The sequence below is a fragment of the Tachyglossus aculeatus genome, chromosome 7 (genome assembly GCF_015852505.1).
Source record: "Tachyglossus aculeatus isolate mTacAcu1 chromosome 7, mTacAcu1.pri, whole genome shotgun sequence".
Lineage (NCBI taxonomy): Eukaryota > Metazoa > Chordata > Mammalia > Monotremata > Tachyglossidae > Tachyglossus > Tachyglossus aculeatus.
This window is the reverse complement of record NC_052072.1, coordinates 52941428-53229785: the sequence shown is the minus strand read 5'-3', so window position 1 is coordinate 53229785 and position 288358 is coordinate 52941428. Positions and strand designations below refer to the sequence as shown.

Below are 288358 nucleotides of genomic sequence, written 5' to 3'. Positions count from 1 at the left end.
CAGCCAATCTGGAGCTTGTTTTTCGAAGGGGCCTATGTGCTACCAAGAAAATAAATCTTTTTATCCACTGAAGAAAATAAAAAAAATCATTAATTCATTAATATTAATGACATAATTTAGAGGAGCTGAGGTGAAATTGTATTTCCAATCAATCAATCAATCATATCTGAGCACTTACTGTGTGCAGAACACTGTACTAAGCGCTTGGGAAGTACAAGCTGGCAACATACAGAGACAGTCCCTACCCAACAGTGGGCTCACAGTCTAAAAGGGGGAGACAGAGAACAAAACCAAACATACTAACAAAATAAAATAAATAGAATAGAGATGTACAAGTAAAATAAATAACTAGAGTAATAAATATGTACAAACATATATTCCTATAAATAGGTGCCGTGGGGAAGGGAAGGAGGTAAGATGAGGGGGATGGAGAGTGGGATGAGGGGGAGAGGAAGGAAGGGGCTCAGTCTGGGAAGGCCTCCTGGAGGAGGGGAGCTCTCAGTAGGGCCTTGAAGGGAGGAAGAGAGCTAGCTTGGCGGATGGGCAAAGGGAGGGCATTCCAGGTCCGGGGGATGACATGGGCCGAGGTTTGATGGCGGGACAGGCGAGAACGAGGTACGGTGAGGAGATTAGCAGCAGAGGAGCGGAGGGTGTGGGGTGGGCTGTAGAAGGAGAGAAGGGAGGTGAGGTAGGAGGGGGCAAGGTAATGGAGAGCCTTGAAGCCGAGGGTGAGGTGTTTCTGTCTGATGCGCAGATTGATTGGTAGCCACTGGAGATTTTTGAGGAGGGGAGAAAATTTTTTCCAGAGAAAAAATATTAGAGTTTAGTGAAGATTCATTCAATCGTACTTATTGAACACTTACTGTGTGCAGAGCACTGTACTAAGATATTAGTAGAACCTAAATTTAAGTCCTTCATTTAATTAGTAATAAATCAGTGGTACTTACTGAGCACTTACTATGTGCAGAGCAATGTACTAAGCACTTGGGAGACTACAATACAACAGAATGGTGTGATTTGAACACTTACTCTTGCAGAAGGCACATCCCCTCCAGGAAGCCTTCCCTGACTTAGCCCTCCTCTCCTCTTCTTCTCCCACTCTCTACTGCACCGCTCTTACTCGCTCCTTCATTCATCCTCCTGCCCATCTCCACAGCATATCTGTAATTTATTTATTTATTCATATAAATGTCTGTCTCCCCCTCTAAACTGTGAACTTGTTGTGGACAGGAATGTGTCTGTTGTTGCATTGTACTCTTCCAAGCGCTTAGTACAGTGCTTTGAACACATTAAGCACTCAATAAATATGACTGAATGAATACAGAGCACTGTACCGAATGCTTGGAAGAGTACAGTGGACTTGTAGACACAATTCCTGACTTCATGGAGCTTACGGCCTAGTAGGGTAGGCAGACATGAAAATAAATGACTGATAGGAAAGCAACATATGGTTGTGTGCATGAGCGCCTGTGTAGTATCTTAAGAATGGAAAGTTTCTCTGGACTGTAAATTACTTGTGGATGAGTCATTCATTCAATTGTGTTTATTAAGAGCTTAGTATATGCAGAACACTCTACTACCTGCTTGGGAGAATACAATATAACAATAAATAGACACATTCCCTGTGCACAATGAGCTCACAGCCTAGAGGGACGAGCTTAGAGTCTGAAGGGGCAGGACATGTGACCATTATTTCTATTGTACTGTAATAATAAAAATTATGGTATTTATTAAGTGCTTACTATGTGCCAAGCACTGTTCTTAGCACTGGGGTAGATGCTCTCCTAAGCTTTTAGCACAGTGTCTAGTACGCAGTAAGGGCTCAGTAAATATCATTGATTGGTACCTGCCTTGGGGGTGAGGGGAAGATGGGTTGAATAGTAAAGTACTATACAGCGTATTGGCCCAGGACACACCACCTGGAGTCTCATTGGGTCTGGGGATTTCACAGGGCCCTTCCTGTGGAGAAATGAACTTTGGGGTCAAAGTGTAGTTGAAGAAGAGAAAGCAGCTGGGTAAGCATTGCATGTCACACAAATGTTCTTTGCATTTTTCCAGAAGACCACATAAAACCCCTTGCAGTTGAGTGCTCCTGAAAGAAACAATTCAAAGCAAAGGCACCTGAATAACTGCCCATCTCGCTGAAACAAACTGACAGGGTGATTTGAATCAAATCCATTTCCCTAATAGCCTTAGATTTTTCCGGCCCTCTCTGCTGTTGGCTTCGCCTGAGCAGATCCTAAGCAAAGAAACACTCCCCTGGAGGAATTTTCATTTTCTTTTAGTTTGATAGCATTTATAGTCTCGTGAGTTTCATCAGAGACCTAGATGAAGGCTGATCCTAAAGCCATAAGCAGAAACATGGAGAAATATAATTCTTCCTTTGCCTCTCACTTATCTTTGAAACATTCAGAAAGGAAGAAATTGTGCTTAGTTTAAATGCAGAGATAATATGGTACATTTCCCTTATTTCCATCTACACTCAAATTAAGATATTGATTTCTCCTCACTACTATTATACAAGCTAGAGTCCTAATTCTAATTGCCTAGTTTAACAAAATGCCCCATTAAAATAAATACCAACCTTTTTCTTAATCCTCCCTCCTTATTTTTTGTTAATCAAACTATGGTTCCAAGCCCACCACTTGGGCATTTTTAATATTTTTAGGTGTCTACTTATGTACCACTTTCCTCTGTTTTCAAAGAGGACACTACTGACAGAATCTAATAGCAATGACAATAAAAAAATAAAAAATTATTTTAAGTTCATTCAAGTCTCCAACTCACTAATAATGGAAAATCAATGTCAGTAGGGACTTAATACAACCCCCTCCTGTCCTTTCAATAGTTTAGGATAATTGCTCCTTTCAGGAAAAAAAAAGAGTAATGTTCTAAACACACAAACAAACATAAGTGCTTGACTGACTGCTGAAGGATAATCAGTCCCTGCTGCTTTGTTGGCATTTAAGCATTTAAGCAATGCAAATAGCTGTTATTGCACTACAAGATAAAAATTTCATAAGCACTGTCTCTTGATGAACCAGTTTTGAGTCAGGCAAAACAGACAGTGTTCAAGGGGCCATTTCTGGTTCCGTTCCCACTTAGGTTAAGCAGTGCATCCCTAAATAAGGCTGCTCAGACCTCCAGGGTGTCATCCAGTGCTTAGTACAGTGCCTGGCATATAGTAAGTGCTTGACAGATACCATAATTATTATCAGAGATCGTATGAGAAGCAGTGTGGCTTAGCGGAAAAAACACGGGCTTGGGAATCAGAGATCATGGGTTCTAATCCCGACTCTGCCACTTGTCTGCTGTGTGATCTTGGGCAAGCCACTTCACTTCTCTGTGCCTGTTACCTCATCTGGAAAATGGGGACTAAGACTGCAAGCCCCACATGGGGCAACCTGATTACCTTGTATCTACCCCAGCGCTTAGAACAGCTACTTCAAAGGAAAGGAGAACAAACAGACCACTCATGCCAGGGAGTGCCATTGGTGGGAATCGAGGCCCCATGACCCCCTCAACCACCTCAGAGCCGGTGAGAATGAATTGAACTTTGCACGCTCTTCTGCTCAGCAACAATGACTCCCTTCCCTCGTTGACTCCCATGCCTATTGGCTTCACCATATGTTCTAGACTTAAATCCTGCCTTAAACCCTCAGTGTCCCCAACTCCCTTCTTGTCATGAAGGCAACTGGCAGTGCTTAATACTGTACTCTGCACTTCAGATGTATTTAATCAATACTATCACTCCTATCATAGATCTAGTGACATGGAAGCCACTGGTTTGGCCCTGTCCCCATATCTTCCTCAACCAATACCCATTCACCCTCTTCCTTGTGTATATATCTATAATTCTATTGATCTATTTTGATGCTATTGTCTATTGTGTTGCTATTGTCTACCTTCTATTGTCTACTGCTATTGTGATGCCTGTCTACTTGTTTTGTTTTGTTGTCTGTCTCCCCTTTCTATACTGTGAGCCCATTGTTGGGTAGGGATTGTCTCTATCTGTTGCCAAATTGCACTTTCCAAGTGTTTAGTACAGTGCTCTGTACACAGTAAGAACTCATTAAATACTTTTGAATGAATGAACAGTGATTGGTACATAGTAAGTGCTTAACAACTACAATTATTATTATTATTATTATTACCAATATCCTGCATAGGAAACCCTGTCCTCTCCCTGACTTTCTCGTCACTTTGGACGGCACTACCATCCTTCCTATCTTACAAGCCCACAATCTTGGTGTCATCCTTGACTCCGCTCTCTCATTCACCCCACATATCCAATCCATCACCAAAACCTGCTGATCTAACCTTCACAACATTGCCAAAATCCACCCTTCCCTCTCCATCCAAACCACTACCTTGTTAGTACAATCACTCATCCTATCCTGACTGGATTACTGCATCAGCCTCCTTTCTGACCTCCCAACCTCCTGTCTCTCCTCACTTCAGTCTATACTTCACTCTGCTGCCCAGATTATCTTTCCTTCCTTCTACAGCCCAGCCCACACCCTCCACTCCTCTGCCGCTAATCTCCTCACTGTGCCTCGTTCTCGCCTGTCCCGCCTTCGACCCCCGGCCCACGTCATCCCCCTGGCCTGGAATGCCCTGCCTCTGCCCATCCATCAAGCTAGCTCTCTTCCTCCCTTCAAGGCCCTAGTGAGAGCTCACCTCCTCCAGGAGGCCTTCCCAGACTGAGCCCCCTCCTTCCTTTCCCCGTCGTCCCCCTCTCCATCCCCCGTCTTACCACCTTCCCTTCCCCACAGCACCTGTATATATGTATATATGTTTGTACATATTTATTACTCTATTTATTGATTGATTGATTTTACTTGTACATATCTATTCTATTTATTTTATTTTGTTAATATGTTTGGTTTTGTTCTCTGTCTCCCCCTTCTAGACTGTGAGCCCACTGTTGGGTAGGGACTGTCTCTATATGTTGCCAACTTGTACTTCCCAAGCACTTAGTACACAGTAAGCGCTCAATAAACACGATTGATTGATTGATCTTTCTACAGAAATGGTCTGGGCATGTCACCCCCCTCTTCAGAGATCTCCAGTGGTTGCTTATCAACCTCTATATCAAGCAAAAACTCCTCACTTTTGGCTTTGGAGTTCTCCATCACCTCATCCCCTCCTACCTCACCTCTCTTCTCACCTTCTACATCCAAGTCTGCACACTCCACTCCTCTGGTGCTAAACTCCTCACTGTGCTTTGTTCTCCTTGTCCCACCATCGACCACTGGCCCATGCCCTACCTCTGGCCTGGAATACCCTCCCTCCACACATCCACCAAACTAGCACACTTTCCCTCTTCAAAGGCCTACTGAAAGCTTACCTCCTTCAGGAGGACTTCCCAGACTAAGCCCTCTTTCCCTCTGGTCCTCCTCTCCTCCCCATCGCCCTGACTCTCTCCCTCTGGTCCCCTCTCTGCCGCACAGCACTTGTGTGTATATGTACATATTTATTATTCTATTTATTTTATTAATGATATGTATATATCTACAATTCTATTAATTTATTTTAATGCTACTGATGCCTGTTTACTTGTTTGATGTCTGTCTCGCCCCTTCTAGACTGTGAGGCTGTTATTGGGTAGGGCTTGTTTCTGTTGCTGAATTGTACTTTCCAAGCACTTAGTACAGTGCTTTGCACACAGTAAGCATTCAATAAATACGATTGAATGATTGAATGAATGAATAAATACAATTGAATGACTGGGTCCAACCTGATGATCTTGTATCTATCCCAGCACTTAGAACAGTGCTTGGCACATAATAAGCACTGAACAAGTATCATAATCATTATTATTAGTAGTAGTAGTAGCATTACCTTTTATCCTCCCGCTCTGCAATCAGTCACCATCTTATTATCTACCAAATCATATTGCTGGCAAATGAAATGCTTTATGTTTTACATACAAAATTAGTGATTTTGATATAGTGGATGTGAACTTGTATTTATCTTTTCCCTTTTCTCCTTCCCTCACTAGTAATGCTTCAAACCAGTGAGAGATAATCAAGGACTTGTTGATTTTATGGTCACAATAGACTGTGAGGTCTTTGAACAGGGAACTTGTCTACTAACTCTTGTATTGTACTCTCCCAAGTGCTTAGTACAGTGATCTGCACACAGGAAGCACTCAATAAATACAGTTGCTTGACTTAGTGGTGAAAAACAGATGCCTAAGCCATGCCATGTGTGGCACAATGAAAAGCCAGGCTGGGAACTTGGCTACCTTGACTCCAGTGATGAAACTGAAATGATTATTCCCTGCTGTTAGCTTCTTCTCTCTTGTGTACTTAATGGCTATTGCAGACCCCTGTCTCCTATTCTAGGCATAATGGCCTAGTGGAAAGAGCATGGGTCCGGAAGACAGGAGACCTGGGTTTGAGTGCCAGCTTTGGCTTTTACCTGTTGTGTGATCTTGGGCAAGTCAGTTACACTCTCTGGGCCTCAGTTTCCTAATCTGTAAAATGGGGATAAAATACTCTTGCCCCCCATCCTTCTTAGCTTGTGAGCCCTGCATGAGACATCTCATAATCTTCTGTCTGTCCCAGTGCTTAGCATAGTACCTGGCAGATAGCACTGAATGCAATTATTAATCAATCAGTCATATGTATTGAGCACTTAACTGTGTGCAAAGTACTGTACTAAGCACTTGGGAGAGTCCCAGGAAGCAGATGGCCTAGTGGAGAGAGCTTGGGGCTGCGAGTCAGAGGACCTGGGTTCTAGTCCTGACTCTGCTCCTTACCTGCTGTGTGACCATGGGCAAGTCACTTAACGTTTCTGTGCTTCAGTTACCTCATCTGCAAATTGGGGGTTCAATGCCTGTTATCCTTCCTACTTAGAATGTCAGCCCCATGCGGGATCTGATTATCTTGTATCTACCCCAGTACCTAGTACAGTACTTGGCATATAGTAAGCACTTAACAAATACCACAAGTATTATTAAAATAAGTCAGAGCTGGTAGACACATTCCCTGCCCACATTCAGCTTACATAAAAATAATAGTAATAATAACAATCCAAATAATAATATTTTCCAGTTTCCCAGAAGATTATTCCTTGATTAATCCTTGCATCATCATTAGCAGCAGCAATAGCCAGATTCGCTGAGCCTAACAGTGTGCAGAGCACTGTACTTGGTGTTTGGGAGAGACAATAGAAATGAAAAACACAGTCCATTCTCTTGAGGGGCTTATAGTCTATGCTGACAAGGATACTCACTCTCCTTGCCAGTGCTTTATTGAATTATTATAGGAAGCAACATATTTGTTCCTCATCTTATCGAGTCTCTTCTTTCCTCTTTTATAAGACATACTGAGGGATTTCACTACTGAAGCACCATCCAAGGTAGATTTGCTTGTTATGGGCTTTACTCCCTATACAGGGGCTCATATTAGATTTATTGATTTAGTTCAGATTTTGTGTCTTTATGTAAATGGAGAGAGGAAAGTAAGGAAGTGGACTGAAAAATTTCTGCAGAAAATGGAATGAAGAGTTTGAAATGAAGAGACAATCCCAAAAAGCCACCGAGAGATGGATAAACCATCCCTGGAGCTGGGAGAAGAGAGCAAGTCCTGCGGGATTGTGTGCATGGGAGAATGGTGGCTTTGGGAATCCAAGATTCCTCACAGCAGAGGGAGACCATGAGACCCACATCCAGGGGTGAGTAAGACTGGGCATTTCATCAACATCATCACCATCTCTATTGTACTATCCCAAGCACCAGTCTAGTTCTCAGCACACAGTAAGCATTCAATGAATGCCATCAATTGATTGATTCATCATCATCATTATCATCATCTGGCATGTCTGTAAGTAGAATGCAAAGAGGCAATAGAGAATTCAGTTGGATGAATGTATGTGTGGTTGTAATGATGATGATGGCATTTGTTAAGTGCTTATTATGTGCAAAGCACTGTTCTAAGCGCTGTGCATGTGTGAAGATCAGGGGAGAAAGATGTGAAACAGACTGTAAATTCCTGGCAGGCAGGGATGATTTCTGTGAGCCCTCTGTGCCTCAGTTCCCTCATCTGTTAAATGGATTTGCTTATATCCACCCCAGTGCTTAGAACAGGGCTTGGTACATAGTATGGGCTTAACAAATACTGTAATTATTATTATTAGCGGTAGTAGTAATACTCTTAGTAGAGGACTCTGCTCACGGTGAGCATTCAAGAAATATTATTGCTTGACTAAGAGATTGGGCTGGAAATGTCAGAAATACTCTACTAGGCTCCGTGAAGCACATGACTTTCTTCTGTTGTACTCCCTTCAGAACTGTGTTTCTACATGGTCATTTCACAGTCCCACATGGTCGTTTCACAGTCTCACATGCTTCCTGTGAGCCTCACCCATTCTGGGGTGATTTTTGGATGAAAGGACTTTGGCTAAGGGAAGCCTGGGGGATGGGGCGATCTGGATAATGTGCTGGAGGGGCTGGACTTACTCTGGCCTAATAGTAACAGTAATTTTGGTGTTGTTTAATCGCTTACTATGTGCCAGACACTGTACTAAGCACTAGGGTGGATATAAGCAAATCAGGTTGGACACAGTCCCTGTCCCAGACAATATTCACAATCCCAATCCCCATTTTCTGCAAAATGAGGTAACTGAGGCCCAGAGAAGTGAAGTAAATTTCCCAAGGTCACACAGTAGGCTAGTGGTGGAACTGGGATTAGAACCCTTGACCTTCTGAGTCCCAGGCTGCTAGGCCAAGCTGATTTATCTTGGGTGGGAATGGGGCTGAAGAGGGAGGGAAGGGGAGTGGTAGCTCATCCCTCCATCCATCCTGGGCCTGCGAGTCCTGCAGTCACCTGTGGTGCTCGCCCCGGTCCATGCCTCTTCTTGCCCCCATACCTTCCCTTTACACCATTATCCCTGCAACAGTCAATCAATCAATTGTATTTATTGAGTGTTTACTGGGTGCAGGGCACTGTACTAAGCACTTGGGAGAGTACAAACAGTCTTATTTGTTGAGTTCTTACTGCGTACAGAGCACTGAATTAAGTGCTTGGGAGGGTGCAGTATAACAAATAACGGACATATTTCCTGCCTGCAGTGAGCTTGCAGCCTAGAGGGTGACACAGACATTAATATAAATAAATTACAGTTATGTACATAAGTGCTATGGGGTTGGGAGGGGGTGATGAATAAAGGGAGCAGGTCAGAAAGTTGGGAAAAAAGGAAAAGAGGACTTAGGCAAGACCTCTTGAAGGGGATGCACCTTCAGTAAGACTTTGAAGGAACGGAGAGTAATTGAGGTGCAGTGAGGATGTTAGCATTAGAGGAGCAAAGTGTGCAGGCTGGGTTGTACTGAGAGAGTAACGAAGTGAGGTAATAATAATAATAATGATGGCATTTGTTAAGCACTTACTATGTGCAAAGCACTGTTCTAAGTTCTGGCCAGGGGGATACAAGGTGATCAGGTTGTCCCATGTGGGGCTCACAGTTTTAATCCCTATTTTACAGATGAGGTAACTGAGGCCCAGAGAAGTTGTGACTTGCCCAAAGTCACACAGCTGACAAGTGGCAGAGCTGTGATTAGAACCCATGAACTCTGGCGCCCAAGCTGGTGCTCTTTCCACTGAGCCACGAGGGGGCAAGGTGATTGAGTGCTTTAAATCCGATGATGAGGACTCAAACCCACAGGGCTGGGAAGGTCTATCCTGATTTAGAAGCAACATGGACTCGAGGTTAGAGCAAAAGCCTGGAGGAGTGAAGAACTTGGGTTCTTAGTTATAGCTTCACCACTGTCTGCTGCGTTACCTTGGGTAAATCACTTAACTTTTCTGGGCCTCATCTGTAAAATGGAAATTAAGACTGTGAGCCCCATGAGGGACATGGACAGTGTCCACCCTGATTACCTGGGCCCACAGTAAGCACTTAACAAATATCATAAAAAAGACCCCTGACAAGGGTGAAGCAAGGCCCTCTTTGTCTCTCCTCTGTAGTCCCTTCCCTGACTCAAGGATTGCCACCCTACCTCAGGGCAGAGCATGTCAGAGAGGGGTAGCAGGGACAATAATGGGGAGCTCTGCCATCATGGTGACTGCAGAGCAGGGACCCACCCATTAGCTTTAGGGACCGACAGCTTTGCCAAGGGAGAATCTACTAGAAGGGTCCAGTGTGGCTATGGCTTCTTCTTCTAGGAGTCCTGTTCTGCTCCCTCGCCTGCTCAACAAAGCCTTCTCTGGCTCCTTCTGCTACCCTCATGACATTATCATCCAGTTGGAAGAACTCAAGCCTTTGAAGGGGAGGGTAGGATGAATATTGTCAGCATGTTCCCAGGAAGTGAGACTATACATAGTAAAAGGTAGCAGGAGGAGTGTCCATTTTTTTTGGCTCACAGTACTCAATTTCTCAGCTGGGATGGAGCCCTTTTGGTGCGTGGTCTGCTGCTCACCACCCTTTCTGCCTCCTTCAGCCCTTCCCCTGGCTGGCTCTAGATCCCCTGGCCAGTCAACACTCTGCAACTTGGCCTAGTGGAAAGAGCATGTTCTTGGGAGTCAGAGGACCTGGATTCTAATCCTAGCTCTACCACTTGCCTGCTGTTTGACCATAGGTAAGTCACTTAACTTTTCTGTGCCTCAGTTCCTTCATCTGCAAAATGGGAATTCAATATATGATCTCCCTTCTTCTTAGACTGTGAGCCCCACTTGGGAGCTGATTATCTCATACTTGCCCACGTGCTTTGTACAGTGATTGAAATAAGGTAATACTTAACAAATACCATTATTATTATTATTACTGTAAAAAATTGAATTGTCCACTCTGGCAAAGAGGGAATTTGAAACACAGCACAGTAATCTGCAAGTGTGAAGGGCAAAGGGAAGAAGGCCCCCAAACATTGGCATATTGGCTTTCTGGGTAAATATTGAAATATGATCCCCTGAGTCTTTACCCTTGTAGCCTCTCTCTCTGAGTCAAACTACCAGACTCATCAGCGATGCCTATTTACTGAATGCACCCTGGTGTCTGGCTTTATATATTTTGCAAGGGGTTGAGTGGGAACAGATACTCAGAGAGGAGGCAAGGGGAGGTTAAAGAGATGGACTTGTCTCCCTGGAACTCTGTCAGTTTGAGAGAAGCTAAAACAAATATAATACAACTAAATTCCCCTTATGTAAAACCAAAGGAAACATACATTCCATTTGGGGACAGGTGATCCTTGGATGTAAGTGCACATTTCCTGGTGTAGTTAGTGGGAATTGTCTGGAGGAGAGAACTGTTCGCAGTGTAAAACTAATTTCCCCAAAGGCCCCTGATTAAAAGAATTGGCAACGAGACCTGGGGAAATTCTATCTACTAGACCACATAACTTAACCCCAAGTCTATGTTTTTCAGAAGCCACAGAATGACTGATAAGAGGAATGTTAAAGGAGAGTGTTAAGTCCTAAAGTGACCTTTTTCTTGAAAAGAACAGCAGTTGTTTTGAAAATAATAATAATAATAATAATGGCATTTATTAAGCGCTTACTATGTGCAAAGCACTGTTCTAAGCGCTGGGAAGGTTACAAGGTGAACAGGTTATCCCATGGGGGGCTCACAGTCTTAATCCCCATTTTACAGATGAGGGAACTGAGGCACAGAGAAGTTAAGTGACTTGCCCAAAGTCACACAGCTGACAAGTGGCAGAGCTGGGATTTGAACCCATGACCTCTGACTCCAAAGCCTGGGCTCTTTCCACTGAGCCACGCTGCTTCTCTAAAATAATGATGTGAAACTCCAACTGTCTCAAAAGAATCCAGGAAGCAATGTTTTACTTACATTATTTAATTCATAAGTATGGTCAGGTAAGTCAAGGTGCACTTGATCCTCAGTTAGACAAATACATACTGTGGATATTTGGATTCGAGTCTGTCTACTACATTCAGTACAGTACTTGGGGATGTAGCACCTTTCATTAGAGATACTGTACCATAAATGACAGGATATTTCACTAGCTACAGTTACAAATGTACATTCTCCACAAAGCGAGCAAATAATCAGTCAAAACATACATAAAATTTGCTTTTCCACACAGGCAAATATGGAAGGATTGTCTAATTTTTCTGTCCTAAATATCAAGTAGATAGAGATACTTACCTTTGTTCTTAGCAAGTTAAATGGAATGATTGCCATGGAGTGATCATGCTTGGAAGCAGAAGAAACAGCAGAAATAGGAAGATAAAGAACTTTTAAGATGATGAGGTTTAAGGAAAAGTAGTTTCTTGGGAAATTCTTAAAGGGATCTGATGGTGCCCTCCATGCCAATGTGTTATATTTATAAACTACTAGATCGCCATGTCAGCTATTTCTTCTGTTCCCAGGAAACAGCCCCAAGATTCTGAGGGTATTTGATAGATGCATTGTATCACAATGATCCAAATGCTATTTTGCTTTGGATAAGGAAGGTGATTTGACTCTTCAAAACCAATATGAACAAAGTTGACATCCAGATGATTGGGCCAGAAGGTAACAAGCCAATTCTGAGTGCCTAAAAGCCAAGCTGATTTTGCCAAACTTCTTAGCTCTGCAGATTCCAATTCAATTTGCAGGTCATATTAGCGTTTAAGTGCAATGCTGTCATTTTCCATGGTTGATCTCTGACAATTTTACAAATACACATTTGAACTGCTCCCGTGTGAAATTAAAAATCAAGCTTTCTAGTAGGTACTTTAGCAATTTTCCTAAATAGATGATCTTTTAATAGCTTTCTCCTAGGTTTTTCCTATTCACCTAATGGGTTTATAGCCTATTCAGAAGTTGCAAAGCTGATTTAAGATCCATTTTAAATTCCCTTAGGTACCAATCACCCATCTTCCACCAGCCTAGTTTCCATTAATTCCAGGCACCGTTTTACACACAGCAGAGGCTTAGATTGGGAAGAGGAATGGGAAACTGGTGTTTGGATTTTCCATCTTTCTAATATGCTTCCATATCATTCTGTCTCTGTTTTAATGAGTTTATCACCCTAGGTCTCTTAACAATGTAATTCATTTTCATACATTCACATCCAAGTTTGTTCCTTAACATGTGGTCAATTGTCTTGAGCTGTTTCCAGGTATGTATGGTGCATTTATGAGGATATTCTAGACTGTAAGCTTGTTGTGGTCAGGGAATGTCTCATTGTTACATTGTACTGTCCCAGGCTCTTAGTACAGTGCTCTGCACACAGTAAACACTCAATATATACCACTGATTGAGCAATTCATGTTGGGCTGGAAAAAAGGCTGACCTTGCACTCATGGTTTGATTTTAAACTCTTTGTAGGCTGGGAATATATTCTTCCTTCCATTTTTCTTGCCAAGGGCTTAGAACAGTGCATTGTATTCAGTGAACATGTATTAAATATCATTAATACTATAAAATATGCATCTTGGGTGGCCCCAGATGAGAGAAACCTGGTGATCTGGTAAATAATACCTGCCAACCACTTGCCTACTGTGACCTTAGGCAAGATATTTAGCTGCTCTGTGCCTCAGTTTCCCCATCTTTAAAATGACTATTCAATACCAGTTCTCCTTGTACCTTGGAGTGGGAGCTCTGTGTGGGTCAGGAACTCTGACAATCTGATCTGATTATCCTATATCTTCCCCTCTACCTAGCACAGTACTTGGTCAATGGCAAGCACTTAAATAGCACAGTTATTGTCATTTTTATAGTCTGTGAAAAAGGCGATGTTTCTTTAAGATAAATAGCTGGAGCTTTCCAGATTATCTTCAGGTCAGCATAACAAAGCTCACAGATGCAGCTTTACCTCAAAGTTGTTGAAGCTTACTGTTCCTGGTGTCCTAGATGTAGGTGATCAGTTAAAATGAAATCAGGCTTTATTATTGTCCAGACAAAGTATTGATGATCATCAGTGCTAGGCAAATGAATGCAATTGCTCAAAAATTCATTCCAATGACATGTGACCATCCACAGGACAGAAGTAGTGGGAGAGGCTATTACAATTTTTGGTTTGTGCTACAGAGAGAGAGAGAGAGAGGCTGTCAATGATGTTCACGGGTTGAAAAGTGATTCAGTGGCTGGAAAAGTATTAGAGAATGCATTACCTACTAGTGGCAAAGCACTATAAAAGGAGAGGAAATTATCCAGATAACTTTTACGGACAGATATAGAATGGAAAATACCTTCCCCATCCCTTTTTCTCATGCTTTTCTTGCACTGCATATGGAGAGAGAGAGAGAGATGGAAAGACACAGACAGACATACAAAGGTGACTTGGGATTTGAAGGTGTTTCCGCTGATGGTAAGACAAGTGTGTGCCCATGTGGTGGATAAAACTGATGCATGATTGACAATCCCATCTATGATGTGTGTGCTCAAAGATTGTTCCTAAAGATGGTGCTATCTGCCATGCCAGATATTTCATGTATAAAAATAAAGGAACAGGCTGAACATTTTGAGATGTCAAAACATGAGTGATTTAAAACCCTTACCCATAACACAGAACATACAACATTCTCACTAATGATAATACACCAAGATTTTAACTCTCTTCTTGAAAAAAGGGAGGTGAATGTTCCCAGGATCTTTCACAGGTGACGGTCATCAGAGGATTTCCTTTTGGTAATTAGAACCTGTATTAAGATAGAAAAGGACATTTTTAGAATGAACTTTTCACCCTTCTCACATTAGACTTCACTTTTTCATTACTGGCCGTTGAGCTGGAACCCATCCAATAATTTAATCTATTCGTTGCTGATAAACCTTTGTTGAAGGCAAGGATTGTGTCTCTCTATTGTACTCTCCCAAACAGTACAATGCTCTGCAGAGTAGATGCTCAATAAATACCAATTTAACAGTTTATATCAATAAATAAATGTTAAGTAGTGAGAGGATGCATACGATATCATTTGACAACTAACTCCTCACTCAGGAAATGAAGCTTCATGTTTAATTGCTTCTACAGTATCCATCTAATTTACCCTATATATTCAGAGGATGGGTCACATGCAAAATACAACCATCATCATCAATATAAAGGAAATGGAACCAATTTCAACAAAATAAGCAAAAATCAAGCTCTCCCGAGGCTGAAAAATTAGCCAATTCAAGAGTTAACATTTGAAATGTATTATTCTGTCAAAAATTGGCAAAACAAAAACTTGTATGGTAGACTAATAACTATGTAGATTCTCAACACATCAATAGATACTATTTAAAAGATTTTAAGATTCTTTTGCCCTAAGGATTTTATCAATATGGTTGCTAGTGCTATGTAAAAATGCTAAGCTTACTTCACATTTAGGAACTATATCCAAGTAAAGTTCTTTCTTTTGAGGAAGCTATCCTGCTAGCATACACATGTCCCACCGTCGACCCCCCGGCCCATGTCATCCCCCTGGCCTGGAATGCCCTCCCTCCCCACATCCGCCAAGCTAGCTCTCTTCCTCCCTTCAAGGCCCTACTGAGAGCTCAACTCCTCCATGAGGCCTTCCCAGACTGCGCCCCTTCCTTCCTCTCCCCCACCTCCTCCTCTCCATCCCCCCCGCCTTACCTCCTTCCCTTCCCCACAGCACCTGTATATATGTTTGTATGTATTTATTACCCTATTTATTTATTTTACTTGTACGTATTTATTCTACTTATTTTATTTTGTTAATATGTTTTGTTTTGTTCTCTGTCTCCCCCTTCTAGACTGTGAGCCCACTGTTGGGTAGGGACTGTCTCTATATGTTGCCGACCAGTACTTCCCAAGCGCCTAGTACAGTGCTCTGCACACAGTAAGAGCTCAATAAATACAATTGAATGAATGAATGTAAAGTCCTTATGGGCAGGGACTATGTTTGCTAATTCTATTGTATTGTTCTTTCCCAAGTGCTTAGTATAGTGCTCTGCAAATAGTAAGAGGTCACTAAATAAGATTGATTTTCCAAACACATAATGTTGCACAGCCCATTAGAACTCCCAATTGAACTTTTAAAAAGAGATACCAGGAGCACGCCAGTCTTTCTAAAGAAATCATTGCTTAAGAATCTACAATGTACCTCATTTTCCAATAGAGGTTTCCTTTCATCTACCTGAGTCGAACAAGCAAGTGATACTTATTCTGGCTATTTGTGTGCAATTGACCCTCTAATTAGCACCCAGAATGTTAATGAGAGTTTCCTAATTGGGAGGCAAACTGAAGAGAAATCAGATGGTGTCTAATAAAAGACAACTAATTTTGTCCTGCCTCCTGGTCTCCAGGGCCTATTGAAAATTAATGTTTTATATTAATTGTATGCTCTTAAAGCACAATCTGTGCATTTTAAAAACAGAAGAAAAGAATTTGAGAATTTTTTGTCAAGCCATGGGGTTTTCTTTCATTCTCTCATTCATGAAGGCATCCAATCAGGCCTCCTCCCATTTTGCTTTTTCAGGATATGTAATCCCCCAAATTTAGTAAGTGTAGCTTTCTTCTGTCCCTTTGCCAGGAGTTCCTATTTGGACTCTTTCATCATCCCAGAAAAAGGAAAAGTATCAGTGCTTTAATTCTACTAAGTACTCTCCATTGAAAATTATCTCTCTGGGAGACTATCAGATTCTTTTCCCATCCTGAAACCCAAACCCTTGAGTGGTTTCAACAGAAGCAAAAGGAAAGAAAGAAAAAAAGCAAATGAGTATGAGCCTCTTTTTTATCTAATAGATTTCCCAACTAGAGGGATGAAACACCTTGGTGAAGTAGGGTTGTTATAACAATACTTTATAGGTGTCTAACTTATTTCCTAAAGTACTCTCATGCGTTATCTCATACTTATAATAATAATCATGGTGTTTAAGTGCTTAATGCATGCCAAGCACTGGGGTAGATACAAGGTAATAAGGTTGGACATGATCCCTGTCCCACATGGGGCTCACAGTTCTTATTCCCATTTTACAGATGAGGTAACTGAGGCCCAGAGAAGTTAAGTGACTTGCCCAAGGTCACTAAGCAGAAAACTGGTGGAATCAGGATTAGAACCCATTTCCTCTGACTCCCAAGCCCATACTCCTGCCCCTAGGCCATACTGCTTTCCCTTGGAATAGAAAACCAATAATTTATGAATGAGAAATTAAGTGATTTATCCCAGGTCACCCAGTAAATCAATCAACCATGGTATTTATTAAGCACTTATTGTATGCAGAGGACCATATTAAGTACTTGGGAGAGTACAACTGAATTGCCCACAGGGAGCTAACAGTGCAGAGGGCATGGCAAAAGCAGACTAGATCCCAGCCTCTTGACATCCAGAACTAAATTTTCATCCAGTTGCTCCCTCCTCCACTTTTTATTTCCTATTCCACTTTATAAACACCGTCCTTACTTTCAACAAAGAAAAACAGTTTAACCTGTTGGAGATTATTTTTCTAGTTTCTAGCTCCTCACATTACTGGGCGATCCATGGCAAGAGCTTCAAAAAACCAGGTGGTAATTAAATATAAGATTATAGATTCTAGTACATTACCATATGAAAAGCTGAAATAAGGCAGAGTTATTCCTCAGTCAGTAGGTTTGACACAGATGCTGAATTTCCATTTTAGTGCCTTCAGACAATGCCCTTACCCTTTGCAAAATGCAAAGTGGCACCACGAATGTATAGCATTGGTGGTTCTACCTTTCTATCCCTGTTTGCTTGCCTTGCTGACACATTCCAAACAGACTGAATTACTCAACAATTTCTGTGGATTTTTAGTGGCTGGGTGTGGTGGCTGAAACTTTTTTGCACAAACTGAGAAAAAAAATGGATAAATAATGTGTTTTCTCTATCTTTTGTCTGAGGAACTCAGAACATACCTGGACTGGATAATTTCTACCATAAATACAAACTGTATTCCACAGGCCTGAAAAAGTGAATGCAGTCTCCACAAGCAGCTAACCTTCGATCATGGAATAGAACAGACTCTGGAAGAATAATCCTTTGGACTAAAAACTATCATTAGGAAAGGCACTTTCACCCATATTACATACTTTACTTTTTTTCGGGCATGGTTTACAAAGTTGAAAGAACATCTACTTTTTCCAAATAAATTTAGCAAGGTATAGCATCATGTGACATAGACTATAGAATATTAAAGTAACTCACCAAATTAGAAGTAGCTTTCTCTAGATTTCCATATGATTTTATTTGATTTTATTAGCAATTTCTTTCAGGAGGCCTTTGAGATCATTCAACTTGGAAAAGAAAAAAGGAAATTCATATTAATTTGTAGAAACCAAACTTTCGTCTCCTAGAATCATACGATATCCACAGACTCGATTCATGCACTGTGGCTTACTTTGTGAATGCAGGTTGTTAACAATTATTAGCCAGGTATATAGTAGGATAAACTGCTGATTTGGAGTGCAGTAGTAATATTCAATTTCATATGCAAGTAATAAAAGGTAATGCAATGAAAAAACCCTTAAAATGGACATGCCAAAGATGAGTGTCAGTGATTCTTTTTAAATGATGTAATAAAAGACCTCTATACAGAATTCAGTTAAGCAGGATGGATAAGTCAAAGTTATTATATATTATGCACTTAATACAGCATATCACTAATATGATTTCTACATAATTTCTAACAGTGGCTTTTTGGCCCAATTTAACAGTAATATGTGGGCTTCTTTCCATCCATGCTTTCTTTCCTCAACATTACCTAGAGAGAACAAGGTCACACAGGAATTTAATGTTATGATCTGGATATGTCAAACTAAGTTACAATACAAAACTATGATTCAGCTTGCCCTGGGCAATAACTTTTCTCATTGTCTCTGTCAAATTTAAAGTAAACTCTCAAATGTCCTTGATAAGAAGGAACATGTATAGCAGAGATAATTGAAATCTATCAGTAGCCCAAATATCATCATCACTGTGGAAGAACAGTCTAACTGTTAAGAAAAACTGAGGAAAATTGGAAGGATTAAAGTATAAAGGTTTTTTATGGGAGGAGGTCACTCCTGATTTCTAAATATTGCATGATAAATGATTCATTGATCCAAATCTGATTAAATCAGGTAAATTTAATTATAACATCTTGATTTTGGAAAGCACCTATTTTCCCAAAGCAGTTTCAAAGCAAGTATTCCAGTTTGTTCTCACAAATTTTTGTGGGGTAGAGAAACCTTCATAAATCCATATCCTAGTTCTTCTGCAGAGAAGGCTTTCATTAAATAGTTTGGTGAATGATAATGGTAATGAAGTCCACACTTGTACTTGCAATTTAGTGCTATATTTACATAAAGCAACAATCTGCAGAGGTGGATTACTGGGAATGACAAAAAAAAAAAAGTTGAGAACCCTGATCAGCCCCGACTAATGATATTTTCAGGAAAATGTGCTAAATAGAACTGCCTGGCCAGAGCTGCATTTGTGAAAGTGAGGTACAGGACTATTCTGAGTTTGGAATTGGGAGCAGAGAAATCTAGATTTTCTAAGCAGTAGTATTATTTTTTAGCGTGATAGCATTTCTCAGACTCTCAGATGGCAATTAAAGCAAGGATAACCAGCTACACATGTTTCTAGTAATAAATGAAACACTACCTTCATATCCAGTTGTCTAAACCGATGCCTCACTCTGAAAAGAGATGAAAAATATCAGAAATGGAATTTAACTCAATTTTATGGGCATGCTGCTGAGCGGCTAGGTAAAGTCAACAGGGCATTTGTCATCTAAAAGCTCTTTCTTTCTCATTTGCTTCTTTGGCTTAAACTAAGAGTGTTGTTTTATTTGGCAAAATGAAGTCTGTTACCTCCTCCATCTTAACCTCATAAGAACTGGAAAACCTAAATATCATTACCACCTATGGACGGGTGATGGGAAAGGAATAGGGATGCTGACTCAACTGCACTGTGGGCAGGGAATGTGTCCGTTAAACTCTCCCAAGTGCTTAGTACAGTGCTCTGCACACAGTAAGCATCAATAAAAACAATTGACTGCCTGACTAGATCAAAGAGGAAGGAGGACAGGGAATGATTCCCAACTGCTGAATGAGACAAGAGATTCAAACTTTGAAATTATTATCCTTGGAACTCAGTTCAACTTGACTGCTTGGACGGCTGGCTATGTATGAGAAGTGTGAATTGTCCTTATGAGTCCTCAGTGTCAATTTTACCTGGCAGGAGGATGTCATAACACTATAATCCCCTGTGGAACAACCAGGGTGAACCACAAGTCAGAGCACTGTATGGAAACATCAAGACACGAACTCTATTCAGCAACAGAAAGTCTCGACAAAATGTCAGGAAGTGAAAGCCTAACTCTGAGTCTTAACACTGGTCATTTTTAATAAATGGACTAATAACAGCTCCCATGATTGGCAAGTCATGGTTGGTAAAACAAAAGCTTAAGGGTCCTTTAGACTACAAGCTTCCTGTGAACAGAGAACATGTCTGCCAAATCTGTCATATTGTACTCTCCCAAACACTTAGTAGAGTGCTCTGCACACACTAAGTCCTCAACAAATATCATTGATTGATTTATTAAGGGCAGATGCATCTAGGCACAGTTGGGCTCCTTAAAATGATGAAATTCAAGAAGGTTTTGGGGAAAGAACATTCTGATCCTGTTATTTATATGTTGCTCAAGTCAAATTAAAATCAGTTAGACACCATTTAAATTTATTGTTATAGCAGTGCTACACTCCACCCTGCACTCAGAATGCATTGTGCTTCTACGTTACAGAATCCGCAGCTCACTGTCTCTGCACAGGAAATATAATTGTGATGGTTGACTCTGCACAGGAAATATAACTGTGATGGTTCGAAGTTCTCTGTCACCATAAGCTTAGTAGAATATTTAGGTCCTTATGTAAAACTACCGAACTGGTCCTGCTTTCAGGAAAACTAAGTCTCTCCCTGTGCTAGGGATAGCAAGCCAGCCTGCCATTCCAAGTGGGTGTGTCTGGTTTAAAACATGTCAGCATCAACCACAGACACCAAAAAAACAAACAATAAAAAAAAACCTGCAGTTACTCAAAAACAATATTCTGTGGGAGCCAAAATGGAGTATGAAGAACCAAGTGTGGATTTTTAAAATACATTAGAATGTAAGCTCACTGTAGGCAGGGAATGTGTCTAACAATTCTACCATACTCTCTCAAGTACTTAGTTCAGCACTCTGCCCATAGTAAATGTTCAATAAATACCATTGGTGATGATGATGATGATGACCAGAAAGGGAATGTATTAAACAGAAAGAGCTGAAGGGCAGATTATTTTGTTCATGACTTGTGTAGCAAATCCTATAAGTATCCTTTCAAATTATGAAGGGCCTTTCCAAGGATCTGTCAGTTCAAGTTGCACACAAATTCTGATGTTATCTTCAAGCCTAGACATGATGTCTAGGTCTAAAGGAGAGGAGAAGGAGATTTTTGCATGAAGTGGCTCAGCCTGTGGCATAACATAGTTACACTGGCATGCTCTTATCATATCAGGGACAACTTAAAACCAATAGTTAAGGTATCTACTGCATTGTTCTCTCTCCAGTGCCTAGTACAGTGCTTGACACAGTGAAGCAACGTAGCTCAGTGGAAAGAGCACGGGCGTGGGAGTGAGAGGTCACAGGTTCTAATCCCAGCTCCATCACATCTGCTGTGTGATCTTGGGCAAGTCACTTCTCTGAGTCTCAGTTACCTCATCTGTAAAATGGGGACTAAGACTGTGAGCCCCAAGTGGGACGAACTGCTCACCTTGAATCCTCCCCAACGCTTAGAACAATGCTTTGCACATAGTAAATAACAAAGGCCATTATTATTATTAAGTGCTCAATAAATACCACTGACTGATTGGTCAACTCCCACAGTTATAAGCCGCTACCTCTAACAAACTCCCTAATCTTTGGACTAGAAATGTCCATTTTTCGAGGACTCTAAGGACCCCAACAACTTTATACAACCACTTCAGAGCCCTCTGTAAACTATAGCTTCAAGCCAGATTCAGATTTAAGAAAGATGGTGTTTGAGTCAGAGGGAATTTGAGGGAGAGGAGTGGATTAAATGAGATTATGAGGAAGTGAAGGAAGAATATCATGCGGCTCTTTGGGAGGAAGGGAAGAAATGGGTGATGCTGTAAAAAAAATAAAAACTCCGGTCACTTTACTGGGACACACCAGGGCCTAAAGCAGAGCAGGGCCTGAAGGCAACAAAGAGGAAAGAGGACAGAGATGTTGGAAGGGTAAAGGGGAGAAAGGGCAGAAGGGAAAGGGAGTGAAGAGTTGCCGCAGTGCTTCTTTCTGTCACCACCCAGATTACTCAAGTGACAGCAACAGTAGCACCTGATCCAAGATTGCCCATTACAGCTAGAGTTATTACTACTCATTCAAAAAATCTGGGGGTTCAAAACTTGTTCACCATCTGATTTAGACCGTGAGCCCCATGTGAGATGGGGAGTGTATTTAACCTTATTATCTTGAACTTATCCTATTGCTTAGTAAAGTACTTGGCACATAGTAGGAGCTTGACCAATACCACAGTGGTTATTATTACTGCTTTTTGACACTGGTGAAGGGCAGTAGCCCCAGCCCTGCACCTGAGCAGTCCAGCCCCAATCTGTTGCTATCTCAGACTTAGATTTACCAGCAAGCATATAACTTGAAGTCTTGGATCCATGGACCTAGAGCTTACAGGAAGCTGCAGTCAGCCTCCCCTCACTTCTGCTCTCTTCTGTCCCCTCCCCATATGAACCCTCCCCATTGGCTGAGATATGTGAGATGACCCTATTTTTCCCTTCAGACTTTTTGGGCCACAAATTTGCCTCTAAGAACCAAACGTGAGATGTGGCAGAGACAGTGAAATTTCAGGATTGCCTCACCTAAATCAAAACATCTGGTCATGTTCTATTGGAAATGGAGTGTGTTTAACAGAAAAGGAGGGCAAGCTTTGGGGAAAGGGAGATAGTATTTGTTTAGAGGTGGGGAAGGTGGTTTATTAAATCCAAGGTTGGCTCAATTTGGGAAAGATCTGACATTTATATCCACCAGGCAAGTAACCATTTATGCATTTACCTTTGAGGAATATCAATATTTGCTGTGAGAATAAAATCAAGCACTGAACCCATTCATTTTACAATCAAAGGAATTTCTGCAAGGAGGTAGAGCAATCTTTAAAAAGTTGGTGCACGGATCTGGTCTTGTGCTGATTTTGAGGGTGATGTAGATGTGTGTTTGGGGATAAATATCTGAAGTATTAAAACTATCAAGGAAGAATATTTAGGACATGCCTGCAGACAGGGCTAAGTGTGTGTTCTATAACAGAGTTGGTCATCTGTGGCAAACCCATGACAGAATCAACCAGCCTCTCTCAAATAGTTATGGGGTCTGGATAACGCCCCAGTGTTACTTCCCTATTCTGTGGCTTCTGGCCACATTTGGAATTATCGTTCTGCTTTAGGTCTTCCACTCCACATAGATCATCATCATTCATTCCTGCTTATCTAAAAGGCCTACTGCCTGGGCCACCCCATGCTAGTCTTTTGCCAAGAAGATAGTGGAGGAGCAGAGCAATGGTTGCTTTCAAACTCCTTCACCACTGATTTCTGTCAAACCTTCAAAGGAACAGCTTAGTAATAACCTCTTGATCGCCTTCTGAAGGTTCCCATTATGGAGTTTGTGCAAATAAGTTCAACCTGCTGAAAGTATAAAGGGCAAGCCTATCAAAGCAGAGAGGAAAAACCGACATACTCTTCCGTTGAGTCGGTCACTTTGGTATTGATTTTGACAAGGTAATTTTCCTTCATGACAGCCTCCCAGGACAGAGTCTCATTGTCTTCATTCTTTAAACCTTGGAATATTAAGAAAGAGCCATTAGGTTGATGTCATTACTTCTTTACTAATAACAATTGTAGTATTTGTTAAGTGCTTGCTATATGCCAGGCACTGTACTAAGCGTTAGGGTAGATACAAGCAAATTGGGTTGGACACAGTCCCTACCGCACATGTGCCTCACAGTCTTAATCCCCATTTTACAGTCGAGATAACTGAGGAACAGAGAAGTGAAGTGACTTGCCTAAGGTCACACAGCAGACAAATGGCAGAACTGGATTAGAACCCAGGTCTTTCCAACTCCCATGCCCGTGCTCCATCCACTAGATCATGCTGCTTCCTTGTCTCTTAATATGCAAAAATAAACCCAGCCACTAGTAATTTTAAGCTACTTTTTTCATAGTGGACTTTGGGTCTCCTACAGTATTGTGAGTGCTATTGAATAGTGACAGGTCAAATACAAATCATGAAATACTGATAAGCTTTCTTATGGTAACAATCAGGATAAGGAGGGAAACAGATTTGTATTTAAAACATAAATTTAATACAGCCCTCGCTTTTGTGACTTGGAAAAGTAACCTACTTGATTTCTTGATTTTTAAGAGGTTTTTTATTAAAAAAATTTATTTTTGCCCTAATGCTTGCACATGGAACTAAATGACCAGACCAACACATACAGTTCCTATTAAAGAAAATGGCACATCTTTCCTATGAGTTTGGTCTTTCAAGATTTCTAATTCAATTTCCAAATTAACTTGGAAAGTTCATAGAAGCAACTACAGTACTGGACAGGAGGATGTAATGACAATGAATCTATGAGCATGAATAGTCAATATCTTAATTGTAGGTTGATTTAAACCTGTAGACATCAATTTTCTCCACAAAACATATACATACATTGCTTTTAGCAACTCCTCTCTTTTCACATGTCTTAGCTGGGTTATTCTCTCATCACCAATCATAATTAAATAAGTGCATGGAAGTTAAATTAAACTAAAGTAATTATACAAAGTAAGTATACCAGCATCTCTTGCCAGATACACACACACACACACACACACACACACACACACTCTCTCTCTCTCTCTCCCTCTCTCTCTAATGGAACAAGCTTAAATTATATAAAACTTCAACCAGAATGACAACAGTATTACAATAAAGAAAAACTAGTCAACAAGATTCTTCCACATTAGTGTGAAGAAATTCTTACTCAAATAGCAAAAGCTTTGTGTCAATAGCAAATATAGTAATAATTGCAGTAATAAATATAATTTGAGGATTAAATATCTTTGCAAATCCTATTCGAGAGGATCTTGATCCACTCTACCCTGCCATAAAATGGTTCAAGAAAAATATCTATGAAATCAGAAAAATTGAGCCATCACAAGCAAAACAGATTTAAAAATCAGGACTCCTTGCTTTTGTGCTTTGTCAGAATTCCAGATGGATTTCTTATCTGGCCCAGTTCAATTTCACCCCTCCTAATGTCTTTTCTGAGGAAGAACTCCTTCCCTTTTATATGATAAAACATAGACAAAAGATAATATATATGTCTGAAAACTCTGCTGGTGTATGTGGCAAATGTATTTCCATCCTAAAGTGATAAGCCTTACTTCTCTGAAAGACAACATAGTCCAGCTGGACAAATTTCCTTATGTTGTAAATTAATTTGTAGGCCACAAAAATAAGCAATTTGAGCCTGTGAGAGGCAGATTGACAAGCAGCTTCACTACATCAGATGGAGCACTCTAGCTCGAGAAGCAGTGTGGCCTAATGGATAGAGCAGGGCTGGGAATCAGAAGAACCTGTGTTCCAATTCTGATACCACCGCACCAGCTGGATGACTTTGGGCAAGTCACAACTTCTTTGGGCCTCAATTCCCACATCTATAAATTGGGGATTAAAACCATGAGCCCCGTGTGGGACATGGACTGGGTCCAACCTAATCAGCTTGTATCTAATGCAATTCTCAGTACAGTGATTGGCACATAGTAAGACTGTAACAAATACCATTAAAAACCACTTATTTTAAAATTCTTCTAAAATGCAAACGTGTCAGGGTGTGAGAGTAAATAAGTAAGTGTTTAAGTTAGAGGGTTGAGGGGAAGAATCTTATGAAAATTCCTTCCAGATACACAAATCCACAGGGTGAGCACCATGTCAGGAATTATTTCTGGGAGTTGGTGGGATTTTTTTTTTTTTTTTTTTACAGTGGACAGATTGACCTGTGGATCGTGTTCTCCATCAATTCTAAAATACCAATACACACATGTATATACTTACAACATGCAGATGACTCTTTGTGGTCTGCCTTGCAGCAACACTTGAAAAGTCTTTTCACCACCATGTAGAAGTAAGCAAAAACCACAAAGGGAAATGGAATATTCAACCGACTGCAGTATTCCTGGATCAGAAAATACCTTTGGAATTTCCACACTTGGTCATTATTTTCTTGCACAGTTCCCACGGTATAACTACAAATGAAAGTCATGAAACAGAAGCTTTAGGTGTCAGAGAGATAATCCATCAATACTTATTTTTGGAAAAAACAATAACAATGATAGATTATATATAACAGTGCAAAGTGAAGCAGGAGTGGTTGTCAGTAAATGTAACAATCTGTTGTGCCACTGTGCTTTTCAGAGGTGCCGAGTCACAACATAACCAACCAGATAACAAGTTTTCTGACTGTATGAAATATCCTTTATTTCAACACACTTACTTTGAAAGTCTTTTGATTTCTGAAAATGGATATAAAACATTGCCCTTTAATGTATAAACCATGGTAAATAGTTAAATAATTTAGTCAGAAACTGGCAATACACTCTAGCCTTAACTATTTTTCAGAGAAGCAGCATAGCTCAGTGGAAAGAGCACGGGCTTGGGAGTCAGAGGTCATGGGTTCTAATCCCAGCTCCACCACTTACCGGCTGTGTGACTTTGGGCAAGTCACAATTTCTCTGTGCCTCAGTTACCTCATCTGTAAAATGGGGATTAAGATTGTGAGCCCCACGTGGGAAAACCTGATCACCTTGTATCCCCCCAGCACTTAGACCAGTGCTTTGCAAATAGTAAGCGCTTAATAAATACCATCAATATTATATAGTAATATTGATTATATTATAATATAATTATATATAATACGATCAATTTCAATTTTATTATTAAAATTAAATTTTATTATTAAAATTATTATTACTGTATCCTCTTCTCTGTTTAGCTGACCTTTGAGGACAGAATTTGTCTTTAGAGGGTGATGAAAAGGTGATGGAAGCAGAATCTGTTCTTGTTATTGGTTTGTAAAATGAAGAGGACTATGTGACAATGAGTTAGCAAGTAGCAGCCAGCCAAACACACAACTGGATGGAGGACAATCAGACAAGGAGGTGTAATCACACCTATTGTCCAATCAAACACACCTTAGCCCTCTGGTTGTCTACCTGTCTGATTTAGTTGTGCACCCAGCTTTTCATTTAAACATCAGTCCTTAATCCCCATTTTACAGATGGGGTTACTGAGGCTCAAAGAAATTAAGTGACATGCCCAAGGTCACCCAGTAGATAAATGGCAGAGCCAGGATTAGAATCCAGGTCCTTCTGACTCCCGGGCCTCGGCTCTACCCACTAGCTCCTGCTGCTTCTTCCTACTCCCTGTTCCTTGCCCGTCCTTGACTGCATTCCTTCTCCTACCTCTCCACTCCTCACTCCAGGATTGGGAGTTGCTGGGATCAAGGGGGGGAAAAGGGTTAAGGATGATCAGAAGTTGAGACAGTTGGCCGTCGGGGTGGGGGAAGGAATCCCAGCACGGGCCTGGGAGTCAGAAGGTCTTGGCTTCTAATCCCTGCTCTGTTACTTGTCTGCTGTGTGATCTTGGGCAAGTCACTTCACTTCTCTGTGCCTCAGTTACTTTATCTATAAAGTGGGGATTGAGAGTGTGAGCCCCACGTGGGACAGGGACTATGTCCAACCAAATTTGCTTGTACCCACCCCAGAACTAAGTACAGTGCCTGGCACATAGTAAGCACTTAACAAATACAACAACAACAACAACAACAATAATAATATAAATTAATAATAATAATAATAAGTGTTCCTTCACCCCATCATCCAAAGGAGAGACCAATCAAGTAAAGGCCAGTGTTTAAATGCACATGGTAATCATTTTCTTTGATGATAAAAACGAATCCTGTGTTCTAGCCTACAATTTTTAATGCGATTTCGGCCATTCTGTGTTGATTGGTTTGAATGAGCCTGTGGAAAAACATGAATTCCTTCTAAAATAGGGAATACCTATACTGTAAGCTCATCGTGGGCTGGGAATGTGTCTGTTATATTGCTGTGTTGTCCTCTCCCAAGTGCTTATTACAGTGCTCTGTGCACAGTATGTGCTCAATAAATACAATCGATGGATTGATTGAATGCACTGAAGTCATGGAGCTTCATGTGAGGCCTTCTGTCCTAGTGCCCATGCCATGTAACTGTCTGATTAGAGCTTGCTGTAGCTACTGCTGATGCAGTCTTCTATTAAAGCTGTGCTCTAAGAGTCCACTTCTGCTCATGAATTGAACTCTGCCTTCACTGCATGCTTTTGCTCTACCACACAAAGCACAGGATCAATAATATTAATGTGGAGTCATTTCAGGCCTTCACATTCATTTGCTTTTATTATTAAATGCCATCTAGAAAGAACCACAATTAATGCTTTAAAATTCCCCAGTAAACACTGAGTTCGGAATTAATAAGATTGTTGTTTTGTCTGGCTAAACAATTAAATGACTAAAAATCAAGGGAAGATTTCCAACCCATTGCAGAGTAGCAGGACCAGAGAACTGATGACCAGAGGGTTAAGTAGTGCCTAGGGGCATTTAAGGGACCACCTTATTTTGACAACTATCTGTTCCCGGACCTTTAAAGATCTAATGTTGGAAACACCATAGAAAAGTTCTTGTTGATATGTAGCTCCAGAATAGTATATCAGTAAAGAAGAAGCCAATCACATTAATTGTATATAATACTGTTTGTGTAGATCTTACAGGTACATTTAACACCGTTGATAAACTTAGTTCCTGGCAATTAGGTTGATTGGGAAGTTCAAACAAGAGCCTTACCATATTTTACAACAATATGACTTGCCATGTCAGAGTTAGAAAATGCCCTGCCTAGACCTTTCCTATCATCATCAGGAAGCAGCATTGTCAAGGGGAAGGAACAGAGACCTGGGAATCAAAACACAGGGTTCTAATCCCTGCTTTTCCAATTGTCTCTTGGGTGGCTTTGGGAAAATCTCTTAACTTCCCTGTTCCTCAATGTCCTCATCAGTGGGGATTAAATACTATGCTCTCCTACTTAGGCTGTGAGCCCCATATGGGACAAGCACTGCGTGCAATCTGATTATCATGCATTTACCTCAGTGCTAAGAACAGTGCTTGGCACATAGTAAGTGCTTAACAAATTTTATTATTATTACTACTACTATCATCATCATCATCATCATCATCATCATGGGAGCATCAAGGTTGTATGTGGTAGATAAAGACTTATTCAAACTTTTCTATGCCACCACACTTCAGGATGCTTTGAGACACATGGAAACTGATATCAGTTTGAATATTCTTCCAATCCACCAGGAAACTGATACATATTTGAAAACAGAGAGAGCAGAAAAAAATACCTCAAAGATATAATGAAGCAGAGTCTAAAACAATGTGATGTAGCAAAAGATCGGCTGAGAGACAACTGCAGCAGACAGATCAGTATGATGATAAGAATTGCTGCCCTTGTATTGAAACTTTGGTAAGATTGGGAAGCCAAGAGTCAGATATGAAAATAGAGGCTGAGGCTGCAAGGGGTAAATACATCAGCAGTGTTCATAACTATCTTTACATGCAAAAAGAGGGGGGTGGAAAGCTAGTCATGAAAATTTGTCTGCTTTGTGACCTTGGGCAAGTCACTTAACTTTTCTGGCCTCAGTTACCTCATCCGTAAAATGGGGATTAAGACTGTGAACCCATGTGGAATATGGACTGTCTCCCCCCTGATTAGCTTGTATCTATCTACCCAAGTGCCTGGCACATAGTAAGTGCTGAACAAACACCATAAAAATGACTTTTCAGTTATAGAGACATTATTAGGATTGCTATTCACAGTTATGAATTGCACTTGCTTGGAGATTAATTTGTGCAGAGTTCTGAATTTAGCACTTAGATTATGTACAAGGATAATCATTCAAAATATAGTCACCAATGCAACCTATCAATTAGTGGTTGAGCACTTATTGAGCACTTTTATGTGCAGAGCACTGTACTAAGCACTTGAGAGAGTGTAACCGAGTAAGTAAACAGGATCTCTATCCTCAAGGAGCTTGCACTATTAGCAGGGTTTATAGACTAAAATATTTTAAGGCCTGAGAGGAAGGAAATAATATGGCAACTCAAATAACAATGATAGGAGTAATCACAAAAGTGGCAGTAAATTATAGTTGTGGAAACAATTTTCAGGTTCCACACCATCCTGGCTGACCCAGCCCTAGTGCTACAGTCACAACCTTCCTGAAGTTCTAAATGTTGGGATGATTTGCTGCTGCCGAGCTTCGATTTACATCTAACTGTTAATAGTTTTACCTTTGATTGTAAAGAGCAAGTATGACTTTATATTTTAATATATATGAGCGACATTATGATCTAGTGGAAAGAGTAGAGAATCAGCTTGGTCTAGTGGATACAGCACAGGCCTGGGAGTCAGAAGGACTTGGGTTTTAATCCGGACTCTGCCAGTTGTCTGCTGTGTGACCCTTAACTTGAGAAGTCACTTAACTCCTCTGTGCCTCAGTTACCTTATCTGTCCATGTGGGACAGGGACTCTGTCCAACCCGATTTGCTTGTATCCACCCCAGTGTTTAGTACAGTGCCTGGCACATAGTAATCACTGAGCAAATACCACAATTATTACTATTATTCTTTTGATGGAGTTGGGAGTCAGGCCTCTTCCCCATCCCCTGCCCGGAGAGGACTCTGGGGGAGAAGATAGAGGCCCTGCCCTCAACGAATGCTGAAGCATCATCACCATGACTTTGTAATTACTCCTCCTCCTTTCTTCTTCTCCCTCTCCCTCTGGGTCCAGAGGCTGTCCCATTCTCTTGCCTAGGAACACAGGGGCTGTCTAGGACCAGACTCCGAATGGGAAAGAGCCTGGCCTAGTGGCAACATCATGGGCTTGGGAGGAAGAGGTCATGGGTTCTAAACCTGGTTCCACCATTTGTCTGCTGTATGACCTTGGGCAAGTCACCTAACTTCTCTGTGCCTCAGTTACCTCATCTGTAAAATAGGGATTGAGACTGTGAGCCCCACTTGGGTAAATACAAGGTAATCAGATTGTCCCCAGTACTTAGTGCTTGGCACATAGTAAGCACTTGAATACCGAAATCATTATTATTATCTAGTCCCAGGTCTGCCACTGGCCAACTGTGAGGCCTTGGGCGACTAATGAATCTTTCTCAATTTGTCATTTTTCAATTAGATGTGATAATACTTCTGCCAACCTCAAAGGTATGGTTCGAAGACAAATAAATGTGAAAATGCTTTGGATGGATAAAAGTACTATACAAATGCACAACATTATTACGTAGTAAAACATTGTGAACCCTTTAAAAGACAGACACTATTTTAATAGACAGAAACTTTTCTGTGGTAAATATTTAGGAAATATTCATTCATCCATTCTTTACCTTCATAAGTACAAACATTAACAAGAGAAAAAATTTTTCTACTGCTTCTGTCCTTTGAACTTAGTTTAAATTCAGTATTTGGAAAAGTGATGTGGTCAAACTGTTTTAAAGCCCCAGAATTTACTGTTAGTATTGTCCAGAAAAAAGGATTCTGAGGAGGTGGAAAGAACTGAACCAATGTATTCGCTAAAATTGTGGGACTATCAGAAACTGCAAACAGCGTTGTTAGAACTCATGAGCCCGCAGCTACCATGAAACAGGGCTAAAATTTCAGACAATGGGCACATCAAATCTAGGGAAGACCGATGGGTGTTTATTTTCAGCCAGCCACCACAGCCAAACAATTATTGGGTTTCCACTGTGGTCAGGCCTTTTTGGGGTGGGGAGGGGAGTTATACGGAAGCAGAATGAAAGTTGAAAATTTGATCCCTTAAGAAACTTACAATTTAATAGCTCAAATGTATTGTCTATAGAAGAACATTACATTGTCCTCTTAAAGACTCCAAAGTTGCACTGAGAGAACTGGAACCTTGTTTAGAGACTCTCAGATGAGTGGGTGAAATCAGTACATACCCAAACATGGCAATCAACAGGTTCACTAGCAGGATGTTTGTAGAGAGCATGTAGATACAGACCAGGGGAATGGTGAGCCACTGGGGGAAGCGGGGTAGATTGTCTTCATCTATCTCTACACACAGAGGCTTGGATTCATTCCCAGTGAAGGTGCAGTGGTCAAACGTATAAGTTGTGCCTGAGATCACAGCAAGACAAAAATAAGGCAATCATCTATGTGGAAATCCAGAGGGTTGCTGTTCCTAATAGGATGTGTCTCACCAATTTGAACATAACGAGGAATGTGCTAAAATCATCTAGAAAGAAACTGAGCAAAGCCTTAGAGAAATTGCACCTGGGAGATGAGGACATTATCCAGAAGGCTGAGGTATATTTGTTTTGTTTGAACCCCTAGGCCTTTAAGTAGCCAAGTATTTATGATACCCTGTTAAAAAAAAAAGTGGATTTTTTTTAGTAAATTAACAATAATTTGTCTTTTTCAATGATGTTTGCACTTGGTTTGGAAAAGGCATCTGGAACATTTTTATATGCTGCAGATCCAGAATAGAATAATAAATATCAATTCTGTTCCAGGTTTCCTTTAAAAGCACCCAAGCTGTTGACACAAAGGCAAATTATAATTTGGGCAAAACTTGCATGTTGTTGTTTAATGTCAAAAAGGGACCTAGAAGAAAGATAGAACAGGGGTATTTTTGATCCTGATGATTTGAGAAAGAGTCTTCTGCCTATTTAGGTATCAAAGAGAAAACATAAACTGTTGTTAATTTGTACTCTCACAACACCTTAGTACAAGGCTTTGCACATAGTAAGTTCTTAGTAAATACGATGAATGAATGAATGAAAACAGCAAACAGATTGAACATGCCTTCTGGCCAAACTGACACCTAAATATTCCCCCCTCCAAGGAGATTTGCTGAGATGCAAATTTTTCTTACAAAATAAAACGCTTACCAGCCTATAACATCCAGACGTGTCCCTCCCTACTTCTGAGCAATGCCAAAAATAAAGTAAACAATACCACAACATAAAGGAAATCAAGTCAGAATTAGACACTGATGAATATCTGTACAAAGTGCACCACAGTGAAACCTTGCAAGGCTGAATGTGAGGAGACCCGAAATTTTCTATAACTGGAGTTTCATTGGGAGAGAACAGCATGAAACCACAAGCAAGGACATCAAAATCTTTTCCATTTTGTATACAATTTTGAACAGTCTCTAGACTGTAAACTCCCTCTGGACTGTAGTCTCCTCTCTAGCCTGTAAACTCTTTATAGTCAAGGAACGTGTTTACCAACTCTGTTGTATTGTTTTCTCCAAGTGCTTAGTGCCATGTTGATTTACTCCCCTCCTCAAAAATCTCCAGTGGCTACCAGTCAACCTACGCATCAGGCAAAAACTCCTCACTCTCGGCTTCAAGGCTCTCCATCACCTCACTCCCTCCTACCTCACCTCCCTTCTATAGCCCAGCCAGCCCCCTCCGCTCCTCTGCCTCTAACCTCCTCACTATGCCTCGTTCTTGCCTGTCCCGCCATCGACCCCCGGCCCATGTCCTCCCCCTGGCCTGGAATGCCCTCTCTCTGCACATCTGCCAAGCTAGCTCTCTTCCTCCCTTCAAAGCCCTACTGAGAGCTCACCTCCTCCAGGAGGCCTTCCCAGACTGAGCCCCCCATTCCTCTCCCCCTCCCCATCCCCCTGCCCTACCTCCTTCCCCTCCCCACAGCACCTGTATATATGTCTGTACAGATTTATTACTCTATTTATTTTATACTTGTACATATTTACGTATTCTATTTATTTTATTCTGTTAATATGTTTTGTTTTGTTGTCTGTCTCCCCCTTCTAGACTGTGAGCCTGCTGTTGGGTAGGGACCGTCCTTATATGTTGCCAACTTGTACTTCCCAAGCACTTAGTACAGTGCTCTGCACACAGTAAATGCTCAATAAATATGATTGAATGAATGAAAGAGTAAGCGCTCAGTGAAGACGATTGATTGATTGGTTGATTGATTATGGTGCATTGGATATTCCATGGGATTTTAAACTTCATGCAAATTAGTTCAAGTCCTAAAAAGCAAAAATTAAAGTCTAGGTCAAAACTGAAAGAACTCAGGCAGTGGGATAGAATTAAAATGTAAAAGTGTAATCCCAATCCACATTTGCTGATGTCTCTTGCTTCAGATACATCTTTGTCACCGGCAGAGGTAAGAATAGGATAGTTGGTCTTTTACAACTATCTGCTTTATTGTCTAGAGAAACAGCCTGGCTCAGTGGAAAGAGCATGGGCTTTGGAGTCAGAGGTCATGGGTTCAAATCCCAGCTCTGCCAATTGTCAGCTGTGTGGGTTTGGGCAAGTCACAACTTCTCTGTGCCTCCGTTCCCTCATCTGTAAAATGGGGATTAAGACTGTGAGCCCCCCGTGGGACAACCTGATCACCTTGTAAACTTCCCAGCGCTTAGAACATGGTTTGCACATAATAAGTGCTTAATAAATGCATTATTATTATTATTAATAATAATAATAAGGGACACATGTCACATATTTTCAGGCCACTAGGAAGGGAATTGAGTTCCCTTTAAACACTAGATGAGAGAAGGATGATCCTGAAAGCCCTGCAAAAACTAGGGGAGACACTGCCCACTCTTTCTATAGACTTACCATCGACATCACTAGGATATTGGCCGAACATAGCCAGGTAGGGTTCATAGATCACAGATCGGAATATCCACTCCCAGCGCTGTTCATTATGCCGCAGGATGCCCTGCCTGGCCACCCCAAATGCCACCATCCACACCGCGAAGAGGAACAGGAAGAAGAAGACATCAATTAGCTGGGAAACAAAGAAATGAAAATAGTCAGCACCATATTCATAACCTACTCACACGTTCATCTATGGAGATGGGACTTGGTTGCCTCTTGCCAAAGAGATCTGATCACAACCGAAAAATTTCAGTGGGTTCAAGAAGTTGAATAAATTCATGGAGGTGAGGTTAATAAAAAAACTTACTAGGGAGAATGTTAGGCACGGGAAAGAAAGAACTGAATGCTAGGTAGCATACCCATAACCATAAAAATAAGTGGCCACTGTTTGATGGCTGTTGTTGGTAACTAATATTTTTTACTCGATTCTCACATCTTCTTGTGGCTTTTTGACTTATGTGGAAATATTTACCTCCTGTAGGGGTGCTATTCATTTGTTAGAATTGTTATTGTGATGTCTAAATACAGTGAGTACAATAAATGACTCACCTTAGTTTACTTGTGCTAAACTTTCATCTGTAAAAAAATTCTGATACAGAAATGTATCTGTATCTCAGAATATATATACACACACACACACACACGAAACCAACCCCCATCTGTTCTATTAATCGAAAGGTCTCTAAGAAGAAAATTGTGGACTATCCCCAGAGCAAATACAATCGACCCTTACCATCCTCTGCAACATAATGATCTTGGGTCCTAGATTTCTGCTCACTGTGAAAATATGGATCAGCCTTAGAGTGAAAATAATGTAGTCCAGGCAAAAAATGACTCGTCCAGAATACAAAGAGCTTTTATCAGAAGAGTGGAGTCTGGGGATATGAAGGAAAAATGAATGAGGAAAATGAGAAGACTTGAAGAAGAACCAAATTATTTCAGCAGTTCAGCCAAAAATGAAAGAAGTGAAATTTTCAGTAGAATCCACTCTCATTCAACTTAAATTAATAAGCACCTGCATATAGATGTCAAGGAGTTCTTTCAAGCATCCTATTGAGACTCTTGGAGTCTGCACCCTAGGTTGGATGGGCCATTGATCTGCCCCTGTAATAGCAGTGTTTGTGGCCTTAAGCTCTTGTGTAGCTTCCAAGTTCAAAAATACAACTGGAAAATCTTGGAGGATTCGATAAATTCAGGTAATAGGCACTGCCTTCTTTCCCATTTCAAAGGCCTGGCCTAGGGCTTGCTTTTATATACATACATACCTTCATATTCATTCTCATTCTCTCTTTCTTTCTCATTCTCTCCCCACCCGCCCCACACCCGCCTCCAATATACTGGTATGGAAACATGGATGTATTCATGTGTCAGTGCACACACCGGACAAGGGAAATGGTATAATGTTTCAGCATTAGGAGGATTTAGCTTGCCACAGGCTGACTCTTTACCCATCAAGGTTTCTTCTTTTCCTTCACCATTTCTTAAGGATCCTTCAGAGAAGGGAACAGGGTATCTGTGGTGTCCAGAGCAGGAAGTTTAAGTCAGCCATTTTGAAATGGGCACTTCTCTGGTGACTCCTAGATTTTATGGCAACTCTGTCATGGCCCAAACCACTCTCCAGAACCACTAATCTGAGGTCTGCCTACCAGAGACCCGGGTGGATCAGGAAAGTGTTATAGGAAGAGCTGAATGAACAAAGGAACTGGTGGGCTGAAGCCCAGGAGCTCTGGGCTACAGGGAGGCTTCAAATACTGGACAATGTCATCCCCAGTGATACAAGCTGCTGCCACCATTCCAAAAGCCACCCTCAAGCATGACTGGATGGAGCACACTTTCTCCATGCCTTCTCCAGGGGTCAACATGCTAATAACTCTATTAGCAATAGTTTATAGCCTTATCAACTATCAGGTACTAATTAAAGGGAGATTAGTGATTGCTAATGGGTGCCATGATCAGGGCAGGGGGCCAGGGTGGAGATAAGGCAGGCTGCCAGGGGGCTCTAATAAGTCAAAGTAGGGAGACAGCTCCTGTCATCAAACACAGTGGGATGTAATGACATCATGGATTACTTGGTGGGGTCTCCACAAAATCCATTAGCACTGGAAAAATAAGGGTATTAATGCAGCCTGTCACAAGAAAATTGGAAACTCCAGGAAAGTGGTGGCCCTTAGAACTGTTCTAGAAAATGGAGGGTCAAGGTGAGTGATTTGGATTGCCTGGCATTTGACATCTTATGACATAAGACCACTAGGTCTTCAAAGAAAACTCAGCCTATTCTAAGCCTATTACTAGTTCAGACCACTCCACAAATATTCAATGGAGACTTAGTAACATGAAATTCAGTAAAGAATCAGAAATCACTCACCTGAATGCAATCCCAGCTATGAAGTAAAAAATTCCAAGAGTGTCCATAACATTCCAGAGATCGGCAAAATATTTAGCTCCATTCACATACCACTGCAAGGACAAGCAACAGACAGTAGGGAGTTGGAAAACATCAACTGGTAATATCCATTGATTTTATTTCTGCTCTTTTTGCATTTCTTAATTCAGTTAGTAACAAATCATCATGATAACTGAATGTATCACCAGACAGAAGATAAAGAAAAAGCTCAGCAAATGATAAGCAATAATAACACTGCCAAGGATAAGGTCATCAATATTTAACATTTGATTTTTGGCCCTTCCAAGTGGTTGTATGCTTTGCAAGGTAAAATATTTCCAGACTGTTTTGACATTAGGAAAAGAGACATGAACCATGATTTTAGATACTTTAATAACAGAATCACCTTTTCATTTTCTTTACTCATTATATTAATCATTCAACATATCTGGGCAAAAAAGACAAACCATACTCCAAGATCAAGAAGGAATCAAATTCCCAGCCAGGTTAGAATCTTTGGGTAGTTTTACTAGGCCTGAAATTTAGTCTCCCTGAAAACAGTGTTCATTTTTAAAGGAGATTTCATTAGCAATCCCTTCTACCATGATTGGAACCATTGCTTTTCCATCAGTCAATAGTATTTGTTGAGTGCTTTAATCTGTTCAGAATAAATAAGTGTACTAGGCACTCGGGAGAATACAACAGTTAGTAGCCACAACCCCTGACCTGCTCTCAAGAAGCTTAGATTTTACCTTGATAGAATGCTTTGGGTACCTTTCTAGCTCATTCATGCTTACACTGGTAAAAGAATTGCTTTATTAGGCCATTTCATGGTCAGACATTGCCCTTTTTACCAGGCCTTTCCATGGATGAGTTTCCCAATTTGTAGTCTTCATCCTTATCTGAAAACTACCAGCAGATCAGTAATTGGGCATTTCAACCCAGTTGCAGGATTTAACTGCTTTCCTTGCAAAATGCACATCACTTTCTAAAAGAAATCCATGCCTATGCTAAGGATTTTATAAATTACATTGAGTTCTGAAAGTTTTCATATTTTACAGGTGGTTCCAAAGGTCTTTATTTTAAGATGATTTCTTTCTGTTAAAGACTGGAGCCATTCAATCAAAAAAAGATCTTTTTAACATTTCTTAAACTTCTTAATACCTGAAGGGCGAGTTCATCAAGGTATACAAGAACTTTTTCTTTCCAGATTTACCCATTTTACATGATGTCCTGGTCATGAATGGTGTTATCCACATAAAGGTGAATGTTTAGAGGTACTTGAGTTCAGTAGGAAAACAATTGAAGAAAAACATCAGAATAGAGTGTGATCTAAAAATATTAATTTCTATCTCCTTTCTATTCAGCTCTGTCATCTAGGTTAATTAAAAGTGCAGTGGACCTGTAAAACTGTCTGATTCGGGGAATCGTTAAGATTGCAAATTTTTTGCTGTGCGGAAATGTGTAAGGCTACACTTGGGAGGCAGGACAGTGCCCCCTAGTGTCAGATGGCCTGAATCACAAGAGTGTTTTCTGGGGAAATATCCCTTTCTTGCTCAGTAGTTTGGCTGTGTATTATCCCTGGCTCAAGACTTGCTTGGCACATAGTAAGCACTTAACAAGCACTGTTATTACTATTATCACAACATAATGCATTATGGAGCCTCTCTTTTCCCTATAGATATTTTTGGCCTTTTACAACTGCTCATGAATGTGAATTTCAAATATTAAGCCCCTGCAGCTTGAAAGAGTATTTCCTTTAATTTGTTTCTTACCTACCACCTAAGAGTTTCAGTGGGTGCCCCCTCATTCCAGGTGCTGTGGGATTCGGTGAACAGTGTTGTGATTGTTCAGCCCACAAGCTTCAAGGTTTTTGTCAACTTAAATCATATCCCTGTTCAACCTTCATCTATCGAGAATGGTGTCCTAATTTTTCAGTCTATCCTAGGAAGGAAACCCTTTACACCCTTAATCCTCTTGATTTCCCATCTTTTATCTTCTCCAGCTACATTATGTCTTTTCTAAGATGAGGAAACCAGTTATGTATGCAATATTCCTCATGTGGCTGAACCTTCAATTTATATAGTGCCAAAATTCTGCCTTTGGGATTATTTTCTAATCACTTCTTAAAATTCCATGTCAACCTGCAGGCAGAAATACACGTAATCTATACACAGAGTATTAACCAAACTCTATAAAGCACTTTCTTATCAATGGAAGATATCAGGACAAAGCACTATCAGTCAATCAAAGGTATTTATTGAGTGCTTCCAATGTGCAGAACATTAAACTAAGCACTTGGGACAGTATGATACTCTATTTATTATCTCATTAATTTCCATTCTCAGCTATCAATTGTTCCACCTCTCTGGAGCTGATCCAGGTTTACATTTCAGAGAGCCCAGAATTTACCCTGATTCAAGGAAGAATACACACAGTATTCTGCACACAGCAAGTACTCAATAAATGCTACTGATTGATCAATTGCCCTACAATATTTATTATCAAATAGCTCCCTTTCACTAGCCATTCTGCATTCATTGTGGGAAGGGAATGTATCTATTGTACTCTCCCAAGCACTTTGTACAGTGCTCTGAATACAGTAAGTGCCCAATAAATATGATTAACTGATTGGCTGACTCAGTGGGGATCATGAGAGGGAAATGAGATTCACTGGCCTAAGAGGATTCTCTCGTGTCAGTGATATGAATTTGGAATTTTGGCTTTCCATTTGCTCTAAACAGCACTGGAGAGGGAGGTCCAAGAAAACAGAGAGTTACCAATTTGGATAAAGACCTAAAAAGAACTCTGCAGTTAAATGTGATGAATGTTCTCTAAGAAATCAGTGCATCCCTAGGGGTCACTACGGCATAAAAGCATAATTCCACCAGGGTACCTAAATTCTCTCAACTTCACTTTAAAATTATCTTGCCCCTTTCCACCCATATAATGGCACTTTCCCTGGTGATGGTAATGATATGATGTACTCCTGATTATGAGTGGATTTATATGCCAACAGATATTTTCTCATCTGAACACATTACCACCATTAGATCATTTATCATCATTCATTATCGATTAATATTTATGGAGAGCCCAAGGGTGAATGGGGAGCATTAGTAGCTTTTATCAGAATGATAACCCTAGATAGGGGATCCCCTCCATTTTGGTGTTTTTGGAATGCCAGATAACAGAAATGTTTGGGATTCTTTTTCCAAATGAAAACTCCTTCTGAGTGTGGGATGCAGCCTCTGGCTCTCTTTGCATAGAGAAAAAACCTCTTAGGAGAAAAAAAAAGAAGTTAGCTGCTCTTGGCTGCCTACTTGTCTAACTTCATCACAAAGCAGGACGAAGACCAGCACGTAGAGTATGATTTCTGGCGTATGAGGCACGGAGTGAAAATCCATGAGGAGCACATAGGCAAAAAGCAGAAGGAAAGCGATGTAGAAGACCACATTCCAAGAGAAGACCACGAAAGGAGAGGTGAAGAAGGCTACATAATACCAGAAGACCTTTTTAGTCCTGTCAATGGGTTTTTTCCTGGGAAAACAAGAAAACTAAATTAAGTAAGACTTCAGTTCACAAGAATGTTTCAAAGAGTCTTTCAAAGTGAATCTCTCAGTCGAGCATTTACCACTCAGTCCAATATTCACCAGAAGGAACAACCTGGAGTCTGAAGCTCTGTTTTCACCACAGATGTGTGACTTTTGATTTCCATGCTTTTTCCTTTTTATTTTAATGGTATTTGTTCAGCACTTACTCTGTGCCAGACATTGTACTAAGCACTAAGGTAGATAACAACCAATCAGGTGAACAGAGTCCACGTCCCACATGGAGCTCATAGTCTTACTCCCCATTTTACAGATGAGGCAACTGAGGCACAGAGAAATAACATGACTTGCCCACGGTCACATAGCAGAGAAGTGGTGGAGCTGGCATAAGTACCCAGCTCCTTCTGATTCCAAGGCTTATGTTCTATCCATTCTCTATTATCATCCAATCATTTTCTGAGGTAGATTGCAGCTGTGTCCCTCACCTGACTCCTGCACTCTAGCAACCCAGTTCCACCTGCTGGAAATGTGAGATCAAGATCCCTAGTCCCATGTTCTGGGACCTCAGGGCTGTCAGCCAGTTCCAAAAATCGCTGTTCCCCCACCATGTATTCTCTGTCAGTTGACAGCCAGAGTCCATGAGGGCAGAGAGTACATTCTACTTCTGGAACCCGCAGTGACTGTCAGTCCTCAGGACTGTGCCCTCCTACCAGGCCCTCGCTGTTAGAGTCAGAGGGAGAGAGTTGTCCGAGCGTGCTCAGAAAGGGCTTCTGAGACAGAGCCACCCAATTCATGGAAGCTAGCTAAGAACCTGATCAACCCTCAGGAGCCTGGTGACTACAAGGTTTAAGACCGCTTTTCAGGCATCTACATGCAGAAAACACATACACGCACATACATGGAGAGGGAGTGCGACAGTGGCTATTGACAGTGAGATCCTATCTATGTATGTAAGTGTGGCTGAAAAGACTGAGGCATGATTAGCACTCAGTCCTGCTGCTCTCGCACATAAAGATAAATCCATATAAAGGGTTTGGCCTATGCAGGGCCCCTGTCTGTTTTCAAGTCTGCCTCCTGATATCCAGATCTTGACAAGTCTTTGCTCATGGAGAACAAACCATTTCCCAACTTCCGCCCATCAGTCTTGTAATAATAATAATAATAACTGGCATTTGTTAAGTGCTTACTATATGCCAGGCACTCTGCAAACACTGGGGTAGATTCAAGTTTATCAGGTTGGACAGAATCCCTGTCCCACATGGGGTTCACAGTCTCAATCCTCATTTTACAGATGAGGTAACTTAGGCACAATGAAGTGACGTGACTTGCCCAAGATCAAACGGCAGACAAGTGGCAGAACCAAGATTAGAAGCCAAGACCTTCTGACTCCCAGGCCTGTTCTCTTTTCACTATGCCATGCCAGCTGCCCTGACAAACCATCATTCCACTGCATGCCACCTCCCATCCAGGCCTCTGAGGTTCAATCTGTCTTTAAATTGGTGTTCTGCTGCCAGTTTGCAACTGCTGTCTTTCAGTAAACCCTAGAATACCTACTTGGGAATCCTGTTGCCATCCATTCTCCCCAAACAACCCACTTAGCTATGATTCAGTGAGTACTGTTTCAGTGCTGATGTCATCATTCTTTTTGTGTAATTGTTCATTTATCAGACACACACACACACACACACACACACACACACACCTTTTTCTTTCACATAAAATATAGGTCATTACCTGAATGAGATGAAGCCACATCCAATTAATGGCACTAGGAACAGGCACATTATAATCTTCCAGTTTTTTGTGTCTCGTGAAATTTCTCCATACCATTGCTTAGAAAGAAAATTCTATACAAAAAGGAAATTCAAACTGGAGAGCCTTCCAGTCACACTGAAGAACAAGACACATGACAAGTAGTAACCCTCTCCCCCACCTCCCCAAAATTCACTCACACATTTCTATTATAACATAAAAAACACAATAATGAACTCAATTTATGAGAAGCCATAACCCTAATTATAGAATATGATTCCTAGTCTCCAGAAGTTTTCTTACTGCCACAGAAACTGGATTATACCAGGTTGAATTGTATTTGATTGGCTACATTTTTCCCAACCCACAGCCCCAAAGTATTTATGTATTCCTCTATTAATTATTTATTTATATGAACATCTGTCTCCCCCTCTAGACTTGTTGGTGAGTAGGGACATGTCCACCAACTTTGTTGTACTGTACTCTTCCAAGTGCTTAGTATAGGACTCTGCACATAGTAGGGGCTTAATAAATACCATTGATTGGTTGCTTGATATGAACTCAGGTCAGTTGAAAGTAAAAACTGCTAAATTTAATGTCTCTTGCTCTCTCCCCCAAATCCTGTAAAAAACAAAACAAACAAAAAAACCCAGATATTTTCACTCGTCCAACCCTTCCATCCACTGCCTGTAGTTCACTCAAACTTCCAATTTAGGTGACATTTATTTGGAAAAGAATAAAAAGAAATCCCAGCTACTAAGCAAATACTGGGTTTTGCCATGTGGAATCATACTGCACTAAACATGACCTCCTAGCATGTAAAATAAATGCCAAGGTTTTTGTTTCTTCTGCAGCATTTAAAATGTACCAAACTGTAAAAATGTGCTTTTGCTTAGTGCATATTGAGCAATTACATAATATATCCATTAGCTAGATTTAACTCTATGAGACCAGGTCTTCTGCTATCGTGTGCTACTAATATAGGTGTCTAATATAGGTGTTTGCATCTGGTATTTATTTTATTTATTATTATTTATTATTTATAAATTATTTATTTTATTTGTACAAATTTATTCTATTTATTTTATTTTGTTAATGTTTTGTTTTGTTCTCTGTCTCCCCCTTCTAGACTTTGAGCCCACTGTTGGGTAGGGACCGTCTCTATATGTTGCCAACTTGTACTTCCCAAGCTCTTAGTACAGTGCTCTGCACACAGTAAGCGCTCAATAAATACGATTGAATGAATGAATGGGTAGTTGATTCAGGCTCTTGCAATGCCTTCTTAAAAGGGGTTTCTGTTGCTCATTCAATCAAATTTATTTAGTGATTACTTTGTGCAGAGAACAGTACTAAGTGCTTGTTGATGTATTTGTTTGGAGTTCTCCATAACTCCTCAGCACCTCACCGCTCATATTTTCCCCAGGTCCTGTTACCCCCTCCCCCCTCCTCATTTATCTCTGGCCCTTAAATGTTTCTTTGTTTTACCTGGACCCCGGGCTGGGCAATGAATTGTTGGTCCCTGGCTTCCACGGCTAGTTCCAAGCAATTGCTTCCACCCCAGGCTTCACAGGAATAGATCAACAGTTGTTCTGCCAACTCCTCATCGCTGCTATAGCACTCAGTGAACAACTCTACAACATAACCACAGGGGACAAAGGGGCAGAGAAAAACCCCCAATCAGAGGTGACCTTCCCTGGAGGCAAGTTGAAATCTACAACTGGGTCCCTCCCATAGCAGGAAATTGGTTGTGCTCCAATAGTGGTTCTGAGCCAGCAGGAACCAGTAGGATGAGTGTCCCCTTGATGAAATCTGCCAGAAAGTAATCTAAGACCTTTTGAGCACCCTCTTAGTATGGTCTAGTTGGAAGAGCACTGATCTCCAGGGTTCTAATCCCAGCTCTGACATTTATCTGCTGTGTGACTTTGGGTAAATCAATAATAATAATTTGTTAAGTGCTTACTATGTGCCAGGCACTGTACTAAGTGCTGAAGTGGACACAAGCAAATCAAGTTTGACACATCCCCTGTCCCACGTAGGGTTCACAGTCTCGGTCACCATTTTACAGATAAGGTAATTGAGGCACAGAGAAAAGTGACAGCCCCAAGGTAACACAATAGACAAGTGTCAGAGCTGGGATTAGAATCCATGACCTTCTGACTCCCAAGCCCTTGCCCTAAACACTACGCTCATATAACTTCTCTGTGCTTCATGTTTTTATCTGTAAAATGAGGATTAAATACCTGCTCTCCCTTTCCTCTATACTGTGAGCCTCATATGGGACAGGAACTGAGCCCTACCTGATTACCTTGTATCTACCTTAGTGCTTAATGATACAATCCTTGGAAAATTGTAAGTGCTTAACAGTAATTATGATAGTGATATTTGTTATTATTATTTCCTGATGTCTGATGCTAGTCCTACCTAGCTTATCTTTATCCTCCCTAACTCAGAGGCAAGAACAATGGAAGAGAACATTGTTGATACTACTCCCCTACTGAGTTGAGACGCAAGATACATAAAGGGGGTGATATAAAGTCCCCACTGAAATAATAAATTACCAAAGCAGAAATCAGATTCACAAGTCTCAAATCTTCCAAGAAAACAAACAAAACAACTAGAGTTGGGACAGTCTTTCCAGAGGTTAAAAAGGGGAAGACCCTGCCATGAACAAATGTTTAGTAAAGTTCTGCAAGGGGGGACTTCACCTGAGTTTGGGATGTGTAGTCCATTTTGTTGGGATTTCTTCCCTGCCTGAATTAAATCCAATTTTTTTTTTAAATAGACAATCTCATTTTGTCAGCCAAATTTAAACCTTTACTCTTGTCCTTTCTTATCTACCTGGATGTATTCGCTTTATGGATTCCTTGAAAATAGGGTCTGAGTTTAGTCTGGTAGACTCTACTGAATATTGAAATTGTTAGGGGAAAAACAATGATCTCTTGCACATGGAATTTCCCAGGAGCTGGAGATGCTACTCTATTGTAAATCCCACAAAGATGCATACTGTTTTCTTCCCAATAAAGGATGTGGGTGGGGAGGTGGAGGTAAAAGAAAATCCAATACTAAATCACATTTTACAATATTTTTCGGTAGCCCATGGGGTTACAAATTAGAAATCCAAATATTTATGCTACAATTCTCCTAAGCAACAAAACCCAAGTTCTGGAAGTTGGGCTTTTCCTTTCAACTTTGATGGCCAGTAACAATAATGACAAGAGCCCAGGAAGCCAAGACCCTCCTTGGAATAGCACTGTCCCCAAACTCAATAGTTAACAGCATACAGTATGCTCCCCTTAGCACACCTTCTTTAAAGACCTCATCCCTTTACCTACTCACTGTACCTTGATCTTTTCTATCTTGCCTCTGACCTCTCACCCATGACCTGCCACTGGCCTGGAATGCCCTCCCTCTTCATATCCAACAGACAATTATTCTCCCCTGCTTCAAAGCCTTATTGAAGGCACATCTCCTCAAAGAGGCCTTCCTTCATGAAGCCCTCATTTCATCTTTTCCCACTCCCTTCTACTTCACCCTTGCACTTGCTCCCTTTTTTCACCCCTCCCTCAGCTTCACAGTGCATATGTACATATCCATAATTTATTTATTTATATTAATGTCTGTCTCCCCCTCTAGACTGAGAGAAGCAGCATGGCACAGAGGATAGATCACAGACCTGGGAGTCAGAAGGCCATGGGTTCTAATCCTGTCTGTGCTACTTGTCTGCTGTGTTACCTTGCACAAGTTACTTTACTTCTCTGGGCCTCAGTTCCCTCATCTGTAAAATGGGGACTGAGACTGTGAACCCCACATGGGACAGGGACTGTGTCCAACCCAATTTACTTGTATCCACCCTGGAATTTTGTACAGTACATGGCACATAGTAAGCACTTAAATACCATCATCATTATTAAGCGTGTTGTGGCAAGGAACATATCTACCAACACTGGTCTACTGTACCCTCCCAAGTGCTTCATACGGTGCACAGTACACTGTAAAAAATAAAATTAATTGATTGATAGATTTGCTCTGAAAAATCAGTGAGAGTTAGGGCCTGCTACAGACTGGTGCTTTAACATGGGAAGCAGCATGGCATGGTGGATAGAGAAGAGGCCTAGGTAAATCACTTCACTTTGGCTCAGTTACCTCTTTTGTAAAATGCAGATTAAAACTGTGATCATTATGTGGGACTGGCACTGTTACCAACCTGACTGGTTTATATCTACTCCAGTGCCTAGCCCATAGTAAGCTGTGTAGGTGGTGGGGAGAGAGAGAGAGGGGAGAGAGAGAACAAAAAACTGCGAACTTACCTACTGCTTTGGTTTCATATTCATTGGCCAGTTCCTCAGATTCCCCTGCAGCATTAATGTCATTCTTCACTTTGGCCAGGGTTCTCAGCAGCTTACTGGCTCCCAGGGCAGCCAGGGTGCAGCCCCGGGTCTGAGAGGGAAGACAGAGAATTCCAGGTTTGATTAATCACTTTCTACAGGTGAGGGATGGGGGAATGCTAGCTCTGCACCTGGAAGCTATTTTGTATTCTCTAGCAGGACTTTCCCCTGGCTCTTAATAACCTCTTCAAAGAACTCTGTTTTCTCTTTATCTTCCCTGGCAGCTGCAGAGTAGAGGTCTGACTGGCCCAGATCCATCCAGCTGGTTTTGCAGGACCAGAATCCTTGGAAATGATTTAAGCCAGAAGAAAACCAAACCAAATCAAATCAGTTCAGATGGTTCACCTCCCTCCTTCTTCTCTCCATTCTGCTACTTTATGTTCCAGGTCCAGAATATACAGTAAGGGCAAGGGGGTGGGAGAATGATCAAAGATTTGAATATTGCTAAATTTTACATTGACACTGTAGTCCTATCCTCTAGATTAGCTAAGCCAGCCATAACATTGCCATGAATGTCACTAGTGGCTATGATATCAAACACTCATTTAGCCATCTGCATCTAAAGAAGGAAATAATATTACAAAAGAAACATTTGTCATGTAAGCAGAGTTGTCTGTGAGCCTGAAAAATGAAAGTTAAAATAAAACTGGAAACTTTTTAAATTTAGACCTAATTTTACTCCACCTAAAATGAACAAAAAAAAAAATAACCCTATGAATTCTATTTTTTTTAAAGCCTGAAAACTCCATTCCCAACTAAACTGTATCAAGGGAAATAGGCTAACCACCAACCTGCCTCTGGGAAGAGAATGCCATATATCTTTAGCTTCTCCCCTGATCTCTCCAAAAGGAGTGTCAGATATCCTGCTGTGATTTAAGACACTTGACCAAGAAAAGCAGATTTTAAGCCGATTAATTCTTCTAGAGCCTAGGTTATTATTCTGTAATGACACCTTCAATTCTGAAATCAAATAACCAAACTAGTTTAGTAGCAATATAACTAGTCCAGGTTTAACATTATTCTCTCTTTCCAGCCTCAGATTAGATGAATTATCCAGAGAAAAGCCTCGTCCAGTCATTATTGGTTCACAGTTAAAAATCTTTTAGACTTTGGAGTTTTGGTCAGCAAGGCTGAAGGAGAGAGCACAGTGGCATAGTTGGAGTAGCAGTGAATTGATCAGGGCTGAGTTACTTACCTGTTCCCAAATGACATTTGACAACTCCCTCTTGTTCTGAAGAATTGCCCAGATGAAAAGAGCTTGCAGAGGGTGCCTTGTGATAGGAGACACATCCTGAGGGGAAATGGAGATGGACAGTTATTTTACAAAGTGCTTTTTAATTATCTGGATTTCATCAAATTGAAATTTCTCTAAAGAGTTACCCTTCCTTGAATCACTTTTGTCACAAGAATGGAAATGGGAGGAAGGACTATTGAGCAAATTATTCCTCAGCTTTTGCACCATTTTCCATATCACAAATTCTTTCTCTTACCATACTATAGCTATGTTCTTGATCAATCGATCATATTTATTGAGCACTTACTATGGGCAGAATACTGTACTATATACATGGGAGAGTCCAATATAGCAGAGTTGGAGGACATGTTCCTTGCCCACAATGAGTTTGCAGTTTAGTAGAGGACAGAAATAAATATAAAGAAATAATTTATAATAATAACAATAATCATGATAATTGTTAAGTGATTACTATGTGTCAAGCACTGTTCTAAGTGCTGGGGGGGATGCAAGGTAATCAGGTTGTCCCATGTAGGGCTCACAGTCTTAATCCCCATTTTACAGATGAGGGAACTGAGGCACAGAGAAGGTAAGTGACTTGCCCAAAGTAACACAGCTGACAAGTGGTGGAGCCAGGATTAGAACCCATGACCTCTGACTCCTAAGCCCATGCTCTTTCCATTGAGCCATGAATTTATGGGTATGTACATAAATGTTTTGGGACTGAGGATAGGGTGAATACCCAATGCTCAAAGGGTACAGATACAAGTGCAAGGATGAGACAGAAGGTAGAGGGAGTAGGAGAAATGAGGGATTTATCAGGGAAGGCCTCTTGGAAGAGTTGTGACCTTAATAAGTCTTTGAAGGCAGGGAGAGTAGTAGTCTGCAGTATAAGGAGAGGGAGGGAGATGCAGGCAAGAGGGAGGGCATGGGAAAGGTGTTCAAGGTGAGATAGACAATATTGGAGCATTGCGAGCCAGATGGACCTTTAATGATGAGCAATAGTGGTGACTGCTTAGGCCTTTAACAAACCCTTAATCTTCTGCTAAACTTTTCATATTTCAGATATTTGCTCTTCTGGGACACTTCCTTCCTTGTTTTATAGAGAAACTCAGGATTACTGCATCAGCCTCCTCTCTGATCTCCCATCCTCCTGTCTCTCCCCACTTCAGTCTATACTTCATGCTGCTGCCCGGATCATCTTTGTGGAGAAACGCTCTGGGCATGTTACTCCCCTCCTCAAAAATCTCCAGTGGCTGCCTGTCAACCTACGCATCAAAAAAAACTCCTCACTCTCGGTTTCAAGGCTCTCCATCACCTTGCCCCCTCCTACCTCACCTCCCTTCTCTCCTTCTACAGCCCAGCCCACACCCTCCACTCCTCTGCCACTAACTTCCTCATTGTACTCATTCTCGCCTGTCCCACCATCGACCCCCGGCCCACATCCTCCCCCAGCCTGGAATGCTGTCCCTCCACACATCCGCCAAGCTAGCTCTCTTCCTCCCTTCAAAACCCTACTGAGATCTCACCTCCTCCAGGAGGCCTTCCCAGACTGAGCCCCCTTTTTCCTCTTCTCCTCCCCATCCCCCCACCCTACCTCCTTCCCCTCCCCACAGCACTTGTATATATGTTTGTACAGATTTATTACTCTATTTTACTTGTACATATTTACTATTCTATTTATTTTGTTAATGATGTACATTTAGCTTTAATTCTATTTGTTCTGACAACTTGACACCCATCCACATGTTTTGTTTTGTTGTCTGTCTCCCCCTTCTAGACTGTGAGCCCATTGTTGGGTAGGGACCATCTCTATATGTTGTGAACTTGTACTTCCCAAGCACTTAGTACTGTGCTCTGCACACAGTAAGCACTTAATAAATATGATTGAATTGAATGAATGAATGAATGAATGAATGGTGGATATTTTATTCCCTAGTCATGGACCTGATTCCTCCTCCTCAAAAAAAAAAAAAGGCTGAAGCACACCATCTCAAGTTATTTCAGTTGTAAAACAAAATTAAGTGTTTCTTTCCAAACTATAGAACCTTATCTCCATAGGCCGTTAGGTTCAAAGTTTCAATAATGAAGACAAAACATAGGTCCACTTGAAAAATAGCACAGAGCAGGTCAGAAGACAAAGGATCATTGATGCCAAAGCATGAGAACATTAATTCTCTGGAGAATATTTAAATTCTGTATCATTGAATCCCAGGAAGAACATCTTTTCTCAGGGAGTGCTCAAAAAGTCATGAAATCTTACAAAATTTTTAGGAACATACATGAAGCTGTATCTCCACATCATCCTTGCTATTTCTGTCATCCTTTCTGGCACCTCTTCGAAAGTTTGCCACCAACTTCCAGACAAAAGTGAGAAGGGCATCATTGTATGAATTCTTAGCAATATGCAGGTTCTTGTAGACGAGGCAACTGAAATTGTTGGAGAAGAGCTCTGTGAGGACTTCATTGGTGAGAAATTTCCTGAGGTTCAATCCATTTTCTAGAAAAAGTCGAACAAATTTTGGCCTGTCCTTTACTAGGGCTGTAAACATGACATCTTGGAGGTCAGCAGACTAGTGAGAAAGAAGAAGATAATAATCACAAGTGAAGTCCAAATGAAGCAAATCTGTGTAAATGCCTTTCTTTCTAAATCATAATAAAAAAACAGTTTTGCCATGCTAGGTGTCTTCTGAAATTTTCCTTTATTGTAGAGTACCCTCCCCATTCCCCACCACCTAATTTAGTTGGACCTGACAATCTGAAACTGCCCCCAGTGCTTAGTTCAGTGCTCTGCACACAGCAAATTCTCAATAAATACTAGTGATTGGTTGATTGTGTTTTCCTCTCTGGTATCACTACTGTAGTAATAGATTAAACTCTAGCTCTTCGGTGTAGAATTCTTGTAGGGTTCTTATTTGTTAATCGCGTACTATGTGACAGACACTCTACTAAGTGCTGGGTTAAATTCAAGCTAATCAAGTTGGACACAATCATGTTCCACATGGGGCTCACAGTCTTAATCCCCATTTTACAGATGAGGCAACTGAGGCCCAGAGAAGTGACTTACCCAAGGTCACACAGCAGGCAAGTGACAGAGCCAACATTTGAACCCAGGTCCTTCTGACTCCTAGACCCATTCTCTGTCCACTAGACCCTGCTGCTTGTTCCTACCACTTGAATGTTTTCCTCTCTTATCTCTCCTGCATCACATCTCTTCTATGACTGTTTCTTACCAATGTGGATGCCAATATTTAATCCATCTAATAAAGTTGCCACCAATGTAATTTTATTTTTGAGTCATTGGTCTGCTGTAAACTGCCCTTCAGTCTGTCACTTTTAATCACACCATTCAATTTGGTACTGATCTTTTAGTTTAGGAAGGAGGCAGGAATGCTAGTGTGACTTGCGCTGTCTCTTTCATCTTAGATGTGTTCATTGAGCAGGGAGAATGACTCTAAGGTCCTTTTAAACTCATTGTGGGCAGGGAATCTGGCTATTTATGGTTCTACTCTCCCAAGTGCTTAGTAGTGACCTGCACACAGTAAGTGCTCAAAAAATGCAATTGAATGAATGAACATGTTCCTCAACTCAAGAACTGAGGAATTAACTGCTATCCGAAGTACACCTGGGCTGTTTTTACCTTGTTCACAACCACTGACAACCCAGCTTTCTTCCTTTAGACTTCAGATGGTACTTAAAGCTTGAGGCAGGGAAGGATTGTAACTCACTTATTTCCTGATAAATGGCTGAACTGCACCCAGGGGAAGTCTATATTTTATGAATAGGTGCAATTTGGAAGATCTACGGCCTACAGATGGTTGCAGTACCAGGGTTCTGAAGTTAACAACTCATGAAGACACATGAGGCTGGCAGCCCAGTTGTGTTCAAACCCTAAAGAAAAAAACTTGACAGTGTCTGGAAAGCTCTGATTTCCTTGATGAAATGATCAAGGAGGTCATCTTCTCTTCTGAACTCAGCCTGCCATACAGCCTGGGTGTTACAGAATGAGGCGATATATATATTTATCACTTGTCTGTTGTGTGACCTTGAGCAAGTCACTTCACTTCTCTGCACCTCAGTTCCCTCATTAAGACTGCCCCATGTGGGACAGGGGCTATTTCCAACCTGATTATCTTGTATCTATCCCACTTCTTTGGACAGTGCCTGACACATATTAAGTGCTTAAGAAGCACCGGAAAAAATATTTTAATGCACTTTGTTAATATCTTTCTTTTGTGATTATTCTTGGTAGAGGTTGCTGAGACGGTCCCTTAAAAGCTTGAATATAAAGACCTCAAAATGTAACCCATTTAAAAGCCCCGTATATGATTTCTGGAAATGACCTTGGAATGATCCCATGACTTAGGAACTGACTTCCCTATTTACCTCCCACCGGCGGTCATTGGTGAAGATTTCATCATTGGCTAGATCCAACTGGTTCCACTCCAGCAGCAATTTGAGCTGTCCATTCCAGTTATCCTTATCCTGTTCATTGGTACTGAAGGCTGCAAGGGATAAAGGGAAATCATTAGCTTACTAGAAGCTAGCATTAACCAAGGGAATGGTGGTGCCTTCAGGTGAATAAAGCACTCACAGCGATTTTAAATATCACTTTAAATGAATGCCTTTTTCAGAAACAATATATTAAGCCTTATGTCATATTCAATTTGCAAGATGGATGCTTTTTCTTAGATCATTTTTCCCTAGGAGAATAACCTTGTATTTGGTCCCCCTGAAGCTCTTCTGTCACTTTTCTGCCATCGCTCCCAGGTGCATGGAGACTTCCTAGAGTTCCATCCTTGATGTATGGGAATTTCCCACCCAGGAGAGCTTGAAGCCATCTGAGAATTTTAGAGATTTCATAACCACTCTTACTCTTGCATCATTTATGAAGATAAATGAAGATGAAGGAAAAAAGCCCAGTTCTTGGGAGATGCTGCTATTGCACTTGTCCTTGCAGATAAGTGGTTCTTTATCCCTCTAGCCTGTAAGCTCTCTGTGGGAAGGGAGCTGTCTACCAATTTTGTTGTATTGTACTCTCGAAAGTGCTTGGTACAGTGCTTTGCACATGGTAAGTGCTCAATAGATATGATTGATTCATTTTTCCACCCTTCATTTTCTATCTTTCTGCTGGGTTCCTCTCCCAGACTGAACAATCCTTCCCCAGTCAATGATATTTATTGAGATCTTACTATGTGCTTACTCCATTTCATATCCTTTCACAACCTGCGAAACACAACTGGAGAAATGATATCAAGTCCTTCCAGTGCCCCCCACCTAGAAATCCTAAGTTAGATATCAAAAAGTTAAGGGCACCACGAAAAGCTGTATGCGAGAGAACACAATGCTGTTGCTCACCTTTATACAGGGCATAGGAAATTGCGCTGCTTACAATTTCATCACCAGCTTCTTCCATTTTAATAACTGTCAGTAGGTGAGGGTTTTCAAGGATTTCTTTGAGCTAACACAAATAAAAATAAAAATGGTGTTTGTGAGAAACTTACGGACTTGTAAGGTACTTTACCATCCCATTTCATAAATCAGCAGGGGGGCTTGCCTTCGCATATTCTTAGCCTACATATAACCCATGCTTCCAAAGTCCAATATGGTTGGAGAAATGCAATAAGGGCTTTGACTAATAATATCAGTACAAAATTAATGGTTTTGCTTAATTTCCATAAATACCTGGGACTCAATTGTAATGAATTTTCCTTTTGCCAAAATTACACATGGATTGCTAGAACTGGATAAAAATTCCCCAATATTTTCAAAAGACATATGGGCAAGGGTCCCAGAAGAAGCAGATATGCCAACAACCAGGCCTCCTCAACCCCCAAAAGCCTAATTTGATCCCTTACATAGAAAAAGAACAATTTTGCATCATAGAAGATGCTATGTCTGACATGTTGAGAGAGAGAACATTTCTCCAAAATTTTGGTGAGTAGAAATTTTCAAAGCTCTGCCTTCTGACAGCACAGGAACTTAATCTCATTAGTAGAGATTCAGGCCATTTCCAGCTTGCTGCCTACCCTTTCAGTAGGGTTGCTAGGTTCTCAGCACATTCAACTTTATTCAGTTCTCTCCCTGCTGCCATGCTCTTTCCTCCTCCTAAGTTATCCTCAGCTGTCCCACCCTGATTCATTGCTCTTTCCTTTCCTCACCCTGGAAACACCCTACTCCTTCAGTTTGCCAGACTCCTTCAGTTTGCCAAACCCTGTCTCTTGATCAATACATTTTCTAATAGCTACCACCTCCAGGAATAATTCTGCAGGGTCAGAAGCTGGAGGGTTGAGAGTGAGGTGTAGTGTCAAAGTGAGTTTAGGTAGAGCAAAGAGGGTGAACAGAGCAATATGGGTGAAGAGAGCAGATATACAAAAACCAAGTGTAGAAAGCCTTGAAGCTAGTAGTAAGGAGATTAGGGAAGGGGGTAGCCATTGGGAGTTTTTCTCATCTTGACACTCAATCATTTTAACAAAAAACTTCCTCTTTAAGTTTTCTTTCCCGATGTCTCAATTCTCATTTGAAATAATTGTCTATTCAGTCAACAGGTAGCCAGGATCAAACTATTTTTCTCCACTGTGTTCACTTACCCTCTCATTATTCTGTAAAAATAAACCCCAACACACATCAGTTGATAAAGATGGCTGGTGAAATAGAATGTTAGCATCTGTTTAATTTGAATCCTGAGATGGACCATTTATCCCATCTACTTATTTTTCAGTTCAGTAACTCATTCATTCAATCATATTTACCGAGCGCTTACTGTGTGCAGAGCACTGTACTAAGTGCTTGGAAAGTACAATTCAGCAGCAAAGAGAGACAATCTCTGCCCACAACAGGCTCACAGTCTAGAAGGACTCATGAGTTGATTCACTTGGCTCAGTGGAAAGAACACAGGCTTGGGAGTCAGAGGTCATGGGTTCTAATCCCGGCTCCGCAAGTTGTCAGCTATGTGACTTTGGGCAAGTCACTTAACTTCTCTGGGCCTCAGTTACCTCATCTGTAAAATGGGGATTAAGACTGTGAGCTCCACGTGGGACAACCTGATCACCTTGTATCCTCCCCAGTGCTTAGAACAGTGCTTTGCACATAGTAAGCGCTTAACAAATGCCATCATTAATATTATTAACTACTAGGCATTGAGCAGTTACATGGGACAAAGCATGGTGCTATTCACTTCGAATGAAATTGCAATGAAGAAGAAAGCTGGTCCCTCATTGCAATCCCAAACAGAAAGAGGTGGGAACTTTGGAATTAAATTCTAAGCAATTTTCTACAGAGTGCATTTTACTAGACCTGGCTTGGTCAACTTTTCGAGTCAAAATGCAAACTAACTCAGGCTCAAAGGAAAGGAATGGGAGAGTAGAGGAAAAAGAGGATACTGAAATTGGAATGATTGAAGTTTGGGTTACCGTTAGCCCAGGCATTTGCAAAGGAGACAAGAGGATGGAAATCTAAGTAGGGTAACAGCAACAAGTAAAAACAGCAGCAGCAGCAGCATAATGGCAAGAAGCAGTGTTCCCTAGTGGACAGAGAACAGGCCTAGGAGTCAGAAGGACCTGGTTTCTCATCCCAGCTCTGCCAGTTGTCTGCTGTGTGACCTTGGGCAATTCACTCAACTTTTAAATGCCTCAGTTAACTCATCTGTAAAATGGGGGTTAAGACTGTGAGCCTGATTACCTTGTATCTACCCCAGAGCTTTAGAACAGTGTCTGGCACATAGTAAGTGCTTAAGAAATACAATGGGGGAAAAAAAGGAGCTACCATTCCCAAATGGTAAACTGGATAATACATCCTCTGCATCCTTCCTGTTCAGGGAGAGGACTGCCAGTGCCTGCTTTAACACACAGAGGGCTTGTTGACTTCCCTACAAAGTACTTGTTCATGTATTTCTTGATATTGAAGAAAAAAGTGAAAACAAGGAGGGGCACCTTTTTTTGTACAGAAGAGCAAATCTATGTGAAACCTTTGAAGAGGAGGAGTTTGAAGAGCAAATCACACTGTTTCAACACACTTTTACATAGCTCATTTAATTGTATATCCAACTAGTTTAATTGCCTCATACTCCATCCTGAACAAGGCCTGTCCTGTGGTGGTGGGTTCAAATGAACCCTCACCCACCCTCAACCAGAGGCCCAGTGCTGCCCTAGCACTGTATTAAGCCAGCTTGACTCAGTGGAAAGAGCCCGGGCTTGGAAGTCAGAGGTCACGTGTTCTAATTTTCCGACTCCGCCACTTGTCTGCTGTGTGACTTTGGGCAAGTCACTTAACTTCTCTGTGCCTCGCCTCATCTGTAAAATGGGGATTAAGACTGTGAGCCCCATGTGAGACCACCTCATTACCTCGTATCTCCCCCGTTACTTAGAACAGTGCTTGGCACATAGTAAGCACTTAACGAATGCCATCATTAATTAATTAAGCCCTGGGGTAGATAATAGATAATCTGATTAGAAACAGTCCCTGTCCCCCATGGGGCTCCCAGTTAAAGTTGCTTCCACACTGAGGCTGCAGATGTCTCCAGGGACAGATGGACTCAGTTCTGTCCAGCTCAGAGCAGGACACCGTCACTTTTGGTCCCATGGCTGTGACAGGCTTGGGCTGTGCTGCTTTGGGCATAGGGATCAGGAGAGTGCCTCCGGAAGATGAAGAATGAGGGTCCAATTCCTTTGTTAGTTCCTGCCCCCATTTCCCTCCTACCTTTCGTCCTCCCTCCTAGCCCTAAAGAGTTGCCCAACTCCCAGAAGCCTCTGGGGCAGGGATTACCCTCAACAATAGGTCAAGAACTCCCTCCTGGTGGGGCTGAGGTTGCCGGCCCAGATAGTGCAGGGTGGGTGGCCTGAGTGCTGGGGGTCTGTGGTGGTCAGCTGAACTTCAGTGGACACCATGAAATTCATATGATGGGGTTAAGATGATCACTCCTAAATTTCAGATACCTATTTTGAATGTCTTAAGCCCCAGAATTGAACTAAAAATAATGAATTCACTTTGGGCACCTTAAATCCTTTACTTCTGGCCTCAAGAGGTCAGTGACTCTAGAGGGGTCTAGCAATGATTTTGATATTTCAATTTTCAAAAGGCCATCAGTAATGAAAAGAAAACTGTGGTGGGAGGGTGAATGCCTGATTTTATTCCTAAATAATGCTAACCTGTTCCCTAAAATCATTCATTCAATCAATCATATTTATTGAGCACGTACTGTGTGCAGAACACTGCATTAAGTGATTGGGAAAGTACAATACAACAACAGTGACATTCACTGCCCACAAAGAGCTCACAGTCCAAACCTTGACTCCCAGTGCCTCGATTTTCCATATGATTCTGGGTTTATACTTCTTCTGACTGAGGAAAATACCTCATGTGATTTTGGAGACCTGAATCCACCTTTAAATGTCATACTACAAGGAATCACAAAGGCCCATTCTGAGAGCTAGGTACTCACTTTATGTGAAGTTACTTAAAAGCAATCGAGGCAATTTAATGTTAATTTTCTATAAACTGTATTCCCATGAAAGTATATTTTTCTCCTTGCTCGTAGGGTATTTCTCTTACCTATTTCCCCTTAGATAAAGTGCAATATACCTCTAGGACCATTTTACGAAGAATTAGAAATATATGACATCTGCCGGCCACACTGAAATCAGAAATAAGTGACTGCTTCTATTCTAGGAGTACCCACCGTAGTGCATTAGGTATTGCTGATGAGTTCCCGGATGACCCTTTTAAAAAGAGGACACCAAACCCCATTAGAAAAATTCTGTCTGCCTATTTTTACTAGCCCTTGCATGCTTTTCCTGTATGAATCATGGTGGGAATGTCAGTTTGCAAGACATGGCCCTGGCGGAGAGACCATTGATTTTCTGCAAACCACCATCCCCCCTCCCTTCAGTGCTTCCAGATGGCAGCCCAGACTCTAAAAGATGCCCAACTATCAATCCAACTGTTATAGACACATTTGGAGGTGCTGCTACTAATGTGCCAGACCTGTCTAATGAACTGAGTGACCTGGAATACGACCATTAAATATCTACAATGACAGTGAAGTGGTGAGAAATGCAGAGGGGATGGTAACTTAATGGGCTATTTTTAAAAAACTTTGCATTAAGAATTGTAGCAGCTAATGAGCTCTTGCATCGTCCAGAGATGGCCTTGGCAATGAGGTAATTGACCAAGTGAGAAAAAAATGATAAAGGGGAGTTAGAGTCAGAGACAAAGACTGAGGGAGAAAGAGAGACAGAGAGAATGTGTGTGTGTGTGTGTGTGTGTGTGTGTGAGAGAGAGAGAGAGAGAAAGAGAGAGAGAGAGAGAGAGAGAGAGAGAGATCCTGAACTGAATCATTGGGCTGCTAATTGAGCAATTCAGTTGTTCCACAGTAATGTTTTCTTCAACAGGTATGGTTCTCTTGCTAATTGCTCTCAGTCTTTCTAAAAATGACATTATTCCAAGCTCTTTCTCCCGGCCATTAGAATATGGTTCTAAAGAATAGCTGCCCATGGCAGTTTTTTGGGGGTGTTAGTAAGTCAAATATAATAATTGTAGAATTTGTTAAGCACTTATGTGCCAAGTACTATATTAAGCACTAGGGTTAATACAGTATAAGAAGATTGGACAGTGTCCCCATCCCACACAGGGCTTATAGTATAATTTCAATTTTACAGATGAGGTAATTAAGCCACAGATAATTTAAGTGACTTGCCCTAGGTCACAGAGAAGGCAAATGGCAGAATTGGAATTAGAACCCAGGTTCTTTGACTCCCAGGCCCATTCTCTTTCCACTGGGCCCCACCGCTTCTCTCTTCAAGTTCTCAGCTAAGACTCCAATTCCTACAACTGTAGATATAGCACCCTCAGCCTCTTTGTTGATAGCTGGCAGTTGTCCTGACTTGAAGAGTCCCTTGAACCTCTCTGATCCCATCACCTGTTTCTTTTGTCCTAACTCACCCATTTGATCCAGCTTTCAGTCTCTTCCTCTGGTAGTCGGGAAACAGTCCGGGGCAAAAACCTCAATAGCTTCTCCTTGACCGTTGAAGATGCCAGGGGATCTTCTGCTTCAACCAGATTTGCTATCACATCAGCAATCTGGCCCGAGCCTTCCACCACCACACAGGGAATTTTACTTTTTACAGCAATATTGATGGCCTGTGGACAAAACACATGACCCATGAAAATCTGTCAATTGATCAATAGTATTTATTGGGGACTTACTATGTGAACATGTGAGTTCTTGTCAGCCTCAATTCGGAAAGCTTTTATAACTTATAACCAGAAGTGAAATCAAGCTCAGTAATGAAGCTCAGTAATGAACTAATTCTTTCAGTTGAGTTCCAATAAAACAGAAAACCCATTCATTTGGGGGAGAAACTGAGGGGTTAATTGTGCACTAAGAAACTGAAGGTTGGTCAGGGTGAATTTGGATATACGTTCATATTGCATAACATGTCATTTTAATGTCTAATAAAATGTGAAGTCTTTCAGATCTACCCTTTACTACTTGAATATTTCAAAAATGATATTGAATATTTCAAAAAAAGTATAATGAGTTACATATAACTACCATTGGTAGTGGATTAGCCCTAGATTTTCTCACTAATAAGCTCCTTTACCCCAATGTTGTTTTCACAACATTCCACCCTTTCCAGCCCTCACCTTTGAAGCCCACCTCATCCTCTTCTACTACCCACTACAATTAATAATAGAAGTCCATTAATGATGGTATTTTTTAAGTACTATGCTCCAAGCACTATGCTAAGTGCTGCTACTCCTCTAGGCTGTCAGCTCCTTGTGGGGAGGGAGTATGTCTATCAATTCATTTACACTGTACTCTCCCAATAATAAACACTCAATAAATTCCATTGATTGATTGAAATGCTGTTTAAGTACATGACCAGATGCAATCTCTGACTCATATAGTCGATCAGTCAATCATATATATTGAGTGCTTTCCAAATGCAGAACACTGTGCTAACTGTTTTGGAGAGTGCAATATAACAGAGTTCATTCATTCATTCAGTCTATTTACTGAGCACTTACTGTGTGCCAGAGCACTGTGCTAAGCACTTTGGAGAGTACTATAGAACCATAAACAGACACACTCCCAGCCCACAATCAACTACAGGGCTTACAGTCTAAGAGGGAGGATGAACCAGTATTTCATCCCCATTTTAGAGATGAAGAAAGGGAGATACAGAAAAGTTAAGTGACTTGCCCAAGGTCACACAGCAGGCAAGTGGTAAAGCCAGGACAAGAACTCTCATTCCCTGACTCCCAAGCCCATGTCTTTAGGCCATGGTGTCATCTATCGCTTTCATTCTCAGTTTCTTATTTAAGTATTAACTCATGTACATCTCCCCTCTTCCTTCTTCCTCCTACCTATAAATCATTTTCATATCTATCTTCCTCCACTAGATTATAAATTCCTTGAAGGAGGTGATGATGTCTACTATTATACTCAATGCAGTGCTCTGCACACAGTAAGTGTTCAATAAATATCATTGATTGATGAATTCCAGTCTCACTATCCTCCAACTCTGGACTATTTGAATGACCCTATAATACTAAGATTGGCAACACCTCAGTGGTTTTAGTGACAGAAATGGCATCACACTCTGTCAGTGGATGATGACACAACAGTAATTGATGTCACAGGGCTATTCTGCTCCCCAGGCACTGACTTGCAGTTATTCTGTGTGGATGAGCAAGTTGTATACAGAGTTGACATTGCAGAACTGGGAGAAATTAAGCTTTCTGTGGAGGAACAGCTGTAGGAAACAGATGCAGGATACACCTTTTTTCTGAATGAAGATTTGCCAGTGTAGGCTATATGATCAGACACATTGCTTGTCTCGAGCATTACAGATCTGTCCACAGTTATTTGTAAGCATTTAATATCTTACACTTAACTTTAAAATAAAAGCTCTCTCCCACAGTTATTAAAGCATGTGGTCCCATTTTCACTGACATCAATAAGACATAAAGATTTGTATTTGAATCTAGATAGATTCATCACAGTAGTACTAAAATCTGACAAACTGATTTTTCCATGCATTTGCACTCAAAGACACTGAAATGTGGGGGAAATCATTGGGCCACAGGCGATTGGTAAATTACATAAAAATGACCTATTATTATTATTGTTGTTGTTGTTGCATTTGTTAAGCACATACTATGTGTCAAGAACTGTTGTAAGCACTGGGGTAGCTACAAGTTAATCAGGTTGGACACAGTCCCTGTCCCCAGTGGGGCTAACAGTCTAAATAGGAGGGAGGACAGACCTATGTCTGTTTTGAGAATATGTTGATGAGTTCATAATCACAAATAGAGTTTGTCACTTTCTAAGTAAGAGGATATATTGACTGCAACTATGATCTAAACAATGATACCTTATTGATAAGATTATCATCTGACAATAACACTATAAGGATGTTAATATAGATGTCACTATGGTTAGCATTGAGGGCTGGACTGATAAACACACACATACAGTGCCATACACTCATTGATAATAATAATGGCATTTATTAAGTGCTTACTATGTGCAAAGCACTGTTCTAAGCACTGGAGAAGATACAAGGTGATCAGGTTGTCCTACTGGGGGCTCACAGTTTTTAATCCCCATTTTACAGATGAGGTAACTGAGGCCCAGAGAAGTTAAGTGACTTGCCCAAAGTCACACAGCTAACAATTGCAGAGCCGGGATTTGAACCCATGATTTCTGAGTCCAAAGCCCATGCTCTTGCCACTATGCCACACTGCTTCTCTACACTACACTAACAAGCTTGGAAATTCAGATACTGATCTATTGTTTACTAAATGTATAATAATAATAATAAAATGTGGCATCTGTTGTGCATATACTATGTGCCAGGCACTATACTAAGAGCTGAGGTAGATAATCGGGTTGGACATAATCCCTGTCCCACATAGTGCTCACAGTCTTAATCCCCATTTTACAGATCAGGTAACTGAGGCACAGAAAAGTAAAGTGATTGCCCAAGGTCACACAGCAGACAAGTGGCTGAGGCAGGATTAGAACCCAGGTCCTCTGACTCCCAGGCCCATGCTCTGTCCACTAGTTCATGCTGCTTTTCATAAAATCATAATCCCAGACCTCCACACCCACTCTAAAAGCCAACTCACCTTCAGTGTTTCTTTTCCACCTCCTTGGGCGAAGCACACAATTGGAATCTTGCCTCCATAATTGGAATCTGTGAAACACAAAGGAGAAAACAAGAAGTTCAGCTGGGCTCCTGACTCTGACTCTAGGCACTTCTCTGGTTCTCACGTTGCCTCTGCCTCTCCCTCCTGCGATTGTAACTCTTGAAAAGAATGGACAGTTTTGAAGTTGCAAATGGAGTGTGCCCTTCTTTGGTTTTACCCTTTAATCAACACTCCCTATAGGGTCAGTTGAAATACAAGTCTCAATTGGTTTCTCGGTGAGAGTTTTGGGGACATTTAAAAGTGATTTCCTCTTACTTTGCCTTTTCTAAAATACAGCGTTTAATGTTGCCTTTTCCAGATGAAGCAAATCTGCTACAGGTTTTAACTAATGGCAAGGGTCAAATTTTGAGCACGATTCTGGACCTTATAAAAGAGCAATATAGACATTACTGCAACCCCGGACAAGAATTCAGAATCCTGCCTCCAAATCCTAAATTTTCCTTCTTTTCCCATAATGCCTGGAATAGTTACCCTTTTATCTCAACATGTTGGAACACCTGTTCTGATTTGCCTATTAAAGACATTTTAGAGAAAAACCAAAGCCAAAACTTCTCTCCAAAAAGTTTGGAATGAATAGTAGAGAAATGAGGTTTTACATAAAGTCTGAAACCTTAAAAACCATAATGTCAAAGCTCTGATTCATTTTACTGGCATCTCCTCACTTATATGAGCATGCATTTTAATAGCTGAAAAGGGAATTCCAAAGTTCAGATGAGTCCAAGTTGTTGAAAACTTCAATGGCTTTTAGAAAGTGTGTTGGGCTTTGGCCCCAAAACTCATTACTTTCTAAAATTACTTGTACATTCGATACAGACATCTGCCCAGCAGGCAAGAACTTTATTCATAAACAATCACATATATAAAAATTGCAGCCAGCTGGGGAAAGTAGACTTAATAATGTTAACAATAAGAATAATGTTAGTATTTGTTAAGTGCTTACTATGTTTCAAGCATTGTTTTAAGTGCTGGGGCAAATATAAGGAAATTAGGTTGTCCCACGTGGGGCTCACAGTCTTCATCCCCATTTTACCGATGAGGTAACTGAGGGACAGAGAAGTTAAGTGACTTGCCCAAGGTCACACAGCTCACAAGTAGCAGAGACGGGATTAGAACCCACAACCTCTCACTTCTAAACCCATCCTCTTTCCACTAAACCATGCTGTGTCTCAGACTGGAGGAGGTCCTTTTCTTGCTGATTACACATTGTTATTTCCCTCCCTAGAAATCATTCTGGAATTGTTTTCTTCATGAGTTTCTGGTATTGCACCTTTAGTGAGTCCCCTGACCCACAGAAAAAGTGATTAAAGACAGATTTTTAACAATCCCAAGGGGGCTCATGGCTTTTATGATAAATAGTAGAGGGTTTTCTAACAAGGCATAGTAAAAGTCATCTGTGGGTTGGATTTATCCATACTAGGTTAGTGAGGGAGTTCAGCACCTCTATGTGGGATGCCCTCCCTTTTCATCAGCAAAACCTTAATGACAGTTTGTCAATCAGATAGAATGGCCTGCCTGGAGTGGCTTGTATGCAGGATAAATGGATCTGCCTGCAAAATGTCAATCCTGTCTGCAAGCTACAACCTCTATTTGTGTTAGGTTTACACCTAATAGTATTTCAGTCAGTCATTCCATCAATCGGGTCTACTGAGTGCTTACTGTGTGCAGGGCACTGTACTAAGCAGTTGGGAGAATATAATATAGCAATTTAACAGACACATTCCCTGCCCACAATGAGCTTATAGTCTAGAGGGTGAACCCTAGGATCAGAATTTTCCAGAGGGAAATTCATTTCATAATTCATGGTGGCTCCATGCACACCTGACACCTGTGACAGGATCTGCACATAAGATGGTCTCAAATCTTCCTTCTTGCTAGTTGCCTTAAGAAGTATCATATAATAATAATAACAATGGCATTTGTTAAGTGCTTACTATGTGCGAAGCACTGTTGTAAGTGCTGGGCTGGACACAAGGTGATCAGGTTGTCCCATATGGGGCTCCCAGTCTTAATCTCCATTTTACAGATGAGGTAGCTGAGGCACAGAGAAGTTAAGTGACTTGCCCAAAGTCACACAGCTGACAAGCAGCGGAGCCAGGATTAGAACTCATGACCTCTGACTCCCAAGCCTGTGCTCTTTCCACTGAGCCACACTGCTTAATGTGCTTCCATAATTGCCCCACTTTTGGTAATTTTTTTTGCCAACTCCAAAATAGGGGAGGGGCTGCTACATAGGTCATTAAATCTAGTAATTAGGGGAGCCAGAGAAAAAAAGAAGAGGTAAAAGGGAGGAGGAAAGGAGGGAATAGAAAGAGAAAAATGAGGGCACTTAAGACTGCCACTCTTACTTTTATTGCACTCTGGTTAGTGTTTCATACAACAGTCATTCAGAGATTTAACAAGCCATTCTGACTCAGTCATTCAATCGTATTTTTTGAGTACTTACTGATTGTAGAGCACTGTACTAAGCATTGGGTAAGTACAGTATAACGATGACTAAGTGGTTCTTCCTATCGTGGCACAAGTTCTGTCACTTTTTATATTCACTGCTTATTAGGGGACAATTATATGAAGTAAATATGATAGTCCCTGCTTAGATGTGGAACTGATGTAGAAAACTAAGGTAGAAAAACCAAAGACAGTGTGTGGATAGCTCAGACCCAAAATAAAAACTTGCACCTAAAATATTTGCCATCAAGGCTTATTTTTTGACCCGTACAATTTACCCAAAAGGCTTGATTTTATTGTCACCATTTGATTAACAGTTTAGGAATGTCTGGCAAAGTTCTGACTCACCTTGGATAGCTCGCTCTGAAATGTACTTCTCTAACTGATTCCGCAGCTTAGCTTCCACTGTTGGGTGGCCATGGCATCCATTATCAACCAGCAATAAATGAGTGTGGTTATTGTCCAGGCAATACAATGGATCTCTCTTGAAGTCATCCATAATATATTGGGCAGAAAAATATTCCTGAAAATGTTACAAATATATTGTGAAGGTTCCATGAAGGATTAGGGCCATTTTGAGCTGTGACTCATTTATCAGGCGAAGTCATTCAAGATGAGCTGGTAATGGGTCTTCTTATCTCAGTGCCTGTTCCATTGCCTAGGTGGTTTAGACTACATAGTCCCCATGTTAGCAACAAGAGACAGTAGCTGAGGATGAAATATTGTGGGGCATTCCACTATTCCCACCCCAATCCCTACCACAACAATAGATGTTTCCCTCAAACCCCCTTTTTATAGTATTTATGAAGTGCTTACTGTGTGCCAGGTATGGCACTAAATGCTGGGGTAAATACAGGGTAATTAGCTTGGACAATCCATATATCACACGTAGCTCACAGTGTGGTTTAGTACATAGAGCATGGGCCTAGAAGGCAAAAGGACCAGCTCTGCCACATATCTGCTGTGTGACCTTGAGCAAGTGACTTAACTTCTCTGTGCCTCAGCTACCTCACCTTTAAAATGGGGATAAGAATGTGAGCTCCACGTGGGACAGGGATGGTGTCTAACCTGATTAACTTGTATCTATCCCTCCACTTAGAAAAGTGTGTGGCACATAGTATGTGCTTAATGTACCACTATTATTTATTATTATTATTATTATTTAATAGATGAAGTATCTGAAGCCCAGAAAAATGAAGTTAGTTGCCCAAGGTCTAGACTGTGAGGCCACCGTGGGCAGGGATTATCTCTATTTGTTGCTGACTTGTACTTCTCAAGCGCTTAGTACAGTGCTCTGCACACAGTAAACTCCCAATAAATATGACTGAATGAATGAAGGTCACACAGCAGACAAGTGGGAGAGCGCGGTTAGAGCCCAGATCCTTCCAACTCCCGGGTCTGTGATCTATCCACTAGGCTATGCTGCTTCTCCTTGCCTAATCTCTGTCCTCCACAGGACTAGTGGTTGCAGCCCCCTGCCTGTCCTCTCTGTCCTCTGGAGTTGCTGCAGTGGCAGCATTTCACCCCAGGAGCTTTCTTGTGCATCCTCTCTGGCCTCTGGAGGAGCAGCAATGGTAACACAACATCCTGCTTAGAACAGTGCTTCACACATAGTAAGTGCTTAACAGATGCCATCATTGTCATTACTATTATTATCCTTGCTGCCCTCTTGTGCATCCTCTCCATCCTCTGGAGGAGTGGCAGTCCTGGCCTGATACCTCCAGATCTCCCCCCAACCACCCCCAGTATGTCCTCTTGGTCCAGAGGAGTGGGAGACATGGGGCCGGGGATTATGGTGGCAAAATGTGACACCTGTCCCATGGAGCCAGGAGGCAGCATTGCAAGACTCAAGGGAAAATTGCTCAGATTCTCCCTCTCCCTATCTGGGTCAGATTGCATCATGTGATTGGCAAATAATAATAATAATAATAATAATAGCATTTATTAAGCACTTACTATGTGCAAAGGCAGATGTTCCAAACTGATCAGATCCCATCTGCTGCTGATGATGGTATTTGTTAAGTGCTTACTATGTGCCAGGCACTGGACTAAGTGCTGGGGTGGATACAAGCAAATCGGGTTGGACACAGTCCCTGTGACCCATGTGAGGTTCACAATCTCAGTGCCCATTTTATAGATGAGGTAACTGAGGTCCAGAGAAGTGAAGTGACTTGTCCAAGGTCTCACAGCAGACCAGCAGTGGCAGAGCTGAGATTAGAAACCATGACCTTCTGACTCCAAGGCCCCTGCTCTAGCCACTATGCCAGGCTGCTGAAACCAATTAGAGAATGTGGCTTGTTATCGGGTCATAAATCGATCCCTTCACCTGGGAGGGGGGCAATCAGATAGGATCCCCTAGGCTTGCCCTTAATCCAATCAAACAGACCTAAAGCAATTTGCTCCCCTATATTGTACTGGTTGTGTGGTTTCAAGGCTATTGCTTCAAATGAAAGGTAACAGGTGAGGCCTGGTGTGATGTGAAGTTCAGTCAAAGATTCTGGATACTTGGTTGTTTTTTCCATCAGAATTGCGTTTATAATTTAATGTTTGAATAATTCAGATTCCATAATATAGCATTTTCAGTGCCTAAGGGATTTACCCTCTAGGTAGGTCTACCGAGGAGGGTGTCAGGATTTGGTCTAGAGGAGAAGATCCACATAAGGCTGTGGTCCCAGAACTAAATATTACTTCCTGAGTAAACCTTCCAACATTGTGCATGCTTACTGAAATGCAAGCTCTGGTTGGCAGGGAGCTACCACCCATGTGCTAAGTACAAATGAAAACGTTTAATTCTGTAGAATTATTTTCCTAGCTAGGACCCTCCTAGTTGAGAAGGAATGCCAATTTAGTGAAGATATAACTGGTAATGAAGTCGTTTAAAATATGACCATGCAAAAATCACTTTTCTTTCTACAATTCTTTTTTCTCTTGGCACTAATGAAGACATTAAATATGCCTGGGAAATGTTCAGTGTCTGTTTCATTTCAAAACAAAGGCAAGTTGCCAAATTTGAAGGGAAAGAAATAAAGGGAAAAGCAATAAACGCTCACAAGGCAACTGTCCAACCTCCCGGATTTATCATCCACAACTCGCTGAGTATTAGGTACAAAAATTTGCTAGGGCAACTCTGAAACTTCAAAATTTCTAAATGAGTTGTGCTCTTTTCTAAACTGATACTAAGAGGTCTCAGAATGTCACTGGTGAAGAGCAAAATCTTGGCATTCAATCCAATGCTTTCTACTGTAGATAATGTTTTCTATCGTTAAAAAATCTGTCTTTTAGAGTTGTGCTGTGATCATTAGACCACACTACACTGCCTACTGATAAATGAGAAGGATCAAAAGATAATATGAAAATGCAGTATTTATGAAGTGCCGATATTTTGACAGATATTGGAAAAGTGAAATTTTCATTGGAATCCTTTGTTGTAATCCTTCTTGTATTTATTGTGGATGGAAAAAAGATAGGGATCATGAGGCCCACTTATTTGATAAAATTCAAGAGAGAAAACTATACAAATGACACTCTATCCCTTTGAGCTCATCCATCTGTCTATGTCTTATCTGCAAACAGTTTCAAAATCCCATGCATTATGCATAACCCCACGAGTCTGACTTGTCTTTTATACATTAAATATGCACTGATTATTTTACAAACAGAAAATCTGTATCAGGGGAAATGCCTAATACATTCTTAATGTCAAATTCACTTGGGAAAAACATTTCAAATTGGCATCAGAGTGCCTAAGTAGTGCAGGTGAGGCGTTCAAGACTCTACACCTCAGAATAATAATAATAATAATAATAATAATAATAATAATAATGGTATTTGTTAAGCACTTACAATGTACCAGGCACTGTTCTAAGTGCTTGGCTAGATACAAGATAATTGGGTTGGACACAGTCCCTGTCCCATGCAGAGCTCAGTCTTAATCCCAATTTTACAGATGAAGGAACTGAGGCCCAGAGAAGTGAAATGACTTGCCCAAGGTCACACAGCAGACAAGTGGTGGAGCTGGGATTAGAACCCACAGTTAAGCGCTCGGCACTGTTCAAAGCGCTGAGAGCATTGTAATAATAATGATAGTAATTCTGGTATTTGTTAAGCGCTTACTTATCTGTTAAGCGCTCGGCACTGTTCTAAGCACTGAGAGCAGTGCAATAACAATAATAATGATAGTAATTCTGGTATTTGTTAAGCGCTTACTTATCTGTTAAGCGCTCAGCACCATTCTAAGTGCTGAGAGCACTGTAATAATAACAATAGTAATTGAGCCCCCTCCTTCCTCTCCCCCTCCTCAATCAATCAATCGTATTTATTGAGCGCTTACTGTGTGCAGAGCACTGTACTTAGCGCTTGGGAAGTACAAGTTGGCAGCATATAGAGACGGTCCCTACCCAACAGTGGGCTCACAGTCCTCACCCTCCCTATCCCCCCGCCTTACCTCCTTCCCCTCCCCACAGCACCTGCATATATGTATATATGTTCGTATTTCTCTATTTATTTATTTTATTTGTACATATTTATTCTATTCATTTTGTTAGTATGTTTTGTTTTGTTGTCTGTCTCCCCCTTCTAGACTGTTGGGTCTCAGCTGCTGGGTAGGGACCGTCTCTATATGTTGCCAACTTGTACTTCCCAAGCGCTTAGTACAGTGCTCTGCACACAATAAGCGCTCAATAAATACGATTGAATGAATGAATGAATGAATGAATGAATGAATGAATGAACCCATGACCTTCTGACTCCCAGGCTCATGCTCTATCCACTAGACCATGCTGCTTCCTAGGTGCTAACAATAAAAAACAATGGTAGTAATAACTGTGGTATTTGCTAAGTGCTTGCTGTGTGCCAGACATTGTACTAAGCACTGGGTTAAAGACAATATCATCATCATCATCATCATCAATCGTATTTATTGAGTGCTTACTGTGAGCAGAACACTGTACTAAGCGCTTGGGAAGTACAAGTTGGCAACATATAGAGACAGTCCCTACCCAACAGTGGGCTCACAGTCTAAAAGGGGGAGACAGAGAACAAAACCAAACATACTAACAAAATAAAATAAATAGACTAGATATGTACAAGTAAAATAAATAAATAGAGTAATAAATATGTACAAACATATATACATATATACAGGATATATATAGGATATAAACAGGATATACATATATAAAGGATTAGACCCCAAGTCCTTCTGACTTCCAGGCCTGTACTCTATCCATTAGGCCACGTTGCTTCTCTACTGTACTAAGTGCTGGAGTAGCTAGAAGCTAATTAGGTTGGACACATGATTCATGATTATGTTCTATAAACTTAATTTCTAAACTCCCTCCATAGTAACACACATATTGAGCATGGGCCTGGGAGTCAGAAGGACCTGGGTTTTAATCCCAGCTCCACCACATGTCTGCTCTGTGACCTTGGGCAAGTCATTTACTTTCTCTGGGCCTCAATTACTTCATCTGTAAAATGGAGATTAAGTCTGGGGTCACTTTGTGGGACAGGGACTGTGTCCAACCTGATTAACTTGTATAAACTCCAGTGCTTGGCACTTAGTAAGCACTTAACTACCATAATCATTATTATAAAGCAAAATTCAATTTAAATGCTCCACATTCTCCTTATATTTGGCTTCCAAACCTCTCTATAATTTCTTGTTCAAATAACAGTAGATTTCACCTACCTCAGAATCACTGTGTCTGATTAGAGTGTCCCGATTGGAGATCATTCCCCATGCCGCTATGCCAATAGCCACTATGTTCTCTTCTGAGTTCCTGCTAATAGTGTTATCTCTCACCACCTCTCCAATATACTTCATCAGGCCATAGTGAGTCCCACCAGTCAGGATCCACGCCCCTATGAATGAGAGACAGTCACTAGAATTAAGAAGCAGCATGGAGTAATGGATAGAGCACGGGCCTGAGAGTCAGAAGGTCATGGGTTCTAATCCCAGTTCCCCCACTTGTCTGCTGTGTGAATTTGGGCAAATCACTTCACTTCTCTGTGCCTCAGTCACCTCATCTGTAAAATGGGGATTGAGGCTGTGAGCTCCAGGTGGGACAGGGACCATGTCCAACCAAATTTGCTTGTACCCACCCCAGCGCTTAGTACAGTGTCTGGCACATAGTAAGCACTTAACAGATTCCATAATTATAGACTTCCAAACGGCATACTCTTCATACTGGCCGAGACCATCTGCTTAGCTGGGAACAACTTGTAAAGGAAGTGAAAACCCAAAGTATTTAGGGTGTTGGAGGGAACATTTTTTTCTCTTTAATGGTATTTGTTAAGTTCTTACTATTCATTTATTCTTTCAATTGTATTTATTAAGTGCTTACTGTGTGCAGAGCACTGTACTAAATGCTTGGGAAAGTACAATACTACAATAAACAGTGACAATCCCTACTCACAGTGAACTCACAGAATAGCCCTACTTTTATAGGTGCATGACTAGGTGCATAACCATTACCCCTCTAGGAATGAAAGTTCGAAGCTGATTCAAAAACCAAACAGTGTGGCCTAGGCAGAGGGTTACATTTGAAATTAGATTCGATAAAAGTCCCTAAAGGAATCTAATCAATCAATCAATCGTGCTTACTGTGTGCAGAGCACTGCATTAAGTGCTCAGGAGAGTACAATATAATAGAGTTGGTAGAAAAGCTCCTTGAACTCCAACAAGCTGATATTCTAGAGGTGGAGGAAGACACAAATACAAATAAATAAATTGCAGATATGTACATAAATGCTGTGGGATTAGGGGAGAAGTGAATAAAAGGTGCAAATCCAAGTGCAGAGGCAACACAGAAGGGAGTGGGAGAAGAGGAGTGAGAGTTTATTAGGGAAGGCCCCTTGGAAGAGATGTACTTTTAATAAGACTTTGAAGGTGGAGAGAGAGACCATCTGTTGACTATAAAAAGAGAGGGTGTTCCAGGGCAGAGGCAGGATGTGAGTGAGAGGTCAGTGTTGAGATAGCTAATATCAAGGTACAGTGAGTAGGATGGCATTAGAGGAGCAAAGTGTGAGGACTGGGTGATTGAATGCTTTAAAGCCAATGGTAAGGAGTTTCTGTTTGATGGGGAGGTGGATGGGCAACCACTGGAAGCACAGAAACACAGAAACATGGACTGAACGTTTTTGTAGAAAAATGATCTGGGCAAGCAGAGTGACTTGTGGACTGGAGTGGGGAGAGGCAGAAGGCAGGGAGATCAGCAAGGAGGCTAATGAAGTAGTCAAGGTGGAATACAATAAGTGCTTGGATTAATGTGGTAGCAGTTTGGATGGAGAGGAAAAGGTGGACTTTAGCGGTGCTGTGATGGTTGAAATGACAGGATCTCGTGAGAGATTGAATATGTGTGCTGAATGAGAGAAATGAGTTGAGGTTATGAGGTTGTCAAACAGGGAGGATGGTTGTGGCAATCTACGGAGGCAGAGCAGCCCAGTGGAAAAAGCACAAGATGGGGAGTCTGGAGATCTGCTTTAATTTTTCCTGCCTCTGCCCGTTACCTGCTTGGTGCCTTGGGCAAGACACTTAACTCGTCTGAACTTCTGTTGCCTCATCTCTAAGATCTTAAATTGTGAGCCCTATGTGGAATGGGAACTCAATAATAATAATAATAGTAGTATTTATTAAGCTGTTGCTATGTGTCAGAAACTGTACGAAGCGCTGGGGTGGTTACAAGCAAATTGGGTTGGACACAGTTCCTGTTCCACATGGAACTCAACATCTTGATCTCCATTTTACAGGTGAACTGAGGCACAGAGAAGTGAAGTGACTTGCCCAAGATCACACAGCAGACAAGTGACAGAGCCGGAATTAGAACCCAGGTCCTTCTCGACTCCCAGGCCCATGCCGTATCCACTAGACCATGCTGCTTCATGCTGGGGAACTTGAATGGACTCCAGCACTTAGCACATACTAAGGTCTTAATAAATGCCCTAGGGAATGTGTCTGTTGTTATTTTTAATCTCCCAAGCACTTAGTACAGTGCTTTGCACCTAGTAAGCACTCAGTATAAACAATTGAATGAATGAATGAATCTTCTTCTTCATGTTATTATTATTATTATTATTTTATGGTATTTGTTAAGTGCTTACTATGTGTTATCTTCATAGTAATGAAAAGAAAGTGCCCTCATTGCAAACTGATGGCAGCACTGGTTTCTTTGGGTGAGCCACTGTTGTTTATCTTAATGTTGTGATCAGGTTTCCCCTTGTCTACCCTTATTAGGCAGGGAGATGCTCCATCGAATAACTATTGTGTACCTACATGGCCTTGCCTGATCTAAAATAAACCCTCTATCCAAGATTCCACATTTGCAATGTAGAGGGCCTAGGGGCTTATGATGTTGGTATGGGTGTGCAAACAATAATATCAATAATGATGATGACAGTGGTTAAACATTTGCAATGTGTCAAGCACTGTCCTAAGCACTGGGGTGGATACAAGCAAATCAGGTTGTACACAATCCCTAGTCCACAATGGGGCTCAAGTCTTAATCCCCATTTTACAGATGAGGGAACTGAGGCGCGGAGAAGCTAAGTGACTTGCCCATGGGCACACAGCGGACCAGTAGCGGAGCCAGGATTAGAACCTAGGTCATTTTGACTCCCAGGCCATCCTCCATCCACATGACCACACTGCTTCTCTAAGCAAATCTAATTACAGCCATTGACCTACTGGTTATTCGTTCCAAAGAATAATAATAATAATAATGTTGGTATTTGTTAAGTGCGTACTATGTGCAAAGCACTGTTCAAAGCACTGGGGAGGATACAAGGTGATCAGGTTGTCCCACGAGGGGCTCACAGTCTTAATCCCCATTTTACAGATGAGTTTAACTGAGGCACAGAGAACTTAAGTGGCTTACTCAAGGTCACACAGCTGACAAGTGTCTGAGCTGGGATTCGAACCCATGATCTCTGACTCCCAAGCCAGCACTCTTTACACTGAGCCATGAAGGATTTTTTTTACCCCTTTTGCTCATGGAGGTATGTCACTACAAGAGAAGCTACATGTCATGCCAAAAGCTGAGCAGGTAGGAATAACAGTCTTGTTTATAGCTTCACTTCATTTCTATGAAAAATCTCCAGAATCCAGTGCATTCCACTGAAATAGCCTACAACAATGTACTCACTGTGAATCGACTGGAAAAAATTATTCTCTCCCTGGGAGAAAAAGAGTATTTCTAACCTTTAGACTGAGCGATGTAGATGAGTCGGCTGAATATCTTGCGCATACGTGGCTTCAGGGCAAAGTTTTTAGCTCCTCCTGTCACTGAGATAATGAGGTTGGGAGTTTTCAGATGCCAGTGCTGGGTCATCAGTTCATAGAGTGTCTCTGAGTCCGTGTCACACGATAAGCGGATGTACTTCATGGAGAGGCAAAAAGGCAATAGTAATGGTACTTAATAATAATGCATAATTATGATAATTGTTAAGCACTTACTGTGTGCCAAGCACTGCTCTAAGCCCTGGGATAGATACAAGTCAATCAGGTTAGACACAGTCCCTGTCCCACAAGGGGCTCGTACTCTAAATTCCCATTTTACAGGTGAGATAACTGAGGCCCAAAGAAGTTAAGTGACTTGCCCAAGGTCAAACAGCAGACACGTGGTAGAGCCCATAGGCCCGTACTCTATCCACTAAGCCACACTGCTTCTCATTAGCCACACTGCTTTTCATCAATGTCATTGGTTAGAATCATAATTCAGTTTGCCCAGGATAGAATCCGGGCTTTTGTACCCCCTGTCACTCCACTGTTTTTCTTCTTCATTTTCATATCCAGTCTCAGTTTTCTGAAACATATTTTTAATCTCAATGTGAGATGAATAACAGAAGGAAAAACTAATCCAATTAAAGCTTCTGATTTTAAGAATTCCAAGTCAATTAGTGCATCTTGTCTATTTAGCTAATGAAATTCAGTTTATCTCCCTTCCTAATACCTTCCTCTATATTACTTTACTTAAAAGTTCTACTTTGAAAAAGAACCTGTGGGTAGCACACAGATCTTCTCATTTCATATTACAATTGGTGTCTATGGAACATAACCATTCAGTGGTATAGCACCTTCTCTCTTTATTTTCCAGGTGAATTGGTTATTGAATCACTTTACTTCAGGTGGAATCTCTGTAGGTGGCCTTGAGAAGGGACAAAGTTGGAAATCAAAAACAAAGTTCAGAGAGGCGATTTTTCTCTAATGTATCCTCAACATGTCCCTAGGACAATGAAGGAAGGTTTGCATCCTCAGAACCATGTAGCTCACTCCCCAAAGAGTATTTGCCATGAATTGCATCATTCATTCGATCGTATTTATTGAGCACTTACTGTGTGCAGAGCACTGTACTAAGCGAATAATTTACAGTCATGGGTCAACGCATGGCATTGTCATATAAGAGAAAAGGCTGTGCAAATTTTAGAACATCTTGTTCTACCGATTTAGTATTCCCACTTGATTTTAATTATAGTATTATTGCATCATCAAAATTTTCTGAAGATGGGCATAATGCTACTGCAGTTTTTCCAGCCCAGAATGCACCAACTTGAATTCTACTCCAGGTACATTATTACCATTTTGATCGTTTCTTTCCTAATCCCTTTCCTTTACCTAATTCTTAAACAACATTCTTCTTGTATTTTCTCTATTTTCCAGTTTCAGCTTTGATCGACATCTTTAGAAGTGTTTATCAGATTGGGGTCATGTATCATGTGCTATGGGATAGGGTATTGGAAGTCAGGGGTTAGCTCCATTAGATGAGATGAAGCGTTTCTTTTTCTCACAGTAAATGTCAACATGCAATTTTAGGTCGTCAGTGCTGTAAGTGAAATGGATAGAAAGTGTCAAGAATTTGAAAGAATATTCCTAGTGGGAAATTCCTCTTGTGACTCAAATCAGGCCATCCATTGGATTTGTGGAAAGAGCACCATGTCGAAGGTGCTGGAATCTAAAGAAACCACTGTCCATTCTGAAGGCCCTTTGTCAGTGAGTCTCCTGATTGGCAGGTTGCCCTGGGGGCCTTTCAAACCTGCAGTACTACCCTCCTTCTGGAAGCAGAAGGTTGGGTCCTTTCAAAATCTCCACCACTCATAGCCAGTGTGATTATTCAACCAGGCAAAATCTGGGGCCAGGTGGGTGATGGGCTGAAGGACACCGTGACAGAAGTTACTCAGATAACATTCAGTCTTACCCAAAATATTATCCCAAAGTAGGCAGATTGCCAATCACCATCTGGTTCTATTCAACCTGCACCTGGAAATAGTTGTTCAAAGTCACAAGAAGAAACAGACCGACTCTGACAAAGGAATCATGCAGTGGCTAGTGAAGTGCAGCAAAGGGATTTCTATAGAGTTACGTACCTTTCCTTTCTTTCCCAAGGTTTCAAATTGAATATCCCCAAAAGCATCAGTAGGAAATTCCTTGGTGTGCTTCTTATAATTCCACTTCTCATTTTGGTTAATCTGAGTTCCCTCTATATGCTGACTCTGAGCATAACCACATTTACATATGTTGTCCCTAGTTGAAATAAAAATGAAAAAAAGAATCGGAGTAGTCCATCAGTGTTTTGTGTTTCTCTGAAGCCCACATAGGCATTGTAGGGTCATCTCACAATTGCCTAGGAAAGTAAACTTATGCTTTTACAATAAAAATATTTTCATGCTATGCTATCATAACTACTTCTTGGTTTTGAGTTTTTTTGGTTTTGTTTTTCAATGTTCTCTTTAAGGCTGCTGCTCACTTAGATCTGTTTTAAAAATTCAAAAGATAAATTAATAATTGTAAAGCATTCTTACTGCCCAGCCCGCACCCTCCACTCCTCCACCACTAATCTCCTCACTGTACCTCGCTCTCGCCTGTCCCGCCATCGACCCCCGGCCCACGTCATCCCCCGGGCCTGGAATGCCCTCCCTCTGCCCATCCGCCAAGCTAGCTCTCTTCCTCCCTTCAAGGCCCTGCTGAGAGCTCACCTCCTCCAGGAGGCCTTCCCAGATTGAGCCCCTTCTTTCCTCTCCCCCTCGTCCCCCTCTCCATCCCCCCGCCTTACCGCCTTCCCCTCCCCACAGCACCTGTATATATGTATATATGGTTGTACATATTTATTACTCTGTTTATTTATTTATTTATTTATTTTACTTGTACATTTCTATCCTACTTATTTTATTTTGTTGGTATGTTTGGTTCTGTTCTCTGTCTCCCCCTTTTAGACTGTGAGCCCACTATCGGGTAGGGACTGTCTCTATGTGATGCCAATTTGTACTTCCCAAGCGCTTAGTACAGTGCTCTGCACATAGTAAGCGCTCAATAAATACGATTGATTGATTGATTGATTGATCTTATTAGCCGATTAAAAAGTTTTCAATAATCAGAACTGTTGGAAATAAAGCGTGCAAAATTAAAGCGTTCAAAATGTCCCATAATTTAAGGTTGGGTTTTGTGTTTAGTCATTTTTCAACCATCAGAAATGTTTATTGAGTATCCACCATGTGCAGAGCACAGGACTAGGTACTTAAGAACATACAAAAGAAATAGAAGGTATGAAATGTACAGTTGAGCACTGTTCTAAGTGCTGGGGTAGATACAAAGTAATCTGGTTGGACACAGTTCCTCTTCCACATGGGGCTCACAGTCTTAATCCCCATTTTACAGATGAGGTAGCTGAAGCCCAGAGAAGCTAAGTGACTTGGCCAAAGTCACACAACAGACAAGTGGCAGAGCCAGGACTAGAACCCAGATCCTTCTGTCTGGGTAGACCACACTGTTTCCCCACAGGCAGTTGACCCTTTTCCCCCCTACTTGCAGGGTTTGGCCTCCCCATTCCCCACTTAGTTTTCCAAATGTGGCACCTGGAGCTTGGGGAAAAGGGAGAGGAGAGGAAGGGACAGGGAGAGGAAACTCCTTTACACACACCCCTTCCCTTCTTCCCACCTGTCCTCTCCCCCACCTCCCCTCTTCCTCAATCCCATTTCCCCTCCCTCATCTCCTCAGTCCTTTCTCCTTTTGTCTCAGGGTCAGTGGCCAAAGACTCTGTTGAGTGCTCTGGGGCAGTTTGAGGAAGCCAGAAAGGCAGAGAGAAATGGAGACCTGCGGCTTCTAGTCAATTTATAGTTGATGAGTGTGATGCTTTTTGTATATGTTAAGTGCTTACAATATGCCAGGCACTGTACTAAGCCCTGGGGTAAATACAAGATAATCAAATTGGGTACAGTCCCTGTCCCACATTGGGATCACAGTCTTATAGTTGCCCTCCATGCCCCTCCTTTCCTCACATCAGGGTTTGTGGGTCTTACAGGGCTCTCTCCTTGTTTTCTGGAAACTCAGCATAGCCACAATACAAGGTAAAATAGATGCCGTGACAGAAGCCCAATTTTCATCGTACATTTCATAAAATGTCAGCCATAAAAACATTTGAAAACTTGGTAATTTTTTTCATACTGTTGTAAAGATCATTCTCAGAATTTGGGAACCCTGGTAGTGATGATGTGAACTGTCATATTGATCAAGTGGTATTTATTGAGTGCATTCTGTGTGTGGAGCCCTAACCAAAGGGAGTTGGAGACTGCACATTATCAGAGTTGATAGACATGTTACCTGCCCACATGGAGCATTCAGACTAGAGGGAGAGACAAACATTAAAATAAATTATGGATATGAACATAAGTGCTGTGGGGCTGAAGGTGGGGTGAATAAAAGGTAGAAATTCAAGTGTTAGAGTGACATGGATGCATATTGAGTGCATGCCAAGCAGAGGTAAACTGGGATCGTTGGAAAAAGATTAACTCTGAGAGAGTAGGGAAAAAAAATAGGGGAACTCGAGGTTGTCTCATCTCTGTCCTGAATTTAAAAGAGGAAAAGACAAAGAGGGAGAGAGAAAGAGAGATAGAGAGGTATTACATTCTAGCCTGTAATCTCCTTGTGTGCGGAGAACTTGTCTACCAACTCTGTTCTATTACACTCTCCCAAGCACTTAGTGCAGTGCTCTGCACACAGTAAGCACTCAGTAAATAGGGTTGATTAATAGATGCAAAAATGGAAAAAATAGACAGGCAGAAAGACAAAGACAAAAAGAAAGAGAGAAGCATAAAGAGACAAAGACACAGAGAGAAAGACAGAGGTAGAAGCAGAGAGAAACAAGGAGAGGGGAAGAGAAAGTGAGAAAACACCCAGCAGTTGATTGCAATCTTCTCCAGTGTTTCTCACAGTGCTCAGCATGTAATAAAGCCTTAATAAATTTCCTTAATAGTCACCATGTGTCCAGAAAACATTATTAGAAATTAGGTGTAATTTATGGAAATAGAGGGCTAAGGATGCTTGCTTGCATGTTTGTTTGCATTTCATTAATATACAATATCCCATTAATATAAATCATTTATTTATATTATTGTCTGTCTCCCCTTCTAGACTGCAAGCTCACTGTGGGCAGGGAATGCGACTACCAACCTTGTTATATTGTACTCTTCCAAGCCTTTAGTACAGTGCTCTGCGTGCAGTAAGTACTCAGTTAATACCATTGATGAGCATTGCCTAGCGGATAGAGCATAGGCCAGGGAGTCAGAAAGACCTGAGTTCTAATCTCACTCTGCCACTTGTCTGCTGTGGGACCTTTGGCAAGTTACTTCACTTCTCTGTGCCTCAGTTCCCTCCTCTGTAAAATGGGGATTAAGACTGTGAGTCCCATGTGGGACAGGGACTGTGTCCAACCTGACCTTGTATCTACCCCAGAGCTTAGAACAGTGGCTGGCACATACTAAGTGCTTAACAAATACCATTTAAAAAATCATGGTTATAGTTCCATTTTGGAGAGAAGTAATTGTTACATTTGTGACGTGGGGTGGGTTGAAACTCAGTAGGACATTCTTATTCAGCAACATAGCTGTCCATTATGGATCCCTTAAATGCAAATATAGACCAGAAATGCCCGTTATTGGAGACTGGGGAAATATCCTGATCTCAGCTGAGCTGTATACAGCTTCTAGCCCTCAGCAAATAATAGTTTGCATATGACTTGATTCAACAGCCAGGTTGGCAATGAAACAGTTTCCTGGTGTTTGTTAGCTTGGTTAGTAATGACATTTATTAATCACTTCAGTGCTCTGTCTAGAGTAAGTCCATTATAAACACATTTGATTGGTTGATTGATTACATTTCCTTCCATATTATAAAATCATAGCACACTGAGTATCAGATCCAGGATCTCTTCCATTTTTAATGATTCTACTCTGATGGTAGAAGTGGTTTTTTCTAGAATTGGAACTAAGATGATACCCTCACACAGTGACAAATTCTCTCTTCTTCACAATACTCTTTCCCCAATGGTGGGTGGGCTTATTTATCAGAGGGATTCATAATTGATAAATCTACAGGAATGAATTAGTCAGAGAGTGCTCCAAGTCTCAATTAAGAAATGAAACAAAGGAGCAGGCATTAAAATGAAGACTATTGGCTTTCTTGTCTTACTAATCCAGTCCTCAAAACTTTAGTCATCTATTTACCCCCATCATGTTGCAGTCATAATATAGTCTGTATATAAAAAATAAAGCAATCTACACTGGGTCCCAGAGCCCTGATTGTGCAGCATCTTCAACCTAGATGGTAATTGGTCAAGAAGGTGAAATCATGCCAGAGTCAGGAGGCAGGATGGAGGTCAGGAAAGAAGCGAAGATAACATCCAAGGAGAGGAAAAGAGGTCTAGGAATAGGAGCAGAGAACTGGAATCTCAGAAACTCGAGCTTGGACTATTAGGGCGAGAAAGAACAGCAGAATTGGCCATGGAGTGAGTGTCCAGGTGTGGAAGCAGCAGGGATAAGGAAAGAGACAGGAAGCAGATTGAAGCAGAAGCAGGGGCAGGGATGAGAAGAGGAATATCAAGTGCAGGCTAGAAATTTTGATTCATATCTTATAACTGTATAGTAGAAGCATGGATAACAAAGTTAAATCAATCAATTTTATTTGTTGAGTACTTACTCTGTGCAGACCACTGTACTAAGTGTTTGGGAGATTACAATGCAACAGTATTGGTAGACAAGTTTCCTGCCCACAATGAGTTAAAAAAAAAAAGGGACTATCACTTCATTTTAGCAGAGGAATCTGAAACTCAAAGTAGTCTTAAAGTGCAATATATCTGTCGGGTCTGTAATGTAGTGTTGAAATAGTAGTATACTGTTAGAAAGAGAAAGAGAAGGAAGAGGAAGAGTAGGAGGAAAAGGAGGAGCTAAAGTGTTTACGGAAACCTCACTGATATGCTGTCCTAAATGCTTAGAAAAGTCCAACAGAAGCATGAAACACATTCCCTGCCATCAAGGAGCTTACACAATAATGGGAGACACAGGATCAAGTTTATTCTGAGCACTGAATAGGCAAACAACCCATTTTCTTTCATTATTCTTCAGCTTCAAGAAATTCAAATTATTTCACAGAGTATCCTGAGTTTGGTAAAAGACAAGTTCAAGGATGTGTTCCTTTCTCTCCCACCCTTCTCCCTTACCATCAGATGCCCAGAAAGTCTTTGCAGCGCTTCTCTTAACCACATTGACAAAGTTTGGGAAACAGTTCATTTCACAGAAACTGCAAAATGGGATTTTTCTAAACAAATTTGGAATTCAAAATTTATGTCAAAGTTTGCTTCTCTCATCTTTTAACATAGAATCAAGGAATGTCAAATATAAGCCATGTCTTGGTTTTCTGCTTCATGGGGAATTCTCATAGATTGTGTAACTGGGATCTGATCAATTCCTCTACTCTAAAGAGATCGTCCCCTGGATTCTTCACAGTCCCATTAACACTTCAGGGAGCAGAGAAAGGAAGTGTAGAAAGGAAAGACTGAAGAAAGATTGCTAGGCTTTTTTTTCTTTCTAATAGTTATAAAGCACTGGAGAAACTAAGTGGTCTAATGGACAGAGCATGGGCCTGAGAGTCTAAAGGACCTGGGTTGTAATTCTGGCTCTGTGACTTGTCTGTTGTGTATGACCTTGGACAAGTCACTTAACTGTTCTGAGCCTCAGTTCCCTCATCTGTAAAATGGAGATGAAGACTTGAGCTCCATGTGGGTCAGGGATTGTGCTCAATCTGATTGCCTTATATCTACCCCAGCACAGTGCCAGCACATAGTAAGCGCCTAACTAACACCATTAAAAAAAGCCGGAGGTGGGTTCTGGGAAAGAATTATTCAAGTGTGGGTCAAATTACGGCAGCATTAACTTGATTAATGCAGAATAACTCCTTTGGAAATAGTCTATTCCAATACTAATTGATGGAAAAGGGGACCTCTTTCCTAGTCATGATGAATCTGGAATCAAACGAAAGAGTTCTTCGCCCTTTCCACACCCTCACTGATAAGATTCACCCAGAAAGCACAGTTGTCAATGGAATGAATGTCCCAGTCACATTCTACTACACATTTTTTTCAAACCACTTAGCTTTAAGTAAACATGAAAATAATGCTACTTACATGGACTTGGGATCCTTGGTGAAGAAGACACATTCTCTCTTCTTAAAATTTTCTTGAATAAAATTGAACAAATCCTTAGGGAAACATGAAAGAAACTATGACTGATCCAATTTTAACATTTTTCCCATTCATGCAAAGTGTTCATGACCCAAACCAGTGCTTTAACCATTTTCTGGAACACTGCTTCTTCTTTAGACCAATTCATTCATTCATTCAATCTTATTTATTGAGCACTTACTGTGTGCAGAGCACTGTACTAAGCACTTGGGAAGTACAAATTGGCAACATAGAGACGGTTCCTACCCAACAGCGGGCTCACAGTCTAGAAGGGGGAGACAGAGAACAAAACAAAATGTATTAACAAAATAAAATAAATAGAATAGTAAATATGTACAAGTAAAAGAAATAGAGTAATAAATATGTACAAACATATATACAGGTGCTGTGGGGAAGGGAAGGAGGTAAGGCGGGGGGATGGGGAAGGGGAAGAAGGGGAGAGGAAGGAGGGGGCTCAGTCTGGGAAGGCCTCCTGGAGGAGGTGAGCTCTCAGTAGGGCTTTGAAGGGAGGAAGAGAGCTAGCTTGGCCGATGTGGGGAGGGAGGGCATTCCAGGCCAGGGGGAGGACATGGGCCGGGGGTCGATGGTGGGACAGGCAAGAACGAGGCACAGTGAGGAGGTTAGCAGCAGAGGAGTGGAGGGTATAGGCTGAGCTGTAGAAGGAAAGAAGGGAGGTGAGGTAGGAGGGGTCGAGGTGATGGACAGCCTTGAAGCCAAGGGTGAAGAGTTTTTTCCTAGTGCCTAGGTTGATTGGTAGCCATTGGAGATTTTTGAGGAGAGGAGTAACATGCCCAGAGCATTTCTGCACAAAGATAGTATGGGCAGCAGAGTGAAGTTTAGACTGAAGTGGGGAGAGACAGGAGGATGGGAGAGAGAGAGGAGGCTGATGCAGTAATCCAGTTGGGATAGGATGAGAGATTGAACCAACAGGGTAGCGGTTTGGATGGAGAGGAAAGGGCGGATCTTGGCAATGTTGCAGAGCTGAGACCAGCAGGTTTTGGTGATGGCTTGGATGTGAGGGGTGAACGAGAGAGCAGAGTTGAGGATGGCACCGATGTTGCGGGCTTGTGAGACAGGAAGGATGGTAGTGCTGTCAACAGTGATGGGAAAGTCAGAAAGAGGGCAGGGTTTGGGAGGAAAGATAAGGAGTTCAATCTTGGACATATTGAGTTTTAGATGGCAGGCAGACATCCAGATGGAGATGTCTTGAAGGCAGGAGGAGACACAAGCCTGAAGGGAGGGAGAGAGAGCAGGGGCAGAGATGTAGATTTGGGTTTCATTGGCGTAGAGATGATAGTTGAAGCTGTGGGAGCAAATGAGTTCACTAAGGGAGTGAGTGTAGGTAGAGAACAGAAGGGGACCAAGAACTGACCCTTTAGGAACCCGTACAGTAAGGGGATGGGAGGGGGAGGAGGAGCCCTCAAAAGAGACTGAGAATGAATGGTCAGAGAGATAAGAGGAGAACCAGGAAAGGACAGACTCTGTGAAGCCAAGGTTGGATAGCGTGTTGAGGAGAAGGGGATGGTCCACAGTGATCCACCAATTCATTTCATATAATTATTCGGGGTGTAATTATTAGGTTTATGGAAATTTTTATTTGGGGTAAAATTTGGATATAACAATATCTGGATATTTTTTAAATTGATCTTTATGATTTGCATAAAATGATGAGTGCATAGTAAGGATTTCCTTGTTATAATCACTCTTTTGTAACATTTGTAAATTGCTCAAATAACTAAATGAACCTTAGACAATCACAGCAACCTGTCGACTTATATAGTAACCTTAAGAGCTCAATTTACCTTAACAGACTTCAGAATCAACCCCAAATTAAAAATATTCAAATTTTAGTGTTGAGGTGAGACGAAGGAAAGAATGAAACACTCTCACAAAAAATAAACAAAGGCACTAATCACTCAAAGAACCTCCAGATTCTTTACAAAGTGAGAAGGAAAATCCCCCAGGGGAAAAAATAAGTATGCATTTGCAAACCATTTGCAATGTTTCCAGATATCAATTCCAAAGATAGTAACAATATTGGCAGACATGTAGTATTATCAGTCAGTGGTATTTATCGAATGCTTACTGTGTTCAGAACACTGGATTAAGTGCTTGGGGGAGTACAATGCAATAGAGTTGATAAGCATGACTCCTGCCCCCAAGGAATTCACAGACTTGAGGGATTTGCAGACTAAATTCATTTAAACTGACTTGCTCTTGGTTTGCACCCTTTATTCAAGGCACACTCAGGCCCTCAGTATTTATGTACATACCCATAATTGATTTATATTAATGTCTGTCTCCCCGTCTAGATTGTAAGTTCCTAGTGGGCAGGGAATGTGCCTACCAACTCTGTTACATTGTACTCTCCCCAGTGCTCAGTATAGTGCTCTGCATACAATAAGCACTCAAATGATATTAATTGATTAATTAACAGAATTAACATAAGTGCACTAAATCTTTCTTAATATTTCCGTTGCCAAAAGGGTTTAACACTTATTTTCAATGTTTTGGGGGAGGAGTTTTGGTCTACCTTTAATGTTTTAAGGAGATTTGGGGTTAATGCAGTAAAACCACAATGACTACAAAATAAAAAAGAAATAGATCTCATATTTGACAGTAATAACATAAGGTCCAGTATTTGCCTTGTTAGTCAAAATATTATAAAAAATATGTATCTGAAAATCAATATTGTATGCCCCCAACTGTCAGATACTTCTCATTTGTTTCTTAGTGATCAAAATTTCTTTCTTAAAATGGGTGATAATGAATAGAATGGCTTGTCTTGGTTAATACCCATACTTACACTGTCACTGTATGAAACATCTGTACTGCGAGATATACTCGAACATAGAGCCCTGGTGCTCTCAAAAGTGCCATTTCTTCTGTTTCTCATAGTGCTCAAGGAAATCCGAGGATGTGCCCACCGACCTGTGGAGAAATATGTTGGAGAAAGCAAGACTTCATTTCACTTAGTTTATGGAACCACAAAAAAGGGCTTCCCACAGCCTTAAGAATAAATCCAACAACAGATATTTGTTCCATTTTGGCAGAGCCTCAGCCATTTGAATAGCTGGCTCCACCCCAGGCCCAGATGGTCACGTCTACCACTAAGGTTTCCTTGATTGCTCAGGTTCAAGGCCCTACCTAATCAATCAGTCAATCAATGGCATTTATTGAGCATTTACTGTGTGCAGAGCACTGTACTGAGGGCTTGGTAGAGTACAATATAACAGAATTGGTAGAAATGTTCCCTTCCTACAATGAGTTGATGATCTAGGCAGGGGGTGGGGAGGAGGAGGGATACAGACATTAATATAAATTATTTAAAATATATGATTTATGCAGCCTCACCTAGTAATCCAGTGAGGGCTAAGGACTCAGCAATGATCATGAGGTTCATTCACTTCAATCATATTTATTGAGCACTTACTGAAGTTGTCCTTGAAATGAGACTAGACATGGGAAAGGCAATAAGTTCATGAAGGGAGATATGAAAGATAGGGATGCAAAGAAAAGAGCTTAGGTGAGCATTTGTTTGAAGAGATGGGAGAGAGGAAAGAGGATTGGATCCTGGATTCTGAAGTTGAAATCTGTCTGTGGTGCATGAAATTAGAAAATCTTTCTTAATTATGAAAATTGAAGGCCAGCCCCCAATTATTAATATTATCATTCCCTGCCCACAATGCGGTCACAGTCCGGGGGTGGGGGTGGGGGCAGGAACTATGTTACAGGTGTTCAATGGGATACCTAGGATTTTATCAGATTCCATTGGTAAATGCTTGAAATTCCCCCCAGTAATTAACTGTTATTGCAGATAGCAAAAGGATTTTATTCAGCTTGATGTTTATAAAATATATTTGATTGACTCATTCTAATTCCTGCACCTTTCACTCACACACACACACACACACACATATAATAAATGATAAAGAGCTGTCTGTGTTACCCTATCCTTCATCCTTTTTTTCTGCTAATTGAAAGTAAGTGACCAAATAAATTTAGGGCTGGCTTCAGGTGGTAAGAGAGTGAGACAGCTACCTCAGGGTATTTCATCAGACAGTACCTTGTTTCATTCTGTTCGGGAGAGTCCTGGGAGAAGAACACAATGGCTCTGGAGCAATATAGGGGGTGATCAGGCTTCCCCCAGATTTAAGGTTTTAGGTGAGTGGGGATGGGGGTCCATGTTGCTGTCTTATTCTGCTGAATCATGTCCAACCCATAGCAACACCAAGGACGTCTCTCTCCCAGAACGCCCCACCTCCATCTGCAATCGTTCTAGTAGTGTATCCCCAGAGTTTTCTTGGTAAAAATACGGAAGTTCATTCATTCATTCATTCAATTGTATTTATTGAGAGCTTACTGTGTGCAGAGTACTCTACTAAGAGCTTGGAAAGTACAGGTGGCAACCATTGCCTCCTTCCACCTTTATAAACTTGAGTCTTCACCCTCTACTCTCTCCCATGCCACTGCTGCCCAGCACAGGGGAGTTTAAACTTGTAGCAGATTGTCTTCCACTTGCTAGCTGCTGCCCAAGCTAGGAATGGAATGGATATGCCTCTGCTTTGATCTCCCTCCTGTAGTCGAGACTGGAAACTCTCCAGGTGTGACAGAGGGAATGGGAGTCTATAAAACGTCATTTTGTTTCTGAGAGTGCCTGAGATAATACAAACAGTGTTACATGCATTGAAATGTCCATTTTTTTCTTTTCTCTGGACAACCAAATAACAGAATCTGGACCTGAGAACATGACACTTTGAAGCTATGTGCTCACCACATCTAAGCACTGTTCTAAGCACTGGGCACTTCTCAGAAAGAAGAAAATCTCATTTGTTCATAAAAATATCTAAAAATTCTTATAAAAATCCGTTAAATAAACTTATTTTTCTGCCAATATTTTTAGGTGTTAAATACAAGTAGATAGAGCTTTTATAATAATTATTCCCAAGTCTTTATTATAAAGGATGTGGGTGTATCTTCCTTTAGTGATGGATGCTTTCCCAAATGCTTTGTAACATATAACTGTGCCTCCAGTCTTAAATGAGCTTCAAGTTTTTAAAGCCTCTTTAAAAGGCCAAGGAGGTCTGGTTGTTTAGCAACCTATTCAGGGACTAAAAGTAAGTGTCACTGAATGAAGTCAGATTTCATAATAATAAGCATGACATTTGTTAAGAACTTACTAGGTGCCAGGCATTGTACTGAGCACTGGGGTGAATACAAGCAAATTGGGTTAGACACAGTCTCTGTCCCATGTGGGGCTCACAGTCTCAATCCCCATTTTACAGATGAGGTAACTGATACACAAACATGTGAAGTGATTTGACCAAGGTCAGGCAACAAACAAGTGGCGGAGCCAGGATTAGAAGTGATAGTCTTATCTTTTCTTTCAAATCCATCTTTGGGGCAGTCCAAATAAGCTGATAGCCTGCTTTGTCCCAGGTCAGCAGAATATTCAGGAAGACTGCAGTTCTGAATTTTATATAAGTAAATATAAAATTATAAAACTGTTGGCCTCTGAAACAAAAGAATAAATCCTTCAGAAGTGAGAAAGTATTCCCAATCAATGCTAGAAAGCTTTAAGATGGAAGACAAGATGATTGTGGTAATATGACTGTGGTTTGTGCTATCTTACAAAATGCTTCAATTCATGTACATTTTAAAAGGGACTATTAATAAAATGTCCTTTCAATTAAATCATGGAATAGATTGGCAAATGGTAATATCTTCTTGAACAGTTGTACTTTTTTCCTCAAAAATCAAGGAAACTCCACTGAGATTGAAATTGTTCTACAATTATAAAGCTGCTGCATTTCAATACCAGTCATCCATTACTTGAAGACCACTCAATATGACAAAGAGGATAGGACAGTGGGTAGGCTTCAAGACTATGGAAATGGCTGACCAAAATACTGGCTTGGTGAAAATGAGTAGAAAATTTTAAAAAGTGTTGCAGGAAAGCAAGGGATTAAACAATACCATGCAGCTGCTCATGATTTAATAAAAATGAGCTCTAAAAAACTGAAGACAGAACATGCAAATTAACTAATTCAATCATATTTATTGCACACAGTGTGTGCAAAGCACTGTGTACTAAGCACTTGTGAGAGTATAATACAACAATAAATGGATACATTCCCTGCCTGCAACGACTTAATCAATCCTAGACATATAGGTAACCAGTTTTGGAGTGACAAAGGTGGAGAAATCCAATAATATGCTGACAGTCACCAACCCAAGGGGTAATTCTCATCACTAAAGATCTGTGACCTTTGGGCATTTGATATTCCACCCAACCCCATGGCACTTACATACATGTTTTTAAATTATATATAGTAAATTCCTAATATTAATGTATTTATCCCCATCTGGACTGTAAGCTTGCTATGGGAAGGAAACATGTCTGGTAATTAATTTTTACTCTCCCAAGCATTTAGTACAGTACAGTACATTTAGTACATTTAGTACAGTACTCAGTACATAGTAAGCACTCAATAAATACCATTGATTGATTGATTAAAGAAGCTCTGTGTTCTCATATGTATATCACCATAGCATCAATGAAATGTACTGATAGGACCACCTTCATCACAGGTGGCGAGGCCAGTACAATGACCTTCTAACCATATCTTCTTCCACTGAGGAAGCTAAACTTTGAAGCACATAAAGAAGCAGTGTTGACTAGGGCTGGGAGTCAGAAGGACCTGGGTTCTAATCCCAACTCTGCCACTTGTCTGCCATGTGACCTTGGGCAACTCACTTCACTTCTCTGTGCCTCAGTTACTTCATCTGTAAAATGGGGATTAAGATTGTGAGCCCAATGTGGGATAGGGACTGTATCCAACATGATTATCTTGCATCTACCTGAGGCTTAGAACAGTGCCTAGCACATAGTAAGTGCTTAACAAATACCATAAAACAAAAAACACAGAAGAAATGCCATAGGACTTTCAGTACAACACCATGATCATCATTGCCAAAATTAAAATGGAGAGAGTTGTGGAAACCACCAGTGGATCTCATTTCTTTTTGTGGTCTACAACATTTTACCTAGAATTGCTGGGTATAGGTTATTGAAAAATATTATTAGAACTGCCACTATAACCACTCAGCCCTGAATTTTTCAGTTTGCTCACCAGCATATCTCTTTCTCCTTTAGGCTCCAGATTAGAAAATCCAGAATAAGAAATATAGAACCAGATCACCAGATCAATAATGCAAGTTGAGATCGGGGGAGACTCTAGTGGAACAGTGTGTGGGGTATAATGGATGGAATGATGTTGATTACAGATGTAACATTTTGAGCTTTTCCAAACTCTCATCAATATTCCACACAAAGGATTGGAAGCAAAATTAATGGGGTGTGATGGAGATTAATTGTAGGGGAATCTGAGAAAATTTTGAGTTTTCCAGACATCCTCAAACCACCATAGAAATAATTACAGTTTCTAGATTATACAAACTTCAGTAAGTATAAATGAGCTTTCTTAGTTCTGATTATCATTCATATTTATTGAGTGTTAACTTTGTGCAAAGGGTTGTCCTAAGTGCTTGGGAGAGTATAATACAATCATTTGTGCTTGGTTGTATTATGTATGAAATAGCCCGCACATCAGGAGGACCCTGGGAAAAGGAGAGAAAGAGGGAGACCAGGTGACGGTGGGCAAATCTATCAACCTGTCAGACTTTCTGTTCCCTCCTCTGTATAATAGAGATGGTACTGATATCTTCCACCTTCTGCTCCACAAGAATGATGTAAGAAGTGAAAATAAAGATAATTAATATGAATAGTAATGTAAATGCAACATTTCACAGATCTGCTCTACCTCTCCATCCAGCTACTATCTTACCATATTACTATGTTAATACAATCACTTATCCTATCCCGTGTGGATTACTGCTTCAGCCCCCTTACTGATCTCTTAGCCTCTGATCTCTCCCCACTCTAGTCCATACTTCACTCTGCTGCCCAGATCATTTTTCTACAAAAACATTCAGGACATGTCACCCTGCTCCTCAAAAAACTTCAGTGGTTGCCCATCCATCTCTGCTTCAAACAAAAACTCCTCACCGTTGGCTTTAAAGCACTACACCACTTGCTCCCTCCTACCTCACCTCACTACTCTCCTTCTACAACCCAGCCCACACACTTTGCTCCTGTAATGCTAACCTTCTCACTGTGCCTCGATCTCATCTATCGGACTGCCAACCCATAGCCTATCTCCTACCTCTGGCTTGGAACGCCCTCCCTCCTCAAATCTAACTGATAATTACTCTCCCTCGCTTTAAAGCCTTACTGGAGGCACATCTCCTCCAAGAGGCCTTCCCAGACTAAAACCCTTCCTTTTCTTCTTCTCCCACTCCCTTCTGCATCGCCCTGACTTGCTCCCTTTATTCTCCCCCCTCCCAGCCCCACAACACTTATGTACATATCTGTAATTTATTTGTATTGATGTCTAATTTATTTATTTGTATTGATGTCTGTCTCACCCCTCCAGAATTTAAGCTCGTTGTGGGCAGGGAATGTGTCTGTTTACTCTTATATTGTACTCTCCCACGTGCTTAGTACGGTGTTCTGCACACAGTAAGTGCTCAATAAATAATTGAATTACAAATCTTGGTTTCAAGCTTTCAACATATCATTATCCCAATACTATATTATTCTTCTCACTGGTTTTCCAGCTCCCTACCTCTTTTCCCTTCAGCTTACAATAGTCACTGTTGCCCAGATCATCTTCTGAAAACATTCTTTAATATGTGTCTCTCCACTTCTCCAAAGTCTCTAGTGGGTACCCATTTGCTTCTGAATCAACCATGCACTCCTTTTTTCATTTTCAAATGGAGATAGGTATAATTCCAGCTATTGCCTCTCATAAGGCCATGAAGTCTAACAAAATGCAACAGGCTAAAACAGTAGAGGAAAACAAGAGGCTGCCATTTGGGAAATGAATGATCACCACACTTTTTGGCTGAAACTCAGAAAGGACCACACTCATCTTACCTCTGACCTCTCTCCTGTAACACCCTCCCTTTTCATATCTGACAGACCATTACTCTCCCTACCTTCAAAGCCTTATTGAAGGCACATCTTCAAGAGGCCTTCCCTAAGTATGTATATAAGCTAGGCCAATTCTTATCTATATCCACTGAAGATCAATTAAGAGTGAATAGTCTTAAAGATAAATATGTTATAATTATGTTGTAATTAGACATGAATGAGAACATAAAATACCAAAGTATATATTTTTATGGTATTTGTTAAGCACTTACTAGGTGTCAAGTGCTGGGGTAGATACAAGTTTATCAGGGTGGACCCAGTCCCTATCCCACATGGGGCTCACAGCCTAAGAAGGAGAGACTAGGATTTAATCTGCATTTTACAGTTGAGGTAACTGAGGCACAGAGAAGCAAATAATAATAATAATAATAATAATAATAATGGCATTTATTAAGTGCTTACTATGTGCAACACACTATTCTAAGCACTGTGGAGGTTACAAGGTGATCAGGTTGTCCCACTGGGGGCTCACAATCTTAATCCCCATTTTACAGATGAGGTAACTGAGGCCCAGAGAAGTTAAGTGACTTGCCCAAAGTCACACAGCTGCCAATTGGTGGAGCCGGGGTTTGAACTCATGAACTCTGACTCCAAAGCCTGTGGTCTTTACACTGAGCCACGCTGCTTCTCAAAGCAGCAAAATGACTTACTTGCCCAAGTTCACACAACAGGCAATTGGCAGAGCTGGGATTGGAGCTCCCAGGCCTGAGCTTTTTCCATTATGTCCCCATTCTAGACTGTGAACCCGTTGTTGGGTAGAGACCGTCTCTATATGTTGCAAACTTGTACTTCCCAAGCACTTAGTACAGTACTCTGCACACAGTAAGCACTCAATAAATGCAATTGAATGAATGAATGAGTTTCTAGGCTCTCCACCCATCAATTGTATTTATTGAGCACTTACTGTATGCAGAGCACTATACTAAGTGCTTGGGAGAATACAGTTTAACAGAATTGGTAGACATGCTCCCTATCCACAATGACTTTACAGCCTACAGGGGGGTTTGACAAGTTTTGACTCATTATGTAGTAGCTCTAACCGCTACTCTCAGCTCCTCCCAACCTCACCTTCTAAACAGTACCTCACTCTCTGGAGACTAAAAGATCAAACAGCATGGCTCAGTGAAAGGAGCACGGGCTTGGGAGCCAGAGGTGATGGGTTCTAATCCCAGCTCCACCACTTTTTTTATAGCATTTATTAAGCGCTTACTATGTGCAAAGCACTGTTCTAAGTGCTGGGAAGGTTACAAGGTGATCAGGTTGTCTTACGTGGGGCTCATAGTCTTAATCCCCTCTTTACAGATGAGGTAACTGAAGCACAGAGAAGTTAAGTGACTTACACAAAGTCACACAGCTGACAAGTGGGGGAGCCGGAATTTGAACACATGACCTCTGACTCCAAAGCCCGGGCTCTTTCCACTGAGCCAAGCTGCTTCTGTTGTGTGACTTTGGGCAAGTCATTTAACTTCCCTGGGCCTCAGTCACCTCATCTGTAAAATGGGGATTAAAACTGTGAGCCCCACGTGGGACAACCTGATCACCTTGTATCCCCCCAGCACTTAGAACAGTGCTTTGCACATAGTAAGCACTTAACAAATGCCATAAAAAAGTCAACAATCATCTATTGCTACCTACCAAGGTATATTTTTTTCAATCTTCTAAGAAATATCCAGATTCTGAAGCATATTCTAAATTGATAAAAGACTTGGTCTATGTAGGCTCAGTCACGGGGTTGGCTTGTCTCTTCCATCCCTGTGAATTCCTACAGAAGTTCATGGACAGAAGAAGCAGACCTTCAGATAGATATGTAGACTGCAATTAATTTCTCCATCCATCTGCCAACTTCTTCCAAGCCTTGGGCCTCTGGCTGCCTTGGATTTATTGTAAATAAACTGTGTAAGGGCACACCATGGGTTGGAAACACCTTTACACTCCAATCAATACCCTGGGTTCTTTGCTCCAAACCCCGGGATGAGAGGAAACCACATTTCAACTGTGTTTCAGCTGTCAGGAGGAGAATGACTTGCAGAATCATAGTTGAGAACTGAAGAACTCTTTTGCTGGCAGAGAACCCACTGTCCCCAGATAAATTGTATTCTATGTTCCCATATTGTCTACTGCCAGGATTTCCAATACCACCAAATTAGGGCACCACAGAAGACATCCAAGCTGAAGGTTCAGGTGACTCCCTGAGTCAAGCACCACTAAAGGAAACCCACAGCCACAGAACATTCTGGAAGCAGAGCAGGATTTAGCCCTGCTAATCCCAGGTGAAGAAGAATCTTAGTGAGTCGTTGGCTTTCCCACAGGAATCATATTTGGCAAGGGTTTGATTACAGTCCTAACAGCAAAGTCATGTACCAGAGAAAGAGAAATTAGAGATGGAAAAGATGTAATAGGACATTTTATCCTTTGCACTGTTTCTGCTAGACCATTCCCTAATGTATCATTGCCTGTGCTCTGGGCAGGTTTAAGACTCTTTAAGTCAGAACTGAATGAAAGGAGGGGGAAAATAATTGGTGCTAAATTGATTTTATTTTGTAAGAATGGTTACCAAGGACCTTCATGCTTAAAATAGTGACCTCAAGTTGTATCTGGATTATCATAGCCAATGACTGATCAATCATTCATTCCAGTTGCAAACACAGGCATTTTCAAAGAGAGAGCAGTCATTATTGTGGGAGTTCATTTATTACTCCAGATTTTGCTAGAGGTCTCAGGATCAAGCATTCAGTGAGGTGGAGGAAATCAGATTTTTTTTTAAAAGTACCAACTGAAGTATTGATCAATCAATCAATCAATTGTATTTATTTAGCACTCATGTGTACAGCATTATGCTAAATTAATGGAAGAGTAAAATTTAACAGAGTTAACAGAGTTGGTTGGCAGGTTCCCTGCCTATAACAAGCTTAGTTTAGAAGAATGAAAATATGACTAAGCCTTTCGATGAGCTTCCCACATACATTATACTTTATTGCCAGACACAGATGAAACCCACTATCCTATATTTGATGGTCCTAAGGATTTGCGTGCCTCATCTCTCCATGTGCTATTTTGTTATTTTATTTTTAATCCCTCTGTGAAGGAAATGGGGTGGGAAGCAGGGTGAATAGTTGAAAATAATTTCAAGTATTTTGCTCACTTTCCCAACCCCAGAACATGCTGTCCTGATGTGCCTGGCTGGACACTGGCAATGGAAACTGAGGTGGGCAAACTGGAGGCTGTGGGGCAGGGCCGAGAGGAGGGAGATGGGTATCATGCTGAGATCTCTGCAGGGAAGGGGCCAGGAAAAGTGAATACTGGCTACTGGGATTATCACCTCCGTCATAAAGTTTAGTTTTACTCTGAAATAATATGTGAGGGATAGGTCTAGTAATATATAAATTCCCATACGCACACCACTCAGCATCTGTGACCCTTTTTTATGGTATTTATTAAATGCTTACTATGTACCAGGTGCCATACTAAGTTCTGGGGGAGGTACAAGCTATTCAAGTTGGACACAGTCCATGTCATTCATTTATTCAATTGCATTTATTGAGCACTTTCAGTGGGCAAAGCACTGCACTAAATGCTTACTATATAGGGTATGTAGGGTTCACAGTCTTAATCCCCATTTTATAGATGAGGTAACTGAGGCACAGAGAAGTGAAGTCACTTGCCCAAGGTCACACAGCAGACAAGTGGGATTAGAATCCAGGTTTTCATGGACCAGGACCACTATAAGTGAGAAGCAACATGGCTCAGTGGATAGAGCATTGGCCTGGGAAATAGGAGGGCCTGAGTTCTAGTCCTGGCTCTTACACTTGCCTGCTGTGTGACCTTGGGCAAGTCACTTCACTTCTCCATCCCTCCATTTACCGCATCAGTAAAATGGGGATTAAGATTGTGAGCCCCATGAGGGACAGGGACTGTGTCCAACCTGATTAACTTGTAACTACCCCAACACTTAGTATGGTGCCTGGCACATTGTAAGCACTTAAATACCATAAAAACAAAAACAGTATTCCCAAACAGAACAGTGCTCCCCACACATTCACTGTTGGCCCTCAATCAATGCTGTTTGTGCTATTAATGATTATGATGCTCAATATGGTGATGGGGAGGATGGATGACCATGTTTGCTTCCTTCTTGATTCTGCCTCCCCAGTAGTCCTGCTTATTTCCCCAGATTTTGAAGAGAATGAGGTGGTTCTATGGACTGATCGAATATTTTCCCTCTGTAGAACTCTAAGCATTCTCTCACTTTTCCAAAAATGTTCTCAGGTTTTCCTCTTTGTGCATCCAATAAGTTAATTTCTTATACTTTTATTCTATGCATATATATGTGTACCATGTCACTAGTATCAGTCTCCCTTTCTATATTATTTGTTCTTGCAAAAGAATACTTTTCTTAAGTTTATTCTATCTCTCTGCCCTTCAGTTAAGAAATAGTTTAGTCACATCTCAGTAGCCACTGTAGACTGTAAGACCATAGACTGTAACCTTGTTGTGGACAGGGAATGTGCCTGTTATATTCTACTCTCACAAGCACTTAGTACAGTACTCTGCCAACAGTACATGCTCAATAAATATGATTGTTTGATTGACTGAATGTTTTTGCCAGCTAGAAGAAACTGAGATAAGAAACTACCGCTGGATCTTTCTTTTGCCAGCAAGAATCTTAGGATCACCTAGCAGCACAATGTACAGAGCATGATTCTTCACCTGGGATGAAGTTTGAGAATTTAAGAAGGAGGGATTAACAAAATGCAAACAGCTGAGCCTCACATGGCTTTGGCCAAAGGTCAATGCTTGGGAAAATGTATTTGGATAATTCCTACTTTCCAAAGTATTAAACACTGAGGCTTCCAAACCACAGTTTAGTAAATGAATGCTTTTTATCTGAAAGAATTCCTTGGGTGAGATCATTACCCTTCAGAGATTACAGAATGGAACAACTCCATAAGGAGAAATAGATCTTTATCAACATCTATATGCTAGATTGAATGGAAGTGTTTTGTTCTTTGACTTGCTTAATAACCTTAACACCCTGAAAAGTGACCAGGGGTAATATTGGATGTAAAAAAGTAAATAAGAGCTTTAAATTATTCATCTAAACCTCTAAAGGGTTCCAGAGCTTTTGACGAGCCACTAAATAATACAAAAGATAGTCATGTTGCAGTAAACTAAAATTGCTCAAGAAGCCACAGTGTGCAGCTCTAACATCAACCCTTATCCCAGGTTTTAGGAGTGACATTCTATTTTAGGGTTCCATGGGTGGAGAAAGACAGGGTTGGAGAACCACTAATTGAATCCTGTGTTTATCCTTCATACAAGTTATTCCAACTTTCATTTGCAAAAGGCTTTTTTTTATAACATATAAACTATGGGCTAGTCATATAACCTTGACAAACTTCATATGATTTGGAAAATGAAAAATGATTAATTACAAAGCATTTAAAAACATCTTATTCTATCATCAGTAGCTGGCATAATGTCTTTACTGCAGATTTGCAAGCTATATTTTACATTCCATGTCTTTTGATTAAAAATGTGAGCATAGTTTCTATATAAGTTTTCTCACTGCAACTAAAAGTAATGGTCGAGTCACTTTACATTAGTAGATTTACAGATATGTTTCTGAAAGCCCATTTTTCATAACTGGAAAAACTGAGGTTGGTAATGTTTCAGTGATACCAAAGGTAGCAAGCATTTCAGAGGAACTCTCATCTTCCATAAATTGGTGGACTTGGATCTCAAATACTCTAATTGCTAGCCAAATGACATTTTTAACATCACAGTTGACACTAAATAAAGCCATTCATTCCTTAATTTGCCAAAGCATCATTTATAAATGTTAATTATACCTTTTTCTAATTTCCAAAAATTTAAAATGAAGACAAATGATGCCCAGTTTTAAAGACTGAAAAGAGGTTTAGCCTGATTCTTTTATCTTATTTTACAAGTAGAACCCTAATTCTAAACCATCACAGAATAGAAAAGTGAAAACTGAAGACATACCACAGTAGAGAGGTCTCCACTTTGCCCCGGTAATCTTGCCTTGTTCATTACTTTTCCAGAGGAAGGTTTTGATATACTTCAATGCTCAAAGCTCCGCCTTCTTTTTCAGTGTGACTCTCTCCCTTAAGAGTTGGAAAGCAAAGGTCAAGGGCACTAAAGGCAATTATGTACCACAGCAATTCAGCAATCAAAATTGACTGAAAAGTACATAATCATAGAGGAGGAAATATCACAGTGATATTGAAATAATAATGTAGAATTTCCACTCTCAGGTCTATCAATTTGATCATAACAATAAATCACCCTGAAGTTTAATATCCATAATCAGCTGCACACTTTGAAACCACAAATGCAACAGGAAATGCTCATTATGGAAAGTAATGAGAGTGCTTAATTAATGCAGTGAAATCTTTTACAATCAATCCCATAGGATTGGGAAAAAAATGTTATTTTGCTGCCGTATGTGCAGGTGACAGTGAGAAGAAACTTTTTTTGAAATTTGGCTTTTACCCAGTGATAAGGGAATTATAAAGGGACTCCACGTGTACCTCGGTTTATGTGAATGAGTTTGTTTTATCTGTTTGTTCAAAAAATGAATTGAAATTCATCCTATATGTAGAAAGTTTAGGAGGTTATTTCAGTTATATTACCTGAACAAAATCAATTCATTTCTAAATGCAGGATCATTTTTTTTCCTTCAATATTCATGAAGATTCCCCCAAAGCTGGTGGGATCAAAACATTTCTTATTTATTTTCAGGAAAAATCATTTAGCAAAATCTTACTATGGACAGGCACAATCCTTAGTTAGATATGATATGGGAGTCAGGCTGGCACAGATAAAGATAAAGCACAGACTGGGAGCCAGAGGACAGGGGTTCTAATCCTGCTATTTGACTAGAGCAAGTCACTTAACTTCTCTGTACCTCAGTTTCTGCAGCTGCAAAATGGAGATTTAATGCCTGGTCTCCCTCCTACTTAGACAGTGAGCCCTGTGTGGGGCAGTGACTGTGCCTGACTTGATTAACTTTTATTTACCCCAGAGCTTAGAACAGTTCTTGACACATAGTAAGTGCTCAACAAAAATAATATGAAAGTGCCTTTCCATAAATGAATCTGTTTTAGAAGTATTAATGCCTCACTGTTTAGTGGAATGAGCTAGAATCTCTAGGAGTCAAGAACTCAGGCTTCAATTCCCACTAACTCTAAAGGTGATCTTGGGGCTCAGTTTCCTCATCTGCAAAATAAGAACAATAATTTCCTAATTAGGAAAATGAGCAACACCAGAACACTTTGGATAATGGAAAATACCAAATGAAGTCAAGGTATTATATTACTAAGAATTCAAGGTTACTTAGGTCACAAGTCTCTGGTTGACTTCTGCAAGATTGCTTTCTTTAATTTTACTTCAGAGTTCTAACCAAATGGTTCTTAAACTTCTGAATGCTCCTTTATAGGGTGACAGTGTTTTATGATTCTCGAGTTTCTATTTAAAAAAGGGACAAAGATTTGGTGGCATTTATAATTGCCAGTTTGGGACACATATAATCCTCGTAGAAAATCACAAGGAAAGATAAATCAATCAGTTGTATTTATTGAGTGTTTACTATGTGCAGAACAGTGTACTAAGTGGTTGGGAGAATAGAATTAGCAGAAACATTCCCGGCCCATAATAATAATAATAATAATAATAATAATAATAATGGCATTTATTAAGCACTTACTATGTGCAAAGCACTGTTCTAAGCACTGGGAAGGTTACAAGGTGATCAAGTTGTCCCACAGGGGGCTCACAGTCTTAATCCCCATTTTACAGATGAGGTAACTGAGGCACAGAGAAGTTAAGTGACTTGCCCAAAGTCACACAGCTGACAATTTGCAGAGCCGGGATTTGAACCCTTCACCTCTGAGACCAAAGCCCGTGCTCTTTACACTGAGCCATGCTGCCTACAGTCTAGAAGGGAAAGATGAGGGAGAAAGCATTGACAGACATGTTTTACAAATGGAAGCCTCCGCTATTCATGTGAAATAGGATCACCTGTTCCCAAGATTTCAGTTGTTGAGTTTTTCTACTATTATTATATGTCAATAAATGCATGCCGGATGCACAGACTGCATTCATGAGCCACACTTGGGAGATATCTGCCCTGGCTGCTCAGCTGCCTCTACAGCTACCTGTTTTGAAAAAAATCCATAAATGCAAAATACATATATCAAAAAGGGTCTCTATAACACAGGACTCATAACAGTCTCCTTTCCTTTATAATAATAATAATGATGGCATTTATCAAGCACTAACTATATGCAAGGCCCCATTCTAAGTGCTGGGGAGGCTACAAGGTGATCAGGTTGTCCCAGGGGGGGCTCACAGTCTTAATCCCCATTTTTCAGATGAGGTAACTGAGGCCCAGAGAAGTTAAGTGACTTGCCCAAAGTCACACAGCTGACAATTGATGGAGCCGGGATTTGAACCCATGCCCTTTGACTCCAAAGCCCGTGCTCTTTCCACTGAACCATGCTGCATTTATTCATTCATTCATTCAATCGCATTTATTGAGTGCTTACTGTGTGCAGAGCACTGTACTAAGCTCTTGGGAAGTACAAATTGGCAACATATAGAGACGGTCCCTACCCAACAGCAGGCTCACAGTCTTCCGTCCATGAGCTAGAGCTGCATACATTCAAACCTGACAGGCAAGAGACCTGATTTCTTGTCCTGTCTCTACCAACTCTGTTACATTGTACTCTCCCAAGTGCTTAGAATAGTGCTTTGCACACCATAAGTGCTCAATGAATACCATTGATTGATTGATTAATCTCCGCTACTCTACTGTGTGATCTAGTCTAAGTGACTTAACAGCACTGCATTTCAGCCTCCTTATTTATAAAAGTAATATGAAGGCTCTTTGGAGAAATTAGAGAGGGCTATGCAAATTCAAGGTATCAGTGTGTTGAACTGATTTTTCAAAACAGATCAGGGCTTAGAAGGCAGAATGGCCAGGAAGCTGTAGTGAGTGATTTGAAGAATGCATTCCTAAATTACCTCTGCTGTGATTGAAGGAAGAAGAACAGAGAGTTTCACAGCTGGAGAATCAGTGAGAATGAGGATACTACTACTTTGTCTTCCTTCTTTCAGGATGAACCCAAATCCTTCATTAATGGGGCAGATCGGAAGTAGTGTAGGAATCAACCTTGCTTCACCTCCCAAATGGGAACCATGCAATTAGGTTGACCTTAAATTATGAATTTTTATTTTTGTTTCATCAGCATTGATCAGAAACTATTATTTAAAATGGTATCTGTTAATAATATTGGTATTTGTTAAGTCCGTAATATGTGCTAAGCACTGTACTAAGTGTAGGGGTCAATACAAGATAATCAGATCCCACATAGGGCTCACAGTCTAAGTAGGAGGGAGACGAGTACTGAATCACCATTCTGCAGATGAGGGAACTGAGGCACAAAGCAATTAGGTGGCTTACCCAAAGCCACATAGCAGACAAGTGGGAGAGTCAGGATTAGAACCCAAGTCCTCTGACTCCCAAGCCACACTGTTCTTAAGCGTTTAAGCTTAAATGCTTCTGTTAAGTTAGAGTTTACTCTGTGCTTGGCAGTGTTCTAAGCACTGGTGGTAGATACAATCTAACTGGGTTGGACACAGTCCTTTTCCCATGGGCAGCTCACAGACTTAATCCCCACTTCACAGAGGAGGTAATTGAGGCTCAGTAGAGTGAAGTGACTTGCCCAAAGATGCACAGCTGACATGTGGGGGAGCTGGGATTAGAACCCAGGTCCTCTGACCCCCAGGACTGTGCTATTTCCACTAGGCCACCCTGCCTCGTTACATTTTTCTACCATAGTTTTCATTTTCCACTGAGTTTATTTGCTTTTTCAGCACTTTACTGTTCTGCAATTTATAAATTACCTAGAAAATAAAAAAAACACATACTCTTCTCTGATCTCAATCTACCAACTTTTAGGGCATGAACTATACAGATAATTGAGTCTGAAGTGGGCCTGAATTAGCCAGAGAGGCTGCAAATGGGACCCAGCTATTAAATAAATTAGCCCCATATCATCCTGAGAACTTTCTGAAGTACAAATAGCCTCATGAGGTCTTCAAAGCTGTATTTTAGCCAATCCTTGTTGAAAACAGACTGCCAAGATTAATTGATATTCCATTCAAAGCAATCTGAAATAAATAACTTATTCATCAATGACTTTTAAAGAGAATAGGATTTCAGCAATTCATTCATTTTATTGTATTTATTGAGCTCTTACTATGTGTGAGGCACTGTACTAAGCGCTTGGAAGAGTACAAATTAACAACAAACAGACATATTCCCTGAGCTCACAGCCTAGAGGAGACAGACATTAATATAAATAAATGAGTAATCATAAATAAATGAATTACAGCTATATACAGATATATTCATATGTACTATGGGGATGGGAGGGAGGATGAATGAAGGAGGAAGTAAGAGCAGCGCAGAAGGGAGTGGGACAAGAGGAGAGGAGGGCTTAGTCAGGGAAGGCTTCATGGAGGAGATGTACCTTGGAAGTGGGGGAAAGCAGTTATCTGTCTGATAGCAATTATCTTGCACAACTGTACGGAAAAAAGAAAGTGACCAGACACAGCAAGAAATGGAATTGATCCAGCTAGGACATAGTAAGAATATAGTGTGCATTAGTGCAATCTTCTCTGTCAAGCAGTAGTATCAAAAAGAGTCTGTTGAGAATAAGACTATTTCAGCAGTACCTCTCCTTTACAAATTTTATGGAAATTCTGCTTATACACCATTTGGTTTATTATAATAGTGATGATTATTATAATAATGATAATAGTATTTATTAGGCACTTACTGTGTCTCAAGCACTGTTCTAACCGCTGGGATAGATACAAGTTAATCAGGTTGGACACAGACCCTGTCCCACATGGAGCTCACATTCTTAGTCCCCATTTTACAGATGAGGTAACTGAGGCACTGAGAAGTGAAGTGACTTGCCCAAGGTCACACAGCAGACAAGTGACAGGGCTTGGATTAGAATCCAGGTCCTTCTGACTCCCAGGACCGTGCTCTCTCCACTAGGTCATGTAGACTGCTGCCTCAAAAAAAACCCCAAAAACAAAAAACTCAGGATATAATCACATGTCAATCAATCAATGATATTTGTTGAGTCATGAATTCGTGCAGAGCATTGTACCTTAGTACAAGTAGTCTTAATCCCCATTTTAAAGATGAGGGAACTGAAGCATAGAGAAGTTAAGTGACTTGCCCAAGTGACTCTGCCCACTTGAGAGAATACAAACCAGTGGGCAGACATGATCCCTGCTACCCAGAAGCTTTAAGTCTATCATGTGCAAGTTAAAGGCAAAGTAATATTACTTTGGTTCCACTACTCTAGAATGTAAGATGGTTGTGGTCATGGAATGTGTCTGTTATTGTTATATTGTACTCTCCCAAGCACTTAGTACCGTGCTCTGCACATAGTAATCACTCAATAAATACAAATGCATTTTTGGTCCCCAATTCCTGTCTGAAACATGAGAGAAATCAATGTAAAGCTTACTCGGATTCCATGAATGAGCTGAATCATCTGCATGTAAGAAACCCAGCCTCAATGAAAATGCAAATTTTCTACTTCAATAAAGAGCAATCAGATATGTTCCCTCTCTAAAGTTTTTATTTTATCATAATGGCTGTGTTCTCCAGGAAAAAAAAAAAAACCTTTAAAAAAATCCTCAGCCCACACTGCTATAAATGATCCAGATGTCGACAACTCCACATTCCAGCAAGTGGAAGGGGGATTTGCTTTACCAAAGGGATAGTGTTACAAATATTACCAATCTGCTAATAGCTATTTGTTTAATAGGACACAGATTGGCATTTTTCATGATCATATCATCATCATCATAATAGAAGTATTTTTTAATCACCTACTATGTGTGCCAAGCACAGTACTAGGCACTGGGGTTGATACAGGATAATCAGGTTGGAAACAGTCCTTGTCCCAAATGGGGCTCACAGTCTAAGTGGGAGGAAGAGCAAGTATAGAACCTCCATTTTACAGATGAGGAAACTGAGGCTTCAGAAGTTAAGCCAGTGTTCTTTCCACTAAGCCACATTGAGACTGTGGACTAAGTAGCATTAATAATAATAGTAGTATAATAATTAATAGTATTTTGTAAAAATAATAGTAATAGTAAAAATAGTAATAGTAATAAAAATAGTAAAAATAATAGTATTTTGCTAAGTGCCAACCATGTGCCAGGCACTTTTCTAAGCTCTGGAGTAGATCCAGCTCTCAGAACAGTGCTTGGCACATAGTAAGTGCTTAACAAATACCACAATTATTAATATTATTCATTATTACATAAGATAATTGGTTTGGACACAGTCCTTGTCCCACATAGGGCTCACAGTCTTAATCCCCATTTTAAAGATAAGGGAACTGACGCATAGAGAAGTTAAGTGACTTGCCCAAGATCACACAGCAGACAAGTGGCTGAGTCAGGATTAGGACCCATGACCTCCTGATTCCTAGGCCCATGCCCTATCCACTAAGCCACAATGCTTTCGAGCATTCCTTTGGTGTGATGCATTATACTAGGTGCTGGGGAAGTACAGATTACTGAAGTGGCATGTTCCCTAATAGTAATAATAACAATAAGGATGGTATTTGTTAAGTGCTTACTATGTGCAAACAAGTTCATACTTGTTTGCAAGTACTTCCATACTTCACGCCGCTGCCCCCATACTTCACGCCGCTGCCCGGATCATCTTTGTCCAGAAACGCTCTGGGCATGTTACTCCCCTCCTCAAAAATCTCCAGTGGCTACCAGTCAACCTACGCATCAGGCAAAAACTCCTCACCCTCGGCTTCAAGGCTGTCCATCATCTCGCCCCCTCCTACCTCTCCTCCCTTCTCTCCTTCTACAGCCCACCCCACACCCTCCGCTCCTCTGCCGCTCACCTCCTCACCGTTAGGCCTCGTTCTCGCCTGTCCCGCCATCGACCCCCGGCCCACGTCCTCCCCCTGGCCTGGAATGCCCTCCCTCCGCACATCCGCCAAGCTAGCTCTCTTCCTCCTTTCAAAGCCCTACTGAGAGCTCACCTCCTCCAGGAGGCCTTCCCAGACTGAGCCCCCTCCTTCCTCTTCCCCTACTCCCCCTCCCCATCCCCCCGCCTTACCTCCTTCCCCTCCCCACAGCACCTGTATATATGTATATATGTTTGTACGTATTTATTACTCTATTTATTTTACTTGTACATATTTATTCTATTTATTTTATTTTGTTAATATGTTTTGTTTTGTTCTCTGTCTCCCCCTTCTAGACTGTGAGCCCGCTGTTGGGTAGGGAGTGTATCTATATGTTGCCAACTTGTACTTCCCAAGCGCTTAGTACAGTGGTCCACACACAGTAAGCGCTCAATAAATACAATTGAATGAATGAATGAATGAATGAATGAATGAAGTTGGGACTAGTGGGAGAAGAGAAGCAGCGAAGCCTAGTGATAGAGCATGGGCCTGGGAGTCTAATGCTGGTTCTCCCACTCATCTGCTGTGTAACCTTGGGCAAGTCACTTCGCTTCTCTGTGCCGCAGTTACCTCATCTGTAAAATGGGGATTAAAACTGTGAGCCTCATGTGAGATAGGGATGGTGTCCAATGTGATTACCTTTTTTCTATCACAATGCTTAGAACAGTGCCAGACACATAGTAAGCACTTAACAACTGCTATAAAAAAAAGAGAGCAGATAGGTAAAGTAGGGCAGAAGGTGGAGAGCCTTGAAGCCAGTTGTGAAAGGTTTGTGTTTCCTGCAAAGTGACATGGGGAGCCAACCATTCATTCATTCATTCATTCATTCAATCATATTTATTGAGCACTTACTGTGTGCAGAGCACTGTACTAAGCGCTTGGGAAGTCCAAGTTGGCAACATATAGAGACGGTCCCTACCCAACAGCGGGCTCACAGTCTAGAAGGAGGAGACAGACAACAAAACAAAACATGTGGACAGGTGTCAAGTCATCAGAATAAATAGAGATAAAGCTAGATGCACATCATTAACAAAATAAATAGAATAGTATATATGTACAAGTAAAATAGAGTAATAAATCTGGGCAAACATATATACAGGTGCTGTGGGGAGAGGAAGGAGGTAGGGCGGGAGTGCGTGGGGAGGAGGACAGGAAAAGGGGGGCTCAGTCTGGGACTGAGCCAGTGGAAGACTTTGAGTAGGGGAGAGATGTGGGCATGACTATGATCCTTGCAACAGTGTGGAGTTCAGTTGAAAGTGGGAGAGGCTGGTGACAGGGACACCGACAAGGAGGTTAATACAACAGTCTAGCCAAGAAGAGATCAAACGTGGTTCCAGGGGTGGTAGCGATTTTGGTGGAGAGGAAGGGGTGGATCCAGGGAATGTTGTAAGGGTAAACACGCCTGGATTTCTCAGTGGACTGAATAAAAGTTGAACAATCATGTAAAAGTCAAGGACGACACCAATTTGGCAGACATCTGGGACAGGGAGGATTATAGTATTGTCAACTGGGATGGGAAAGTCGGGATGGAGAATGAGTTCGAAGGGAAAGTTGAGGATTTCAGTGTTGGCTAATGTGCCCCCTGGTTGGTTTGAACTTAGTTTGATTGACATCTGTTGCCTAAGCAGCCTGTGAGCTCTGCTGCTTCCTTTGCCCTATGGCTAGCAGTCAGCACCATCTGTCTTCTGGTGGCTTAGTGGGGTGAGAACAAGCGTGAGCATCAGTACCTACCCTAGTGCTTAGTCAGTCAGTAGAACAGCCAACATATTTATTGAGCATTTACTGTGTGCAGAGCACTGTACTAAGCTCTTGGCAGAATGCAGTTTAACAATAAACAGACACATCCCTGCCCACAACGTGCTTAGTACAAAGTAAACACTTAACCCATACCACAATTATAATAATTAGTTTTAACTGCTGTTTTCCTAGTGGAAATGATTGCCACAATTAGAATCCAGTATTATTTTTCTGTACTGTAGAGCTGTCTGTCATTTTCAAAGATGATGCCACTGACAAAAAGATCCTGTGTATGGATGTGAGTTTAGCCTTCCCATGTTGTTTGTGTGTAATGATACATCTTTCTGCACAGGTCTGTCTCCTCCAGGCATCCGTTTTCAACCCTGCCTCTTGGTTCCACCACGTTCCCAAAATCTTTGCTCAAGAAATGTAACCTCTCTCCTGATTTCAGGCCTGCAAGATGCTTTTTTAGTGGCGGTGATCTTGTTCAGCCTCCTGTGAAGTCACATTGTTTGACACTGGGCTGTGTCCTTAAGCGTGGCATCCTGCTGCCATCTTTTCTCCTCCCCTCAAGAGGGGAGGTATGCAGGGCTGAGCATTCCTATAATGCATGGTGTAGTGGGTAGAGCATGGGCCTCGGAGTCAGAAGGACCTAGGTTCTAATCCTGGCTCTGCCACGTGTCTGTTGTGTGACCTTGGGCAAGCCACTTAGTTTCTTTTGCCTCAGTTACCTCATCTGTAAAATGGGGAAAAGAGTGTGAGCCCCATGTGAGGCAGGGCCTGTGTCCAACCTGATTAACTTGTACCTACCCCAGGGCACAAAGTAAGCAAGTAACAAGTACTATGAGTATTACTGCAATGTTGGTGAACCACCTGGGATTCAGGACGTTATTGATAATCATGTCTAGGGCTTTGCACCTAGTAAGTGCTCCCTCTAGAATGTAAATTCGTTGTGGGCAGGGAACGTTTCTACCAACTCTGTTATATTGTTATTTTGTACTCTCTCAAGTATTTAGTGCAGTGTTCTGCACACAGTAAGCCCTTGATTAACAGATACCATTAAGAATAAAAAAAAAGTGTTTAGCCATCTGAGTATGGTTTGTGTGTGGCACTGGCGAAATTGTTCTAGAAAATGGATTTGGATTTGGATAATGTGCTTGAATACAATCATTTTGTGAACGGTAGGTCAGTTCTGGATTCCAGTTCCGTATTGCACTGCAGATTTAATCTATCTGCCAGAAAGAATACTACTACCACTTTGCTGATCCTGGTTCATAAATTTCTTGAGATCCTCAGAAGGAGCAGGTGAATAATCACCCTTTCTTGAAAAATCCTCTCTTGTCAATCACAAAATGAATTTTAAACTCTGCATCCTCTGGACTGTAAACTCGTTGTGAGTAGGGAATGTGTCTGTTTATTGTTATACTGTACTCTCCCAGGCACTTAGTACAGTGCTCTGCACACAATAAGGACTCAGTAAATATAATTGAATGAATTAATGAATTCAATGAACAAAGAGAACACTGTCCATCAGAACTATAAACCTTCATCCTATTAGAAATGATGCTTTTTCAGTATCATTAATCTTCTTCCCATTTTACTTCCTTTGGCCTAAAGGCATTTTTCTCTATTTTATTACCTGATGATTTTCCCAAATTATACATTCTCTTCAGCAATCTTGGTCACAACAGCACACTAGCTCAGTATGCTCTTAGTTTCCTCCACTTTGACTTCTTCATCATCACCTGTCATTTGAACTGTGAGGGCCAGTGTTGGTTTGTGGGAAGATTATTTCCATCTAATTTACTGTACTCTGACTTTTCTGAAAAAAACTTAATCAGGGAATTATATAAATTTCTTGACTAAGCACTAAACTCACTTTCTGACATCTGTCCTCTGTTGGGTTTTGGCTTAGAACTTAATGGGCCATATGATTTAATGGATGAAGCCCTAATTCAAGAGTCAAAGTCATTGGTTGTGAATCCTCATTCATCCCTGGCTTTTTGAGGGCCTTGAGCTAGTACGTAGCTTCAGTGCTAATTTGAAATGAAAGCCATACCATCCATAACTCAAAAGATGGCAGAATTTTACATTTTAAATTTGTAATGACTTTGAATGTTTGGTGGTATTGTTTTCATTGTTGCTGGGGAGTATACTACACAATCAGTCATATCAAGTTTATTTGAAAATTCAGCCTGCCAGTAGAGTAGTATAAGAATGTTGGGTGTTTGCCAAATCTAAAACGTTGGCCAATACAAAAAGGAGATTATATTTTTGAGAATCAGTGTGGCTGGGAGTCAGGAGACCTGGGTTCCAGTCCCAGCTCTGCTATTTGTCTACTGGGTCACCTTGGATAAGCCAAATAATTACTCTCTGCCTCAATTTTCTCAATGGGAATTCAATAACTTTTTTATGGTACTTGATAAAGGCTTACTATACAAACTAATCAGGTTGGACACAGTCCCCTGTCCCTCATAGGGCTCAAAGTCTTAATCCCCATTTTACAGACGAGGCACCTGAGGCACAGAGAAGTTAAGTGACTTGCCCAGGGTCACACCGCAGATAAGTGGCAGAGCCAGGCTTAGAACCAGGTCCTTCTGACTTCCCTGCCCATGCTCTACTCACTAGGCCACACTGCTTCTCGATGTCAGTTCTCCTTCCTACTTAGATTCTGAAACAGAGACTGTCTTACCTGAGTATCTTGTATTTACCTCAATGCTTAGTGTAGTGTTTGCCACATAATAAATGCTTATTACAAAGATGACAATTTCTAACATTATATTTTTACTTTCTGAACAGGCAGAGTTGCCATGGCAATGAACTGTCAAAGACAAAGGACAAATGAAGCTCTGGTTAGCATCTCTATCCCAACTTTGGCTTGCTACACTCTTTCACAAATTACTAGAATCATGGTATGGAGAGAACTTTGCTTCATTTGATGTGAGTGCTATACAAATACAAATAATATTACAGTATTATATTTGAGAATATTTCTCCTGCAACACCTGGAGTGTGAGGCCTCAGTGAAACTTTGGGAAAGCTAGTGGCTAGAGTAGCCATTCCTGTGGCTACAGCTGTGCCTTGGACTCTGAATCATGAGAAGCCCGAAATTCTGCTCCTCTAGCCCTAACATCCTACTGAATTTTATTCTTATTTTATGTATGTGTACTTGTCCTTGTCTCTTACACTGTTTCAGTGTTTTATTGTTCCATTGCTCTCGATGTGTGGTCTCCAGTCCTCCACCAATATATTCACAGACTGTGAGTTACTCAAGGGACAGGGTCCATGTCTAATTTCCAACTTTGTACTCTTTCCTAGTGCTTAGTACAGTGCTCTAAACATATTATGTGCTTAATAAATGTTATTGTTACTACCATTTCTATTACTAAATTGTTTGATATCTTTGCCTTGCCTTGCCGACTGGATGAATGAATGAATGATACAGCTAGGACATGACAATACTTGGAATTAAATAGCACAAATGGATTGTTTTTCAGAAAGCAATGAATGACAAAATTCCAAGATACATGAGAATCATATTGTAACTTCCACAGACAGGCCACCAAATATTTTCGTGTTGTTTCATCTTCTCATGTTTTGGCTATCCTTCAACTTGATAAATAATACTAATTGTGGAAATTAGACTGAGTAACCAGAGCACTCAGAGCAGTGGTATGCACCCTTTCTGACTATATGATAGGGTTATCGATTCAATGTTCATTAATCATGTTAATAACAATAGCGTTGGAAACCAATAATGAAACCATTACAGTGTCTGTCACAAATAGCCTGAAAGCAGAGAGCATCTCTATAATTTAGAGCCTGAATTAGCATAGAAATGAAACTGTGGTGGACCTTTTGAGAAAATATTTTCGCTCTGACTCCAGTCCCTTAGCACTTTGGCTTATAAGTGGGTCCAAAATGGAATTACTTTTGTTTATAAAAAATTCACATAGCCTCTCATTTGCCCTATATGACCTTATGCCTTTACCCCCTTTTATAGCTGCCAACCATAAGAAGAGCTCATTTCTGGCCTTTTATCCAAATTACCAAAACTTAGGCTAAGAGGGAATAACTTCAGAATGTCCTCTGACGGCTTTCATGTGGTAACACTCAGTGCACGGGGAAACACTCACTTGAGATCTTCTCCGTTAGCAAAGCCTTTTTCATCCTGTCTCCAACTCGGGGGCTGAGTACCCCCCTAAGTCTCTGTTCCAGATGATGGATGACAAGAATGATGTTAAAAGCAAACAGAAAAGGGTGATGAAATCCAACTTTAAAAAGGAGTTGCCAAGGAAGCTCCATTTCTGGTTAGATGTGAGGATCGTGAGGCATGCGTGGTTTCTAAATGTGAGGTGGTTCATGAACCCAAAGGGCCAATGTAAGCTTTTCTGTTTCCTTTTAAGACCCATTTCCAAACTGGTGGGGATGGCCGGATGTAGGGGCTACTGAAGAATGCATTTCCAGGATACTTAGAGCCAGAAGGGTATAAATCCCCTAAGGGTATTTAAAGACAACTACAGTTCTCAGAGAAATTAAGGCCCATTCCATCATTCTTCAAGGCTGAGCACAGTTGCAACCCAATTTTCTTAGTCATGTAGGAAAGAGCTGCCTTCTCTCACATTCCTATTCACAGAGGTAACACACACACACACACACACACACACACACTCTATAGGAAATGCACACAGTATCTATAACAAGAGATGGACAACTTCATCCAAGTCAACAGTCTGGACTGAGCACCTACTTTGTAAGAACACCTTCTTATTGGCTCTCAAGGGATTTTCAAAGAAGGATAAGACGTGATCCCTGCCTCTTGGGGAGCTCGTGGGGTAGATGTGAAATGATGAAGATCCAACTGGTAAAAGAATGTATGTTCATTGTGGTCAGGGAATGCTTCTGATTAGTGTCACATCGTACTCTCCGAAGTGTTTAGTCCAGTCCTCTTCACACAGTAAGCACTCCATAAATATGATTGAATGAATGAACATGAAGACAGATGTAAGTGATAAACCCAAAGGGACTGAGCACAGTGCTTTGTCCCTTGCTGGTATTTAACAATTGTCTGAAATAAATAACAAATAAAATGAATAATAAATCTAAGTGTGCCAAAATCATGAAGTTTGTGGGTAAGGTGAACGAGAAGTTTTGGTTTAGTTTTGTTTTGCTTTTTGTAATGGTATGTGTTAAGCACACACTATATGCCAGGCACTGTAGTAAGCACTGGGGTAGCTACAAGATAATCAGGTTGGACACAGTCTGTGTCCCACATGGGGCTCACAGTCATAACCCATATTTTACAGAGGAGAAGCAGTGTGGCTCAGTGGAAAGAGCTAGGCCTTTGGAGTCAGAGGTCATGGGTTCAAATCCCGGCTCCGCCATTTGTCAGCTGTGTGACTTTGGGCAAGTCACAACTTCTCTGTGCCTCAGTGACCTCATCTGTAAAATGGGGGTTAAGATTGTGAGCCCATGTCATCCCCCGGGCCTGGAATGCCCTCCCTCTGCCCATCCGCCAAGCTAGCTCTCTTCCTCCCTTCAAGGCCCTACTGAGAGCTCACCTCCTCCAGGAGGCCTTCCCAGACTGAGCCCCTTCCTTCCTCTCCCCCTCGTCCCCCTCTCCATCCTCCCATCTTACCTCCTTCCATTCCCCACAGCACCTGTATATATGTACATATGTTTGTACTTATTTATTTATTTATTTATTTATTTTACCTGTACATATCTATTCTATTTATTTTACTTTGTTAGTATGTTCGGTTTTGTTCTCTGTCTCCCCCTTTTAGACTGTGAGCCCACTGTTGGGTAGGGACTGTCTCTATATGTTGCCAACTTGTACTTCCCAAGCACTTAGTACAGTGCTCTGCACATAGTAAGCACTCAATAAATATGATTGATTGATTGATTGATTGACAAACTGATCACCTTGTATCCCCCAACGCTTAGAACAGTGCTTTGCACATAGTAAGTGCTTAACAAATACCATCATTATTATTATAATTGAGGCACAGAGAAGTGAAGTGACTTGCTCAAGGTCACACAGCAAACAAGTGGTGGAACTGGATTAAAATCCAGGTCCTTCTGACTGTCAGGCCTGTGTTCTCTATCCATTTGTCAACACTGCTTTTTTATGTTGCTTTTCACCAAATCCCACAATGTAAGGTTGCGGCGAAATCTGCTGAAGACTGAAGATGGTAGATTCAAAAGCAACAAAAGGAAATAAATGCTCCTTCACCCAGCAGGTGGCAAGCTTATGACATTTGTTCCTGCTGGGAACACATTTTCAGACAGAAAATATCAGGAAGGTCAGGAGGGAGTATGGACAAATTCATGGGGACATACTCTATATGGGTTACTAAAGGAACAAAAGAGATACAAGAGGAGAAATTAAGGATATTAGGTTTATCATCTTCCAAAAACATGGTTGCTTCAGGCCTCGTGTTGGCACTTTCAAAGACTGAGTGCTAGGATTGGCTCCCCCATAGGTCTGACCTAGTGATGTTGTTTAAGGGGGATGTGGATGAACAACCACACTCCTCTTTCCCCAGGCTGGGGTGCCCAAGATCATTTGGTTGGACTTGACACACCCATCTCCCAGGCTCCCAGGTGGGGTGGGACAGGCTGGGGTTTGGGCTGTGACCTGGGAATGACCTGAGAGTGACCCCGCTACCTCTTGGTCCCTCTCCCTGCAGCTCAGGGCAGGTCACCTGCCCTGGAAGCCCAGCACCTGATTAATTATGGTACTTGTTAAGTGCTTACTATGTGCCAAGCACTGTTCTAAACACTGAGGTAGATTCAGGACACAGTCCCTGTCCCACATGGGACTCACAGTCTCAATCCCCATTTTCTGATGAAGTAAGTGAAGCACAGAAAAGTAAAGTGACTTGCCCCAAAGTCACCCAGGGGATAAGTGGCAGAGCTGGGATTAGAACCCAGGTCCTTCTGACTCCCAGACTCATGCTCTATCCACTAGGCCAAGCTGCTTCTTACCTGATGCATCAGACAGGTACTCCTTGAACTGAGCTAGAGGACCTGAATTTGTTGCTCAGTGCTCTGATCCTATCACCGTTCCTAATAAGTGATTCAATGTACAACATACTAAACTAATGAATACCACTATTTATTTATTTGTAAAGTGCTTATTATAGGTCAAGTACTGTTCTAAGGGTTTGAGACCTCTCTGAACCGAGGCCTAGGAATAAATTGTTGTTCTTAGGTCTAGAATTTGACCAACTCCATCTTGGCTTGCTATGATAACAAGTCCTTCAGAATTAGTCAGAATCTGTTGAAATGTTAAGTACATAGTATGTGTTGAGCACTGCTCTAAGTGCTGGGGTACAAGGTAATCAGGTTGGGCATGGTCCCTGTTCCTCATGGAACTCACAGTCTAAGTCGGAGGTAGAGGGATTTAATCCCCATTTTACAGATGAGACAAATGAGGCCCAGAGAAGTTAAGGGACTTGTCCAAGGTCACACAGCAAACAAGTGGCAGAGCCAGGGTTAGAACCCAGATCTCCAAGGGCTTTTTTCTTGATTGTTTAAGGTCCATGTTTCAAAGGGCTAAACAGAGTGGGGATACTATGTCAGACTGAGGTCTTCTCTGACAAAATATCCCACTTTGAATATTGTTCTGAAAAGTTGAGATAGTCCTTTCAATGTATATTGCAGGAAACCAACTCTGGTGTACATTGGGAAAACTTTCCTTAAAATAAAATAAAACAATATAGAACCCTTGCACCCTTCTGTATACTTAAAACCAATGTAAGCATATTTGAACTTAGTAATCCTTCTGCAGTACAATTCATTGATTATACTCATATATTTTAAAAACAGCACTCCCTGTAAAATATGCGGTCTCAAGGTCATGCTTGTATTGCGCTTTCCAGAGGATTTATCAGGATGACTTTGAAAGAAAATAATACAAGATACTTGGGAAGATGAAATAGTAAGAAACAAAAACAACTAGGTCATGTGAAAAACAAAAGCTACATTTATTTTCCAGGAAAGATGTCAAAATTTGTAAAAATTATACCCAACTTTACATTTTTTTTCAAACAGTTTCTCATTTCTCTCAACAATCATATTTTTTACTCATCTTCCTTTTTTTTTATATGACATTTTTATTTTCTCCATTAGGTCACTTAAGGTAAGCATGCTAACTCTATTAATACATAATAAATGAAGACATTTCTTCCCCAGATGAGCATTGTGAAGATGTTTTGTGTTTAAATAACATATATCAGGGAATTTTAAAGACCATGCTAAATGAGTACTACTGTACAGATTCTCTCTTGTATTATCAACTGATCCCTGCTTTCTTTCCAATTCATCACCATTAGGTCTCTTATTGAAGTTCCATCACATGTGCTTCCTTGCATAAAACATCAAATAACAGAAAAAAAAAATTTCTGATGTGATCCATCTGCAGAGGTTTATAGGCACTTCACTCTTTGAGATACCCTTAAATATAGATTCTACTTATGATGTGGTATTCCCAACAGGTCATCCATTTGAAAAGCAAAAAGCAGAAGGAAAATATTAGAATGCAACTCTAAAACAACTGTATCCACCTCATGTCACAGAAGTTTAGGGCTATTGTAAACAGCATTTTCAAGAAACAGGTCTAGGAAATGGGGAAATCATCACTTACCTGGGTATCGTTGACTAAGCAATTGTTTTTGTCCACAATCACAAACTGCAGGATTCATTCTGATTTTCAGACCTTGTAGGTGTGCAGCTTTTATCTTCCAGTCCCCAGTGATCATCTGATCTTCACTTTCCTGTTGACAACTCGGGTGTTAACTTGACTGGTTATTGGCTTTCTTTCAGAGAGGCTCTTTCCAAAGATTCTGTCTCCTTCCCCTCCCTCCCCATTCCTCTCTTCATCCCTTAGAAATGCATTCTCTGGGGTGTTCTGTAAAGCTCATGGGCATTCTCCCTGCTGTCTTGAGCAGCACCCAACAACATACTCCAGTCAGCAATGGGTGTGTTTTTTGCATTTTTTTTTATTAAAGGAAGATCTCAGGAATAGAGGACTGTTGGGAAATCTGGCAGTGTTATTTTTTTTTCCCTCATTTTCTACCATTGTGTAGAAAATTGATACCATTGATATCTATGCAAAGCCTTGTGAGTCATGTCGAGCCAGAGGGAATATTGTCATGGAACTACTCAGGGAAGGACAATCATGCTGAGACATCATTCTGTAAATAAATTGCAACATTAGTATTGAGTTCAAGCCTCTTGAGCCATTCTAGCTGAGTCTAACAAGAGTGCACACTTCGGTTCTGATAAAGGAAATCAAGGGTAAAGCTACTCTCTTTACAGTCATTCAATCGATAGTATTTATTGAGCACTTCCTCTAGGCAGAGCACTGTATTGAATACTTGGGAAAGTGCAACAGAGCTTAGTAGACATAATTCCTTAGACTGTAAGCCTCATGTGGGATCTTGTATCTATGCCAGCATTCAATACAGGGCTTAGTACAACATAAGAAACTAATGAATCCACTATATATTTATTTGTAAAGTGCTTATTATAGGTTGAGTACTGTTCTAAGGGCTTGGGTAGATACCAATTAATCCGATCAGACACAGTCCCTGTCACACATGAAGCTCACTGTCTAAGAGAGGGAGGAGACTCACTGAATCAGCATTTTACAGATAAGGGAACTGAGGCACAGAGAAGCAAAGTGACTTTCCCAAGGTCACACAGCAGACAAGTGGAAGATCTGGGGTTAGAACCTGTAAACTTCTGACTCCCAGGCCTATATTCTATCCATTACACCATGCTGTAGTAGTAGTAGTAGTAGTAATAGTAGCAAACTTTCACCTGTGACTCTTAAATTTGGAGCCCCCAGAAGACTCAGAAAACATCCAGGTTTAGTTAGCACATCCTGTACCTTAAGAAGTGGCTGCTGAAATTTAAAGGAGTATCAAATGCCCACTCTCCCCTGTGATAATAAATCTCTGAACAAGAATAATAATAACAATAAGAAATGAACAGAGTCCACCACCCATAGGCTCACTCTTTGCTCATAAACAAACAGAATACATTTAGTTCAGAATTTCCACTGCAACCATTGTTGTGCAACAGAAGTTCAAATGAAATCCATCCATAACTTCCTATCACTGATTTAGAATTTATTCCACAGTTAACTCCAGGGCGTTGCCATCCATGGGAATTTACTGATACACTTTCCTCAGCATCTTCTGTACGTACGCACCCGCCACTGATCATTCTCTTCTAGTTCAGCCTGACTCATCTGTGGACTCCCTGGCTCACCGCAGCTCCCTCACCTGTTCCTTTTGAGAGCCTAAAATGGATTCTTCCCATGACTCCCCAGTCTCCTATCCCCCTCTTCCTTGCCCAATTCCTCCTCTATCAATAACTGTACTCCTGCTGTTGTCTCCAGATTTGTGACTGACATCTTATACAAAACAGGTTTTGCCCTGGGCTGGTGGTCAATCAGTCACTGGTATTTATTGAGCACTTATTGTGCAGAGCACTGTACTAAGTACTTGGGAAAGTATAGTACAATAGATTTGGTAGACAAGGTCCCTGACCACAGCAAGCTTACAGTTTAGAGACGGCTCCTGAGGATTGAGCAGTTTCTTTGCTCTAGAAACCTGTGGGTTTTTGTCCCTTTCTAAGGACAGGACCAGCCTAGTTGAGGCTATTCATTCACTCATTCAGTTGAATTTATTAAGCCACTACAGTGTGCCGAGCACTGTACTAAGCACTAGGGAAAGTACAATACAGCAATAAAGAGTGACAATCCCTGCCCACAATGAGCTCACAGCCTATTGCAGGGTGCTCTTCACAGCATACTCCAGAAATCACTGTTGTTATAATAATAATAATAATAATAATGATAATATTTGTTAAGTGCTTATTATGTTCCAAGCACTGTACTAAGTGCTGGGTTAGATTCAAGGTTATCAGGTCTCACAAGGGGCTCACAGTCTAAGTAGGAGGGAGAACAAGTTTTGAATCCCCAGTTTTCAGATGAGGGAACTGAGACACAGACAAGTCATATGACTTTCCCGAGGGCCACACAGCAGACATGTGGCAGAACAGGGATTAGATCCAAGTCCTCTGACACCCATGCCCGTGCTCTTTCCACTAGGTCATTCTCCTTCTCTCATGAAGGACTTCCAATTACACAAAGTTCCAAGCTCCTCCTGAATGGGAAAGTTCCCCTTCTGACTTACTCTGTGTCTGATACCAGAACCCTCTTGAGATACCCTTAACCACCCCAACTCATCTCTGTGTTTGTGTAGAGAGACGTGTGTATGAGATGTGTGTGTGTGTGTGTGTGTGTGTGTGTGTGTTGTGGGGCTGGGGGTGGGGTGCGTGCACATGTCTGTTTCTCGGCTTTCCAAATCAGGACCTTACTTTTGAAGTTGCTGAGACTACACACTCCCCTTAAAAATAATAATAATAATAATTGCGGTATTGATTAAGCACTTACTATGTGCCAGGCACTGTTCATTCATTCATTCCATCGTATTTATTGAGCGTTACTGTGTGCAGAGCACTGTATTAAGCGCTTGGGAAGTACAAATCGGCAACATATAGAGACGGTCGGTACCCAACAACGGACTCATAGTCTAGAAGGGGGAGACAGACAACAAAACAAAACAAATAGACAGGTGTCAATACCATCAGGATTAACAGAATTATAGCTATATACACATCATTAATAAAACAGAGTAATAAATAAGCACTGGGGTAGGTACAAGGCAATCAAGTTGGATTGGGTGACTCTCCAAAGAAGGGGAAATCCTGACAGCTCCATCTTTCTACCCCACTTTCTTCCCTCTCCCCTCAGAATGCGTGCTCTGTTCTCAGGGGATGTATGCGGGAATGATTTCTTCCTGCCCGCCACCAGCAATGTGATCCTCAGATGGGCAGATGTGAGAGCCCTTGCCTTTGGTAAACAGTGAGAGAGCTCTGAACATTTGCTTCCAATAATCAGAGCTGCCAATCACACTCTAGGTAACTCTCTGCACCACTGAAGTTCCCTGAAATCAATGGGAGTTGATCATGAAATCCCTGTTGACAGAACTGGGCCCAGCCAATGTATCTGACTTCAATTTGCTACTAGGGACTCCATTCCTACTGTTAGCTGGTCTGAAAATCCGACCAAAACTGAGGAAAAGCAGCAACTTACCCAGTCATGGGGCTCTTGGCCGGGTGAATTGACAGGCATACACCACACCATTGAAAGCAATTGAAAATAATTATTGAAGCCATTTTAAATACTAAATATACTGAATTGAAAAAAAAAACTTGCAAAGAAACGACAGATCCATGAAAAATACATGAGGTTTCTTCCAGTAATTATAGATTGGTGCGGATATGTTTCTTTCATTGGCCATTAATTTATATTAATTATTTATCAAGCACTGCTGCAATGCCTTAGGCATAAAAACACTTAGATTTGCTTTAATGTGTTCTTTAAAGGGCTACTCTATGGGTTCCACTTTGAGATTCTCTTCTTGGGTGACTGACACAAAAGAAAAGAGTAGGGACTCTTGAGCAAAATCAATCTGATCCTCCAGGTAAAGTGATTCCTTTGTAAGATCACCGGGAGAATGTTTACCAATATAAATTGATCTAAGAGCCTGACTTCATAGGAACCTCTCTGGAACTAGGAATTGTTCCAAGCCAGGGTGCTTCCCGGGATTAAGTTCTCTTTCCTGGGTGAATTGGTGCCCAAGTATACAAATGGTTCCCCAAATTAGTTTAATGCAGCTATGAAGATCAGCTATTGGCCCAAGTTCTTTATTTTTTAATGGTATTTGTTAGGCACTTGGTGTAATAAGCACTGTGGTAGATACAAGCTAATCAGGTTGGATGCAGTCCCTGTTCCTCATGGGGTTCACAGTCTTAGTCTTCATTTTACAACAAAGTAACTGAGACACAGAGAAGTGACTTGCTTAAGATCACACACCAAGCAAGTGGTGGAGTGGGAACTAGAATCTAGTCCTCTGATTCCCAGACCCATGCTCTTTCTACTAGGCCATCCTCCACAAAAACTAAAATCAGGGCAAAACCTAGTAATGCAATAAATCTGTTCAAATCTTTAAATTACCTCTCTGTTGGTTTTCTTGTTTACAAGAGATTTGATACAGACATATGGAAGCAATGTGGCCTAGCAGAAAGAGCACAGAACTGTGAGTCAGAAAACAGTACAACTTCCCTCCTGTGTGACCTTGGGCAAACCACTCACTTCTCTGTGCCTCAGTTTCCTCAGCTTCAAAATGAGAATTAAATACCTGTTATTCCTTCTCCTTAAACTGGTAGCCTCATCTGGGACAGGGACTGTATCTGATATTATTGCACTGTATCCACTCCAGCACTTAGTACAGTGATTGGCATATAGCAAGCATTTAACAAATACCACAATTATAATTACTATTATGATTATGTTCTCACCCCCCAGGAATGAAGACTAGCTTGCAAGGAATGTTGGAAGAAAGCAGGGAAGACTGATAAATGTGGATGGGTCCTATTAAGATTTGGCTGCTCCGAGTTTACTATCTGATTGGCTTTATAAAAAATTATTTACACTTGAGTATAAGCAAAACCTACTAGTTGGGTTAATATCAACCGAAGATCGGCATTTCTATATATATTTCTTTTTCATTTAAAAAAACAGTGAGAATTGAATTCCCTTCACAAAACTGAATTCACTTCACAACCATTTTCCCATTCACTTAGATATGCTGTCCATTTAAAGGCCTGTCACATCAAACTCTTTATAAGTGAGATGGCTAGGGCGGCTTTTCCACTTAAACAAGTCTGTCTTGTCCATCAGGGTGACCAAAGCAATGAATAAATAAGAGGAACATTCAGTAGAGGATGGAATTGAAAATGAGTAAATAAGAGCTTGGTAGAATGAGATGGATACAAAGCATTATGGAGCTACACTGTCTTAAAGGTTTATCCTCTAGAGTAAAAAAAAATCAATGCTCTCCTCTTCCTCCTCCTTCACTCCCCTACCAGTTGTTGAGTGAGTCTTATTACTGTTAATAATGCTACTAATAATAGTAATAATAATAATTGTAATTTTTTAATTCATTCATTTATTCAGTCATATTATTGAGCTCTTACTGTGTGCAGAGCACTGTACTGAGCACTTGTAAAGTACAATCCAGCAATGTAGAGAGACAATCCCTGCCCACATCAGGCTTACAGTCTAGAAAGGGGAGACATACATCAAAACAAGTAAACAGGCATTAATATAAATAAATAGAATTATAGATATGTACATATATACACAAGTGCTGTGGGGCAGGGTTGGGGGTAGAGCAAAGGGAGTGGTTGGGGTGATGTGGAGGGGAGGGGGGAGCTGAGGAAAAGGGGGGCTTAGTCTGGGAAGGCCTCTTGGAGGAGGTGAGCCTTGAGGGGGGGAAGCGTGATTGTTTGGCAGATTTGAGGAGGGAGGGCATTCCAGTCCAGAGATAGGTGTGGGCCAGGGGTTGTTGGTGGGACAGGCAAGAACGAAGCTCAGTGAGACGTTTAGCACCAGAGGAGCAGAGTGTGTGTTGGGATGTAGGAGAGAAGGGAGGTGAGGTAAGAAGGGGCAAGGTGATGGAGAGCTTTGAAGCCAGTAGTGAGGAGTTTTTGCTTGATATGGAAGTTGATCGGAAACCACTGGAGATTTTTGAGGAAGGGGGTGACATGCCCAGAACATTTCTGTAGAAAGATAATCCAGGTAGCAGAGTGAGGTATGGACTGAAGAGGGGAGAGAAAGGAGGTTGGGAGGTTACTATCTGCCAAGAACTGGGATGAACACAATGTAAGCAGGTTGGACGGAGCCCCTGTACTACATGGGATTCACATCTAAAGGGGAGGGAGTCATGTTTTGAATCCCCATTTTAGAGATGAGGAGATTGAGCCCCTGTACTACATGGGATTCATATCTAAAGGGGAGGGAGTCATGTTTTGAATCCCCATTTTAGAGATAAGGAGATTGAGACTCAGAAAAGTAAAGTAACTTGCCCAAGGCCATACAGTAGACAAGTGGCAGAGTCAAGATTTAAACCCAAGTCCATAGACTCCCAGGCCCCTGATCTTTCCACTAGGCCACGTTGTTTCTTCAAGAAGTGGAATTATTGAATGATGATGATAATGATGAAAATTATATTTGTTAAGCACTTACTATGTGCAAGGCACTATTCTAAGAGTTGGGTTGATACAAGATAATCGGGTTGGACACAGCCCCTGTCCCAAAAAGGGCTCACAGTCTTAATCTCCATTTTACATGTAAGGGAACTGAGGCAGTTAAGTGACTTGCCCAGGGTCATCCAGCAGACAAGTGGAAGAACAGAATCCAGGGGATAAGAACCCAGGTCCTTCTAGCTCCCAGGCCCACACTCTATCCACTAGACCACGCTGCTTCTCAAGAAACCTCCAAACATAGGTAAAGCTTTATCAGTTTAAGCCTAGAGGTGTTCTTCTCTGACATCAGAGGAACAGATCACTACCAAGTTTCAAAAAGTGTCTTTTTTTAGTGGTATTTAATAAGCACTTATGTGCCAGGCACCCTACTATGGGCTGGGGTAGGTACAAGCTAATCAATCAATCAATCAATCGCATTTATTGAGCGCTTACTGTTTGCAGAACACTGTACTAAGTGCTTGAGAAGTACAAGTTGGCAACATATAGAGGCAGTCCCTACCCAACAGTGGGCTCACAGTCTAGATCAGGTTGGAGATAGTCCATGCCCCACATGGGGCTCACAGTCTTAATCCCCATTTTACAGATGAGGAAACTGAGGCACAGAGAAGTGAAGTGACTTGCCTAAGGTCACAAAACAGGTACATGGCCGAGCCAGGATTAGAACCCAGGACCTTCTGAATCCCAGACCCATGCTCTATCCACTGGCCACACTGTTTCCGTGGTTCAATTCTAGGGAAAGGACCTTGGCTCCTCTACAAAGTCCCCTTTCCCACCCTCAAGGATTTCTCACTGTCTTGTAGAGTAGCTAGTTTCCCTTCAGTTTCCTCTCATTGAGAAGAGACAGTCAACTTTTCCAAGCATTCTAGGATTTTCCTATGGTCTTCTGGACCAGATCTTTTGGGTAAGTCCTGCCTGGAAATCAGGATCGGGATGGAGGTATATTTATGCTCACACCTTTCATCCTAAAGGACTGAGACATTTAATCCTTTGCTATACCCCATGTTTCTCTCTGGGTTTCCTTTTCTGGAGAAGGAAGGTGCTCTGCTCTGGGGAATTTTAACTAGATAGCCAGAGGATTTTTTCTTTTTTTTTTTTACGACATTCATTAAATGCTTACTATGTGCTGAGCTCTGTGTTAAGCTCTGGGGTAGATTGTAGGTGATCAGGTTGGACACAGTCCACGCCCTACATGGGGATCACAGTTCTGCGCCCCATTTCACAGATGAGCTAACTGAGGCCCAGAGAAGTTAAGTGACTTGCCTAAAGTCACACAGCAGACAAGTGGCAGAGCCAGGATTAGAACCCAAGTCCTTCTGACTCCCAGCCCCAGGCTCTATCCACTAGGCCATGCTGCTTGTCTTTGTGTGTGGTCTGTCCAGGCAGTGGGGGGGGCCCTTCAATTCCCCAGAGTAACCAGTGGCTAGTCTGATTTATGTCTTTTATAATGCCTTTCAGAGATGAGGGATCAGCTCATAGCTTCAGCAGAAAGGGACACTGGGGAGGGAGGGAAAGCTCCCTGTGGGAAGTCAAGTCACATCTGCCTTCTGGAGTGATGAACTGGTGCTCACTTCATAATAATAATAATAATAATAATAATAATAATAATAATAGTAATAACAATGACATTTATTAAGTGCTTCCTATATGCAAAGCACTGTTCTAAGCACTGGGGAAGTTTCAAGGTGATCAGGTTGTCCCATGGGGGGCTCACAATCCTAATCCCCATTTTCCAGATGAGGTAACTGAGGCACAGAGAAGTCAAGTGACTTGCCCAAAGTCACAAAGCTGACAACTGGCAGAGCCAGGATATGAACCCATGACCATCACTCTGGAGTTTGGGGACCAGACCTACTGCTGTGACCCAGCTCGGTGTGGTGTGTGCGGGTGTGGAAGGGTGGGGTTCGGGGAGAAGCCAGATCCTGGATCCTCCCAAAGGGGGTTTTCTCTTTACTTCACTAGAGGTACCCTCGGAATATACATTTGAAAACCATTTCACCTAGTGGAAGCTAAATAAATGCTGCCGCTATTACTACTACTACAGCTTCCACTACTACTACTACTATTATTTCTATAATGACATCACTATTATTATTATCATCATGATTATTAATAATAAATAATATTAATAGGATGGGAAAGACCTTTTCCTTCTCTCCTCTTCCTTCCGATGCTCAAGGTCACCCAGGAAACTAGCAGGGCCGCGGGGGATCATGTGCATTTTAGGAAGTGGAGAAAGGTATAGAATTGGAAGTTCTCACATGGTCCTTGTTACAGGGCATTAGTAGCCAGTTTATCTGAGTATCTGAGTGCTTTTCAGGGATTTGCCTCCCTCTTCCAATAGCTGACAAACAAGCTCCATTTGCACCAAAATGGGAACTCAGACCTGTGCAAATTTTCTCCACCTCCTCCTCCTCTCCTCATTTTGAAAACTTCCCACCTGGGAAGAGGAGAAACCGTGAGACTTTTTCATCTGCGGTTTTGATAGGCAGGACAGCCTTTCTCTGGACTCCTCAGTTTTCTCTTTGGAGGAGAGGATAGGTCCAGGGTGATGAGTAATCTGTTTTTACCCAGAGGAGTCCAGTATTTAGCTAGTCTGACTATCTGGTAAGGCTACAGCACCTGGTGCCTTTCTGTCTGGTATTTTTATAGTTGGGGCTGCTGACTCCTGTTTCATGGACCATAAACAGCCCTCGCAGATATCCCGGACAGCCCCCTTACCCGATCACTCATGCATTCATTCATTCGTATTTACTGAGTGCTTACTGTGGGCAGAGCAGCGTACTAAGCGCTTGGGAAGTACAAATTGACAACATACAGAGACGTTCCCTACCCAGTAACGGGCTCACAGTCTAGAAGATCACGTTGGCCTACTCACGACTTGGCTGAAGCTCATCCGAGTCTCCCCTTGCCCCCTCTTCCTAAACCTAGAGCATTTCTCTAGAGACCTCTTGACCCCAGCACTTGCTTCAGATCTTTTATGTCTTTTAATGGTTTTTGCTAAACTCATACTATGTGCCAGGCACTCTACTCAGTGCTGGGGTAGATACAAGTTAATCAGTTAGGACAGAGTCCGTGACCTACATGGGGCTCACAGTCTTAACACCTATTTTACAGATGAGGCACAGAAAAGTTAAGTGATTTGCCCAAGGTCACCAGCAGACAAGTGATCAAGCCAGGATTGGAACCCAGGTCTTTCTGACTCTGAGGCTTATGTTCTATTCATTAGGCCACACTGTTTCTCCAAACAGATGACTCCTAAGCCTACTTCAACTGTCCTGACTTCTCTGACATCTTGTGTTCATCTCTCCACAGATGTCCCACTGGCACCACAAGTTCAAAGTTTCTAAAACTGTACTCATCTTCCCTCACAAAATGTTTCCACCACACAGCTTTCCATCATTCTTAATAACACCACTATCCTCCATGTCTCTCAAGCCTAGGCATTATCCTTGACTTCTCTTTCTTTTTCAACTCCTTTTATTCCATCTGTCACCAAATCCAGTCTTTCTCCACAGGATTTCCAGACTCCATCCCTTCTTCTCCAAATGGCCACCATGCTGGTCTAGACATTTGCCACGTCATTGCATCAGCCACCTTGCTCATCTTCCCACCACTAGTCTCTCTCCTCTCCAGTCCATTCTTCAAGCTGCTGGTTGAATCATTTTCCCAGAATGTCATCGTACCATCTCACCATTCCTTAAAAACTTCCAGTGGCTGCCCAGTCTTCTCAGCAAAAATTGGAAACTCCTGACTGACTTTAAGTCACTCAATCAGCTCTCTCCCTCTGACTTATGCATGCAATTCTCTCACTACCCCAAGTTCATTCCTGTCAACTCAAAATGCTCACGCTACCTTGTTTTTGCCTCTCTTCTGACCTCTTGCTCACACTTTCTCCTGGCTAGAATTCCCTCCCCCTTCACATCGAGTAGGCCTCTGTTCTTTCCATTTTCAGAGTCCTTCTGAATTACCACCTCTGCTAAGAGGGCTTCTCTTACCAATTTATCTTCTCCCCAGTCTATCTGCCCCAATATTTATTGAGTAGGCACAAAGCACTAGATTAAATGCTTGGGAATATTAAAAAATAAATAAAAGATGTGCTCCCTGACTGTGAGAGGCATACAGCTTATTCATGACTACAGAAATTATAAAATAGAGTTGAAGTGAGAAAATTAATAAATACAAAACCAAATACATAGATGAATTTTACAGTGACTAATGGGTTGGCCAGACCAGAAAGCTGGAAGTTTAGCCATAACATGCCTCCTGGAGAATGTGTCTTTTAGAAAGGCTTGAAGAGATATGGTTTAACAGAGCTGAGTGTGTTGATTGCTCCAGATAAGGGGAAAGGGAAAACAAAGAGTAAGAGACAAGAGTCACAAGAAAATGCAGAAGAGATGACTTGTTTGTAGGAAGAGAAGAGAATGAGCTGGGGTGAAGCAGGAGAAGAATGCTAAGGAAGAAAGAGGCAACTGGTGGCAAGTCTTGAAGCCAAATGTCAGGCGTTTTTGTACAAGAAGCCACTGGTAGACTAGAAGGTTTCTAAGGAGGGAAGTGATTGCTGCCTTTAAAAAAGGAAATATTTATATTGAGAGAGACGGACACAGAGAGACAGAGAGAGATGGCATTTCCAAAGATGTTTTCTACGGTGAAAAATCAATTGGTTCGAAGTTCTTTCACTACCCCAGAAATCAGAATTCCACCTTCCCATGCTCAACATAAGATGGCCCAACTCCAAGGTTTTCCCTCTTGTCACCCCCAGGTATGTTCTCTATCCACTAGGCCATGCTGCTTCTCTAGACTTGGGTTCTAATCTTGACTCAACTACTTGTCTGCTGTGTGACAATGGGTAAGTCACTTCACTTTTCTGTGCCTAAGTTTTCTCAGATGTAAAATGGGGATTAAATCTTCTTCCCTTGGATTTAGAATGTGAGCACCCTGTGGGTCAAGAGCTGTGTCCAGACTGATTACCTCGTTTCAATCCCAGTGCCTGGCACATAGTTAGCCCTTAACAAGTACCATTTTTTTAATTAAAAAAACTACATATTTAAGGAGCACAATTATCTACCTATCATATATTTACTCTTTCTTCGTTCTCTCAATCATATTTATTGAGTGCTTACTCTGTGCAAAGCAATGTACTAAGCACTGCGCACTCTTCCTGATTACTGTAACATGAATCATCGTTCAAATGGGAGGATCTACTCCATGTTAAAGAAACAGTGAGTTGAGTCTCAGCTCTCCCTAAAAGTTTGGTTGCTTGAGTTGTTAGACAAGAAAATCCAGTATAGAAATTTCCTTAATAGCATCATCAGAGCCATCCGAAAATGAAGTTAGAAACTCACACTTCAGTCAAGGGGAAAAGCTGCAACATTAAAGGAAGCATACCCTCATTTTATTGCCAATTAAAAGTAGTGGAAAAGCAAACCAGAACATTGAGAGCACTCTCTCTCCCAGCAGAAGTTCCATTAGGCATCATCTGCAAACATAGAAGGTGCCTCCTGAAAGCTGAAGAAAAGAGCAATAAATTGACACATACGAAGATGTTGTGGTCTAAGGGAAAATCACTTACAGCCATCTTTCAAGACCATTTTAGAAATTCATTGACCCTAATCCTGCACAATTGGATCAGAGAGACCTTGTGCTTATAATAGCTGATTTTTTCCCTTTGATTTAGAAAAGTTGTGTATCTGGTAGAGTTGGCATTATCTCAAAGGTAAACTAATAGATCAAACTCATCAAGAACAATCTCTAGAAATAGAAAGGGCCCCTTTCACAGATGGTTGCTAAATACATTTGGGAATTCAAAATTGTTGGAACTAAAGCAATCAAAATATTCTAAATGTGTAATAATAAATAAATGGTAGGTCTTATATTGAAAAAAATACTCGCAAATTTGGGGATACTTATGGCATAGTGGATAGAGCAGGGGCCTAGGAGTCAGAAGGTCATGGATTCTAATCCTTACTCTGTCATTTGCTGTGTGACCTTGGGCAAGTCACTTCACTTCTCTGGACCTCAGTTACCTCATTTGTAAAACCATGATTGAGACTGTGAGTGCCACGTGGGACAAGGACTGTGTCCAACCCGATTTGTTTATATGCACCCCAGTGCTTAGTTCAGTGCCTGGTACATAGTAAGCATTTATCAAATGCCACAATTATTATTACTATTGTTACGATTATTATTTTTATCTTTATATCAGCAAAAATGTCTATAGCAGGGTAACAATGACTGTGCATCTAAAAAAAAGACAGGGAAAATGCTCTCCACAAACAAAATTGTCAGCAACTTTCAATTTCAATAGTTCAATAGGAAAACAAGGGGTGGGATCAGGATTAGAACCTAAGAATTTTCAGGATGTTTCTACTTGGATGTCCCACCAACATATCAAATTTAACAGGTCCAAAACCGAACTAACTCCTCAATTTCCCACCCAAACCCTGTCCACTTCCTGACTTTCCCATTATTGTGCAGAGCACCTCCACTCTCCCCTTCTCACAAGCCTGTAACCTTGGCATTATCCTCGACTTATCACTCTCATTCAACTCACATACTCAATCTGTCACCATATCGTTTCTGTTCTACCTTCACCACACTGCTGAAATCCACCTTTGCCTCTTTTCCAATAAATATGATTGATTGAATGAATGAATCCAAACCTACCTCACTGAGCAACCTCATTGATACAATCATTTATCTTACCCTACCTTGAGTACTATCCCTCTCAGCATTGCACCTGGAGGGTTTCCACTACTCTACCAGTCTCAACTATGGGAGGGTGAGTCAAGCAGAGGCCTACCCATTCTATTCCTAACTTGGACAGTGGATAATGAGTGGAAGGCAATCTGCTACGAGTCAAAATTCACCTGTGCTGGACAGCAGTGGCATGGGAGAGAGTCAAGGGTGGAGACTCAAGTTTACTGTGTGGAAGAAGGCAATGGTAAACCATTTCCATATTTTTACCAAGAAAACTCTATGGATACACTACGTGAATGATTGCAGATGGAAGTGGGGCATTCTGGGAGAGATGTGTCCATGGCATCCCTATGAGTCAGAGACAACTCGACAGCATAAAACAAGACTTTGACTACTGCATCAACCTCCTTTCTAATCTCCCTGTGACCAGTCTCTACCCACTCCAGGCCATACTTCGCTCTGCTGCCCAGATCCTTTTTCTACAAAACCATTGTAGCCTATGTTTCCCCACTCCTCAAAAACCTCCAGTGGTTGCCCATCCATTTCTGTACCAAACAAAAACTCATTCATTCATTCATTCAATCATATTTATTGAGCCCTTTCTGTGTGCAGAGCACTGTACTAAGAGCTTGGGAAGTACAAGTTGGCAACTCCTTATCATCAGTTTTAAAGCACTCAATCACCCTGCCCTCCCTACCCCCTCACCCCACATTTTACCTCACAAATTTCCTATTTCAACCAGGCACGTTCCCTTTACACCTCTAACACTAACCAATTCACTGTACCTTGATCTCATCTATCGGTCACTAACCCCTCTCTCCTCTCCCCTCTGTTCTGGAACTCCTTCTCCCTTTATATTTGACAGTCCATCACTCTCCCCCATTTCAAAGCATTATTAAAATCACATCTCCTCCAAGAGGTCTTTCCTATCTAAGCCCTCATTTCCCCTACCCCTTCTCCCTCTTGTATTGTCTTCCTGTCCTGCCTTTGCACTTGGAGTCCACCTTGAGCCCCACAACACTTGTGTAGAGATCCATCCTTTACTTTAACCTCTGTCTCCCCATCTAGCCTGTAAGCTCCTTGTCTGCAGGGAGTAAGTCTAACAACTCTATTATATTGTACTACCCCAGGTGCTTATTACACAGTAAGTGCTGAATAAATGTGATTGATTGATTAATAGTCAAGGTCTCCATTAAACTAGATTACATCCAAACACTCTGAGAATGTGAAACTGTTGGTATATATTTAACATTTAACATTTTCACATTCACAGGGTGTTTACATAGGTATTCATATTTGAAAATGGATGATAAGTGTACACATGAAATATATGTGGAAAAAATAATTTAAACAGTTTTTAAGAGCAGAAGTCAATGACAAGAACTAACTTAGAAGCAGTCACTTCAGTGGGTGATTTAAGCTAGAAGTTCTGCCTGACATGACTTTTTGGGATAGGTTTCTCAGCACCCTTGTGCTCAATAAACTGTTCTTAATTTTGGGGATTACACTACTGATGGTGAGATTTTATTTGTGCCTTAGAGTGAGACTGAGCATATGGAAATAAGACTGAAATTCCCTTCCTCATGGTTTGCATATCAAGATGGATCCTTGCTAAGCTAATGATTTAATCCAATACAGAGATCCTGTCTCTGTTTTGTAAAGTGCCCCTTGGTGTCCCAAACTAGGAAAACCCTTGGTCAAAGAGAACAACCCTCTGCTGACATCTTTTCTCAAGACCTGCTTGTCTCCTCCAGTAGTCTCCCAACAAGGATCAAGCATATGGCCCACTAATTGAATCCTCTTTGGGGGAACTAGTTAGAAGAGATCATAAACCAATACTTTAATTGGAAGAACCCAAACAACAAAAGATTCCTGGAAGCCTTGCATTTGCCTTGGGAGTTACAGATTGGCAAACAGCAGAATTATCATATACCATTCCGATAATCTAGTGCTATGTCACACTGTTTGTGACTATGCTTTATTAGGTCTTTAAATAATTTATTTTCTCCACCCAGCTTTCCTGCTCTCCCTATCATTTCCCATACAGTATATAATTGGGTATCCTGCTATGAGAGAGACAGAGAGAGAGACAGAGAGAGAGAGAGAGAGAGAGAGAGAGAGAAAGTGTTACATATTTGCCAGTAGGCCCTATAAACTTCCGTGGGGGAGGAGGAAACTGTAATTTTTAAGTCAAAAAGTATTTTAATATTTTTTCACATGAAATTGTTTAGATTAATGATCCAAAGTTCCCGATCATATTTCTCTCTATTTCAATTTTCACTTTGCAAACCATACAGCCACATTTCAATAGCATAATCATTCCATCAGGTTTGCTGAACTGTACTTCCCAAGTGCTCAATACAGTGCTCTGCACACAGTAAGAACTCAATAAATACGATTGAATGAATACATGAATGACTGAGGTAGTTTAGAAGTGAACTCACTACAGTATGGTAAAATCTCACTTGCAAAAGAACATTTTTTTTTATTAACCAAAGAGTGTCATTAAGCAAGTCTCCAAGGGGGGCAAAATGATAAATCCACCCCATATCTATCTTTCCTTCGAATTTGAGGATAATTCTACTGATCCAGAGATTTTATCAGTGAGTACAATTATGTCTAAGAAGATCAGTGTGGGGCTGATGAATGTCTTCTGTATTGTGGGTGTGTAGAGATCATCTTTTGCTACACTTTTATATTTATTACCCCCAGCATCTTTTGCTGTTGTTCCTCTGCATTGTTCTTCCCAAAACCTTTGCTCCAAGACAATTGTCCCTTCTCTGCTGCATATATCAAGCAATCTGCTTCTGCCATTGTTTCACATGTTACCACTGCTCTGCTTCCTTGCTTGAGATATGACCTCACTGGTCCTTAAAAAATTTCTTCTGTGTGTCATGAATCTGAGAACCAGCTATTCATAATCATCTGCTTGTCTGTTTATATAGGTGCTACCCAAGCACTAAGTTTGAACCTTATTGCATCTTGTGTTGAAACAACATGACCTGATGACATCACGCAATATGCCGGTGACATTGTCACATTTTGTCCTACTTGCATTATGGCATGATATAATAATAATAATAATAATAATAATAATAATAATAATAATAATAATAATAATAATAATGGCATTTGTTAAGCAGTTACTATGTACAAAGCACTGTTTAAAGCACTGGGGAGGTTACAAGGTGATCAGGTTGCCTCACGGGGAGCTCACAATCTTAACCCCCATTTTACAGATGAGGGAACTGAGGCCAAGAGAAGTTAAGTGACTTGCCCAAAGTCACACAGCTGACAATTGGCAGAGCTGGGATTTGAACCCATGATCTCTGACTCCAAAGCCCGGGCTCTTTCCACTAAGCCAGGAGCTACATTTTGATCTCCCACTGTCACCTCGAGTTTGGCTGAAGTCATTTCTGCTTGTAATGATGAGCATGGCTGTGTAGAGTAGGTTGACAAGGATTGGCCCTGGTTCACATCCCTGCTTTACTGTTAATGATGGGGAAAGGGTCTGACAAGGCCACTCTGATTTTGACACTGTGATCTAAGTTCAGTACAGTACAATACAGTACAACAGTCAGATAAACTACAGGATGGACAAATTGCCAATAGAGAGACTCTAGAGATGCATCTATTTTCAGTAGCAAAGTAAAGACTGCGGGGAAACAGACTGGATAAAATTCTGCTGGTAATGGAGGTTACATGAGTATCCCAATCTATATTATTTTCTAATCATTTTGGATAGAAGATTATGCTACTAGGCACACTCCAGAAATATATGTGGGAAGGAGGAGGCTCCCAGACAAAATGTAGTGAGAATTTTTCATAAAATATTGAACAGAACTATTCCATCAGACATACAAGTGTGAGGGAACAGAAATGCTAACATTCATTTCCAGATTAGGTTGGAAAGATTGAAGGTGGGGGAAAGGATAAGAGGGATGGGCATCCCAGTGGAGACTTTGTATAGCTAACAGACAAGAAAGACTCGATTGTGTCTTTTCAGATCTACTCAGAAAATATCAGCCTTGTTGGGGACCTAGGATGGACAAGGCTGGGAGTCCAGTTGGAGCAGCTTAGCTTCTACAGGTGAAAACCTTGGGAGACTACACCTAATTGCCTCACAGAGTTTGTGCCTATATGTGGGTGTTGGAAGGTGGTGTAGACTGGAGGTGAAAATGTTAGCAGAAGAGTAGGTGTGAGGGTGGGGACCAATTACTTCAGGTGAAATGTGGAAACTACAGGACTAGAATTTCAAAAAGAAAGATAGAAAATTCCCAATGTTAATCATAGGATACATTTATGGTAAAACAAGCTTGGGATGCTTAATTGGTGAGGATTATAATGATGGTGATGATAATGATGATGATTAGGTATCATGAAAAAGGGAGATGACTCTTTCATGTTGGGCTAATTGACTGCCATTTGATCCATTTAGAGGTGACTTTAAAAATCATAGTTTTTGCAAAGGACCAAGATTCCTTGAACCTGATAATAATAATAATAACAATGATGACTGAAATAAAAACATACAGCGGTTAGGACAAGATGCTCCTTTTTAGAAATTCTGGATCAGAGTAACTTGTGAAACCTTTGACAAGAAACTGATAAATCATGAGATTTAAAGGTGGAACAATTAGAACTGATGCTAGAAAAAAACATCAGCTCCAGTGCTTTTCTAAGGAAGGTAAGAAAAAAGTTAGTAGATGAGTCAATTAACCTGGTATCTCTATTATTCACGCATAATAGAGGAGTTTTTCTGGGAACATTTCAGAGAAAGGTGTCCTAAGTCCTGATAGACCAATGAATAATGGGATGATTAAAAATAGGTCATACCAAATCAATCTAATTGCCTTCTATTTTTAATGCAAATTCTTCTCATCGATTTTTAAAATGGATATCCCATTATATCACATTAACCATGACCCTAAAAGAGTACTGTGATTACATAAGTCCTAGTCAAAAGATTAAAAAGAGCCATTTTCCATCCCATGAAACTCATGCATAATCATACAGAAAGGATTTATGTACCTACTTTTATCAGGAAATGATATTCTAGGTAACAATTGGTCCATAAGGTATAGTAATGACCACTGGCTAGTGGTATCATTAGTGCCATTAGTTTCACCGCTTTACTTATTAGGTATTAGGTCTGGGTGTTCCAACATCCAGGCCCTAGTGGATTATAGCAACACGTGGGATCAACTCTCAGTTTTCAGAGAATTTATTCAAGGGAGAAGGGGTTTACCCTTAACCAAAAAAAGTCCAGTTTCTGTGTCCCCACCAACTAGCTCTAGCTTTAACATACAGACTCCCAACTCCTGGTTCTTATTGGTCCAAGAGCCTATTCAGACCCATTTTCCTCCATCCACTTCCCATCCCCCTGCCCCCGTGCCCCCCCCCCAAAAAAGCACCCAGAATTTCCTTCATGATTTCTCATTTTCTTTTCCTTCCTCCTGGGGGAGAAGGTGTCCCCACTGTCTCCTGTCCAATCACCCTTCCTTCTGACTTTCCCATCACTGTAGATAGACAATACCATCATCTCTCCTGTCTCCCAAGCCTGTAATCTTGACTTTATCCTTCACTCATCTCTCTCATCTCTCTAGAAGCAACGTAGCTTAGTGGATTGAGCACAGGCTTGGAAATCAGAGATCGTGGGTTCTAATTCTGTCTCTGCCTCTTGTCAGTTGCATGACTCTGGGCAAGTCACTTAACTTCTCTGTCCCTCAGTTACCTCATCTGTAAAATGGGGATGAAGACTATGAGCCCCATGAGGGACAACCTGATTACCTTGTATCTATCCCTGTGCTTAGGACAGTGCTTGGCTCATAGTAAGCACTTTACAAATACCATCATCATCATTATTATTGTTCAACCCAAATATTCAATCTATCACTAAATCTTGCCAGTTCAATCTTCATAGCATCACTGAAATCTTCCCTTTCCTCTCCATCCAAACTGCTGCCATGTTAATCCAAGACCTTATCCTATCCCACCATGATTACTGCATCAGGCTCCTTGCTAAACTCACCATCTTCTGTCTCTTCCCCACTCCATTCCATACTTCACTTTGATGCCTGGATTATTTTTCTACAAAAACATTCATTCCATGTCTCTCAGTTCCTCAAGAACTCCAACAGTAGCCCATCCACGTTGCCCCATCCTACCTCACATTGCTGCTCTCCTACTATAAAACTTTCCACATACTTCGCTTCTCTAATGCCAACCTACTCTCTTTACCTCGATCTCATTCATCTCACCACCAACCTCTCAGCCACATCCTCCTTCTGGCCTGAAACATCTTCATATCTGACAGACATTTACTCTCCCCAACTTCAAAGCCTCATTGAAGGAACATCTCCTTCAAGATGCCTTCCCTGACTACCTTCTTTCACGGCCTTTGTGTCATCTTAATTGGATCTCTTTATTCACCACCTCCCTCCCTCAGCCCCACAGTGCTTCATTCATTCATTCAATTATATTTATTGAGTGCTTACTGTGAGCAGAGCACTGGATTAAGCACTTGGGTAGTACAAGTCGGCAACACATAGAGACCGCCCCGACTCAACAACAGGCTCACAGTCTAGAAGGGGGAGACAGACAACAAAACAAAATGTAGACAGGTGTCAAAATTGTCAGAATAAATAGAATTATAGCTATATGCACATCATTAACAAAATAAATAGAATAGTAAATATGTACAAGTAAAATAGAGTAATAAATCTGTACAAATATATTCAAGTGCTGTGGGGAGGGGAAGGAGGTAGGGCAGAGAGGGAATGGGGAGGAGGAGAGGAAAAAGGGGGCTCAGTCTGGGAAGGCCTTCTGGAGGAGGTGAGCTCTTAGTAGGGCTTTGAAGGGAGGAAGACAGCTAGTTTGGCGGATGTGTGGAGAGAGGTCATTCCAGGCCAGGGTAAGGACGTGGGCCGAGGGTTGGCGGCAGAACAGGTGAGAACGAGGCACAGTGAGGAGGTAAGCGGCAGGGGAGTGGAGGGAGTGGACTGGGTTGTAGAAGGAAAGAAGGGAGGTGAGGTAGGAGGGGGCGAGGTGATGGAGAGCCCTGAAGCCAAGACTGAGGAGTACATGCTTATGTACATACATGTAATTTATTTATTTATATTAATTTCTTCCTCCTCTGCTGGACTGTAAGCTCATTGTGAGCAGGGGATGTGTCTGTTATATTGTTATATTGGACTCTCCCAAGCACTAGTACAGTGTTCTGCCCACAGTAAGCACTCAGTAAATATGACTGATTGATTGATTCTGTTTTCCAGGTTGCAGAGCAATTAAATAATCAATCAAACATGGTTGCTGCGCACCTATAGTATGCAGCCACTGCACTAGACTGTGAGCCCGTTTTCTAGACTGTGAGCCCATTGCTGGGTAAGGACCATCTCTATATGTTGCCAACTTGCACTTCCCAAGTACACTGCTCTGCACACAGTAAGTGCTCAATAAATACAATTGAATGAATGAATGAATAAACTCTAGAGAGCTTAGTATTCAATAAAGTAGACTTAATCCCTGGCCTAGAGGGAGAAAGGCAGATGTAAATTAGCTACAAGCTTAAGTGGGAGCAGGAAGGAAAATATATATAACCAAAAGTAGCCAAAGTAAGGGAGAATGAGTACACGAGTAAGTGAATTTGTAATAACCAACTTTGTTGAATTTTGCTTTCACACACTCTTAGTACAGTGCTCAATAAATACCACTGATCGATTGAAATACTGTAAGTTCCTCTAGACTACAAGCTCACCCTGGACGGGGAACATGTCTGCTGTATTGTACTCTCCCAAGTACTTAGTACAGTGCTCTGCACACAGAAAGTGCTCAATAAATATGATTGATTGATTGATTGAGGTTGGTTCCTCTGATGTTCCTACCTCTATCCTCTTCCTTCTCCAGTCCATACTTCACTCCGCTGTCCATTGTTGCTTTAACCTATGTCAAGTCACTTTGAAGTTTCCTTGCACAATCATATATATTAACTTTTTTGGTAGAGCTGCTTTCAGAACTTCGATATTCTCTTCTTCTACCTTTTGGGTCGATCTGACATCGTGGATGAACTTAACAGTTTTCCACTTACAGATCCATGAAGTAGTGCTTAGAAGAGTGCTTGGAACATAGTAAGTATTTAACAAGTGCCACTATAATTAAATATTACAAAATGTGGTGAGAGAATTTTGTTGCTCTCAAAATGTGTTGTCTTTTTCTTGATCATGAATGTCCATCCTGTGATGACAGTGGTTAATGACACCTTCAAAAAACTGCTGTTCTCTGGCTTTCCTCTGTCTTACATGCCCCTTGGCCCATCTTGCTCCCATTAACCAGTAGCATCAACAAATATATTTCTCATTCTATTTGGTAGACAATAATAATGTCTCTTGCATGTATAAGCTCTTTGAGGGTAGAGGCTGTGTCTTTTATTAACATTGTACTCTCTTAGATACCTACAACAATGCTCTGCATCTAGAAGACACTCAGTAAATACAATTGATGAATGAATGAGTTAATTAATTGATTAAGGACATCAGTTGAGAAAGCTTTCATATTACAGGTTGGGATATCAATTACAGAATTACTTTTAGTCAAATCCTGAGTTCACCCTTAAGTCGGAGGTATTTATTAGCCAAAACTTAGACTCCACCCATTTCCTGGGCTTATATCAAAAATGATATCTCTTTGGGGAGTCAGTCAGTCAATATCACTGACCACCTACTGTGAGCAGAACACCTCCCTAGGCAATTGAGAGAGTGCAAAACATTTGAGAATAGTCAAAGATGTGGCCCCTGCCTTCAGGAATCTTATAATCTAATGGGAGAGACAAGTAGACACAAATGATAGCATCAATCCAAATATCAATTTTCTCCTATATCGCAGTTTGCAACCTCAATTGTTTCCACCAAAATGTAGTGCAAAGTGAAAGAGCATTAAACAGTTAAACCTTCCCATATGAAATATTGCAAAATGTATTAATGCATTCCCAAAGTCAAAAAAATGGATGAACATGGTGTAAATGCATTCATTCTTTCAATCATATTTATTGAGCACTTACTGTGTGCAGAGCAAATGATGATAAAATCTAATAAATATAGTTATGGGTCAAGTGGAAATATAATGATAATGAATTAGACTGGAATATAGCAGTGCATGATTTTAGCGTCTCCCAGAAAATTGGAATATAGAGCCTTGTTGCCTGGGATTCACATTACTTCTTCCTGAGCCAACCTGGGGGTCTTGACTCACACGGCTGGCAGGGAGATAGGGAAGCGGCAATAAGGCATTTATTTTATACAGATTGCAGGAGAGAGGGCAAGGGAATTGGGGTAGGGGGAAGTGTTTAAGCCTAAGTAAACTTTAGTTTTACTGCAACTACAAAGTGTTATCTTGAAGAGAGTGTGCTATATGAAATATAGGTACTAACATTCCAGTAGCACTATTGAAAAGAACATTCATTCGATCGTATTTATTGAGCGCTTACTTTGTGCAGAGCACTGCACTAAGTGCTTGGGAAAGTACAATACAACTATAAATAAGACACATTCCCAGAGACCATTCGTTGTGAGGATGGGAGTCCACACTCTCCAACATCAACACTGATCTCCTCTTTATCAAATCTAAAGAACTCTATCCTAATCTTTGTATACCTCTTGCCTGTCTTGACCCTGAGAACTACTCCTTTCTCCTCTAAATGCTATCTAACCTTGGTTTAACTGACTCTGTTATCTTCTGGTCTTCCTTCTACCATTCTGACTACTTCTCAGTCCCATTCTCTGGCGCTTCCTCCACATCTCATTCCCTCCAAGCTGTTCTGAGCCCCCTTCTCTTCTCAATTTATGCATTCCTTTAGGGAGTTTCAACTACCACCCCTCAAATCTGCCTCACTAGCCCTGACTTCTCACAATTTTTTAATGGTATTTCTTAAATGCTTACAATGTTTCAGGCACTGAACTAATTGCTGGGGTAAATTCAAGTTAATCCAGTTGGACACAGTCACTCATTCATTCAATCATATTTATTGAGTGCTTACTGTGTGCAGAGCATTGTACTAAGCAGTCCGTGGCACAGTCTTAATTCCCATTTGACAGATGACAGAAGTGAAATGACTTGTCCAAGGTCACAGAGCAGGCAAGTGGCAGAGTCAGTATTAAAACCCAGGTACTTCTGACTCCCAAGCCCATTCTCTATCCACTAGGCTACACTGAGTCTCAGTCCTTACTATGTGAACAATATTTAATATACCTATCCCCTTCTTCTTTCTCCTATCTGTAAACTTTTTTCAATGTGTCTCCCCTCTTAGAAGCTTTCAGAGGATGCTATTGTGTCCACTGACTAATTCACTCTCCCTAGTGCTGTAGTTTAGTGTTGTCCACAATAGGTACTCATAAAAACTATTGATTGACTGATTGATGATTCCATGAGGAGGTGGGGTTTTATTGGGGCTCTGAAGACAACGCGAACTGTGGTACTGTGGATTTGAAGGGGAATTCCAGGTGAAGCTATCAGAGACAGAAAATCTGTGATCTGGGTACAGTTTGAAGGTGTCCTTAAGAGGAACAAAGGGGGATGGAAGTCAAGTAATATTTTTTCAATGATATCAATTGCAACACTATTTCCAGAAGACCCTCACATTCTATGGCCTGCCTTTGACCACATCCCTCTAGAACACTAAGGGTTCAATAATAATTCCCCTCATGCTTAGAACCTATTTTGGTATCATCCCATCCTAGGTACATTTATTAATCTCATGCTCCTTTGAGAGCTTTTTGTTGAGCCTCATTCACAGTCACACCACACTCAGGTAGGAGTTGGGCTCTTGTAGATGTTACTGCAAATTACAAAAACAGAAAATTCAAATTTGTGTCAGTGACTGATCTTTGGGGAATGGCAGAGAGTCTGGCCTTATGCCAATTTTTATTAGGCAAGCTTTTACTACCCTCTCAGGGTCACACCTGGAGAATTTCCAGTACTCTACCAGTCTTAGCTACGGGAGGGAGAGTCAAACAGAGACATACCCACTCCATTCCTAGGTTGGCCAGTGGCTAGCGAGTGGAAGACAATCTGCTACAAGTCAAAACTCACCCGTGCTGGGCAGCAGCAGCGTGGGAGAGAGTCAAGGGTGGAGACCCAAATTTTCTGCACGGAAGGAGGAAATGGTAAACCATTTCCGAATTTTTACCAAGAAAACTCTGTGGATACACTACCAGAATGGTTGCAGATGGAGAGCGGGGCATACTAGGAGAGATGTGTCCGTAGTGTCGCTGTGCATCAGAAATGACTCGACGGCTTAAGACTAGAAGCTTTTACTGCAGTTGCAACAATGCCTGCCATCCCAATACTACTGTGATTAAAATATTTAATGATGAAACTCATGAAACACTTAAAGAAAGAAAAATTAGGAGTAGGGCCAATTTTAAATCAGAATTGCAAGTTTATACTGACATCTGGTGTCAGGTCAGTGAGTAGCCAAACTAACCAGAACTCTTCATCCACTGTTACATGGGTATTAAAATTTGGTTGTCCTTTGAGTTCAAAGATGATGCTGTTTATGACCAGATTTTATCACTGTGGGCAGGTGTGACATCAAATTATGGCTAATAGTGGAGGTGCTGCTTGAAGACAATTACGCTAGTTCTGATCTTCAGCTTCTGTTATGGAAGTGTTCAAGGTATGTTACTTGGTCTGAGGTTTACTTAAAGGTGTCACTAAAGGTATGTAATTTGCTTCTGGAAACCTTTTGTTATCGAGGGAATCGTGGATTAGCCAGGCACACTGCTGTTGCATACATCTGAACTGTCCCCTTTGCTGGACTATAGGTAAGATTTACCTTGCAAACTGTGGCACAATCAGTGTTGGTAGAGAGATGAAGGCTTCGCACTGAGGAAAATTTTTGGACCCAAATTGGACCTGACCAGAAAGGGTGCAGCGTGGCTCAGCAGAAAGAACACAGGCTTTGGAATCAGAGGTTATAGGTTCAAATTCCCGCTCTGCCTCTGTGTGACCTTGGACAAGTCACTTAACTTCTCTAAGCCTCAGTTACCCCATCTGTAAAATGGGGATTAAGACTGTGAGCCTCACGTGGGACACCTTGATCACCTTGTACCCCTCCAGCGCTTAGAACAGTGCTCTGCACATAGTAAGTGCTCAATAAATGCCATCATTATTATTATTATTATTTTTGGACCTGACCAGAAAGGGTGCTGATGGACCCTGATTAATGAATTTCACTTCAGCTTTGACCTGTAATCCAGATGGAAAGGGCCATGTTCAAATATAGTATTGGCCTGTACTCTAGATCCCCAAACCATCTCCCAGTATTCATTCACTCATTCAATCGTATTTATTGAGCGCTTACTGTGTGTGGACCACTGTATTAAGCACTTTGGAAGTACAAGTTGGCAACATATAGAGATGGTCCCTACCCAGCAGTGGGCTCACAGTCTAGAAGGGGGAGACAGATAACAAAACAAAACATATTAACAAAATAAAATAAATAGAATAAATATGTACAAGTAAAATAGAGTAATAAATATGTACAGACATATATACATATGTTTATGTATGTATACATATATATATATATATATACACATATGCTTACATACAGGTGCTTTGGGGAGGGGAGGGAGGAAAGGCAGGGGGATGGGGAGGGGGAGGAGGGGGAGAGGAAGGAGGGGGCTTGGTCTGGGAAGGCCTCCTGGAGGAGGTGAGCTCTCAGGGACAAAGAGAGCTAGCTTGGAGGATGTGGAGAGGGAGGGCATTCCAGGCCAGGGGGATGATGTGGGCCAGGGGTCAACGGCAGGACAGGTGAGAACGAGGCACATTGAGGAGATTAGCAGCAGAGGAGAGGAGGGTGCAGGCTGGGTTGTAGAAGGAGAGAAGGGAGATGAGGTAGGAGGGGGCGAGGTGATGGACAGCCTTGAAGCTGAGGATGAAGAGTTTTTGCCTGTTGTGTAGGTTGATTGGTAGCCACTGGAGATTTTCGAGGAGGGAAGTAACATGCCAAGAGCATTTCTGCACAGAGACGATCCGGGCAGCGGTGTGAAGTATGGATTGAATTGGGGAGAGACAGGAGGATGGGAGATCAGAGAGGAAGCTGATGCAGTAATCCAGTAGCATCTTTTCACACCACTGAGAGAACATTCATAATCCACCCTCAAAAAAGGACATACATTCAGAAATTTGGTATGGATTTATTTGAGTGCAAACTGTACAACTTTACACATTAGCCCGTCACGGTCCAAGAACAAGAGCAAAATCTGCTACTTTGGAGAAGAAAACTCACTCTCTCATGGAGGGCAGGAAATGTGTCTGTTATATTGTTGTACTGTACTTTCCCAAGTGCTTAGTACAGTGCTCTGTACACAGTAAGCACTCAATAAATATGACTATCAGTCCTCATTAAAGATTCATTGGAAACCCTGATTATAGTTTAGGGTGTCTTAATTTTTTTTTACTAGTTAAGACACAAAGCAGAAGATCCGATCTTCTTCTTTAAAATTGAGCGTATTCCCTCCCAACATTAAGTGCAGTGCTCTGCACACAGTAAGCGCTTAATAAATGCTATTACTACTGCTTCACCAAGTGTGTGTCCAGGTGTGCCAGTGTGAACAGAAACTTTCATTTTCTGCCTGGTCTATGAATGAGATGGAACCTCTCATTGCGACTTGCTTTTCTGGGATTTCTTAGCTTTCCCTTTCTTCTGGAAGCATTTCCTGAAGCAAAACATACAAGACTTAAAGAAGATGAAGAAGACACTCAGCACAATGGCCAGGAGAAAAGCGATCACATCCAAGGAGTGATACTGGAACCAGTTGAGATCGTGGGCAGCGGGGCGCAAATGTGGGGCTCCTTTATGCTTCATCACAAATTCCACCCAATGCACGGCAAGGTCAAGAGGCTCCACAGGTCGGTCTTTGTGAAGAGCCGAAAGACGCATGATGTTCTCTTTGTAGCTGAAAGTGCCCCAACAAGAACAATCCATGTGAATCCAGGGAAATGAACAAGAAGACCTCATGTACCTATTGGGTAATTTATTTCTTTATTTTAATGTCTTTCCCCTCCTTTACAGTGTAAGCTCATTGTGGGCCAGGAATGTATCCGTTACATTGTTATACTGTAGAGAAGCAGCTTAGCCTAGTGGATAGCGCATGAGCCTGGGAATCAGAACGTCATGGGTTCTAATTCTGTCTCCCCCCTCTAGACTGTGAGCCTGTTGTTGGGTAGGGACCATATCTATATGTTGCCAACTTGTACTTCCCAAGCGCTTAGTACAGTGCTATGCACACAGTAAACAATAAATACGATTGAATGAATGAATGAATGAATGAATAATTCTGGCTCTTCCATTTGTCAGCTATCTGACCTTAGGCAAGTCATTTCTCTTCTCTGTGCCTCAGTTACTTCATCTGTAAAATGGGGATTAAGACTGAGCACCCCATGTGGGACATGGACTGTATCCAACCCTATTTGCTTGTATTCCCCCACAGAGCTTAGTTCAGTGCCTGTCACATAGTAAGCGCATAACAAATACCACAATTACTATTACTCTCCCAAGTGCTTAGTACAGTGTTTTACACAGTAAGTGCTCAATAAATACGATTGACTGTCTGAAACATTGCTGAATGTTTTTCTGTAATTAACTCTGGCAGTTAGGCAGGGTTGTAAAGAAACATACTTTGTCCGTGGGACGATTTTCCCTATTTTGTTGTCATAGCTTTCTAGTGAAATTATCTCAAATAACTGAGTTAACTTTCTGAATTCCAGTAGAAACTGTGACAGGATCTGCAAACAGCAGGCTAGCTGATCTAGATTCCTCTTGTGTCAGGGAAAATTATTTTAGAGGCATACTCTACTCTGCCTGGGCTGTTATTTTACTGTGAAATGCTGGTTTCCATCTATGCCTGGGGCAGGAATGCTGATAGTTCAGCTCAGCCGTAGATGGCATTAAACCCCTGGTTGGAGGAAGGATCCAGCAGAATTAATGAAGATGACTGATAGAAAGGGAGAGTAAAAAATGCTCCAAAATTTTAGGTTCTTTCAAAGAAATTTTTGAACCAGAGTGAACCGGAGAACTGAGAAGTATTGCTAACCACTGGAATTGAAGAGGAGGATGAGAGAAGCAGTGTGGCTTAGTGGAAAGAGCTAGGGCCTGGAGTTCTATCCACAGGTCCGTCACTTGCCTACTGTGTGACCTTAGATAAGTCACTTAACTTCTCTGGGCCTCAATTTCCTCATCTCTAAAATGAGGATTCAATATCCCTTCTCCCTCCGAAGCCCTATGTAGGGCAGGGTCTGTGTCTGACCTGATAATATTGCATTTACCCTAGAGTTTAGCCCAGTGGTTGGCACAGAATAAGCCCTTAACAAATACCACTATAATTATTCAGTGAATCATTTTATTTTTTCTAGGATACTAAGGCTGGTGTTATAGTCATTCATTCAATCACATTTACTGAGCACTTACCGTGAGCAACGCACTGTACTAAATGCTTGGGAGAATACACTATAACGACAAACAGACACATTCCTTCCCACAGCGAGCTCACAGTCTAGAGGGGAAGTCTAGAGGAGGAGACATGACAATAAAACCAAAGGTTGCTTTTACAACTGACCTTCTGAACAGAGGGATTTTTTTTCAGCAAAAGCAAAAGGAAAACCCTCACATTAACCAGATTCTGACCAGAAAATGAACAAGCTCAGCCCTTCCAAATTATTCTAGGTCTCCATGGTGGATGGTACAAAATCAGAGATGGTTAATGCAATACAAAGGGAAACTAGAGTCAAGAGAATTACTTTAAGCTACATTTTAGAATCTGTGGAATATACAAAACCCTCCTTTCCTTTCCCTTACCTTTTGTCAGTAATGACTTTTTTCAGGGCATTGCTTAACTCTTCAGTTGTCATCTCCAGGACATTCAGAGTCACCCCTGCTCCTCGGGACTCTATGCGTACAGCATTATCCATTTGATCACCAAATAATGGCAACAACACCATTGGAACTCCATTACATATTCCCTCATATATGCCATGGGAGCCAGCGTGAGTAACAAAGGCCCGGGTCTTGGGGTGAGCTAAGATAAGAAAAAAAAAAGACAGGGAGATTATAGTGTGTGGTTTGGCTATACACTATTGATATACTACATCTCTTCCTCTACTCTGAGTCTTAGACTTCCAGACGGCTCAAGTTGATTCAGCCTCATTTGGGTGCAATCAATCAATGGTAAGTATCGAGTGCCTACACTGTACTAAGCCCTAGGGAGAGTGTCACAGAAACGAGACTCACATTCCTATTCCTCAAGGAATCTGCTGAAAGCCTTTTTTTAAAATAACACTTAATGAGTGCTTACCATGTATCATAGATATAAGTTAAATAAGTCAGTTACAGTCCCCCTGGGGCTCACAGTCCAAATAGGTGGGAGAACAGGTATTGAATCCTCATTTTGTAGTTGAGGAAACTGAGGCACAGATAAGTTAAGTGACTTGCCTAAGTTCACTTAGCAGAAAAGTAGCTGAGGCAGGATTAGAATCTAGGTCCTCTGCCTTCCAGGACCCTGCTCTTTCTACTAGGCCATGCTGCTTCCCTTAAATCCACCCGCAACTTGTGGTTGTTTCATGGTATTTGTTAAGTGCTTACTATTTGTCAAACACAAGTCTAAGCACTGAGGTAGATAGAAGTGAATTAGATCCATCAATGTCCCTGTCCCCCATGGAGCTCACAGTCTAAGTAGGAGGGAGAACAGCTATTTAATCCTCATTTTACAGTTGAGGAAACTGAGGCACAGAGAAGTTAAGTAACTTGACAAAAGTCACACTGCAAGCAATTGGCAGCACCAGGATAAGGACCTAGGTCCTCCAACTCCCAGGCTATGCTCTTTCCACTAGGCCCCGCTGCTTCTCTGCACTAATTGATCAATCTGATGTGCTTTGTGTTATTCCTTCAATTGACAGCCAGCCTGACAACCAGTTTTGGAGCTGACTGTCACCCCAGATATCGGCATTGGTCAGAGATTTCTGACCAGTCCGAGATGGTCCCAGGCCAGAGATTTTTCTGATCAGAAGGGGAGTGTCCTGTCCCTGCCCCTAACTATGACTATGGAGCAATGGTTCCCAGAGAATTAACCATGAAGCACTCTGAATCTGAGACTGTCAGCACACCATCTCCTCGGCCTTTCACAATGAAAATTCCCATCCCAGGACCCACTTTTGGAATTCTACTGCCATCAGCATGGCTCCGTGGAAAGAGCCCGGGCTTTGGAGTCAGAGGGCATGGGTTCAAATCCCGGCTCTGCCACTTGTCAGCTGTGTGACTTTGGGCAAGTCACTTAACTTCTCTGGGCCTCAGTTCCCTCATTTGTAAAATGGGGATGAAGACTGTGAGCCCCACGTGGGACAACCTGATTACCTTGTATCTACCCCAGCGCTTAGAACAGTGCTTTGCACATAGTAAGCGCTTAACAAATACCAACATTATTATTATTATTATCTGCTCACCTGAGCAGGTGCACTTGATCTTCTAGACTGTGACCCCGTTGTTGGATAGGGACCGTCTCTATGTGTTGCCGACTTGTACTTCCCAAGCGTTTAGTACAGTGCTCTGCACATAGTAAGCGCTCAGTAAATACGACTGAATGAATGATCCCTTTTTCCTCATCTCACCCCACCTCCCCATTGCCTCAACTCACTCCCTTTGCTCTTCCCCCCGTCCCCGCCCCCCAGCACTTGGGTATATATGTATATATCTATAATTCTATTTATTTATATTAACGCCTGTTTACCTGTTTTGATTTGTATATATCTGTAATTCTATTTATTTATATTGATGCTATTGATGTCTGTTTACTCGTTTTGATGTCTGTCTCCCCCCTTGCCCATTGTGGGCAGAAATTATCTCTCTGTGGCTGAACTGTACTTTCCAAGCACTTTGTATAGTGCTCTGCACACAATAAGCCCTCAATAAATACGATTGAATGAATAAATTCATTCATTCAATAGAATTTATTGAGTGCTTACTGTGTGCAGAGCACTGTATTCAGCACTTGGAAAGTACAATTTAGCAATAAAGAGAGACAATCCCTGCCCACATCGTGCTTACAGTCTAGAAGGGGGGAGACAGTCATCAAAACAAGTAAACTGGCATCAATATAAATAAATAGAATTATAGAGATATACACATCAAAAGAAGTAAGCAGGCATATATATATATATATATATATATATATATATAAATAGAATTATAAATGTACACGCATACATATATAGTGTGTGTGTGCATATATATGTATACACATATACATATATATCTATATACATATATTCATTCATTCATTCAATCATATTTATTGAGCACTTACTGTGTGCAGAGCACTGTACTAAGCACTTGGGAAGTACAAGTTGGCAACATATAGAGACGGTCCCTACCCAACAGTGGGTTCACAGTCTAGAAGGGGGAGACAGAGAACAAAACAAAACATATTAACAAAATGAAATAAATAGAATGAATATGTACAAGTAAAATAAATAAATAGAGTAATAAATACATACAAACACATATACATATATACAGGTGCTGTGGGGAGGGGAAGGAGGTAAGGCGGGGGGATGGAGGGGGGAGGAGGGGGAGAGGAAAGAGGGGGCTCAGTCTGGGAAGGCCTCCTGGAGGAGGTGAGCTCTCGGTAGTGCCTTGAAGGGAGGAAGAGAGCTAGCTTGGCGGGTGTGCGGAGGGAGGGCATTCCAGGCCAGGGGGATGATGTGGGCCGGGGGTTGACGGTGGGACAGGCGAGAACGAGGCACGGTGAGGAGATTAGCGGCAGATGAACGGAGGGTGCGGGCTGGGCTGTAGAAGGAGAGAAGGGAGGTGAGGTAGGAGAGGGCGAGGTGATGGACAGCCTTGAAGCCGAGAGTGAGGAGCTTCTGCCTGATGCATAGGTTGATTGGTAGCCACTGGAGATTTTTGAGGAGGGGAGTAACATGCCCAGAGCATTTCTGGACAAAGACAATCCGGGCAGCGGCATGAAGTATGGATTGAAGAGCAGAGAGACAGGAGGTTGGGAAATCGGAGAGGAGGCTGATACAGTAATCCAGACGGGATAGGATGAGAGCTTGAGCGAGCAGGGTAGCGGTTTGGATGGAGAGGAAAGGGTGGATCTTGGCAATGTTGCGGAGGTGAGACCGGCAGGTTTTGGTGACGGCTTGGATGTGAGGGGTGAATGAGAGAGTGGAGTCAAGGATGACACCAAGGTTGCGAGCTTGTGAGACAGGAAGGATGGTAGTGTCATCAAAAGTGATGGGAAAGTCAGGGAGAGGGCAGGGTTTGGGAGGGAAGACAAGGAGTTCAATCTTGGACGTGTTGAGTTCAGTCTTGGACATTCCTAATTCCTATTTTACAAACAAAGTAACTGAAGCCCAGAGAAGTTAAGTAACTTACACAAGGTCATACAGCAGACATGTGGTGGAGTGGGAATTAAAACCTAGATCCTTCTGACTCCCAGATTAATGCTCTAGCGGCTAAGCCACGCTGCTTCTCTTGACTTTTAGACTTGAGTGGATGGAGGGGTGGAAGAAGGGTTTTCACAGTTAAGCCCACAGAAGCATCTCTCTGAGGGTTCCACATCAACCAGCCCATTACCTCATTCCACAAGGAAGAGTTGGGGTTCATTATTGTTTTCTGATTGATAGTATTCATTCATTCAATCGTATTTATTGTGCACTTACTGTGTATAGAGCACTGTACTAAACTCTTGGAAAGTACAATTCAGCAATAATGAAACAATCCCACCCACACTAGACTTAGTATGCCGTATCATAAATGTCAATAAATGGCTGAGCACCTGTGAGGTTTTTTATGCCTGACTTGTCTAAGCTATTTAGTCAAGCAAGCCTCTTCCATCCCATTCTGTGCTGTTCAGACAACCTATCCTCCCTACTCTTCAACTAGAACAGCTGTGGAATGGGAGAATCAATCAGTGGTACTTAATGACCCTCACTGAGAATGAGATGAGGCTCAGTGGAAAGAGCCCGGGCCCTGGAGTCAGAGGTCATGGGTTTGAATCCCGGCTCCACCAATTGTCAGCTGTGTGAATTTGGGCAAGTCACTTAACTTCTCTGGGCCTCAGTTCCCTCACCTGTAAAATGGGGATTAAGACTGTGTGCCCCACATGGGACAACCTGATCACCTTGTATCCCCCCAGCACTTAGAACAGTGCTTTGCACATAGTAAGCACTTAACAAATACCATCATTATTATTATTATTATTATTGAACAAATTATAGCTGTAATTTATTTATTTATGTTAATCCCTGTCATCCCCTCTAGATTCTTAGGCCTGTTGTGGGCCAGAAATGTATATGTTGAATTGTTATATTGTATGTTGTTTTATTGCCAAGATGTTGTTTTATTGCCAACATATTGTATGTTGTTACATTGCCAAGATCCGCCCTTTCCTCTCCATCCAAACTGCTACCCTGCTCATTCAAGCTCTCATCCTATCCCGTCTCGACTACTGCACCAGCCTTCTCTCTGATCTCCCATCCTCGTGTCTCTCTCCACTTCAATCCATACTTCACGCTGCTGCCCGGATTATCTTTGTCCAGAAATGCTCTGGGCATATTACTCCCCTCCTCAAAAATCTCCAGTGGCTACCAATCAATCTGCGCATCAGGCAGAAACTCCTCACCCTGGGCTTCAAGGCTGTCCATCACCTCGCCCCCTCCTACCTCACCTCCCTTCTCTCCTTCTACTGCCCAGCCCGCAACCTCCGCTCCTCCACCGCTAATCTCCTCACTGTACCTCGTTCTCGCCTGTCCCGCCGTCGACCCCCGGCCCACGTCATCCCCCGGGCCTGGAATGCCCTCCCTCTGCCCCTCCGCCAAGCTAGCTCTCTTCCTCCCTTCAAGGCCCTGCTGAGAGCCCACCTCCTCCAGGGGGCCTTCCCAGACTGAGCCCCTTCCTTCCTCTCCCCCTCGTCCCCCTCTCCATCCCCCCATCTTACCTCCTTCCCTTCCCCACAGCACCTGTATATATGTGTATATGGTTGTACATATTTATTACTCTATTTATTTATTTATTTATTTATTTATTTTACTTGTGCATTTCTATCCTATTTATTTTATTTTGTTGGTATGTTTGGTTCTGTTCTCTGTCTCCCCCTTTTAGACTGTGAGCCCACTGTTGGGTAGGGACTGTCTCTATGTGTTGCCAATTTGTACTTCCCAAGCGCTTAGTACAGTGCTCTGCACATAGTAAACGCTCAATAAATACGATTGATTGATTGATTGATTGATTGATTGATTATTGTACATGAGAAGCAGCATGGCATAGTGGATAAAGCACGGGCCCGGGAATCAGAAGACTGTGGGTTCTACATCTGGCTCTGCCACTTGTCTGCCTTTTTGACCTTGGGCAAGTCACTTCAGTTCTCTGTGTTTCAGTTACCTCATCTATTAAAATGGGGAATGAGACTGTGAACCTCATTTGGGATAGGGACTCTGTCCAACCTGATTTGCTTGTATCCACCCCAGTGCTTACTGCAGTGCCTGGCAAACAGTAAATGCTTAACAAATACCACAATTATTATTATTACTCTCCCAGAAGCTTAGTACAGTACTGAAAGCTCTCTATAAATATGAGTGACTGATTATAACTTCACCACCACCAGACCACTTGTTCATCCCCCTCTTTCAAAGCTTCAGTGGTCTCATCCAATAATAAGGACACAAAATGTACCTTTTGCCTCCTCAGGACAGTCTGCTCCCTGAGTTGAGGAGGGAAATTGCTGCATTATGCTGTTGCCAACCATCCAGAGAGGATGCTTCCGCTTTATTTCCTTACATTCTCTTCAAGCTCAACTCACTTTAACTAATAAACCAAATATCCTCCCACCTTAGTCCCCATCATACCAAGCAGATCATTCTGAGGTAGCCACTTCACAAGTTTGGTGTTTTTTGCAAGATTTGCTGGTGGTGTTCCAGTATACCTCCAGAGGACCTCAGGGAAGAACAAAGAACAGCATTAAAATGAAGCAGTAGATCTTTCAACACAGTCACCATTGGAGCTAGAAAACTCTGAAAGAAGCTCTTGAGGAGACTAACAGAAAAAAAAATATCAAGGCTGGGAAAAAGAATAAGATCATGTTGAAATATTTAACTATTGAAGTCATAACATATTTAGTTATTGCAGTCTCATAAGAGAAGCAGCATGGCCTAGTAGGTAGAGCCCTGTGCTAGGATTTAGAAGCACCTGAGTTCTAATCCAGGCTCCACCACTTGCCTGCTGTGCAATCTTGGGCAAGTCACTTAACTTCTCTGTGCCTCAGTTACCTCATCTTGAAAATGGGGATTAAGACTGTGAGCCCCTTGAGAAACATGGATTGCGTTTTACTTGTTTAGGTTGTATCTAGTCCTAGAGTGAAGGATACCTTAAGGGACGTTTCAGATGCATCAGCGTTTTGTCATTTGCTAGAAAGAAAAAAAAAAACCAGTACAATAGTTCTTTATATTATCCAAAATGATTGGGAGCCTCTTAGTGAGAGTGTTATTAAACAATCAATAATTGGCACAAATAGCTTTACAAACTTACTGAGGCAGTCACCATTACCAAATTTGACTTCTCCTTAGGAGACACAAGAAAACCTAGTAATATGAAATCAGTCCTTCAGACTCTCAGAAGGCTCTAAATGAGTTCAGAGTAAAGTTGAATTGGAAGTGAAGGAGCTGAACACTTAATATTGAAAAGTTACATTTCTAACCAGCAGAAGACAGGAAAATTTAGGCAGAGATAAATTGTAAGCTCCTCAAGGGGAGTGATCATGACTAGAAGCACTCTCATACTCTCCCAAGCACTGAGTACATACAGCAGGCATTCAATCAATCAATCACTGTGCTATACTAAGTACAATAAAGTAGGGAGACATGATCCTTGCCTGCAAGGAACTTACAATCTAGCAGGGGAGAGAAACATTCAAGAGTATAAAGACATGTATATAAGTACTGTGGGTGGAAGTGGAATGATTATCAAATGGGTGAGTAGACCCAAGTGCGTAAGTGACATCAAAGGGAGGGAGATTAGGGTAGGCTTCCTGGAGGAGAATAGATTTTAGTAGGGCTTGAAGATGGGGAGTGTTGAGGTCTGTCAGACATGAAGGGTTAAGGTTTTCTGGGCATAAGCAGCTACAGTGAGACAAGGCTGAGGCACAGAGGGTAGGCTGGTGATAGAGAAGTGAGATTTCAAGCTGAGTTGTAGCTGGAGATGAATGAAGATAGACAGGAGGAAGAGAGCTGATTGATTCCTTAAAGCCAAAGGTGAAGAGTTTCTGACTGATGTGGAAATCAAGGGACAACCATTGGATGTTCTTGAGAAATGAGGAGATGTGAACTTAACATTTATGTAGAAAAATGATCTGAGCAACAGAGTTAAGCATTGATTGCTTAGGGGAGAGGTTGAATGCAAGAAAGGGAGGAGGCTGAAGCAGTATTCGAGATGGGGTATGACAAATACTTGGACCAGTGTGTTAGCACTTTGGACAGAGAGGAAGGGGCAAATAGAGGGGATGTGAAAATAGACCTAGCTCATCCCTAGACTGTAAGCTTGTTATGGACAGGGGACGTGTCTGCTAATTCTGTGTGCTCTCCCAATCGCTTAGTACAGTGCTCCGCACATAGTAAGCTCTCAATAAAAATGTTTGATTGCTTGATTGATTGATTTGGTGACTGACTGAATATGTGGGTTGAAAGAGAGAGATGAGCCCAAAATAATGCCAACATTATGGGCTTATGAGACAGAAAGGTTGGTGGTGCTGTCTGTAGAGATGGGAAAGACAGCGCTAGAGTTGGAAGACGAGGAGTTCTGTTTAGAACATGTTTAGTTTAAGTCAGAGTAGAGATGTCCTGAAGGCAAGGGGGATATGTGAGGCTTCAGAGAAGAGAATTCAGGCCTGAAGAGGTAGATTGGGGAATTATCCACTTAGAGATAGTAATCGAAGCTGTGGGAGTGGATGAGTGCTCTAAGGGACTGGGTGTAAGTGAAGATTAGAAGCGGTCCCAGAACTGAGGTTTGAGGGTCCCCCAGTTAGGAGGTAGGAGGCAGAGGAGGAACTAGAGCAAAGATTGAGAAATAGGAGCCAAAAGGGTAGTAGGAGAACCATGAGAGGACAGTGTCCACAAAACTAAGGTTAGATGGTGTTTACAGGAGAACTGGGTAGTTTGAAGCATCAAAGGCAGCTGAGAGGTCCAGAAAGATTAGAATGGAGTAGAATCTGTTGAATTTGTCAAGGAGGAGGTCAGTAGTGACCTTAGAGAGAGCAGCTTCAGTGGTGAAGTGTGGCAGAAGCCAGATCAGAGGGGATCGATGAGAGAGTCAGAGAAGAAGTGAAGGCGGAGTGTGTAAACAACTTGTCTGAGGAGTTTGGAAAGGAATAATAGGAGGGAGATGGGTAATTCATTCATTCATTCAATCGTATTTATTGAGCGCTTACTGTGTGCAGAGCACTGTACTAAGTGCTTGGGAAGTACAAGTTGGCAACATATAGAGATGGTCCCTACCCAACAATGGGCTCACAGTCTAGAAAGGGGAGACAGACAACAAAACAAAGCATGTGGACGGGTGTCAAGTCATCAGAATAAATAGAAATAAAGCTAGATGCACAACATTAACAAAATACATAGACTAGTAAATGTGTACAAGTAAAATAAATAGAGCAATAAATCTGTACAAACATATATACAGGTGCTGTTGGGAGGGGAAGGAGGTAGGATGGGGGGATGGGAAGGAGGAGAGGAAAAAGGCGGCTCAGTCTGGGGTAATAACTGAAGGGACAAGAGGGGCCCAAAGAGAGAGGTTTGAAAGACACAAGGGAAGAAGCCATTGCAAAGTGAATGATTGAAGATGACTGTTGGAAAGAAGAGATGAGGCAGGTTTTTTTTAATAAGGTGTGAAGTGATAGGGTTAGAGGCAAACATGGAGGGTGTAGATTTTGAAAGGAGGCAGGAGATCTCCTCCTGAGGGATGGCTGGGAAGGATGAGAGTGTGGATATGGTCAGGGGTGAGAGTGAAATGGAACTGGAGAGATGACGGAGAAATTTCTAGGGAGTTCACGCTTGATGGTTTCAATTTGTAGATGAAATAGATGAGTCTTGGTCCATTTTTTCAGTAGAGATTATGCTCCTTCACACAAGAGCAGCGTGGTTTAGTGGAAAGAGCACAGACTTGGGAGTCAGAGGTCATGGGTTCTAATCCTGCTCCACCATTTGTCAGCTGTGTGACTTTGGGCAAATCATTTAACTTCTCTGTGCCTCAGTTACCTCATCTGTAAAATGAGGACTAAGACTGTGAGCTTCATGTGGGACAACCTGATCACCTTGTATCCCCCCAGTGCTTAGAACAGTGCGTTGCACGTAGTAAGCACTTAACAAATACCATCATTATCTTTATTGAGTGCTTACTGTGTGCAGAGCACTGTACTAAGTGCCTGGGAAGTTGGGAGGCAGCGTGGCTCAGTGGAAAGAGCCCGGGCTTTGAAGTCAGAGGTCATCGGTTCAAATCCCGGCTCTGCCACTTGTCAGCTGTGTGACTTTGGGAAAGTCACTTCACATGTCTGGGCCTCAGTTGACTCCTCTGTAAAATGGGGATTAAGACTGTGAGCCCCACGTGGGACAACCTGATCACCTTGTAAATTCCCCAGCGCTTAGAACAGTGCTTTGCACATAGTAAGCGCTTAATAAATGCCATCATTACTATTATTATCATTATTATTATTTATTATGCCACCATCACCAGAGGCAAGAGGTGGGGATGTGAGGAGGTGGAGTTTAAGGAGGGCATTAAAAGTCAGAAACAGTTAACATGGGCAATGGGCATGGGAGTCAATAAGGGAAGAAAAGTATTGTTGCTGCATAGAAGAGAGGCAGAGTTTTAGGAGGTGAGGATGAGTTAGAGATCGACAGGTATAGCCAAATGCCTCAATTTTCACCAGCAGTGCTCCACAGCCTGAGCACATAGGTGGAGGAGACATACTCAATTAGTCCAAATGATGGATTAATTGAGATAGAGAGACAGAAAGATGGAAAGAAGGACAAGAATAGAGAGATAGAAAGACAGAGACACACACAGAGAGAAATGGGCTTTTTCTTACGGTTTGAGGTACTCGTCCCAAAGCTTCAGCAATTTCCATTGCTTTCTTCTCTGGAATTTCTGAGACCATTGAACCCAAAGAGAAGACCACAATTCCATGTTCCCCAGAATCATTCACAAAGTTCTGAAATTCCTAGAAAGAAACAAAAACAAATGATTTTATTTTTCTCTTATAATGTATATATCAATAATTATTGCTAGCAACCTTATGCTCCTGGTGCAAACTTTTTTTAAGGAAAGAAAGAGCATCAAAAGACATGGTAAACCTAGAGAGAAAAACATTCACTGGTAAAACACATCCCTATATAACTAGACCAATATCATACAGCTTTACCATAATAATAGTCATGATACTTGGTGAGCACTTACTATGTGTCAAGCACTGTACTAAGCGCTAGGGTAGGTACAAGTTAATCAGGCCCCACAAGGGACTCACAGCCTTAGTAGGAGGGAGTATATAAATCCCCATTTTGCAGATGGGGGAACTGAAGCTCAGAGAAGTTAAGTGACTTGCCCAAGGTCACACAGCAGGCACATGGTGAAGCCGGGATTAGGATGCAGGTCCCTGACTCCGGCCTGTGCTCTTCAATCAATCAGTCAATCAATCAATCGTATTTATTGAACGCTTATTGTGTGCAGAGCATTGTACTAAGAGCTTGGGAAGTACAAGTTGGCAACAACTCTCTTCTCACTAGGCCATGCTGCTTCCCATACCATACTAAAAAGAACATAGGTCTCTGTGAAAGTGAAAAGCTCTTCAAGTGCTAGTATGGTACATACCATTTATTTATATTTGAATCAATGAAATAAAAGGGCCTTTTAAGCAGTAATTTATCTACTTTCAGTATTCAGAAATAAATACACTGACTTTTTCCAGGCAGTGTGGAACTGAGGAGCATGAGAAAAACTCAGCAGGGAAGTGGAGAATAGGGAGACACAGTCAGAAATGACATGTCATCCTGGAAGCATTCCCAGTACCTTGCTCTAAAGTGATGCAGATATGTCACATTGTGATGGAACTGGATGGAGAAATGGAGCACTCTGAGCCACAGGCCTTAAGGGAACCAAACTCCCAGGAGGCAGTGGCTTTGTCACAGGCCAAATCGGCAAGAGATTCGGGAAAATGAGTCAGTCAAAGCAAACCGCTGAAGTGGAAGAAAAATGTGAGGAAAACAAGCAATGGATAGAATTCAAGATGAGGCCTTGAGAAAGCATACCTAGGTAATTGGACACACTTTATGAAAAGAGCATCTTGCAGGAGTGATTAACTGATTTTCTTCACCTGCCAGTGTCCTCCCAGAGTCTGTTCTGTATCTCAGTACCCTCCCACCAACCAGTCCCCTCTCTCCCCTACTTTCCTCCATATCTGTGGTTGCAGCAGTTTGGCTGAATGGAATATGAGAACACGAGGGGGCATCTCAGAAAGAAATGGGCAACTTTCTGGTGCTCTTACCAGGATGCCCAGCATCTAATGTTTACGCTTATTTTAAAGATGCCCCCTTGGCTTCTATTCTAGACCTGAAAATTTTGTTTTCTGAGAGTGACCGTATTGGTGCAGCAACTACTATTTCAAATCCTCTCTGCCCGATTTTGCAGTTTGGGAAGCATGCTAAGCCATGGACTTCCATCCAAAGGCACTAATAACAGCTTCTTCAGCCTGTGAGGTGTAGCAAAAGTGTTCTTTAATTAGCTAACCCATATACACTACTAAGACAATAGGGTTTAGTCAGATGCCCCATGCTGCTCTTTTATTTTTTTGGTAGTTGTTAAGTGCTTACTGTGTGCCAGACACTGTACTGAGCTCTGGGGTAGATACATATTAATCAGGTTGGACACAGTCCCTGTCCCACATCGGGCTCATAGTCTTATTCCCCATTTTATAGATGAGTTAACTGAGGCACAAGAGAAGTTAAGTGTCTTGACCAAGGTCACATAGCAGACAAGTGGTGTCTTCTTTGACTGCCTGCAGTATCATACCAGCAGACTAAAATCAATTAGGCATTGAATATAATAAAGTACATAGTTTTCTGTTCTTCAAGTTTGATTCCACTACAATTACATCATGATCATATCAAGAACCTCCGAATCTCAGCACTCTCCTGACATTACTAGCTATATGGTCAAATTCTGGGCAAGGTTTGAAACCCACTGGTTGTGTGAAAGTATTCCCTCTTCCATGAAATGGTCAAAATCAAAGCTTAGAGTAACCATCAGTGATGAGAATCTGGAGTCAGAATTGAGCTTGCCCTGACAGAACTCACCTCACAGTGTTTGAGAAATGGCTTAGTCTGGGAAGTCCAGTATTCTCATTCATTTTGATCAAAATTGATCTGTGACTAGTACTCTGCTTGTCACTGTCCAATTTTGCATTAATAAAGTTGATCAAACTGATTTTTAATCCTATTGTTTGCCACTGACTTCTTACCTACATCCTGCCTCTGGACTGGAGAACGCCCTCCTTCCTCATATCTGACAGACAATTACTCTACCCTCTTTAAGAGCCTTATTAAAAGCAAAGCCTTCATTCATTCATTCATTTAATCGTATTTATTGAGCACTTACTGTATGCCTTCCTGGACTAAGCTCTCATTTCCTCTTCTCCCACTCCCTTTTGTGTCACCTTTACATTCATTCAACTGTATTTATTATTATTATTATTATTATTAATAATAATAATGGCATTTGTTAAACGCTTACTATGTGCAAAGCACTGTTCTAAGCGGTGGGGGGGATTACAAGGTGATCAGGTTGTCCCACGTGGGGCTCACAGTCTTAATCCCCATTTTACAGATGAGGTAACTGAGGCTCCGAGAAGTGAAGTGACTTGCCCAAGGTCACACAGCAGACATGTGGTGGAGTCGGGATTCAAACCCATGACCTCTGACTCCAAAGCCTGGGCTCTTTCCACTGAGCCATGCTGCTTCTCTATTAAGCTGCTTCTCTATTAAGCACTTACTGTGTGTAGAGCACTGTACTAAGCGCTTGGGAGAATACAATATAACAAAAAACAGACACTTTCCCTGCCGGCAATGAGCTTATGGTCTAGAGGGAGAGACAGAAATAAATATAAGTAAATAAATAAATTACAGTTATGTACATAAGGACCCCCAGACTGAGCCCCCTCTCCATCCCCCGTCTTACCTCCTTCCCTTAACCACAGCACCTGTATATATGTATATATGTTTGTACATAGTTATTACTCTATTTATTTATTTATTTTACTTGTACATATCTATTCTATTTATTTTATTTTGTTAATGTGTTTGGTTTTCTTCTCTGTCTTCCCCTTCTAGACTGTGAGCCCACTGTTGGGTAGGGACTGTCTCTATATGTTGCCAACTTGTACTTCCCAAGTGCTTAGTACAGTGCTCTGCACACGTAAGCGCTCAATAAATACAATTGATTGATTGATTGATTGATTAGATGTTAGCTGTTTATAGGAGTGTCATATTATGATGAAACTGGATGGAAAAGTGAGAAAGCCTGAGCCACAGACCATAAGTGAAGCAGCGTGGCTCAGTGGAAAGAGAACGGGCTTGGGAGTCAGAGGTTGTGGGTTCTAATCCCAGCTCTGCCACTTGTCTGCTGTGTGGCCTTGGGCAAGTAACTTCACTTCTCTTCTCTGTGCCTCAGTTCCCTCATCTGTAAAGTGGGGATTAAGACTGTGAGCCCCATGTGGGACAACCTGATTACCTTGTATCTACCCCAGAGCTTAGAACAGTGCTTGGCACATAGTAAGTGCTTAACAAATGCCACCAATATTATTATTATTATTATTATTATTTTAAGTGACCCAAACTCGCTAGAGGCAGTGCCTTTGCCTTAGGCCATACTGGTAAAAGAATCAGGGAAGAGTCAATTAAAGAAATCTGCTGAGTAGAGGAAAAACAAGAGGAAAGCAAGCACATGATAGGATGCAAGGTACGACCTTGAGAGAGAGGTTGACCTGTAAATATTTTCCAAAAGAAACAGTGCATGATATTTTGCCAACAACCAGTCATTAGTGTTGATTGAGAGCCTATTGAGTGTAGAATATTTTACTTGGTGCTTGAGAGAATACAACATAGAAGATATGATTCCTACCATTAAAGAAGCTTACAACTAATCTCGGAAACAGACACAAGTTTATTTATAAAAAGAAAAGAAGGGGAAAATGGAAATACAGATGAATAAGTACTTGGGTAATAGAATATATAAATCAATATGTACATGTATGAAGTGAATGCCTCACGATGTAATTGGCACAGAAGATGTGAATAGGTCGACAGTGGATATAGGCTGGGGAGAAGAAAAATGAATCAGGGAAGGCTTCCTGGGGAAGGTGGTGAGTTCAGAGAGCCTTTGAAGACAGGGATATCTGTGTACTGTTGGATCTAAATGGAAAGGGAGTTCCAGAATTTGGAGATGGGAGAGATGGGAGAGATGAGAATGAAGTACAGGGAGTAGGGTAGCTGGAAAGGAATGAAGACTGTGAGCTGGGGTGGAGTAGGAGAAATGGAATAGATAAATTAGCAACAGGAAGAGAGTGAATGATGTGCACTGAAGCCAGTAGTCAAGAGTTCCTGTTTTTGTGAGAGGAAGTTGTTAGCAGAATTCTGAAAAGAGGAAAATAGGCTATGTAAGGATATTTGACTTCTCGTAGTGGGACGCACTCTGTGCTGATACACTCTGTGTTTCATGGCTTCTGCTTATTTGTCCACCAGTATACATATCAATATATATGTATATATATATACATATATATATCATAGACCAGAGTTCGAAAGTCACAACTCATTCTCCTGTCATATTTAAAATTTCACGTAAAATCTACTGAATCTACTGAATACTTATCTCCAGAAAATATGATCTCTAATAATTAGTTCAGAAACTTTCAAAGGACTGTGGCACCACAAAGAACATAACAAACAACTCTGGTTGTTGTTCATTGCTCACACCAAAAAGAAAGTCATTCAGAAAGAGTTTTTTAAGCCAAACTGTTTGAATAATGACCAGGTTGACTCTATGGCCATGTTTAAGTCACAGACTCTTCCTGAGAATAAAAACCAGGCATGTTGATTGGATCACACTAAGTCATATCATGATAAAAAATCAACAACAGCACAGATCATGGGAAAAGACTCATATCAATTCTACTGAATAAAAGCCAGTCACAGTACACTACAGAAACCTTTACATACACCATTCACAATATACAAACAAGAAAGCAAGTTGAGAAAGAGGAGAAAGGAGTCATTATAGTTATTTCGATGGTATTTATTAAGCACTTGCTACGTCAAGCAGTTTTCTAAGTCTCTAAGATGATTGCTGCTCCTTATCTCAGCCACCTTCATTGCTCACATGGCCAAAGGCCTGTTGAATTTCTCTGTAGCTCTGTTGATTTCCAGAAACTATTCCCAGGCTAGGGGACTGTGTTGTGTGGCTCAATGAAGGCAATGAACTTTCAAGTAAACATGGCATATGTTAGGCAAACATTCATGAACTCATCATGGTGTCATGCCCTTGGGTCAACAACCTTTATTGAGAAACAGTGTGGCTTAGTGGATAGAGCACAGGCCTGAGAATCAGAAAGACCTGGATTCTATTCCCAGCGCTGCCACATGTCTACTGTGTGACCTTGGGCAAGTCACTTAACCCCTCTGGGCCTCAGTTACCTCATCTGTCAAATGAGGATTGAGACTGGGAACCCCATATGGGATGGGAACTGTGTCCTACCTGATTAACTTGTATGTACTCAGTGTTAAGAAAAGTGCTTGGCACACGGTAAGCACCTAACAAATACCATTACTTCTGAAGCAATAATCTGCAATAACCAACAATAAGCAATGATTTCATGTCTGCTCTATGTGTGTTCCTGAAGTATTTGATGCATCCTTAAAACTGGAGGCATAAATACCATTGATTGATTTATGCTAAGCCACAAACTTCCAAGTATAGACAATGCACCACTAACGCTATCTTCTCCTCCACAAAGTGGCTGACAGTCAGGCCAAAAAGAATGTCATGTTCTAGTCTAGAAACCCAAAGCAGTCAAAAAAGCGCTATCACTTTTCTGCATAAAAATCTGTGAAGATATTGGGAGATTTCCTGATTTTCACTGGAGTCTTATACAATTTGCCTTGTCCTGGAGAGAATCAAATTTGGTAGCAAAACACTTTACTAAAACAAATTCAACTAACAAGAAAATATTCTCTGGGAAGCTTTCTGAATGCACAAATTATATTTCTAGGGAGACGGGGAAATTGGGGAAAATCTCTAAGTGGGAATGAAGCATCGACTTGGGAGAGGGAGTATTATTTTCTTTTAAAATTTCACTTTTCAGGAATCAGTCAACAGAATCACTAATCAAATAGCATATATATATATAGTGAGAACACTTCCTTAATGACCCAATAAATATGAAGGGCCAGCTGGATTGAACAGAAATGAAAATCAGTAATATCATGCATGACCAGTGCCGAGGTATTCCTGATGTGGGAGGAAGACTGAATTATGACTTAAAATCCCACCATGATTTAAACTTCTAGATGGGGAAGTAGATAATGTTTGTAAGCAGTATCTGGTCTAGGATGCCTAAAGCATTGACCATGAATTGGAAGCAATATTTAGATTTTTAACACACAAAAAAAATGAAAGTGAACTGAACACTGAAAGGAGAAGATTACCAACAATACATCTCCTGAGGAGAACTTTCCCAAACCTGTAGTCTCAAAAATGTACAAATCAGAGTCACAAATTAACATGGATCCCCAAGGACTAGCCATGAAAGGTTTCCTGATCCAAGATTTAGATCCAGGAAAGAAAATACTTCAGGATATAACAATCCTGTTGCCTAAAAAGTTTTCATCCCCTTTCCAGCAAACACCTCCCTCAAATTCTTCAGTAGTCACAATGGGTCAAATTAACCTAGGACCTGAGTTCACTCACCGTTTACTAAATGTGAATTCAACCCGGCACTAAATGCATTATTTCTCATTCCAAATATTCACAATTCATTTAATTCTCCCTACTGGGAAGACTAGATCAAATTCAGCTCCATAGAATTTATGGCACAAAGGTGTCAATACATAGGTATTAGCACCATGTTTTCATTTGTGTCAGTCAGAGTGAAATCACTTCACAGAAACTCTTAGCTGCTCCTGGCACACAAAGGGAAATGCCAAGAAAAAGTTTCCTGAAACCTCAGTTTGGGGTGGCATCTTACTAAGTGCCACCTGAAGGGAGACTAATCATTAGCATTCCATTCATTCTCTATGGCTTTCAATAGTCTTAACAGAATTCACACTGCCTTTCAGTTCTGTCCCCTAACCCATCTTCCAACACAATTTACCTTTTCTACCCTCCCTCTCAATGATGTAATCCCTTGGATGCAAGAATAGATGTCCTGTGGCTCCCCATTTCAATCCCCTCCCCCCATTTCTCTATCATCAGATTGGTACATCATCACGAAAAACATTACTAGGGCAGGCTGACAAGTCACAGAGACTTTCACTGCAGCACAAGTCACCAACCTGAGATAGCTGATTTCTCACCACACAATTGATTCCTCCAACAAAGACCATGTTGGGCATCACTGGCCTTGGATAGTTTAAGACAAAGTCGGACCTGTACAGCCAAACTGAGCTATGACTGAGGAGCTCTTTCAGGGTCACATCTCGCTGAAGAAACTCCTGGGCCAGATGCTCGATTGTGGTGTAGAATGAAGAACAAAACATATATTCCACTGCTACCAAAAGCAAGTTATTCACACGCTGAAAGAATGTCATGTGGTCTGAATTGCCTGAAAGAGTATGGGGGGCAAAAGAAAATGGAGTTGGACATTGAGAAGCCTCTGTCTCTAGACCACATGGGATAGCTGCCATAAAATAAACAGTTGGGAGAGACAGGTACTCAGCCAAAATTTGACCACAGGGGAAAATTGGATCAGTCAAGATGGCATCAAATTGTTTTTCCTCTAAATACATCATCAAGTCTTTGCTGTATAGCATATTTCGACATGAAGAGATTTGCATTGTGCTAATATTTCTTAAAAATTTCAAGAATGCAGTAAAAATATCCAGCCAAGTATCTTTTGTAGCGAGATCAGTGCCAAAATTTTTTATCTGTGTATCGAAAAAATCTTCAGTGAAAGATACTGGATGCAGTTTCAAGGTGTAGTATGGTGAGGGTTTTATCCTCAAGGATATTTCCGGAGCAACAACCACTATTTCATGTCCTCTCTGGCTGAGTTTATGAAGTATTGATTGAAGGCTCAGCCATGGACTTCCATCCACACATGCCACCAAGAGTTTCTTCCCCTCAGCCAAGTGCATAGCAGTCAAGCAAAAGAGAATGCCACATGCTATTGTAAAAACCCAAAGAGGTAAAGGTGTCATCATTCTTCACTGCAAAACTCGAGATTGGGAGGATTTCTGAGTTTCATTGTGCCTTATATACAGTTTCTGTCCTTGAATTGTTAATGATTTATTTTCCTTCATGAAGAAATGAATCGGTTTGTTTAAACCCTTACACTTCAGGATAAACAAAGTCATGAATAGCAAAATCTCCTTTAGTAAAAAATACCTACTCAGACAACTCCATGTTCTTTCTTGTATCACTGTGCCATTTGTCAACAGTTCACAGCAGTTACAATTACCCAACCTAACTCTTTGATGACCCAGACCCTAAAATCTCTCAGATTACCAAGTATTCCTATTTCCTAAAACAAAATGTTTTTTTTTCAAAATCCTTTCTCTAAGGAGCAGTGAGTCCCACGGTAATATAAGTCTCATCTCCATGCTTCACCAATGCCTGAAATCTTAAAGGACATACAGTCCTCCTGCCTCCTATCGCAAAGTTTTGTTGATCCTTTGGAGAATTTTACAAACCCTCTTACTAGGTCTAGATCACACCAACTTCAATATGAAGATTTTAAAACAGGCTACTCATTTTAATTTATCTTAAATCTAATCCTCCTAGTACTAGCCAAGACATAGATGTTCTAACACAATGCATGTTTCCATCACCCATTTTGGCTGGGACACAGTAGCAAAACTAGGAAAGGTTCTTCCTTCTACTTTCTTTCTTCCTTCATTTCTATCTTCACATAATTTCGAAAATCTTCTCTTTACTCTCCATTCAAACTGCTAATATGTTGATCTAAGCATTTATCCTATCCTTTCTTGACTATCACATCTGCATCCTCACTGACCTCCCTGCCTCCTGTCTCTCCTCACTCCAGTTCATATTTCACTCTGCTGTCCAGGTCATTTTTCTAAAAAAAGGTTCAGTCCACATCTCCCCACTCCTCAAGAACCTTCAGGAGTTGCCAATCCACCTCTCCATCAAACAGAAACTCCTTCCCATCGGCTTGAAAGGACACGATCACCTCCCCGCCTCCTACCTTACCCTACTGCTCTACTACAGCCCAGTTAGCAGAGTTTGTTTCTCTACGCCCAGTTGGTCACTGTACCTGAGATCATCGAGCTTATCATCAAGCCTTTTCCCACGTCCTCCCTCTGGCCTGAAACCCTCTCCCTTTCTGAATATTTCAGAACATCCCTCTTCCCACCTTCAAAGCCTTAGTGAAGAACAGTGTTGCCTAATGGATAGCGAATGGGCCTGGAAGTCAGAAGGTCATGCGTTCTGATCCCGGATCCACCACTTGTCTGCCTTGTGACACTGGGCAAGTCACTTTCCTTCTCTGTGCCTCAGTTCCTTCCTCTGTAAAAAGGGATTAAGACTGTGAGCCCTATATAGGAAAAGGCCTAGGTCCAACCCAAATATCTTGTATTTCCCCCGACACTTAGAACAACACCTGGCACATAGTAAGCACTTAACAAATAACACAATTCTTCTTCTTCTTTTTATTATTGTTATTGAGGTTACAGTTCCTCTCCAAGTAAGCCCTCTTGTCCTCCCTCTGCCTTCTGCATTGCCTATGCACTTGGATCTGTGCCTTCTAGGCCTTTGGTATTTACCACACTCTCAGCCTCACAACACAGTGCTTTGCACATAGTAAGCACTTAACAAACGTCATCATCATCATCATCACAGCAACTAGGCGCGGCTCAGTGGAAAAGAGCCTGGGCTTTGGAGTCAGAGGTCATGGGTTCAAATCCCGGCTCCTCCACTTGTCAGCTGTGTGACTTTGGGCAAGTCACTTGACTTCTCTGGGCCTCAGTTACCTCATCTGTAAAATGGGCATGAAGACTGTGAGCCCCCTTGGGACAACCTGATCACCTTGTAATCTCCCCAGCGCTTAGAACAGTGCTTTGAACATAGTAAGCACTTAATAAATGTCATTATTATTATTATTATTATATCTGTAAAGTATTTATCTAGATTAATGGCTGTCTTCCCCTCTGGAATGTTAGCTCATTATAGACAGGGTACTTGGCTACCAACTCTGCTGTATGGTACTCTGCCAAGTGCTTAGTACAGTGCTCTGCACACCGTAAATGCTTTATACTAATGTTGGTATTTATTAAGACCCTACTATGTGCCAAGCACTGTTCTATGCTCTGGGGGGGGATACAAGGTAATCAGGGTTGTTCCACGTGGGACTCACAGTCTTAATTCCCATTTAACAGATGAGGAAACTGAAGCAAAGAGGAGTTAAGTGACTTGCCCAAAGTGACTTGCACAAATTCCAGCGGACAAGTGGAGGAGCTGGGATTGGAACCCACGACCTCTGACTCCTAAGCCCAAGCTCATTCCACTGAGCCACACTGCTTTTCTAAATGATGGTATTTGTTAAGCGCTTACTAAGTGTGAAGCACTATTCTAAGTGCTGGGGGGATATAAGGTGATCAGGTTGTCCCACGTGGGGCTCACAGTCTTAACCCCCATTTTACAGATGAGGGAGCTGAGGCACAGAGAAGTTAAGTGTCTTGCCAAAGGTCACACAGCTGACAAGTGGCAGATCCAGGAATCGAAACCATGACCTCTGACTCCCCACCGTGCTCTTTCCACTGAGCCACGCTGCTTCTCTGAGCCACGCCACAGATCATGGGAAAAGACTCATATCAATTCTACTGAATAAAAGCCAGTCACAGTACACTACAGAAACCTTTACATACACCATTCACAAAATACAAACAAGAAAGCAAGTTGAGAAGTAGGAGAAAGGAGTCATTATAGTTATTTCAATGGTATTCCTTAAGCACTTGCTACATGTCAAGCATTGTAAGTCTCTATGGTGATTTCTGCTCCTTATCTCAGCTACCTTCATTGTTCACATGGTCAAGGGCCTGTTGAATTTCTCTGTAGCTCTGTTTGATTTCCAGAACCTAAGCCCAGGCTAGGGGACTGTGTTGTGTGGATCAATGAAGGCAATGAACTTTCAAGTAAACATGGTGTATGTTAGGCAAACATTCATGAACTCATCGTGTCATGTCCTTAGCTCAACCGCTCACTCTCCACTGGTTCCTTCCCCTCTGCCTTCAAACATGCCCATATCTCTCCCATCCTAAAAAAAAACCTTCTGTTGACCCTACCTCACCTTCTAGTTATTGCCCCATCTCCCTCCTCCAGTTCCTTTCCAAACTCCTTGAACGAGTTGTCTACACACGCTGCTTCGAATTCCTCAATACCAACTCTCTGCTCAACCCCCTCCATTCTGGCTTCCGTCCCCTACATTCCAATGAAATTGCCCTCTCAAAGGTCACCAATGACCTCCTGCTTGCCAAATCCAATGACTCATACTCTATCCTAATCCTCCATGACCTCTCAGCTGCCTTCGACACTGTGGACCACCCCCTTCTCCTCAACACACTATCCGACATTGGCTTCACAGACTCCGTCCTCTCCTGGTTCTCCTCTTATCTCTCCGGTCGTTCATTTTCAGTCTCTTTTGCAGGCTCCTCCTCCCCCTCCCATCCCCTTACTGTAAGGGTTCCTTAAGGTTCAGTCCTTGGTTCCCTTCTGTTCTCGATCTACACTCACTCCCTTGGTGACCTCATTTGCTCCCATGGCTTCAACTATCATCTCTACGCTGATGACAGCCAAATCTACATCTCTGCCCCTGATCTCTCTCTCTCCCTCCCTCCAGGCTCGCATCTCCTCCTGCTTTCAGGACATCTCCATCTGGATGTCTGCCGACCACCTAAAATTCAACATGTCCAAGACGAACTCCTTGTCTTCTCTCCCAAACCCTGCCCTCTCCCTGACTTTCCCATCACTGTTGACAGCACTACCATCCTTTCCCGTCTCACAAGCCCGCAACCTTGGTGTCATCCTCGACTCTGCTCTCTCGTTCACCCCTCACATCCAAGACGTCACCAAAAACTGCCGGTCTCACCTCCACAACATTGTCAAGATCTGCCCTTTCCTCTCCATCCAAACTGCTACCCTGCTCGTTCAAGCTCTCATCCTATCCTGTCTGGATTACTGTATCAGCCTCCTCTCCTGTCTCCTATCCTCCTGTCTCTCCCCACTTCAATCCATACTTCACGCCACTGCCCGGATTTTCTTTGTCCAGAAACGCTCTGGGCATGTTACTCCCCTCCTCAAAAATTTCCAGTGGCTACTGATCAACTTACGCATTAGTCCGAAACTCCTCACACTCGGCTTCAAGGCTTTCCATCACCTCGCTCCCTCCTACCTCATCTCCCTTCTCTCCTTCTACAGCCCAGCCCACACCCTCTGCTCCTCTGCTGCTAATCTCCTCATCGGGCCTCGTTCTTGCCCGTCCCGCCGTCGACCCCCGGCCCACGTCATCCCCCTATCCAGGAATGCTCTCCCTCCGCACATCCACCAAGCTAGCTCTCTTCCTCCCTTCAAGGCCCTACTGAGAGCTCACCTCCTCCAGGAGGCCTTCCTAGACTGAGCCCCCACCTTCCTCTGCCCCTCCTCCCCCTCTCCATCCCCCCGCCTTACCTCCTTCCCTTCCCCATAGCACCTGTGTATATGTACATATGTTTTTACGTATTTATTACTCTATTTATTTATTTATTTTACTTGTACATATCTATTGTATTTATTTTATTTTGTTAATATGTTTTGTTTTGTTCTCTGTCTCCCCCTTCTACACTGTGAGCCCACTGTTCGGTAGGGACCATCTCTACACGTTGCCAACTTGTACTTCCCAAGCGCTTAGTACAGTGCTCTGCACACAGTAAGAGCTCAATAAATATAATTGAATGAATGAATGAATGAACCACCTTTATTGGGAAACAGAGTGACTTAGTGGATAGAGCACAGGCCTGAGAATCAGAAAGACCTGGATTCTATTCCCGGCCCTGCCACATGTCTGCTGAGTGACCTTGGGCAAGCCACTTAACTTCTTTGGGCCTCAGTTACCTCATCTGTCAAATGGCGATTGAGACTGGGAACCCTATATGGGAAGGGAACTGTGTCCTACCTGATTAACTTGTGTGTACTCAGTGTTAAGAACAGTGCTTGGCACATAGTAAGCTCCTAACAAATACCTTTACTTCTGAAGCAATAATCTGCAGTAACCAGCAATAAGCAATGATTTCATGTCTGCTCTATGTGTGTTCCTGAAGTATTGGATGCATCCTTAAAACTGGAGGCATAAATACCATTGATTGATTGATGCTAAGCCACAAACTTCCAAGTATAGACAATGCACCGCTAACGCTATCTTCTCCTCCACAAAGTGGCTGACAGTCAGGCCAAAAAGAATGTCACGTTCTAGTCTAGAAACCCAAAGCAGTCAAAAAAGTGCTATCATTCTTCTGCATAAAAACCTGTGAAGAATATTGGGAGATTTTCTGAGTTTCACTGGAGTCTTATACAATTTGCCTTGTCCTGGAGAGAATCAAATTTAGTAGCAAAACAGTTTACTAAAACAAATTCAACTAACAAGAAAATATTCTCTGGGAAGCTTTCTGAATGCACAAATCATATTTCTAGGGAGATGGGGAAATTGGGGGAAATGTCTAAGTGTGATTGAGGCAGCGACTTGAGAGAGGGAGTATTTTCTTCTTTTAAAATTTCACTTTTCAGGAATCAGTCAACAGAATCACTAATCAAATAGCATATATATATATATATATATATATATATATATATATGTATAGTGAGAACACTTCCTGAATGACCCAATAAATATGAAGTGCCAGCTGGATTGAACAGAAATGAAAATCAGTAATATCATGCATGACCAGTGCCCAGGTATTCCTGATGGGGGAGGAAGACTGAATTATGACTTAAAAACCCACCATGATTTAAACTTCTAGATGGGGAAGTGGATAATGTGTGTAAGCAATATCTGGTATAGGATGCCAAAAGCATTGACCATGAATTGGAAGCAATATTTTAGATTTTTAACACAAAAAAAATGAAAGTGAACTGAACACTGAAAGGAGAAGATTACCAACAATACATCTCCTGAGGAGAAATTTCCCATACCTAAAGTCTCAAAAATGTACAAATCAGAGTCACAAATTAACATGGATCCCTAAGGACTAGCCATGAAAGGTTTCCTGATCCAAGATTTAGATCCAGGAAAGAAAATACTTCAGGATATAACAATCCTGTTGCCTAAAAAGTTTTCATCCCCTTTCCAGCAAACACCTCCCTCAAATTCTTCAGTACTCACAATGGGTCAAATTAACCTAGGACCTGAGTTCACTCACAGTTTACTAAATGTGAATTCAACCTGGAACTAAATGCATTGTTTCTCACTCCAAATATTCACATTTCATTTAATTCTCCCTACTGGGAAGACTAGATCAAATTCAGCTCCATGGAATTTATGGCACATAGGTATTAGCACCATGTTTTCATTTGTGTCAGTCAGAGTGAAATCACTTCACAGAAACTCTTAGCTGCTCCTGGCACACAAGGGGAAATGCCAAGAAAAACTTTCCTGAAACCTGAGTTTGGGATGGCATCTTAGTAAATGCCACCTGAAGGGAGACTAATCATTAGCATTCCATTCATTCTCTACGGCTTTCAATAGTCTTAACAGAATTCACACTGCCTCTCAATTCTGTCCTCCCACCCACCTTCCAACACCATTTACCCTTTCTACCCTCCCTCTCGATGATGTAATCCCTTGGATGCAAGAATAGATGTCCTGTGGCTCCCCATTTCAATTCCCTCACCCCACTTCTCTATCATCAGATTGATACATCATCACGAAAAACATTACCAGGGCAGGCTGACAAGTCACAGAGACTTTCACTGCAGCACAAATCACCAACCTGAGATAGCTGATTTCTCACCACACAATTGATTCCTCCGACAAAGACCATGTTGGGCATCACTGGCCTTGGATAGTTTAAGACAAAGTCGGACCTGTACAGCCAAACTGAGCTATGACTGAGGAGCTCTTTCAGGGTCACATCTCGCTGAAGAAACTCCTTGGCCAGCTGCTCATTTGTGGTGTAGAATGAAGAACAAGACAGATATTCCACTGCAACCAAAAGCAAGTTATTTACACGCTGAAAGAATGTCATGTGGTCTGAATTGCCTGAAAAAGCATGGGGGACAAAAGAAAATGGAGTTGGACATTGAGAAGCCTCTGTCTCAAGACCACATGGGATAGCTACCATAAAATACACAGATGGGAGAGAGAGGTACTCGGCCAAAATTTGACCACAAGGGAAAACTGGATCAGTCAAGATGGCATCAAATTGTTTTTCCTCTAAATACATCATCAAGTCTTTGCTGTATAACATATTTCTACATGAAGAGATTTGCATTGTGTTAATATTTCTTAAGAATTTCAAGAATGCAGTAAAAATATCCAGCCAAGTATCTGTTGTAGAGAGATCAATGCCAAAATTTTTTATCTGTGTATCGAAAAATTCTTCAGTGAAAGATACTGGATGCAATTTCAAGGTGTAGTATGGTGAAGGTTTTATCCTCAAGGATATTTCCGGAGCAACAACCACTATTTCATGTCCTCTCTGGCTGAGTTTATGAAGTATTGATTGAAGGCTCAGCCATGGACTTCCATCCACACATGCCACCAAGAGTTTCTTCCCCTCAGCCAAGTGCATAGCAGTCAGGCAAAAGAGAATGCCACATGCTATTCTAAAAACCCAAAGAGGTAAAGGTTTCATCATTCTTCACTGCAAAACTCGAGATTGGGAGGATTTCTGAGTTTCATTGTGCCTTATATACAGTTTCTGTCCTTGAATTGTTAATGATTTATTTTCCTTCATGAAGAAATGAATCGGTTTGTTTAAACCCTTACACTTCAGGATAAACAAAGTCATGAATAACAAAATCTCCTCTAGTAGAAAACACCTACTCAGACAACTCCATGTTCTTTCTTGTATCACTGTGCAATTTGTCAACAGTTCACAGTACTTACAATTACCCAACCTAACTCTTTGATGACCCAGATCCTAAAATCTCCCAGATTACCAAGTAATCCTATTTCCTAAAACAAAATGTTTTATTTTCAAAATCCTTTCTCTAAGGATCGCTGAGGCCCACGGTAATATGTCTCATCTCCATGCTTCACCAATGCCTGAAATCTTAAAGGACTTGGAGTCCTCCTGCTTCCTATCGCAAAGTTTTGTTGATCCTTTGGAGAATTTTACAAACCCTCTTTTAGGTCTAGATCACACCAACTTCAATACGAAGATTTTAAAACAGGCTACTCATTTCAATTGATCTTAAATCTAATCCTCCTAGTACTAGCCAAGACATAGATGTTCTAACACAATACATGTTTCCATCACCCATTTTGGCTGGGACTCAGTAGCAAACCTAGGAAAGGTTCTTCCTTCTACTTTCTTTCTTCCTTCATTTCTACCTTCACATAATTTTGAAAATCCGCTCTTTACTCTCCATTCAAACTGCTAATATGTTGATCTAAGCATTTATCCTATCCTTTCTTGACTATCACATCTGCATCCTCACTGACCACCCTGCCTCCTGTCTCTCCTCACTCCAGTTCATATTTCACTCTGCTGCCCAGGTCATTTTTCTAAAAAAAGGTTCAGTCCACGTCTTCCCACTCCTCAAGAACCTTCAGGAGTTGCCATTCCACCTCTCTGTCAAACAGAAATTCCTTACCATTGGCTTGAAAGCACACAATCACCTCCCCGCCTCCTACCTTACCCCACTGCTCTACTACAGCCCAGTTAGCAGAGTTTGTTTCTCTACTCCCAGTTCGTCACTCTACCCTGTGATCATCGAGCTTATCTCAAGCCTTTGCCCACGTCCTCCCTCTGGCCTGAAACCCTCTTCCTTTCTGAATACTTCAGAACATCCCTCTCCCCACCTTCAAAGCCTTAGTGAGGAACAGTGTTGCCTAGTGGATAGAGAACAGGCCTGGAAGTCAGAAGGTCATGCGTTCTGATCCCGGATCCACCACCTATCTGCCGTGTGACACTGGGCAAGTCACTTTCCTTCTCTGTGCCTCAGTTCTTTCCTCTGTAAAAGGGGGATTAAGACTGTGAGCCCTATATAGGAAAGGGCCTGTGTCCAACCCAAATATCTTGTATCTCCCCCAGCACTTAGAACAACACCTGGCACATAGTAAGCACTTAACAAATACCACAATTCTTCTTCTTCTTCTTTTTATTATTGTTATTGAGGTCATGGTTCCTCTGCGAGTAAGCCCTCTTGTCCTCCCTCTGCCTTCTGCATTGCCTATGCACTTGGATCCATGCCTTTTCAGCCTTTGGCATTCACCACACTCTCAGCCTCACAGAACAGTCCTTTGCACATAGTAAGTGCTTAACAAATGCCATCATCATCATCATCACAGCAATTAGGTACGTATTTGTAACGTATATATCTAGATTAATGTCTGTCTTTCCCTCTGGACTATAAACTAATTGTAGACAGGGAACTTGTCTACCAACTCAGCTGTATGTTACTCTGTCAAGTGCTTAGTACAGTGCTCTGCACACAGTAAATGATTTAGGTTAATGTTGGAATTTGTTAAGTCCTTACTATGTGCCAAGCACTGTTCTATGACCTGGGGGCAATACAAGATAATCAGGGTTGTCCCACATGGGACTCACAGTCTTAATTCCCATTTAACAGGTGAGGGAACTGAGGCAAAGAGAAGTTAAGTGAGTTGCCCAAAGTCACACAGCTGACAAGTGGAGGAGCTGGGATTAGAACCCACAACCTATGACTCCCAAGCCCATGCTCTTTCCACTGAACCACGCTGCTTTTCTAAATGATGGTATTTGTTAAGCGCTTACTAAGTGTGAAGCACTGTTCTAAGTGCTGGGGGGACACAAGGTGATCAGGTTGTCCCACGTGGGGCTCAGAGTCTTAACCCCCATTTTACAGATGAGGGAGCTGAGGCACAGAGAAGTGAAGTGGCTTGCCGAAGGTCACACGGCTGACAAGTGGCAAAGCCGGGAATCGAAACCATGACCTCTAACTCCCTCTGTGCTCTTTCCATTGAGCCACGCTGCTTCTCTGAGCCACAGCACTGATCATGGGAAAAGACTCAATTCTACTGAACAAAAGCCAGTCACAGTACACTATAGAAACCTTTACATACACCATTCACAAAATACAAACAAGAAAGCAAGTTGAGAAAGAGGAGAAAGGAGTCATTATAGTTATTTCGATGGCATTTATTAAGCACTTGCTATATGTCAAGCATTGTTCTAAGTCTCTATGGTGATTTCTGCTCCTTATCTCAGCCACCTTCATTGCTCACATGGCCAAGGACCTGTTGAATTTCTCTGTAGCTCTGTTTGATTTCCAGAAACTAAGCCCAGGCTAGGGGACTGTGTTGTGTGGATCAATGAAGGCAATAAACTTTCAAGTAAACATGGCTTACGTTAGGCAAACCTTCATGAACTCATGGTGTCATGTCCTTGGGTCAACCACCTGTATTGAGAAACAGAGTGGCTTAGTGGATAGAGCACAGGCCTGAGAATCAGAAAGACCTGGATTCTATTCCCGGCACTGCCACAAGCCTGCTGTGTGACCTTGGACAAGTCACTTAACTTGTTCAGGCCTCAGTTACCTCATCTGTCAAATGAGGATTGAGACTGGGAACCCCATATGGAATGGGAACTGTGTCCTGCCTGATTAACTTGTATCTACTCAGTGTTAAGAACAGTGCTTGGCACATAGTAAGCACCTAACAAATACCATTACTTCTGAAGCAATAATCTGCAATAACCAACAATACGCAATGATTTCATGTCTACTCTACGTGCGTTCCTGAAGTATTGGATCTATCCTTAAAACTGGAGGCATAAATACCATTGATTGATGCTAAGCCACAAACTTCCAAGTATAGGCAATGCATCACTACTGCTATCTTCTCCTCCACAAAGTGGCTAACAGTCAGGCCAAAAAGAATGCCACATTCTAGTCTAGAAACCCAAAGCAGTCAAAAAAGTGCTATCACTGTTCTGCATAAAAACCTGTGAAGAATATTGGGGGATTTTCTGAGTTTCACTGGAGTCTTATACAATTTGCCTTGTCCTGGAGAGAAACAAATTTAGTGGCAAAACAGATTAATAAAACAAATTCAACTAACAAGAAAATATTCTCTGGGAAGCTTTCTGAATGCACAAATCATATTTCTAGGGAGATGGGGAAATTGGGGAAAATCTCTAAGTGGGATTGAGGCAGCGACTTGAGAGAGGGAGTATTTTTTCTTTTAAAATTTCACTTTTCAGGAATCAGTCAACAGAATCACTAATCAAATAGCATATATATATATATATAGTGAGAACACTTCCTGACTGACCCAATAAATATGAAGGGCCAGCTGGATTGAACAGAAATGAAAATCAGTAATATCATGCATGACCAGTGCCCAGGTATTCCTGATGTGGGAGGAAGACTGAGTTATGACTTAAAAACCCACCATGATTTAAACTTCTAGATGGGGAAGTGGATAATGTATGTAAGCAATATCACGTCTAGGATGCCAAAAGCATTGACCATGAATTGGAAGCAATATTTTAGATTTTTAACACACAAAAAAATGAAAGTGAACTGAACATTGAAAGGAGAAAAGTACCAACAAAACATCTCCTGAGGAGAAATTTCCCACACCTGAAGTCTCAAAAATGTACAAATCAGTCACAAATTAACATGGATCCCTAAGGACTAGCCATGAAAGGTTTCCTGATCCAAGATTTAGATCCAACTCCTTGTCTTCCCTCCCAAACCCTGCCCTCTCCCTGACTTTCCCATCACTGTTGATGGCACTACCATCCTTCCCGTCTCACAAGCCCACAACCTTGGTGTCATCCTCGACTCCACTGTCTCGTTCACCCCTCACATCCAAGCCGTCACCAAAACCTGCCGGTCTCACCTCCACAACATTGCCAAGATCCGCCCTTTCCTCTCCATCCAAACCACTACCCTGCACGTTCAAGCTCTCATCCTATCCCGTCTGGACTACTGCATCAGCCTTCTCTCTGATCTCCCATCCTCGTTTCTCTCCCCACTTTAATCCATACTTCATGCTGCTGCCCGGATTGTCTTTGTCCAGAAACGCTCTGGGCGTGTTACTCCCCTCCTCAAAAATCTCCAGTGGTTACTAATCAATCTGCGCATCAGGCAGAAACTCCTCACCCTGGGCTTCAAGGCTCTCCATCACCTTGCCCCCTCCTACCTCACCTCCCCTCTCTCCTTCTACAGCCCACCCCGCACCCTGCGCTCTTCTGCCGCTAATCTCCTCACCGTGCCTCGTTCTCACCTGTCCCACCATCGACCCCCGGCCCACGTCATTCCCCGGGCCTGGAATGCCCTCCCTCTGCCCATCTGCCAAGCTAGCTCTCTTCCTCCCTTCAAGGCCCTTCTGAGATCTCACCTCCTCCAGGAGGCCTTCCCAGACTGAGCCCCTTCCTTCCTCTCCCCCTCGACCCCCTCTCCATTCCCCCATCTTACCTCCTTCCCTTCCCCACAGCACCTGTATATATGTATATATGTTTGTACATATTTATTACTCTATTTATTTATTTATTTATTTTACTTGTACATATCTATTCTATTTATTTTATTTTGTTAATATGTTTTGTTTTGTTCTCTTTCTCCCCCTTCTAGACTGTGAGCCCACTGGTGGGTAGGGACCATCTATATATGTTGCCAACTTGTACTTCTCAAGCACTTAGTACAGTGCTCTGTACACAGTGAGCTCTCAATAAATATGATTGAATGAATGAATGAATCCAGGAAAGAAAATACTTCAGGATATAACAATCCTGTTGCATAAAAAGTTTTCATCACCTTTCCAGCAAACACCTCCCTCAAATTCTTCAGTAGTCACAACGGGTCAAATTAACCTAGGACCTGAGTTCACTCACAGTTTACTAAATGTGAATTCAACCCGACATTAAATGCATTATTCCTCACTCCAAATATTCACATTCATTTAATTCTCCCTACTGGGAAGACTAGATCAAATTCAGCTCCATAGAATTTATGGCACAAAGGTGTCAATACATAGGTATTATTGGCACCATGTTTTCATTTGTGTCAGTCAGAGTGAAATCACTTCACAGAAACTCTTAGCTGCTCCTGGCACACAAGGGGAAATGCCAAGAAAAAGTTTCCTGAAACCTCAGTTTGGGGTAGCATCTTAGTAAGTGCCACCTGAAGGGAGACTAATCATTAGCATTCCATTCATTCTCTATGGCTTCCAGTAGTCTTAACAGAATTCACACTGCCTCTCAGTTCTGTCCTCCCACTCACCTTCCAACACGATTTACCCTTTCTACCCTCCCTCTCAAAGATGTAATCCCTTGGACGTAACAATAGATGTCCTGTGGCTCCCCATTTCAATCCCCTCCCCCCATTTCTCCATTATCAGATTGATACATCATCACGAAAAACATTACCAGGGCAGGCTGTCAAGTCACAGAGACTTTCACTGCAGCACAAGTCACCAACCTGAGATAGCTGATTTCTCACCGCACAACTGATTCCTCCGACAAAGACCATGTTGGGCATCACTGGCCTTGGATAGTTTAAGACAAAGTCGGACCTGTACAGCCAAACTGAGCTATGACTGAGGAGCTCTTTCAGGGTCACATCTCGCTGAAGAAACTCCTTGGCCAGATCCTCGTATGTGATGTAGAGTGAAAAACAAAACAGATATTCCATTGCAGACAAAAGCAAGTTATTTACACGCTGAAAGAATGTCATGTGGTCTGAATTGCCTGAAAAAAGGCTGGGGACAAAAGAAAATGGAGTTGGACATTGAGAAGCCTCTGTCTCAAGACCACATGGGATAGCTATCATAAAATAGACACTTGGGAGAGACAGGTGCTCGGCCAAAATTTGACCACAAGGAAAAAATGGATCAGTCAAGATGGCATCAAATTGTTTTTCTTCTAAATACATCATCAAGTCTTTGCTGTATAGCAGATTTCGACATGAAGACAGTTGTATTGTGTTAAAATTTCTTAAAAGTTTCAAGAATGCACTAAAATTATCCAGCCAAGTATCCGTTGAAGAGAGATCAATGCCAAAATTTTTTATCTGTGTATCGAAAAATTCTTCAGTGAAAGATACTGGATGCAGTTTCAAGGTGTAGTATGGTGAGGGTTTTATCCACAAGGATATTTCCGGAGCAACAACCACTATTTCATGTCCTCTCTGGCTGAGTTTATGAAGTATTGATTGAAGGCTCAGCCATGGACTTCCATCTACACGTGCCACCAAGAGTTTCTTCCCCTCAGCCAAGTGTGTAGCAGTCAGGCAAAAGAGAATGCCACATGCTATTCTAAAAACCCAAAGAGGTAAAAGTGTCATCATTCTTCACTGCAAAACTCGAGATTGGGAGGATTTCTGAGTTTCATTGTGCCTTATATACAGTTTCTGTCCTTGAATTGTTAATGATTTATTTTCCTTCATGAAGAAATGAATCGGTTTGTTTAAACCCTTACACTTCAGGATAAACAAAGTCATGAATAACAAAATCTCCTCTAGTAGAAAACACCTACTCATACAACTCCATGTTCTTTCTTGTATCACTGTGCCATTTGTCAACAGTTCACAGTACTTACAATTACCCAACCTAACTCTTTGATGACCCAGATTCTAAAATCTCGCAGATTACCAAGTAATCCTATTTCCTAAAACAAAATGTTTTTTTTTCAAAATCCTTTCTCTAAGGATCGCTTAGGCCCATGGTAATATGTCTCATCTCCATGCTTCACCAATGCCTGAAATCTTGAAGGACATAGAGTCCTCCTGCTTCCTATCGCAAAGTTTTGTTGATCCTTTGGAGAATTTTACAAACCCTCTTTTAGGTCTAGATCACACCAACTTTAATACGAAGATTTTAAAACAGGCTACTCATTTCAGTTGATCTTAAATCTAATCCTCCTAGTACTAGCCAAGACATAGATGTTCTAACACAATACATGTTTCCATCACCCATTTTGGCTGGGACTCAGTAGCAAACCTAGGAAAGGTTCTTCCTTCTACTTTCTTTCTTCCTTCATTTCTACCTTCACATAATTTCGAAAATCCTCTCTTTACTCTCCATTCAAACTGCTAATATGTTGATCTAAGCATTTATCCTATCCTTTCTTGACTATCACATCTGCATCCTCACTGACCTCCCTGCCTCCTGTCTCTCCTCACTCCAGTTCATATTTCACTCTGCTGCCCAGGTCATTTTTCTAAAAAAAGGTTCAGTCCACATCTTCCCACTCCTCAAGAACCTTCAGGAGTTGCCATTCCACCTCTCCATCAAACAGAAACTCCTTACCATTGGCTTGAAAGCACACAATCACCTCCCCGCCTCCTACCTTACCCCACTGCTCTATTACAGCCCAGTTAGCAGAGTTTGTTTTTCTACTCCCAGTTGGTCACTGTACCCTGAGCTCATCTAGCTCATCATCAAACCTTTTCCCACGTCCTTCCTCTGGCCTGAAACCCTCTCCCTTTCTGAATACTTCAGAACATCCCTCTCCCCACCTTCAAAGCCTTAGTGAGGAACAGTGTTGCCTAGTGGATAGAGAACAGGCCTGGAAGTCAGAAGGTCATGCGTTCTGATCCCGGATCCACCACCTATCTGCCGTGTGACACTGGGCAAGTCACTTTCCTTCTCTGTGCCTCAGTTCTTTCCTCTGTAAAAGGGGGATTAAGACTGTGAGCCCTATATAGGAAAGGGCCTGTGTCCAACCCAAATATCTTGTATCTCCCCCAGCACTTAGAACAACACCTGGCACATAGTAAGCACTTAACAAATGCCACAATTCTTCTTCTTCTTCTTCTTTTTATTATTGTTACTGAGGTCATGGTTCCTCTGCGAGTAAGCCCTCTTGTCCTCCCTCTGCCTTCTGCATTGCCTATGCACTTGGATCCATGCCTTTTCAGCCTTCGGCATTCACCACACTCTCAGCCTCACAGAACAGTCCTTTGCACATAGTAAGTGCTTAACAAATGCCATCATCATCATCATCACAGCAATTAGGTACGTATTTGTAATGTATATATCTAGATTAATGTCTGTCTTTCCCTCTGGACTATAAGCTAATTGTAGACAGGGAACTTGTCTACCAACTCAGCTGTATGTTACTCTGCCAAGTGCTTAGTACAGTGCTCTGTACTATGTACATATACAGTACATGTACAGTACTCTGTACATATACATATTTATTACTCTATTTATTTATTTATTTATTTATTTATTTTACTTGTACATTTCTATCCTACTTATTTTATTTTGTTGGTATGTTTGGTTCTGTTCTCTGTCTCCCCCTTTTAGACTGTGAGCCCACTGTTGGGTAGGGACTGTCTCTATGTGATGCCAATTTGTACTTCCCAAGCACTTAGTACAGTGCTCTGCACATAGTAAGCGCTCAATAAATATGATTGATTGATTGATTGATTGATTGCTCTGCACACAGTAAATGATTTAGGTTAATGTTGGAATTTGTTAAGTCCTTACTATGTGCCAAGCACTGTTCTATGACCTGGGGGCAATACAAGATAATCAGGGTTGTCCCACATGGGACTCACAGTCTTAATTCCCATTTAACAGATGAGGGAACTGAGGCAAAGAGAAGTTAAGTGAGTTGCCCAAAGTCACACAGCTGACAAGTGGAGGAGCTGGGATTAGAACCCACAACCTATGACTCCCAAGGCTCTTTTCACTGAGCCATGCTGCTTTTCTAAATGATGGTATTTGTTAAGTGCTTACTAAGTGTGAAGCACTGTTCTAAGTGCTGGGGGGACACAAGGTGATCAGGTTGTCCCACGTGGGGCTCAGAGTCTTAACCCCCATTTTACAGATGAGGGAGCTGAGGCACAGAGAAGTGAAGTGGCTTGCCGAAGGTCACACGGCTGACAAGTGGCAAAGCCGGGATTCGAAACCATGACCTCTAACTCCCTCTGTGCTCTTTCCACTGAGCCACGCTGCTTCTCTGAGCCACAGCACTGATCATGGGAAAAGACTCAATTCTACTGAACAAAAGCCAGTCACAGTACACTATAGAAACCTTTACATACACCATTCACAAAATACAAACAAGAAAGCAAGTTGAGAAAGAGGAGAAAGGAGTCATTATAGTTATTTCGATGGCATTTATTAAGCACTTGCTATATGTCAAGCATTGTTCTAAGTCTCTATGGTGATTTCTGCTCCTTATCTCAGCCACCTTCATTGCTCACATGGCCAAGGACCTGTTGAATTTCTCTGTAGCTCTGTTTGATTTCCAGAAACTAAGCCCAGGCTAGGGGACTGTGTTGTGTGGATCAATGAAGGCAGTAAACTTTCAAGTAAACATGGCTTATGTTAGGCAAACCTTCATGAACTCATGGTGTCATGTCCTTGGGTCAACCACCTGTATTGAGAAACAGAGTGGCTTAGTGGATAGAGCACAGGCCTGAGAATCAGAAAGACCTGGATTCTATTCCCGGCGCTGCCGCAAGCCTGCTGTGTGACCTTGGATAAGTCACTTAACTTGTTCAGGCCTCAGTTACCTCATCTGTCAAATGAGGATTGAGACTGGGAACCCCATATAGAATGGGAACTGTGTCCTGCCTGATTAACTTGTATCTACTCAGTGTTAAGAACAGTGCTTGGCACATAGTAAGCCCCTAACAAATACCATTACTTCTGAAGCAATAATCTGCAATAACCAACAATAAGCAATCATTTCATGTCTGCTCTATGTGTGTTCCTGAAGTACTGGATGCATCCTTAAAACTGGAGGCGTAAATACCTTTGATTGATTGATGCTAAGCCACAAACTTCCAAGTATAGGCAATGCATCACTACTACTATCTTCTCCTCCACAAAGTGGCTAACAGTCAGGCCAAAAAGAATGCCACATTCTAGTCTAGAAACCCAAAGCAGTCAAAAAAGTACTATCACTTTTCTGCGTAAAAACCTGTGAAGAATATTGGGAGATTTTCTGAGTTTCACTGGAGTCTTATACAATTTGCCTTGTCCTGGAGAGAATCAAATTTAGTAGCAAAACAGTTTACTAAAACAAATTCAACTAACAAGAAAATATTCTCTGGGAAGCTTTCTGAATGCACAAATCATATTTCTAGGGAGATGGGGAAATTGGGGGAAATCTCTAAGTGGGATTGAGGCAGCGACTTGAGAGAGGGAATATTTTTTTCTTTTAAAATTTCACTTTTCAGGAATCAGTCAACAGAATCACTATTCAAATAGCATATATATAGTGAGAACACTTCCTGAATGACCCAATAAATATGAAGTGCCAGCTGGATTGAACAGAAATGAAAATCAGTAATATCATGCATGACCAGTGCTCAGGTATTCCTGATGTGGGAGGAAGACTGAGTTATGACTTAAAAACCCACCATGATTTAAACTTCTAGGTGGGGAAGTGGATAATGTATGTAAGCAATATCACGTCTAGGATGCCAAAAGCATTGACCATGAATTGGAAGCAATATTTTAGATTTTTAACACACAAAAAAATGAAAGTGAACTGAACATTGAAAGGAGAAAATTACCAACAAAACATCTCCTGAGGAGAAATTTCCCACACCTGAAGTCTCAAAAATGTACAAATCAGTCACAAATTAACATGGATCCCTAAGGACTAGCCATGAAAGGTTTCCTGATCCAAGATTTAGATCCAACTCCCTGTCTTCCCTCCCAAACTCGGCCCTCTCCCTGACTTTCCCATCACTGTTGATGGCACTGCCATCCTTACCATCTCACAAGCCCGCAACCTTGGTGTCAACCTCGACTCCACTCTCTCGTTCACCCCTCACATCCAAGTCGTCACCAAAACCTGCCGGTCTCACCTCCACAACATTGCCAAGATCCGCCCTTTCCTCTCCATCCAAACCACTACCCTGCACGTTCAAGCTCTCATCCTATCCCGTCTGGACTACTGTATCAGCCTCCTTTCCGATCACCCATCCTCCTGTCTCTCCCCACTTCAATCCATACTTCATGCTGCTGCCCGGATTGTCTTTGTCCAGAAATGCTCTGGGCATGTTACTCACCTCCTCAAAAATCTCCAGTGGCTACCAATCAACCTACGCATCAGGCAGAAACTCCTCACCCTGGGCTTCAAAGCTCTCCATCCCCTCGCCCCCTCCTACCTCACCTCCCTTCTCTCCTTCTCCAGCCCAGCCCGCACCCTGCGCTCCTCTGCCGCTAATCTCCTCACCGTGCCTCGTTCTCGCCTGTCCCGCCGTCGACCACTGGCCCACGTCATCCTCCTGGCCTGGAATGCCCTCCCTCCCCACATCCACCAAGCTAGCTCTCTTCCTCCCTTCAAGGCCCTCCTGAGAGCTCACCTCCTCCAGGAGGCCTTCGCAGACTGAGCCCCCCTTCCTCTCCCCCTCCTCCCCCTCTCCATTCCCCTGCCTTACCTCCTTCCCTTCCCCACAGCACCTGTATATATGTATATATATTTGTACGTATTTATTACTCTACTTATTTATTTATTTTACTTGTACATATTTATTCTACTTACTTTATTTTGTTAATATGTTTTGTTTTGTTCTCTTTCTCCCCCTTCTAGACTGTGAGCCCACTGGTGGGTAGGGACCATCTATATTTGTTGCCAACTTGTACTTCCCAAGCACTTAGTACAGTGCTCTGCACACGGTAAGCTCTCAATAAATATGATTGAATGAATGAATGAATCCAGGAAAGAAAATACTTCAGGATATAACAATCCTGTTGCCTAAAAAGTTTTCATCCCCTTTCCAGCAAACAACTCCCTCAAATTCTTCAGTGGTCACAACGGGTCAAATTAACCTAGGACCTGAGTTCACTCACAGTTTACTAAATGTGAATTCAACCCGACACTAAATGCATTATTTCTCACTCAAAATATTCACAATTCATTTAATTCTCCCTACTGGGAAGACTAGATCAAATTCAGCTCCATAGAATTTATGGCACAAAGGTGTCAATACATAGGTATTATTGGCACCATGTTTTCATTTGTGTCAGTTAGAGTGAAATCACTTCACAGAAACTCTTAGCTGCTCCTGGCACACAAGGGGAAATGCCAAGAAAAAGTTTCCTGAAATCTCAGTTTGGGGTAGCATCTTAGTAAGTGCCACCTGAAGGGAGACTAATCATTAGCATTCCATTCATTCTCTATGGCTTCCAGTAGTCTTAACAGAATTCACACTGCCTCTCAGTTCTGTCCTCCCACTCACCTTCCAACACGATTTACCCTTTCTACCCTCCCTCTCAAAGATGTAATCCCTTGGATGCAACAATAGATGTCCTGTGCCTCCCCATTTCAATCCCCTCCCCCCATTTCTCCATTATCAGATTGATATATCATCATGAAAAACATTACCAGGGCAGGCTGTCAAGTCACAGAGACTTTCACTGCAGCACAAGTCACCAACCTGAGATAGCTGATTTTTCACCGCACAACTGATTCCTCCAACAAAGACCATGTTGGGCATCACTGGCCTTGGATAGTTTAAGACAAAGTCGGACCTGTACAGCCAAACTGAGCTATGACTGAGGAGCTCTTTCAGGGTCACATCTCGCTGAAGAAACTCCTTGGCCAGATCCTCGTATGTGGTGTAGAATGAAAAACAAAACAGATATTCCATTGCAGACAAAAGCAAGTTATTTACACGCTGAAAGAATGTCATGTGGTCTGAATTGCCTGAAAAAAGGCGGGGGACAAAAGAAAATGGAGTTGAACATTGAGAAGCCTCTGACTCAAGACCACATGGGATAGCTATCATAAAATAGACACTTGGGAGAGACAGGTGCTCGGCCAAAATTTGACCACAAGGAAAAAATGGATCGGTCAAGATGGCATCAAATTGTTTTTCTTCTAAATACATCATCAAGTCTTTGCTGTATAACAGATTTCGACATGAAGACAGTTGCATTGTGTTAATATTTCTTAAAAGTTTCAAGAATGCACTAAAATTATCCAGCCAAGTATCCGTTGAAGAGAGATCAATGCCCAAATTTTTTATCTGTGTATCGAAAATGTCTTCAGTGAAAGATACTGGATGCAGTTTCAAGGTGTAGTATGGTGAGGGTTTTATCCACAAGGATATTTCCGGAGCAACAACCACTATTTCATGTCCTCTCTGGCTGAGTTTATGAAGTATTGATTGAAGGCTCAGCCATGGACTTCCATCCACACATGCCACCAAGAGTTTCTTCCCCTCAGCCAAGTGCGTAGCAGTCAAGCAAAAGAGAATGCCACATGCTATTCTAAAAACCCAAAGAGGTAAAGGTGTCATCATTCTTCACTGCAAAACTCGAGATTGGGAGGATTTCTGAGTTTCATTGTGCCTTATATACAGTTTCTGTCCTTGAATTGTTAATGATTTATTTTCCCTCATGAAGAAATGAATCAGTTTGTTTAAACCCTACACTTCAGGATAAACAAAGTCATGAATAGCAAAATCTCCTTTAGTAACAAATACCTACTCAGACAACTCCATGTTCTTTCTTGTATCACTGTGCCATTTGTCAACAGTTCACAGTACTTACAATTACCCAACCTAACTCTTTCATGACCCAGACCCTAAAATCTCCCAGATTACCAAATATTCCTATTTCCTAAAACAAAATGTTTTTTTTAAATCCTTTCTCTAAGGATCAGTGAGGTCCACAGTAATATAAATCTCATCTCCGTGCTTCACCAATGCCTGAAATCTTAAAGGACATACAGTCCTCCTGCCTCCTATCACAAAGTTTTGTTGTTCCTTTGGAGAATTTTACAAACCCTCTTTTTAGGTCTAGATCACACCAACTTCATTATGAAGATTTTAAAACAGGCTACTCATTTCAATCTTTGATGATGCTGGTATTTGTTAAGTGCTTTCTATGTGCAAAGCACTGTTCTAAGCATTGGGGAGGTTACAGGTTGATCAGGTTGTCCCATGGGGGCCTCACAGTCTTCATCCCCATTTTGTAGATGAGGTAACTGAGGCACAGAGAAGTTAAGTGACTTGCCCAAAGTCACAATGCTGACAATTGGCGGAGCCGGGATTTGAACCCATGATCTCTGACTCCAAAGCCCGTGCTCTTTCCACTGAGCCACGCTGCTTCTCTTTATAAACACTACTGATTAATTGAAGGATTATTCCAGAAACAGAAACCTGTCTGGACTGTGGAAATGAAAGAAGTCTTTCAATCAATCAATCAACCAATGGCATTTATTCAGTGCTTACAGTGCACCGTGCTGTGCACTGTGGCTGAGTAGAAAGAGCATGGGCTTGGAAATCAGAAGGTCATGGGTTCTAAACCCAGCTCTACCAGTTGCCAGCTGTGTGACTTTGGGCATCACCTAACGTCTCTGTGCCTCAGTTACTCCATCTGTAAAATGGGGCTGAGGCCTGTGAGCCCCACGTGGGGCAACCTGATTCCCTTGTTTCTACCCCAGTGCTTAGAACAGTGCTTGGCACATAGTAAGCGCTTAACAAATACCATTATTATTATTATTATTGCTTCAGGAAAGAGTTGGTAGGAGGTTACAGTCTATGGTTGTGTGAACGTAAACACTGGTGTGGAGTGGAACACGGGTAGTGGGAGTCTTTTTTGATAAAAGATTCTGTAAAGATGGAAGCCCCACATTATAGGAAAATTGGTTCAACACCAAAATAACGTTTACGTAAACTATTCATTAAAGCTGATATAAAGGAGCGCTAGGAGAACAGGCTGAGGAGAATGGGTCATAGAAGGGTTTTAAGGGCAACTGAGGCTTTTCTGCTACTAGTCTCTCTGACCTCGCCAGGGAATTCCAGTACACTTTCCCCTTTTTCGCTGTCCCTACCACCCTCAGCTCTGCTCTCCTCCAAAAACTGCTCTTGGGGATAGAGTTTAAGACAGCTTACAACAATTATGTCACCTAAAATGGTACGTCACATTTCCAGCCAACATTCACGATTCCCTCAATGCTGATTCTACATAGCGCTAGAATGGATATTTCTCATTAAAATTATTCATATTTAATTTGATTCTTCCTATTTTGAAGTCTGTCTGATTCAGCTCTGAGAAATTAAATGGGGAAAAATTGTAGTAGATATTCAGACTTAGGTGCCACATTCTAATTTGTGTCACTTAAAATGTAATTATTCCAAAGAGAGCTTTTAAAATGATACCTGCCTACATGAAAAAGAGAGCCAGACTAAGCAAAACTTCCTAGAATTTATCTCCAGCTTTGGGTTATCTTAATCGGTGTCACCAGAGCTGAGAGCAACAAAGAATCCAAAGAATCAATAATCAATCAGTGGTATTTAGTGAGTTTTTACTGTGCACAGAGCACTGTACTAAGCCCTTGTGACAGTCCGATATAAAAGAATTAGCAGATACGTTTCCCACCATTAATGAGCTTATAGTCTAGAGAATCAATCAATCAATGGTATTTATTGAGTGCTTATTGTGTGCAGAGCACTGTACTATGTGCTTGGGAGAGTGCAATGTGAAACATAGATGGTAGACCCATTCCTGGACCTCAACAAACTTACAGTCTAGTGAGGGGGAAACTTTCTCAATACTGCTGGGAAGCAATGTGGCTTAGTGGATAGAGCATGGGCCTGGGAATCAAAAGGAGTTGGGTTCTAATCCCAGCTCTGCAACTTGCCTGCTGTGTGACCTTGAGCAAGTCACATCACTTCTCTGTGCCTCAGTACCTCATCTGTAAAGTGGGGATTAACAGTGTGATCCCCATGTGGAACAGGAACTGTTTCCAACCTGATTCATTTGTTTCTACCCTAGTGATCAGAACAGTGCTCATTACATAGTAGTGCTTACAAGTACCATAATTATCAATTATTATTATTATTATTGATGACCTTTGTTGCTGCCAGTGTGCATTCAGAGTCAACCACCCTTTCCCATTGATTCTTCTGTCTGTTCTTTTTCTGCTGGGGAAGCTCTTGGGGTATATGGAATATGACTCTCACCAGTTCTCCAAAATTTAATAAACCCAATCCTATCCCCCTCACCATCTGTCTACCATCAGATTGATGCATCATCATGAAATAATAATAATAATAATGTTGGTATTTGTTAAGAGCTTACTATGTGCCAAACACTGTCCTGAGCTCTGGGGTTGATACAAGGTAATCAAGTTGTCCCATGTGGGGCTCACAGTTTTCATCCACATTTTACAGTTGAGGTAACTGAGGCATAGAGAAATTAAGTGACTTGCCCAAAGTCACACAACTGACAAGTGGCAGAGTGAGATTAGAACCCATGACCTCTAACTCCTAAACCTGTGCTCTTTCCAAATGGCACATGAATTCACATGAAATGGCATAAGAATTGGCATATCAATAGATGCAGCGTGGCCTAGTGGAGAGAACATGGGCCTGGGAATCCGAGGAAACTGGGCTCTAATTCTGGCCTCCTCCACTTGTCTTCTGTGTGGCATTGGACAAGTCACTTCACTTCTCTGGGGCTCAGTTACCTCATCTGTAAAATGGGGATTAAGACTGTGAGCCCCATGGTGGACAGCGACTATGTCCAACCCAATTTGCTTGTATCCACCCCAGTGCTTAGTACAGTGCCTGTCAAACTCTATGGCCATGTTCAAGTCAGGGACTCTGCCTAAGATTAAAAAGCAGGAAATGTTAATTGGATCACACTAAGTCATATCATGACAAAAACAAAAAGGATAGTTCATGGGAAAAGACACATCAATTCCACTGAATAAAAGCAAGGAACATTATACTACAGAAACCTGTACATATACCATTCGACACATACAAATAAGGAAGTAAGTTGAGAAAGAGGAAGAAGTCATTATTGTTATTTCAGGGGTATTTATTAAGCAATTACTATGTATCAAGCACTGTTCTAAGTCTCTAAGGTGGTTTCTGCTCCTTATCCTGACCACCTTCATTGCTTACATAGCAGAGGGCTTGCTGAATTTCTTTGTAGCTTTGTTGACTTTGGAACAGCTCTTTGGTTTAGGGAATGTGTTCCCTGGGTCACTGAAGGCAATGAACGTTCAAATAAACGGGTGTATGTGAGGCAACTGTCCATGAACTTATTGTGGTATCATGCCCTTAGGTCAATTACCTTGGTTGGCTTAGTGGAGAGAACATAGGCCTGGGAGTGAGAAGGACCTGGGTGATAATCCCGGCTCTGCCACGTGTCTGCTGGGTGACTTTGGGCAAGTCACTTAACTTCTTTGAACCTCATCTGTCAAATGAAGATTGAGACTGGGAGCCCCATGTGGGAGAGGAACTGTAACCAACCTGATTAACATATATCTACCAAGTGCTTAGAGCAGTGCTTGGCACATAATAAGCATTTAACAACTACCATTACTTCTGAAGCAATAATCACTACTTCATGTCTGCTCTGGGCAAGTTCCTGAAGTACTGGATGCATTCTTAAAATTGGAGGCATAAATACCATTGATTGATTGATGCTTAGCCACAGACTTCCATGTATAGGCATCGCATCCCTAAGAGTTTCTTCTCCTCCACAAAGTGGCTGAGAGTCAGGCATAAAAGATTGCCACATACTGTTCTAGAAACCCAAAGAGGTAAAAAAAAAAGTGCTATCACCCTTCCAAATAAAACCTGTAAAGAATATTGAGAAGTTTTCTGAGTTTCACTGGAGTCTTATAAAATGTGTCTTGTCCTTGAGAAAATCAAATTTATTAGCAAAATTGAGTTTACTAAAACAAATTTAACTAACTGGAAAATATTTCCTGGGAAGCTTTATGAATGCACAAATCATATTTCTAGGGAGATGTGGAAAATGGGGAAAATCTCTAATTGGAATTGGGACATTGACTTGGGAGAGATAGTATTTTTTCTTTTAAAATTTCACTTTTCATGAACCAGTCACCAGAATCGCTAGTGAAATAGAATGGAAGAACACTTCCCAAATGACACAATAAATACAATTTTTTAACGACCCCCCCACAAATGAAAGTGGTTACCCTTTGAATTCTGAAAAGAGAAAATTACTGATTACAACATTTGAGAAATTTCCCACACCTGAAATCTCAAAAATGTACAAATCAGAGTCACAAATTAATATGGATCCCCAAGAGCTCAACATGAAAGGTTTCCTGCTCCAAGATGTGAGATTCAGGAAAGAAAATACTTCAGAATATAAAAATCCAGGTCCCTAAAATATTGTCATCCCCTTTCCAGTAGATAGCTCCCTCAAATTCTTTAGTAGTCACAAAGGGTCAAATTAACCTAGGACCTGAGATAGGTCAGACTTTACAAAATGCTGATTCAACCCAGCACTAGATGCATTATTTCTCACTCTAACTATTCAGGTTTCATTTAATTTTACTGGGAAGACCAGATCAAATTCAGCTCCATGAAATTTATGGAGCAAAGGTGTAGACACACAGGCATTAATGCCACATTTTCATTAGTGTCAGTCAGAGTGAAATCACTTCATAGAAACGATTAGCTGCACACAGGGGGAAATGCCAAAAGAAGATTTCCTGGAACATCAGTATTGGGTGGCATTTTAGTCAGTGCCACCAGAAAGGAGCAAAAGTCATTAACATCCTATTGATTCTCTATGGCTTCCAATAGCCTTAACAGAATTCACACTGCCTTTCAGTCCTCTCCTCCCAACCACCGTCCAACATGATTTACCCTTTCTACCCTCCCTCTTGGTGATGGAATCCCTTGGGCAGTATAGAATGTGGGAGCCAAAGAAACAGCTCAGAAAGAAGGGTGCAAGAGTAGATGTCCTGTGGTTCCCCATTTCAATCCCCTCCCCACAACTCTCTATCATCAGATTGGCACATCATCACAAAAAAATATTACCAGAGAAGACTATCAAGGCACGGAGACATTCATTTCAGCACAGATCACTAACCTGAGAGAGCAGTTTTCTCACCACACAATTGATTCCTTTGACAAAGATCATGTTGGGCATCACTGGGTTTGGATAATTAAGACAAAGTCGGACCTGTACAGCCAAACTGAGCTATGATTGAGGAGCTCTTTCAGGGTCACATCTCGCTGGAGAAACTCCAGGGCCAGATCATCATATGTGGTGTAGAGTGAAAAACAAAACAGATATTCCACCACAACCAAAAGCAAGTTATTTACACACTGCAGGAATGTCGTGTGATCTGAAGTAACTGCAAAAGCACGGTGGACAAAAGAAACTGGGGTTGGGCATTGAGAAGCCTCTATCTCGAGACCACATGGGATATTTAGCATAAAATAAACAGTTGGGAGAGACAGGTGCTCGGCCAAAATTTGACCATAAGGGAAAAATTGGATCAGTCAAGATGGCCTCAAATTGTTTTTCCTGTAAATATAACATCAAGTCTTTGGTATATATAATGTTTCTACCTGAAGAGATTGCAGTTGTTTTAGTAATTGTTAAAAATTGCAAAATTGCATACTGACCCAGTAAAGTATATCTTGTAGAAACAAAAGTAGCAAAAATTTTTATCTGCATTTACAAACCATCTTCAGTGAAAGATGGTGGATGCAGTTTCAAGGTGTAGGATGGTGAGGGTTTTATCCGCATGGTTACTTCTGGAGCAACAACCACTATTTCATGTCCTCTCTCGCTAAGTTTGTGAAGTATTGATTGAAGGCTCAGCCATGAACTTCCATCTACTGGTATCACCAAGAGTTTCTTCCCCTCAGTCAAGTGCCTAACAGTCAGGCAAAAGAGAATGCCACATGCTATTTTAAAACCCAAAGAGGTAAAGCTGTCATCATTCTTCACTGTAAAGCTCGAGATTGGGAGGATTTCTGAGTTTCATTGTGCCTTATATGCAGTTTCTGTTCTTGAATTGTTAGTGATTTATTTTCCTTCATGAAGAAATGAATTGGTTTGTTTAAACCCTTACACTTCAGGATAAACAAAGTCATGAATAGCAAAATCTACTGAAGTAGAAAGCACCTACTCATTAATTCATTCATTCAATCGTATTTACTGAGCACTTAGTGTGTGCAGAGCACTGGACTAAGCACTTGGGAGGTACAAGTCGGCAACATATAGAGACGGTCCCTGCCCAACAACGGGCTCACAGTCTAGAAGGGGGAGACAGACAACAAAACAAAACATGTAGGCAGGTGTCAAAATCGTCAGAACAAATAGAATTAAAGCTATATGCACATCATTAACAAAATAAATAGAATAGTAAATATGTACAAGTAAAATAAATAGAGCAATAAATCTGTACAAATATATACAAGTGCTGTGAGGAGGGGAAGGAGGTAGGGTGGGGGGGTTGGGGATACTCAGACAACTCCATGTTCTTGTATCACTGTACCATTTGTCAACAGTTCACAGCACTTATGATTATGCAACCTAACTCTTTGACGACTGAGACACTAAAATCTCCCAGATTACCAAGTATTCTTAGGTACTAAAACAGAATACTCTTTCAAAATCCTTTCTCCAAGGATCAGTAAAGCCCACAGTAATATAATATACATCTCATCTCTGTTTAACCTCCTGTCTCTTTATCACAGAATTTTGTTGATTCTTTGGAGAATTCTACAAACCCTCTTTTTAGGTCTAGAGCATACACGGCCTACTCATTTCAATCGATGTTAAATCAAAGTCTCTTAGTACTAGCCAGGATGTAGATGTTCTACCACAATGCATGTTTCTGTTTTGGCTGGGACATGGTAGCAAACCTAGGAAATGTTCTTCCTTCTACCTTCTTTCCACTTTCAGTTCTACCTTCACATAATTTCTATAGTCCATCCTCTCCTCTCTGTCCAAACTGTTATTACATTGATCCAAGCATTTATCCTATCCCTCCCTGACTACAGCATCTGATTCCTCACTGAGCTCCCTGCCTCCTGTCAAGCTCCACTCCAGTCCATACTTCACTCCACTGTCCAGATCTTTTTTTAAAAAAAACGTTCGACCCACATCTCCCCACTCCTCAAGAAACTTCAATGGTTGCCCATCCACCTCACCATTGGCTTGAAAGCACTCAATCAGCTCATCCCCTCCTACCTCACCCCACTGATCTACAACAGCTCAGCTGGCACAGTTTCTTCCTCTAATCCCGGCTTGGCCCACTGTACCTCGAACTACTATCTAGTATCCTCCAAAAACTGCTCTTGGGGAGAGTGGTGGTGTGTTTGATACAAACAGCGAGGGTGTTCCAGGCCAGATGGAGGATGTGGGAGAGGGGTTGATGATGAGACAGATGAAATCGAGATACAGTGAGTGGGTCGGTATTAGAGGAGCAAAGTGTTTAAGAAAGCAGAGATTAATCAACCATCAATGGTAGTTAGTGAGCATTGGTTCTGTGTAGAGCACTTTACTAAGTACTTGGGAGAGTACACTCCAACAGAGTTGGTAGATTAAATCAGGTAATCCTCATAAAACTGATAAACAGGAATTAAACCTGAATGACCTTCTGTATAAAAAGTTACCAATTGGATTGAACAGTAGTGAAAATCAAATAAAAACCAACATTTAAATGGTGCCTGGAAATATTGTGTCATTAATTACTGCCATAGAAAGAACTGTGATTTAAGGAGAAACTGATTAAGACCACTAAAGGGAGCAGGAGTTGATCCTGACCAAAAAGGCTGGCTATATTTGGGATAGAATACATACAAAATGAACCACCTGGAGACACGTTATGTCCCAGTGGATAGAGCACGGGCATGGGAGTCAGAGGGACCTGGGTTCTAATTCTGGCTCCACCACTTGCCTGCTGTGTGACCTTGTTGGGCAAGTCACTTCACTTTTCTGTGCTTCAATTACCTCATCCATAGAATGGGATTTTGATTGTGTGCTCCAAGTGGAACAGGAACTGTGTCCAACCCTTGTATCTACCCCAGTGCTTAGTATAGTGCCTGACACCTGGTAAGTGCTTAACAAATACCATCATCATTATTATTATTATTATTACCTGATTTGAAGTCCTTTAGCTTTTTGACCAAACAAAAAAAATCCCAACCCATTACCCAATGGTGAATGAAGACTATCACTGATATAGTCCCTTGATGAGGTAGATAGGCTAGATCAAGCAACTGCATATATGTTCCACCCTGCAAATCTCAAATGTTTACAGATAACAATAATAGTGGTATTTGTTAAGTGCTTACTATGTGCCAGACACAGTTCTAAGCATGGGGGTAGATGCAAGGTTACCAGATTGTCCCAAGTAGGGCTCCGAGTCTTAATCCCCATTTTACAGTGGAGGTAATTGAGGCCCAGAGAAGTGAAGTGACTTGCCCGAAGTCATCCAGCTGACAAGTGGCGGAGCTGGGATTAGAACCCGTGACCTCTGTCTCCCTAGCCCGCACTCTTTCCACTAAGCCATGACACATCACTGAAGACTCACCGTGGAAGGTTTTCCACTCCAATATCTAGAATTCAGGAAAAGAAAAACTTCAGGATACAACAATCACGTTGCCTACATTACATTTCCAGCCATCACTCCTGATTCTCTCAATGCTGATTCTGCACAGCACTAGAATAAATAGTCCTCACTAAAATTATTAATCTTTAATTTGATTATTCCTATTTTGAAAGGTCTGCCCAATTCAGCTCTGATGAATTAATGGGGTAAAGTAGTAGTAGACTCTAGACATTGGTGCCACATTCTAATTTGTTCATTTAAAACACAATCACTTCAAAGGGAGCTTTAAAACCGATACCCACCTACCCTGGCATACATGAAAAAGGGAGCTACACCAAGCAAAACTTCCTAGAATTTCTCTCCAGCTTTGGGTGTCATCTTGATCAGTATCACCAGGGCTGAGAGTAACAAAGAACCCAAAGAATCAGTCAATCGATGTTATTTTCTGAGTGCTTACTGTGTGGAGAGCACTGTACTAAGCACTTGGGAGAGTACAATACAACAGAATTACCAGGTATGTTCCCTGCCCTTAACAAGTTTACAGTCTAGAGAATCAATCAATCTTTAACTGGTATTTATTGAGCTCTTACTGCATGCAGATTACCATACCAAGTTCTTGGGAGAGTACAATGCAAAACAGAGTTGGCAGACCCATTCCCTGCCCTCAACAAGCTTACAGCCTAGAGAGCGTAAACTCTGTCTATACTGCTGGGAAGCAGTGTGGCCTGGGAGTCAGAAGGAGCTGGGTTCCACCACTTGTCTGCTGCATGACCCTGGGCAAGTCACTTCACTTCTCTGTGCCTCAGTTACCTCTTTTTTCCAAGGGGATTAAGACTGTGAGCCCCTTGTGGGACATGGACTGTGTTCAACACAATTTGCTTGTATTCACCCCAGTGCTTAGTACAGTGCCTGACACCTAGCAAGTACTTAACAAATACCACAATTATTATTGTTATTGTAATTATTATGCTTGCCAGAGCCGCCACACAAATACATTCATTTCAGCACAGATCACCAACCTGAGGTAGCTGATTTCTCACCACACAATTGATTCCTCTGACAAAGACCATGTTGGGCATCATTGGCTTTGGTAGTTAAAGACAAAATCAGACCTGTACAGCCAAACTGAGCCATGACTGAGGAGCCCTTTCAGGGTCACATCTTGCTGAAGGAATTCTCGGGCCAGATTCTCATGTGAGGTGTAGAGTGCAAAACAAAACAGATATTGGACCACACTGAAAAACAAGTTGTTTACATGCTGCAAGAATGTCATGTGGTCTGAATTGCCTGAAAAATCATGGGGGACAAAAGAAAATGGGGTTGGACATTGAGAAGCCTCTGCCTCAAGCCCACATGAAAGAGTTAGGATAAAATACAAAGTTGGGAGAGACAAGTGCTCTGGCAATATTTGGCCATAAGGGTAACTCGGATCTAAAAGGATGGCATCAAATCTACTACCTTCCAAATACTTCGTCTTGGTTGAACAAAATGTTTCTGCATGCAGAAGTTTCCAGTGAGTTTATGGTTGTTATTAATCTATAGCGAACAGAATATTTTCTCACAAATGTTTGATTTGCAAATAGAAATTCAGCAAAATAACTGAGCTCTAAGTCCACATGTTCTCTTTGGATAGCTACAGGATGCTGTTTCAAGGTGTATGATGGATTTGGTTAGATCCACTCACATCTGGTGAAACAACTACTATTTCATGTCCTCTCGTCTCAAGTTTCCTAAGTATTAGGGCATGCTCAGCCACGGGCTTCTCCCTATGGGCATCACCAGGAGCTTTTTACCCTCAGCAAAATGTATGATGGTCAACCACAGAAGAATGACACAAGTCGTTCTACAAGCCCAAGCAGGTAGAAGTGCCATCTCTTCATACAGAGCTGGAAAAATACAGGTAGGTTTTCTGAGCGTCCATTCCTTGATAAATCCATTGCCTGTCCTTGGTTTGGTAATGTTTTACTAACCAGCCTGAACTCTTTGCTCATTAAGAAATTGGACATGATTTAGTTAAGCCCTGAACTTTGGGATTGACAATGATAGGCCTGCACTTTTCTAACAAATACTGCTATCTCTTCAGTTATTCTGAGGTCAACACAGGGTTGCAAACATTTTCTTTTGCAATATTGTGTTTTTCACCGGAGTCAGAGTACGCACATTAGTCGACTTGTTTGAGGATTTCTTCTAGAATGCAAGAAATCGTTAAAGATACTCAATCACTCAGGTTCAGAATAATTGAGTTTGGTGGCTTTCTCCCATTCTGGATTATTCATTTTCATTGGTATTTGAACGATAGTCATCTTTTGCTTTCTATGTGAATGTCAGAAATCTACTATCTAGTCTTTGAAGAGTTAAGATGTCTCATGTCTCCTTTGGGAGGTGCAGTTTAGTGCCAACATAGAGTCAAGGTTCATACGTAGCAAGTAGCTAGACCAGTTGTAGTGTCCAGGCTTTATGGAAATCCAGACCTATACAGGCATTGTTTCCAATATCTAGAACAGAGCTTCCCAAACCATACACACAAAGTACTTAACATCAGGTAGCAAGACAGAATTTTTAAAAATGAGGTCCTAGAATTCATTCATTCATTCATTCATTCAATCGTATTTATTGAGCATTTACTGTGTTCAGAGCACTGTACTAAGCACTTGGGCACTGTACTAAGCGCTTGGGAAGTACAAGTTGGCAACATATAGAGATGGTCCCTACCCAATGGTGGGCTCGCAGTCTAGAAGGGGGAGGTGGTTCATTCATTCAATCATATTTATTGAGAGCTTACTGTGTGCAGAGCATTGTACTATGCTCTTGGCAGAGTAAAATATAACACCAAAAGGACACATTCCCTGTCCACGATAAGCTTACAGTCTAGAGAGGGAAAAGGTTAAGATCACCCCAGGGTTGGACACCAAAAGATTGGCTAGCAGAAGGCTACTCAAAGAGCTGCTCTTTGGCTAGCTAATATGGGATTACATTTGCAGAGATGTCATCTTCTAATTTTGAGCTGGGAATGGAGAGAGAATTATGGTGTAACATTGAGGGAATGGGGCCTTAGAGATAAGGTTTTAAAGAAATGGGAAGAAAAAGGTAGGTAGAGGAAGGAGAGAAGGGGAAAGAGAAGGGGAGAGAAGGGGAGTTTAGCATTGAGGGAATGGGGCTTTAGAGATAAGGTTTTGAAGAACGGGGAAGAAAAAGATAGGGAGAAGAAGGAGAGAGAAGAAAGAGAAGGGGAGTGCTACATTGAGGGAATGGGGCTTTAGAGATAAGGTTTTGAAGAAGTGGGAAGAAAAAGGTAGGGAGAAGAAGGAGAGAAGGGGAAAGAGAAGGGGAGAGAAGGGGAAAGAGAAGGGGAGGGAAGGGGAGAGAAGGAGAAAAAGAGGGAGGGACAAAGGAAATGGAACAGTAGAAGAAGGGAAGAAGGAGAGAGGGAAAGGAAGAGGAGACAGAAAGGGGATGGGAAAAATGGAAAGATGGGAGAAGGGAGAGGGTAAATGCTGCCTAAGCTCCAGGACTTGCTTCACCAGCCCAGAGCCACCTGAGAATAAGCTACCTTCTTGACTCCCCCGGAACCTGCCCAGGAAATCTGGAGCATCTGCAGGAATGAGGGGAGGATTGTAGAAGAAGAAGAAAAAGAAAAAGTTGAGGCCCCGGATCAGCTTCAGTGGGCACAAGTCCCTGCTCCGGCTCCCAGCACGGAGCCACTAGCCACTTACCCCCATCTCATCCATTTGGCAATAGCTTCGCGGGAGCCCAAACCACTGTTGTCCTCACTGGGAAGCAATGCAGTCACTGTGTAGACCTACAGAGTTCACAAAGCCCCCAGGGCTTGGGGGTCCGGCCTTGTCTAATATGGCATATTTATTTGTTTGTTTTTAATGATATTTGTTAAGTGCTTACAAAGTGTCAGGAACTGTATTTAGCCCTGAGATAGATTCATTCATTTATTCATTCAGTCATTCAATCCTATTTAATTAATTGTGGTTTTTGTTAAGCACATAGTAATAATAATAATAATAATGGTACTTGTTAAGCACCTACTATGTTCCAAGCACTGTTCCATGTGCTGGGGTAGATACAAGGTTATCAGGTTGTCCCACGGTGGGCTCACAGTCTTAATCCCCATTTTACAGATGAGGTAACTGAGGCACAGAGAAGTTAAGTGACTTGGCCTAAGTCACCCAGCTGACAAGCGGTGGAGCTGGGATTAGAACCCATGACCTTCTGACTGCAGGCCCATGTTCTATCCACTTCACCGTGCTGCTTCTTGTGCCTACTGTGTACAGAACACAGTACTAAGCACTTGGGAGAGTACAATGCTGGGGATTAAGACTGTGGACATGCAGACAGGGACTGTGTCCAACCCAAGTAGCCTGTATCTCCCCCAGAGCTTAGTACAGCACCTGGAACATAGTAAGCACTTAACAAATACCATTTAAAACAAAAATATACTTTGGAATGGGGATAGCTACCGTCTACTGAACCACAATACAAAAAGGTTGTTTCTTTCCAGCCACATATCACTAGATAATTAGGAATTTCTCCTCAACGTATCTCTAGGTCTGTATGCAAGGCCTGCGGAAGGAACTTCTCTTCAAAAAGTATCAAATCAATCCTTGGAATTTACTGAGCACCTGCTGTGTGCAAAGCATTGCACTAAGCTGTGGGAAAGTGTACACAGGTGGGAATTAGACACAGTTCCTGCCCCTCGAGGGGCTCACAACCCAGGAACTGTTCATTCTTAGCATCTATTTCTGTATAAGTCTCCTGGGGTAAAATGGGTTCTAACAAAAAGATACAGTTGGTTCTCTGTTAACATGGATTATGTTCTTCAGAATCTTGGGCAGAGAAAAAATTGCCCCATTGAATACACACCCTGGAAATGGCAGACACATGTATGCAACTATCCAGACATACTCGCCCTGCCAGAAGGTTTATTATTATGGTGTTACAGGGAAACAGCATGCCCTAGTGGATAGATCATAGGCCTAGAAGTCAGAACGACCTGTGCTCTAATCTCAGTTCTGCCATTTGTCTGCTGTTTGACCTTTGGCAAGTCACTTCACCTTTCTGTGCCTCAGTTCCCCCATCTGTAAAATGGGGATTAAGATGGTGAGCCCTATGTGAGGCAGGACTGCATCCAACCCTAGTATCTTGTCTCTACCCCAGCACTTAGAAGAGTGCATGGCACACAGCGAATGCTTAAAAAATGGTATTATCATTATCATTTATCATTATGGCATTTGTTAAGTGCTTCCTATATGTCAAGCATTGTTTGAAGTGCTGGGGTAGAAACAAGTTAATCATTTTGGACACAGCGCCTGTACCATACGGGGCTTACAGTCTAAGTGAGGTTCTAAGGAGTGATGATCTAAGAAAGATGATCTCAATTTCTTCTGTCTCATTCTATGCCCAATGCAGAATGAAAACTCCATTCTAGGACTATTGGTTGACAAAAGAGAGGGGATGAAGGTTTACGCATTAACAGAGCTTATGCAAGGTGAGGATGCCAGAGGATATTGAAAACCAGGTTTACTTAAAGATGGAAGGCAGAATGGCAGAATGCCAGGACTGCAGACTAGATTTAATGGGGAGATCAGGTGTAAGATGAAAAGCTGGGCTTGTGAAATATCGCCCACCAGCAGAAGGCAAATTGCCACAGGGGGCATGGAGGTCAGAACCCGTCACAAGCCCTAGCTAAAATAGGCTGAGACCACGAGTTGGGGGACTTGTGGAGAGGAGCCAGCATCTACCACCCGGCCAACCGGTCAGAGAGGGACATGGATAGAGAAGAGGACAAATAGGACCAGAAGACACCAGCAATCAACAGACCTGAAGGAAGTATACATAAGTGGGTAGTTTGTAATGTTCGGTGTGAGCCTCTTTGGTTGACCCTGTCCCTGAAAGAGGGCACTCATTGGATTATAATAAAAATAATTGTGGTATTTGTTAAGCGCTTACTATGTGCCAGGCACTGTACTAAGCGTTGGGGTGGATACAGGCAAATTGTCTTGGACACAGTTCCACATGGGGTTCACAGTCTTAATCCCCTTTTTACAGATGAGGTAACTGAGGCATAGAGAAGTGCAGTGACTTGCCCAAGGTCACACAGCGGGCAAGCGGTGGGGCTGGGATTAGAACCCAGGTCCTTCTGACTCCCTGGCCTGTGCTCTTCCCACTAGGCCACCCTGCTTCGAATCATGACCGATGTGGTCCCCTTCCTTGATAGGTTGGTAATATGGCTGCAATTGCTGCTTCTCATCATCATCAATTGCATTTATTGAGCGCTTACTATGTGCAGAGCACTGTACTAAGTGCTTGGGAAGTACAAATTGACAGCATATAGAGACAGTCCCTACCCAACAGTGGGCTCACAGTCTAAAAGAACCCCTCAGCACCCCTCTGTGGGAGTCTTGCAATAACCCCCCTCATCTCCACCACCAGAGAATAAAGTTACTTCACACCACTTCAGAGAACCTTTTTGGTGGGGCTTTTCAGCACTGGCCCTTCAGGAATAGCAACTCCTGACAGTAAAAGCAATAGAGATAGTAAAAATTAATCACTATGAACACTGTTATTTTCACTACAACTAAGACTTCATCTTTAAGGACTTTTTAAAGCTCATTCTTATATTTAAAATGCCATGACTACATTAAGCAGCTACATGATTAAATAAATAAACAAAAGCTTCCTACACTATTGTAAATGATGCCAGTCCTGATCTAATCAGTAGAAGCAAAATATAGTACTTTTAAAACGATTTAGTCCATATAAACACCTAAATACCAACCTGAGACAGTGGTTTTCTATAAGCACAGTTTATGCCACCAATTAAAACCATATTGGGCATGATGGGTCTGGGATAGTCCATCACAAAGTCAGTTCTCATTAGCCAAACTGATCCATAACTTAAAACATCTACAATTGTCATATCTTGCTGCAGAACCTCAGAGGCCAGCTGAGCATATGGTGAGTAAACAAAGCTACAAAAAAATAGCTGTGACCAGTTGATTAACACATTCTTCACCCTCTGTGGGAAATTCATTCGATCTGAATTACCAGAAAACACCCTCGGAATGTACGAAGAAGGGTTGGGGCTCATAGTGCCATCGAAGTCAAGGTTGCACGGCATTCCATGCAGGAAGTATAAAGCTGGAAGCTTCAGACACGCAGCTACAATCGAGCCACAGGGAAGAAAGGGATCCGTGAAGACCGCATCAAATTTGCTGTCTTCAAGGTATTTCATCAGCTCCTTATTGTACAGGAGCTGTGTACAGGTGGAGAAAAGGAGGGCAGAGGTCTTTTTTGCTTTTTTGTAGGTTCTAAAAATTCTCTCCAGGAACGGTCGCTTCTCAAAAAATTCTTGACTAGACGTCGCAAAATGATTTTGCAATTCTTCTTTGCTGAAAGGTACTGGGTAGGTTCTCAGGGTGTAGAAGTCCCCCGGATTGATATGCGCTGTTACTTCAGGGGCCACCACGAGGGCTTCATGTCCCTTCTGTCGGAGGCCCAGCAGTACTGTCCGCATACTGAACCAGTGACTACCGTCCATTGGAACTACTAACAGCTTCCCTGCCTCAGTGGACCTCCGGCAAGACATGCACAGGAGCAGGAGCAGGAAAACCGAATGAGTAGAATGAAATCCAGTGGCCATCATTCTTTAAAATCCTCTCCCTCCTATGAATGCTTTCACTATTGGCATTCACTCACTCGTCTGTCTACTCTTTTACCTTGCCAAATCACTGTGTTGCCAAACCTACTGCAATTTGCCCCAGTTAATATTTCTCCTAGACACCTGACAGCACTTATCAGATGAACAAAGAGAACGAGAGATTTATCTTTCAAGGACAACACAAGAATTTCTAAAGTCAGTGTGTCATTTTTCAGTGACATGATGAATGAAGTTTAGGAGGTGGGGTGAATAAAGGGAGCAAATTGCGGCAATGCAGAGATACAGATAACTCAGCTAGATTTCTTGGTTATTTCCAAAATTTAACCACTAACGTTGGAACCACTGCAAACTACGCACCTGGATTCAAAAACTCACTCCCAAACTGCTGCAGCTGAGAAGCGGTCATTTCTTCAGTCAATAAATCAATTTATTGAGTGCTTACTGTTTGATAATTATTTTAGCAAATTTTAGAGCAAATAAAACCAAAGTGGTCTTTGGAAGGCCAAATAACTCGACTTAGATTAGCATATTTTCATCATAAATCAGGAGGATCAATTCTCTGAAGAAGGCACTAATGCTAGGAAAAGTCCAGGGAAAACGTGGAAGAGGCAGACCAGCAGCTAGATGGATAGAGACCATAACAACGATAATGGAAGAACCATCAGAAAGATTGTGGATTATGGCAGAAGACAGGACATTCTGGAGAAAGTATACCCATGGAGTCGCTATGAATCGGAAACAACTCGATGGCACTTGATAATTACTGTTTGCAGAGCACTATACTAAATGCTTGGGAGAGTTCAAATAGCAGAGTTAGTAATAATAATAATGGCATTTATTAAGCGCTTACTGTGTGCAAAGCACTGTTCTAAGCGCTGGGGGATACAAAGTGATCAGACTGTCCCACATGGGGCTCACAGTCTTCATCCCCATTTTCCAGATGAGGTAACTGAGGCACAGAGAAGTTAAGTGACTTGCCCAAATTCCCTGACTACCTCAAGCTTACTGTCTAGAGAAGAAGATTACTTCTTCATCTTCCCTTTCTCTGCCCCATCTCTGTCCTGAGGGTGAAGTAGGGAATACAGAGCAGGAATAGCTGTCTGAACCCTGGGGACAAATGCCTGTTGTTTTTTTCCATATCAACAGCCGCCTGCCTTCACCTCAACTCAGCCTCCTATTAGCTCCAGAACATTCTGCCACTTCACTCTAAGGAACCCAGAGACCTGCATTCAATTCAGAGATTAGTCAGTCATTTGGTTAGTCATATTTATTGAGCATTTACTGTGTGTATAGCACTGTACTAAGCACTTGGGAGAGTACAATATAACAATTAAACTGACATGCTCCTTGCCCACAGTGATCTTACAGGCTAGAGAGGGAAAGAGACACTAAAATAAATGAATAACTTGCAGATATGTATGTAAGTGCTGTTGAAGGGAGTGAAGTGGAGAAGGAAGTGCTTGGAGAAGCAACATGGCTCAGTGGAGAGAGCACGGGCTTGGGAGTCAGAGGTCATGGGTTCAAATCCCAGCTCCACCATTTGTCAGCTGTGTGACTTTGGGCAAGTCACTTAACTTCTCTGGGCCTCAGTTACCTCATCTGAAAAATGGGGATTAAGACCATGAGCCTCATGTGGGACAACCTGATCACCTTATATCCTCCCCAGCGCTTAGAACAGTCCTTTGCACATAGGAAGCGTGTAACAAATGCCATTATTATTATTATTATTATTAAGTGGGGTGAAGGTTGGTGAAGGAACCCACAGTTACTGCTGCTGACAACCTCTCATAACTCTTAATCAATCAAGCAATTAATCACATTTATTGAGTGCTTGCTGTGTGCAGAACACTGTACTAAGCACTTGGGAGAGTATAACAGAGTCAGTAGACACATTCCCTACATGTCCCCTTAATCTCCTCCCTGAAATCAGTCTATCCCTGTCCTTTCTTCCCAGCCCTCCCTCTCAACCCCCTCCAGCCAACACTTCCCCACTCCTCCACCTCCCCATCCCTGTCCTTCTTTCCCAGCTCAGCCCCTCACCCCTCTCCCTCTACACCTCAACCATCAGCTCACTCCCATCCAACTCCTTCGACCCCCTCCTGTCATCCCCTTCCTCTACTCCCACCCCTCAGCCACATAGCTAAGTATGTCCATCCACTGATTTTAGACTACTAACTCACAACCCTGGATCACCTCCACAGTGTATGTCTTCCACTCTCGTACTTGAGATGTGGAGGGCTAATAGTAGAACTCCAGACACCAGGCTGAACTCATTCACCTAAAATTCATCACCTATTTTAACTCAGCCCTCTCCTCTGTACCGCCTCAATATTTCTCCATCCTTATTGATTCCCATACCCATTTCCCACATCAACTTTTTCAGATGTTTATAATAGGTAGGCTTCTGCTTGACTCTCACTCCCATAGTCGAGACTGGTAGAGTACTGGAAACTCTGTTCCTCAGTTACCTTATCTGTAAAATGGGGATTAAAACCATGAGCCCCACATGGAACAGGGACTGTGTCTGACTCAATTAGCTTGTATCCACTCCAGCGCTTAGTACAGTGCCTGGCACGTAGTAAGTGCTTAAAAAATACCACTGTAATTACTATTATTGTAGCTAGACCAATGCTTCTCAAACCACCAGCCTTCCCCTACCTACCATGGTCCTCTAGGCCCACCACCTCCCTGACCCTCTCACCCTCCCCCACTCATCACACTGCCAGCAGGGAAACAGACTCGTGCAAGTGTTTCTCAAATTCCAGCCACAGGTATAAAAGAAATAGATTTCTTGTAAATGAACAAATACATCAGTGTTGAGCTAGGCCACAGAACACAACCTCTGCTGCTCTTTACCCAGATCCCAAGGAAGGCAGGCAATTGTATGGGAGGGGAAAGGGAAGAGGTACATTTTTTAAAAAAGTGATTCATAAATTCTGTTATAAGACCTGAAACTTGATTTCTCCCACAAGAGACTGAGAAGCAGCATGGCCTAGTGGATAGAGCACAGGCTGGGAGTCAGGAAGACCTGAGTTCTAATCCTGGCTTTGCCACTTGTCTGCTGTGTTTACTCTGTGAGCTCGTTGTGGACAGGAATGTGTCCGTTTGTTGTGGCTTTGTACAGTGCTTTGCATGCAGTAAGCATTCCATAAGTACGATTGAATGAATGAATGAATGTTTCCCTGGGCAAGTCACTTAACTTTTTTGCATCTCAGTTACCTCATCTGTAAAATGGGTAGTAAGACTGTGAGTCCCATGTGGGACATGAACTGAGTCCAAACTGATTATCTTGTATCTACCCCAGTGCTTAGTACAGTGCCTGGCACATAGTAAATGATTAAGAAATGTCATTTAAAAAAAAATGACTTGAAGCACTAATGTTTTTCAGCCCAAATAAAGGGCTTCTTAAACCCTCTATCCACTAATGCTCGACAGTGTAATATTTCAGTGTCATTTTTGAGTATGAACTATCTTTCCAAACCCCCAGTACCAACCTGAGACAGTGTTTTTTTGAGAGCACAGTTTAGGCCACCGATGAAGACCATATTGGGCATGATGGGTCTGGGATAGTCCATCACAAAGTCACCTCTCATCAGCCAGATTGATCCATAACTTAAAACGTCCACTATCGTCATATCTCGCTGCAAAATCTCAGAAGCCAGCTGGGCAAAAGGGGAGAAGGCAAAATTGCAGAGAAACTCCTGGAGTAAGGTCAGCAAAACATTCTCCACCCGCTGCAGGAATGACATGCGATCGGTGTTTGTTGAAAACATCCTAGGAATATATGATGGAGGGTTTGGACACCGAGTCCCATCGAAGTCTATACTACATGGAATTGCTCGCAAAATGTAAACTGCTGGAATGGACAGAGACTCGGCCACAATCGAACCACAGGGATAAACCGGATCCAGTACTATGACATCAAATCTGCTCTCGTTGATGAATCCCATCAGTTCCTTGCTATGCACAAAATGGTAACACGATGAAAATAGCTGCTCAGACATGTTTTTCATGCCTTTAAATATTTTAAAAACTCTTTCCAGGAAAAATCTCTCCTCCAAGGTTTCATGAAGGAATGTCTTCAAAAAAGCTTCCAGCTCTTCCTTATTCATAGTTGATGGATATGTTTTTAGAGTATAAAAAGCTCCTTTTCTGATATGTAAAGTGGTTTCGGGTGCCGCGACAACGATTTCATGCCCCTTCTGCCAAAGCTCTTTCATCAGTAGCCTCGTGCTGAGCCAATGGCTGCCATCCAAGGGGAGGACCAGCACCTTTCCGCCAGTGGCAAATGACAAGCCAGATATGACAAAAAGTAGCTTCACAGCAACCGGAATAAGAAATTGAAATCCTCCAGCCACATCTTCCCGAAATTCCAGAGCTCTTTGAGATCGCTTTGCTCTGATTCTGTCCATTTCCCTCCAGATATCTATCCCTCTCTCTACCTATATATAAATATATATTTGGACTAAGCTTATCAAGTTAATGTTTGAACTAATGACAGCAACTCAAGTACGAAAGCAATAAAGATCAAATGTGACACACCAATGACAAATCATCTGGACTTTCCTCTACCGTGATCTGAAATCAGGTCACATGCAGCAGGGTATTGATCATAGAATAGCTGTTTATTGTCCCTGTAAACTGTAATACCAAAGAGGGAATCTTTCCTCTCTCCTATGGCCTTGGTTTCACCTGATTTCCTACCAGCCATTAACTAGTATGGTTTGGCTCAGCAAGCTTGGGAGTAAGACGGACCTGAGTTCTAATTCTGCCTCCGCCACATCTGCTGTATGACCTTGGGCAAGTCACTTAACTTCTCTGGGCCTCAGTTACCTCATTGTAAAAATGGGGATTAAGAGTTTGAGCCCCATGTGGGACAGGGACTGTGTCCAACCTGATTGACTTGTATCTACTTCAGAGCTTAAAACAGTGCTTGGCACATAGTAAGGGTTTGATAAGTACCATTATTATTGTTATTATTATTATTTCTCTTTTGCCTCAGCACTAGTATCTTACCACATTTATGGCGTGACAGCCAGGCCTAGAAACTTGAAGGAACTGTCAAAAAGAGGTGGGAGGGGAAGGGAGAGCATGAGAAGAAAACATCTGAGAACCACTCAATCAATCAATCGTATTTATTGAGCGCTTACTGTGTGCAGAGCACTGTACTAAGTGCTTGGGAAGTACAAGCTGGCAACATATACTAAGATCAAAGCCTGGTGACAAATTCAAATCTGGGGAGCCTGAAATACAGTGGTTCTCCCAGCTCCACATGCAGTTTTGCCTGAAAAATGACAGCCCTATCTCCTTCTCCAGGAGGCCTTCCCTGACTAAACCCTCATTTCCCTTACTTCCTCTCTGTCTGTGTCCCATTTCCACTTGGATATGTACCTTTTATTCACCTCACCCAAAGCCAACCAAAACTTTTTTACATAACCATAATTTTTTTTAATGTCTGTCTCCTGCTCTGGACTGTAAGCTCCCTGTCAGTCAAATTTATTGAGTGCTTACTGTGTGCAGAGCACTATACTAAATGCTTGGGAGAGTACAATATAACAAACAACAGACACATTCCATGCACACCAGAAGGTTGCAGTTTAGATGGGGAGGCAGAAATTAATATACATAAATAAATTACAGATATGTACCTAAGTGCTGTGGGGCTGGGGTGGGGGAATGAATAAAGAGAGCAAGTCGGGGTGATGCAGAAGGGAGTGGGAGAAGAGAGAAGGAGGGCTTAGCTAGGGAACGCGTCTTAGAGGAAATGTGCCTTCAATAAGGATTTTAAGGTGGGGAGAGTAATTGTCTGTAGGGTATGAGGAGGGAGGGCATTTCAGGCAGGGAATGTGTATACCAATGCTGCTCTATTGTACTCTCCAAAGTACTTAGTAGACAAAGTCCGTTGTTGGGTAGGGACCGTCTCTATATGTTGCCAACTTGTACTTCCCAAGCGCTTAGTACAGTGCTCTGCACACAGGCAACGCTCAATAAATACGATTGACTGAATGAATGAATGAACGCTCAATAAATATGATTGATTGATTAAATGACAAGATAATCTCCTATTAGTCATATGAAGGCAGATCATCTAAAATAATTGAGGTTGTGGACATGGTAGACTCCACTAAAGTAAAGCAATCCCAATTCATCCAACTTCAACAACGCTTATTTTTTCTCCCTAATCTGATCTTGAAATTGGAAGTCTATCGTGTACCCTTCACTAGTCCTCAGATGATCTTTCATCTGGTTGTCACTGTCACTGTCACTCCTTCAAAGTCCCTAAGCCTTCCCACTTCCTATCTGACAAACAATTACTCTCCCCTCCTTCAAAGCCCTATTGAAGGCACATCTCCTCCAAGAGGCCTTCCCTGACTAAGCCCTCACTTCCTTTTCAATCGTCAATCTGATTTTCTGCCTTTATTTGCTCCACCCTGCCCCAGCCTCACGGCATTTATGTACGTGCCCATAATTTATTTATTTATATTAACGTCTGCCTCCCCTTGTACACTGCAAGCTCACTGTGGACAGGGAATGTATCTATCAGCTCTGTTAAAGTATACTCTCCCAAGCGTTTAGTAATAATAATAATAATAATGATGGCATTTATTAAGCATTTACTATGTGCAAAGCACTGTTCTAAGTGCTGGGGGTTATAAGGTGATCAGGTTGTCCCATGGGGGCTCACAGTTTTAATCCCCATTATACAGACGAGGGAACTGAGGCACAGAGAAGTTAAGTGACTTACCCAAAGTCACACAGCTGACAATTGGTGAAACCAGGATTTGAACCCACAACCTCTGACTCCAAAGCCCATGCTCTTTCCACTGAGCCACGCTGCTTCTCTAGTACAGTGCTCTGCACACAGTACATGTTCAATAAATGTGGTAAATCAAAAAATCCCTTAGTATTCAAACGTTTTCACTAAATTCAAATACCCAGCCGCCCAGTGATGGTATGAGTTGGAGAATGAAAGGGTTTATATTGAAGCACCTCTTGTGGACAAGACATTCTCAAGGTGACCAGCTCCCCAAGTTAATGTTAGAAAAGCAGATTTTTTAAATGGTATTTGTTAAGCATTTAATATGTGCCAGGCACTGTACTAAGCACTGGAGTAGATAATAGCTAATCAGATTAGAAAACGTAAATGTCCCAGATGGGGTTCACAGTCATAATCCCCATTTTATAGATGAGGGAACTGAGGCATGGAGAAGTGAAGTGACTTACCCAAGGTCACACGGCAGACAGGTGGTAGAGAGGGATTAGAACCCAAGTCCTTCTTACTCCCAGACTTATGTTCTATCCACTAGGCATGCTGCCCCTCTTGCTTGCAAAATGTCAAGCATGCCTCAAGGTGGTGTAGGAACTAACTTGGCACCAGTTGGACACCAGCAAGAAGTCTCATTGAGCTATAGGTGAAATTGACCACATCAAAACTGACCTATGGCCTCACCAATCAGTCAACCGTAGTTATTCAGTTGCTAGATGTTCCTGCCTCATGTGAGAAGAACTAGATAATCTTTGGAGATTTTTGAAGAGAGAAGAGATGTGTTCTGTCATTGACATTTTGCATTTTGTTGAATATAGTGAGTTACTAAGCTGTGAATTCGTTATGGGTAGGAAATCTTGTATTTCACTCTTCCAAGCACTTAGTACAGTCCTCTGCACACAGTAAGCACTCAGTAAATAGCATTGATTAATAGACTGATTGATTACAAGTACTTTGGGACCTTATTCCCTTGCCCTTCCTTCTAAGATTTGGAGAGCCCTCTGACCATCACAAAAATAATCAGTCGGTCGACCGATCAATGGTATTTGTTGATCACTATCTGTGTTCAGTGCACTGTACTAAGTGCTTTTCCAAGCACTTAGTACAGTGCTTGGAAAAGTTTGATACAACGGAGATGGTAGATGCGATCCCTGACCACAAAGAGCTGACAATCTACATGAGGAGTAGATATTAAAATAGATTAGGGAAAGGGGAAATAGAGTAATATTGACTATTTATTCAAACAATCAATATTCTCTATTTAGTACCTACTGTATGCAGAACCCTGAACTAAGGATTTAGGGCAGTACAAAAGATATAGACGACATGGTCCATGCCAAAATGGGATTCACAAAGAAGCAGACACAGGATATTTATAGATAGGAGGAAGACGTGCTTAAATAGTTCATTAAATCTCTGTGCACAAAAGTGCAATGGGATATTGTGAGTGTCTGAGTGCTGAGATGGTGAAAAATGGAGATGGTATTTAGGAAGATATGATCTGAGGAGAAGGAATAGTAATTAGGGAAAGCCTCAGGGAGAAGATGAGAGAGACTTCGGAAACCAATCAATCAATCGATCAATCATATCTATTGAGTATTTACTAAGGTTCAGAGCACTCTACTAAGCATTTGGGAGAGTACAAAAAACAGAATTAGCAGACACATTCCCTGCCTATAATGAGCTTATAGTCTAGAGGGGCAGATAGACATTACTATGAATAAATAAGTAATTTATAAAGCTATGTACAAGACTTTGAAGATAGGGAGAGCTGAGGTCTGTGGAACTGAAAGGGGAGAAAGTTCAAGAACCCCTCTCAGGATTGCACCTGGAGAGTTTCCAGTACTCTACCAGTCTCAGCTACAGGAGGAAGAGTAAAGCAGAGACATGCTCATTCCATTTCTAGCTTGGGCAATGGCTAGTGAGTGGAAAGCAATCTGCTATAAGTCAAAACTCACCTATTCTGGGCTGCAGCAGCATGGGAGAGAGTTGAGGGCAGAGACCCAAGTTTACTGCATGGATGAAGGCAATGGTAAACCGCTTCCCTATTTTTACCAAGAAAACTCCATGAACACACTACCAGAATGATTGGAGATGGAAGTGGGGAGTTCTGGGAGAGATGTGTCCATGGAGTCGCTATGGTTCGGGAATAACTCGACAGCATAAAACAAGACAAGATGAGAAGTTCCAGCAAGGAGGTGGGGCATGAGCCAGAGGTCAGAGGTGAGCAGACAAGCTGAGAACAAGGCAATTTGAAGGTGAGCTTGGGTGGAAGTGAGTGTCAGCTGGGGTGTAGTAGGAGAGTGGAGTGGTTAAGAGAACAGAGTACCTTAAAGCCAATGATCAGCAGTTTCTGTAGGATGAGAAGAGGAATAGGTAACAGTGAAGTTTTTTGAGTGGAGATATCTATGCAGAATGAGGTTTCAGAAAGATTATTTAAAAGCAGACTAAAGAATTGGACAGAGGAGTTGCTGGAGGCAAGGAGACTTTTGAGGAGGCTGAAATGGTCAATCAGCTGAGGCATAATGAATGTCTGGATGGGGGGCTGGCCATTAATAATGGCATTTATTAAGCACTTACTATGTGCAAAGCACTGTTCTAAGCACTGGATAGGATAGAGAAGAAGGGGCAGATCTGGGAAATGTGGAGATAAAAAATAAATTAGGATTTAGTGACAAATTCTATATGGAGGCTGAGAGAGAGGGATTAATGGAAATGTCATGGTTATAGGCTTCAGAGAGAGGACAGATAGATGGTGATGTTAACAACTGATAATAGTAATGACAGTGGTATTCGTAGTACTTACTATGTGCCAAGCACTGTTTTAAATCCTGGAGTAGATAAAAAATAATCAGATCCCACAGTCCAAATAGGAGGGAGAACAGACATTGAATCCTCATTTTACAGATGAGGGACCTGAGGTAATGAGACAACAGGAACGTGGTTGAGTCAGGATTAGAACCCAGGTCCTCTGACTCCCAGGTCCATAGTCTTTCCACTAGGTCATGTTGCTTCCCATGATTTCCCAGAGGGGCAAGTTAGGAGGAGGAGAGTATTTGAAAGGGAATACAAGCTTTCATTCCCCTTGCAACATTCTTCCACTTTCCTCATCAAGGCTAAATCAAAGTCGAAAAAAGTTCATTGATGTAATCTAGTTATCGTATTTTACAATTACACAATGATTGATCAAGCTGCACTTTGTTTTCTGAATGGATAAGAAGTTTTATGGTTAATCATTTTCCTTCTAAAACACACAGCACCTTGTTTTATCTCAAGTTCTAGATGATTAGCTGACTCAGCAACCTTCTAGCATTTGAAGCTGCTCAAGGCCACACTCATTCATTCATTCGTATTTATGGAATGCTTACTGTGTGCAGAGCACTGTACTAAGCACTTGGGAAATACAAGGCGGCAACATATAGAGACTGTCGCTACCCAACAACGGGCTCACAGTCTAGAGGGGGGAGACAGACAACAAAACAAAACATGTAGGCAGGTGTCAAAATCATCAGAACAAATAGATCTGGGAAGCATAGAGGACACTAACTGAAAAATGATACCAGATAGGAGGAAAGTTGCTTTACTTTTTTTTTAATGGTGTTTGTTAAGTTCTTACTATGTATGAAGCACTGTTCTAAGCACTGGACTAGAGACAAGGTAATCAGGTAGAACACAGTTCCTGTCCCATGTGGTGTTCACAGTCTTAAACCTGTTTCTACAGATGAGGCAACTGAGGCACAGAGAAGTTAAGTGACTTGCCCAGGGTCACACAGCAGACAAGTGACAGAGCTGGGATTAGAACCCTGGTCTTCCTGATTCTCAGGCTCATGCTTTATCCACTAAGCCACACTGCTTCTGTGAGCAGTGAGCAACAGTGAGCAATGTCGTGAACAAAGTTTTGAAGAATGGGTTGGATAGAAGATAGAGTCTGGTATGCTCAGAAGTTGCTTGTGAAGGTATGGAATGTCAAACAGGGTAGAGAAAGTAGCAGAGAACTTTGCTGAGTTACCAAGTCGAGCCACTTGAGTCCAAGAGATTCTTGTTCTTCTGTGGCCTTTCTCTCATCTGTCTCCATTCGTTGTTCTTGGGTGTGTGTCAGAATTCTGCACCAGCTAGAAATTGGGAACTGGGCTCATCTCATTTCAGAAGGGCTTACTGTGTGTCAGGCACTGACTTAAGTGCTGGAGTGGATCCAAGCAAATCAGGTTGGACATATCCGGTCTGTCACCAGATCCTGTCAGTTCTACCTTCACAATATGGCTAAAATTCACCTTTCCTCTCCATCCAAAGTGCTACTACACTGATCTATGCACTTAACCTATCTCACCTTAACTACTGTATTTGCCTCCTCACTAACCTCCCTGCCTTCTTTCTCTCCCCAGTCTAGTCCATACTTCACTCTATTACACCAATCACATTTCTAAAAAAATGTTCAGTCCATATCTCCCCACTCCTCAAGAGCCTCCAATGGTTGCCCATCCACCTCCGTGTCAAACAGGAACTCCTTAACATTGGTTTTAAAACATTCAATAAACTCTCCCTTCCTACCTTACCTCACTAATGTCCAGCCTGCACACTTCACTCCTCTACTGCCAGCTTACTCACTGTGCCCCAATCTCACCTATCTTGCCACCGTCCCCTTTCCCACATCATCCCCCTAGTCTGGAATACCCTCTCCCTCCACAGATGACAGACTACCATGCTCCCCACCTTCAAAGCCTTATTAAGTTCACATCTTCTCCAAGAGGCCTTCCCTGTGTTTCCCAGCTCTCTCCCTTCTCTGTCATTGATTCTGACGGTTTTGACATCTGTCTACCTGTTTTGTCTTGTTGTCTGTCTCCCCCTTCTAGACTGTGAGCCCGTTGTTGGGTAGGGACCGTCTCTATATGTTGCCGACTTGTACTTCCCAAGCGCTTAGTACAGTGCTCTGCACACAGTAAGCGCTCAATAAATACGATTGAATGAATGAGTGAATCTCAGTCTTTCCCTGGTTCTGTTCATAATAATGAATATGGTATTAACAAGTGCCTGCTATGTGTCAAAACACCGTGCAAAGCACTTGGGTGGGCCAAAATTAGCAGAATAGACCCAATCCCCATTCCACATTGTGATCACAATTTATGGGTTAGGGAGAACAAGACATCTTACCTTCATTTTACAGATCTGGAAACTAGGCACCGAGCAGTTCAGTGACTTGCCCAAGGATTTACATCAGGCCAGGGCAAAGGTGGGACTAGAACCCAGGTTTTCTGATTTCCAATCTATGCTCTTCCCTTTAGACAACACTGCCTCTGGTCCTGGGACTTGGGGTTCTTTGGACCTATGCAGGCTCTGGTTCCGGAATCCCAAACCATACCAAATGGATGGTGTAATAATAATAATAACAATTATGGTATTAAGTGCTTACTATGTGTCAAGCACTCTTCCAAGTGCTAGGATAATCAGGTTGCCCCACCTGCTGCTCACAGTCAAATCCCCATTTTACAGATGAGATAACTGAGGCACAGAGCAGTTAAGTGGCTTGCCCAAGGTCACACAGCAGACAAGTGGCAGAGCCTGGATTAGAACCCATGTCTTCCAACTCCCAATCCCATGTTCTTTCCACTAAGAAGCCATGCTGCTTTGTTAAGTGCTTACTATGTGCCAGGCACTATTCTAGGCCCTGAGTTAGATACAAGGCAATCAGGTTTGACATGGTCCCTGTTCCACACGGGGCTCACGGTCCCAATCCCCATTCTTCAGATGAGGCAACTGAGGAAGCAAAGATAAGTGACTTGCCCAAGGTCACCCAGCAGACAAGTGGTGGAGCCAGGATTAGAACCCACATCCTCCAACTCCCAAGCCTGTGTTCTTGCCACCTATCTTCGGCATTAACATAAACACATATTCAATTATTCATTTGGTCACTTCACCCTGATGTTACTAACCCCGACATCCTTGTTCTTGCTCCTGTTATACCTACAGAATTGACATCTGCTGCCCCCCTCCCTGGCCACCCCCCGGCTCTGCCCACAGTAGGGATCACGGTTTTGGCACACGGTTGCACTTACTGGAACAGTAAGCACTGAAATACCATCGACTGATCTGACGACCAATTCAACTCAATATAGACAAGTGCAGCCAGAAGGTCCTGCCTGGTTAGAACTTTGCTTATGAGCCTAATCTTTAAGAAGAGTGACCCAGATAACAGTGTAGCTTGACTTAAAGTCACAGCTGGTTTTCTCTTGACCAAAGAGTTCATTTCTTGGCCCCAAATCCCTAGTTTCCTCTTCATTTAATAGAGTAGTTCAATAGAAGTTTTGAATGAGCCCAAGTTCAATAGTCCTTCTAGTCAAAATAATATCCAAGTCATCACCTAATGAAAATTGAAATCTCATCAGGACACTTAGTCCTAACATCTATGAAGCCCCCTACGTTCAACTCTTGGGTTTTATGTGGGTAGTATTATGGCACCTCAGACCTGCCCTAAACTCCAAATGTCTGCTGCAATAAGCATCTTCTTGCTTTAAATGCCCAAAATGCAGCCTTTAATGATGGGAGCTTTATTTGATTTCCAGAAACAGCTTTCCAACATGGTTACACAAATTCCACCACCTTTCAACGGGAGCATGGTGACTTGTTGAAATAGCATACAATTGTTTTGAGGGGCTAGATCCCTGGTAGATGAGAGCAAATCAGCCGCTGGGTGACTTTTCTACTTGGGTTGGACCCATCTTCCCTCATTTTGAGGACACTTGGGGAGAGCTGAGTTGACTCCAGAAAGCCACTTCTTCCCAAGTTCCAATGAACTGAGGGGCACCATTGTCGGGAGCTGTTTCTCAGCCACTCAATGAGTGACCCAGGCTGATGATTTGACAGAGTCATTTGATGACCCTGGGGAGGTGGTAAGGTTCTGGATTGAAAGGAGTGTAAAAGACCCACAGAATTTCTCCCAAAGTCCAATGTAGTCTGGCAGCTGAGGAACATCAACAGTCACTATGACTAGTGTACACAATTTTACACTAACCCAAACAAAAACAACAAAATGCCGAATTGATATTGACAAATATCAGCAGTCATTATGACTAGCATATACAGCTTTACACTAACTAAACCAAACAAAAACAAAACACAGTATTGTTACTGGCAAATAGCAGTCATTATGACTAGTGTACACAACTTTACACTAATACAAACAAAAACAACACAAAAATCCACAGATGTTTTCTATGCTTGGATTGCAAATTTAGCCTAAAAGCTAACGGCCAAAAGTGGTTGGGTTAATTTGAGTCATCTATCACAACACACCAGAGGTCACAGAGGAACTTGGGAAGCAAAACAACTTAGCTTATTAGTAGTAGATAATGAAATTCTTCATATTATATTTTGTTGAAACCATAACATTATCCACAAAGCCTCGTAATTTGATTCAAGCAGTGCAAGATATGACCTGCCCTTCAAAAGAAGCAGAATTTACTTCAGATCAGTGCATGTCTTAGTAAGATCAATTGGTTTCCAAGCATATTTCACCTCTGGTGTGAAAGCATCCTTATGTTGCTATTACTACTAATAATAATTATGGTACTTGTTAATAGCCCATTATTTACCAAGCGCTCACTGTATTAAGAGCTGGAGTAGATACAAGATAACTCAGATTGGGGCTCGTAGTCTATGTAGAACCTGTCTACATGTTTTATTTTGTTGTCTGTTTCCCCCTTCTAAACTGTGAGCCTGTTGTTGGGTAGGGACCGTCTCTATATGTTGCCGACCTGTACTTCCCAAGTGCTTAGTACAGTGCTCTGCACACAGTAAGTGCTCAATATATATGATTGAATGAATAAATAAATGAATGAACTCTCCTTGCTTCCAGGACAGTTCCACCTGGAGCTCACAAACTCTTCAAACACATGTCCAAAACCAAACATCTTGCTCACCCTCATCAATCCTTCCCTCTAATCGCTTTCACATCTGTGTGGATAATACCACCAATCTGTCAGTCCCATAAGTCCACAATGGGGTGTCAACCTTGACTCCTCACTGTCTTTTGGCTGTCACATCAAATCTTGCTGATTTTTCCCAGATCTGCCCCTCTCACTCCACCCAAACAGACAGCAACCTAGTTTGGGCACTAAATCAGACTATTCTATCAGCCTCCTCACTGATCTCCCTGCCTTCAGCCTCTCTTCACTGTAATCCACAGTTCATGCTGCTGCCTGATTCACCTTTGAAAAATGTCACTCAGTACACGTCTCTCCACTCCTCAAAAACCAGCAGCAGTTGCCTATCACATTCTACATTTTGTTAAAAAAGTAATTCTTTCCATTTGGCTTCAAAGTGCTCCACCTATTTTCTCAATTTTGCACATTAGTAGTACTCTTCACCTCTACCTTTCTAGCGCGCACTCTTATCTCTTCCAAAAATCACTTTCTAATTGTATCGTTTTCCACTTGACTTCCGACTCCTTGCTCACAGCTTCTCACAGCAATTATGCCGTTTTTCCCTATCCCAGCACTTACGTAAATGTAAGGGAAATGGCCAATTGCAAAGAACATTGTCTTGGGAGTCAAAGGGCCTGGATTCTAATCTCAGATCTGCCTCTTTTGGTTTCTTTGACCTTGGGCAAGTCACTTAACTTTCCATGCCTCAGTTTCATCATCTGTAAAATGGGGATTCAATACATATTCTTCCTTCCCCTCAGACTGTGAGCCCCATGAGGGACAGAGGCTTTGTCCAACTTGATTATTTGTATAATAATAATAATAATAATAATAATAATGGTATTTGTTAAGCACTCACTATGTGTGAAGCACTGTTCTAAGCTCTGGGGGTGATACTAGGTGATCGTGTTGTCCCACGTGGGGCTCACAGTCTTAATCCCCATTTTACAGATGAGGTAACTGAGGCACAGAGAAGTTAAATGACTTGCCCAGAGTCACACAGCTGACAAGTGGCAGAGCCAGGATTAGAACCCATGACCTCTGACTCCCAAGCCTGTGTTCTGATTTTTCCCAGTGCTTTGTACTGCGCTTGGTACATAGCAAGTGCTTAAACAGTGCTTTGCACATAGGAAGCACTTAATAAATGCCATTAAAATAAATAAATAAAGACAACTAATACCATTGTTTTTAGTATTTCATTATCATGCATTCAATTGCTTATTCTGATACTTCAATCTGTCACATTTGTGCTATTCCTTAGCTGATATTTATTCTTGTTTTTCCACTACTTGTAAATTTGTTTAATAGTCCTCTCCTCCATTAGATTGCAAGCTCCTTGAGGGCAGGAAACCTGTATCTTTTGTTTCTGTTGTACTTTCCCAATCAGTTAGTAAAGTATGCAGTAGGTGCTCAAATATAATTAACTGTGATGGCATTAATTAAGAACGTACTATGCGCTAAATGCTGGGGTAAATACATGAAAATCGGATCAGACACAGTCCCTTTCCCATAAGTGTCTCCCAGTCTAAGATAGAGAACGGGTATTTCATTTTCAATTTTATAGTTCGGGAAACTAAGGCACAGAGACATTAAGTGACCTACCCCAAATCACACAGCGGGCAACTATCAGAGACAAGATTAGAATCCAGGCTTTCTAACTCCCAAATCTGAATCCTTTCCACTAAGCTATGCTACCTCCTCTATTACTACGCTGTGGGCATGGAATGTGCCTGTTATACTGTGTTCATTCATTCATCCATCCATCCATTCAATCGCATTTATTGAGCACTTACTGTGTGCAGAGCACTGTACTAAGCACTTGGAAAGTATAATTCAGCAATAGAGACAATCCCTGCCCCCAAACAGTTTTGTACAGTGCTCTGCACACAGTAAGCGCTCAGTAAATGCAATTGATTGATTGCTAAAAACAGCAGGAATAGGCATGAAGAATAGAAACTGTTAAAGAGAACATAAAACATCCACAAAAAAGGAGGAGCCAGAACAACCCCCAGCAAAGCCTGGAAAGAAGGAAAGGAGGTCTGGGCTGCTGAAGGGCAGAAGACCAAGTAGGAGAAAGAAAAAAGAAGATAAGCTGAAGCTGAAGAGATTTAAGAAGGAAGATAAGAGAGAAAGGTTCAAAGTCTGGCCTGAGAGGCTATCTGCTGCTGCTTTGCAGTCTCCTAACCGTCCAGGTTACTTAGGAACCAGAGGCAAGTGTTGCTTCAGAACATAAAGTAGGGATGAGTTAGGGAGCATGAAAATGGCTAGGAAATACTAGAAAGAAGGCGAGGCAGGGAAAATGGCTCCAAAGAAGCAAATCTCAGACTGCTTAACACGTCTACCAACACTGTTAGAGTATAGAGAAGCAGCGTAGCTCAGTGGAAAGAGCACGGGCTTTGGAGTCAGAGGTCATGGGTTTAAGTCCCAGCTCTGCCAATTGTCAGCTGTGTGACTTTGGGCAAGTCACTTAACTTCTCTGGGCCTCAGTTACCTCATTTGTAAAATGGGGATTAAGACTGTGAGCCCCCGTGGAACAACCTGATTGCCTTGTAACCTCCCCAGTGCTTAGAATACCGCTTTGCACATAGTAAACGCTTAATAAATGCCATCATTATGAATAATATTATTATTACTATTATTATTATTATTGACTCCGCTCTCTCAATCACCCCACATATCCAATCTGTCACCAAAGCCTGACAGTCTCACCTTCACAGTATCGCCATGATCTGCCCTTTTCTCTCCATCCAAACAGCTACAACATTACTACAGTCACTCATCCTATCCCAACTGGATTACTGCATCAGCCTCCTTTCTGACCTCCCAACCTCTTTGTCTCTCCCCACTTGGGTCCATACTTCACTCTCCTGCCCAGATTATCTTTCTACCAAAATGATCAGGGCATGTCACCTCCTCCTCAAAAATCTCCAGTGGTTGCCTATCAACCTGTGTATCAAGCAAAAACTCCCCACTTTTGGCTTCAAAACTCTCCGTCACCTTGCCCCCTCTTACTTCACCTCCCTTCTCTCCTTCTACAGCCCAGACCACACACTCCATTCCTCCTGTGCTAACCTTCTCACTGTGCCTCCTTCTCACCTGTCCCACGTTGACCCCTGGCCCACATCCTACCTCTGTCCTGGAATGCCCTCCCTCTTCAAATCTGCCAAACAATCACACTTTCCCCCTTCAAAGCCAGATTGAAGGCTCACCTCCTCCAAAAGGCCTTCGCATACTTAGCCCCCATTTCTCAGCTCCCTGTCCCCTCCACATTCATTCATTCATTCAATCATATTTATTGAGTGCTGTCTGTGTGCAGAGCATTGTACTAAGCGCTTGGGAAGTACAAGTTGGCAACATATAGAGATGGTCCCTACCCAACAATGGGCTCACAGTCTAGAAGGGGGAGACAGACAACAAACAAAACATGTAGACAGGTGTCAAAGTCGTCACAGAAAATAGAATTAAAGCTAAATGCACATCATTAACAAAATAAATAGAATAGTAAATATGTACAAGTAAAATAGAGTAATAAATCTGTACAAATATATATACAAGTGCTGTGGGTAGGGGAAGGAGGTAGGGTGGGGGAATGGGGAGCAGGAGAGGAATAAGGAATAATAATAATTATTATTATTTTTATTGTTAAGTCACTTCCCTTCTCTGGGCCTCAGTTACTTCATCTGGAAAAGGGGGATTGACTGTGAGCCCCCCGTGGGACAACCTGATCACATTGTAAACTCCCCAGCACTTAGAACAGTGCTTTGCACATAGTAAGTGCTTAATAAATGCCATTGTTATTATTATTATTATTGTTAAGTCAGTTCCCTTCTCTGGGCCTCAGTTACTACAACTGGAAAATGGGGATTCACTGTGAGCCCCCCGTGGGACAACCTGATCACATTGTAAACTGCCCAGTGCTTAGAACAGTTCTTTGCACATAGTAAGCGCTTAATAAATGCCATTGTTATTATTATTATTATTATTGTTAAGTCACTTCCCTTCTCTGGGCCTCAGTTACTTCATCTGGAAAAGGGGGATTGACTGTGAGCCCCCCGTGGGACAACCTGATCACATTGTAAACTCCCCAGCGCTTAGAACAGTGCTTTGCACATAGTAAGCGCTTAATAAATGCCACTGTTATTATTATTATGAGGAACCTATGGCCCAGAGAGGTTAAGTGACTTGCCCAAGGTCACACAGCAGTTAAAGGCAGAGCTAGGGCTAGAACACAGGTCTCCTGAATCCTAGTTCCCTGTTCTTCCCCCAAGGCCATGCTACTTCCCTGTGAATATAAAATTTGTGTCCTATAAAATTTGGAGACACATTCTGTTCTCTCGTAACACATTTTCACTGAAGATTTTGACAAGAGAGTTCTTAGGGTATTTGGGAACAGTTTTTATGGACAGAGAGTGTGGTGGTGTCAGGAGAAACTATTTGTGTGTGTGCATGGAGAAGGAGCGTGGCTCAGAGAAAAGAGCCCGGGCTTGGGAGTCAGAAGTCATGGGTTCTAATCCCGCCTCTGCCACTTGTCAGCTGTGTGACTTTGGACAAGTCACTTCACTTCTCTGTGCCTCAGTTCCCTCATCTGTAAAATGGGGATTGAAACTGTGAGCCCCAAAGAGACAACCTGATCATCTTATAACCCCCTCAGTGTTTAGAGCAGTGCTTTGCACATAGTAAGTGCTTAATAAATGCCATCATTATTATTATGCAGCAGCAGAACGAGTATTGCAGCATGGTTACTTCTTAATGTAGCAATTTACACAAAATGGAATCCCTGCATTACAGGAGTAGATTATATATATATATATATATATATATATATATATATATATATATGCACACATATATATGTATATATATGGTTACATCTATTAAAATTCACAGCAAGGTTATGTACATAGTATCAGAAAGTGTTCTCCAAATATTTGCCACGAATCTTACCTAAATCTACCTTAAAATGGAGTGAGATTCTCCTAGAAACCTTCCACTAGCAGTGGTCAGATACTAGGAAGCATTTCTTCTTGGAGTGTGGAACAGACACAGAGTCACTAAGCACCTCATCTCCCTCTGAGCCACATAGAGACATTATGGAGGATTTTATAAATAATAATAATAATAATTGTGATATTTGTTAAGCACTTACCATGTGCCAGGCACTGTACTAAGCACTGGGGTAGATTCAAGGTAATTAGGGTGGACACAGTCCCTGTACCACATAGGGCTCACAGTTGTAATCCCCATTCTCCAGATGGGGTAACTGAGGCCCAGAAAAGTGAAGTGACTTGCTCAAGGTCACACAGCAGACATGTGGTGGAGTCAGGATTAGAACCCAGGTCCTTCTGACTCTCAAGCCCATGCTGTATCCACTAAGCCATGCTGCTTCCATCTTTGGGAGTCCTGCCCTTGATCAGTTTCTTTTACGATAGTATCTGTTAAGTGCTTACTGTGTGCCAAGCACTGAACTAAGCATTGGGGTACATTTGACATAATCAGGTTGGGCTCAGTTCCTGTCCCATAATGGGCTAACAGACCAAATGAGAGGGAAAACAGGTATTGAGTCCCCATTTTACAGATGAGAAAACTGAGGCAAAGAGAAGTTAAGTGAGTTGCCCAATATCACACGGCAGGCAAGCGGCAGAGCCAGGATTAAAATCCAGGTCCCATAACACCCATATCCTTTCTACTAGGCCATGCTACTGTTCTCTTTGACTTCCACCATCCTTTGGAGTTCCTCCCAGAATCAGCCTGGCATTACGGGAGAAAAAAGAAAAGCACTTGGCCTAAGTGGGAACTTTACATGCCCAGGGTTCTGCTTATGACAATACTGGACAAGGCTCATAACATTTAAATCGAGAAATTGTGCAGTAGAACAGCATTGTAAAACTAGTGATACGATATCCAAACAGGATATACCAAATCAAGGTAATGTACAGAAAGCGATAGAAAAGCATTAGAAACCTCTGATCCATTTTTCTCACCTACCAATACCAACCTGAGACAACGGTTTTCTTTGAGCACAGTTTATGCCACCAATGAAGACCATATTGGGCATGATGGGCCTGGGATAGTCCACCACAAAGTCACCTCTAATTAGCCAAATCGATCCATAGCTTAAAACATCCACTATTGTCATGTCTTGCTGCAGAACCTCAGAGGCCAGCTGGGCATATGGGGTGTAAACAAAATCACAGAGGAAGGAAAGCGACAGAGTGAATACCATATTCTTCACCCGCTGCAGAAATGACATGTGATCACTATTCCTTGAAAACATTCTGGGAATGTAGGAGGAAGGGTTGGGGCACTGAGTGCCATCAAACTCTAAGCTGCAGGGAATCCCTCGCAAGAAGTAAATCGCTGGGACGGACAGATATTCCGCCACGATGGACCCACAGGGATTCATCGGATCTGTGAAGACAGCATCAAATTTACGAGCATCCAAGTTTTTCAACAGTTCTTGGTTGTTCACTAAATGGGTACAAGCGGAAAGAAAAATGGCAGCGCTGGTTTTCATTTTTTCATAAGTGCTGAAAAATCTTTCCACCCATGAGCCTCCCTTGAAAGTTCCCAGAGCAAAGGACTGCAAGTGAGCTTTCAGTTCTTCTTTTCGGTAAGGCACCGGGTAGGTTTCCAGGGTGTAGAACTCGTCATCCTTAATGAACTCGTTGGCTTCAGGTGCCAGGACAAGAGCTACGTGCCCTCTATGTCGGAGTTCCTTCAACACAGGACGCATGCTGAGCCAATGGCTGCCTTCCATGGGTATCACCAGTAGCTTTCCCGCCTCTGTAAACAGTGGGCTCGATGTGATGAAGAACAGCACCCCCACCGTGGCCAAGAAATTGGCTCCGTAGCCCGGGGCCATCTCTCTTCAAAAACTCAATGATGTCTGTCTACACCTGACTCTACCAGTCAGCTCTGTATGCACTCCAATGCCCTGTCATATAACTTGCTGGCTTGTCGAGTTAATGTTTGATCCAGTAGTGTGCTCTGGTTTATGAAACGTGAAAGAGATTGGATGGCTTTGGCTAAAATGAAGGATAGTCAGGAGAAAGGGCAGGAAAATGCCTAGGTCTCAGGTCGGCTTGAGCAATATTTCTGCAAAAGCAAACGAAGGGGTGACCTTCTTGCTTGTGGACTGTTCCTCTTGGAAACCAACGGGTGTTATTAGACATTTTTAGCCCTGGATGGGCTTCATCAATTAGGCTCAGTTTCTGCACTGTAAGAAAGGCTGCTGACAAACTGTGGAATTCCTTCTCCCACCTTATCCCCTACTTTCTCTTCACCTTGGATTAAAAAGTTTAGCTAATTATTTCCCTCCTTTTAAGACTCTGTTGATGGTATCAATCATATGCCCAAATGTTGAAATCCAAACTTTCTCATCAATGCTCACCCACTCCAGCTGTGGGGAAATTGAATGACTATCTGATTTCTTTCCTCCAGAACTGGGTCAGTAATGATAGTCATGATACTTGTTGAGTGCTTACTATGTGCCAAGCACTGCTCTAAGCTGGAACAGATCTATACAAGATAATCAGTTGGACACAGCCCCATCCCATATGGGGCTCACAGTCTTAATCCCCGTTTTACTGGTAACTGAGGCACAGAGAAGTGAAGTGGCTTGCCCAAGGTCACAAAGCAGACATGTGATGGAGCTGGGGTTAGAATCCAGGTCCTTCTGACCCCCAGGCCTTGCTCTGTCCATGAAGCCACGCTGCTTTCATGCTACTGGTGGACTACAGATGCCCCTAAACTGTGGAGAAGAGAAAAACCTGTATCCAATATTCTCCTTCACCTCATAAGGAGGTACCTGAGATATCGCATCAGGACCGAATCATTCGGTGGACAGAAAAGCAAGGCTTAGGGTGGGCAGGTGTTGCTGAATTCTAGCCCCTCAGAGCTTGGAGCCCCCACATCAACATACATGCAATCAATCAATTGATAAATCATATTTTTTGAGTGCTTACTGTGGGCACGGTACTGTACTAAGTGCTTGGGAGACATGTTTGTATAACAGAGTTAGGAGACACGTTGTTATAACAGTGTTGGTGGACAGGTTCCCGGCTCACAAGGAGCTTACAGTCTGGAGAGAGATATGGACAAAATGGACATAAGTGCTGCGGGACTGAGAGTGGAGTGAATAAAGGCTGCAAATCGAAGTGCAAGGGTAACACCGCAAGGAAGGGGAGAAGAGGAAATGAGGGCTTAGGGAAGCCCTTTTGAAATGGCCTAGTGGAAAGGCTGTGGGTATTGGGTTCTAATCCCAACTCTGCCAAATGCTTGAAGTGTGACCTTGGGCAAGTCACTTCACTTCTCCGTGCTCCATTTTTCTGTCCTCCCTCCTACTGTGAGCCCCATGTGAGACAGAGACAGTGTTCAACTTAATTAATTATATCTGCCCCAGTGCTTAGAACAGTATTTGACACATAGTAAGTGCTTAACAAATATCATGAAAAAGAACAAAAAAATAAAACTAAGGCTTTGGAGGTGGGGAGAGTGATTGTCTTTCAGATAACAAGAGAGAAGGAGTTCCAGCCCAAGAGCAGGATGTGAGAGAGGGTTCATGTAGGAGACACCATACAATCCTCCACATCCAGTGAGGAGTGACTGCCACCTGTTAACTAGCACAATTAACGATGGGCAATAAATGAGGGAGAGTAATGGGAGTGGGAAGAGAATTGAGAGCTCTATTTCTCCATCTTTCCTTTGCCCTATTAATGGCCACATTTTCAGAGTTTCAGAAATAATCATTTCTGAAAAAAAAATCAACACTTGGACATGTGATTGTTACCATCAACAGAGCCTTACAAAGTATTAGGTTATAAAGTCCATGAGGCCTCAGTGTATCACCTATCTAGCGTACATTATCATGTGCCTAGTAACAGCACTCTGCAAACAATGAATGATGTCAACAAAAGCTCCTCACCAGTGACTCGACAACCTAGCCCCCTCTTACCTCACTTCACTGCTCTCCTATAACTCAGCCCACACACTTTGCTCCTCTAGTGTTAACCTTCTCACACTGTCTCTATCTCATCTACCTCACCGCTGAACCCTGGCCCATGTCCTGCCTCTGGTCTGGATCACCCTCCCTCCTCAAATGTGACAATTACTCCCCCCTCCTCTCAAAGCCTTATTGAAGCCACCTCTCCTCCAAGAGGCCTTCACAGTCTAAGAGACTCCCACTTTCCTCTTCTCCCACTCACTCCTGCATCTCCCTGACTTGCTCCCTTTGCTCTTCTCCCCTCCCAGACCCACAGCACTTATGTATGTGTCTGTAATTTATTTATTTATTTTTATTGCCGTCTCTCCCCCCACCTCTCGACTGTGAGCTTGTTGTGGGCAGGGAATGTGCCTGTTTATCGTTGTACTGTACTCTTCCAAGGGCTTAGTACAATGCTCTGCACACAGTAAGTGCTCAATAAATACAATTTACTGAATGTATGAATGATGCAAACAACGAAGGAAAATATGCAACCTTGTGGCTAAAAGAATGTTCAGAGTAAACAAGGGAAAATGCCAAAAATGGTGAGTGTAAATCCTCCATTCCTTGAAATCTATGGAAAAAGAATAGATAATCCATTGCCCTCAAAACATTTACCTGCCTGGAGACAGAGAAGATTGAGCCACAAAAATCCCTTGATTTTTTGGATTGCTACACTTATAATCAATCAATCAATGGCATTTATTGAGCACTTACTATTTGCAGAGCATTGTACTCAGCACTTGGGAGAGAACACTAAAATAGTGTTTGTAGACATGACCCCTACCCACAGGGCTTTTACAATCTATAGGGGGCAATAGACATTAAAATAGATTATGGATAGGGATTATGGATAGACCTATTCACAGTCTTAATCCCCATTTTCAGATGAGATAACTGAGGCACAGAGAAGCTAAGTGACTTGCCCAAGGTCCCACAGCAGGCAAGTGGTGGTGCTGGAATTAGAACCCAGGTCTTCTGACTCCCAGATCCATGCTCTTTCTAGTAGACCACACTGCTTCTCTTCATTCAGGGACAGCAGCATCTTTTCCGACTGTCACTGGCCAGACTGGTCTCCATTAGACTGCAAGCTCCTGAAGGGCAGGGATCATGTCCACCAATTGTATTGTCTTCTCCCAAACACTTAGTGCAGTGCTCTGCACAAAGTAAGCACTCAATGAATGCCATTTCTTTGACTGCTTGGTCCTCAGCAGCCCACTGCTAGGTCATATTCTTTAAGACTGAGTTTTGATAAGTCCTTATATGGTGCATTAAACACTGAAGCTACACCATTTGAGCACTTGCTATCCTCCCTCCCCTAAGCCCCCTTATGAACATATCTGGAATTCATTTCTTTATATGACTGTCTGTGTCCCCTCTAGAATATAAGATTCCTGTGGGTAGGGAATGTGACTTCCAACTCTGTTGTAGTGTATTCCCAGCGTGGCCTAGTAGATAGAACACAAGCCTGGGAGTCAGACAGCCCTGGGTTCTAATCCCAGCTCCAGCACCTGTCTGTTGCGTGACTTTAGGCAAGTCACTTCCCTTCTCTGGGCCTTAGTTCCCTCATCTCTGGAATGGTGATTAAGATTCTGAGAGTCATGCGGGACATGTACTTGTTTCCAACCTGATAATCTTGTATCTACTCCAGTGCTTAATACAGGGTCTGGCACACAGTAAGTACTTAACACATACCATCAAAATCATTTAGCTCCGTAAGTACATTTAGTACACAGTAAGGGCTCAATAAATATCATTGACTGATTGATTGATTGATTGATATTCTGCTCTTCCAGCTTTCATATGTCCCCTCATATGGCCCCAAGGTACCTCTTGGGTTTCTTTTTTCTTCCATTCTGCCTGTTTGTCCTAATAGACAGAGTTGTGTGGCCATGAACATTACTTCAGTGTCTGTGGAATATCTATGTTCCAGGACCTTATTGCTGGCAATCTTGTCCTTCAATTTGCATGTGGTTGAGAATGGTTCATATGGGCATTGGTGAAACTGTTTTAAAAGATGATGTGTATCCTGGAGAGGGTATAAGCCTTACAACTATATAGGAAGTTAGAGGCACTATCCTTGCAAACCGTCAATTTCTTATGTACTGTGACAAGTATAAAACTACGACATGCCTGCAATAAAATATGGCAGGCAGTCTTTTCACCACACTTTATAGAAGGGCATAGGGGAGCTGGAGATACAGTAGAAAATGGCAAAAAATGTTCCCTGTCTCCAGGTAATCATTTTGTTAGTGTCTCTCATTCTACATCATCAGCAATGGTTATTGGTGAGCACTTACTGTGGGCAAAGCACTGTACTAAACGCTTGGGAGAGGACACTCCAACCGAGTTGGTAGACACACTCCCTGCCCACAATGAGCTTACAACCAAGAGATGAGACATGAATCATTAGAGACCCTCCCAAGACACATAAAACATATATATGAATTGTATATATGTTCATTTTACACAAGACAGGGTAATATATCATATATTTATTTTACTAGATGTAGAAATTTTTATACACACATGTATATATATATATATGCATATATGCATCTATTATAAATGAAAAGTACTCTACTATGTAACATTTTAAACCTGAATATGCCTCTGCAAAGGACTCCTTACCTAATCCAACTAATAAAAGTGGTAAAGAGTACACTAAGGTCACGTATATGTAAACCATTCATCAAACAGAAACCAGAAAGAATTCTGGGAGTTACACATCTAGAGATGAGACATGAATCATTAGAGACCATCACAAGACATGTAACACATATATATGAATTGTATATGTATTCATTCTACGCAAGACAGTGTAATATATCATATATTTATTTTACTAGACGTAGAGAAATATTTTTATACACACATGTAGACACACACATTTTAAATCCGAATATACCACTACAAAGGACTCCTTACCTAATCCAACTAATAAAAGTGGTAAAGAGTACACTAAGGTCACGTATATGTAAACCATTCATCAAACAGTAACCAGAAAGAATTCTGGGAGTTCAGGCGAAGGAAGAGGAACAGGACGAGAAGGAGGGTGGCTTAGAAGGTCACGAAGGAGATTTCTGCTCCCTAGCTCTCTTTTTTTATGGTATTTGTTAAGTGCTTACAATTTGGCAGGCCTTTTTCTAAGAGCTGGAGTAGAAACAAGGTAATCAATTTTGACACAGTCCCTGTCCCACATGGGGCTCACAGTCTTAATCTCCATTTTATAGGTGAGGTAACTGAGGTGCAGAGAAGTCACGAAAGCTTCCCAAGGTCACACAGCAGGCAAGTGGCAGAGCAGGGCCTAGAACTCAAGGCCTTCTTTCTCCCTGGCCTGTAGTCTTTCCACTAAGCACACTGCTTCTCTCTGCCACCAGCCTCACTCACGTTGTGAGGGACTTGCTATGCCCCTTCATAGCTCTGGTCCTGCAGACTCAAAAACTACTCTTAGGGTAAGTGATTGTTTTCCCCCTATCCCTAAAGGAATGAACGTTCAGGTCAATAGGGTTCTGGGAGGCAAATGGCTCATGGGCTCTGGTGACTTTCATTCATTCATTCATTCATTCAATCGTACTGACTGAGTGCTTACTGTGTGCAGAACACTGTACTAAGTGCTTGGAAAGTACAATTCAGCAATAAATAGAGACAATCTCTACCCAACAAAAGGCTCACAGTCTAGAAGGGGGGAGACAGACATCAAAACAAGTAAACAGGCATCAATAGCATCAGTATAAATAAATAGAATTATAGATATATACACATCACTAATAAAATAAATAGAATAATATATATTTACATATATTTGCCAGTGCTGTGAGGGGGGGGGAGGGTGGGTAGAGCAAAGGGAGGAAGTCGGGGTGATAGAGGGGAGGAAGAGCAGATGAAAAGGGGTGCTTAGTCTGGGAAGGCCTCCTGGAGGAGGTGAGCTTTCAGTAGGGCTTTGAAGGGAGGAAGTGTGCTAGTTTGGCATTCTAGGCCAGAGGTAGAATGTGGGCCATGGGTCGATGGCAGGACAGGTGAGAACGAGGCACAGTGATGAGGTTAGCGGCAGAGCAACAGAGTGTGCGGGCTGGGCTGTAGAAGGAGAGAAGGGATTGAGGTAGGAGGGGGCTAAGGAATGGAGAGCTTTGAATCCAATAGTGAAGAGTTTTTGCTTCATGTGAAGATTGATAGGCAACCACTGGAGATATTTGAGGAGAGGGGTGACATACACAGAATGTCTCTGGGAAAGATAATCCGAGCAGCAGAGTGAAGTATAGACTTGTGGGTGTGCTTACTCTCCCTTTGTCCTCTGCAATATTGGAGCAGTGAACCTAACTAGCCTTGGGAGAAAAACTTCATCAGCAATTTTTTACTTTCTTATGGGTAGCTTTTCCCAACCCAGAAAGTACATTTCTGAGAAAATGGGGAAAATCTTACCCTTAATAGTGGTATTACAGAATTTTTTTCCACTTCATAAATTTACTAAAAACTGGTAGTGGTTTTAAATTCCTCACCTCCCACTCCCCATCTCATCCTTGTGCCACGCCAATTTAGCAGTTGACCTGCATTAAACCACCCCCTAAGAGGGTCCCAGAGCAGCTCAATTTTATGGCACAGCCAAGTGACTTGTGACACTTGTGTGATGCCGTCTGATGACATGACCGCAGTGACTGCATACAACTGACTCTCCAAATACGATAAAAGAGAAGTTAGGGTTTTTCCCTCACCAACAGAGATCTTGGTATTAAAAGGTCCTGCCACAATTTGCAAGAAAACAAATGAACTTCCAAGTATGCCTGAAGAAGATCTCAGAGGAGAGGAGAGCTCAAAGATTCACAGAGCTGTTCAAAAGGAATCGGCCTGCTTCAAGTTGCTTTACAAAGAGGTAAAGCTACTCTTCAACCTAAATCGGACAAATTTTGCACTCAAGTTGGAAAATTGCCATCCCACTCAGTAAAATAAGTTTCTGCATGTACAACCTTGTGCTGAGATTCTTCTCACTCCTCTTGCTTTAAAGTTATGACACAATGTTTTAAATAACTTTAACCAACCAATCAATGGTATGTATTGAGAGCTTACTGTGTGCAGAGCACTATACTAAGCACTTGGGGAGTACAGTGAAACAGCATTGGTAAATGTGTTCCCTGCATATTGCATTCCTGTAACTGTAACTCAACCACCATCTCAAGTGAAGAAGAACAGCAAGAGACAGCAGACGGCAGCAGGGAAAATCCAAGCTCAGCTCTGTTTGTTGTATTGTACTTTCCCAAGCGCTTTGTCCAGTGTTCCACACATAGTAAGCACTCAGTAAATACCACTAATTGATTGATTTTCACCTAACAAGAGTTAGGGACCCAGGGAACATTTGTGGCTGGAGAAGAAAAGCCAGAAGAAAGGAAGAAAAGAGGAACAATGTAAAAAAAACCAGGAATAGAGAAGGGGAAAGGGAGGAGGAAGGAAACGTTTGAAAAGGTAGACCTAAGCAGACTCAGTGGCAGAAGGAGAAGAGAATATGGAGCCGTCAAAGATGGCTTTTTATAAGAATAAGCTTCTCTGAAGACCAGCCCCAGGGCCTTTGAAAAGGCTGTCTGGTGAGAACACCATTTGTACCTGAGAAATATAGTTGTAGAAATGGTGGATTCCAAAATTTAAAAGAATTTACCCTGAGTCAGGGTTTGGGGTTCCACATGACACACTCCCTGAAAAGTAACAAGTAGACGGGGCTTAGTGGAAAGAGCCCGGGCTTGGGAGACAGAGGACATGGGTTCTAATCCCGGCTTCGCCACTTGTCTACTGTGTGATCTTGCGCAAGTCACTTAACTTCTCTGTACCTCAATTACCTCATCTGTAAAATGGGGGTGAAGACTGTGAGTCCCTCATGGGACAACCTGATTACCTTGCATCTACCCCAGCACTTGGAACATTGCTTGGCACATAGTAAGCCCTTAACAAATACCATTATTATTATTATTATTACCTGCAGAGAAGGTTGACCGAGCTGACGACAGTCGAAAACTGGGTAAGTCAAGCAATCAGTCATCAGTTGTATTGACTGAGCACTTAATTATGTGTAGAGTTCTGTACTAAGGATTTCAAAGAGTGCAATACAACAGAATTAGCAGTTATGTTTCCTGCCTATAGTGAGCTTAAATCCACTTTCTAAACAAGACTGTGCACATGGAGGGCCCTGAGTTGTGATAAAACAGTTATTGTGTTGATTTTTCTGAGCTAGGAAAGATAGTGATTGCCTTCTGGATTAAGATAAGTGAGAGATTCATAGTAGATATTGAGCTATATCCAATGCAGCTTGATCTCTTGATTTAAATTTGGGGAACAGAACCCAAAAGCACTGACCAAAAGGTTTTTTTAATGGTATTTGTTAAACACCTACTATGTCAAGCACTGAAGTTGGAAAGAAGAGGATTTAATCCCCATTTTACAGATAAGATAACTGAGGCACAGAGAAGCCAAGTGACCTCCCAAGGTCACACAGCAGACTAATTGGGGGGCCTGGACTAGAATCCAGGTCTTCTGACTTGGGGGAGGGGAAGGAGAAATGGAAGTTTTGGGGATACAAATAGAAGAAGGAGGGACTGTTTCTACTAAATCTGTTTTAGTGTACTCTCCCAAGTGCTTAGTACAGTGGTCTGCACACTGTAAGTGCTCAATAAATAAAGTGACCTACCAGATTTGCTCTGCCCATTCAGCAGAAATTAAGAGAGCACATAGCTCCTGCCAAGTCATTTGAGGATTTTCACTTTGTGGCAGAATCGGCTGTATATTAAATTAACTTAGAGATAAAAGCAACCAATAAAATACCCAGAGGAACAAGTGCCATGCTGACTGGGCACTTTTGATGAACTTTCTAGCTTACTCACCATTAAACCAAAGTTTATTTTTGAACTCTGAAATATCGAACGTTTAAACAGGAGATAGGAGGTTACTGAATTTCCAATCTAAACAGCCATCACATGGCCAAGGTTCTTCTGTTATTCCGTTATCATTAGAAAAGTGTTCGGGATTGAGGAGCAGTTGGAGTCAAGGAAGTGCCAAGGTTCTTCTGTTATTCCATTATCACTAGAAAAGTATTTGGGGTTCAGGAGCAGTTGGAATCAAGGACGTGCATTGGAGATATTACAAAATTCTCCTATAACCTGATGCTGTAAACCTTTGATATGAGCCTTGGGCTTCGAACTGCAAACAGTGTTTGTACACTTGTGTAAAAATGGACTAACAGGTGAATTTATTGAGGCTCATTCTGAGCAGTGAGATGTTGTGCTTTGTCACAGACTGGTAAGAGTAGCTGATTCCTTCCCATCCTGGCTCTGCCTTAGTTCATTCATTCATTCAATCGTATTTATTGAGAGCTTACTGTGTGCAAAGCACTGTACCTTGTGCTTGGGAGAGTACAATACAACAACAAACAAATGCATTCCTGTCCACAACGAGCTCACAGTCTAGAGCTCAGTGAAGCAGCGTGGCTCAGTGGAAAGAGCCCGGGCTTTGGAGTCAGAGTTCATGGGTTCGAATCCTGGCTCTGCCACATGTCTGCTGTGTGACCTTGGGCAAGTCACTTCACTTCTCTGAGCCTCAGTTACTCCATCTGTAAAATGGAGATTGACTGTGAGCCCCATGTGGGACAACTTGATCACCTTGTATCCCCCCAGCGCTTAGAACACTGCTTTGCACATAGTAAGCGCTTAACAAATGCCATTATTATTATTATTATTATTATTATTATTATTATTATTATTAGAGGGGGAGGCAGACACTAAAATAAATTGACATATAAATAAATAGATAAGTAAATACATTGTCGATATATACAGGTATATACATATGTGCTGTGGGGCTAGAGGGAGGATGAATAAAGGAACAAGTAAGAGTAGCGCAGAAGGGAGTGGGAGAAGAGGAGGAGAGGGCTTAGTCAGGGAAGTCTTCTTAGAGGAGATGTGTCTTCAATGAGGCACCTTATTGTTAATAGTGGAAAAGTAGTGTGGCCTAGAGGCTAGAGCACGTGCCTGGGAGTCAGAAGGACCTGGGATCTTACCCAGGCTCTGCCTTTTGTCTCCTCAGTCACCTTGGACAAGTCGCTTCACTTCTTTGGGCCTCAGTTACCTCATCTGTAAAATGGGGATTAAGAGCGTGAGCCCCATGAGGGACAGGGATTGGTTCCAACCTGATTAGCTTGTATCTACCCCAGAGCTTAGTACAGTGCCTGACAAAAAGTAAGCACTTAACGAATACCATTAAAAAAAAGGAGCCAAAGCAGCTAGACCCCCAGCCAGACACAGAAGCCTCTTCTTGGACAGGCTGTGTTACAGTCTTAAGGGCTATGGTAATGAGTGTGTCCCAGGTAAAGTTTGAAGATGGTAGATTCCAAATGAATAAAAATAAAGACATTGTCATCCAGTGCTTGGTAGAGATATGAAATTGATTCCAACAGGAAGTTGCCAGCCAAAAAACCACAAAGGGGGTTGGAAAAGTTCCTGGATCAGAGGAACACAGTGGGTTACTTGAGGGAATGAGCAACAGGACAGTTCATTCATTCATTCAATCATATTTATTGAGCGCTTAGTGAGTACAAAGAGCTTGGGAGAGAACAGAATAAACTGTCAATAGATAAGATTGAATGAATGAATGAACAAACAGATACATTCCCTGCCCCAGCAAACTCACAGTCTAGATGACAGTGAGTGGCCTAGTGGAAAGAGAGTAAGGCGGGGAGTAAGGAGACCTGGGTTCGATATCCAGCTGCATCGCTGACCTAATATGTGATCCTGTGCAAGTGATTGAATCTCTCTGCCCCATAGTTTCCTCATCTGAGTACTTAGTACAGGTTATGCACACAGTAAGCACTCAATAAATATGACTGATTTATCTTAATGACCTTTGTTAAGTGCTTACTATGTGCCAGACACTTCACTAAGCATTGTGTCAATGCAAGCTAATCAGGTTGGATGCAGTCCATGTCCCATATGGGACTCACAGGTCTTAGCCCCATTTTACAGATGAGGAACCTGAAGCCTAGAGAATTGAAATGCCTCGCCCAAGCTCACACAACAGACAAGCGAGGGAACAGGAATTAGAACCCAGATCTTTCTGACTCCCAGGTTCGTGCTCTATTCACTGGGCTAGGCTGCTTCTCCATTGATTGATTGATTTGCAAACTGGTGATAAAATAGGTGTTAGTCCCAGGTGAGACTGGTGCTATGTTAATCTTATAACCTTGTCACTTCACCAGTCTTAAGCATATAGTAAGCACTGAATAAACACCATAATGAATTAGAGGCTGACTGTCAAAGAGAGAAACCATTTTCTGTTTCTTCAAGCATCCCATTATCCCTGTCAGAGACAGAACCCTGGGTTGAATGGACCAATGAGGAGTCTTTGGTTACGGAGAGAAACAACATAGAACAGCTGGAAACTGGTAGATTTCAGAAACAGGATTAGTAACTAGAGGAAATCCAGGCTTCCCCAAAGAGCACAGATTAGCCAGGTCTATATGAGATGGATTTTTTAAATACTACTTTAGGGTCAAAATACTAACATATTTAGGACTTAAATCAGCACACGACAAGTCTAAAGCTAAAAATTAGCATTCACTGGGCTTCAATTAGCAGTAGTTGGATCCCACATGCAACGTTGTCATGCCTGAAGTCAAGGAACCCTGATGTCGGCATGTCTGCCTGTTGCGATAGGATGGTATTTTTTATTCCTACTATTTTCCATACTACTCACACATCCAAGCTGGATGTCTTTGTCGTCCCCAGAATTCAGACCTCTTGACAGTGGAGTCTGGCAAATAGTGTCCCAGCTCATGAGCACCTTAGGTCAGCAGCTCCCAGCTGGGTAGATTATCAGTCTAGTTAAAAAACACTGGGCCTCCATCACACAGCTGAATAATTCTGACCATTCTAGAACAGCTCCTTCAAAGAGAGGTTTTCACAGACTCTAGGACTCAGTCAATCAATCAATCAATCGTATTTACTGAGCACTTACTGGGTGCTGAGCACTGAACTAAGCATTTGGGAAAGTACAATATAACAGAGTTGATAGACCCATTCTCTGCCCATGCCCATGCCAAGGCACAAAGGAAATGCTAAACAAATACCATAATAATAATAGTAACAAGCAAATAGTCCAGGGGATCTACAGGGTCACTGATCTGACCCTGAGGGGAATCCAGAGAGGGAAACACATCTGTTTCCTCCTTCAAGCCCCCCTTCACCCCTCACACACCACCAATCAATGGATTAAAACCAAGTATCTGGGAGGGTGCCACAAAAGAAAGCGACATCATTTCCTGTCCTCAGGGAGGTTAGAGTTTAATAGGAGAGAAGGCAGACCCAAAAGATTTACAGTTTCTTTTGTCTATGGGATTTGTTGGGTGCTTTCTACATGTCAAACACTGTTCTAAGCTCTGGGGTGGTTACAAGGTAATTAGGTCAAACCCAGTCCCTGTCCCATCAAACCCAGTCCCTGTCCCACATGGGGCTCACAATCTAAGTAGGAAGGAGAACAGGTGTCCCCATTTTACAGTTGAGGAAACTAAGGCACAAAGAAGTTAAATGACTTGCCCAAGGTCACACAGCAAGCAATTAGCAGAGCTATGATGAGAACCCAGGTCATTCATTCATTCATTCATTCATTCATTCATTCATTCTTCAATTATATTTATTGAGTGCTCACTGTGTGCAGACCACTGTACTAGGTGCTTGGAAAGTAAAATCCAGCAAAAAATAATACAATTCAGCAGCAATGCAGTCCTTCTGACTCCCAGCCCATACTCTCTTCACTAGGCCACAGATAGGAACAGAAGAAAGAAAAGTGCTCGAACTGCTGCTAGCAGGAGTGTGGTGAAAATAACTAAATACAAATAAGTGTAAATTAGTCTTTGTTGAAACATGTTAGTGCTAAAGGTAGTTATGGAAGGGACTCTATGGCATTGACACGACCTGGGAAAGTGGAGCTTAGTCGGAGAATTCCTCCTTGAGAAAATTTAGTCCGATTTATTTAGAAAAGGCCTCTCTGAGGAGATTAGCATGGGGAGATTTATAGCCTAGCCTACCTGAAGTGGAAAGGAGTTAAATATCAGAGGAAGCACATAAGCACAAGGTTGAATGGGGGAGAATGAAGGGCAGGAACAAGACAGAAGCAGCGTGGCTCAGTGGAAAGAGCATGGGCTGGGGAGTCAAAGGTCATGTATTCAAATCCCGGCTCTGTCGCTTGTCAGCTGTGTGACTTTGAGCAAGTCACTTAACTTCTCTGTGCCTCAGTTACCTCATTTGTAAAATGGGGATTAATATTGTGAGCCCCACATGGGACAACTTGATCACCTTGTATCCTCCCTAGTGCTTAGAACAGTGTTTTGCACATAGGAAGCGCTTAACAAATACCAAAATTATTATTATTAGCACAAAGAAAGAGAGCAGATGAGACAGTTGAAGAGACCTGAAAAATACCAATAATGATGGACTTTTTTTGAAGAACTTTCTCTGTGCCATTCAGTGTGCTAAGGTACATGATAGATAGTGGATCACTGACAGAGTTGGAGAATAAAAAGAGATGGCAGCAGAGTATCTGAAGAGTTTGGGCAGGAATGGGAAGAGGGAGATGCAGCAATATCTGGAAGATGATATGAAATAACACTAATTATAATGATGGCATTTATTAAGTGCTTATTATGTGCAAAGCAGTGTCCTAAGCACTGGGGAGGTTACAAGGTGATCAGGTTGTTCCACGGGGTGTCTCACAGTCTTAATCCCCATTTTACAGATGAGGTCACTGAGGCACAGAGAAGTTAAATGTCTTGCCCAAAGTCACACAGCTGACAATTGGCGGAGTTGGGATTTGAACTGATGAAATGACTCCAATACCTGTGCTCTTTCCACTGAGCAACACTGCTTCTCAAATCTATCAATCAATCCACCAAGCAATCATATTTATTGAGCACTTACTGTGTGCAGAGCACTGTACTAAGCACTTGGGAGAGTCCAATATAACAGAGGCGGTAGACACATTCCCTGCCCACAACTAGCTACCAGGGAAAGTTTTTTTTTAATTAGAGGGGAGAGAATCCTGTTTGAAAGCAGAGTGAAAGGAGTTATTGGAAGTGTGAGATCAAAGTTGATAGTGAGAGAAAGAAACAAGTCAGGAACAAATGTTTTTCAAAGGTGAGAGGTCTAAAGAACAGCTAGAAGGGCAAGATTTTGAAAGCAGGCAGTAAACTCTTTGAGAGGTGGTGGGGAAGGTGGAGAAAATGGAGGTGAAAGTGAGAGTTGGGGAGAAGTAGGGAGGAGGGAGAAAATGCAGCCAGTAGGAGCAGTTGGTGGAGTTTTGCTGTCTCTTTAGATAAGCAGTACCCAAGGGCAGTGTTGTAAGAGGGAAAAGAGCAGCAGCTTGGAAGTGACCTTCTGTGTGATCTTGGATTTCCAGTTTCATCATCTGTAAAATAGGAATAATAATATCTCTCCTATCCCATACCTCATGAGAAAACACCAAAGAAGAGAAGGAGATCACTGATGAAGAACAGTTTTGAAAAAGGTAAAGAATTAATCTTGTTGGAAATAAGCTCTTTCCGTTGGGTAGGGACTGTCTCTGTTACTGAATTGTACTTTCCAAGTGCTTACTACAGTGCTCTGCAGACAGTAAGCATTCAGTAAATATGATTGAATAAATGAATGAATCATCGGTTAAATATTTACTTCTCAGGGCCACGTTGAACTGATTTTGCTGTTGAATTAGTGGGTTTCAAACTCTGAACTGTAAACTCCATAAAGTTTGATCTACCATGAAGATAATCAAGATGATCTATCATGGCACCCATTTTGCTTCTGACTTGGTAACAGGGAACTTTTTGTTTGATCTCATAGTCGGAATTTAAATTTGCGCGAGCTACTCATTACCCAGATTTAAAATTGGTATAAACTATCGATTAGCATGCTGGTCCTCCAATTTCCAGATAAAAGTTCACTTTTTTGAATGACTGCATTGCCTGAAAGCTCTATTATAAATATCTGCCCAAACTTTTCAGGTGAAGGGTCAGTCGCAGATGAAGCTGTCAATTTGCCTCAACAATTAATCAATTCAGAAATTGAATCCATTTCAGAAAATGTCCATTTCTGCCTGGTCCAGATAAAGAACAAGAATTCAGTTCCAGAGTGACATAGACGTTGTTGAAAAGTGATTTCAAATAAACATTACTGCTCCATCTGAACTTCTCATTTTGTCCCCTCAGGAACAGCTGATGCCATTAGAGGCTACTGAAAACAGCCTCTTATATATTTTTGACTTGGGATTAGAGATGTGTCAGCAAAGTTCTAGAAAGCAGAGCCAAGGAAGCTGCTCAATAGACTTTTGTATTTCTGTTTTGAAAGGTAGAAAATTGGAAAATGATCAATCTATGGCAGCACCAAATGTCAGTGTGCTTAGAGTGAGATCCGAGTCCATTTCTGGCCATGTAATTGACTTGCTATGAAAAGTGTGTGAGATCTCTTGGTCGAGAAAGCCTGACGTTCCTGAATTTGTTCTGTGAAAGCCTGCTGTAGGTCTCTAACATCAAGGCTAGGGTGTTGCCCATGAAGATGTAGCATGGCATAGTGGTTAGGCCACTAGGCCACTCTGTTTCCTCCAGCCATGCAGCTTCCTCCGATTGATTGATTGAATGACTGTTAGGCTATGGCCATGACATTCAGAGTGGATCATCACTCTGTGCCTAGCAGACCCTCAATTGAGCGTGGGCCTTCCAGAGTGGGCCTTAGTGGGTGAGACATGTGATCTCGGTCTCCATCTACACAATGGCTCCAACCGTTCTTCCTCTGCTCTCTCTCCCCATGATGCCACCATTGCCAAAGCAGACCTGGCTGTGGACAGAGCAGAGCAGCGAGGACTTTGGAATAGCCAGTAGTAGGGTCTTTAAATTGTGACCCCCTTGAGGGACAGGGACCATATCTAATTCCCACCAGGGTATTGTCTCCTAGCACAGAGTATAACGCTCTGCGCGCAGTGAACACCTAATAAATATTACTACTATTAGTAGTCCTCGCAGTGCCTACGGCATTAAAACTAGCAGGGAACTCGAAGAAAGAGCACAGAAGCTTCAGACAGAAGTGGGCATGTCCATGAACACAGTAATAATAATGATGGTATTTGTTAAGCGCTTACTATGTACTGAGCACCGTTCTAAGCCCTGGTACCTTGTTAAGACACTTAAAGGCTTAGGAGACACATCTTCTGGTCCAGCTATACTAAGAGACCTCTGGCCTTCCTTCCAAATGGTCCATATCCTGATCAGTATTAGTAGCATTAATCGAGACCCTACTGTGGTGAGAAAATTTAGCTGTAACAGTATTTACTGAGTGCCTAGTATACTAAGTGCTTGGGAAAGTTCAACATAATAATAATAATAATAATAATAATAATAATAATAATGATAATGGTATTCGTGAAATGCTCACAATGTGCCAGGCACAATACTAAGCACTGGGGTGGATGTAAGCAAATCAAGTTGGATGCAGTCCCTGTCCTATGTGGGGCTCCTGGTCTCAATCCCCATTTTACAGATGAGGTATCTGAGGCACAGAGAAGAGAAGTGAAATAATAATAATAATAATAATAATAATAATAGTATTTGTTAAGTGCTTACTTTGTGCCAAGCACTGTTCTAAGCATTGGCCCAAGGTCACACAGCAGACATATGGAGGAGACAGGATTAGAACTCATGACCTTCTGACTCCCAGGCCTGTCCTCTATTCACTATGGTATGCTGTTTCTTCAACATAGAAAAAGATGCATTCCCTGCCCACAGGGAGCTTACATTCCACGATGGACTGAGATCTCCTAGCCCTTCCCTGGCCTAAATAGCCCCAGAAGTCACGTAGGCCTGATAATGAGGCCCTCTTCTTTTTTCCTTCCCATACAATACTGGGGGTCCCAGACAAGAGAACCCTACCCCTGCACCCCTTTAGTGCTACCACCAATACTTTCCTCTCACATAAGCACCCCAAAATAGTAAAGTGATATTTTGGGTTGCAGCAGGTGGTCCTCTCAGTCGAGGCTGACTGCCCTCAGCTTCTCAGGCAAAGTGGCCCTCCCCGACACAAGGGTCACCGAGGCCCCTAACCAAAGGTTAGTGATCTAATGGTTGTTAACAGGTCAATGGAAAGGATTTGTAATGAGTTACTTAGGATCGGATGAATTCCAATCTTGAAGGTCTTTCCCTTTCCTCTAACATTCTTCCCTCACCCCAGGATCCTTTCTACTTTCCTGCAAGCATCCTGGAGCAAATGTTCTCTGGCCCATTTGGCCAATTCCTCTTCTCCTGGGGAATCCCAGCTTTCAGGTTACTCCCTCCCAGTTTATCTCTTCCATATTTACAGATGTCAGAGTAGAACTGCTGCCAATCCACTCAATCATTTCCACCTCGTTCCCCCCTCCCTTTTTGTGCCAGGCTCTGTACTAAGCACTGGAGTAGTTACTCAGGTAAGACACAGTCACATGGTCCTTTGGGATCCTAGCCTCGGAACCCCATATGGAAAGACCTGCTCTTGGGCCTGAGTCCTTCTGGATCGCTTCCCCAAATCCTCCTGTGTCCCGGTCTTCCAGGATCTCTCCCAGCTCTTCAGTCAAAATGGCTCAGAGCTCTTCCCCCCAGTTAACCAGTCCACACCTCTCATCCCATTCCTCCTCTGTGATTGGCTGTATTCCAGAAGGCAGCACCATCTAAGTACCTGGTACTTAATCCAATCAGCCATGAGCTTCCTCCACACTTACAACAACTTCCGCAGTTCATGTTGTGTCTGCCCCTCTGTATGAGGTGACATTGGGTGAAAGCAATAGAAACAACAGCAACAACAAACACCCAATTTTCCACTTTACAACTTGATAGAGCAGATCTGAGTAATGGCAGGAACACCTGGGAAGGGCATTCAGGCCGTCATTTTGGAAAGCAGCGCAGTGCCACTAGATCGACCAAACTCCCTCAGGGCAGATAAGGATTTCACTAGTTGTCTGCCTACAAAACCATCACTCTGCTTGCCCAGTTTCACCTACTGTAATATCAACTCCAAAACCAATCATGTTATGTTAGACTTTATGTGTGTTGAGATTTCATCATCATACAGTGGATCTGCTACCAGAAACATGGTTCAGTGGAAAGAGCCCGGGCTTTGGAGTCAGAGGTCATGGGTTCAAATTCTGGCTCCACCAACTGTCAGCTGTGTGACTTTGGGCAAGTCACTTAACTTCTCTGGGCCTCAGTTACCTCATCTAAAAAATGGGGATTAAGACTATGAGCCCCCTGTAGAATAACCTGATCACCTTGTAACCTCCCCAGCACTTAGAACAGTGCTGTGCACTTAGTAAGCATGTACTAACTGCCATTATTATTATTATTATTATTATTATGATATGGAAGTGACACAAATAAAGCAAAAGAATAGGGTAAGAGAAGCTAAAAACCCACAATCCACCACAGCAGCCAGGAAGTCAACAGCAGAGAAATGAAAGTTGATGTCTCTGATTACCCATTGGCCTTGCAGTGACTCTGCCTTGAGTGAGGCCTAGCGGAAAGAGCAGGAGCTTGGACATCAGAGGATATGGGTTCTAATCCTGGCTCTGCAGCACATCTGCTCTGTGACCTTGGACAAGTCATTTCTCTGTGACTCAGTTACTTCATCTGTAAAATGGGGGTTAAATCTCTGAGCCCCATGTGGGACTGGGATAGGGACCATATTCAACCTGGTTATCTTGTATCTACTCCAGCACTTGGAAGAGTGCTTGACACAAAGGCTAGGCTTAAAAAAATACAAAGAAAATGATGGTATTTGTTAAGCACTTACTATGTGCGAAGCACTGTTTTAAGCATTGGGGGATACAAGGTGATCAGGTTTTCCCACGTGGGGCTCACAGTCTTAATCCCCATTTTACAGATGAGATAACTGAGGCACAGAGAAGTTAAATGACTTGCCCAAAGTTACACAGCTGACAAGTGGCAGAGCCAGGATTAGAACCCATGACCTCTGACTCCCAAGCCCGTGTTTAGGTCTTAATTTTTCTAATCAGGTCTTAATTGTTTCTAATGTGACAAGAAATCTTCAGCAGTGTAGTCAAGATAATGTCAACCTCATTCTATCTACTTCAACCTGTTGAGTTTTCAGCAAAGCTGTGAATGGCAAAATGAACCAATTTACATCTTTCTGACTTTAGCCACAATGAATGAATTGATGATTTGTTTCCCTACCCCATCTTCTCCTCAATCTTATCCATCCTGCTTGATAGAGGAGAAGATAATAATCAATGAAATATACCAAAATTATAGGCACCAAATGGGGAAAGAGAAAAAGTGGAGAATCTGGATAATCTGTGAATCAGTGAATTTCTTTTACCCCAAGATTAGTTAGTGATTAGAGATAGCATTTATTAAACATTTACAGTGCACTAAGCGCTGGGGTGAATGCAAGGTTGAGTCAGATATAGTCCCACAAAAAGTTCACAGTCTATTGTGCAGATGAGAAACCTATGGCCCAGAGAGGTTAAGTGACTTGCTCAAGGTCACACAGCAGTTAGAGGCAGAGCTAGGGCTAGAACACAGGTCTCCTGAATCCTAGTTCCATGTTCTTTCCATAAGGCCATGATACTTCCTTATGAATATAAAATTTGTGTCCTATAAAATTTGGAGATGCATTCCATTCTCTCATAACACATTTTCACTGAAGATTTTGACAAGAGAGTTCTTAGAGTATTTGGAAACAGCTTTTATGGACAGAGAGTGTGGTGGTGTCAGGAGAACTATTTGTGTGTGTGCATGTAGCAGCAGAACGAGTATTGCAGCATGGTTACTTCTTAATGTAGCAATTTACACAAAATGGAATCCCTGCATTACAGGAGTAGATTATATATATGCCCAATATCACACGGCAGGCAAGCGACGGAGCCAGGATTAAAATCCAGGTCCCATAACGCCCATGTCCTTTCTACTAGGCCATGCTACTGTTCTCTTTGACTTCCACCATCCTCTGGAGTTCCTCCCAGAATCAGCCTGGCATTATGGCCTAAGTGGGCACTTTACATGCCCAGGGTTCTGCTTATGACAGTACTGGACAAGGCTCATAACATTTAAATCGAGAAATTGTGCAGTAGAACAGCATTGTAAAGCTAGAGTGTTAACGATTTCCAAACAGGTTATTCCAAATCAGGTAATGTACAGAAAATGATAGAAAAGCATTAGACACCTCTGATGGATCTTTCTCACCCACCAATACCAACCTGAGACAACGGTTTTCTAAGAGCACAGTTTACGCCACCGATGAAGACCATATTGGGCATGATGGGTCTGGGATAGTCCATCACAAAGTCAGTTCTCATTAGCCAAACGGATCCATAGCTTAAAACATCCACTATTGTCATGTCTCGCTGCAGAAACTCAGAGGCCAACTGGGCATACGGGGTGTAAACAAAATCACAGAGGAAGGAAAACGACAAAGTGAACACCATATTCTTCACCCGCTGCAGAAATGACATGTGATCGCTATTCCTTGAAAACATTCTGGGAATGTAGGAAGAGGGGTTGGGGCACTGTGTGCCATCAAAGTCTAAGCTGCAGGGAATCAATCGCAAGAAGTAAACTGCTGGGATGGACAGATATTCCGCCAAGATGGACCCACAGGGACTCAACGGATCTGTGAAGACAGCATCAAATTTACGAGCATCCAAGCTTTTCAACAGTTCTTTGTTGTTCACTAAATGGGTACAGGCAGAGAGATAGAATGAAGCACTGATTTTCATTTTTTCATGGATGTTGAAAAATCTTTCCACCCATGAGCCTTCCTTGAAAGCTTCCAGAGCAGAGGAATGCATGTGAGCTTTCAGTTCTTCATTTCGGTAAGGCACCGGGTAGGTTTCCAGGGTGTAGAACTCGTCATCCTTGTTGAGCTCATTGGCTTCAGGTGCCAGAACAAGAACTTCATGCCCTCTATTTTGGAGTTCCTTCAACACAAGACGCATGCTGAGCCAATGGCTGCCTTCCACCGGTATCACCAGTAGCTTTCCTGCCTCTGTAAACAGCGGGCTTGATGTGATGAAGAACAGCACCCCCATCGTGGCCAAGAAATTGGCTCCGTAGCCCGGGGCCATCTCTCTTCAAAAACTCAATGATGTCTGTCTACACCTGACTCTACCAGTCAGCTCTGTACGCACTCCAATGCCCTGTCATATAACTTGCTGGCTTGTCGAGTTAATGTTTGATCCAGTAGCGTGTACTCTGGTTTATGAGACGTGAATGAGATTGGATGGCTTTGGCTAAAATGAAGGATAGTCAGGAGAAAGGGCAGGAAAATGCCCAGGTCTCAGGTCGGCTTGAGCAATATTTCTGCAAAAGCAAATGAAGGGGTGACCTACTTGCTTGTGGACTCTTCCCTTCGGAAACCAATGGGCATTATTCGACATTTTTAGCCCAGGATGGGCTTCATCAATTAGGCTCAGTCAGGGCACTGTAAGAAAGGCTGCTGACAAACTGTAGAATTCCTTCTACCTCCTTATCCCCTACTATCTCTTCACCTTGGATTAAAAAGTTTAGTTTATTATTTCCCTCCTCGTAAGCCTCTGTTGATGGTATCAATCATATGCCCAAGTGTTGAAACCCAGGCTTTCTCATCAAGGCTCACCCACACCAGCTGTGGGGAAATTGAGTGACTATCTGATTTCTTTCCTCCAGAACTGGGTCGGTAATAATAGTCATACTTGTTGAGTGCTTACTATGTGCCAAGCACTGTTCTAAACTGGAATAGATAGATACAAGATAATCAGTTGGACACAGCCTCTGTCCCATATGGGGCTCACAGTCTTAATCTCCTTTTTACTGGTAACTGAGGCACTGAGAAGTGAAGTGAAAGTGACTCGCCCAAGGTCACAGAGCAGACATGTGATGGTGCTGGGGTTAGAATCCAGGTCCTTCTGACTTCCAGGCCTGGCTCTGTCCATGAAGCCAAGCTGTTTTCATACTACTGGTGGACTACAGATGCCCCTAAACTGTGGAGAAGAGAAAAACTTGTTTCCAATACTCTCCTTCACCTCATAAGGAGGTACCTGAGATATCGCATCAGGACCGAATCATTCGGTGGACTGAAAAGCAAGGCTTAGGGTGGGCAGGTGTTGCTGAATTCTAGCCCCTTAGAGCTTGGAGCCCCAAAATCAACATACATGCAATCAATCAATTGATCAATCATTCAATCAATCAATTATATTTTTTGAGTGCTTACTGTGGGCAAGGCACTGTACTAAATGCTTGGGAGACATGTTTGAATAACAGAGTTAGGAGACACGTTGTTTTAACAGTGTTGGTGGACAGGTTCCCTGCTCACAAGGAGCTTACAGTCTGGAGGGAGATATGGACATAAGTGCTGCGGGACTGAGAGTGGAGTGAATAAAGGCTGCAAATTGAAGTGCAAGGGTAACACCGCAAGGAAGGGGAGAAGAGGAAATGAGGTCTTAGGGAAGGCCTTTTGAAACTTCCCTTTTGGAAAGGCTGTGGGTCTCGGGTTCCAATCCCAACTCTGCCAAATGCTTGAAATGTGACCTTGGGCAAGTCACTTCACTTCTCTGTGCTCCGTTTTTCTCTTCTCCCTCCTACTGTGAGCCCCATGTGGGACAGAGACAGTGTTCAACTTAATTCATTATATCTGCCCCAGTGCAAATAACAGTATTGACACACAGTAAGTGCTTAACAAATACCATGAAAAAGAACAAAAAAATAAAAATAAGGCTTTGGAGGTGGGGAGAGTGATTGTCTTTCAGATAACAAAAGAGAAGGAGTTCCAGCCCAAGAGCAAGATGTGGGAGAGGGTTCATGCTGCATGTAGGAGAGACCATACAAACCTCCAAATCCAGTGAGGAGTGACTGCCACCTGTTAACTAGGACAATTAACAATGGGCAAAAAATGGGGGAGAGTGATGGGAGTGGGAAGAGAATTGAGAGCTCTATTTCTCCATCTTTCCTTTGCCCTACTAATGGCAACATTTTCAGAGCTTCAGAAATAATCATTTCTGAAAAAAAATCAACAATTTGTGTACATGATTGTTACCATCAACAGAGTCTTACAAAGTATTAGATTATAAACTCCTTGAGGCCTGAGTGTATCACCTATCTACCATACGTTATCATGTGCCTAGTACAGCACTCTGCAAACAATGAACGATGTTAACAAAAACTCCTCACCAGTGACTCCACAACTCAGCCCCCTCCTACCTCACTTCGCTACTCTCCTACAACTCGGCCCACACACTTTGCTCCTCTAGTGTTAACCTTCTCACTCTGTCTCTATCTTGCCTACCTCACCGCTGACCCCTGGCCCACGTCCTGCCTCTGGTCTGGATCACCTTCCCTCCTCAAATCGGACAGTTACTCCCCTCCTGCTTTCAAAGCCTTACTGAAGCCACCTCTTCTCCAAGAGGCCTTCACTAAGAGTCTTCTACCACTCACTGCTGCATCACCCTGACTTGCTCCCTTTCCTCTTCTCTCCTCCCAGCCCCACAGCACTTATGTCCGTACCTGTAATTTATTTATTTGTATTGCTGTCTCTCCCCCCACCTCTTGACTGTGAGCTTGTTGTGGGCAGGGAATGTGTCTGTTTATCGTTGTACTGTACTCTCCCAAGGGCTTAGTACAATGCTCTGCACACAGTAAGTGCTCAATAAATACAATTGACTGAATGTATGAATGATGCAAATGATGAAGGAAAATATGTAACCTTGTGGCTAAAAGAATGTTCAGAGTAAACAATGGAAAATACCAAAAACGGTGAGTGTAAATCCTCCATTCCTTGAAATCTATGGAAAAAGAATAGATAATCCATTGCCCTCAAAACATTTACCTGTCTGGAGACAGAGAAGATTGAGCCACAAAAATCCCTTGGTTTTTTTGATTGCTACACTTATAATCAATCAATCAATGATATTTATTGAGCACTTACTATTTGCAGAGCATTGTACTCAGCACTTGGGAGAGAACACTAAAATAGTGTTTGTAGACATGACCCCGACCCACAGGGCTTTTACAATCTATAGGGGGCAACAGACATTAAAATAGATTATGGATAGGGGAAATGGGAGCATATAGGTATATGTATATAAGTGAGGTGAGAATGAACTTGGGGTGGATATCAAGGGCTTTAAGGGGAACAGATCCAATCTCTGTGAAACCTTTTTTTTTAATGGTATTTCTTAAACACCTACTCACAGTCTTAATCCCCATTTTCAGATGAGGTAACTGAGGCACAGAGAAGCTAAGTGACTTGCCCAAGGTCCCACAGCAGGCAAGTGGTGGTGCTGGAATTAGAACCCAGGTCTTCTGACTCCCAGACCCATGCTCTTTCCAGCAGACCACACTGCTTCTCTTCATTCAGGGACAGCAGCATCTTTTCCGATTGTCACTGGCCAGACTGGTCTCCATTAGACTGTAAGCTCCTGAAGGGCAGGGATCATGTCCACCAATTGTATTGTCTTCTCCCAAACACTTAGTGCAGTGCTCTGCACAAAGTAAGTACTCAATGAATGCCTTTTCTTTGACTGCTTGGTCCTCAGCAGCCCACTGCTAGCTCATTTTCTTTAAGACTGAGTTTTGATAAGTCCTTATACGGTGTATTAAACACTGAAGCTACACCATTTGAGCACTTGCTCCCCTAAGCCCCACAGCCTTATGAACATATCTGGAATTCATTTCTCGATATTACTGTCTGTCTCCCCTCTAGAATGTAAGATTCCTGTGGGTAGGGAATGTGACTACCAACTCTGTTGTAGTGTATTCCCAGAGTGGCTTAGTAGATAGAACACAAGCCTGGGATTCAGACAGCCCTGGGTTCTAATCCCAGCTCCACCACCTATCTGTTGCGTGACCTTAGGCAAGTCACTTCCCTTCTCTGGGCCTTAGTTCCCTCATCTCTGGAATGGTGATTAAGATTCTGAGGCCCATGTGGGACATGTACCAGCTCCAACCTGATAATCTTGTATCTACTCCAGTGCCTAATACAGGGTCTGGCACACAGTAAGTACTTAACACATACCATAAAAAAGCATTTAGTTCTGTAAGTACATTTAGTACGCAGTAAGGGCTCAATAAATATCACTGACTGATTGATTGATTGATATTCTGCTCTTCCAGCTTTCATATGTCCCCTCATATGGCCCCAAGGTACCTCTTGGGTTTCTTTTTTCTTCCATTCCACCTGTTTGTCCTAACGGACAGAGTTGTGTGGCCATGAACATTACTTTAATGCCTGTGGAGTATCTATGTTCCAGGACCTTACTGCTGGTAACCTTGTCTTTCAATTTGCATGTGGTTGAGAATGGTTCGTAAGGGCATTGGTGAAACTGTTTTAAAAGATGGGTGTGTCTCCTGGAGAGGGTATAAGCCTTACAACTGTATAGGAAATTAGAGGCACTATCCTTGCAAACCTTCAATTTTTTATGTATTGTGATAAGTATAAAACTACGGCATGCCTGCAATAAAATGTGGCAGGCAGTCTTTTCACTACACTTTATAGAAGGGCATAGGGGAGCTGGAGATACAATAGAAAATGGCAAAAAAGGTTCCGTGTCTCCTGATAATCATTTTGTCAGTGTCTCTCATTCTACATCATCTGCAATGGTAATTTGTGAGCATTTACTGTGGGCAAAGCACTGTACTAAACGCTTGGGAGAGGACACTCCAACAGGGTTAGTAGACACACTCCCTGCCCACAACGAGCTTACAACCTAGAGATGAAACATGAATAATTAGAGACCCTCACAAGACATGTAACACATATATATGAATTGTACATATATTCATTTTACACAAGACTGGATAATATATCATATATTTATTTTACTAGACGTAGAGAAATATTTTTATACACACGTGTATGTATATATACATACATATATATATATATATATGCATCTATTATAAATGAAAAGTACTCTAATATGTAACATTTTAAAACTGAATATACCACTACAAAGGACTCCTTACCTAATCCAACTAATAAAAGTGGTAAAGAGTATACTTACGTCATGTATATGTAAACCATTCATCAAACAGAAACCAGAAAGAATTCTGGGAGTTCAGGCGAAGGAAGAGGAACAGGATGAGAAGGAGGGTGGCTTAGAAGGTCTCGAAGGAGATTTCTGATCCCTAGCTCTCTTTTTTTTTATGGTATTTGTTAAGCGCTTACAATTTGGCACGTCCTGTTCTAAGAGCTGGAGAAGAAACAAAGTAATCAATTTTGACACAGTCGCTGTCCCACATGGGGCTCACAGTCTTAATCTCCATTTTATAGGTGAGGTAACTGAGGTGCAGAGAAGTCACGAGAGCTTCCCAAGGTCACACAGCAGGCAAGTGGCAGAGCAGGGCCTAGAACTCAAGGCCTTCTTTCTCCCTGGCCTGTAGTCTCTCCACTAAGCACACTGCTTCTCTCTGCCTCCAGCCTCACTCACGTTGTGAGGGACTTGCTATGCCCCTTCGTAGCTCTGCTCCTCCAGCCCCAGAAACTGCTCTCAGTGTAAGTGATTGTTTTCCCCCTACATCGAAAGGAATGGACGGTCAAGTCAATAGGGTTCTGGGAGGCAAATGGCTCATGGGCTCTGGTGACTTTCATTCATTCATTCATTCAATCGTATTTATTGAGCGCTTACTGTGTGAAGGGCACTGTACTAATCAATCAATCGTATTTATTGAGCACTTACCGTGTGCAGAGCACTGTACTAAGCACTTGGGAAGTACAAGTTGGCAACATAAGTACAACATAAGTAATTGGAAAGTACAATTCAGCAATAGAGACAATCCCTACCCAACAAAAGGCTCACAGTCTAGAAGGGGGAGACAGACATCAAAACAAGTAAACAGGCATCAATAGCATCAGTATAAACAAATAGAATTATAGATATATACACATCATTAATAAAATAAATAGAATAATAAATATTTACATATATACACAAGTGCTGTGGGGTGGGGAGAGGGGTAGAGCAGAAGGAGGAAGTCTGGGCGATGGTGGGGAGGAAGAGCAGTTGAAAAAGGGTGCTTAGTCTGGGAAGGCCTCCTGAAGGAGGTGAGCTTTCAGTAGGGCTTTGAAGGGAGGAAGTGTGCTAGTTTGGCATTCCAGGCCAGAGGTAGGATGTGGACCAGGGGTCGACGGCGGGACAGGCAAGAACGAGGCACAGTGAGGAGGTTAGTGGCAGAGCAGCGGAATGTGCAGGCTGAGCTGTAGAAGGAGAGAAGGGAGGTGAGGTAGGAGGATGCTAGGGAATGGAGAGCTTTGAATCCAATATTGAAGAGTTTTTGCTTCATGCAAAGGTTGATAGACAACCGCTGGAGATATTTGAGGAGGAGAGTGACATGCCCAAAACATTTCTGTGAAAGATAATCCGGGCAGCCGAGTGAAGTATAGACTTGTGGGTGTGCTTACTCTCCCTTTGTCCTCTGCAATATTGCAGCAGTGAACCTAACTATCCTTGAGGGAAAAACTTCATCAGCAATTTTTTACTTTCTTCTAGGTAGCTTTTCCCAGCCCATAAAGTACATTTCTGAGAAAATGGGGAAAATCTTACCCTTAATAGTGGTATTACAGGATTTTTTTTCGACTTCATAAATTTACTAAAAACTGGTAGTGGTTTCAAATTCCTCACCTCCCACTCCCCATCTCATCCCTGTGCCATGCCAACTTAGCAGTTGACCTGCATTAAACCAGTTCCCTAAGAGGGTCCCAGAGCAGCTCAATTTTATGGCACTGCCAAGTGACTTGTGACACTTTTGTGATGCCATTTGATGACATGACCTCAGTGACTGCATCCAACTGACTCTCCTAATACGATAAAAGAGAAGTTGGGGTCTTTCCCTCACCAACAGAGATCTTGGTATTAAAAGGTCCTGCCACAATTTGCAAGAAAACAAATGAACTTCCAAGTATGCCTGAAGAAGATCTCAGAGGAGAGGAGAGTTCAAAGATTCACAGAGCTGTTCAAAAGGAGTCGGCCTGCTTCAAGTTGCTTTACAAAGAAGTAAAGCGGCTCTTCAACCTAAATAGGACAAATTCTGCACTCAAGTTGGAAAATTGCCATCCCACTCAGTAAAATAAGTTTCTGCATCTGCAGCCTTGTGCTGAGATTCTTCTCACTCCTCTTGCTTTAAAGTTATGACACGATGTTTTGAATAACTTTAACCAACCAATCAATGGTAGGTATTGAGAGCTTACTGTGTGCAGAGCACTGTACTAAGCACTTGGGGAGTACAGTGGAACAGTGTTGGTAAATGTGTTCCCTGCATATTGCATTCCTGTAACTGTAACTCAACCACCATCTCAAGTGAAGAAGAACAGCAGGAGACAGCAGACGGCAGCAGGGAAAATCCAAGCTCAGCTCTGTTTGTTGCATTGTACTCTCCCAAGCGCTTAGTACAGTGTTCCACACACAGTAAGCACTCAGTAAATACCACTAATTGATTGATTTTCACCTAACCAGAGTTAGGGGCCCAGGGAACATTTGTGGCTGGAGAAGAGAAGCTAGAAGAAAGGAAGAAAAGAGGAACAATGTTAAAAAGCCAGGAATGGAGAAGGGAAAAGGGAGGAGGAAGGAAAGGTTTGAAAAGGTAGACCTAAGCAGACTCAGTGGCAGAAGGAGAAGGGAATATGGAGCCATCAAAGATGGCTTTTTATAAGAATGAGCTTCTCTGAAGACCAGCCCCAGGCCCTTTGAAGAGGCTGTCTGGCGAGAACACCATTTGTACCTGAGAAATATAGTTGTAGAAATGGTGGATTCCAAAATTTAAAAGAATTTACCCTGAGTCAGGGTTTGGGGCTCCACATGACACATTCCCTGAAAAGTGACAATGAGACGGGGCTTAGTGGAAAGAGCCCGGGCTTGGGAGACAGAGGACATGAGTTCTAATCCCAGCTCTGCCACTTGTCTGCTGTGTGATCTTGCACAAGTCACTTAACTTCCCTGTGCCTCATTTACCTCATCTGTAAAATGGGGGTGAAGACTGTGAGTCCCTCGTGGGACAACCTGACTACCTTGCACCTACCCCAGCACTTAGAACATTGCTTGGCACATAGTAAGCGCTTAACAAATACCATTATTATTATTATTACCTGCAGAGAAGGTTGACTGAGCTGACGACAGTCGAAAACTGGGTAAGTCAAGCAATCAGTCATCAGCTGTATTGACTGAGCCCTTAATTATGTGTAGAGTTCTGTACTAAGGATTTCAAAGAGTGCATTACAAGAGGATTAGCAGTTATGTTTCCTGCCCATAGTGAGCTTAAATCCACTTTCTAAGCAGGACTGTGCACATGGAGGGCCCTGAGTTGTGATAAAACCGTTATTGTGTTGATTCTTCTGAGCTAGGAAAGATAGTGATCGCATTCTGGATTAAGATAAGTGAGAGATTCATAGTAGATATTGAGCTATATCCAATGCAGCTTGATCTCTTGATTTAAATTTGGGGAACGGAACCCAAAAGCACTGACCAAAAGTTTTTTTTTTAAAATGGTATTTGTTAAACACCTACTATGTCAAACACTGAAGTTGGAAGGAAGAGGATTTAATCCCCATTTTACAGATAAAATAACTGAGGCACAGAGAAGCCAAGTGACCTCCAAGGTCACACAGCAGACTAATGGGGGAGCCTGGACTAGAATCCAGGTCTTCTGACTGGGAGGAGGGGAAGGAGAAATGGAAGTTTTGGGGATAGAAATATCAATCAATCAATCAATCATATTTATTGAGTGCTTACTGTGTGCAGAGCACTGTACTAAGCGCTTGGGAAGTACAAGTTGGCAACACATAGAGACGGTCCCTACCCAACAGTGGGCTCACAATCTAGAAGGGGGTGACAGAGAACAAAACAAAACATTAACATAAACATTATTTATTAACAAAATAAAATTAATAGAATAGCTATGTACAAGTAAAATAAATAAATAAATAGAGTAATAAATACGTACAAACATATATACATATATACAGGTGCTGTGGGGAAGGGAAGGAGGTAAGGCGGGAGGGATGGAGAGGGGGAGGAAGGGGAGAGGAAGGAGAGGGCTCAGTCTGGGAAGGCCTCCTGGAGGAGGTGAGCTCTCCGTAGGGCCTTGAAGGGAGGAAGAGAGCTACCTTGGTGGATATGGGGAGGGGGGGCATTCCAGGCCAAGGTGCGTATGGCAGATGTGTAGCGGGACAAAAGCGAGTAAACCTGAGGAGCCGGATATTCCCCAATACTGCAGGTGTGAGATCCAATTTTTCTTCATAAAACCGAGTAACTAAGCAGAAGCCATCATGAGGCAAAAGTTAAAGGGTTCTGCTGAAGGGGTAGCAAGCCGAGAATAGATGGCTACATCTTCACGCCTCTTAAAGATTATTTCTTACTTTGTCACTGGCAGGCATTTACTTAAAACGTTTGTCTGTGGGGTGTGATGAAACCAATCCAATAATCTGTTTTTAATGCCCGACTCCTCCTCTAAACTCCTTGTGGGCAGGGGTCACATCTACCAACTCCGTTGTAGTGTACCCTCCCGAGCGTTTTGTGCGGGGCTCTCCACAAAGCAAGCGAGCGCTCTGTACATACCAGAGATCAATCGATAACCATCGACAGATAAGCAGTATGGCATAGGGATAGAGCATGGGCTTGGGAGTCAGAAGGTTTGCTGCCATTTGACTGCTGCATGACCTTGGGCGAGTCACTTGACTCCTCTGTGCCTCAGTTCCCTCATCTGCAAAATGGGGATGGACACTGATGGAGAAATAGAAGAAGGAGGGAACGTTTCTACTAAATCTGTTTTAGTGTACTCTCCCAAGTGCTTAGTACAGTGGTCTGCACACTGTAAGTGCTCAATAAATAAAGTGACCTACCAGATTTGCTCTGCCCATTCAGCAGAAATTAGAGAGTACATAGCTCCTGCCAAGTCATTTGAGGATTTTCACTTTGTGGCAGAATCATATCAAATTAACTTAGAGATAAAATTAACCAATAAAATACCCAGAGGAACAAGTGTCATGCTGACTGGGCACTTTTGATGAACTTTCTAGCTTACTCACCATTAAACCATAGTTTATTTTTGAACTCTGAAATATCGAACGTTTAAACAGGAGATAGGAGGTTACTTAATTTCCAATCTAACAGCCGTCAGATGGCCAAGGTTCTTCTGTTATTCCATTATCATTAGAAAAGTGTTTGGGGTTCAGGAGCAGTTGGAGTCAAGTAAGTGCATTGGAGATATTACAAAATTCTCCTATAACCTGATGCTGTAAACCTTTGATATGAGCCTTGGGCTTCGAACTGCAAACAGTGTTTGTACACTTGTGTAAAAATGGACTAACAGGTGAATTTACTGAGGCTCATTCTGAGCAGTGAGATGTTGTGCTTTGTCACAGACTGGTGAGATTAGCTGATTCCTTCCCATCCCGGCTCTGCCTTAGTTCATTCATTCATTCATTCAATCATATTTATTGAGAGCTTACTGTGTGCAAAGCACTGTACTAAGCGCCTGGGAGAGTACAATACAACAACAAACAAATGCATTCCTGTCCACAACGAGCTCACAGTCTAGAGGGGGAGGCAGACACGAAAATAAATTAATAGATAGATAAATAAATAGAAAAGTAAATACATTGCCGATATATACAAGTATATACTTATGTGCTGTGCGGCTAGAGGGAGGATGAATCAAGGAACAAGTAAGAGTAGCGCAGAAGGGAGTGGGAGAAGAGGAGGAGAGGGCTTAGTCAGGGAAGTCTTCTTAGAGGAGATGTGTCTTCAATGAGGCACCTTATTGTTAATACTGGAAAAGTAGCGTGGCCTAGAGGCTAGAGCACGTGCCTGGGAGACAGAAGGACCTGGGATCTTACCCAGGCTCTGCCTCTTGTCTGCTCTGTCACCTTGGACAAGTTGCTTCACTTCTTTGAGCCTCAGTTACCTCATCTGTAAAATGGGGATTAAAAGCGTGAGCCCCATGAGGGACAGGGACTGGTTCCAACCTGATTAGCTTGTATCTACCCCAGAGCTTAGTACAGTGCCTGGCACAAAGTAAGCACTTAAAGAATACCATAAAAAAAGGAGCCAAAGCAGCTAGACCCCCAGCCAGACACAGAAGCCTCTTCTTGGACAGGCTGTGTTACAGTCTTAAGGGCTATGGTAATGAGCGTGCCCCAGGTAAAGTTTGAAGATAGTAGATTCCAAATGAATAAAAAGAAACAATTTGTTATCCAGTGCTTGGTAGAGATATGAAATTGATTCCAATAGGAAGTAGCCAGCCAAAAATCAACAAGATTCAAAGGGGTTTGGAAAAGTTCCTGGATCAGAGGAACAGAGTGGATTACTTGAGGGAATGAGCAACAGGGCAGTTCATTCACTCATTCAATCATATTTATTGATGGCTTACTGTGTGCAAAGAGCTTGGGAGAGCACAGAATAAATTGTCAATAGATACGATTGAACAAATGAATGAACAGACACATTCCCTGCCCCAGCGAACTCACAGTCTAGATGACAATGAGTGGCCTAGTGGAAAGAGAGTAAGGCGGGGAGTAAGGAGACCTGGGTTCGATATCCAGCTGCTTCGCTGACCTAATATGTGATCCTGGGCAAGTGATTGAATCTCTCTGCCCCATAGTTTCCTCATCTGAATACTTAGTACAGGCTATGCACACAGTAAGCACTCAATAAATATGACTGGTTTGTTTTAATGGCATTTGTTAAGTGCTTACAATGTGCCAGACAATTCACTAAGCATTGTGTCGATGCAAGCTAATCAGGTTGGATACAGTCCATGTCCCATATGGGACTCACAGGTCTTATCCCCTTTTTACAGATGAGGAACCTGAAGCCCAGAGAATTGAAATGCCTCGCCCAAGGTCACACAACAGACAAGCGAGGGAACAGGAATTAGAACCCAGATTTTTCTGACTCCCAGGTTTGTGCTGTATCCACTGGGCTAGGCTGCTTCTCCATTGATTGATTGATTTGCAAACTGGTGATAAAATAGGTGTTAGTCCCAGGTGAGACTGGTGCTATGTTAATCTTATAGCCTTCTCACTTCACCAGTCTTAAGCATATAATAAGCACTGAATAAACACCATAATGAATTAGAGGCTGACTGCCAAAGAGGGAAACCATTTTCTGTTTCTTCAAGCATCCCATTATCCCTGTCAGAGACAGAACCCTGGGTTGAATGGACCAATGAGGAGTCTTTGGTTACAGAGAGAAACAACGTAGAACAGCTGGAAACTGGTAGATTTCAGAAACAGGATTAGTAACTAGAGGAAATCCAGGCTTCCCCAAAGAGCACAGATTAGCCAGGTCTATATAAGATGGATTTTTTAAATACTACTTTGGGGTCAAAATACTAACATATTTAGGACTTAAATCAGCACACGACAAGTCTAAAGCTAAAAATTAGCATTCACTGGGCTTCAATTAGCAGTAGTAGGATCCCACATGCAACGCTGTCATGCCTGAAGTCAAGAAACCCTGATGTCAGCATGTCGGCCTGTTGGACGGTATTTTTTATTCCTACTATTTTCCACCCTACTCACACGTCCAAGCTGGATGTCTTTGTAGTACCAAGAATTCAGGCCTCTTGACAGTGGAGTCTGGCAAATAGTGTCCCAGCTCATGAGCACCTTAGGTCAGCAGCTCCCAGCTGGGTAGATTATCAGTCTAGTTAAAAAACACTGGGCCTCCATCACACAGCTGAATAATTCTGGCCATTCTAGAACAGCTCCTTCAAAGAGAGGTTTTCACAGACTCTAGGACTCAGTCAATCAATCAATCAATCATATTTACTGAGCCCTTACTGGGTGCTGAGCACTGAACTAAGCATTTGGGAAAGTACAATATAACAGAGTTGATAGACCCATTCTCTGCCCATGCTTGGCACAAAGGAAACACTTAACAAATACCATAATAATAATAGTAACAAGCGAATAGTCCAGGGGATCTACAGGGTCACTGATCTGACCCTGAGGGGAATCCAGAGAGAGAAACACATCCGCACCCTCCTTCAAGCCCCCCTTCACCCCTCACACACCACCAATCAATGAATTAACACCAAGTATCTGGGAGGGTGCCACAAAAGAAAGAGACATCATTTCCTGTCCTCAGGGAGGTTAGGGAGTTTAATGGGAGAGAAGGCAGACCCAAATGATTTACAGTTTCTTTTTTCTATGGGATTTGTTGGGTGCTTTCTACATGTCAAACACTGTTCTAAGCTCTGGGGTGGTTACAAGTTAATTAGGTCAAACCCAGTCCCTGTCATACATGGGGCTCACAATCTAAGTAGGAAGGAGAACAGGTATCCCCATTTTACAATTGATGAAACTAAGGCACAGAGAAGTTAAATGACTTGCCCAAGATCACACAGCAAGCAATTAGCAGAGCTATGATGAGAGCCCAGGTCATTCATTCATTCATTCATTCATTCATTCATTCCTTCTTCAATTATATTTATTGAGTGCTTACTGTGTGCAGACCACTGTACTAGGTGCTTGGAAAGTAAAATCCAGCAAAAAATAATGCAATTTAGCAGCAATGCAGTCCTTCTGACTCCCAGCCCATACTCTCTTCACTAGGCCACAGATAGGAACAGAAAAAAGAAAAGTGCTCTAACTGCTGCTAGCAGGAGTGTGGTGAAAATAACTAACTACAAATAAGTGTAAATCAGTCTTTGTTGAAACATGTTAGTGCTAAAGGTAGTTATGGAAGGGACTCTATGGCATTAACATGAGCTGGGAAAGTGGAGCTTAATCAGAAAATTCCTCCTTGAGGAAATTTAGTCCGATTTATTTAGAAAAGGCCTCTCTGAGGAGATTAGCATGGGGAGATTTATAGCCTAGCCTACTTGAAGTGGCTTGGAGTTAAATATCAGAGGAAGCACATAAGCACAAGGTTGAATGGGGGAGAATGAAGGGCAGGAACAAGACAGAAGCAGCGTGGCTCAGTGGAAAGAGCACGGGCTGGGGAGTCAGAGGTCATGTATTCAAATCCTGGCTCTGCCGCTTGTCAGCTGTGTGACATTGGGCAAGTCACTTAACTTCCCTGTGCCTCAGTTACCTCATCTGTAAAATGGGGATTAATATTGTGAGCCCCACATGGGACAACTTGATCACCTTGTATCCTCCCCAGTGCTTAGAACAGTGCTTTGCACATAGCAAGCGCTTGGCAAATACCAAAATTATTATTATTAGCACAAAGAAAGAGAGCAGATGAGACAGTTGAAGAGAGCTGAAAAATAACAATAATGATGGATTTTTTGAAGAACTTTCTCTGTGCCATTCAGTGTGCTAAGGTACATGATAGATTGTGGATCACTTAGAGAGTTGGAGAAGAAAAAGAGATGGCAGCAGAGTATTAAACCCATTTGAAGAGTTTGGGCAGGAATGGGAAGAGGGAGATGCAGCAATATCTGGAAGATGATATGAAATAATAGAAATAATAATGATGGCATTTATTAAGTGCTTACTATATGCAAAGCACTGTTCTAAGCGCTGGGGAGGTTACAAGGTGATCAGGTTGTCCCACGGGGAGGCTCACAGTCTTAATCCCCATTTTACAGATGAGGTCACTGAGGCACAGAGAAGTTAAATGTCTTGCCCAAAGTCACACAGCTGACAATTAGCGGAGTTGGGATTTGAACCGATGACCCCTGACTCCAATACCTGTGCTCTTTCCACTGAGCCACGCTGCTTCTCAAATCTATCAATCAATCCACCAAGCAATCATATTTACTGAGCACTTACTGTGTGCAGAGCACTGTCCTAAGCACTTGGGAGAGTCCAATATAACAGAGATGGTAGACACATTCCCTGCCCACAACTAGCTACCAGGGAAAGATTTTTTTTTAGAGGGGAGAGGAGCCTGTTTGAAAGCAGAGTGAAAGGAGTCATTGGAAGTGTGAGATCAAAGATGATGGTGAGAGAAAGAAAGAGGGCAAGAACAAGTGTTTTTCAAAGGTGAGAGGGTCTGAGGGACAGCTAGAAGGGCAAGATTTTGAAAGCAGACAGTAGACCTCTTGAGAGACGGTGGGGAAGGTGGAGAAAATGGAGGTGAAAGTGAGAGTTGGGTTGAAGCAGGGAGGAGGGAGAAAATGCAGCCAGTAGGAGCACTTGGAGTTTTGCTCTCTCTTTAAATAAGCAGTACCCAAGGGCAGTGTTGTAAAAGAAGAAAGAGCAACAGCTTGGAAGTGACCTTCCGTGTGATCTTGGATTTCCAGTTTCCTCATCTGTAAAATAAGAATAATAGTATCTCTCCTATCCCTTACCTCATGAGAAAACACCAAAGAAGAGAAGGAGATCACTGATGAAAAACAGTTTTGAAAAATGTAAAGAATTAATATTGTTGGAAATAAGCCCTACCTGTTGTGTAGGGACTGTCTCTATTTGTTGCTGAATTGTAATTTCCAAGTGCTTAGTACAGTGCTCTGCAGACAGTAAGCATTCAGTAAATATGATTGAATAAATGAATGAATCATTGGTTAAATATTTACTTTTCAGGGCCACGTTGAACTGATTTTGCTGTTGAATTGGTGGATTTCAAACTCTGAACTGTAAACTCAATAAAGTTTGATCTACCATGAAGATGATAAAGATGATCTATCATGGCACCCATTTTGCTTTTGACTTGGTAACAGGGAACTTTTTGTTTGATCTCATAGTCAGACTTAAAATTCGCACGAACTACTCATTATCCAGATTTTAAATTGGTATAAACTATTGATTAGCATGCTGGTCCTCCAATTTCCAGATAAAAGTTCACTTTTTTGAATGACTGCATTGCCTGAAAGCTCTATTATAAATATCTGCCCAAACTTTCCAGGTGAAGGGTCAGTCGCAGATGATGCTGTCAATTTGCCTCAACAATTAATCAATTCAGAAATTGAATCCATGTCAGAAAATGTCCATTTCTGCCTGGTCCAGATGAAGAACAAGAATTCAGCTCCAGAGTGACATAGACGTTGTTGAAAAGTGATTTGAAATAAACGTTACTGCTCCGTCTGAACTTCTCATTTTGTCCCCTCAGGAACAGCTGATGCCATTAGAGGCTACTGAAAACAGCCTCTTATATATTTTTGACTTGGGATTAGAGATGTGTCAGCAAAGTTCTAGAAAGCAGAGCCAAGGAAAGCTGCTCAATAGACTTTTGTATTTCTGTTTTGAAAGGTAGAAAATTGGAAAATGACCAATCTATGGCAGCACCAGATGTCAGTGTGCTTAGATTGAGACCAGAGTCCATTCCTGGCTGTGTAATTGACTTGCTATGAAAAGCGTGTGAGACCTCTTGGTCGAGAAAGCCTGATGTTCCTGAATTTGATCTGTGAAAGCCTGCTGTAGGTCTCTAACATCAAGGCTAGGGTGTTGCCCATGAAGATGCAGCATTGCATAGTGGTTAGGCCACTAGGCCACTCTGTTTCCTCCAGCCATGCAGCTTCCTCCGATTGATTGATTGAATGATTGTTAGGCTATGGCCGTGACATTCAGAGTGGATCATCACTCTGTGCCTAGCAGACCCTCAATTGAGCGTGGACCTTCCAGAGTGGGCCTTAGTGAGTGAGACATGTGATCTCGGTCTCCGTCTATGCAATGGCTCCAACGGTTCTTCCTCTGCTCTCTCTCCCCATGAAGCCACCATTGCCAAAGCAGACCTGGCTGTGTACAGAGTAGAGCAGCGAGGACTTTGGAATAGCCAGTAGTAGGGTCTCTTAAATTGTGAGCCCCTTGAGGGACAGGGACCATATCTAATTCCCACCGGGGTATTGTCTCCTAGCACAGAGTATAGCACTCTGCACACAGTGAATGCTTAACAAATATTACTGCTTTTAGTAGTCCTAGCAGTGCCTACAGCATTAAAACTAGCAGGGAACTCGAAGAAAGGGCACAGAAGCTGTAGACAGAAGTGGGCATGTCTGTGAACATAGTAATAATAATGATGGTATTTGCTAAGCTCTTACTGTGTACCGAGCACCATTCTAAGCCCTGCTACTTTGTCAAGACACTTAAAGGCTTAGTAGACACATCTTCTGGTCCAGCTATATTAAGAGACCTCTGGCCTTCCTTCCAAATGGTCCGTATCCTGATCAGTATTAGTAGCATTAATTGAGACCCTACTGTGGTGACAGAATTTAACTGTAACAGTATTTACTGAGTGCCTAGTATACTAAATGCTTGGGAAAGTTCAACATAATAATAATAATAATAATAATAATAATAATGGTATTTGTGAAATGCTCATAAAGTGCCAGGCACTATACTAAGCACCAGGGTGGATGTAAGCAAATCAAGTTGGATGCAGTCCCTGTCCTATGTGGGGCTCATGGTCTCAATCCCCATTTTACAGATGAGTATCTGAGGCACAGAGAAGAGAAGTGAAATAATAATAATAATAATAATAGTATTTGTTAAGTGCTTACTTTGTGCCAAGCACTGTTCTAAGCATTGGCCCAAGGTCACACAGCAGACATATGGAGGAGACAGGATTAGAACTTATGACCTTCTGACTCCCAGGCCTGTCCTCTATTCACTATGGTATGCTGTTTCTTCAACATAGAAAAAGATGCATTCCCTGCCCACAGGGAGCTTACATTCCATGATGGACTGGGATCTCTTAGCCCTTTCCTGGCCTAAATAGCCCCAGAAGTCACGTAAGCCTGATAATGAGGCCCTCTTCTTTTTTCCTTCCCATACAATACTGGGGGTCCCAGACAAGAGAACCCTACCCTTGCACCCCTTTAGTGCTACCACCAATACTTTCCTCTCACATAAACACCCCAAAATAGTAAAGTGATATTTTGGGTTGCAGCAGGTGGTCCTCTCAGTCGAGGCTGACTGCCCTCAGCTTCTCAGGCAAAGTGGCCCTCCCCGACACAAGGGTCACCGAGGCCCCTAACCAAAGGTTAGTGCTCTAATGGTTGTTAACAGGACAACGGAAAGGATTTGTAATGAGTTACTTAGGATCGGATGAATTCCAATCTTGAAGGTCTTTCCCTTTCCTCTAACATTCTTCCCTCACCCCAGGATCCTTTCTACTTTCCTGCAAGCATCCTGGAGCAAATGTTCTCTGGCCCATTTGACCACTTCCTCTTCTCCTGGGGAATCCCAGCTTTCAGGTTACTCCCTCCCAGGTTATCGCCTCCAGATTTACAGATGCCAAAGTAGAACTGCTGCCAATCCACTCAATCATTTCCACCTCATGAGGTAGGAGCCTCGTTCCCCCCCCCACCCTTTTTTTAATGGTAGTTGTTAAGTGCTAACTATGTGCCAGGCTCTGTACTAAGCACTCGAGTAGTTACTCAGGTAAAACGCAGTCACACGGTCCTTTGGGATCCTAGCCTCGGAACCCCATATGGAAAGACCTGCTCTTGGGCCTGAGTCCTTCAGGATCGCTTCCCCAAATCCTCCTGTGTCCCGGTCTTCCAGGATCTCTCCCAACTCTTCAGTCAAAATGGCTCAGGGCTCTTCGCCCAGTTAACCGGTCCACACCTCTCATCCCATTCCTCCTCTGTGATTGGCTGTATTCCAGAAGGCAGCACCATTTAAGTACCTGGTACTTAATCCAATCAGCCATGAGCTTCCTCCATACTTACAACAACTTCCGCAGTTCATGTTATATCTGCCCCTTTGTATGAGGTGACAATGGGTGAAAGCAACAGAAACAACAACAACAACAAACACCCAATTGTCCACTTTACAACTTGATGGAGCAGATCTCAGTTTTTAGACTGTGAGCCCACTGTTGGGTAGGGACTGTCTCTATATGTTGCCAACTTGTACTTCCCAAGCGCTTAGTACAGTGCTCTGCACACAGTAAGCGCTCAATAAATACGATTGATGATGATAATGGCAGGAGCACCTGCGAAGGGCATTCAGGCAGTCATTTTGGAGAGCAGCGCAGTGCCACTAGATTGACCAAACTCCCTCAGGGCAGATGAGGGTTTCACTAGTTATCTGACTACAAAACCATCGCTCTGCTTGCCCAGTTTCACCTACTGTGATATCCACTCCAAAACCAATCATGTTATATTAGACTTTATGTGTGGTGAGATTTCATCATCATAGAGTGGATATGTTACCAGAAACGTGGTTCAGTGGAAAGAGCCCGGGCTTTGGAGTCAGAGGTCATGGGTTCAAATCCCAGCTCCACCAGCTGTCAGCTGTGTGACTTTGGGCAAGTCACTTAACTTCTCTGGGCCTCAGTTACCTCATCTGTAAAATGGGAATTAAGACTGTGAGCCCCCCGTGGGACAACCTGATCACCTTGTTAGCTCCCCAGCGCTTAGAACAGTGCTTTTCATATAGTAAGTACTTAATAAATGCTATTATTATTATTATTATTATTATTAAAGTGGCAGGGCCGGGATTAGAAGCCATGACTTCTGACTCCCAAGCCCAGGCTCATTCCACTGAGCCATGCTGCTTCTCACAAAGTTATACTGACCCATTTTACAGATGAGGAAATAATAATGATGACATTTGTTAAGTGCTTCCTATGTGCAAAGCACTGTTCAGAGTGCTGGGGAGGATACAAGGTGATCAGGTTGTACCACGTGGGGCTCACAGTCTTAATCCCCATTTTACAGATGAGGTAACCGAGGCACAGAGAAGTTAAGTGACTTTCCCAAAGTCACACAGCTGACAAGTGGCAGAGCCAGAATTAGAACCCATGACCTCTGCGTCCCAAGCCTGGGCTCTTTCCACTGAGTCACGCTGCTTCCCACGACAAATACCACAATTATGATTACCATTATTAGTTACCCTCTAATGTAATCAACTCTGTTTTATTGTTTTTTCCCAAATGTTCAGCACAGTGCTTTGCATATGGTAAGCACTCAATAAATACCATTGATTGATTAATAAATGCAAAACATTGAAGAATTAACTATACATACCTGAGTCAGTTTTGTCCTCTTGCCACAATTTATTCCTCCCACAAAAACCATGTTGGGCATGACTGGGCCAGGGTATTCAAACACAAAGTCATATCTCAACAGCCAAATCGATGCATGACTTAACATCTCTGGGATACTTATATCCTTTTTAAGAACCTTCTTCATCAGCTCTTGATAAGGTAAGTACCCAAGCATACAATATTTCTGTTCCAGAATACTGACCAAAAAGTTCACCACACGTTGAATAAATGTCATGTGATCTGAATAGCGTGTAAAAAATCTTGGCACATATGCGGGAGGATAAGGACACTTTGTGGCTTCATAACCATAGCTGCAATGAACAGCTCGCATAAAATTTACAGATGGAATCGACAAATGTTCAGCAAGAATTGAGCCACAGAGCAAAGCAGAATCTGTAAAGAGGACATCAAAATTTGCCTCCTGTAGCCATAGCATCAGATCCTGGTTAGTCAATAAACTTTCACAGTTGACATAATAGATGTTGACGATCTTCATCAAGCTCTTATACATCATATAGAAGTCACTCAGAGTCGACTGCAGAAGGAAAGGCACTAGACTGAAATTTTTAAACTCTGAAAGCAGGTGTTCTTCACTGTAAGGAACTGGATATGTTTTCATCAAATATTTGTCAGATTTTTTCAGTTGTAAGTTAGATTCTGGTGCAATGACAGTTACCTCGTGTCCATTCTGCCGAAGCTTGGAAATCACAGGTTGCATACTGAGCCAGTGACTTCCATCCTGAGGGACAACCAATACTTTGCCACTTTCAACCCCATTCCAAGTGAAGAACCAAAAAACCAGCCCAACAAAGAGGGGCTGGCTCATAGCAACCGGAGACATATCCGTGGAGAAGATAGACACCCTGTGACTGAGATTTTTTCAACTCAGGGTGCTTCAGAGCAAACCCCTTCTCAAATAATCCAATCTATCTACACAGGCAAATCATTAACTTTTATTCACATGGTGGGAGTTACCTTTGCTTTGTGCTTTCATTTTAAGAGTTTCTAACTTTGAAGTGAAGACTATAGGTTGTTTTAAATGGTATTTGGGTTTTTTGGTTGTTGGCTTGTTTAATGTTATTTAAGCACTTACTATGTGCCAAACACTGCTCTAAGCACTGGGGTAGAAACAAGGTAATCAGGGTGGACAAAGTCCATGTCCCACATTGGGCTTACAGTCTTAATCCTCATTTTACAGATGAGGTAACTGAGACCCAGAGAAGTAAAGTGACTTGCCCAAGGTCACACAGCGGACAAGATTGTAAATTAGACAGCAAAAGTAATATTTCAAAAAATTATTATCCCTATCCCTACTATCACTATATCAGTATATCTTTCTTTGTTTATGTTGAACTGAAGCCAATACACTAATGGTCTATTTCCATTTTATTTCTAATGTTCCCCCTTTTCCACAGAATCCAAAGAACAAATAATCAAGAACTGATGCCTAAACATGAGAATTATGAGAAGCAGCGTGGCTCAGTGGCAAGAGTTCGGGCTTGGGAGTCAGAGGTCGAGGGTTCTAATCCTGGCTCCGCTGTTTGTCAGCTGGGTGACTTTGGGCAAGTCATTTAACTTCTCTGTGCCTCATTTCCCTCATCTGTAAAACGGGGACAAAGTCTGTGAGCCCCACTCCCGTTGTATCCCCCCCAGCGCTTAGAACAGTGCTTCACACATAGTAAGCACTTAACAAATACCATCATTATTATTATTATTATCATTTAAAATCTGCCCTTTCCTCTCCATCCAAACTGCTACCACGTTAATACAATCACACATCCTATCTCGACTGCATAAACCTCCTTACTGACCTCCCAGCCTCCGGGCTCTCCCCACTCCAATCCATTCCTCACTTTGCTGCCCGGATCATTTTTCTACAAAAATGTTCAGGACATGTCACCCCATTCCTCATAAAACTCCACTGGTTGCCCATCCACTGCTACATCAAGCAGAAGCTCCTCACCATTGGCTTTAAATCACTCCCTTTGTTCATTCCATCATATTTCTTGAGTGCTTGCTGTGTGCAATCAATCAATCAATCGTATTTATTGAGCACTTACTATGTGCAGAGCACTGTACTAAGCGCTTGGGAAGTACAAATTGGCAACACATAGAGACAGTCCCTACCCAACAGTGGGCTCACAGTCTAAAAGGGGGAGACAGAGAACAAAACCAAACATACCAACAAAATAAAATAAATAGGATAGGAATGTACTAGTAAAATAAATAAATAAATAAATAAATAAATAGAGTAATAAATATGTGCAACCATATATACATATATACAGGTGCTGTGGGGAAGGGAAGGAGGTAAGATGGGGGGATGGAGAGGGGGACGAGGGGGGAGAGGAAGGAAGGGGCTCAGTCTTGGAAGGCCTCCTGGAGGAGGTGAGCTCTCAGCAGGGCCTTGAAGGGAGGAAGAGAGCTAGTTTGGCGGAGGGGCAGAGGGAGGGCATTCCAGGCCCGGGGGATGACGTGGGCCGGGGGTCGATGGCGGGACAGGCGAGAACGAGGCACGGTGAGGAGATTAGCGGTGGAGGAGCGGAGGGTGCGGGCTGGGCAGTAGAAGGAGAGAAGGGAGGTGAGGTAGGAGGGGGCGAGGTGATGGACAGCCTTGAAGCCCAGGGTGAGGAGTTTCTGCCTGATGCGCAGATTGACTGGTAGCCATTGGAGGTTTTTGAGGAGGGGAGTAATATGCCCAGAGCGTTTCTGGACAAAGATAATCCGGGCAGCAGCATGAAGTATGGATTGAAGTGGAGAGAGACACGAGGATGGGAGATCAGAGAGAAGGCTGGTGCAGTAGTCCAGACGGGATAGGATGAGATGTGCAAAGCACTGTACTAAGCCCTTGGAAGAGTACCTTACAACAATGAATGGACACGTTACCTACCCATGATGAGCTCACAGTCTATAGGGATACGTAGTAAGCGCTTAACAAATACTACAAGAAAAAAATATTATAATGATAATAATGGGATTTCTTAAGCCCTTACTATGTGTCAAGCAATGTTCCAAGCACTGAGGCAGATACGAAACAATCAAATAGGACACAGCCCCTGTTCCACATGGAACGCACAGTCTAAGATCAATCAGTAAATCAATCAATTGTATTTATTGAGCGCTTACTGTGTGCAGAGCACTGTCCTAAGCGCTTAGGAAGTACAAGTTGGCAACATATAGAAACGGTCCCTACCCAACAGCGGGCTCACAGTCTAGACGGGGGTGACAGAGAACAAAACCAAACATACTAACAAAATAAAATAGAGTAGATATGTACAAGTAAAATAAATAAATAAATAGAGCAATAAATATGTACAAGCATATATACATATATACAGGTGCTGTGGGGAAGGGAAGGGGGTAAGACGAGGGTATGGGGAGGGGGACGAGGGGGAGAGGAAGGAGGGGGCTAAGAGAGAGAACAAGTACTGAAACCCCATTATACAGTTGAGGACAGGGAAATAGAGAAGTTCGACTGGCCCATGGTCCCAAAGCGGTCAAGTGGCAGAACCGGGACTAGAACCCGGGTCCCTCTAATCTCCAGGCCCCGGCTCTTTCCACTAGGCCATATGCTGCTTCCCAAAAGCCCCACCCATCCCAGGAGCCCCTCACTGGTATTCTGCCGCCCCCAGGGCTGAGCTGGTGGACATCAGCCTTGACTCACCTGCTGTCTGGGATGTCAGTTAGTTGCCCATGGTCTTGACCGGGGGCTTGGCCCTGACTGCAGGCAAAAATCTCTAGGCTGGAGGAGTTGGGCTGCAGGTGGGAAGGGGCGGGCGGCAGGCAGGGGGCTTCTGCTCCGTGACGCCAATGTCGCTGGGTGACCCGTGAACGCCAGGTTCTGCCGTACATGCTGGGAAGCAGCAGGAGTCACCACAGCCTCAAACTGGGCCCAGCCCCAGGTGGGAGGCCAGGGCCAGGACCACTGAGGGGGGAGGGGCACACTAAACCTGGGAAGTACTACATTGGCAGTTGGAGGTTCTAGGCCACATGCGGCAGGGTCTCCGCAAACGGCCCCCCAGGGAGACCGCCAGTGAGGCGAGGGTCAGGCCGCCGCAACACCCGGCTTGACCCTACTTCACCCTCCGTCACCTTGCCCCCTTCTACCTCACTTCACTACCCTTTCTCCAATCCAGCCAGCATGCTTCGCTCCTCTAATGCCCACCTTCTCACTGTACCTCCATCTCGTCTATCTCACTGCCAACCCCTCACCCCCGTCCTGCCTCTGGCTTCGAATGCCATCCCCCCTCAAATCCAACAGACAATGACTCTCCCCTCTTTCAAAGCCTTAATGAAGGCATTTCTCCTCCAGGAGGCCTTCCCTAATTTCCCCCTTTTCCTCATCTCCCACTCCTTTCTGTGTTACCCTGACTTGCTCCCTTTGCTCTTCCCCCCTCCAAGCCCCGCCACACTTATTGATTCATTCATTCATTCATTCATTCATTCATTCATTCATTCAATTGTATTGATTGAGTGCTTACTGTGTTGCAAAGCACTGTACTAAGCACTTGGGAAAGTACAATACAACAACAAACTGACACATTTCCTGCCCACAATGAGCCCACAGTCTAGCTTACTTATGTACATGCCTGTAATTTATTTATTTATATTAATATTTGTCTCCCCCCACCCTCCCGAGCCTGTAAGCTCATTGAGGGCAGGGAATGTATCTTGGTCAAGTCACTTTACTTTTCTGTACCTCAGTTTCCTTATCTCTGAAATGAAGATTAAATACCTGAATAAATACCACTGTCGATGATGGTGATGATGATGTCGACAATGATGATCTCCCTCCCCCTCAGACTGTGATTCCCGTGTGGGACAGGAACTGGGCCTAATTTGCGTATTATTCATTTACTCTGGTGCTTAGTACAGTGTGTGGCATATAGTGCATATAGAGCATGGTATACATAGCAGTACAATAATAATAATAATAGGGATATTAATAACATTCTTTTATCGTGTTACCTCCATGAGTCCTTCACTACCAGCAGGCAGTCCACTCTCACCCTGCCCTCTGAAATCAACTGCACAGCCAACTTGTACATGTGCTACATGATGCCATGGGCTATGAATTCTCATCAAGAATAATAATAATAATGATGATGATGGTATTTGTTCATTCATTGTCATATTTATTGAGCGCTTACTGTGTGCAGAGCCCTGTACTAGGTGCTTAATAATATCCTCTCCCCCTCCTTCCCCTCCCCATCCCCCCCGCCTTACCTCCTTCCCCTCCCCTCAGCACCTGAATATATGTATATATGTTTGTACGTATTTATTACTCTATTTATTTATTTATTTTATTTGTACATGTTATTCTATTTATTTTATTTTGTTAATATATTTTGTTTTGTTCTCTGTCTCTCCCTTCTAGATTGTGAGCCCACTGTTGAGTTGGGACCGTCTCTATATGTTGCCAACTTGTACTTCCCAAGCACTTAGTACAGTGCTCTGCACACAGTAAGTGCTCAATAAATACAATTAAATGGAATAATAATGGTATTTGTTAAGCACTTACTATGTGCCAAGCACTGTTCTAAGCGGTGGGTAGAGACAAGGTAATGAGGTTGTCCCACATGGGGCTCACAGTCTTAGTCCCCATTTTACAGATGATGTAACTGAGGCCCAGAAAAGTTAAGTGACTTGCCTAAACCCACACAGCTGATTAATAATAATAATAATAATAATAATAACAATGGTATTTGTTAAGTGCTTAATATGTACCAAGCACTTTTCTAAGCACTGGGGGAGATACAAGGTAATTCGGTTGTCCCACGGGGGGCTCACAGTCTTAATCCCCATTTGACAGATGAGGTAACTGAGGCTCAGAGAAGTTAAATGGCTTGCCCAAGGTCTCACAGCTGACATGTGGCGGGGTCATTCATTCATTCATTCAATCGTATTTATTGAGCGCTGACTGTGTGCAGAGCACTGTACTAAGCTCTTGGGAAGTACAAGTCAGCAACACATAGAGATGGTCCCTACCCAACAGCGGGCTCACAGTCTAGAACGGGGAGACAGACAACAGAACAAAACATGTAGACAGGTGTCAAAGTCATCAGAACAAATAGAATTAAAGCTATATGCACATCATTAGCAAAATAAATAGAATAGTAAATATGTACAAGTAAAACAAATAGAGTAATAAATCTGTACAAATATATATACAAGTGCTGTGGGGAGGGGAAGGAGGCAGGGCGGGGGGGATGGGGAGGAGGAGAGGAAAAAAGGGACTCAGTCTGGTAAGGCCTCCTGGAGGAGGTGAGCTCTCAGTAGGGCTTTGAAGGGAGGAAGAGGGCTAGCTTGGTGGATGTGTGGAGGGAGGGCATTCCAGGCCAGGGGGATGATGTGGGCCGGGGGTCGACGGCAGGACAGGTGAGAACGAGGCACGGTGAGGAGATTAGTGGCAGAGGAGCGGAGGGTGTGGGCTGGGCTGGAGAAGGAGAGAAGGGAGGTGAGGTAGGAGGGGGCGAGGTGATGGACAGCCTTGAAGCCGAGAGGGAGGAGTTTTTGCTTGATTCGTAGGTCGACAGGCAGCCACTGGAGATTTTTGAGGAGGGGAGTAACATGCCCAGAGCAGTTCTGCACAAAGATAATCTGGGCAGCAGAGTGAAGTATAGACTGAAGTGGGGAGAAACAGGAGGATGGGGTTTGGTTAGAGAGGAAAGAGTGGATCTTGGCGATGTTGATGCTGTGGAGGTGAGACCGGCAGGTTTTGGTGACGGATCGGATGTGTGGGGTGAACGAGAGAGCGGAGTCGAGGATGACACCAAGGTTGCAGGCTTGTGACACGGGAGGGATGGTAGTGCTGTCTACAGTGTCGGGAAAGTCAGGGAGAGGGCAGGTGGCAGACCAGATGGCAGTGGGCGGGTGTGGGGAGTCCATGACAGGCTGCCCCTCCCCCAGGGCACCCCTCAGCCACAGGCCTGGGCTCCCCCACACCTGGAAGGATAGATGCCAGCAGGGATAAGGGCAGAAGCGGGACTTAGCCCCAAAAGCTCCACCCTGGCCCTTCATCAGGACAGAGCAGCCCAAACCTGTCGCCGGTCATGGGACGGGGAAGATCATGGTCTGAGCTGGGGAGAGTCCGGATTACAACCCATGACCTCTGACTCCCAAGCCCAGGCTCATTTCACTGAGCCACGCTGCTTCTCACAAAGTTATACTGACCCATTTTACAGATAAGGAAATAATAATGATGACATTTGTTAAGCGCTTCCTATGTGCAAAGCACTGTTCAAAGAGCTGGGGAGTATACAAGGTGATCAGGTTGTCCCACGTGGGGCTCACAGTCTTAATCCCCATTTTACTGATGAGGAATCTGAGGCACAGAGAAGTTAAGTGACTTTCCCAAAGTCACACAGCTGACAAGTGGCAGAGCCGGGATTAGAACCCGTGACCTCTGACTCCCAAGCCTGGGCTCTTTCCACTGAGTCACGCTGCTTCCCACGACAAATACCACAATTATGATTACCATTATTAGTTACCCTCTAATGTAATCAACTCTGTTTTATTGCTCTTTCCCAAATGTTCAGAACAGTGCTTCGCATATGGTAAGCACTCAATAAATACCATTGAAGAATAAACTATACATACCTGAGTCAGTTTTTTCCTCTTGCCACAATTTATTCCTCCCACAAAAACCATGTTGGGCATGACTGGGCCAGGGTATTCAAACACAAAGTCATATCTCAACAGCCAAATCGATGCATGACTTAACATCTCTGGGATACTTATATCCTTTTTAAGAACCTTCTTCATCAGCTCTTGATAAGGTAAGTACCCAAGCATACAATATTTCTGTTCCAGAATACTGACCAAAAAGTTCACCACACGTTGAATAAATGTCATGTGATCTGAATAACGTGTAAAAAATCTTGGCACATATGCAGGAGGATAAGGACACTTTGTGGCTTCATAACCATAGCTGCATTGAACAGCTCGCATAAAATTTACAGATGGAATCGACAAATGTTCAGCAAGAATTGAGCCACAGAGCAAAGCAGAATCTGTAAAGAGGACATCAAAATTTGCCTCCTGTAGCCATAGCATCAGATCCTGGTTAGTCAATAAACTTTCACAGTTGACATAATAGATGTTGACGATCTTCATCAAGCTCTTATACATCATATAGAAGTCACTCAGAGTCGACTGCAGAAGGATAGGCACTAGACTGAAATTTTTAAACTCTGAAAGCAGGTGTTCTTCACTGTAAGGAACTGGATATGTTTTCATCAAATATTTGTCAGATTTTTTCAGTTGTAAGTTAGATTCTGGTGCAATGACAGTTACCTCGTGTCCATTCTGCCGAAGCTTGGAAATCACAGGTTGCATACTGAGCCAGTGACTTCCATCCTGAGGGACAACCAATACTTTGCCACTTTCAACCCCATTCCAAGTGAAGAACCAAAAAACCAGCCCAACAAAGAGGGGCTGGCTCATAGCAACCGGAGACATATCCGTGGAGAAGATAGACACCCTGTGACTGAGATTTTTTCAACTCAGGGTGCTTCAGAGCAAACCCCTTCTCAAATAATCCAATCTATCTACACAGGCAAATCATTAACTTTTATTCACATGGTGGGAGTTACCTTTGCTTTGTGCTTTCATTTTAAGAGTTTCTAACTTTGAAGTGAAGACTATAGGTTGTTTTAAATGGTATTTGGGTTTTTTGGTTGTTGGCTTGTTTAATGTTATTTAAGCACTTACTATGTGCCAAACACTGCTCTAAGCACTGGGGTAGAAACAAGGTAATCAGGGTGGACAAAGTCCATGTCCCACATTGGGCTTACAGTCTTAATCCTCATTTTACAGATGAGGTAACTGAGACCCAGAGAAGTAAAGTGACTTGCCCAAGGTCACACAGCGGACAAGATTGTAAATTAGACAGCAAAAGTAATATTTCAAAAAATTATTATCCCTATCCCTACTATCACTATATCAGTATATCTTTCTTTGTTTATGTTGAACTGAAGCCAATACACTAATGGTCTATTTCCATTTTATTTCTAATGTTCCCCCTTTTCCACAGAATCCAAAGAACAAATAATCAAGAACTGATGCCTAAACATGAGAATTATGAGAAGCAGCGTGGCTCAGTGGCAAGAGTCCGGGCTTGGGAGTCAGGGGTCGAGGGTTCTAATCCTGGCTCCGCTGTTTGTCAGCTGGGTGACTTTGGGCAAGTCATTTAACTTCTCTGTGCCTCAGTTCCCTCATCTGTAAAATGGGGATAAAGTCTGTGAGCCCCACTCCCTTTGTATCCCCCCAGCGCTTAGAACAGTGCTTCACACATAGTAAGCGCTTAACAAATACCATCATTATTATTATTATTATCATTTAAAATCTGCCCTTTCCTCTCCATCCAAACTGCTACCACGTTAATACAATCACTCATCATATCCCGACTGCATAAACCTCCTTACTGACCTCCCAGCCTCCTGGCTCTCCCCACTCCAATCCATTCCTCACTTTGCTGCCCAGATCATTTTTCTACAAAAATGTTCAGGACATGTCACCCCATTCCTCATAAAACTCCAGTGGTTGCCCATCCACTGCTACATCAAGCAAAAGCTCCTCACCATTGGCTTTAAGTCATTCCATTCATTCATTCAATCATATTTATTGAGTGCTTGCTGTGTGCAAAGCACTGTACTAAGCCCTTGGAAGAGTACCTTACAACAATGAATGGACACCTTACCTACCCATGATGAGCTCACAGTCTATAGGGATACGTAGTAAGTGCTTAACAAATACTACAAGAAAAAAATATTATAATGATAATAATGGGATTTCTTAAGCCCTTACTATGTGTCAAGCAATGTTCCAATCACTGAGGCAGATACGAAACAATCAAATAGGACACAGCCCCTGTTCCACATGGAACGCACAGTCTAAGATCAATCAGTAAATCAATCAATTGTATTTATTGAGCACTTACTGTGTGCAGAGCACTGTACTAAGCGCTTAGGAAGTACAAGTTGGCAACATATAGAGACGGTCCCTACCCAACAGCGGGCTCACAGTCTAGACGGGGGTGACAGAGAACAAAACCAAACATACTAACAAAATAAAATAGAGTAGATATGTACAAGTAAAATAAATAAATAAATAGAGCAATAAATATGTACAAACATATATACATATATACAGGTGCTGTGGGGAAGGGAAGGGGGTAAGACGGGGGTATGGGGAGGAGGACGAGGGGGAGAGGAAGGAGGGGGCTAAGAGAGAGAACAAGTACTGAAACCCCATTATACAGTTGAGGACAGGGAAATAGAGAAGTTCGACTGGCCCATGGTCCCAAAGCGGTCAAGTGGCAGAACCGGGACTAGAACCCAGGTTCCTCTAATCTCCAGGCCCCGGCTCTTTCCACTAGGCCATATGCTGCTTCCCAAAAGCCCCACCCATCCCAGGAGCCCCTCACTGGTATTCTGCCGCCCCCAGGGCTGAGCTGGTGGACATCAGCCTTGACTCACCTGCTGTCTGGGATGTCAGTTAGTTGGCCATGGTCTTGACCGGGGGCTTGGCCCTGACTGCAGGCAAAAATCTCTAGGCTGGAGGAGTTGGGCTGCAGGTGGGAAGGGGCGGGCGACAGGCAGGGGGCTTCTGCTCCGTGACGCCAATGTCGCCGGGTGACCCGTGAACGCCAGGTTCTGCCGTACATGCTGGGAAGCAGCAGGAGTCACCACAGCCTCAAACTGGGCCCAGCCCCAGGTGGGAGGCCAGGGCCAGGACCACTGAGGGGGGAGGGGCACACTAAACCTGGGAAGTACTACATTGGCAATTGGAGGTTCTAGGCCACATGCGGCAGGATCTCCGCAAACGGCCCCCCAGGGAGACCGCCAGTGAGGCGAGGGTCAGGCCGCCGCAACACCCGGCTTGACCCTACTTGACCCTCCGTCACCTTGCCCCCTTCTACCTCACTTCACTACCCTTTCTCCAATCCAGCCAGCACGCTTCGCTCCTCTAATGCCCACCTTCTCACTGTACCTCCATCTCGTCTATCTCACTGCCAACCCCTCACCCCCGTCCTGCCTCTGGCTTCAAATGCCATCCCCCCTCAAATCCAACAGACAATGACTCTCCCCTCTTTCAAAGCCTTAATGAAGGCATTTCTCCTCCAGGAGGCCTTCCCTAATTTCCCCCTTTTCCTCATCTCCCACTCCTTTCTGTGTCACCCTGACTTGCTCCCTTTGCTCTTCCCCCCTCCAAGCCCCGCCACACTTATTGATTCATTCATTCATTCATTCATTCATTCATTCAATTGTATTGATTGAGTGCTTACTGTGTTGCAAAGCACTGTACTAAGCACTTGGGAAAGTACAATACAACAACAAACTGACACATTTCCAGCCCACAATGAGCCCACAGTCTAGCTTACTTATGTACATGCCTGTAATTTATTTATTTATATTAATATTTGTCTCCCCCCACCCTCCCGAGCCTGTAAGCTCATTGAGGGCAGGGAATGTATCTTGGTCAAGTCACTTTACTTTTCGGTACCTCAGTTTCCTTATCTCTGAAATGAAGATTAAATACCTGAATAAATACCACTGTCGATGATGGTGATGATGATGTCGACAATGATGATCTCCCTCCCCCTCAGACTGTGATTCCCGTGTGGGACAGGAACTGGGCCTAATTTGCGTATTATTTATTTACTCTGGTGCTTAGTACAGTGTGTGGCATATAGTGCATATAGAGCATGGTATACATAGCAGTACAATAATAATAATAATAGGGATATTAATAACATTCTTTTATCGTGTTACCTCCATGAGTCCTTCACTACCAGCAGGCTGTCCACTCTCACCCTGCCCTCTGAAATCAACTGCACAGCCAACTTGTACATGTGCTACATGATGCCATGGGCTATGAATTCTCATCAAGAATAATAATAATAATGATGATGATGGTATTTGTTCATTCATTGTCATATTTATTGAGCGCTTACTGTGTGCAGAGCCCTGTACTAGGTGCTTAATAATATCCTCTCCCCCTCCTTCCCCTCCCCATCCCCCCCGCCTTACGTCCTTCCCCTCCCCTCAGCACCTGAATATATGTATATATGTTTGTACGTATTTATTACTCTATTTATTTATTTATTTTATTTGTACATGTTATTCTATTTATTTTATTTTGTTAATATATTTTGTTTTGTTCTCTGTCTCTCCCTTCTAGATTGTGAGCCCACTGTTGAGTTGGGACCGTCTCTATATGTTGCCAACTTGTACTTCCCAAGCACTTAGTACAGTGCTCTGCACACAGTAAGTGCTCAATAAATACAATTAAATGGAATAATAATGGTATTTGTTAAGCACTTACTATGTGCCAAGCACTGTTCTAAGCGGTGGGTAGAGACAAGGTAATGAGGTTGTCCCACATGGGGCTCACAGTCTTAGTCCCCATTTTACAGATGATGTAACTGAGGCCCAGAAAAGTTAAGTGACTTGCCTAAACCCACACAGCTGATTAATAATAATAATAATAATAATAATAATAACAATGGTATTTGTGAAGTGCTTAATATGTACCAAGCACTTTTCTAAGCACTGGGGGAGATACAAGGTAATTCGGTTGTCCCACGGAGGGCTCACAGTCTTAATCCCCATTTGACAGATGAGGTAACTGAGGCTCAGAGAAGTTAAATGGCTTGCCCAAGGTCTCACAGCTGACATGTGGCGGGGTCATTCATTCATTCATTCAATCGTATTTATTGAGCGCTGACTGTGTGCAGAGCACTGTACTAAGCTCTTGGGAAGTACAAGTCAGCAACACATAGAGATGGTCCCTACCCAACAGCGGGCTCACAGTCTAGAACGGGGAGACAGACAACAGAACAAAACATGTAGACAGGTGTCAAAGTCATCAGAACAAATAGAATTAAAGCTATATGCACATCATTAGCAAAATAAATAGAATAGTAAATATGTACAAGTAAAACAAATAGAGTAATAAATCTGTACAAATATATATACAAGTGCTGTGGGGAGGGGAAGGAGGCAGGGCGGGGGGGGATGGGGAGGAGGAGAGGAAAAAAGGGACTCAGTCTGGTAAGGCCTCCTGGAGGAGGTGAGCTCTCAGTAGGGCTTTGAAGGGAGGAAGAGGGCTAGCTTGGTGGATGTGTGGAGGGAGGGCATTCCAGGCCAGGGGGATGATGTGGGCCGGGGGTCGACGGCAGGACAGGTGAGAACGAGGCACGGTGAGGAGATTAGTGGCAGAGGAGCGGAGGGTGCGGGCTGGGCTGGAGAAGGAGAGAAGGGAGGTGAGGTAGGAGGGGGGCGAGGTGATGGACAGCCTTGAAGCCGAGAGGGAGGAGTTTTTGCTTGATTCGTAGGTCGACAGGCAGCCACTGGAGATTTTTGAGGAGGGGAGTAACATGCCCAGAGCAGTTCTGCACAAAGATAATCTGGGCAGCAGAGTGAAGTATAGACTGAAGTGGGGAGAAACAGGAGGATGGGGTTTGGTTAGAGAGGAAAGAGTGGATCTTGGCGATGTTGATGCTGTGGAGGTGAGACCGGCAGGTTTTGGTGACGGATCGGATGTGTGGGGTGAGCGAGAGAGCGGAGTCGAGGATGACACCAAGGTTGCAGGCTTGTGACACGGGAGGGATGGTAGTGCTGTCTACAGTGTCGGGAAAGTCAGGGAGAGGGCAGGTGGCAGACCAGATGGCAGTGGGCGGGTGTGGGGAGTCCATGACAGGCTGCCCCTCCCCCAGGGCACCCCTCAGCCACAGGCCTGGGCTCCCCCACACCTGGAAGGATAGATGCCAGCAGGGATAAGGGCAGAAGCGGGACTTAGCCCCAAAAGCTCCACCCTGGCCCTTCATCAGGACAGAGCAGCCCAAACCTGTCGCCGGTCATGGGACGGGGAAGATCATGGTCTGAGCTGGGGAGAGTCCGGATTACAACCCATGACCTCTGACTCCCAAGCCCAGGCTCATTTCACTGAGCCACGCTGCTTCTCACAAAGTTATACTGACCCATTTTACAGATAAGGAAATAATAATGATGACATTTGTTAAGCGCTTCCTATGTGCAAAGCACTGTTCAAAGAGCTGGGGAGTATACAAGGTGATCAGGTTGTCCCACGTGGGGCTCACAGTCTTAATCCCCATTTTACTGATGAGGAATCTGAGGCACAGAGAAGTTAAGTGACTTTCCCAAAGTCACACAGCTGACAAGTGGCAGAGCCGGGATTAAAACCCGTGACCTCTGACTCCCAAGCCTGGGCTCTTTCCACTGAGTCACGCTGCTTCCCACGACAAATACCACAATTATGATTACCATTATTAGTTACCCTCTAATGTAATCAACTCTGTTTTATTGCTCTTTCCCAAATGTTCAGAACAGTGCTTCGCATATGGTAAGCACTCAATAAATACCATTGAAGAATAAACTATACATACCTGAGTCAGTTTTTTCCTCTTGCCACAATTTATTCCTCCCACAAAAACCATGTTGGGCATGACCGGGGCAGGGTATTCAAACACAAAGTCGTATCTCAACAGCCAAATCGATGCATGACTTAACATCTCTGGGATACTTATATCCTTTTTAAGAACCTTCTTCATCAGCTCTTGATAAGGTAAGTACCCAAGCATACAATATTTCTGTTCCAGAATACTGACCAAAAAGTTCACCACACGTTGAATAAATGTCATGTGATCTGAATAACGTGTAAAAAATCTTGGCACATATGCGGGAGGATAAGGACACTTTGTGGCTTCATAACCATAGCTGCATTGAACAGCTCGCATAAAATTTACAGATGGAATCGACAGATGTTCAGCAAGAATTGAGCCACAGAGCAAAGCAGAATCTGTAAAGAGGACATCAAAATTTGCCTCCTGTAGCCATAGCATCAGATCCTGGTTAGTCAATAAACTTTCACAGTTGACATAATAGATGTTGGCGATCTTCATCAAGCTCTTATACATCACATAGAAGTCACTCAGAGTCGACTGCAGAAGGAAAGGCACTAGACTGAAATTTTTAAACTCTGAAAGCAGGTGTTCTTCACTGTAAGGAACTGGATATGTTTTCATCAAATATTTGTCAGATTTTTTCAGTTGTAAGTTAGATTCTGGTGCAATGACAGTTACCTCGTGTCCATTCTGCCGAAGCTTGGAAATCACAGGTTGCATACTGAGCCAGTGACTTCCATCCTGAGGGACAACCAATACTTTGCCACTTTCAACCCCATTCCAAGTGAAGAACCAAAAAACCAGCCCAACAAAGAGGGGGCTGGTTCATAGCAACCGGAGACATATCCGTGGAGAAGATAGACACCCTGTGACTGAGACTCTTCAACTCAGGGTGCTTCAGAGCAAACTGCTTCTCAAATAATCCAATCTACCTACACAGGCAAATCATTAACTTTTGTTCACATGGTGGGAGTTACCTTTGCTTTGTGCTTTCATTTTAAGAGTTTCTAACTTTGAAGTGAAGACTATAGGTTGTTTTAAATGGCATTTGGGTTTTTTGGTTGTTGGCTTGTTTAATGTTATTTAAGCACTTACTATGTGCCAAACACTGCTCTAAACACTGGGGTAGAAACAAGGTAATCAGGGTGGACAAAGTCCATGTCCCACATTGGGCTTACAGTCTTAATCCTCATTTTACAGATGAGGTAACTGAGACCCAGAGAAGTAAAGTGACTTGCCCAAGGTCACACAGCGGACAAGATTGTAAATTAGACAGCAAAAGTAATATTTCAAAAAATTATTATCCCTATCCCTACTATCACTATATCAGTATATCTTTCTTTGTTTATGTTGAACTGAAGCCAATACACTAATGGTCTATTTCCATTTTATTTCTAATGTTCCCCCTTTTCCACAGAATCCAAAGAACAAATAATCAAGAACTGATGCCTAAACATGAGAATTATGAGAAGCAGCGTGGCTCAGTGGCAAGAGTCCGGGCTTGGGAGTCAGGGGTCGAGGGTTCTAATCCTGGCTCCGCTGTTTGTCAGCTGGGTGACTTTGGGCAAGTCATTTAACTTCTCTGTGCCTCAGTTCCCTCATCTGTAAAATGGGGATAAAGTCTGTGAGCCCCACTCCCTTTGTATCCCCCCAGCGCTTAGAACAGTGCTTCACACATAGTAAGCGCTTAACAAATACCATCATTATTATTATTATTATCATTTAAAATCTGCCCTTTCCTCTCCATCCAAACTGCTACCACGTTAATACAATCACTCATCATATCCCGACTGCATAAACCTCCTTACTGACCTCCCAGCCTCCTGGCTCTCCCCACTCCAATCCATTCCTCACTTTGCTGCCCAGATCATTTTTCTACAAAAATGTTCAGGACATGTCACCCCATTCCTCATAAAACTCCAGTGGTTGCCCATCCACTGCTACATCAAGCAAAAGCTCCTCACCATTGGCTTTAAGTCATTCCATTCATTCATTCAATCATATTTATTGAGTGCTTGCTGTGTGCAAAGCACTGTACTAAGCCCTTGGAAGAGTACCTTACAACAATGAATGGACACCTTACCTACCCATGATGAGCTCACAGTCTATAGGGATACGTAGTAAGTGCTTAACAAATACTACAAGAAAAAAATATTATAATGATAATAATGGGATTTCTTAAGCCCTTACTATGTGTCAAGCAATGTTCCAATCACTGAGGCAGATACGAAACAATCAAATAGGACACAGCCCCTGTTCCACATGGAACGCACAGTCTAAGATCAATCAGTAAATCAATCAATTGTATTTATTGAGCACTTACTGTGTGCAGAGCACTGTACTAAGCGCTTAGGAAGTACAAGTTGGCAACATATAGAGACGGTCCCTACCCAACAGCGGGCTCACAGTCTAGACGGGGGTGACAGAGAACAAAACCAAACATACTAACAAAATAAAATAGAGTAGATATGTACAAGTAAAATAAATAAATAAATAGAGCAATAAATATGTACAAACATATATACATATATACAGGTGCTGTGGGGAAGGGAAGGGGGTAAGACGGGGGTATGGGGAGGAGGACGAGGGGGAGAGGAAGGAGGGGGCTAAGAGAGAGAACAAGTACTGAAACCCCATTATACAGTTGAGGACAGGGAAATAGAGAAGTTCGACTGGCCCATGGTCCCAAAGCGGTCAAGTGGCAGAACCGGGACTAGAACCCAGGTTCCTCTAATCTCCAGGCCCCGGCTCTTTCCACTAGGCCATATGCTGCTTCCCAAAAGCCCCACCCATCCCAGGAGCCCCTCACTGGTATTCTGCCGCCCCCAGGGCTGAGCTGGTGGACATCAGCCTTGACTCACCTGCTGTCTGGGATGTCAGTTAGTTGGCCATGGTCTTGACCGGGGGCTTGGCCCTGACTGCAGGCAAAAATCTCTAGGCTGGAGGAGTTGGGCTGCAGGTGGGAAGGGGCGGGCGACAGGCAGGGGGCTTCTGCTCCGTGACGCCAATGTCGCCGGGTGACCCGTGAACGCCAGGTTCTGCCGTACATGCTGGGAAGCAGCAGGAGTCACCACAGCCTCAAACTGGGCCCAGCCCCAGGTGGGAGGCCAGGGCCAGGACCACTGAGGGGGGAGGGGCACACTAAACCTGGGAAGTACTACATTGGCAATTGGAGGTTCTAGGCCACATGCGGCAGGATCTCCGCAAACGGCCCCCCAGGGAGACCGCCAGTGAGGCGAGGGTCAGGCCGCCGCAACACCCGGCTTGACCCTACTTGACCCTCCGTCACCTTGCCCCCTTCTACCTCACTTCACTACCCTTTCTCCAATCCAGCCAGCACGCTTCGCTCCTCTAATGCCCACCTTCTCACTGTACCTCCATCTCGTCTATCTCACTGCCAACCCCTCACCCCCCGTCCTGCCTCTGGCTTCAAATGCCATCCCCCCTCAAATCCAACAGACAATGACTCTCCCCTCTTTCAAAGCCTTAATGAAGGCATTTCTCCTCCAGGAGGCCTTCCCTAATTTCCCCCTTTTCCTCATCTCCCACTCCTTTCTGTGTCACCCTGACTTGCTCCCTTTGCTCTTCCCCCCTCCAAGCCCCGCCACACTTATTGATTCATTCATTCATTCATTCATTCATTCATTCAATTGTATTGATTGAGTGCTTACTGTGTTGCAAAGCACTGTACTAAGCACTTGGGAAAGTACAATACAACAACAAACTGACACATTTCCAGCCCACAATGAGCCCACAGTCTAGCTTACTTATGTACATGCCTGTAATTTATTTATTTATATTAATATTTGTCTCCCCCCACCCTCCTGAGCCTGTAAGCTCACTGAGGGCAGGGAATGTATCTTGGTCAAGTCACTTTACTTTTCTGTACCTCAGTTTCCTCATCTGTGAAATGAAGATTAAATACCTGAATAAATACCACTGTCGATGATGGTGATGATGATGTCGACAATGATGATCTCCCTCCCCCTCAGACTGTGATTCCCGTGTGGGACAGGAACTGGGCCTAATTTGCATATTTTTTATATACTCCGGTGCTTAGTACAGTGTGTGGCATATAGTGCATATAGAGCATGGTATACATAGCACTACAATAATAATAATAATAGGGATATTAATAACATTCCTTTATCGTGTTACCTCCATGAGTCCTTCACTACCAGCAGGCTGTCCACTCTCACCCTGCCCTCTGAAATTAACTGCACACGCAACTTGTACATGTGCTACATGATGCCATGGGCTATGAATTCTCATCAAGAATAATAATAATAATGATGAGGATGGTATTTGTTCATTCATTCAGTCATATTTATTGAGCGCTTACTGTGTGCAGAGCCCTGTACTAGGTGCTTAAGAATATCCTCTCCCCCTCCTCCCCCTCCCCATCCCCCCCACCTTACCTCCTTCCCCTCCCCTCAGCACCTGTATATACGTATATATGTTTGTACGTATTTATTACTCTATTTATTTATTAATTTATTTTGTTTGTACATGTTTATTCTATTTATTTTATTTTGTTAATATGTTTTGTTTTGTTCTCTGTCTCCCCCTTCTAGACTGCGAGCCCACTGTTGGGTAGGGACTGTCTCTATATGTTGCCAACTTGTACTTCCCAAGCACTTAGTACAGTGCTCTGCACACAGTAAACACTCAATAAATACGATTGAATGGAATAATAGTGGTATTTGTTAAGCACTTACTATGTGCCAAGTACTGTTCTAAGCGGTGGGTAGAGACAAGGTAATCAGGTTGTCCCACATGGGGCTCACAGTCTTAGCCCCCATTTTACAGATGATGTAACTGAGGCCCAGAAAAGTTAAGTGACTTGGCTAAACCCACACAGCTGATTAATAATATAATAATAATAACAATGGTATTTGTGAAGTGCTTAATATGTACCAAGCACTTTTCGAAGCACTGGGGGAGATACAAGGTAATTCGGTTGTCCCACAGGGGGCTCACAGTCTTAATCCCCATTTGACAGATGAGGTAACTGAGGCTCAGAGAAGTTAAATGACTTACCCAAGGTCTCACAGCTGACACGTGGCGGGGTCATTCATTCATTCATTCAATCGTATCTATTGAGCGCTGTGTGCAGAGCACTGTACTAAGCTCTTGGGAAGTACAAGTCAGCAACATATCGAGATGGTCCCTACCCAACAACGGGCTCACAGTCTAGAACAGGCAGACAGACAACAGAACAAATCATGTAGACAGGTGTCAGAGTCATCAGAACAAATAGAATTAAAGCTATATGCACATCATTAGCAAAATAAATAGAATAGTAAATATGTACAAGTAAAACAAATAGAGTAATAAATCTGTACAAATATATATACAAGTGCTGTGGGGAGGGGAAGGAGGCGGGGGGGGGTGATGGGGAGGAGGAGAGGAAAAAAGGGACTCAGTCTGGTAAGGCCTCCTGGAGGAGGTGAGCTCTCAGTAGGGCTTTGAAGGGAGGAAGAGGGCTAGCTTGGTGGATGTGTGGAGGGAGGGCATTCCAGGCCAGGGGGATGATGTGGGCCGGGGGTCGACAGCGGGACAGGTGAGAACGAGGCACGGTGAGGAGATTAGTGGCAGAGGAATGGAGGGAGCGGGCTGGGCTGGAGAAGGAGAGAAGGGAGGTGAGGTAGGAGGGGGCGAGGTGATGGGGAGCCTTGAAGCCGAGAGTGATGAGTTTTTGCTTGATTCGTAGGTCTACAGGCAGCCACTGGAGATTTTTGAGGAGGGGAGTAACATGCCCAGAGCATTTCTGCACAAAGATAATCTGGGCAGCAGAGTGAAGTATAGACTGAAGTGGGGAGAAACAGGAGAATGGGAGATCAGAAAGGAGGTTGATGCAGTAATCCAGTCAGGATAGGATGAGAGATTGAACCAGCAAGGTAGCGGTTTGGTTAGAGAGGAAAGAGTGGATCTTGGCGATGTTGATGTTGTGGAGGTGAGACCGGCAGGTTTTGGTGGCGGATCGGATGTGTGGGGTGAACGAGAGAGCGGAGTCGAGGATGACACCAAGGTTGCAGGCTTGTGAGACGGGAGGGATGGTAGTGCCGTCTACAGTGTCGGAACAGTCAGGGAGAGGGCAGGTGGCAGACTAGATGGCAGTGGGCGGGTGCGGGGAGTCCATGACAGGCTGCCCCTCCCCCAGGGAAACCCTTGGCCACAGGCCTGGGCTCCCCCACACCTGGAAGGATAGATGCCAGCAGGGATAAGGGCAGAAGTGGGACTTAGCCCCAAAAGCTCCACCCTGGCCCTTCATCAGGACAGAGCAGCCCAAACCTGTCGCCGGTCATGGGACGGGGAAGATCATGGTCTGAGCTGGGGAGAGTCCGGATTAGAACCCATGACCTCTGACTCCCAAGCCCGGGCTCATTCCACTGAGCCACGCTGCTTCTCAACACATCGACACACACTTCATCAACACACAGTACTCCACTCTTGTGCCACATTCATAGGGGTCAGGGGGTCAAACACAAGTAGATAAAGCAGTGTGGCTTAGTGGAAAGAGCCCCGGCTTGGGAGTCAGAGGTCATGGGTTCTAATCCTGGCCCCGCCCCTTATCGGCTGTGTGACTTTGGGCAAGTCACTTCACTTCTCTGGGCCTCAGTTCCCTCATCTGGAAAATGGGGATTTAGACTGTGAGCCCCACGTTGGACAACCTGATAGCCTTGTATCTATCCCAGCGCTCAGAACAGTGCTTGGCACAAAGGAAGCATTTAACAAATACCAACATTATCATTATTATTATAAAAGTGAAAGAGCAGGTGGAAAAAGTGACACTACACCAGCCAGGAAGGCAAGAGGGACAGAACCATGACACCCCAGCAAGTCCCTTCATGGGACTGAACCAGTGAAAGAGCCCATCAAAAAGAGCTTGGCATAAGGGCTCCATAAAATAACCCTAATTAACTGACTGACTGACTGTGAGCCCCACGTGGGGCAACCTGATGACCTTGTATCTCCCCCAGCGTTTAGAACAGCGCTTCATTCATTCATTCATAAAATCGTATTTATTGAGCTCTTACTGTGTGCAGAGCACTGTACTAACCGCTTGGGAAGTACAAGTTGGCACATGGCACATAGCACTTGAGAAGCGGCGTGGCTCAGTGGAAAGAGCCAGGGCTTGGAAGTCAGAGGTCATGAGTTCGAATCCCGGCACTGCCACGTGTCTGCTGTGTGACCCTAGGCAAGTCACTTAACTTCTCTGAGCCTCGGTTACCTCTTCTGTAACATGGGGATAAAGACTGTGAGCCCCACGTGGGACAACCTGATCACCTTGTATCTCCCCCAGCGTGTAGAACAGCGCTTGGCACATGGCACATAGTGCTTGAGAAGCGGCGTGGCTCAGTGGAAAGAGCCAGGGCTTGGGAGTCAGAGGTCATGGGTTTGAATCCCAGCTCTGCCACATGTCTGCTGTGTGACCCTAGGCAAGTCACTTAACTTCTCTGAGCCTCGGTTACCTCATCTGTAACATGGGGATGAAGACTGTGAGCCCCATGTGGGACAACCTGATCACCTTGCATCCCCCCCCCCCCCCAGCGCTTAGAACAGTGCTCGGCACATAGTAAGCACTTAACAAATGCCATTATTATACATGCCGACGACCACTGACCCCTTCGCCCCTCCGTCAGCAGTGGTGGGGGATGCGTGCATTTATCAGACCAAAACCAACCCGGTTCCCCCAGGCTCTCTCTCCCCCCGATCTCTCTCCCCCTTCTCGACCTCTCCCCTCCTCGCCCTCCCGGCCCCGTCCTGGTTGTGGGGTGGTCGGGGGGTGCGTCAGGTGTGTGGAGCAGTAACCTCCTCACTGGGCCTCGTTCTCGCCTGTCCCGCCACCGAACCCCGGCCCACGTCCTCCCCCTGGCCTGGAATGCCCTCCCTCCGCACATCCACCAAGCTAGCTCTCTTCCTCCCTTCAAAGCCCTACTGAGCCTACTATGTTGCCAATTTGTACTTCCCAAGCGCTTAGTACAGTGCTCTGCACACAGTAAGTGCTCAATAAATACGATTGATGATGATGATGATGAGAGCTCACCTCCTCCAGGAGGCCTTCCCAGACCGAGCCCCCTCCTTCCTCTCTCCCTCCCCATCCCCCTGCCCTACCTCCTTCCCCTCCCCACAGCACCTGTATAGATGTTTGTACAGATTTATTACTCTATTTGTTTTACTTGTACATCTTTACTATTGTATTTATTTTGCTAATGATGTGCATCTAGCTTTACTTCTATTTATTCTGATGACTTGACTCCTGTCCACATGTTTTATTTTGTTGTCTGTCTACCCCCTCTAGACTGTGAGCCCGCTGTTGGGTAGGGACCATCTCTATATGTTGCCAACTTGTACTTCCCAAGCACTTAGTACAGTGCTCTGCACACAGTTAGCGCTCAATAAATATGATTGAATGAATGAATGAATAGTAAGCGCTTAACAAATACCATTATTGCCTTAACTCAGCCCTCTCTTCTGCCAGACAAAACTATTTCTCCTCCCTTATTGACACCCATGCCCATCACCCCCGCCAGCTCTTCCGTACATTCAACTCCCTTCTCAGGCCCCCGGTTCCTCCCCCTCCTCCTTCCCTCACCCCCAACGATCTGGCCTCCTACTTCATTAACAAAATTAAATCCATCAGGTCCGACCTCCCCAAAGTCTCTTCCCCCCTTTCTCCAATCCCCCGGCTCTCAACACTCTCTGCTACTCTCCCATCCTTCCCAGCGGTATCCTCAGAGGAACTCTCCTCCCTCCTCTCAAGTGCTACTCCGGCCACCTGTGCTTCTGACCCCATTCCCTCTCATCTTATGCAATCTCTCGCTCCATCCCTTCTCCCCTCCTTAACTTCCATCTTCAACCGCTCACTCTCCACTGGTTCCTTCCCCTCTGCCTTCAAACATGCCCATGTCTCTCCCATCCTAAAAAAACCCTCTCTTGACCCCACCTCACCTTCTAGTTATCGTCCCATATCCCTCCTACCAATCCTTTCCAAACTCCTTGAATGAGTTGTCTACACGCGCTGCCTAGAATTCCTCAACAACAACTCTCTCCTCGACCCCCTCCAGTCTGGCTTCCGTCCCCTTCATTCCACGGAAACTGCCCTCTCAAAGGTCACCAATGACCTCCTGCTTGCCAAATCCAACGGCTCATATTCTGTCCTAATCCTCCTCGACCTCTCAGCTGCCTTTGACACTGTGGACCACCCCCTTCTCCTCAACATGCTATCTGACCTTGGCTTCACAGACACCGTCCTCTCCTGGTTCTCCTCTTATCTCTCCGGTCGTTCATTCTCAGTCTCTTTTGCAGGCTCCTCCTCCCCCTCCCATCTTCTTACTGTGGGGGTTCCCCAAGGTTCAGTGCTTGGTCCCCTTCTGTTCTCAATCTACACTCACTCCCTTGGTGACCTCATTCGCTCCCACGGCTTCAACTATCATCTCTACGCTGATGACACCCAGATCTACATCTCTGCCCCTGCTCTCTCCCCCTCCCTCCAGGCTCGCATCTCCTCCTGCCTTCAGGTCATCTCCATCTGGATGTCTGCCCGCCACCTAAAGCTCAACATGTCAAAGACTGAGCTCCTTGTCTTCCCTCCCAAACCCTGCCCTCTCCCTGACTTTCCCATCTCTGTTGACGGTACTACCATCCTTCCCGTCTCACAAGCCCGCAACCTTGGTGTCATCCTCGACTCCTTTCTCTCATTCACCCCTCACATCCAAGCCGTCACCAAAACCTGCCGGTCTCAGCTCCGCAACATTGCCAAGATCCTCCCTTTCCTCTCCATCCAAACTGCTACCCTGCTCATTCAAGCTCTCATCCTATCCCGTCTTGACTACTGCACCAGCCTTCTCTCTGATCTCCCATCCTCGTGTCTCTCTCCACTTCAATCCATACTTCATGCTGCTGCCCGGATTATCTTTGTCCAGAAACGCTCTGGGCATATTACTCCCCTCCTCAAAAATCTCCAGTGGCTACCAATCAATCTGCGCATCAGGCAGAAACTCCTCACCCTGGGCTTCAAGGCTGTCCATCACCTCGCCCCCTCCTACCTCACCTCCCTTCTCTCCTTCTACTGCCCAGCCCGCACCCTCCGCTCCTCCACCGCTAATCTCCTCACCGTACCTCGCTCTCGCCTGTCCCGCCGTCGACCCCCGGCCCACGTCATCCCCCGGGCCTGGAATGCCCTCCCTCTGCCCCTCCGCCAAACTAGCTCTCTTCCTCCCTTCAAGGCCCTGCTGAGAGCTCACCTCCTCCAGGAGGCCTTCCCAGACTGAGCCCCTTCCTTCCTCTCCCCCTCGTCCCCCTCTCCATCCCCCCATCTTACCTCCTTCCCTTCCCCACAGCACCTGTATATATGTATATATGGTTGTACATATTTATTACTCTATTTATTTATTTATTTATTTATTTTACTTGTACATTTCTATCCTATTTATTTTATTTTGTTGGTATGTTTGGTTCTGTTCTCTGTCTCCCCCTTTTAGACTGTGAGCCCACTGTTGGGTAGGGACTGTCTCTATGTGTTGCCAATTTGTACTTCCCAAGCGCTTAGTACAGTGCTCTGCACATAGTAAGCGCTCAATATGATTGATTGATTGATTGATTATCATAGCACTTAGTACAGTGCTCTGCACACAGTAAGTGCTCAATAAATATGATTGAATGAATGAATGAATAGTAAGCGCTTAACAAATACCATTATTATAGCGCTTAGTACAGTGCTCTACACACAGTAAGCGCTCAATAAATATGATTGAATGAATGAATGAATTATTATTGTTATTTATTTACTTATTCATCTATTTATATTAATGCCTGTCTTCCCCTGGAGATAGTGAGCTTGCTGTGGGGAGGAATGTGTCTGTTTGTTGTTACAGTGTACTCTCCTGAGTGCTTAGTACAGTGCTCTGCAACCAGTAAGTGCTAATGCCTGTTTACTTGTTTTGCTGTCTGTCTCTCCTCTTCTAGAGAAGCAGTGTGGCTCAGTGGAAAGCGCATGGGCTTGGGAGTGAGAGGTAGTGGGTTCTAATCCCGACTCCACCACT

General features: G+C 42.4%; 2 protein-coding genes and 2 non-coding genes across 12 annotated transcripts; 2 read left to right on the top strand and 2 right to left on the bottom strand.

The window, feature by feature from the left end:
• Positions 1-14116: 14116 nt before the first annotated feature.
• On the bottom strand, positions 14117-85065 carry TRPM8 (transient receptor potential cation channel subfamily M member 8). The gene is made up of 25 exons (XM_038749351.1): positions 84976-85065; positions 82113-82186; positions 76027-76183; positions 73865-74042; positions 70358-70530; positions 65017-65191; positions 62143-62210; positions 58948-59145; positions 53368-53470; positions 52396-52514; positions 50292-50582; positions 47971-48066; positions 46698-46827; positions 43876-44021; positions 42373-42485; positions 40411-40627; positions 37070-37161; positions 35438-35579; positions 34663-34834; positions 32005-32182; positions 25993-26183; positions 23629-23728; positions 19494-19527; positions 18054-18142; positions 14117-14585 (listed from the first exon to the last, which is right to left on the bottom strand). Exons 1-24 carry the CDS (start codon positions 85063-85065, stop codon positions 18092-18094), a joined length of 3288 nt encoding a protein of 1095 aa, XP_038605279.1. The 3' UTR covers positions 14117-14585; positions 18054-18091.
• Positions 85066-138823: 53758 nt separating this feature from the next.
• Positions 138824-138961, top strand: LOC119931139. The gene has a single exon (XR_005451997.1). It is a non-coding gene; the product is annotated as a small nucleolar RNA SNORA7 (small nucleolar RNA).
• A 2101-nt stretch (positions 138962-141062) lies between these two features.
• On the bottom strand, positions 141063-263749 carry LOC119930482 (UDP-glucuronosyltransferase 1A1-like). 9 transcript variants are annotated; one of them, XM_038748813.1, is made up of 5 exons: positions 262863-263749; positions 154016-154147; positions 149787-149874; positions 143743-143962; positions 141063-141844 (listed from the first exon to the last, which is right to left on the bottom strand). In XM_038748813.1, exons 1-5 carry the CDS (start codon positions 263721-263723, stop codon positions 141547-141549), a joined length of 1599 nt encoding a protein of 532 aa, XP_038604741.1. In that variant the 5' UTR covers positions 263724-263749; the 3' UTR covers positions 141063-141546. The 9 variants fall into 9 exon arrangements, with proteins under 9 accessions (XP_038604741.1, XP_038604739.1, XP_038604738.1 ...); XM_038748811.1 differs by lacking the exon at positions 262863-263749 and adding an exon at positions 242231-243123; XM_038748810.1 differs by lacking the exon at positions 262863-263749 and adding an exon at positions 220994-221899.
• Positions 208893-209030, top strand: LOC119931027. Its single transcript, XR_005451896.1, has one exon. It is a non-coding gene; the product is annotated as a small nucleolar RNA SNORA7 (small nucleolar RNA).
• Positions 263750-288358: the final 24609 nt, after the last annotated feature.

Bases quoted from the DNA above. Each gene is read 5' to 3' on its own strand.
- TRPM8 (XM_038749351.1), bottom strand. From the start codon at position 85,065: ATGAGAAACAGAAGAAATGGCACTTTTGAGAGCACCAGGGCTCTATGT. The intron at 76,184-82,112 runs GTAAGTAGCATT...TATTTCAACTAG, and splicing joins ACCAAGGATCCCAAGTCCAT to GGACAACATATGTAAATGTG. The intron at 37,162-40,410 runs GTAGGCAGCCAA...TTGTCCTTGCAG, and splicing joins TTTGTGATGAAGTTAGACAA to TGGTATGTGAATGGAGCTAA.
- LOC119930482 (XM_038748805.1), bottom strand. From the start codon at position 204,728: ATGGACAGAATCAGAGCAAAGCGATCTCAAAGAGCTCTGGAATTTCGG. The intron at 149,875-154,015 runs GTAAGAAAAAGC...TTCTTCCCTGAG, and splicing joins TGGGACGAGTACCTCAAACC to GTCCTCTGGAGGTATACTGG. The intron at 143,963-149,786 runs GTATGATGGGGA...TTCTTATCTTAG, and splicing joins ACCTCAGAATGATCTGCTTG to CTCACCCCAAGACCCGGGCC.